Source organism: Medicago truncatula, chromosome 7, assembly GCF_003473485.1.
Source record: "Medicago truncatula cultivar Jemalong A17 chromosome 7, MtrunA17r5.0-ANR, whole genome shotgun sequence".
Lineage (NCBI taxonomy): Eukaryota > Viridiplantae > Streptophyta > Magnoliopsida > Fabales > Fabaceae > Medicago > Medicago truncatula.
In genome coordinates this window covers 50,873,712-51,158,090 of record NC_053048.1, presented here as the reverse complement: position 1 = coordinate 51,158,090, position 284,379 = coordinate 50,873,712, and the positions used below count along the sequence as shown (strand labels likewise).

At 32.8% G+C, this 284,379-nt stretch overlaps 32 protein-coding genes, 1 long non-coding RNA gene and 3 other non-coding genes across 51 annotated transcripts; 24 read left to right on the top strand and 12 right to left on the bottom strand.

Moving 5' to 3' along the window:
* The first annotated feature begins 1,527 nt into the window (after positions 1-1,527).
* On the top strand, positions 1,528-1,626 carry LOC112416845 (small nucleolar RNA R41). Its single transcript, XR_003007356.1, has one exon. It is a non-coding gene; the product is annotated as a small nucleolar RNA R41 (small nucleolar RNA).
* Positions 1,627-1,722: 96 nt separating this feature from the next.
* LOC112416850 (small nucleolar RNA Z155) lies at positions 1,723-1,799 on the top strand. The gene has a single exon (XR_003007361.1). It is a non-coding gene; the product is annotated as a small nucleolar RNA Z155 (small nucleolar RNA).
* Positions 1,800-8,094: 6,295 nt separating this feature from the next.
* On the bottom strand, positions 8,095-18,780 carry LOC11433572 (homeobox protein LUMINIDEPENDENS). The gene is made up of 13 exons (XM_003625840.4): positions 18,388-18,780; positions 17,201-17,228; positions 16,275-16,405; positions 15,312-15,655; positions 15,128-15,221; positions 14,939-15,032; positions 14,145-14,274; positions 14,022-14,067; positions 13,896-13,939; positions 13,654-13,739; positions 12,678-13,097; positions 9,781-10,331; positions 8,095-9,120 (listed from the first exon to the last, which is right to left on the bottom strand). The coding sequence occupies exons 1-13, from the start codon at positions 18,559-18,561 to the stop codon at positions 8,239-8,241; spliced, it is 3,024 nt and encodes a 1,007-aa protein (XP_003625888.2). The 5' UTR covers positions 18,562-18,780; the 3' UTR covers positions 8,095-8,238.
* Positions 18,781-37,663: 18,883 nt separating this feature from the next.
* On the top strand, positions 37,664-44,881 carry LOC11425891 (cullin-1). The gene is made up of 20 exons (XM_024770636.2): positions 37,664-37,823; positions 38,233-38,368; positions 38,762-38,861; positions 38,985-39,170; positions 39,310-39,357; positions 39,438-39,641; positions 40,476-40,553; positions 40,801-40,890; positions 41,282-41,362; positions 41,465-41,524; positions 42,148-42,180; positions 42,273-42,359; positions 42,851-43,000; positions 43,082-43,137; positions 43,219-43,339; positions 43,444-43,605; positions 43,709-43,852; positions 43,935-44,153; positions 44,256-44,423; positions 44,563-44,881. Exons 2-20 carry the CDS (start codon positions 38,238-38,240, stop codon positions 44,662-44,664), a joined length of 2,220 nt encoding a protein of 739 aa, XP_024626404.1. The 5' UTR covers positions 37,664-37,823; positions 38,233-38,237; the 3' UTR covers positions 44,665-44,881.
* A 1,859-nt stretch (positions 44,882-46,740) lies between these two features.
* Positions 46,741-56,776, bottom strand: LOC11433070 (cysteine-tryptophan domain-containing zinc finger protein 7). Of its 2 annotated transcripts, XM_024770165.2 has the most exons (14): positions 56,174-56,776; positions 54,976-55,048; positions 54,751-54,881; positions 54,191-54,589; positions 52,834-54,104; positions 51,747-52,159; positions 49,807-51,629; positions 49,570-49,730; positions 49,200-49,360; positions 48,549-48,709; positions 47,703-48,390; positions 47,439-47,563; positions 47,227-47,310; positions 46,741-46,937 (listed from the first exon to the last, which is right to left on the bottom strand). In XM_024770165.2, the coding sequence occupies exons 1-11, from the start codon at positions 56,354-56,356 to the stop codon at positions 48,196-48,198; spliced, it is 4,971 nt and encodes a 1,656-aa protein (XP_024625933.1). In that variant the 5' UTR covers positions 56,357-56,776; the 3' UTR covers positions 46,741-46,937; positions 47,227-47,310; positions 47,439-47,563; positions 47,703-48,195. The 2 variants fall into 2 exon arrangements, with proteins under 2 accessions (XP_024625933.1, XP_024625935.1); XM_024770167.2 differs by lacking the exon at positions 47,439-47,563.
* A 12,127-nt stretch (positions 56,777-68,903) lies between these two features.
* LOC11430690 (histone H2AX) lies at positions 68,904-69,654 on the top strand. The gene has a single exon (XM_003625833.3). It carries the CDS (start codon positions 69,072-69,074, stop codon positions 69,498-69,500), a length of 429 nt encoding a protein of 142 aa, XP_003625881.1. The 5' UTR covers positions 68,904-69,071; the 3' UTR covers positions 69,501-69,654.
* Positions 69,655-70,803: 1,149 nt separating this feature from the next.
* LOC11442029 (spermatogenesis-associated protein 20) lies at positions 70,804-77,378 on the bottom strand. The gene is made up of 15 exons (XM_003625832.4): positions 76,990-77,378; positions 76,820-76,892; positions 76,431-76,452; positions 76,257-76,335; positions 76,110-76,142; positions 75,691-75,839; positions 75,348-75,504; positions 74,801-75,041; positions 74,371-74,612; positions 73,100-73,363; positions 72,754-72,864; positions 72,079-72,303; positions 71,790-71,993; positions 71,453-71,629; positions 70,804-71,365 (listed from the first exon to the last, which is right to left on the bottom strand). The coding sequence occupies exons 1-15, from the start codon at positions 77,209-77,211 to the stop codon at positions 71,168-71,170; spliced, it is 2,397 nt and encodes a 798-aa protein (XP_003625880.2). The 5' UTR covers positions 77,212-77,378; the 3' UTR covers positions 70,804-71,167.
* Positions 77,379-79,522: 2,144 nt separating this feature from the next.
* On the top strand, positions 79,523-81,534 carry LOC112416767 (uncharacterized). The gene is made up of 2 exons (XR_003007193.2): positions 79,523-80,149; positions 81,210-81,534. It is a non-coding gene; the product is annotated as an uncharacterized lncRNA (long non-coding RNA).
* Positions 81,535-82,933: 1,399 nt separating this feature from the next.
* LOC11430689 (peptide chain release factor APG3, chloroplastic) lies at positions 82,934-89,547 on the bottom strand. The gene is made up of 15 exons (XM_003625831.4): positions 89,333-89,547; positions 89,202-89,258; positions 89,047-89,127; positions 88,804-88,861; positions 88,571-88,674; positions 87,973-88,024; positions 87,624-87,673; positions 87,302-87,367; positions 87,061-87,225; positions 86,650-86,722; positions 86,404-86,536; positions 86,033-86,090; positions 85,438-85,485; positions 84,891-84,974; positions 82,934-83,371 (listed from the first exon to the last, which is right to left on the bottom strand). Exons 1-15 carry the CDS (start codon positions 89,480-89,482, stop codon positions 83,300-83,302), a joined length of 1,251 nt encoding a protein of 416 aa, XP_003625879.2. The 5' UTR covers positions 89,483-89,547; the 3' UTR covers positions 82,934-83,299.
* A 1,061-nt stretch (positions 89,548-90,608) lies between these two features.
* Positions 90,609-94,686, top strand: LOC11442028 (BTB/POZ domain-containing protein At1g03010). 2 transcript variants are annotated; one of them, XM_024771219.2, is made up of 4 exons: positions 90,609-91,014; positions 91,914-91,980; positions 92,490-93,671; positions 93,973-94,686. In XM_024771219.2, exons 1-4 carry the CDS (start codon positions 90,923-90,925, stop codon positions 94,519-94,521), a joined length of 1,890 nt encoding a protein of 629 aa, XP_024626987.1. In that variant the 5' UTR covers positions 90,609-90,922; the 3' UTR covers positions 94,522-94,686. The 2 variants fall into 2 exon arrangements, with proteins under 2 accessions (XP_024626987.1, XP_039684182.1); XM_039828248.1 differs by lacking the exon at positions 90,609-91,014 and adding an exon at positions 91,274-91,829.
* A 1,665-nt stretch (positions 94,687-96,351) lies between these two features.
* On the top strand, positions 96,352-98,333 carry LOC112416278 (replication protein A 70 kDa DNA-binding subunit D-like). The gene is made up of 7 exons (XM_039828022.1): positions 96,352-96,501; positions 96,586-96,853; positions 97,038-97,097; positions 97,238-97,363; positions 97,449-97,533; positions 97,609-97,744; positions 98,322-98,333. The coding sequence occupies exons 1-7, from the start codon at positions 96,352-96,354 to the stop codon at positions 98,331-98,333; spliced, it is 837 nt and encodes a 278-aa protein (XP_039683956.1).
* A 1,314-nt stretch (positions 98,334-99,647) lies between these two features.
* LOC112416339 (uncharacterized) lies at positions 99,648-101,366 on the top strand. Its single transcript, XM_024769846.1, has 2 exons — positions 99,648-99,804; positions 100,787-101,366. Exons 1-2 carry the CDS (start codon positions 99,749-99,751, stop codon positions 100,980-100,982), a joined length of 252 nt encoding a protein of 83 aa, XP_024625614.1. The 5' UTR covers positions 99,648-99,748; the 3' UTR covers positions 100,983-101,366.
* A 4,712-nt stretch (positions 101,367-106,078) lies between these two features.
* LOC11434779 (monothiol glutaredoxin-S6) lies at positions 106,079-106,946 on the bottom strand. Its single transcript, XM_003625827.4, has one exon. It carries the CDS (start codon positions 106,680-106,682, stop codon positions 106,371-106,373), a length of 312 nt encoding a protein of 103 aa, XP_003625875.1. The 5' UTR covers positions 106,683-106,946; the 3' UTR covers positions 106,079-106,370.
* A 5,678-nt stretch (positions 106,947-112,624) lies between these two features.
* Positions 112,625-113,173, bottom strand: LOC11427192 (monothiol glutaredoxin-S6). The gene has a single exon (XM_003625826.4). The coding sequence runs from the start codon at positions 113,129-113,131 to the stop codon at positions 112,823-112,825; it is 309 nt and encodes a 102-aa protein (XP_003625874.1). The 5' UTR covers positions 113,132-113,173; the 3' UTR covers positions 112,625-112,822.
* A 2,934-nt stretch (positions 113,174-116,107) lies between these two features.
* LOC11430011 (OVARIAN TUMOR DOMAIN-containing deubiquitinating enzyme 5) lies at positions 116,108-200,253 on the bottom strand. 4 transcript variants are annotated; one of them, XM_003625825.4, is made up of 3 exons: positions 200,107-200,253; positions 119,551-119,667; positions 116,108-117,398 (listed from the first exon to the last, which is right to left on the bottom strand). In XM_003625825.4, exons 2-3 carry the CDS (start codon positions 119,655-119,657, stop codon positions 116,408-116,410), a joined length of 1,098 nt encoding a protein of 365 aa, XP_003625873.3. In that variant the 5' UTR covers positions 119,658-119,667; positions 200,107-200,253; the 3' UTR covers positions 116,108-116,407. The 4 variants fall into 4 exon arrangements, with proteins under 4 accessions (XP_003625873.3, XP_024626077.1, XP_039683542.1 ...); XM_024770309.2 differs by having other exon boundaries at positions 116,108-117,281; positions 200,107-200,186; XM_039827608.1 differs by lacking the exon at positions 200,107-200,253 and adding an exon at positions 120,591-120,720.
* On the top strand, positions 131,856-132,821 carry LOC11433570 (glutaredoxin-C11). The gene has a single exon (XM_003625824.4). It carries the CDS (start codon positions 131,953-131,955, stop codon positions 132,262-132,264), a length of 312 nt encoding a protein of 103 aa, XP_003625872.1. The 5' UTR covers positions 131,856-131,952; the 3' UTR covers positions 132,265-132,821.
* On the top strand, positions 135,784-136,609 carry LOC11430010 (glutaredoxin-C11). Its single transcript, XM_003625823.4, has one exon. The coding sequence runs from the start codon at positions 135,879-135,881 to the stop codon at positions 136,188-136,190; it is 312 nt and encodes a 103-aa protein (XP_003625871.1). The 5' UTR covers positions 135,784-135,878; the 3' UTR covers positions 136,191-136,609.
* Positions 139,309-140,095, top strand: LOC11433569 (monothiol glutaredoxin-S11). 3 transcript variants are annotated; one of them, XM_003625822.4, is made up of 2 exons: positions 139,309-139,466; positions 139,564-140,095. In XM_003625822.4, the coding sequence occupies exon 2, from the start codon at positions 139,607-139,609 to the stop codon at positions 139,913-139,915; it is 309 nt and encodes a 102-aa protein (XP_003625870.1). In that variant the 5' UTR covers positions 139,309-139,466; positions 139,564-139,606; the 3' UTR covers positions 139,916-140,095. The 3 variants fall into 3 exon arrangements, with proteins under 3 accessions (XP_003625870.1, XP_024626085.1, XP_039683544.1); XM_024770317.2 differs by having other exon boundaries at positions 139,561-140,095; XM_039827610.1 differs by having other exon boundaries at positions 139,331-139,461; positions 139,557-140,095.
* LOC11423397 (membrane-anchored ubiquitin-fold protein 3) lies at positions 145,944-149,235 on the top strand. 2 transcript variants are annotated; one of them, XM_003625820.4, is made up of 5 exons: positions 145,944-146,158; positions 146,386-146,533; positions 146,645-146,866; positions 147,646-147,813; positions 148,772-149,235. In XM_003625820.4, the coding sequence occupies exons 3-5, from the start codon at positions 146,731-146,733 to the stop codon at positions 148,828-148,830; spliced, it is 363 nt and encodes a 120-aa protein (XP_003625868.2). In that variant the 5' UTR covers positions 145,944-146,158; positions 146,386-146,533; positions 146,645-146,730; the 3' UTR covers positions 148,831-149,235. The 2 variants fall into 2 exon arrangements, with proteins under 2 accessions (XP_003625868.2, XP_024626084.1); XM_024770316.2 differs by having other exon boundaries at positions 146,354-146,533.
* LOC11434778 (zinc finger protein CONSTANS-LIKE 13) lies at positions 159,371-162,795 on the top strand. The gene is made up of 4 exons (XM_003625818.4): positions 159,371-160,063; positions 160,592-160,753; positions 161,090-161,397; positions 161,879-162,795. The coding sequence occupies exons 1-4, from the start codon at positions 159,506-159,508 to the stop codon at positions 161,967-161,969; spliced, it is 1,119 nt and encodes a 372-aa protein (XP_003625866.1). The 5' UTR covers positions 159,371-159,505; the 3' UTR covers positions 161,970-162,795.
* On the bottom strand, positions 167,126-169,171 carry LOC11442027 (CASP-like protein 1E1). The gene is made up of 2 exons (XM_003625816.4): positions 168,847-169,171; positions 167,126-167,685 (listed from the first exon to the last, which is right to left on the bottom strand). The coding sequence occupies exons 1-2, from the start codon at positions 169,074-169,076 to the stop codon at positions 167,340-167,342; spliced, it is 576 nt and encodes a 191-aa protein (XP_003625864.1). The 5' UTR covers positions 169,077-169,171; the 3' UTR covers positions 167,126-167,339.
* LOC11442026 (DNA ligase 1) lies at positions 173,160-176,927 on the top strand. Its single transcript, XM_003625815.4, has 3 exons — positions 173,160-173,434; positions 175,896-176,005; positions 176,310-176,927. The coding sequence occupies exons 1-3, from the start codon at positions 173,263-173,265 to the stop codon at positions 176,604-176,606; spliced, it is 579 nt and encodes a 192-aa protein (XP_003625863.1). The 5' UTR covers positions 173,160-173,262; the 3' UTR covers positions 176,607-176,927.
* LOC11442025 (putative polyketide hydroxylase) lies at positions 183,345-188,248 on the top strand. 3 transcript variants are annotated; one of them, XR_005643025.1, is made up of 4 exons: positions 183,345-183,468; positions 183,574-185,134; positions 186,702-187,745; positions 187,939-188,248. XR_005643025.1 is itself a non-coding variant. In XM_039827611.1 (2 exons), the coding sequence occupies exons 1-2, from the start codon at positions 187,573-187,575 to the stop codon at positions 188,012-188,014; spliced, it is 249 nt and encodes an 82-aa protein (XP_039683545.1). In that variant the 5' UTR covers positions 185,700-187,572; the 3' UTR covers positions 188,015-188,223. The 3 variants fall into 3 exon arrangements, 1 of the variants encoding a protein (XP_039683545.1); XR_005643026.1 differs by having other exon boundaries at positions 183,356-184,445; positions 184,928-185,134; XM_039827611.1 differs by lacking the exons at positions 183,345-183,468; positions 183,574-185,134 and having other exon boundaries at positions 185,700-187,745; positions 187,939-188,223.
* On the top strand, positions 190,544-193,590 carry LOC11427190 (protein NETWORKED 3A). Of its 3 annotated transcripts, none has more exons than XM_024770310.2 (3): positions 190,544-190,684; positions 191,001-191,126; positions 192,581-193,590. In XM_024770310.2, coding segments are annotated over exons 1-3 (942 nt in total). In that variant the 5' UTR covers positions 190,544-190,683; the 3' UTR covers positions 193,396-193,590. The 3 variants fall into 3 exon arrangements, with proteins under 3 accessions (XP_024626078.1, XP_003625860.3, XP_024626079.1); XM_003625812.4 differs by having other exon boundaries at positions 190,549-190,684; positions 190,994-191,126; XM_024770311.2 differs by having other exon boundaries at positions 190,560-190,684; positions 190,990-191,126.
* Positions 196,321-198,049, top strand: LOC112416732 (uncharacterized). The gene is made up of 3 exons (XM_024771090.1): positions 196,321-196,404; positions 196,916-197,347; positions 197,453-198,049. Exons 1-3 carry the CDS (start codon positions 196,321-196,323, stop codon positions 198,047-198,049), a joined length of 1,113 nt encoding a protein of 370 aa, XP_024626858.1.
* Positions 200,254-200,866: 613 nt separating the features above from the next.
* On the top strand, positions 200,867-204,010 carry LOC25499585 (probable indole-3-pyruvate monooxygenase YUCCA10). Its single transcript, XM_013594882.3, has 4 exons — positions 200,867-201,529; positions 202,090-202,323; positions 202,755-202,880; positions 203,664-204,010. Exons 1-4 carry the CDS (start codon positions 200,915-200,917, stop codon positions 203,841-203,843), a joined length of 1,155 nt encoding a protein of 384 aa, XP_013450336.1. The 5' UTR covers positions 200,867-200,914; the 3' UTR covers positions 203,844-204,010.
* A 9,083-nt stretch (positions 204,011-213,093) lies between these two features.
* Positions 213,094-215,776, top strand: LOC25499583 (probable indole-3-pyruvate monooxygenase YUCCA10). Its single transcript, XM_013594880.3, has 4 exons — positions 213,094-213,741; positions 214,349-214,582; positions 214,963-215,088; positions 215,351-215,776. Exons 1-4 carry the CDS (start codon positions 213,124-213,126, stop codon positions 215,522-215,524), a joined length of 1,152 nt encoding a protein of 383 aa, XP_013450334.1. The 5' UTR covers positions 213,094-213,123; the 3' UTR covers positions 215,525-215,776.
* Positions 215,777-216,781: 1,005 nt separating this feature from the next.
* LOC25499582 (uncharacterized) lies at positions 216,782-217,991 on the top strand. The gene is made up of 2 exons (XM_013594879.3): positions 216,782-217,142; positions 217,503-217,991. Exons 1-2 carry the CDS (start codon positions 216,867-216,869, stop codon positions 217,773-217,775), a joined length of 549 nt encoding a protein of 182 aa, XP_013450333.1. The 5' UTR covers positions 216,782-216,866; the 3' UTR covers positions 217,776-217,991.
* Positions 217,992-218,753: 762 nt separating this feature from the next.
* LOC25499581 (zerumbone synthase) lies at positions 218,754-220,554 on the bottom strand. The gene is made up of 3 exons (XM_013594878.3): positions 220,392-220,554; positions 220,096-220,167; positions 218,754-219,754 (listed from the first exon to the last, which is right to left on the bottom strand). The coding sequence occupies exons 1-3, from the start codon at positions 220,409-220,411 to the stop codon at positions 218,950-218,952; spliced, it is 897 nt and encodes a 298-aa protein (XP_013450332.1). The 5' UTR covers positions 220,412-220,554; the 3' UTR covers positions 218,754-218,949.
* Positions 220,555-220,856: 302 nt separating this feature from the next.
* On the bottom strand, positions 220,857-220,928 carry TRNAP-AGG (transfer RNA proline (anticodon AGG)). Its single transcript has one exon. It is a non-coding gene; the product is annotated as a tRNA-Pro (tRNA).
* A 138-nt stretch (positions 220,929-221,066) lies between these two features.
* Positions 221,067-226,113, top strand: LOC25499579 (uncharacterized). Of its 3 annotated transcripts, XM_024770079.2 has the most exons (9): positions 221,067-221,256; positions 221,894-222,280; positions 222,488-224,304; positions 224,389-224,658; positions 224,744-224,824; positions 224,954-225,065; positions 225,151-225,217; positions 225,417-225,449; positions 225,732-226,113. In XM_024770079.2, exons 1-8 carry the CDS (start codon positions 221,223-221,225, stop codon positions 225,427-225,429), a joined length of 2,781 nt encoding a protein of 926 aa, XP_024625847.1. In that variant the 5' UTR covers positions 221,067-221,222; the 3' UTR covers positions 225,430-225,449; positions 225,732-226,113. The 3 variants fall into 3 exon arrangements, 2 of the variants coding, with proteins under 2 accessions (XP_024625847.1, XP_013450331.1); XR_003006801.2 differs by having other exon boundaries at positions 225,151-225,449; XM_013594877.3 differs by lacking the exon at positions 225,417-225,449.
* A 2,636-nt stretch (positions 226,114-228,749) lies between these two features.
* Positions 228,750-231,253, bottom strand: LOC25499578 (U1 small nuclear ribonucleoprotein C). The gene is made up of 5 exons (XM_013594876.3): positions 231,092-231,253; positions 230,953-230,995; positions 230,797-230,838; positions 229,732-229,999; positions 228,750-229,394 (listed from the first exon to the last, which is right to left on the bottom strand). The coding sequence occupies exons 1-5, from the start codon at positions 231,097-231,099 to the stop codon at positions 229,087-229,089; spliced, it is 669 nt and encodes a 222-aa protein (XP_013450330.1). The 5' UTR covers positions 231,100-231,253; the 3' UTR covers positions 228,750-229,086.
* A 19,496-nt stretch (positions 231,254-250,749) lies between these two features.
* LOC25499577 (RNA-binding protein BRN1) lies at positions 250,750-255,717 on the top strand. 2 transcript variants are annotated; one of them, XM_013594873.3, is made up of 9 exons: positions 250,750-251,118; positions 251,208-251,290; positions 252,360-252,411; positions 252,526-252,651; positions 252,758-252,837; positions 254,042-254,218; positions 254,439-254,778; positions 255,232-255,375; positions 255,455-255,717. In XM_013594873.3, exons 1-9 carry the CDS (start codon positions 250,947-250,949, stop codon positions 255,580-255,582), a joined length of 1,302 nt encoding a protein of 433 aa, XP_013450327.1. In that variant the 5' UTR covers positions 250,750-250,946; the 3' UTR covers positions 255,583-255,717. The 2 variants fall into 2 exon arrangements, with proteins under 2 accessions (XP_013450327.1, XP_013450328.1); XM_013594874.3 differs by having other exon boundaries at positions 252,755-252,837.
* Positions 255,718-261,104: 5,387 nt separating this feature from the next.
* On the top strand, positions 261,105-262,053 carry LOC25499576 (secreted acidic protein 2). The gene has a single exon (XM_013594872.3). It carries the CDS (start codon positions 261,374-261,376, stop codon positions 261,773-261,775), a length of 402 nt encoding a protein of 133 aa, XP_013450326.1. The 5' UTR covers positions 261,105-261,373; the 3' UTR covers positions 261,776-262,053.
* A 1,137-nt stretch (positions 262,054-263,190) lies between these two features.
* On the bottom strand, positions 263,191-266,378 carry LOC25499575 (rho GTPase-activating protein 2). Its single transcript, XM_013594871.3, has 4 exons — positions 265,919-266,378; positions 265,072-265,192; positions 264,620-264,970; positions 263,191-264,065 (listed from the first exon to the last, which is right to left on the bottom strand). The coding sequence occupies exons 1-4, from the start codon at positions 266,218-266,220 to the stop codon at positions 263,532-263,534; spliced, it is 1,308 nt and encodes a 435-aa protein (XP_013450325.1). The 5' UTR covers positions 266,221-266,378; the 3' UTR covers positions 263,191-263,531.
* Positions 266,379-273,107: 6,729 nt separating this feature from the next.
* Positions 273,108-281,392, top strand: LOC25499574 (uncharacterized). The gene is made up of 9 exons (XM_039827283.1): positions 273,108-273,384; positions 273,520-273,699; positions 273,789-273,957; positions 274,280-274,664; positions 276,826-276,835; positions 279,890-280,093; positions 280,229-280,408; positions 280,498-280,666; positions 280,989-281,392. Exons 1-9 carry the CDS (start codon positions 273,175-273,177, stop codon positions 281,390-281,392), a joined length of 1,911 nt encoding a protein of 636 aa, XP_039683217.1. The 5' UTR covers positions 273,108-273,174.
* The last annotated feature ends 2,987 nt before the right edge of the window (positions 281,393-284,379 follow it).

Here is a 284,379-nt window from a genome sequence, read left to right as displayed (position 1 = left end):
GTAATAATCCTACTGCCTCAACGATTCTTGTCTTTGCAACCTCATCTCCGCGTTGAACTTGTTAATAAACGCTTCAACTCGTCCTGACTCAGTGACGGTTCTTTCCTCACCGGAGAAACACTCTTCTCCCTGCTGGAAAACGTCTCTGATTTCTTCATCACCGGACCACTGCCTCTGATGCCACGTCGTAACGGCGTGCCGGAAACGGCTTGGATTGATGATGCTACGGCTTCGATCTGCTTTCTCCTTCCATTCCGACCCGTTCTGTTTAGCTAATCTTGATTTGGTTCAGTCTATTGTTCTGTTGATGGCTTCAAAACCAACTTGTGTTGTTGAAGCTTGGTGATGCCGATTTGGCTTTGTTACCGTCAGAACCGATTTCGGATTCAAAGGTTCACGTTGTGTTTGTTCTTAAAAAACGCTTCTGTAACTTGTGATGGATCGAAACAATGTTTGAGCTTAGTGATTTTGGTGGCTTTGTATTGAAAACTCAAAAAATGAATTGTTGGAAAATGAATTTACTATTCAAGAAGAAGACACTGCCGATGGAGAATGAGAATCGACGACGAGAGATTTAGTTAGCGGCGGTAATGGATGCAATTCAGGACTCGGCCGGTGACGGTTACCGATAGGATTGAGTTTGTTAAAGCAGTTAGGTTCATTCACTGCTATTTAGTACATCTAATGGTTTTGGAGTACAACTCACAAAAACTATTTCCACAGCAAAATGGTTTTGGAGTCCAGCTCATATAAACCATTTCCACAGCAAAATGATTTTGGCATAGTTTTATACCATACTATAATAAGGACATTTGTGACTGTTATTAAACCAAATCAACACTCTGAAACCATTTCCAACTAACATATACAATTTTGATTGACGGTGATGATGATGAATGACAGTGGTGATGATGATGATGATTTTGGTACGGTGATGATGATGGTGAATGACGGTGATGATGATGAACGACTGTGTTGATGATGAGATTGAAGATTCCGGTGGTGATGATGATGAACGACGGTGATGATTCAGTTTGTTTCCGCGTTTGGTTCGTTTTGTTTTGTTTTGTTTGGTCCCGCATTTGGTTTCCTTTGGGGGTGAAGGAAGCAATTATGTTGGGCTACCGGTTAATGGACTGGGACTGTTGCAGGGTGCATAAGGATTCCTTATGCATGATAACCACACCCGTGTATTACACCAATTTTTTATAAATAAATATTCTCTAAGATTTGAGAATTAATTAGTATTTTTTGTCAATGAAAAATTTGAAACAATTCAGTGATGGGCCTACGAAGTCCCTTTACAAAATAAATAGTGGCCCAATTAGCTTTAAAAGGCCCATCCTGGTTAATATGCACCTCAAACCCTAAACCTAATTCTACCACACCTATTTATACATCAGAGCTCACACTCTCTGTGTCAATCGGGTTGAGTCGTCGCAATTTGTAACAGCCTCTGTGCCTTTTATATTTTTTTCTTGGTCTCTTGTTTTTATTCTTTCAATCAATTGTCTTTATTTTAGTTTTGTGAAGGCGATGATGTTGAAAAACTACCTATTTTATGAAGGAATTGAGAATTTTCCTTTATGATTAGAAAATTACCAATGGATCCTTCTGAGCCTTCCATTTCTATTCTCTTGAATGATTTTTTTTTTCGTTTTATTTGCTGTGTTTTTTCATTTCACTATGAAAATTGCTGTATATTTTCGATTTTGAAAGAGCTATTGAGGTGATGATGATACTGATCCGAATTTATAATGTTGATCGTTAAATATCAGACTACAATTATCTGATCAATTGCTCTTTCGTCAAATTAGATCTATGATTCAGTATCTTATATCCGCCGTATAATCTTTTCAGGTTTTTGCAGATGAATGTTTATAATTGAATCTAGAATATGGTGTTAAACCTGATGTTTTTTCTATCATGACTGAACCTGCCCTTCCTGTGTATTTATATTAAATGTTTTATGTTAATTAGATTCTTTGGTTGGAAAATTTTAATGTAAAAACTATACTATGTTCTTGTCCAATTTGTATATTTTGCGTGATGAATGCTAGGTTTCTTCAACTTAGGTTGACCAAGGCCACTAAGACAAAGACTAGTTGTTTGTTGTGAAAATTGATTCCGAAAGTCAGCTCAAATACATCGGGCTTAACAAACAATTTACACAACTTCAAATTATATAATAAGTCATAAATGAATTGAAAAATGAATTAAAAGATCAAGATTCAAGATCAACTTTGAAATGAGATTGTGTGAACACTAGTCAGAATTATCCTACGTGAATTGGAAATGAGATTGTGTATTCCGAAAACCTGAACAATTTTAGTAATTGTATTAACAAAGTCAAAGAAATTATCGTAAGTGAATTGGAAACAATAATGTGGATTCTGGAAAACTGGACAATTTTGAGATCAATGATAGTCGAAAAGAAATTATTATTTTCAGTGAATTGGAAATAAGATTGTGACAATTTTGAGACCATGGTCGAATTGTGTGAGCACAAGTCAAAGGTTCGGGTTTGTAAGAGATTTGATGAGCAAATGCTAGTTTGTTGTTCTTGGTCTCTCAAATTTGCTTTTCAACAATGGATGCAATTCAACTATGTTAAAATGTTTGCAATGTTTGTTGCTCGATCTATTAAAAAAGCTCTAATTGACAAGAGCTTCTAGAAGCTAAGAGAATTTGTCTACTTCAGACGGACTAAAATATGACATTTTCCGATACTTACATCAATTTTGGTGTTTCAAATAAGTTGATCCATTGAATGGCGTCAAAGATTAACAAGGTCCAAGATATTAGAGTCATGCAAGTGATCCTTTGAGTTGAGGGAGTAAGTTCCTCCATTTTAACAACAAAGTGATGGGATCATCTAGGGCAAAGTCTCTGATTGTGAAATCCAAGCCATTAGTGCAAGAGTCATGTCTCAAATGTTGTACATACATTATACATACATTCAGGCCGACTTACACTTTGGATATTGACATCTTATTTTTCCTATGGAATGAAGTTCTTAGGGAAGAAAAACAATGTTGTTTTGTCTTGAAGCCTGCAGTACAAATGTTTTCATGCATAGATCATGTTGTTGTCCCTAATGTGCTTTCCGAAGACATTGTCCATCAACCTTTGTTATGTTGGCCATGTGTTCTTTAACTTGATCAATTAGGATCTAGTTGTATCATAAATATGCATCGACGAAGTTGAGTGCCTTGCAACTTGACGTGTCGTCAACTAGCATATCTATTTTATGCAGTGGATACATAGCCTTCATGAAAGCTTTATTTAGATTAATGTAGTATGTACATCAAATTTCTAAGTAATGACGAAAGGGAATGTGTTCAAATATATTCTTTTGAACTTCATCCTACCATCTTATTCCTTCTCATCACCGCTCTACTTATATGAAAAAATTTCGATGTAAGAACCTATAATACAAAACAATAGGTAGAATACAAAACACTTTCTCTCCATTCTTTTGATTTTTCTCAAAGAAACTAGTAATTCCTTACACTAAGTAAGACACTTCAATGCCAACATTTTCATAAACTCCCATGAATTAAACTTAAATCAAACAAAATAATGATACAACATCCTTTGATCATGTACCTATTATTGTATGTGATATTCAGAAATGAACATAATATGGGGAAGAGTTCATTCCCAGATCAACATGATTGTTGTGAAAAGTGTCACATCTGTAATTTTAATATTTAGAAGAGCATTATAGATCTGAAAGAGTGATGGCAAATAAGAAAGATAAAGAAGATGGATTAATGGAGAGTAAGGATAAAAGAAGATGGATTAATGGAGAATTAAGGCTTCTGATTTTTGTGTTGCGACACCATATTTTTTTTGAAATTTAATAGTGTACATGTGTTTAGATCTTCTCTACAACTATGAATGCTACTAATTTTTTACCTATTCATTGTTTGACAATGCAGGGGATGTAAAAGAGCTTAGATCAGCTGGTGTATTTTAAAACTTGCCTGAAAGCAATGAAGAATTGGCAAATCTCTTCAACAAAATGGGTGTCTTTCAAGTATTACTCCACAAATGCATCGGCTGTAGCAAGAAATATATTCTCGTCAAGTATCATTATATTATACAAAAAAAAGGAAGACATGGTTGACTGAAGCTTACAACACTCGTTTTTTGATACACCACGGTCTATGAATGCCTTTGTAGCATTAGCATTTATTCTTACTTTCATCCAAATTTGGCATGACAAACATCCTAAACAAAACATCAAGGTTCAAATTAAATAAATATACATGTGTGTCGGTACAAATTGAGGTTTTTGTGTCGCATGATGATAAGAATTTCTTAGTTTTTTTTGAGATTTTACATTGATAATCTAGTTGTTCACACATTGGTATTTTAAGATATACCATTTGTATTTTGTGAGGTATTATTATTTTGAATTTGTGCCTCATAATTGTTGAAGTTTCACCTGACTATGGGACTGTGACTAATACCTGGTTAGGTAGTAGGCCACTTTGATTAAAGGATGCTTCATTTTGAAAGTATGGTGAGCCATACTTGTTCCAAATGTAGCAACAAGTCTTGGTAGTTTTACATTAAAAGGTTCAAATCCAAGATTTTTTCACTTGAAGAATCTAAAAATCTTTATTGGAAACAAGCTTTTAAGATGCCATTGAAAGCACAATTTTAAAGAATGCTTTTTTTTAAACGTTAAGAATGTTTCTTAAATAAGAGGAAGGAATATAAACAACCTTATTTGACCAAAAAAATAAAAAATAAACAACCTTATAATTCAAACATAAAGAAAAAGTCAAAAACAACCAAAGGTGAAAGGAAAATTGGTGTGGAGAATTCTGAAAAATAAAAAGTAGCGACAAGGAGTGCTTTGTGGTGCAAAGGAAAAAAAACGGATCCAAAAACTTAAAAAAGTGGGCTCAAGGTCATGCCATAAAAATTTATATAAACATATAAGCTATAAAAATATATATAAATTATCTCATAAGTTCCAGCTCAACTGGCAAAAATACCGAAATTGTTAGGTCGAACGACATAACCGGAGTTCGAACCCTCGATACCTCCACTTTGTGTGTGTGAGTTTAAGATGACTTTGTAATTTCGTCTATCTATAAAAAATAAAAAATAATTATATATATATAGAGTGTATCAAATAAGAGCACTATTTATAATGAGATGATGAAATAATGGCCTTTGAGCTGACATTAAATTTGCTTTTAATGGGTCATTCGTTCTCTATCTTTTCCATTCCTTGGTAGTGCTTTCTTCTTCCCCTATTTGCATATCTGTGACATTTTTCTTGTTGAGGCTAAGATCTTCAATTCATTCTATCCATATTTTGGTTCATGATATTGATAAGCTTTGTGGATTTTTTTTAAAAGTATTCCTTTAATTTGAAGAACCACATGCTGATTCATAAAAAGAGTTCTTTAAAATCAAGCACCGCATGGAATTAAAACACGATAGTTATAAGTTATAAAACAACAAAGATTGAAATGACACAAATTTATTAATATAGATTGAGATACCCATAGAGGCACCCAATTTGGCAGAGACACCCATCATTACTCAATTTCTTAAAGTTTGTTAATTTGTTTGAAATTTACCTCAAAACTTGGTTCAATTTTTTGGGCGCCCCTTATGTTTTAAGAAGTTGTGATTTTGGCATCCTAATTAATTAAAATACAAAAACAGCCCTATGTATTGGATCTTTGACAGTTTTGGCCTCCTAACTAATTAAAATACAAAACAGTCCCTTATGATTCTCCAAAACAGTCCCTTTGTATTTTAATTAGTTAGGGGGCCAAAACTGTCAAAGATCCAATACATAGGGAATTGTTTTATATTTTAATTAGTTATGGAGCCAAAATTGTCAAAGATCCAACACATAGGGGGCTGTTTTGTATTTTAATTAGTTATGGGTCTAAAATCGCAACTTCTTAAAATATAGGAGACCAAAAATACAATTAAGCCATTTTTTGGTGGTAAGAATAAATAAAAAATATCTGCCACTGTTGGACTGTAGAGAGTTACGATGCAAGAGATTCATCACATATAATTTCCTAAGCTGAAATCAATTAACACAACTTTGATTCTCTTTATATCCCATCGAAGAAACCAATTTTGATTTTTGAAGCAGGTTAGAGAGATTGTAGTGGGTAGGTCGAGAATTCACCCAACAAAAAAAAAAACGAAAAGGAAAAGAAGGAAGCGCAAAAGGTGAGTGGGTGAGAATTATAGTGTAAGATGCAGTTAGAAAACTTAAAATCAATTAAATCATTGATTTAAATCCAAGGGCTATTCATTACTCCTCTCATCTCTCATAATAGTGCTCTCATTTGATAGAAAACTTCATTTGTAAATTATATAATTGATCTCATGTTAATATTAATGTGATCTTTTACTTATCTTCCACAATATTTTATTTCACTTGAGGTTGTATTAAAACAATTAGTGATTGATTTATTGCACATTTTTATCTATTTGTATTAAACAATAAAGATACACTCAAATACACCGTCACACAAAATTCATAATTTATAAATGACACTCAATATAAAGACACATTTGATTCGACATAGAACTCTTTTTGAGTAAAACTTTACAATTAAACCATCAAGCAATCTTGAGACACGTCACAAAGTGAATCATCAAAACAACAATTACACCGTAAGTAAATGTGTTTTTAAGGAATCAACTTGTTTATTTTGAGGTTTTTTTAAAAAAATTAATCATAAATTTTCTCAAAACGATGACATAATTAAGAACACCAAGGAAAAGCATCATCATTCGCTAAATATAGGAAAAATACATAACTGTTGGTTTAAAAGAAACACAAAACTTTGTCACCACTAATACATAAATTTAATTTTCTTGTCTTGGCACTTTTGGTCTCTATATACACATAGAACTTTGTCACAACAAAAGTTGTCAAGATAATACTTATAGGGTTAATTATATTTTTGGTTCTTATAAATATACCAATTTTTTGTTTTAGTCTTTTAAAATTTTCTTTCAACTTTTAGTTCCTATAAAATTTTCAATCACTACTTTTTGTCCCTATATTTAAATTAATCTTTATATTTTTTAATAAAATTTTGTAGAAATGTGTTGAATATTGTAAAACTCTCTCCTAAAAAAATAGAATTTTTTAACAAAACAAATAAAATATGAATTTTTAACATCTAAAAATATAAAAATTTATATTTAATTCATGTTTAGTTAAAAAAAATCTATTTTTTATTGGAGAAATTGTTATAATATTATAAATTTTTCTACAAAATTTTATTAAAAAATATGAATTCTACATTTAAGTTTACTTTAAAAAAGGACCAAAAGTGATGAAATTTTTCGAGGGATTAAAATGAAAAGTTGACATATTTATATGGACCAAAAACATATTTAACCTATATTTATAAAATATATTTTATTTTTTCGTTAGGGGTGCATTTGTTTAAGTTTCTTTTAGGGAAAAAATCACTTTATCGTTTTTAAGTGTTTGTGTAAGATTTAAAAAAAAAAAAAAGAATTATCAAAAAAAAAAAAATTGGCTTTAAAATAAAAATCTATTTTGTTTAAAAAACGATGAGGACAATACATGAACAAGTTAAAAAAAATATATTAAAGTAATTTTTATGGATAAACAAACATAAATAACTTCAGTTTTTTTCTTAAATCTCATTTTATAACTTCAGTTTTCTAAATCTCATTTTTTAACACAATATTTTTTTTTCCAAAGATGAAACAAACACACTTCTCAACGCAACACTTCTTCTCATCTTCTTCAATATAAAACTATTAAGAAATTTACGCAAGTTTTATGTACTTCATTTACTAAAAAAAAAAGTACTTCATGTGATTTCACAACTTTTAAAGAAAATTAACGCAATTTCCCTACTGTTCTAATCAAAAAGCTGTGCTTAAGGCACCCAAAGTACCAAACTGAGCTTAACATTCATGGCCGTGAGTGAAACAAAAGCAATTATATTTTAAGGGTAAAAATTTAGACTTTTTTACGTTGGATATAAATAATGATATTCCAGTAAAACTCATGACATTCTAAACACTGCAACCGTACCGACAGTAATATCATCCTTATCCGACAATCAGTTTAGTTCGCTATCCATTCCATTATTTTAACCAAAAGAAAAATTATTGTTATCAGAGTTTAACTCTATATATCCAGCAAGTTAAGGGTCAGATTTAACCCCATAGACCAAAATAAATTTGAACACTAAATCATCGCCTCTGATCATGCCATTTTCTATTCTCATGCCTACCAGGGTCCCAGTGTCCAGAAGAACCCCGCTGCCTTGACCACTCAGGTCTATGATTTCTTACATGATTCCTGGACTCTGGGAGATTCCTACCTGGAGCATACCTAGGAGGATTCCTAGTTGGACTATTCTCCGGACTCCATGATTCATATCCCTCCCTTCCATGATTGTTTGTATCCCATGAACCAGATTGCATTGACCCCCCAACCATTGTGTTATGATTTCGTTGAGAATGATAAATGGGTGGTATATCCTGCCTAACTCTCCGCAAATCTGACACAGGACCCGATCTTTCGAATTGTGGTTGATAGGGATGGACAGGGTTCTGATAGGAAGGTTCTGCAAAATGGGGCTGGTGGGGCATCATATGAGTATGTCTTTGTTGTTGTGTGGCTGAGCGTGATGTTGGTTGTTGAAATGAATTAGACGAACCCTCTTGTATATTTGAATTAGGTAATATTGGTTTTATATTACTTATGCCATCAGCCCGGATTGCTAGAGGTGAATGTGCGCCAACCGAAGATACATTTGCGGTGATTGTGTTCCTCATGGCTAGACCTCTATCAGAGAATTGTGTTTGCGCATACGCGGAGGAGTGAACTGGTTGTTTTTCATGAATAATATTAGTTGCTTTTGGTAGTGAATATTGAGAAACTGTTGTGCCGGTTAGCTGCTTTGAAGATGGAATGACTGTATGCTGTTGCCTTACTGCAGTATTAGTAGCTGGAATTTGAGATGATAAGTTGGTAGTTGCAATTGAAGCAGGGCTCTGGAAAATTCGTCTATCAGTTGCTAAGTTTTGCCTTGTAAAAGGATTCTTTGGTGCTTCTATGCTGCATCCATTCTGAAAAGTTGAAAAATGGGAAGCTGTCAGTTAATGCAGTTAATCAATAATCTCTATATGATTGTTACAATTTTACAATATACTTCTTTTTTGGCAAATGATTATAAAGTTTTTAGCACGTTAACAGTTGTAAGGAAATAGTGTGGGGGCCCATCATGCATTCTTGTCTTGGTCAGGCTAAGGGTCTCGGCACTGTAAATTAACGAGACAAGCATGAAACTAATTGCCTACTCTTAAATACACGCAAAACCCTATGCTACAAATGATTCCAAAGGGAACTAAACTCTATTAGTTAGCAGTACGGAAATCTGAGACCAACCTACCTATCGGTTCCCTAAAATGGCTATTTGCTTACTAATATGGAATACTTTTTACGTGGCATCCAAGAACATGACAATGCAATATCTTGGTTGGTGAAAAACGAAACAACACAAACAAGGAATTGAAACGAACTTAAAAAACAATTTATTTCATATCTCAAATTGGGCCACCACTAAAAATCCCATTTCCCCAACACCCTATGCTACAAATACTATCTGCTCTCAACAAACACAAGCCAACGTGGCTAAAGTGGAGAGTGCATGGCACTCTGATACGAGACATCAGACATGATAAGATCTTTGACAAATAGTTGTTGCGGTATGAACTCAAATCACGCACCGTGCTTGGATCACTTGAAGGAGTTGGAGATGGGAGAGAAACTTCCACCTTCTCGGGGGCCCTTGCAATAGCACCATAGTTGCCATTTGCAATTTCACTTAATCCCAAGTTCACATTGCCACTCTTGATCATGTCAAGCAGCTTCAAGGTTTGCTCATCTGATATGTTGCCAACTTGTCCAGAAGTTAAGGCAAATACCAAGTCTGGATTATTTAGCAGTACGGCAAGCAACTGCATGTCAGGTTGAGCAGTTGCTGCATTACTGGCTGAAGATGAGGAGGCCACCCCTTGAACAGCAGCATGAGTTGCAACTTGATCAGATGCATCCATTTCTACGTCGTCACAATCTGGTAGCTGTTCAATAGGAATTTCCAGTGTCAAAGAATCATCGTAGTCCATTTCAACATCCCAAGGCTCCTTGGGGTTAGAGGGCATCTCTTGTGCTGTCTTATAAATGGTTTCTTTGTCCCTACGGTTTCTGTTTTCCTGAACATGAACCTCTTTGCTATCTACCCCAGCACCCACTCTCCAGGTATCTTCAAGTTTTACTTCTGCAAACAAAGAAAAGGAAACCAAAAATAAAAGATTTGAAAAACGGAGAAAATTGGCCTGAGAAAAGTAATTGATTGAACAAGTAGCAAAACATTAAAACACAAAATCGACAACAGGATAAAATCTATAGGACGGATCCATTTCTTACAGAAGTTCTATATATATATGCTTGGTGGATGCAACGGAACAATAGGTACCATGGTTTAATACAAAAAATAAATATCAAAGGTGTATTTTTATTAAGGTTAGCTACAGACGTACTCATGACATGTGACCGTTAAATATCAATATTATTTACAAGATTAAGGTTAGCTAGAAACGTATCCGTGACCATCAGATCATTTGCCCATTTTATTATTTATAAATAAATTACAAGTGTTACAAACTTCATAACGAACTTGGTGACGAATAGTCAAGGTCCAGAAGGAGCAAATTAAATGTGTTTTATGAAAGTGGAAAAGGAATAAAAGCAAATGTTGCTTATCACACAGCCCGTCATGAGTTTTCAATGGAATCATAGACCAGAATGCAGCACACAAGTTGTCAAAAGAAAAATGGAAAATTGTTTGCTGTTTACAACGTCTAAATATTACAGCCAACAATAGTCATTGATGCCAAGAAAGCCTCAGACTGGAGTGGTACAGTGCTGGAATTCTTATGACTGCAGGATGTAATTTACATATAGCACGGAGTTTAACCTTCAAATATTACCCAACACTTGTAACTACATTCCATTGCCTAGTCTGCTTTGTTGTAAAAACATGCAAAGCACATGTCATGACTTAAAACCACAAATTCTTTCACACCGCAGATACAAAGAACCCCTGCAACCGGATCTTCTGTGGTCATGATTAAAATTACACATTAAAATACCCAAACGCAGTATTGCTTGGACGTGGAATAACACGTGTAAAAGAGTTATCTTCCGGATTCCAAAATCAAAGCCTCGTCCTATTTTTACCAAATGCCTATGCGGACTTGAACAGGGTCCGAATATTTTAAGATATTCATGATGAAAAAACCACCAATTTAATCCCTAAAATATTATTCTCTTTCCAATTTAGTCCTTAAAGTACATATATTTAATTAATCTCTAAATTATATAAAACCCGTCAGTTTAATCTCTACTGCATCTCCAGTAGCTTTTTTTTAAAAGCAATCCACGGAGTTTCATACAGTAGTGCCAAGTGGTCCCCCACAACAACGCCACTTCATTTTTATGGAACTCATGCACGTTTTCCTCCAATGATAAAAATTATGCAACTATTGAGCTACCGACACTTCTATATTTTTTTTATTTCCATGAAACAATTTTTTATTCCAATGCTACTGTATCTTAAACAAGTTGCTTCAACAAAATTATGCAACTCACTTTGCCACCTCAAGCTCCTCCAATGGTTAGAAAAATAAATCAGGGTCGTGTATTGATCCTAGTGAAGCATTGAATTTCACTGTTGCTTGGCTCATTAAAAAAGAAAATGGAAAAACATAAATTTATACTGCTCATTCACGCCTAAGCCAAACTCGTCTATGTCTGAACATTTACCCCATGAGCAATGGGAAAAAAATGTAGAGAAACAGAGAACATCTAATTGCAATATAATTGATTTTTCTTTTCTTCATGAAAATTGGATAGTAATTAACATGCTGTTGAAAATTGGTAAAAATGACCATCTTCATTCTTGCGATCCCTTTTTACTGATTTATTATAGCTCGTGATAGTCAATTACAAAATCCAAAATTGGGTGCATTGATAATTAGATATTTAGAAGTTAGAACTATCCCGACAGTTAGTAATAAAGTGTGGGAAAGAAAAGGAAAAAAACAAAAACAAATTGAACCATTTAGGATGTTTGAGAGACAATGGATGGTCCTAAAATCCTTGAGCAAATCCATGTTAGTATTTGAATATCAAATTTCAAGACAGAGATTTGTACAGCAAACTTTTATAAATCTCATGAACGATATAAATCTCATGAACGATACTGGAATTGAGTAATATATAAATGGACAACATACCCAAGTTACTTACAGAACATGAGGTTAGATCACGACTCTTGCTCTATTTAATATTTATATTTATATGAGTAATAAAAGCAGCAAAAAGGGGGGATGGGTCAACAGAGTTAGTGTCAGATTTGCATAGAATCGCCTGAATTATCCTCCAAGAAAATGTGCAGGGATTCAACTAAGATATACCTCTTTTAAACTCAATGACGGCATACCTCTTAATATGGTATGTTCTATCTTTCAAACATATTTGGTTCGGCTGTCAATGAATTTCACCAATTTTTCTATACTAATATGTATGAACCGATAGAACCAACAAAAATATGGAAATGTACCTGCTGGTGATTTCCATGGGATTTTCACCCTCTTGCACTTCTCCCAGAGAGGCTCCTTCAAATCCATCTTCAGTTTGGAATAAGAAGCTTCCAGCCTATTAGTGGTTTTAGGCGGATGCAACAGAGGTTTCTTGTCTTCAATTTTGAGCGGCGCTGGAACTTTGGAAGAGCAGACTGCAATGCTTCCCTGATTTGTTAGAGACTTACTCGGACTATTGATTTTCGCTTCTTTATTTTCTTTTATAGAAGCAGTTTTCTTGTATTTACTCTGCATAAATAATGCACGCATTTTTGCTTTCTGGATATCATCAGTAGACATAGGACGGCTCTGAGTTACTGGCCCTGTCCTTGCCGTCTGTGGGCTTCTACTCACTGATCCTGGCTGTTCCACCAATTGCACTTTTCTGCGCTCTCTAGCTTCTGAGATAGGTTAAGTTAACATTTTCTGCTATTCAACAGCTAACATGAACCATTGACAAATTTATTGAGTAAATCACTATTTTAGTCTTTGAAGAATACTGTTTTGGCATCTATATAGTTAAAAAGGTTATGGTTTATTGTGAGCAAATTGATATTGTTTCATATCAAAGATTCTAAGTAGAGGACCAATTGGATATTGCAAATCATTTAAAGACCAAATTGATATTCTGGAAGTCTTTCAATATTCGGAAAGCTTTTCAAGGGTCAAATTGGGGGATTATTCCATTTCTATTCTTTGGCCGGCTAGTTTCCGGAATACAATACAAAGTTTTACATTAGATAAATAATTGGCACTTCGAACTTTCAAAATTTGGTAAACGTCCTGTGAAGAAAAAAATCAGTACTGCTGAATTTGCTAGTTTGAAGGAAAATTAACTCTCGATTGTCACTTCAACTGTTACTTTATATGCTTATAGAATAAAGATGGATATACCCATCAGCATTCTGAGGAACCAATTAACAATACGTAGTCAACAAGAAAAACTCAAAAGGATACGAGATGAAGATGCACCAAGGGGGTGTTTCTTATTACAATCATCTGAGCTGGGCAGCAACAATTTCACAGATTGAGATTCTAGTTTCCTGAACAGAAAAGAAACAAATCTGAGCATAATTTACAAACAGTAAAGGCAAAGACAACCAGCTATAATAGGCTGGCACAAAATTCGTAGGCAGAAATACTTATTCAATAAAAGATGACTGAAGGACAAAAAGCAAACATCCACAACAGACACAGACCTGAAATCATCTGAAAATTCATTCGAGAGAGCAAGAACGTCTTCCTGTTAGAAAGAAAGCATAGCTAAGAAACATGCAAACTGAAAAACCATTGCTAGCTGAAATATACATTAAGAGAACACTTACAGGAACATCAAAATGCCATGATTCAGGGCCGACGAGTTGACCATTGCTGAAAATATAGATATAATAAATGAGAAAGAAGGTCAAACAAATTCTGTATTGAAATGAGATCAAAGACATGCTTGCCTCTGAGATAGTCTTGTCTCTTTTTGACCATCACCGGAACGCTTAACACCATTGGGTTTCTTTATGGCTTGGTTCCTTGTTAACAATTTGCTCCACTTTGATAACAAAACCCTTGCCCTGTTAGAAATGTCTGATCCTCAAATCAGTGAGACTATAGTTCATAAAGTTTATCAAGATAGTATAAAAGATTTTTTAGTGATATCAAACAGCAGCCCTCAAATTAAGACTTGAAAGTTGAAACTATTTACAGCCATATAAAAAAAATTAAAAATGACATTAAACTTGAAGTGATTTGTTAGTTAAATCAATCTAAAAATGGCATCTATAGCTCGAAGACAACAATGAAATCAAATGAATGACTAGATTCAACTTTCAACCCCCCTTCCACCTCTCTATCATGCTACTTAATAACAAGCTATTTGTCAACTACAGAAATATGAAAATATCTCAAACAATACTCTCCTAACCAACATCACAGAGAAATATATGAATATGAAACTCAAAGAAACAAGCATAACTGACAACTTTGAATCAGCCATGTTAATGTAAGACAGTTTCCCAGGGTAAACAAGCTACAAGCTAACGACATGTTAAAACACTTCCTACCATAAGAAAATATGCTACAATACTGTTATACACTGTAGTCATTATCTATTTAACACTTGCCATTAAGGTACAATCTAAGGTTAATATACATAATACACCCAAACTGAGGGACACCGAGATAGGGGATATTATAAGGAACAATTGGTGTCAAGTTTGATGGGCAATGGGCCAGGAATAGAAAAACACACCTGATGTCCGGTAGAACCGTAGTCTATTAACACTCTGCAATAAAGCTGATATGTGTGCAGGAATTGCTTTATGTAAAGGCAGATGACAAAGAACCTGCAAAACAGTTAAGCGGTAAGTCTACTAGTATTTAACTATGTGCTGATGTAAATAACGCAAAAAATGTGTATTAACCAGATATTCCGATTTACCTTCAAGATAAGAAGCAGTACACTTGTTTGCTCTTCAACAGCAGCTTTACTCAACCAATTTGCTAAAGTCATTGCACCTCCTCCAGTCAAAAACCTGCAAGTGTATCCAGCCGTAAAACAAAATCAGAAAAATATAAACAACTATTATAGAACAAAAAAGCTATTGGAAAAGCTAATCACATACCACAGCAAGACTGAAAAATTATGTATTGTCAATATCCACTCCATCAACTTCTCCCGTCCACAAAAGGTTTCCTCTTTCTGCATTAGGCCAAAAATGTTCTCAACAAATTGTTTGTCTAACTCGTCTAGGTCAGAAAGAGCTGTTTGTTGTGTTGGGCAGGATGCTTCTTCCATGTTGATGGCACCAGCAGAGTTTAAGGGAGCTGGATTTATTGTTCTCACGGGATCAGGGTTTATTTGCATATCAAGAGATTCTGCACAAGAGTTAGATTTTAAAGCCTTCTCCCTTGACAGCTGAGCTAGTTTCCTCACTCTTGAACGTTGACCAGTGAAAAAGTCACGCACCTAAACCAAAGTACAAAGATGCACAAAAGTTAGTGCATAAGAACTAGGTAAAATGTGTAATCTTACAATAAAATTTGAAGTAAATATGTCACTCTTTTGTAAGGTAGTTAAAATCAAGATTGTACGCAAAATCAGAAAGGGGAAGTAAAATCATAGATCGTGCAATTGTAACACTAATCGTAAGATTATTCAAATTTCATGAAACTTAAATATATATATATATATATATATATGTATCTATGCATACAAAATTGCATTAAGTAAGACAGAGAAAACCTTAAATCGCACCTGAAATACTTATGTAGATTTAAATTCTTTGGCATTAGAGTTTGAAGCCATTTGGAAATGAAACAGAAGAAAGACGAAGGAGAAGAAGAATTTTTTGAAATGGACACAAGCATAATCGCTAAATCCAAAGAAGATTTGCGTGCGTACCCTTGATTGCTGAGGGCAACCGTAGTCACAAAATCGTAAGATTTTACGATTCAAATCGGGATTTTAACTACCATACTCTTTTGTCCTCAAAAAGGATAATAATTATAAATGCAAATCTTCTAACAATCCAAAACAGATGAGCAAGAACAAAAGTTTAGGATAGGAAATGTTTCTGCTTACAAACCTGTGTAACTGTCACGCCAAATAAAGCACTGGTCTCACGGGATTCTTTCTTGCTAATTGCATCTTTAATAGAAAAAACTGATTGCATGTAATTCACAGCCTTCGGATTTAATAAATCCCTAGGTCTTTTTCCTGCAAATTTTGACCAAGTACGAGATATAAGACATGAAACAATAAGTAGATATATTTGTAATTAACACAAATAATGCTTGCAATTAACACAAATAATGCTCGGAATAAAGCTAAAAGAGGCATAAACACTATTTCTGATTTGGTCAACTTATTTCATCCAATGTTGTCAAACGCGGATAGCGGAAAATAGCATATTGTTAAAATTCCACTGCGCAATAGGGCTATAGCGCCGCTATATCAGCTATTTGACAATATTCTGTACTAAATAGTGTATCGCAGAACAATAGGGGATCTTCTGAATTCCGCTACACTAGGGCGGTATAGTGACGATATAACTGATATTTAACAACAAATTTCCATCTGTTAAAATAAAGGAATTATTTAATTTCCGAATTGACGGATTTGAGAAGTTATGATGAAAATATAGTTTGGGTGAAGACCTATGTAGCACTGACACAACACCTGCATGTGTGGTTACATTCAATCACTTCCATTTCCTCAAATTATCGACAGTGTCGACGTGTCAATGTCCATGTCTGGATATAAGCCCACTATGAACTAATAGCAAATGAAAGCCAACAATGAAGTGATAGCAAATGATAATGCAATGGAACAAGGGTCAAGTTAGATATCAACAAAGTATGGCCACGTTGGTGAAATCTAATATAAAAGTAAATTTAAAAATTTCACAGAAAATTCAAACCATAAATATAAAACAAATAATCAAAAACTTCGATTGTCAATACTAATTAATCTTCTCAAAAATGAATAAATTAAATTCCAACGAAGACTTACTGATATTTATTGACAATGCACCAGCAGCCTGCACAAAAAACAAAATCATTAATAAATATAGTAAAATTGAACAAGATCAAACTATCTAACGATGCATTAAAAGAATTGTCTAGCACATAAAAGCAAAGATTCAATTCGAATGGGATCCGGATTCAGTGCCTTTAAGACGGGAAAGAAGTTGTGACTTTGTGCCTATCTCTCGTCTATTTTTTTTTCCTTTTTCTCTCATAAAATCCAAGAGGAAGCCTTGGTGCAACGGTAAAGTTGGTGTCATGTGACTGAAAGATTACGGGTTCAAGTACTGGAAACAGCCTCTTGTGTAAAAACAAGGTAAGGTTGCATGAAATACACCATATAATGGGACCCGTTCTCGGACACTGCGTATGCAGGAGCTTTAAGCAACGGGCTGCCCTTTTTTTCTCATAAAATCCCCAAAATTAAACTAAAGTCATCGTGCATTTCCGGTCTTTAAGCCACTGACGTAATCCAGATCAACTGGAATGTGTTTACGGCTACTTCGCACACGCACATGCTAAACAAAACGCAAAGGATTAAAGGTTCTTCCAGATTTTCATTTGCCAAAATTAAACTACAACTGTCATGTCTTTCCCGCCTTAAAGATGCTGAATCCCGATCCACTCGAATGTGTTTACAACTACTTCCGGCGTGCACGCGCGAAACAAAAAGCAGTGGATTAACAGGCTCTTCCAGTTTTTCATTTGCCAAAATTGCACTATAACAGCAATGTATTTCCCGCCTTAAAGACACTGAATCCAGATCCACGTGTTTACAACTACTTCGCGCGTGAGCAAAACGCAATGGATTAAAAGGTTCTCCCAGTTTTTTCATTTGCCAAAATTACACTACAGCCGCCATGCCTTTCCCGCCTTAAAGACACTGAATCCACAGATCCACTCTAATGTGTTTCCAACTACTTCGCGCGTGCACTAATGGACTTAGAGATTCTTGCAGCTTTTTATTTACCATAAATCAACAACATTAACCTAATTTCCAGCATTAAGCTAATAATTAACAAACCTTTGTCAACAGATTTTTTAAAACTACACTAATAATAATTCTGGCATGCAGTTGCAAAAACAAAAAGAGGATAAACAATTAAACATGATAATTACAATAAAATAATTCGAAAATATGATAGATGCAAGGGGCAGAAATAGAGAGAGCACCATTTCTTGAGCGAGAGGATTAACGCCGGTGAGTTTACATTGCGTGACGATGATATTCTGAAACTGATCGATCTGGCTATGTACGAGTTCTCTTTGAGAAGCCAAAAACCTCTGGAACGACTCAACGGAACTTCCAATCTCCGGCTCCGATAAACCGTCGTTCCAGAGCTCCATCGTTGATGATGAAGATCGTTGCAGTGTGTAGCAACACGCATTAGGGGAATTCAATCCCCGATGGTGCTTCTCTTTGGTCCCTTCCCAGTTGAAAACGTAAACTGGTTAGGGTTTCGGTGGGAGCTGAAATTGAGAGAGAGAGAGAGAGAGAGAGAGAAGAGAGAGAGAGTTTTCACACGGATAACACGAGAGAGAATTAGGCCCTGTTTGGGTTTCAAATGACAATCTTAAGTATAATCAGAAAATTGTTTTAAATGATGAATTTCAAAAAAAATTAAAATTGTTTTAAATGATGGCTTCTCTATAAAATCAATTTTTGATAGTAAAAGGTGCTTTTTATTCTGATCAACAAGCACCAGATAACTTCTGATTTTTTAAAATCTCTAAAAATTGGTATTTAGATTATTAAATATCAAAATCATCATTATTTATATAATCCATAACAAAAGAGTTAAAAAGAGATGTATTGGATTAGAATTCTATAGGATTTTAAAAGATTTTTTAATTATGAAAAAGTATTGTGGTATTCAATCAAAGATTTTTTGCAACTTAAAAAAAAATTTGTGGTATTCAATCAAGACTCTTTGTCATTTTAAAAAAGTCTTGAGGTATTCAATCAAGACTTTTCATCACTTAAAAAAAATCTTGTGGTATTCAAAATCATTCAAATTTCGAAGGATTGTTTAATAAATTGGATTTTGATGGATTTTGTAGTGTAATTTTAACAAGAAAAAGTCTTTAATGAAAAGATGAGATTTTTTGAGATTGTTTTTCTTTTAAAAGTTACTATCTCTTTCTTCTCTTTTCTCTCTCTCCCTCCCCCTCCCTACTCTCTCTCTCTCTCTCTCTCTCTCTCTCTCTCTCTCTCTCTCATCCCCCCTCTCTCTATCTCATAAAAAAATAAAAAATTGTATTGAGAATATTATGATAGAAAGTGTGTCGTAATCAATATTCCGCAAATCGAGTGTTAACTCTCTGAGATTACCGAATTTACGTTTTTAGGTACAAAAATCGTGTTAACTATGAGGTAAATTCGGTTTCTGGTAAAATCGGAAGGCTTAACGAGTTTGACTGAGTTAACACTTGGTAAACTCGTGTAAACTCGACCGATTTGTAATGGCTGACACAATTTTTATTTTTTTTTAAAGATTTGTAAGTGCTGACATAATTTTTAATATGTACAATTGAATTTTGTGGGAATAATATTTTTAACAAATAAAAAATGTGTATTGAGAATAATGTGTTAGAGTGTTTTTTAATCCCTTAAAATCTTATAAAATTCTTAAAATTTGAAAATCAATAGTAAAAGAATTTTTTATTGGTTTAATTTTTCTTTATTCAAACGCTGGAATTTATTTGTTCATTATTTCTATCATTCACGCTTGTAAGTTTGTTCTTTTTCCCCTAAAATTTATTGAATCCTTTGAAATTTTAAAATCAGATAAAATCCTTAAAAGTCAATGTGATAAATCCTTTAAAATATTGAGTGTATAAAGTCTTTTACATAAAAAGTCTTTTAAAATCTCACAAAATCAATACAATCTCGGTGGATTATAAGACGAGGGAGCAATTAAGTCCCTCACCGGTGTACCATCTATAATACTATCATTGGATCTTTAAAAATGATTTAACGGTTCAGATTTTATTAAAGAAAAGAAGTGTAACACTAACACATAGCTTTGATCCACCAATCCCTCATCTCATGTTTCTTTTTCAGCAAAACCTCCATCGTTCTCTTGCTCCTTTACTGTCTTCTTTCTTTTTCCATTGGACTGAGAAACCCCAAATCAAAGAAACTTCAAACCTTGTTACAATGGTTGAAGCTTGAAAATTGATTAAAAAAACACAATTCAAATGAATTCCATATGGCTTAACATTTCAGAGATTCATACATGAATCTGTTTAATTTTTATTGGCAATTTATAAAAACACAATGATAAAAAATGTTAGAATTTATTCAAGTCATTTTGCATAAATTTACACTCGTATCTAAAGTTTTCTATATATGAATAGCCATAATCTTTTTTTTTTATTTATTTTGAATAATATTGTAAACTTTATCATTGTTGGTGTGCTGTGTTGGCAAGAGACCACCATCTTCTTGTTTATCAAACAATCAACCATGAGAGGATCGTCATGTATTAGGTGGTTACTTAGCACCCTTTGTTGGGGGGAGGGATCGGGTGGAAAAAGGCTTATGTGTTACACTTCTTTTTTTAATAAAATCTGAACCCTTAAATCATTTTTAAAGATCTAATGATATATTATAGATGGTACACCGGTGAGGGACTTAATTGCTCCCTCACCTTAGAATCCACCTACAATCTCAGAGAATCTTTTAAAATGTTAAAGACTTTTTTTATTAAAATAGTCTTTTAAAATTCACCTACGCATGCTAGAGAAGTCATAGATAAAATTAAGGCATTGTTGCGGTGATGGTTCTCACGAAGATTGGTCAGGATTATGTGTGTAGTTTAATGAGTGGTCATGGGGTCTAATACAATGTTCGGATAGGTAATGGTTTTTTCGAAAATTTTATAGGTGGATCCAACAACTTAACACGCTGAGGGCCTAAACAGTAAATTAAATATTAATGATTTATCTGCACATGATATTGTTGCACGCCAGACTTAAAAAAGGTATATTCCATAAAAATACGTAGTTGGGTGAGTTGATACAATTGATACGTTGTTTTATGATACGTTTATTTGTTGGAAGGTTGCTCCGTTGTTTATGGTATATATTTTTTTTTGTACTGTACAATGGTGTTTGAAAACACGAAAACTAATGTGATTCAGTTTAATAAATAAATTTATACCTCGCTAATTTATCATGTCTTGCGCATAAATTAGGTGAGGTTGTCTTCTCAACACCTTTGTTTTTCGCTTAAAGGTGTTAAGATACGAGTATTTGTTTTCGGTGCTTTGTTTATAGCCTTGCAAAAGAAATACAATAAAAATATTTTTGCCTGACATGATATTCAAACAAAGAGTTAACCCAAACTTGATTTTATTCAACGACCTTATAAAATTCTTTTATCTAAATAAACAAACCAATAAGTCACTAGGCCTTTTTTATCTTTTGACAAAACTGGACCTCAATTAAGAATTGAGAAGACATGTGGTCGTCATTGTCGACTTGTGCATAGTATGGAGAATTGATAAAGTACTTGGCCTTTCCATACAAATATCTTGACTCTGATCAATGATATATTCAAAGCAAGAAGCATTGATTTGAGGTTACTTTGAGAATTTACATTGTTCTCATGTGTGTATTTTTTTAGAGAATCTTATAAAATTAATTGCAAAGATTTATAAATTTAAGTGGGATACTAATCAGGCAGCAATATAATAGGTTCCATGCCTGTAAATGTCAATAATAGGATCCCAACCTGAGGGTCTGTTTGGTTCAACGAAGGAGAGGGGAGGGGAGGAGGTTTAATGGAGGGAAGGGAAGGAAAAATATTTCAATTAAATATATGTTTGGTTCAAATGATGGGTGGGAGGGATGGGAAGGGGATGGATTTTAATCAAATATATGTTTGGTTCAGAAGGGGATGGGAGGGATTTTAAAACTAAATTACTTTTTTATCCATCTAATATTAAAATAGTATCACGATTTTTAAATTATTCACTTCCTAAAAAATTAAACATGAAAACTTAGTAACCGTAAACACCATAAATAATCATACACAAAATTTCTGACAAGATATTGGGTATTCATAAATATTGGAGCACTGATTTATAAAATATATTTATAAAATAATCTACGAAAATATAAAAATATTTATAAAAAAATTATTGTTAGAACTGATTTATAAAAAATCCCGCACAAATTTTTTTTATAATGTTTTAATATATAATACAATTAAAAAATATTAAATAAAAAAATGAGAACAACGTTAGTACAAAAAAAATAAAAAATTCTCGTAAAAAAAATATTAGAAGAAAAGAATATGTGGTTCTACTTAAAAAAAAAGGATGATATAGGCATGTTAAGAAAAAAAGGGTAATAAGCAATATATTGAAAACACTTAAATTTTTAATAAGAACAATTTTGTCATTTAAAAATGAATATGAGGATAATTATGTCAATATAATTAAAATTGCATTAAATCATTTATCTTTCCCTCCCCTCCAAAACACTCCAATTTGAGGGGGAGCAATAAATGAACTTATAAGGGATTTTGCTCCCCTTCCTCTCCCTCCCCTCCCCTTCTAAAAATTGAACCAAACACAACAAATTTAAAATATTCCCTCCCCTCCCCATCAAAATTCCCGAACCAAACGGACCCTTAAATATCAAGAGAAAACTCCCCATCTATAAAAGTCAATAACAAACTCTCCACCTTAAACATCAATAACAGGATTCCCGCCTTAATCATACTTCTCGCCTTAAACATTAACTAGATCCCCTACCCGTGCTGTCGCACGGGTATTTAAATTTTGGATTAAAATTGAGAATAATGTAACACATAACATATTTACATGTTGGTAAAATAGTTGCAAGACAATATTATATAGTAACAAAAGAAATTAAGAACAATAATGAGAATACAATGAATGAAAAATATTATATAAGAGAGTGAATTTACAAAAATGAGCTCAATGGTTCTTATACCAGATGTAGAAGATTAAACATTCTAAAATACTTCGTTGTAGACTACATTGGTTGTATTATCAATGCATTCGTCATTTTCATCAGTTATGAGTATTTTCAAACTTTTCCTTAATGTTATCCTGGAAACTGCGACATATAATTGACCGTGGGAGAATACAGATTGTGGTAGGTAGATGCCAACTTATTTTAATGATTGCCCTTGGCTTTTGTTAATGGTCATTGCAAAACAAACGGTAATAGGAAACTGTCTCCGTTGGAACTTGAAGGGAATCCTTGTGTCCGAAGGTTGCAATGATAGTATAGGCATGTAACGCCTGCTTTGATCTATTTAATTATTTAATTGAGTGTAGAATTTATTAAGAAGAGTTTAGAATATATTTATATGATTATGTGATTTATTAAGTGACTTATTATATTATTTAATAGAATAAGATTTGAAAATAAAATAATATTGAGTTTAGGGGTTGTTATGAGATTCTAGAGAGTTTGGGGGGGGGGGGGGGGGGAGAAAGAGAAATAAGATAAGATAGATGGTGGAGATATAAGTAGGAAAGACCTAGTTTAGAAAAACAGAACGTACGATCAATTTTGGAAAAAAGGGAGAAAAAGCCAAGAGAAGGGAGAAGCACCTAGAGAGCTGCGATTTTCATTGTTAAGGTAAGGGTGAGACTAACTTTGCAATTCTTTTAAGTCTGTGATCCAATGGTTAGGTTTAACATAATATAGGATGAATTTAAGAGGAATCAGAAACTATGTTAAAACTGTAGAATTGATGATTAGACGGTGAAAAGTTGTTAGAATGATGAAGAAATTGTCCCTAGACCTTAGATAATGATAACGATGAATTCTGGAATCAAAGTTAGGCATAAAACCATGAGAATTAGTGATTTTTCATAAAAACTGCACTTCTGCCCGTAGCGACATTCATCGCTCGCCTCCCGAGCTATGATCCTCGCCACGGCGAGGGATGAAGTTCATCGCTCGCCTCGCGAGTTGCACATCGCAGCTCACCATAGCGAGCAGATGAACTCGCCATAACGAGCATGACCAGAGAGCTATCCAAATTTCGTAATTTTGACTCTTGAGTTGATCCTTATATGCCTTTGAGTCCCTGAACATGTCTAATAATGATTAGGAAAGAATGTAGAATGAGATTGAACCCGGAAAGATTTAGAATGAAACTTTGGGAATCTGACCTGAACTCGCCATGGCGAGCAGAGGCTCTCGCCTCGCGAGTGACTCAGTTACAGAACGCTAGTTTAGGATTTTGCGATCTTTATTGCACGAGTCGTTGAGGGTTGAACCTTGGGGTAGTTATGAATAATATATATAATATTAATGATGATATGTGAAACTGATTTATGATGATTTGATGTTGTTATATTGTGATATAATTGTATATGCATTGCTTGAATTATATGTGAATAATTGAGACGTTGTTGACTTGCATTTGATATTATTATGTCATGTTGTTTTTGTATACTGCTGTGTTGCTGTTGTTATTTAACCAAGCTGCATGAGTCGGTCTAAGTTGATTAAGATGATGAAGTTCCAAATTATTGGATTATATAAGAGGTTGTCGAATTAAGATGTTTAAGAGGTCGAGTCCATGCATTAGCATTTCATTGTTGGGGGCTTGATGCCCTGGAGCCTTTGCTCAATTAAGTTGAGGGCTTGATGCCCTGGGAGCCTATTTACGCTCAAATACGTTGGGGGCTTGATGCCCTGGATTGGTACCACATGCATATAAGAGGTCTAAGTTGCATAGTCAAGTTGGAGTCGCATTTGTCGAGTCAAAGATGTTTAAGTTGCCAAGTTGTTGAAGCTGTGATTCTTTATATGAACTATTAAAGATGTGATATATGATATATTATTGTCTATGATGAACATTATGACGATTTTAGGTTGTTAAATATAATTGTTGAATTATATGCTTAATATTATTGTTTCGTGAAATCTCACCCATTCTGCTTGGAAATGTTGCTCTTCGTATGAGTAACTTGTAGGTGATCGAGAGTAGGTTGCTGGTGTTGTGAGTGACTTATTCTCACTGAGTCTTAGGATGCTCTGATACGTAACGTGATGAGATCTTTTGTGGCTATTTTCTATTCCTTTACATATTGCTTATGTTTTTACATGACTATAATTTAATTTGGATGTTTTAAGAGATGTTTTAATGAGGCCTGCGTGCCAAGACTTATCTATGTTGATGAATTTAATCCGCTGCAAAGTTTGAATTAATATGTTGATGATGTTTTGAAAGATAATTAGTTAATTATCTCACTTATGATTTTCAAGAAGTGTAGCATTCCGTTATGTGTTGAATACTCTGATAATTGTTATGAAATTTTTATGTTGGGAAAACGGGGTGTTACAAGGCACATACACCTTGTCGCCAATGCTGCTTCCTGAGATCACTCTCCCTTCTAACATATATCTCCCGATTCTTGTTATTATTAAACGTGTTTCGTTGCATAAACCAACGGATATGTCCAAGTTCCTTAGTAGCATAATAGGAACTTCTACCTTCAATATGATCTTGTGGTTTGGAAGACCAGATGCACTAATAGTGTTCAAAAATTTTGGTGTGTGAACATCATCAGGCCTATTGGCAACAATACTACTGGGACAAGGTGAATCACAACTCAAATATATCCTTTCTTCACCAGGTATCAAAGACATAACATAATTATTAATCTCATCCACAATCACATTCTTAGGCGTCAAAATTGCTCTATCTCTGAAAAATTATAGATCATTAATATTATGCAAAATAGAAGGGTAAATTCACTCTACAATTGACGCAACATGATCACCTGAACTACGAATAAGCAAATCGTCGGGGATACGTGCATTAATTTCATCATCACATGTATCCCCAACAACACCATCACCAATACACAAAACCCATTAACCAAATTTTCCTAATTCATCGACATCATTACTTGAACAGCCATGTAAAAGTCTCATGTTCGGTTTCAATCAGATCATTGTGCAAAACCTTGAAACGATCAATCAGATCTTTATGTTTCAAGACTGAGATATAAAGCACCAGAAAATCCCACTTTGAAACCAGAGTTAATTATTCACATTGGAAACTAAATAGCAATTATAAAATCTTAACTGAACCCAAAAATGAATAATATTCCAATGTGAATAGAAGCTTGATCATCGCAATTCTTAATTGTGTCTATTGCAGTACCCAAATCTTTTTTTACACGTTTTCTAATTAATATTCTATAGTTATAGGAATTTGAATATTCTAATTAATATTCTATAGGCTTAATACATCATTTGGTCCCTTAACTTATTTTTAGTTTTCATTTTGGTCCCCTACTATAAAATATCTCAAACTGGTCCCTTATATCTTCTACTGTCACCTCTTTTGGTCCTCTCCGTTAGTTTTTTAATGTATCATATTTTTAATATGATTATAACCGTTTGATTTAGGTCCATAGTATGTTACAGTGAACTACCCATATCTAATTATTTTCCCTTTCTTCTTCTCTTTCCCTATTCTTCCTCTTGATCTTCATCATCTTCAACACCAATGTTCATATAAAACCCAAATAAACTTGAAGAAACAAACCCAAAAAAAAATAAAAATTGATTGAATCCTTCACTAGAATCTTAAATTAATTGGATCCAATTACTTAAAAAAAATCTAAAATTGAAACATAAAAATGAGACATATCACCCACCTTCTTCCTCCATCATCATCGTTCTTCATGACCCATCTCCAGATCTCAATCCTCTCTTCCACAAAACCGTTCAATCCCATCACTCAAATCATCACCAACCTCTTAATCCTTCTCTTTTCCCTCCAAAGTTTCAACTTTTAACCTTTTCTCAAAACCCCATTTCCCAATTCAAATCCAGCACCTTCACAATCATAACTACCGACGGAATTGAACCAGTGACTGCTGATTTTGCAATTTCCTCATCTTGCGGTGAGAGATTCACCGGTGCAACTTTATAGATCTTCACCGGAGCTATAATTGGAGTTACTGTTGCCGGTGGTGGTTTTACGTAAGTGTCGACAAGTGCTGCTAGACACGTTGTCGGTGGAGGCTATAAGAGAAACGATGACGGCGGTTTCGGAGACTGACGATATGAAGAGGAGTTTCCGTACGGATCTTCTCACGCCAACAGTGGAATGAACGAATGAGAGAAAATGAAAATTGTATATTAAAATTAAAATTGGAAAATTAAAAGTTGTTTGATTGGTTCACAATTTTATTTTATTTTTATTTTTGGATTTTAGTGTTTGAAGATTGATGAAGGTATATGTAGATGTTGTTGAAGATGATGAAGAAGTGAAAGGAAGAAGATGAAGAAGGAGAAAAAAATTGGACGTTGGTGGTTCACTGTAAGATACAATATAGACATGCATGATCTAGCTGTTCTCATTATAGACAAAAGATCAAAGGGTTAAAATTAAAAATCTAATAAGGTGCATGGTGGACCACCTATGATGCTGGTTCACCTTAGATATTTATGGTTAAAAACTAACGAAGTGGACCAAAATAGGTAACGGCAGAATACATAAGGGACCAATTTGAGACGTTTTTTAGTTAAGGGATCATTATGAAAAAAAGAATTAAGTTAAGGGACCATATGATTAATTAAGCCTATTCTATAATTATAAACGTTTCCAACACAATGTAAACTTTCTGGCATTGCATATGAACATTATTGGGTCGGCACCTTTAATTAGTTATATGGATGCAATTAAGTTCCATCAATTGCAAAGTTTGATAAAAATATTAGAAACGAAATTAAGAAAATTTAAGGATTTCTCAATGTGTATACTCAATTGAACAAAAATTATATTTAAACATTTATACAATGAACACAATGGTTTACATAACAATATTGCTTTTCAACAGGTTGCCTAAACACATACAAATAAGGGTTTATAATTTAAATATCAAGAGTTTAGCTTTGCATTAAAATCTTTGTCTTCATTATATACAATCAGTACATTGCAAGAGTCTGTCTAATGTTCTGTTTTTGATCGTGGGTGGTGTCACCTGAATAATTGTGTTATGAACTTGTTCTTCAATATGCGTTAATTAAAAATCTTATGAAGTTTGCCAATTAATGTAAAATCTGAATTGTCAGAAACCGAACTACACATTTTTAGACTCAAAACATGTATAAGTTATGAATTGCGAGCACCCTTTTTACTTTTTTTTCATAATTTAAAGATCTCATAATGCGAGATAGATTCTATAAATTCAGTTTGATCAAATTTTGGTCTAATTCCATTTCACAAAACATCATGGCTCAACATTTCATTACGCAATTCATTTGTTCACATCAAAAAGTTAAAAAAATAAAACTAATTGATGTCTCAATACAAAAAAAAAGTTCATTTGTTCATAGGCAAAAGTTAACAAACACAATTCGTTAATGTTTTCAACATTACAGAACATTTGATTAGTTAAATATGATTAGTTATTTACACCAAGTCTTACTCTTATAACACGTAAAATGAATCAAAGCATACCAGCAAGCTAGAGGTAACGTCCTCATAACCAAGCTTCTTCTCATAGGTAAGTTGAAAGTTAAACTCATCATGTAAAAATGGTCAGGGAACAACCCAGTCAACAACAGCAGGAGCAACGTTGTGTTGAACCCTAGTCCATAGGTGGAGTAAAAGTTGGGTAGCGAATCCTCTTTCCAAACCTATTTTTGACTCTAATATCAAACCTTCCATTCCCCATCCAAACAATGGTAATCCAAGCACCAAGCGCTAACTTGTAGAAATCACGGAAAGCATGTCATCCCATAGTCAGATAAATTCCCTGGTTGTTCCTCTCTACTAATATCTCAAATTGATTGTTCTTTGGATCCACCAACGTTGCATATTGTTGGATCTGGTCTTCAAAGTCATGCGAGAACATCATTGGAAGCATAACTGCACCCTGAGTAAAAAGATGTTGTAATTCATATATGCACACAATTAAATCCAACATGTGAAATAAAAAAAAATCATGCAATGAATAAATAAATGGCTAACACACATAGTCAACGTCCATTTCGACCATGTAAGTGTGGTATTTCAAACAAAGCTCATTTATCCTCCTCTCCATATCATTAGTTGGATTGGGGTGCAAAGGTGCTGGAAAAATTACAAAAAAAAAAAAAAAAAAAAACATTATCAGACATGAATATAAAATGAATTGAAAAAGACATGAATATAAAATGAATTGAAAAAAACATGATGAAATATTTGTGATGAACTCTGTAGAGTTACCAATCAACATATATGAAAGCATTGCTTGAATGTTGTAGTGCGCCATGAATGAACAAAAGTAATGGACAATGGATCAACTTGAAGGATGATAGGCTTGAATATATAGTAGGCATGCAACCATTGAACTTTGGCAACCAAATATTGGAAAATGGTAATTCATTGAATACAACCTTGGGATGCCGAGATATGCAATGTGTTTGGGTCCTATTCAAATTCCTTCAATAGTTGTGTTTTTAATGATCAATAATGAAGGGAGTTTTGAATCTGAATAAGTTATTGTGAATTGTGCTTGCAATAAATATTGAACAAAATCAAGTGAGCCAATTAGAGCAAATGATCATTGGTGCCAAAGAGATGTAGAATTAGGGTTGACAATTTTTCTTAACATTGTTATTAGTATTGGAAATAAGTAAGAAGTAAGATAATAGAGGCTTATTACCTTTGATCAATATAGGATCATCACCGCTGAAATAAAAGAACGGACTCCTACCTTAAATATGAACAATATATATTACAAGATTATATGTCACAATCTTTCATTAGGACATTTAAACCATATTATCGTGTACCTTAAATAAAACAAAAAACTTTATGGTAATTAACATTGAAAGTATTAATTTTATACTTAAATCAAAAGAATAAAAGAGCAAGTCAATGATCCATGTGTAAAAAAAATAATAGGTAAGTGATTTAAAACTCGTTATTATACTCACAAATTTTGTAAGTGGTTGAAAAAAACAATAAAAAACTGACATTGATGAAATGAGTTTTGATTTTAAACTTGAAGCTACTCAAATATTTTTTTTCAACTATTGTTTTTTCTGCTTCCTTAAAGCTATTATTCTTCCAATAACGTCATCGTACCTTAGACAATTTTTTTAAAACCCCTTAATTATCTCATAAGGACCTCTCTTTTCCTTCCTTTTTTCCCTATGAAAACTTACTCATCATTGTAGTGGTGGCTATGAATCCTTGTTAGGATATATTTAATATGATTTTTTTGGTAGGAAATGATTAGATGTTTGCATGTAAATGCGACTAAATTTAATTTGATTAAATGTTTGCATATTTATGTTTTAGTTTTTACACCCAAGTGTTTGATGTAATGTTTGAATGAGTTTTTCATTAACTGTTTTTTATTTTTTATGGTGTAGATTTAAATCAATGGACATTTATCTAGTAGATTTGTTCAGGGTTCGGGTCGATGTCACGTTAGTAGATTTAAAGGGTCAATTGAATCAAATCAACCGACGACTTGACCACAGAGACACAGGGAGGGTGGACAACGTTGGGTATCGCCGTCTATTGATCGACTCAACCGTGAGATTGCAGTTCAACCAGATGATGTTCAAGAACGACGACGACGTGAGGAACATGTTCTCGATATCTGATAAGCACAGCATGTTCTTGACGATCAATTTGGATGTTTCGTTGCTAGGATCTTCTGGAAATATTCTCACGAGTTTGATTCGGCCAGATGAAAATGTTTAGGCCGTATTATTATGTTGTGTCGTTGTTTTGTTGGATCTTAGTTTAATTGTTGTTACTCTGCTGAAGATGTATGCGTTGAAGTGTCTTACACTTAGTGTAAAGGTTTGCAAGTATCTTTGATAACTCGAGAATGAAGAAAACACATTATGTATTCTACCAAATCAACTATAAATGTTCTCAGATCGAATTCCTTCGCATAAGAAGTGTGGGACATAAGGGAATATACTTCTACGATGTTGTTTTGAGCTTGATTATGCTCATCTGTCAGTTGATAGGGCATTAAGGTTAAATTCAAAAGAGTATATTTGAATGCATTCCTTTATGTCTCTGCTGATCTTATGTGAGAGAATTCGATGTGAGAATATGTATAGTTGATTTGGTAGAATACAAAATGTGTTCTCTTCATTTTTTCAGTTTTCAGAGAGACTTGCGAATTTTTACATTAGGTATAAAACACTTTAATGCCAACATTTTCGGCAAACTTTCATAAATTTAAAATTTAATTTAAATATAACATCATGATGATATCGCATCTTTAGGAAGCATGTAATGTAACGCAACGCTTCGTTTATTGCCCGGTTTGAATGGAGATGAAATTAAAACTAAATAAATTTGTCGTAATCTATTATTTTGGAATCAATTTTGCGCACTTGTATATTTTTAGTTATGATTTATTTTGGAAATGAATGAATTGATTTTTCTAAAACAAGCTTACCATCGAGCAAATAAATGTTTTTAAAAAATGTAGTGAATGATTCGGAATTAAAAAAATGAACATAAGGTATTGTGAATGAACAAATATGGTAAATGAATGTAGTGACGGTGGATGATGGATGCTGTGAAAAATGCACGTTCAGGGGCTTAAAAAAACAACATCTCTGTTAAGAAATGTTGTCATGTTATCTTGCCTAAAATCTGCACGTGTCAACTCACGTTGGAAACCAACGCATGTTAACTCACGTTGGTACCAACACAGGTTAACTCACAGTGGGTACCGAACGTGAGTTAACTCGCGTTGCGGTTATTTAGGGAAAATCAGGGTTGGAATGAGCAAAAATCAAATGGAGAAAGGCAATCTCCGGACAATGCATAAGGAGGCGCTGACACTCAAAGGAAATGATTTTTTGATCACGATTTTTTAGGGAAAGAGACACGCACAATAACGGAAGGAGTGAAGCACATGGAAACTTAACAATGGCGATTAGAAAGAAACTAATGAGCAACGTCGACAACGACAAAACTCTATCAGTTTAATTTCTTTACTATGTTTTTTTATTCCTTTGATCATGTTTAGATGATTTTATATGATTGAGTATTTTATATGAATCTATTTTGAGCTATGAGAACCATGCAATGGTTAAGTACTTTTTTTAAACAATTGCAACCTAATATTGTTCATCTATGTTTGTGCCTAATGTCTTTTGTATATTGACAAATGTACGAATTGATCCCAGATATCAACTTATTAGTGACCCTTACCACGAATCACTTCAGGGATATTGGATAGTTAGAGTATATTGATGGATGTATGAACCAATCTCAAGTATATCAGCTAATTACTAGCCCTAACCCTTGAATTTGACCTAATATAACTATTCAACCTAAAGAACCACTTTAAGGATATTAGATTGTTAGGCTATGAATTTAGAAATTAACAGTTATAAAATCTTCAATGACCACAGATGCACCTAAGGGCCCGTTTGGTGCGTTAGGATATGATAGAAACATGATAGAATAAGAGGTTGAATAAAGATAGGATATGATAGTGACAAGATATACATTTATCCTATCATGTGTTGGTACTCACATGATAAGAAAGATGATAACCATCCAAACAACATTCAAATAAACGATGGAACACAGCATTAAAAAAAACACAAACTTTTTATGAAATAAACAAATAAACAAACAAATTTTTCTCCATAAAAATCAAACAAACAATAGGAATTAGAAAAACACAATAGAGCAGCATATTTTCACAAGCAATTCAGTTGTGGTTGAAAAGTCAAACTACTTCAAAACTGGTCAAAACTATTAGTATTGCCTGAAAGTGTAAATATTGTTGCTTTTTCCATCGCTAACTATGCAATCGTTATTTCAATCGTTTTTTTTTTGTCTATCGCTGATCAACAAGTATAAAAATATTGTTAAATTGTTGAGAAATCACGGAAGCACAGGAAATATTGTTGCTTTTTTTTTTTATAGCTAATTATGCAATCGTGTTGTTTTTTTTATGGCTAATCAACAAAATCAATTTCAATCGTTTATTTACAAAAACAATTTTTGATCCACAGAAGCATAAGAAAACGAAAATTTGAAAAGGATAGAAACAATTGATAGTATAATAAAAAGGTGTAACCTGAACTGAAGGGTGAAGAAGCGATGAGAAATTTGGCAGAAGTGGGAGTTGAAGAAGGGTAAACGCGCGTTTTAGCAATATAAGGATTAAAACTATGAAGAGTAAGTAAGATAGGATTAGGAAAAGGTTTAATTTATCATTTCCTATTGGTGCACCAAACAAAGGATTCAAGTTAAAAGGATTTGTGACAAAGGATATTTTTACCTATCCTTTCTTCTTATCCTGTGCACCAAACGGATCCTAAGAGATTAGGAAGTCGTAATTAGTGAAGAGGGTTATGAGTTAAGAGATTTTCGTTGACCCTTAAATTTTTATAAAAGGGCCATAATAACGAGAGGTTAATGAAAGAAAATTAAAGTATGACTAGGGGTGGAAATGGGCTATACCGCGCCGAACCTTATAAGGCGTAAGCCTGACCTGCATAAAAAATTATAGGCCTGAGTCAGGCCTATTATCTGTCATAGACTCATTTTCAAGGCACGACATGACTTTTAAAGGCTTGATGAAGCGTGAAAGCATATTTAAAAACTTATTTTACACTAAGGTCTAGCAACACCTGTAAGCCTACCAGTGAATAGGTCAAAACTTATGAAGGCCTAAAGCACACGAATGAATATGATATTAAATAACGAAATCTTACAAAAGTCTATCACACCAATATATCTGATACTAAATAACCAAATCATACGAAGACTTGAGTTTATGAAAAAACTTCAACAATATTAATAATGGAAGAGTTTATTATATATAAAAAAGGTTTAATAGGCTAACCTAATGGACTTAATGGTTTTTTTGTAAGCCTTGATCTGACCTATTTAAGTAAAGGGTCTTGTTAACACTGTCCTAAGGACACTTATTAAGAATTCTAAAATATAAATAATTGATAAGTTTTATGTAGAAAAAATTACTTTTTCAAGTTTCAATATGTTAAAGCATGAATCTCAAGACAAAAATTATTTTGTAGACTTCTTAACAAATGCCCTAAGGTCACTTATCAGCATTTATCTTAAGTAAATAAGTTTTATTAAAAGCTTGAGGTTTACCTTTTTATTAAACGAACTGGATCAAATTAGACTTTAAATAGCCTAGGTCGTAAGCCCTTGTCGGACGGCCTGACCTGTTCTCACCCATAAGTATGACCAATAATTCTTTTATCTAACAAATCACTTCACTTAACTTTAATAACACGACAGTGACATGGAAGACCAAATGATTCTTATTGAAAATTAACTTACGTTTTTTTTTTTGTGATCGGAGTTCGAACCTCGGACTTTGCATATATTATGTATTGTCTCTATCAACTGAGTTAAACTCAGGAGGATTAATTCACGGTCTTTGTGATTGATTGAATGATTATTGTGTTTAGTTTATAATATAGTACAAATAAATCAGTTATTCGATGAATCTTAAAATAAATATTTGTTTATTGAATATTCTTTTTCGTGACCACTATTATAAATGAATACTTATATGCATTGGATGATTGATATATTAAATTTATGATATAGTACAAATAAGTCACTTATTTGATGAATCTGAAAATGAAATATTTGTTCATTGGATATTTTTTTCCTCTTATTCATTGAATATTTATTTTGGTCATTGAATGTTTTTCTTTCTGATCATTATTATAAATGAATACTTAGATTTATTTAATGATTGATATATTAAATTTATAATATAGTACAAATCACTTATTTGATGAATCAAAACATGGAATATTTGTTCATTGAATATATTTTTTCTACTGTTCATTGTTTTTTTTCTTTCTATTGTTCATTGAATAACTTCTATATTCAATGAACAATAGAAGTTATGGTGGAGGAACGTGGAATGAGTAACCAAAAAAAGAATAACTTCTATACTATATATAAAGAAAACAACCATTCAGTTCTTTTGGATTGTATTTTTTTAATATTTAAAAAATGCCCTCAATTTTTCTCTCTCCCCATGGTCTCGCGGAACCACACATATATGTTCTTTGACTGTAGATCTGCGAGTTTCAATGGTTCGTGGCAAGGACGAAGCTGGTAATGGAGGTCGAAAACGGTGTGTGGCAAGGACGAATGTGGTTTGTGGACGGAGGGCTGGTGGTGGGAGGGTGGTTGATGACAATGGATGTTCTGTGAGAGAGTGAAAAAAGAGAGGAAGAAAGTAACAAAATTTCCCCTAATTTTCACTTGAAATTACAACTGTGCCATTGAATTTTGATGGAAATTACAAAATTACCCATGATGTCGTTTTTGTGTCAATATTTTTGTGTTCACTTATCATTTCTCTAAAAAAAATGGATTATATTTTTTTGTTATATCGTTGATGTCGTTGACATAGATAATCATGGTTAGTTTGATTTATTATAAATTGAAAATAACAAACATTTATACTTTTATAAAAAATCACTGTTAATAATTTTCAACCCTTAGCGCATACGTGCCCTATCTTTTCGCTAGTTTGTTTATGGTTGAAACATTTGGCTCTGTTTGGTAAAAAGAAGCTATAAGCTAGCTGATAGCTGGTAGCTTAAAAGCTACTAATTTAAAATTAAAGTGTTTGGTAAATTTAGCTGTTATAAATATAGAATAATATAAAAGTACATGATAATTTAATTTTAAAAAAAAATAAAAAATTATGTCAAAAAAAATATAACCTTTGAAAAAAATATTCATCAAAACCTATGAAAGTCACGTATTGTCTTTGGTCCCTTCTTCATACATCAAAGTGAACGTACTATAATGCAAAATTTGAAAAAGAATAAATTCAATCATATACTTAATTTAAGTGACTAAATTATCATTTCACAAATCTAAAAAACTATACTAGACTTTGTGTATTTTCAAGACATTTATTTAAAAAAGAAAAAAAATGATGGTTTTTTTCTTCTTCTAAACCACATTCATTTCAGAAATTTACTTTCTTAAATTTTTTATGCCATTGAAAGTAAACTTCTAGACAAAAACACATTATTTCTGTCTAAAAATATACTTTCAGTTTCAAGTGATTTTTTAGAGAACAATGGGAAAAAAGAAGCTCCCAAACTTTTTACAACAGTAACATGGAGCACTTCAATGTTTGAAAAACTATGTTAATGACAAAATTTTAAAGAACTAATGTGAAAACACACTAGTCTACTGTTTTATTATATTACTTATTAAGATTTATTAATTTCAAATTGCAACTCTATACAAGGATTAAAGTGACAATTCATCAAAAGAGGGAACAGTGGAAAAGAGAGGAATTTAAAGCCAACAAACAAAATAGTATCATAGACTGTGTTTGGTAACAAAAAAAAGCTAGCTTATAGTTTGTTGGACAAACTTATAAGCTTGTCTTGATAGAATGAGATGTGTTTGGTAAAAAGCTTTTTTCATTAGCTTATAGCATTTTTTGAAAAGCTATTTCAAGTAGCTTTTGAGCTTTTAGTTTTTTATACTTTCTTCCAATTTTAACCTTTTGTCCATTTTATTTTATTGTTTTTAATTAAAAAAATTAAGCACTTTCTAATGTAACCGCTCACGTTCCTCTTAATAAAACAAAACAAAAATAATTGCTCAAGTTTTAGCATTGAGCAATAGTATATATGAGTTTTTAATTTTTCTTTTTTAATTTTATTTTACCTTACTCTTAATTCATATAATAAATAATTTTATATAAAATTTACCATAAATAGTGAAAGCAAGTTTAGTTAAAAAAAATTATAAAATAATTTTTTTAAATAAAAAATGTCAATTAAATTCATAAATATATTTATCATTTTAGAGATTAAATAAATTTAAATATTTAAAAATAAATACATTAAGTAATAAAAATTATATATGAGTTATACAAAAATTAAACAAACATGTCCTTTTATGTCATTTTATATTTATCAGTCACTTCAGAAGCTAATTTTACCAAACACTTTTAATTTTAATTAGTTAACTTTTCAGCTACCAGCTATCAGCTATAAGCTAGCTTTTCAGCTATCAGCTATCAGCTAGCTTATAGCTTATTTTTACCAAACACACCCATAGAAGAGGAAAAAACAAAACGTGAATGAGTGGGACGGTTGCTTTGTTTACATAAGGGTAAAAGAGTAATAAAAATAAAATAATAAGGTTGTTATTGGAAGAAAATGTAAAAAGCCATCAATTATAAACTAAAAAGGTACTTGAAATAGCTTCTCAAAAAACGCTATAAGCTCGTGAAAAAAATTTGTTATCAAACACATCACATTTTCATCCAATTAGTTTATAAGCTAATCCAACAAACTATATGGTTGTTTTTTTGTGTTACCAAACACAGCCAAAATAAAGCCATATACAAAAATAAATGATAAAAACCCAACAAAATAATCGTAAATCATGCGTAAACAAGTCCTTTTGAACTCGTCGAGTCCACCATATATATATCTGACTTACCCAACCAAAACGAGCCACGAGTAGAAAATAGAGAGAAAAGAACCAAACGAACTTTCACCGCCATTCTTCAAAACCCTTTCGCTTTCGAGTCCATAGCTTCATCGATAGTCTCTTTCTTCATCGCTCTGCTAGGGTTTGTATTATTCTTTCTCATCTAACCTTTCATTCTCGATCATTTCTTTATCGTTGTTATCATCTCTCCGATCGTCAATCTTTTTAGGGTTTAGGGTTTATTAATCGCTGTTTTCGTATCATTATCATTGTTTGATATAATCGTAACGAGCATTGTACGGAATCGTACCGATTATTTTTGTGATGTTAGGGTTTAATATTGGTTTAGGGTTTAGGTATTGAAATTCGTTAGGTATTCGCTGTTTACTTGTTTTCTTTCGTTCTTTCAGTGTTATTCGTTCAACCTACGTTCATATGCATGTAATCGACAAAACCTAATGTTTTTGATATTGATTCTGATAATATTTTGTATTCTTAATGTTGCATTTGTATTTAATTGACAAAACCTAATGTTTTTGATATTGATGCAGCAACAATGGACCGGAAAGTAATTGATTTTGATCAAGGTTGGGCCTACATGGAGAATGGGATTAAGAAATTGAAGAGAATTCTTGAAGGATTACCAGAAACTCAGTTCACTTCTGAGGAGTACATGATGCTGTACACGTATCCTTTTATCATTGGATTTCAGTCACTGTTTTTACTCTCTTGTATTAATGATTAGTTTTGGATTTTGTTGATTAGCTTTTGGATTTGTTGATTAGCTTTTGGATTATGTTTGATTGCCTTGGATTAATGATTACTTTTGGATTTTGTTTATTAGCTTTGGATTATGTTGTTTTGGATTGATGATTAGTTTTGCATTTTGTTGATTAACTTTGGGTTATGTTGATTGTTTTGTATTATTGATTAGTTTTTTTGCATTTTGTTGATTAGCTTTGGATTATGCTGATTGTTCTGGATAATTGATCAGTTTTGGATTATGTTGATTAGCTTGGGATTATGTTGATTAGTTTTGTATTTTGTTGTTGGGGTTTATCCTTAAGTCAACCATCACAGAACCATCTATAATATGTGTACTCAGAAGCCACCACTTGATTATTCGCAACAGCTTTATGACAAGTACAAGGAGGTTTTTGATGAATACATTAGATCTACGGTAGGGAAACCTCCACTGTTTATGTTTTTCTTGCTTCATTTTATAACATTTGTCTGAATTGCTTGTTATATGTGACTTACTGTGCTTTTTACTTTGTTTTTTTCTAACTTATCTTGTATTTAGGTTTTGTCTGCTGTAAGAGACAAGCATGACGAGTTCATGCTGAGGGAGCTTGTCCAGAGGTGGTTAAACCACAAGGTCTTGGTTAGGTGGCTTTCACGCTTCTTCCATTATCTCGATCGCTACTTCGTTGCACGACGTTCCCTGCCCCCTCTCAATGCAGTTGGGCTTTCTGCCTTCCGCGATTTGGTGAGTTATGGATCTCTTACCAATATTTTATACTTAGTATAATCTTATTAATGTCTATGTGCAATGCTTTTGTCTGCCTCAATCAATACTCAATGCACTGTTAATTTAAGTCAAAAGCACCCAATTTCATTAACTGCAGGTTTACATGGAGGTACGAGTCAATGCTATGAAGGCTGTGATTGTTCTTGTAAGTCCATGGCTCTACACTATGATGATACAACCGTATTTTTGATGATCTCTGTGAAATAACGCTGATTCATGTTACAGATTGACAAAGAACGTGAGGGCGAACAGATTGATAGATCATTGTTGAAAAATGTTCTTGACATATTTGTTGAGATTGGTATGGGTGAAATGGCGTTTTATGAATCGGATTTCGAGGCACACATGCTTGAAGATACTGCAGATTACTACAAAAGCAAGGCTACAATCTGGATTGAGTCTGACTCCTGCCCAGATTACATGCTTAAGGTAATGTATTTGGATGGATACCAACCTATATATATATATTAAATTTTTTCCTCACTTTGACTTCTCCTAATCTACTATTTTGATGTGTCTCATGACTCTCATTTTATTATTTTTCGTTCTTTAAATATTTTTCTTTAAATTTAGTGAATAGTAACATTGATTTCAAAGAGGTTTCACCACATCTTAATTTCAAACAAATGATTTTGAAAAATAACTTAATGATACGGCCAAACTCCAAAATTTGATTTGATTTTAATGTAAAAGTGGTGGTATACATTAACGATGCGTATGATTCACAGAAATTTACATTGTGCACGGCACTTCCACATAGACAAAATATTTTTTGAAAATATGGGGACATAATATTTTTGGAAAATGGTAGTGACTGAATGAAACCACATGTTTCAATGTCTGACACTGGCACATGTCGAACACACTGAACATGCTTTCAATTTGAAGTGTTGGTACCACTAGATATCCTCTGAACTCAATTTCAAAGGCACACACACACACACACATATATATATATATATATATATATATATATATAATTCTTTCATTGTCCGAGACCGACACCGGCACATGTCGAATCACCGAACATGCTTTCAATTTGAAGTGTTGGTACTACTAGATATCCTTTGAACTCAATTTCAAAGGCATATATATATATATATATATAATTTTATTTTAATTCTTACATATCACTTTCATAATTTAAAATAATCTTTCTCTTATTTTTTGATTTATAGGTTTAAATATAAAAAATATGAATATTGTGTAATGCAAGGGGTACTTGCTAGTGTGTTAAGAATTTTTATCCATGTAATTGCACAGGCTGAGGATTGCTTGCGACGAGAGAGAGATAGAGTGTCTCACTACCTGCACTCTACCACTGAGCAGAAATTGGTTGAGGTAAATGTAACTCAGATATTTTTGTCTTGCTTTCATTTAAAAAATTGATTGGATGAAGGATGATAAGTTCTCAACTTCCCTTCCTTTAGTAATGTTAAAAAAGTTCTCTAAGATTTTAAATGTCTAAATAGTGTTCCTCTTGGAAATATGGTTCTATACTTTGAAACAGACTCCCCTTTGTTTTTTTTGGTGGACAAACTCTGTATAAAACACAATTCTTATTATTTTTTTCTTTTCATTTTAATAGAAAGTGCAACATGAGTTGCTGGTAAACCGTGCAAATCAGCTACTTGAGAAGGAGCACTCTGGCTGCCGTGCCTTGCTTAGAGATGATAAGGTATTTGACTCATTTGACTTACTTTTCTGTTTGACGGTCTTCACTCAGTTTAAGCTAAGTTTTTCCATTCCTTGAAAGTAAAAATTGCCTTTGTTTTGTCATCTTGCCTTAAATACAATGTCATAATGTTTCAGTTCCAAAGCAAACATTGGATGGCGAGCTATTGTAAATTTTTAATCTTATCCCTAAAATGAACTTACAAAATATAGAGTTAACATGTGGAACTTCGTAGATTTTTTAAAATATCCCTGGATTGAAATGCCGTTCTACATTTTGTTTCCCACACAAAATCAAAATTGTGAAAGCAATTATTTAGCATTCCTACCCAAATAGCACTTCATCATATTATCTATGCATATTTGGTTCACTATCTCGAATTGCTTTGTCTTAGGTGGATGATCTGTCTAGGATGTATAGACTGTACCATAAAATACCTAAAGGACTGGATCCGGTTGCCAATGTATTCAAGCAGGTTGGTTTCTTTATGTCATTGCCCAATGCTATTTGTTTAGATTTAGCCTTTGTTTTTTGTCTTCTTGAAATGATGTATCATGATATGATTGTCTGATTGCAGCATATTACAGACGAGGGTATAGCTTTGGTTCAACTGGCGGAAGAAAGTGCTAGCAATCAGGTTTAATACATTCCTGAATATTCTCACTGTTTTAGTATTGTATCCTCTGTTTCACAGTACCTTCAACTCGGTGTTCAGTGGACTGATTACCATGGTGTTATCTGATAAGATCATTGGTTTTGTACCATAAGTCTGCGCTCTTAGTTTTGTGATTCTGATCAAGTGTTGTCAAATGGCGGAGCTGTGGCAGATTTTTTTAATTGCCACATAATGTTTGCCATGCCATCTGCCAAATGCGCTTCAGTTTAGTTATATGTTTTGCCTTTATTGATGCTAGGAAGTACAAATATGAGTTTGCCGTGGATATTAATGTTTATAGGACACAACGTGCTATAATATGACATAACATACAATAGTACAAAAGTTCATGTATATACACAAAACACAATTCTTAAATCAAGATAGAATCTGTATCTTAAAAGTTGGCATGATTCATTTCACTGTTTATATATTATAATGTTATTATCTAATTTTTGTGGTATTGCCTTCGACATTGGTATAGAAGTCTCATGCATTTTACCGTGTATTATTTCTACTGACACTGGTGCATCTAAATTTGCTTCACTTTGTTGATAGTTTCTAATTGCTAATTGCTGACAAGTTTTCTTTTCTATTCTTTGCAGAAAACTACAAGCAGTTCTGGCTTTCAGGATCAAGAAAGTTCCTGCACCTGATTTTTATTTTTTTTATTTTGTTATTTATTACAATAGCTATAAAAGGTCTGAAGGTTAATCATGTGAAATTGCAGGTCCTTATCAGAAAATTCATTGAACTGCATGACAAGTATATGGCATATGTCAATAATTGTTTTATGAATCACACCCTTTTCCACAAGGTATGTTGAGGCAATGAACACTTTATTAAGCTATTCCCGTTGGACAACATACTAAATAATAGAGCGGTTTGTAGTATATTTTTTTTTGGCCCCTCACTCACTATGGTCCAATTGGTAGCCCAAATTAATGTGCCTCAAATTGATAAGTAGATAGTTGGAGGAAGAATAGGGTACCTAGGGAAGAATGTGGAAGGGAGAAAAGTTGGCTACAAAAACTGTAAAAAAGGAATCATTTACTGAGGGGGATGGCCTGGGAAAGAAGGGGAGGGTTTGATTTGGTCACAATGACTTGATCTTAGTTTGAAAATTGAGATTATTTTTTTAATGTTTTTTTTATATTGCGTCTTTGTTTTTTTTTTTTGTCAATACTTAAATTTCTTTCCAAAAGTCCATGTGTACTGTCGCTGATCATTGTCGATTTCATCACCTCAAATTAAAGAATTGTTTTCAGGAAATCATGTCTTTTGTCTGAATCTATCAATTTTTTCCAGGCATTAAAGGAAGCGTTTGAGGTATTTTGCAATAAAACTGTTGCTGGTAGTTCCAGTGCAGAATTATTATCTTCATTCTGTGATAATATCCTTAAAAAGGGTGGAAGTGAGAAGATGAGCGATGAAGCCATTGAAGAAACACTTGAGAAGGTAGCTTTTGACCGTTTAGGTTTTCTTTGTCAGATTTTGCATTAGTATGCTTGTGTTACCTAAGTTGTTCAATTTCTACAGGTAGTGAAGCTGCTTGCATATATCAGTGACAAGGATCTCTTTGCAGAATTTTACAGGTCAGATTTTCAAACTCTTCTCGCTTGATTTGGGTTTCATATTATTTTGTGAACTTCGTCTGAAGAATTTTATATTTACAGGAAGAAGCTTGCCCGAAGATTACTTTTTGACAGGAGTGCCAATGATGAACATGAGAAGTGTATTTTGACAAAGTTAAAGCAACAATGTGGTGGCCAGTTCACATCAAAGATGGAGGGAATGGTAAGTTGACTTTGTTGCCAGGCTAACTAACTAACCAACTCTTGGACATACGTTTTATTTTTTCAATCAGAATTTGTTGATATACCTTAAATATGCAATTTCAGGTGGTTGACTTGACATTGGCTAGGGACAATCAGCTGAAGTTTCAGGAATATCTTAATGAAAACTCAGATGTACATCCTGGAATTGACCTGACAGTTACTGTTCTTACCACTGGGTTTTGGCCAAGCTACAAGTCTTTTGATCTTAACCTCCCTTCGGAGATGGTAGGAGCATATTTCCGATTGTAGTTATTTAAGTTTCCATTAGTGCTCTCTGTTGAAGACAAATCTTATTTAACACACTAATATGATCAATTGTTTGTTTCAGGTCAAGTGTGTGGAAGTTTTTAAGGGCTTTTATGAAACAAAGACAAAACATAGAAAACTTACTTGGATTTACTCACTGGGAACTTGCAACATCATTGGCAAGTTTGAGCCAAAAACCATAGAGTTAATTGTCTCAACCTATCAGGTAATTCCCTTCCTTGAGACTCATCCTCTTCTGTTATGCTGATTATTGTGACACTGAAATAATTGTAAATTTTCTTCTACAGGCTGCTGCCCTGCTACTATTCAACACTGCGGATAAGCTGAGTTATTCAGAGATTATGACTCAGCTGAATTTGACTAATGAAGACCTAGTTAGATTGCTTCATTCTCTATCTTGCGCAAAATATAAGATACTTGCTAAGGAGCCTAATACTAGAACAATATCCCCAAATGACAGCTTTGAGTTCAATTCCAAATTTACTGATAAAATGAGAAGGATAAAGGTTTGTATTTACTTTCAACCCTCATAATATTTAGAACTTAGCTAGCCAGGTTCTCAATTCTTTTTCCCTGTTAATAAAAATCTGAAACTTTGGTGACCATAGATCCCTCTACCGCCTGTTGATGAAAGGAAGAAGGTTATTGAAGACGTTGACAAAGATAGGCGATATGCTATTGATGCAGCAATTGTGCGCATCATGAAGAGTAGGAAAGTTTTGGGCCATCAACAATTGGTTTTGGAGTGTGTTGAGCAGTTGGGGCGCATGTTCAAGGTAAAAACTTGGCTGAGTTAATTTTGTTAATGTAAACGAGTTTTGGTGCGGAAAGTACCTTAGTTGCTGTAGAAATTTTGGTTTAGCCAAGTGATTTAATTCACATTTTAATTTTTAATTTTCTGTATTGTATTCATAGCCTGACATCAAAGCAATAAAGAAGCGGATTGAAGATCTCATCACTAGGGACTACCTGGAGAGGGACAAAGAAAATCCAAACACCTTTAGGTATCTGGCATAGGTAAAGGTACTATTGTACAGCGTGGTAAGAGTTGAGGAAGTACATTTGAGAATTCCCTGGTTACATAATGCTGTAAATGACTAGTCAGATACTTTCTTAGTACCAGTGGCAAATTGTTTTGCATACGTGAGGAGTATTTTTTGGATGAAGCAGACACGAGGACATACATGTTACAATTTTATTTGTCTCCATACAATCAAATCGGTATCGTTATCTAGTTTTTTCGTGTCCATAATGGAAGATTTAACAAGCGTCAATTTAATCCAATACTAATCCCCCCCCCCCCCCCCCCCCCCCCCCCTCACTCACTCATATATATATATATATATATATATATAGTCGACAATTTTTTTATAACGACAACAATTAAATTTTAGTCAATTTATTGAAACTTATAAATTTTAGTTGAGGTTTTAATTTTTTGACAACTCTAATTCAAAAAATAAAAATTAAGAACAGGATTATTGAATTGACTATAGGTTCAATTGAATTGAACCTTAAAAGAAGTCTTTTTTTTTTTGGGTCATAATTGTTGGCAACAATTTATATATCAACTCGCGGGGGAAAAATGGTATTTTCTTAATTAAAAGATGCGATAAGATTTTTAAAGTTTTTAAACCGCAAAATTGTAATTGGTTTGACAACACACTTAAATCAAACTAGTTTTTGTTTACAATTTTGCTTTAATATTGTTTGATTTTCATGGCATCAAATAAATTAGTTTGACAATTAATTGTAATTGGTTTAATAAACACACTTCGATACGCTTTAATATGCTTTTCTAGTTGAAATTTAAAAGATCATATTAAATCATGTAAGACTTAATTATTAATTTAGATTGATAGAGGATTATTGCGTCAAAAAGAAAAAGTGATAGATAGAGGATTATATGATAGAAAGTGTGTATTGTTAGCACAGTTTTTAATTTCTTTTCGAAGTTCTTTGAAATTACTTTGTTTAAACTCTTAATTCCAGAGTTTGAATACGACTCTATTTTGTGAGAAAGAGACTTTTTAAAGTGTTTTTTTTCTTATTTTATTTACTGAAAAAGTAGAATTGCTTTGACAAATTGCGAATAAATATAGGAGCTAAATGAAACGTATTTATGGGGTATGAGATTGCTTTGGTGGACAGGGTAGAGAAGTAAATCCTTCAAAAAAAAAAAAAAGGTTAGAGAAGTAAATGAAAGAATGATAAGGAAGTTGGAAGAATTCTTTTATAGTCATAACCACAAATAAATACTGTTTGGATACACACATTATAATTTTTATTTTTAATAATCAAAAGGAAATTGCTAATACAATAATTTAATATTTCAAAAAATAGCTTTTTCTTATGTGTGCAAATACTATTCATTTGTGTTTGTAATTGCGAAAGAATGCCCCAGGAATTTGATAATTCTATGGTGTCCATCCACAGAAAATTATAACATATACTTCATCCCGTATTAAATTGAGATCACATATATAATTTATTCAATAACTTTGAAAAATAAAAATTTGTTTATATTTGTGATCAGAGAGAGTAGTATCATATCGATGATCTACCATTTTGAAAAAAAGAAATTTGTTTTTGCATGAAATTTTTAATCATATATTGGTGAATCCGGTGATTGAGTTGAATGAATGTAATTGAGACAATCTGCTAAGGTGGCCACATTTTATGTTAGTATCCCACTATTTCACTGTATTACATGATTGCATTCAAGATGTCCTTATTAATGAAATGAGATCATTATCTTTCTGTCAAAAAAAAAAAAAATGCATCTCCTCGTTTGAAGTAGTTTTTTTAAAAAACAATGAAGATCCTCATAACGGATGAAAAATTCTATTAAGAGGTTTTTAAAAAAAAGAAAAGAAAAAGAAGAGGTTTTTTCCTCAAAAAACAAAAGCTGAACAAAATAACACACCACTCCATCAAATCATCAAGAGGTCTAGTGTTTGAAACCTAAATAAATTGAACAAATTACCAATGGTATAACCAATATACGGTAAAGTCAAAATTACGAACTGTCCAAATTTTGAAGTTCATTGTAGAATTATATTTTTTTTTCCCTCTAAAAAATAAGTTCAGCTATGCTGGCAACTTGGCAAGAGTCAAAATTTAATATTTAATTTGAATGTTCAATCCAAGCAGCTGTTGATAAGATATAGTACTTGTATTCTAAATACTATTGACAATGGAAGAAGAAAGGAAAAAACTCCATTAAGGTCAGTTACAGAGTTTGCCAGCTAAATTCCAGCTCCACTTTCAATTTGCTTCTGTGACTCAACCTGCAAACAAATACATTTTTGAGATTGGAATCAAAAATATCACAAAAGCTCAAGCAGAGTACCGGTGTGTATGTAATATGTTTAGAATTTCTTTTCATAATAAAATTTAAACTAACATAATACTCATGTCATTAGTCAAAAAAATAAAATAATACTTGTGTCATGTCTAGTTTTCAATGTTGAAGTTAACGATAAAATATATCCGAAAATTATTATTTTTATGCTATTAAAATATTGCACAAAGTAGTAATTATACTTTGAGATCATGCAAAAGTGATAGAAAATGTACCTATCAGCTTCCGCATAAGGCAATCACCAGCTGCGCTGTCTCTGGCCTGATTCTACTGAGTTTATTTACATATCGACTCCGTTGCTTCAGGAAAAAAAGGGTGAAATGCAACCAAGAGTTAGAGATGCTTTCCCATTCACTTTGCTAACTAGTAACTACCAAAAGAAAATTTCACTGGACCAGGAATACACTTTGGTAAATAAATGACCTACTTTAAAAAAATCTTGCTGTACATCTTTCCTTTATTGTTTTCTGATTGTTCTCTATCCACAAGAAAATGAGAAAAAAAATATAGTTCTACCACTAATCCCAAAATTGTACAAGACAAGAAGACAACCTGCAAATAAGTCATGATTCAAATCAGTAAAAAATGACGATTGAGAAATGAAAGTTACAGAAACGGAACATGCATCTACCATTACAAAGAAAACATGAATGTCCATGTATTAAAACGAAAGAATCAAAGGAATGCTCACCTTAGTCTTACTCTCCTTGATGACCAAGAGGAGTAAGTGCAGCTCCCACTGGTATAAGCAATGCAAAATCAATGGCTGCCTTTCACCAGAAGTTACAACTTTTACACATTTACAGATTGAAAAAATAATAACCCCTTCAAAATGAGAAGAACAAAAGATGGCAATTAATTTCAAAACTTCTAAATCTATCCATATCCACCAATCATATCTTCAATTAATGATTCTGATGTATCAAAGTTGCTCACAATCTGCTTTACAGAAGCTGACTTCTGAATGCCTCCAAACCATCTCAGGCTTGCCAAAGATTTCACAGCATACGGAAACACCTAGGTGGAGACGGTAATAGCTTCATCGGTCGGCAAGACTGATTGAAGATCCAACATAATAAAACCCTGCCCTTCATAACTGAATCTTTGTCGCTGGAGGTTTTATACATGACAAAAGAAACATGTGTTCTTAAGGGCTAGAATCATTTCACGACTAATCAGACCTTTTAACGGTTAATGGCCTCCACAGCAAGCCGTACCAAACGTAGTAACCCCTCCACATCTTGAAAGCTAAAATCAAGGGCCTTCTTGATAGAGGAAATACCATCTGAATTCTTGCCAACGCCCAGGCTTGCCTTTGCAGCTGCAAAAGCATTCCGTGATTTCCTTGAGGCTTCCATGGCAAAATTCACATCCTGAGCCTGCAATTGATACATCATTAATTCCAATGCCGGCATGCTACCCAATATGATGCCTTAAACAAAGTAAGCTTTTAAAGTTTTATAGGACAATATCCTCCAACATTTGAATGGGATCGATTTTATTAATATCATCCTTCTATGAAGAACTATGTACTTACATAATTGAGTATCCTCACAAAATTCGGACGACTCCGTGCGGAAATAACATGGTTTCCAGCAACCTGGGGTGAATTGACACTCTTGGATAGGGCAACTTTGTCAGCTACTGTAGGGTTGTTAACATTGTCAACATCAGAGGCTGATGATGATGGAGATTCACCTGACAAATCAAACAAGGTCCAAAACAAAAAAATATTAGAGTTTTATCTATATCCATCTCATCGCCACCATAATCTCAAGGTGAGTAGCCCGTTCATGCGATTAAAGGAAAACATATTTTCCACTTGTTAGCAAGTAGCAAACAAATGAGCTAAATTTAACTTAGCTTATTCCTCTTTTTATTTGTCTCTTTCCCATTCTCTTGTTCATACATTAACTTACAAAATAGATAATGTATCCATCATTCTGCTATATGAAATTCTTGTCATAACGGCAATGTTCAGATAACCTGTCATAATGCGCATGACGCTATAATTTTTTGACAAAAATATCATAAAGTTTTACAAATGCCGAAGCTATGATTAATATTATATGTTTACTAATCAGACACAGATGGTTTGGTAGGATGTCCTGGACGAGATCAAATGGAAAGTGAAGAGTTCAGGCAGAAAGAATCAAAACCGTAAAAATAACACAACATGATATCTTACCAAGAGGAATCATTTGCAGGGCTGTCTGCAATTCATGCCGATCTCTGCTTGCACTAGTGTGCGAAGAATATATTACCCTCATATATGCCACCTCCGTGCATTTGTAGGCCAGAGCAGCTGAAGCCATGTCTTTTGATTTCTCATATTCATGGGCACAAAACCTACCAAATGTAAAACATCGACATCAAGATGGTGTTATGAGAAAAATACAAGGCAATAAATCAATCACATGAGGTATGAAATCATGTTTACATCCTGTATATAAATAAATATAAAAGGAAGAATGTTTTATACCAGTATTGGAAACAAGGACGACAATATGATCCTTAAAACAAGTTAAAGCAAGGTGACAGGGAAAAACTGTTCTTACTCGCACAATTTAGCTGTGCTGCTGTACATCTGCTTTGATTGAATCATCTCATTATGTTTAGCGTTATCGTTGTTGCCAGATTCTAACAGAGAGGCTCCATTAAGAAACTTAAGGGCTGCCTGGAAGTATAGATTAGTGCTCTCAAGAGTGGATCCAGAATTCTGTATGATAAGCCTAAAGTTAGAAAAAAAACACCCAGAGAAAAAACATTAAACGCTAAAAGGACTGTGCAAAAACCTTGAGACGGTCTGCCAGGTGCTTAAGATCTTTAGCTTCTCTCACAGCATTGTTAGCAGCATGGCTATATGAATCCTTTCTAACGGGACTAGGTGCATCGGGCTCCTTGGACCTGTGTCCATTAAGTGCAGGATTTCTGGACCCAATTTGCTGAGTTCCATTTATATGATCAGCCTTTTTAAATTGCTTTTTTTGCAGCTTTGACGCATCATCAACTTTGGCCGGATCAACTTCCATATCTCCATTCCCTTTTTGGGAACTAGCGGCTGGTCGTGGGCAATGACTCAAAGTCTCAACTTGAGACTTCCCTTTTCCAAGCACTTCTTGATCAGCAGGTCTTTCCGAAAGAGACCTCTTTGAAGATCTTCCGGTATCACGGTCTGCCAACTGATTCTTACTGGGAGCATGTAATGGTTCCTGTTTGCATAGTGCATCAATACGAACCTCTTGAATGTCATGCTCCCTCTTTACGTGATTCTCTTTTTTCCTACTTTCATTTTTTACTGTAAGGTCTTTCTTGCTAGCAATATTCTCATTCTGATCAGGATTGAGTCCGAACTTCTCCAACTTAACTTTTTCATCCCTATCATTTGCATCATGCAGCGGAGACTGATCTGGCAGTTGACTAGGAGAACTAGAGCTCTTGACTTTTACTTTGGGGGGCTCTGACTTACAGCCCTGCTTGTTTTCCTCCAAACCTGATTGCGTGCCAGTTTTCCTTGCATGAGACACATTATCGTTAGCATAATAAACACCAGTCCTATCTTCACCGTGATGCTTAATCTGCTCTGCAGCTGGATATTCCAGGGCCACAGTTTCAGCACCACTATCGGGATAATGGCTGCTTGTTTGACCTTTAGGCTTAGTATCTGTCGTATGATCAACACCCTTGCCCTGAAAATCAGACCTGTGGGCCATGGTGAAAGATTTGTCCTTCCTGGCCGTTTCTGATCGATCACTTGCACCATCATCTTCCCCGTCTAAGCATCTTCTTGGACTATCCACAGCAGCAGTATTATGAGGCTCATCTTTCCCCATAATTTCTCTGTTTGATAACTTATCTGTACTTAAAATTCTTAAAGGCGAGGAAGAAACTGATTCCACAGGGGAGCCTTTCACTTCCTGGAAGCTGGCTTTGGTTTTATGTGAGCCAGAGACCTTAGAAGAGCTTGAAGTGGCTGCAACAGAAACCTGCACAGACCCCAAGTCCCTCTTTGAACTGTCCATTCTATCCATGCTCCTATGTGAATGATTGCTCCCAGGATTTTGCCTGAAATTTTGGTTCTTTGTGTGACTAACTTTTTTGTCAGTCCTGCCACTGCCTTTACTGGCACTTGATTCTTTGCCTTCAGATCTTGAATTTCTTGCTTTCTTTTCCTTCCTGGAGTCACTGAACTCATGCTCAGAAATTCTACTCTCGTGTGGGCGAGGATTACCTGTGCTACGAGTTTGAGCATCCTGATACTCCTTCAATTTCCTCTTTTTCACACTACCAATGGAACCATAATTCCCCAAATCCAGGGACCCCTCATCCAAGGAACCCTGGCCCTTATCGTTTCTCTTCTCGGTAGAAACTGGTGGCCTGTCCTTTCTAAATTTGGAGTCACTCGATGAGGAGCGGCCTTTCTGTCTAGGTCGATCTTTGCCAGCTGAAGTGGTTGGCATAGTGTTGTTTGAGCTATGACTGATCTTCCTACCGGTTCCATTCTGTTCTGGAATCCAGTCTTTATCAGCAGAATGAACCTTGTCAGTCTTACCTTTCTTGGATGGCCTCGAACAATCTTGATCAGGATCCCTCCTGCTTTTCTTATTCTTTGCATCACCTGTAAACAAATATTCAGAAATTAAGATAACATTATACAAATTTAACAGGTCTTTGAGTGCCTATATATCAGTTGATACAGAATTTCTAAGCACAGTGAATATGCAGATCAAGTAACCTCTATCAGAATTGTACTCTGGCATCCTCGGCTTATTTTTGTGTCTCTCCCCTGGAGCATCAGCCTCGCTCACAACCGGAGATTTGTTTACATCATTTAAGCTCCTACTTTTCACTGATGACTGCATGTTTTTCTTTATAGAATATGAAGGATGAGAAACGCCATCAGTGATGACCGCATTCACTGATGATATTTCTTTCGCAATTTTTTTCTTCCCACCAGGCACAGCATGCATATCATTATTTAGATGGCGTTGACCAGGATGCTGGAAAGTTGACCCAGTTCCTCCCATCATAACACTTCCCGAGATATTTTGCGGGTTGCTTTGAGCATCAAGAGAATGCACTTGGTATAGAGAAAAAAGAGCTTTGGTGGTTTCATCCTCACTAAAACTACATCTATTCATGTCAGGCCTGCATAAATATGCACATATTACTCCTGTGTCATAAACAAACTATTTCAAAAGCTTAAGTTGCTACATAAAAGCACAGAATGCATACTACTCTAACACCCCCTTTTCACATAAGAGCCCTTTGATTTTGAATATGGATAACATACAAGTCTATTTACCTTAAGTTAAAATTCAGATTTTTATTAAAATCATGAAGGTAGCAAGGATTGAGCTCTAGACCACTTGGCAGTAAAGGCTTTGATACCATGAAGTATGAACTAACAATCCCAAAAAAAACTTAAACTCGGGTAGAGACACATGAATGGTTGTTGGTTTGATGTTATTTCTCTGACAATTTGAAAGAGAAAATTTAATTTACTTAGTGTGTTATTCAGCATAATCAACAATATAATGTGTTATCCAGCACAGTCAATAAGCAGTTCCCAATTCCAATTATATTTTAACATCTAATGTAGTTTTGTTAGCACGTTTTTACTGCACTAGAAGAGCAAACATTTGAGCAGGAGAAAATATGTAGCTTCGTGGAGGATCAAACCTCTGATACAGCATCACACTCCATCTCAAAAGACTATTTCCAATTTACCTCCAAGCTTTGTTAGTTCTTGGTATTTTTAATAATGAAATGAAACATGAACAAATATATTTAAAAGCTTTAAGCAATTAATTAGAACTTACAGCCAATTAAGCATGCTACACAGCCACTTTTCAGGTAGGCTATCAGGATTTGTGCCAGCAGGAAGAAGACGCCATTTATGACACCTGTCACACTGTACCCAATTGTCTTCCATCTCAACAGGAGGCAATATTGCAGGAACCCCATTTCCGTTCTCTGCATCAGTACTAGGTGCAATTCCAGTGCACCAGACATTTGTGGCTGTTCTAGGATATACTTCTGCTGTTAACGACTTATCCATTTTCTTACCACCAGATGTCTCCTTTGCTCCTAGATTTGTTTCTGGCGTGCTCCTCTCAACCGCCTCAGATTCCTTCGGTTTAGCTTCATAAGGGGTCTCCGGCGAATCGGTTTTATCCTCATCTTCTTCCAATTCTCCAAAGAAATCTCTATAAGCATCTCTAGCCTTCCCAGAACCCTTTTGTACTTTGACATCTTCAATTTCATTTCTTGATGTATAACTATCATCAGTACTCCTTTTTGTTTTGGGGATCGAAGAGGATCCAACCTTCATGTTTTCTTTTTCCCTCTCGATAATCACGGTGTCATGAATTCCCTTTGATTTCTTCTTCCCCGCAGGATATGAATGTTCTGTCACAAAAGGCAATGTCGTACTGTCTTGTTCGCCCAGGCTACCTCTTTTTTGATTAGGCTTCTTAGGAGGCTCTACACATTCAGTGTTTGATGTTGTCCTAACTTTGGTGTCATCGAGCAAAACCTTGTCTCCCACAACTTTCCTTCCAGAACCTCCTTTTGCCCTCTCAGAAAAACCATTCACTTCGGAAGATGCCTGATCCACCCCTTCCTTTTGTGCTTGGTCTGACAAGGTTTTCTCCTTCACCACACCCTTGTTGGCTTCCTTCAGTGAATTACATGTCCCATTGACGTCCTTTACCGAGTCTTCACCGAGAGAATGCAAATTGGACAGAAGAGGAAGCTTCATGGTGTTTGAAACTAATTCCTCCATAGTCAATGCATCTGCAGCTTGTTCTTTTCTTGACGGCCTTCCCACATCATTACGAGTATTCTTCTTACTGCAACCCTTAAATTCCATCGAGGACTCATAGTCCTCTAGGGACTTCACTTTTTTCCCTCCCAACAATTTTCTGTCACCTTTGACAATATTGGATTCATTTAGTAACATGCCGGAACTTTCTGGGTCATCTATATGAACAAGACCGGGGATGCTATCTCTGGTACGCACCTCCTTCTCAGTTAATTCAATGAGATCATCAGGAAGAGGCGACAGCGGCACAGGGAAGGTTGTGATAATCTGTTCCAGGCCACCATTTAAAAAATACATCCAATCAATCTCAATCCGAAGGAAATAGAGAATCTAATTGCAGGCAGATAACTCACCTTTAGGATACTGGTCGGAGATTCAAAGGGAGCATCTAGAGGGCCACGAGAAACTCCTTCACTTTCTGAGGGGCTGTCATCCGGTGATGATGACGGTGACACATCTAGACCAAGTCCACTGTATATGGCAGCATTTTTCCGTGTTGACAAATCGTCAGGAATTTTGATTCGAACCTTCAGTGTCTTCTGGTCTGATATGCTAGCAGCTTTCGTGTTTAGAGACTGATACTTAGAATTTAATGCCTCGGCATTAGTGATTGACATGCAACTTTCGTTATTTGTTCCATCATCTAAAGAGAGTCCCTTAATTGCAGCCAGCCTCGAGGAGGTAGCAGAACCTGGGCCAAGTCTCGATAGTTGAGTTCCGGTTGAACATTGTACAGCATCCACTTGTCCACTCTGTATATAGTACAATATCAATTAATATAGAGTATACTGAAAACGAAAAAGTAGTGCAAGGGCTAGTCTTAAAATCTTATATAGAATCAATAATTTTGTCTTTAAAAAAATGTGCCGCAAACATCGATGCCTAATGCCTCGTTTTGGAACCATAAATGTACCTCCGAGTGCAAGTTATTAGGAGATCTAGGTGAATTTTGACTATGATTTTTTTGTGGAGTCCTTGGATGAGTCCAAGCAGGAGAGCGCTGATAGGTAGGCAAAAATGATCCATAACCACCAAATTTTGCCCCTGTAATATCATTTCATAATATCATTAGAACAAAAAACGTATTTATTATGTAGGCCAGTGTGAGATGAACCATGGTTCTAAGTTAAAAACTTACCCAGATTCTCAGCGGACACCCCACCTTCAAAATCTTTCTGAAAGTGTCCAAGGACATCTTGAATTTTGTCATCCTTGAGTAGGAAAAAAAAAATCAGAAATCATTGAGAGAAAAGAAAAAAGAATGACTGATTGCAAAAGAAAAAACTAAATCTAATTAACAAAGTCAGAGATTCAGACAATAGTATGCAAACGAAGAGCATCCCCTAAAGCAACGGCGGAACAATGCTTGAAGTTTCGATTATCGATCTCAAAGTTGGAATTAAATTTCATAATTAACAAAGTCGGAAATTCAGACGAGTAATAATATGCAAACAAAGAGCATCCCCTAAAGCAACGATGGAACAACACCCGATGTTTCGATTATCGATCTCAAAAATGTGTTAAATTTCATAAAAACCAGAGTCTGAGATTCAGACAAGTAATAAAATGGAACCAAAAGAGCATCCCCTAAAGCAACAGAACAACGCTCGATGTTTCGATCATCAATCTCAAAGTTCGCATTAAATTTCATAACTAACAAAGTCAGTTATTAAGAAAAGTGATAATATGGAGACAAAGAGCATCCCCAAAAGCAACGACGGATGGAGCAAAATCCGATGTTTTGATTATTGACCTCAAAGTTGCGCATTAAATTTCAAATTAATTAAGTTCCTCGATTTCGTCAACACACATAATTCCCAAAATATCAATAGTTTTTTGAAGCATAAGTGGTTAGAAATGTATTTCATGTCTCATAATTATAAAGGAAAATAACAAAACTACTCCACTCTCTTTCAGTTCCCAAGGAACATTGTATATATACAAGTCAATCTTAGGGAAAACAGTATTCCAAAACTGCAAATAAAAATTCACAAGTAAAAAACACATAATCATTGTAACATTTCCATAATCAGATCCAACAAATTGCTCAGAAATTACTTCAACTACTCAATGCATCAAGTTGAAATCACAAAAACCACAACAACAAAAAAAAAATCAAAAACCAAAATCTTCCATAAAACTCACAAGACAGCAAATCAATTAAACTCACAATAAAATACACAATTACATCATCAAAGTTATACCAACCAACCATTGAATTGAAACAAATTAAATTCAAGTTATAGATCTAAGAAAGTAAAACAAGACAATATTGAAACTAGTAAACAGCAAACAAAACATATAGAACACATTAAAGGAAGTAAAAAGAGGCTTACAATGTAAGAAAGGGCAACATCAGGATCAACAGTGGTGTCAAAATCTTGTTCACGGTTTTGATATGAAAAAGCTTCGCCTTCTTCAAGCTCAAACTCCACCATCTCTCTCCTTCTACTACCCAAACCTAACCCTAACCCTAACCCTAATCCCTTTATTTCATCCCTATCTCCAGCAGAAATCATTCAAATAAAAAAATTCACCAAAAAAAAATCACAAAAATTAAATAAAAAATAATCAAACCCTCCAACTTAAACCTTCACATTGAGAAACCTTCTTCCAACTCCAACTTCGATCCATTCTTCTTCAGAAACAAAAATCCACCGATAATTGAAAATAATTATAATCAACACGATTATGTAGAAATCAAAACCTCAAATTCAACCAAAATAAAAAAAAATGAAAAAATTACAACAAAATTAAGAACAAGCGAATCGAAAAAGAAATGAAAAGAAAAAAACGTGTGTGTTGAAAATTAAGAAAGTTTGAATGTTATTGTTTGTAGCTACGATCGAATCAACAACACAACAGAGTTTGTGTTTGTTGTCTCTGTCTTTCTCTCTCTTCTCTCTGTTTTTGGTGAATACAGCAGCCGCGTTTTTTTTTTAATTATTTAATTAATCATAATAATTATTTATTTTTCGTTATAAACAATAATAATTTAAGAGAAAAAACAAAGAAGGGAAGAAAATGCGTGAAACAAAGAAGGAAAACTAATTTTTACCCTTTGGAATGGAATTTATTGATTTTTATTTTTTATTTTATTTTATTATGTTTGTTTCTACTTCAAACCATTCCTATCCTGTTACCTTGTCCGAAAAGAAAAACAGCGCATTAACTAACGCGCTTGTGTTTCGCGCGTGTTTTTAACTTGCTTGTTTGTCCATTTTTATCATTTATTCGTTATCTTCTCCTTCCTTGTTTTTTTCTTTCTTTTTTACTATGCCGCTTTTCACATTTATTATTACTGCTACCTACATTCTTACATTTTTTTTTTTTTTGGTTTTAGATGAAGTGGTAATCCACTGAAAATAAACTCACACACAACTGTGAGGTCCCGGGTTCGAACCCGGGTCACAACGTCCGGCCTTGCAATTTTGGCATTTGCCAGTTGAGCTAGGACTTCTAGACACATTCTTACATTTATTTATTCAGAAAATATATTTCTTAAGTTAATTTTTTTAATGACTTTATTAAGTTAATTTAGTAGTCCGACTTATTATATTTAATTTTTTTATTGCTTACAATTTGATTTCAATCCAAATTTTTGTTTGTCTAATTACTCAGATTAAACTGACATACTTTGAGGAAAAAGTAGTGAAAATTTAAGTTGAGCTATTCATCCCGTATATTATTGTTTTTACAACTATTAATTGTTATTATTTTTTTGTCAGAATCTAAATTGGCTTATGAAAAATTGTGATTAATCAAGTTGCATATTTACTAAATTATTTATTTACTCACAAAAAAAAAAGTTGATGAATGTGGAATCAACTGTATTTATGAATTGTACTACTCTTGGACAGACAATCTCACTCATTCCATGCTTATGTTTCTTTATTAGATAAAATAACAAGTTTGTTGGATCATATTCCAGGTTTGGTGTTCAAACATGTGTATGTATGTGCAGACTTTTTGGCTAGGTTAGGGAGGAACTCTACTCTTGGAGTAACAACTTGGGTGACACCTCCTGATGAGCTGCTCTCATTGCTCAACTTTGATGCTTTCGATTTCTAGTTAGCTTTTGTTTTTTGTTTTTTTACGACCTTCACCAAAAAAAAATTGTATTTATGAATGCCTAACCAAAAAATTGTAGTGGTATTTACCCCTTAGGAAAAAAAGTATTTATTTATTTTTTTGAAGGAAGGAAAAAAAGTATTTATGAATAGTGTGCTTGTACATTTATATACAAAAAACGACGAATACAGACAGATACCGTATCTTTGAAAATTATGAGAATCGCGAAAGCACGGGATCTAAACTATGTTTTTCGTTCATTCGTTGGTTAGGTGAATTTGATAAATCTTTGTGGAATGATCAATTATGGTGTGGTGTGCAGTGATAGAATTTTGATTCTACAAAGGTAAACACATGTGACATGTCATATGCTAAACGAGCAAAGAATATTGGAGTGTAGATAGTGCTTAGATTGTTGAATTTTGTTTGGATTTATTACCTATAGAATTGACGAATTGTTTTTCACAACTTTATATTTCTATTTCTACTTGTGAAATTGTTTATTGGTTGAGAAACACTTGAAAGTTTGCTTATAATAAAAATGTACTTGAAAGTTACTTAATATCCACCTTTTTCTTGGTTGGAAAGCTGTATACGAGTGTTTTATATTGATGGAGAATAATGCCATGGAATGTTGTTTTTGTAGTGATTGTGTTTGTATATACCGCAAAAGGCAAATGTTTGAATTGATTTAATAATCACATACAGGGTTTCATATATTGTGTTGTAAAATTTGTCAAAAAATAAAAATACTGTTGTGTTGTAAAACTTGTCAAAAATGTGAATGGAAAGCAAAATAAATTAGAGAAACTAAGTAATATTTATATATAAAAAAAAAAAAAACATGTTTAACTTAAGATTCTATAACATAGGATATTAAAGATTCGTTGTAAATAAATGATATTAAAGATTCAACAATTATAGCCTGATTGTGGTAAGATTTTCACTAGTATCCATTTATATTTGAATCTATGTTAAACGATTCAATTTCTTCGTATATCATATTTATAATTTAGACAAAATATATCAGTTATTTTATTTTATTTTTTTAAGGAATTTAATCTGCCCACCAATAATCTCACAAGGAAATCATATATCCATCGTGATAAATAGGTAATGTAATCAATTTAGATATTTATCTATTTTTTATTATCGTTAACTTTCTCAACGACATCGTGATAAATAGGCAATGCAACCAATTTAGATATTTGTCTATTTTTTATTATTGTTAATTTTCTCAACTACAATTAATATAAATAAGTAACATAACAAAACTTGTATATTTTCCATATAAAAATAATATATTTTAATTTAAGGAATATAAAAATAATGATTTATCTCCTTTATTTTATTGAATTTTTTTAATAGGGGATTTATTGAAATAAAATTTCTTCAAATTTTTTTATTCAAATTAATTAAATATGCCAAAAACATAAAATTTTAGCGTCTCTAAATTAAAGTCTGTAAAAGTAAGTTTGAGCTAGCATTATTTTTTTCGTAAACTTAGATTTAATGAGTGTCTGTGGTATTGTTTATGTTTGGATAATATTTTTCTTTTAAAAAAATTTTGGATAATATTTTTAAGGGAATGTGTTACAAAATATGTTTGATTATAATTAAAAGTGTGAAAATTTCAGAAAATGATACGATTGTTTTGTAGGAAAGAAAATGATATCAATTTTTATTACAATTATTGTAAAGGGCTGTTGAATCTCTCCAAGTTTGGCGGTTGGTTTATTCACCATCTTGAAATATGAAAGCTTGTATTCTCGCACTTGTATGCATGTTTATTGGATAGTGCTTGAGGAGTGTGTGTGGTTTAAAGGAAGCCGAATCAAACACACACTCCACAGGTTCATTATAATATATCTAAGGTGTAGGATATGGTTTTCGTCTACGCTCCATTTGCTTCAAAAACAAAAACAAAAAAAAAATAAGAATGGACAAACATGTAGTTTCAATTTATGGTTAAATATGTTTCTGGTCCCTATAAAATTGGGAACTTCTAAGTTTAATTTTTATTTAATTTTAATAGCTTTTTTAGTCAATTTACTTATAATTTTAGTCCTTGTTAATACAAAGTTTGTTTAATTATACTTAAATTCTTAAATTTTTGAGCGAATTTTTTTAGACAAATTTAGAATACTATGAAAGGTTCATTTACTAAAATTTAAAATTTTTAAAATTGAAATTAATTAAATATGAATTTTTTAAAACGACTAAACATCAAGATAAAAGTAACAAAAATATGGACGTAGAAATTAAATTTTGCGATCATTTTTTGCGGAGGAACTTTTAGTATTGTTCTTAACACGTTTGCAAAAGCATGTTTGAAAACTTAAGAGTTTAAGCATAATTAAACAAGTTTGAATTGAGTAGGGACTAATACTAAGTGCAGAAAAATTTTATAGAGGCTAAAAAAATTATTAAAATTAAATAAGGACTAAACTTAGAAGGTCTCAATTTTATAGGGATTAAAAACATATTTAACCCTTCAATTTAATAACATTGCTCTTCGCGGATTTTATATTCAAATACAATGCTTCGTACCATCCATCATTCTCCGAAGATTAAAGCAAGTTGTTTTAGATAATGATGAAGTTTGCCCATTCATATACTACGATGGGTTTAATTTCATTAATAAATAAACAAGCTCACAAAAAAAAATACTATTACAAATAAAAACAGCTCCTCGTATTGTTATTTATTTATACATTTCACTTGTATATATATAACGTATAAATTGGGCTATTAATCACTCGTTTTATTCTTTGTATTTATTTAACTTAAAAATAACCTTCAGGTCCTTCACCAGTACGTGATATTGGATTCAAAATGGTAAGTATATGAAGATTCGAAATGGGGGTAAACTGATAAAGTTCATGTATGTAGCCCGCAAGTGCATTGACCATGACAAAGAAATGAGCAGCACACCACGAATATTTTACACGTGAGTGTAAGTGTAGTGTACTAGTCTTTCATGCTTTTGTTGGGGTCCTTGTACTTGAAGAAGTTGAAAGTGATGGAAATTGTATCCACTCATCAATAGCCACATTCACATCCCAAAATAGAGCATTGCTCTCTCGAAGCATATAGCGAGAGAATATACCATGCCATACTAATTAGGGGTGTTTCTTTTAAGGTTAAGAATGACATTCCCGGGAATACATGGTTAGGGAATGATTATATCCATGTTTGTTATGAGGTTGAGAAAAATATATTCCTGGATATAAAGGTTCCTGGGAATGGAGTAACTTCCCATAACTTTCATTATTCCCATAAATTTATTTCCATGTAAAGAGACGGGAATGTGCATTCCCATGATATTACGCATAGATTTAAAAAAAAAATTGTAACTTCCAATTTTTCCAGTAATATCAAGTTATTTGTCAAACACTTTTTTTAACAAATACCTAAGAATCAAATTTTCATATTTTCATTCTCGGGTATGTTATTCCTGAGAATTGCATTTTAAAATCTACTGCACATTATAGAATGTAAGAATAGAGTGGTTACAAAATAATAATAATTACTTCCTTCAAAATAATAATAATTACTAACATCCCCTCAAATAATAATAATAATAATAATCACTAACATTTTATTTTTATTTAAGTTTTTAAAACACCAAAGTTGATATGATTCTTCAAAACATTTACTACGTGCATGATAAATTGTCAAGAATACTATTTCACATGATAATAACAAACTTAAATAAGATCTCGTGCAACTGTACATATCAATACAAGACAGAGGTCAAAGTTCAGGTTGGAAATAGTCGAAATTATGTACTTCTCTTCTCATATTACGTGTCTCTCACATTTACATTTTTTTTTCTCTTCATATCTTTTATTTTCTTGGAATATCAATGATATATTAATTGTATTTTTTTTCATTAATTTAATCTTATGTAGTATTATATTTTATTTCACTTAATTGTTCATTTTAAGTTTTTATATTTGATATAACTCGTCTTTACAAAATCAATTTATAAAGTAAAGATGTCACTCTTAGTGAGACATTAATTTATTCCTTCCGATCTCATAATACGTAAGCAAAAAAAAAACATTTAAAAAAAGTTGTGTAAGAACATTTAAGCGGTCATAAACACATCTTTTTCAATTTTACGCTTAAAAGTGCTTTGAAAATTGTTGAAAATGTTGAAATATGAGATTTAGTTTAAAAGTAATTTGAAATAGTGTAATGTATAATAATTCTAGCCGGTAGACTTTTGTTTATATTTGAGACCATGAGATTTTTTGTCGTTGCTGCTTACATGCGAGACCAGAGGGAGTATCTTTTAAAGTACTTCAAAAAAAAAAAATAGAAAAAAGCTACTATGTACAATACATGCAACGGCAAAAAACAAAGAACGTATATCAATCGTAGGATATGCTTTAGATTGTAATACATTTCCACTTTTATTTATTTTAAAAATATAATGCCACCGTCTGCATGCATCGTGTGTTTGTCGTGCTTGATTTTCTTCGCACTATATAGCTACCTCCCTTCTTTTATCTATGCAGGACTTTATTTCCACCACACCCCTTCACACCAAACACTGCTGGGCTTGGTGTGCGATAAGAGGATGTCTGTGTATCCACTGCACAACTATAAGTATTATGTCGGTTTATCAAAAATTATGTATCAGACCGTACATTAGTTCAAACTATTCTTTTTACACATGGTTCAAATCAAATTTGAAAAAAAAAATATTGTAAATAACATAATGAAAATAAAACATAAAGTTGTGATGGGATTATACTTCAATAACTTCTAATTCAATGGTTCAAAATGATCAATCGTATACTTTCTAATATTCAGATATAACTCCCCTATCCCTCATAATACGTTGACATATCTACCTAACAACACAACAAATTTATATGATGATGTACATCTCATATACTTGCCGAGTCTAAAAATTAAATATTTTTACAGAGTGCACGTGGGAAAAAACAATGAGAGATTGGTTTCCCATAGTGGATGTAACTAGCAAATAAGAGAACAATGATGGAGAAAAAAAATCAACGAACTTAATTCTAAGCTCCAATGGTCAAAAGTAGTCTCTCTCTCTCTCTCCCTCTCTCCCTCCCTCCTTCCCTCCCTCCCTCCCTCCCGTCTAGGGACTCAAGAACTCTCTTAAATTTTTTATCTAGGCTAAACTGCACTTTTGTCCTCTAAGTTTTAAAACGTTGCGATTTTGACCCCCTATTTAAAAAAATGGCGAAAGTGACCTATCATGTTTAGGGAAATATGCTCTTTTGACCTCCTAACATAAGAGAAATATGTTTTTTGACCCCTTATCTTTACAAAAAAGTTGCGATTATGACATCCTTTTTGGGACACATGGCGTCTTCTTAGCAATTTTGGGACGAAAGGGACCAAAATCAATTTTTTTTAATAGGAAGCAAAAATCGCAACATTTTAAAATTAGAGAGCGAAAAATATAGTTTAGCCATTGTCATACCCCAAATTTGGACCATTTGAAATCTTTTTTGTCCACATTTTTTAATAGTTCAGATTCTCTTTTATTCGTTTTTTACCTTTTAAAACTCGTGTTTTTCGTCATTAATCATTTAAAAAAAACTTTCATCTTGCATTTAAGTCCTCGCTTGCATTTTCTACAACATTTAAAATCACTCCATTTGCATTTTTATAAACGCATTTTATAATCCTTTTAGTCATAACAGGCAAGTCATTTTAAAATGGCTAATTGTATGTTAAAAGGCGTATTTTATTAATCATTTCAACCGAAATTTCGGCAGGGAGGATACTTTGAAGTACCTCATGTCAGATTTCGAAGGGACTTTTTATTTTCTTTTTTTTAGGTTAGTTTGTTTATTATTATTTTATTTTATTTTTTTTAGAAAAAAAAAAAAAACAAAAACAACAAAGAAGTGAAAGTCACGTGAGTGACTTCCTTCCTTTTCTTTTCTTTTCTTTTTTTATTTTTATTTATTTATTTTATGCATTTTGTTTTTATTTTATTTATTTATTTATTTGTTAAAATCTTTTTCTCCAAGTCTCAGCTGCAGGGGCATTTTGGTCATTGATTTGTACCAGAGCCAACCCTAGTTTGTCACTATAAAAACACTGTCAATCATTGGGAAATGGGTCAGAGAAGAAATCACTGTTCACGTCAGAAAAATCAGCAGCAATTCACAAACACTCATTTTCTACTTTTCCAACCCTTTTTCAGATCAAACACTAAAAATTACAAAGAAATAACATGAACATATGAAGAAAGTTCATAGATTCAAAAATCCAGCAACACAAAACTAAAACAAAAAAAAAACCTCAAATCAATCCATACACACAAATCATCATCCAAACAGATCTGAAACAAAGAGAAACGAACCGGAGCAGAAAACCAGAACCGAACCGGAACAAGAAAAGCTTGCGCCGAACCGGAACAAAAAAACCTGCGCCGAACCGGAAAAGGGAGGAACAACCGAACCGTAGCAAGGGAAAACAAGAGAACCGGACCGGAAAAGCTAGGAAAGAAGGAGACCGGAAAAAGAGGTAAAACTTCCACACTTTCATTTGTAGATCTAGGATTTTTGGTGTATGTTTTCGAAATTTTGAGTTTGGATTCGGGTAGAGGAAGGGAAAAGGAGTGTTTTGATGTAAAAAAATTCGAAAAAAAGCAAAAAAAAAAAAATCCGGCGCGGCGGCGCTCCGGCCGACCACCGCGCCGGAGCAGCTCCGGCCGCCCCTCTTCATCTTCTCCGGCGCGCGTGTTCTTGAGGGAGGGGAGAGCTTCTCTCTCTAAGTTTAACTTAGAGAGAGAAGTGTTTTAGTTTTATGGTTTTGTTTTGTTAAACTTGCTTTTATACTAATTTCTTTCTGCCGGATCACACGCGCGCGTACTCATAACCATACAATGCTCCATCGCGTTAGTAGCCATCAGATCTGGATCGTTCCATGATCTGACGGCCACTGTTTGATCTATTTTAAATTCTGTATGTATTCTGCTGTGTGGACTATGGTATGCTTTCTGTTTGAGCCGTCAGATCGTTGATCTGACGGTCGCTGTGCTTTCTATTGTTACCTTCTCTATTTTTGTGTTTTTTTTTAACCCTTGGATCTTTGATCCAATGGCTGTGATGAGATTTTGGGATTCAGATCTGGACCTCTGGATTCATCCAATGGTCCAGAATTAATCCTGCTGAGCCAATGTTTTATTATTTTTTATTTCAATTATCTTTATTTTTTTAAATACTGTTTTTTACACTTTTTGACATTTTTGTGTTTAGAAAAATTCCAAAAAATATTTTTCTCACTATTTTAATTTTCTCTAATTTTAAAAATCCTTTCTATTTGTTTTCTTTTTATGGTTTTTTTGTTTATTTCTTATATGATGACCTTAATTTTTTATTTGTCTTAATTCTTGCTTATTATTTCTTATGTCTCATTCACCATAATATTTCTTGTGATTACTAACCATTTAATTTTTGTCTTGAATCATAGCATGCACATTTAATTTTCTCATCATTTTATTTTGTCATTGACTTAGTATGTATAAATAGGGAATTGATGTAATTTTATTTCTCGCATTTTATTTTGGCATAAAGGCCCTAGGGTTGTATTTAGGAATTGATGTAATAATGTAGGTAACACAAGCACCGACACTACCACATTTTATTTACCGCTTTCCGTTATTTTTTTACGACGTTACGTTAGTTTTCACCGTTAGTTTAGAAAAAAATCATTTTTCAAAAAAAATCAAATATGTCAAATTCAAAAAATCTTTTTTCTTAGCAACATTTTCTCTTTATTTCCTTAATCAAATTTTTAATCAATTTTAATTCAACTTCAATCATTTTCAAAATTTAAAATCAATCAACCTCACTCATTTCTTTTATCTCATGCCTTGAGGCCTCTTTCTCTTCTTAAAACCCATTTTCGAAAAAATCTTAAAATCAACCTAACCCACCAAAGAAATTTTTGAGTGGAACTACGTCGGTTTTGATCCCTTTCCCAAAAAGGGTACGTAGGCAGAGGACTTGTCCTCCCAAATCAAATAAAAATAACCAAAAACATACTTCTTCTCCCTCCATTCTTTCACTCAGACATTAGGCAATAATTTTTCAAATAAACAAGTAGCTTAGCACAAGATAATCTAGGTAAGAGGTTCCTACGAAATACCGTAGATGCTTAGGATGCTAGCACTTTCACTTCGCATAACCAACCCCCGAATCCAAAGTCTCGAAAAGGGTTTTTACTCATTTTTTCCCTTCCCAAGAATAAAAATCGAGAGTTCAAAGATTGACGATTCAAATCAATTAATGGTTTGATATCCAAAAATCGCGAGCACAGCCATATATCTCTACAAGTACAAAAAGTGCAGGCTCGTCAAACAAATTTTTGCCCACCCATTTGAGTATACTACGAGACTGATATCCTCTACTCAACAACGATAAATATAATTTCTTTTACCAAAGTTGAACTATCTTCCGACTCTTAATATCGAACCTAAATTCTTTGCATATTCATAACATCAAGTTGGTTGTATCCATCACTTAATTCAATCTTTTATATTTTTAATAATTGATATTATTTAATTTAGTTGAAGAAGCCAGTCTTCCACAAGATGTGAACTAAAATTCAAATCCCATTAATAATTAGCACCCGACATCTATTTTTTTTTTTTTTTTAAGGAAGCACCCAACATCTATCTAAGAGACAAAGTTGTGTTTTTTCTTCCTTAATGCGAAGAAAAAATACAAATTAAAATGATATATCTCCTTTACAAAGTTGTGTTTTTTTCTTCCTTAATGCGAAGTTGTATCTATACTAATATATAAAAGAGATATATCATTTTAATTTATATTTTTTCTTTCCATTTTTACCCTTCATTTTAATTGTTTTTATCATTTTTATAACATTATTCAAATTATCAATTAAAAAATTAGTTAAATCACAATAAAATACAATCAATCTGCAACAATGGTAGACCAATCCAAAACAATAGAAACAATAACGTACTTTATAAAAAAAAAAAAAAAAAAACTTAATTTTGACCATATATAGAAAAAAGTGACTACTAGATTCCCATGAACAAAATGTTGGCAAGGTTAGTTACGCTGAAATGACAATCAACATTAATCATAATTATTTATTTATCTTTTATTATTTATAACATAAATAGTAGAAGAGAGATATTTTGTTGATGGGTAAAAAAATATTTGCCATAAAATATTGTGTTTTAGTTTAATATCTTTTTCTTTTAATTCCAACCTTCATGCATGGCCGTCTTAACAAATTCATAGGTCCGGTTTTAATTTTATAAGGGATGCAAAAAAAAATTAAATTCTAGACCCCAAAAAAATAAATAAGTCATTTTAAAAAAAAAAATTAGAAATCACACTTTGGTGGGTCTTGAACACATGACCTCACACTCAACAAAAAAGTGACCATGCCACTCAAGCAAGGTGTCCAAATTGAAATAAATTGCTTTTAATAGATATATAACTATTATTTTCGTGTCTTACATATAAAAAAAAAAATATTAGCCTCGACGGGCTATGGGCCGGCCCTGCCTTCATGTAATTATGTTTTACAACTTTATTGTTCTTTGTTAAGCGTGAGAACAGGCTAGGTCGAGCTAGGCTTTGTAAGGCCCAAGCTTAGTCAGTCGAAAATTTTAAGGCCTAAGTCTAACATGCAGCCTGTTGTAGTCTTATTTTTTGGACCTCTTGAAAGCTCGATGTGGCCTGCTAGCCTGTTTAAAAACATATTTCATATGAATATTTTTAAATAAGTAATATGATATGAGTTTGAATAGAATAGCGAACTAATAGACCAATGCGATTAAACTCCCTTTTGATATTTAACATGATTATTTGGAGAATTTATATCATATTTTAATTATAGTTTACAATAATACACTTAAATATGAAAAATTAATGTATCATGATGAGTTTAAATTACTGAAAAGTTAACAAATTTATAATTTAATTTAAAGTGCAAAATATAATAAAATTAATATCAGTAATAAACAATATTAATTATTCACATTTCCTTAAGTATATCGGCCTGATAGACCTTTATATGGCTCGTGTCCTGACTTTTTTTATTTAAATAAGTTTTTAAAAAAACTTAAACCTTCTTTATCTTATAAAAAATAGCGGATAGCTGATAAGCGCTAGCTGGTAGCTGATAGCTTATAACTGATGACCGGTAACATGTAGCTGATAGCTTATGACCGATGACAGATAGCTGATAAGTTAATTAAAATATTTGATAATATCAGCGGTTCAACTGACCGATAAAAATTATAAATATTGAGCAAAAATATTTCTTGTTTCTTGTTCTAAAAAAAGAAATTGCTATAAAAAGATCGTATATTATTAATTTTGAAGTGCCTGTACCATACTTGATGTTGTTCACATAGACTCAAAACTAAAATGTACACGTTAATTTAATAGCTAGCCTCGTTTTATTTTCTATATCATATACGTAATTAATGAACATTAAGGGTAAAAGTGGATTTTCATTAAAATAATAAGAGTAAAAATGTAATAAAAAATGATAAACTATAAACTATAAACTCAAACGCTATTTAGAACGGCGTCTGAAAAATAACTTATAAACTCGTGGTGAAAAAATATTATAAAACAAAACTTTTTTTACAAACTTATAAACTAAACTATAACTTCATTGAAGTGCCTTACCAAACAGACCTTCATCAATATTCTTTGTTAATAGAGCGGAAAGAAACGATGTTTAGTTTAAAGAAATATTTTATGAATGTATTATCTCTGTTTTTATACACAATTTTTACGTCATTTCACTTCACCTAATTTAGATGTAGATTAGACAACAAAACAGGCGAATGCCACAAAAAAAACGTGGGTTCCTGTGAATCTAAGGGAGAAATTCCACGCTGGCAATCCGTGCCTTACTCTGTTGACCAATAAACGCAAAGCTTGGGATACCACAAAACGCAAAAAAATATTTGGTTTTCCCGCCAATGGAAGTGCCACGCTGGCGATCCGTGCCTTACCCTCTCAACCAATAAGCGCAAAGCTTGGATTCCTATATAACAACACTTCATCGTCTTCACAATTCACAGTCTTCTCTCTCTCTCTCTCTCTCTGATTTTCAGTCCCAAAATTAAGATTTAGGGTTTTCAATTTCTCCAAATTCAATCCGAAAATGAGTTCCAAAGGTGCCACAACAACCACCAAAGGAGGAAGAGGCAAACCAAAAGCCTCGAAATCCGTTTCAAGATCTTCAAAAGCCGGTCTTCAATTCCCCGTTGGAAGAATCGCAAGATTCCTCAAGGCCGGAAAATACGCTGAACGTGTCGGCGCCGGTGCTCCGGTCTACCTCTCTGCCGTACTTGAGTATCTCGCTGCTGAGGTTTTGGAATTGGCTGGTAACGCTGCCAGGGACAACAAGAAGAATCGAATTGTTCCAAGGCATATTCAGCTTGCTGTGAGGAATGACGAAGAACTCAGCAAGCTTTTGGGAGCTGTAACCATTGCTAATGGTGGTGTTTTGCCCAATATTCATCAGACATTGCTTCCTAAGAAAGTTGGAAAAGGGAAAGGGGAAATTGGATCTGCTTCTCAAGAGTTTTAGGGTTTCTGTGTGCTGTTTTGAGTAGATCTTAGTTTTATTGTGATGATGCAGTTGTAACATTTACATGTTTGATTAATTTTTAATCACTTCAAAGGGGAAATGTTTACCAATGTTTGATTTTTAATTTACAGTTAATAATTGCTGTTTATTGTTAGGTTTTGTCTTGAGGTTGAAAATTGTTAAGCAAGGATACAATTGTGACAGAAACAATTTAAAATTAGATATTTACATCACTTATTTTGGTATTTTGACCCGTAAACTACTAAGTTGAAATATAACTTAAGAAATTCACAGGTGTTGACAATTTAAATTTGAGATAATAATGTGACGAAAAAATAGTAGGGCTACGTGGGTCTTCCTTGTTTGAGAAAATGAAAGGTTGTGACACCATCACCACTTGTGGCACATGTTAGTGAGATAGAATCAAAGTGATCAACTGCATATAAAAATTAGATTTAAAAATTAAAAATAATATTAAAATCTTCAAATTGGATAAAAACATGAGAATAAACACGATTTTTAAGAATTGTGTAATTTTTTTGTTTAAATTATTTGAAAAATTCTAAACTAAAAAAAAATTCCTCTCAATATATATATTTGTCACATGGGTAGTGTTTTATCTTTTTATTGGATGTATATATTATCACTATTGACATATTCATATCAAATACAATGTGCTAGTATAATTTTCAAATAAAGAAAATATGGCAGTATTATTTTATCTAGTTTACTGTGAGGTGCACAACTGCACATCCCATCCCATCCTATCCGTTTTTGTCTTATCCTAATAATCACACGGTCCGATGATTAAAGTCAAACTTGATTTGATGCAAATTGACTATATGTTCTCATACTCAAACTTCAAGTTAAAAGGATATGTCATTGTTTATTTTTGTCAAAATGACCCTAATTTAAATAAAGAAAATTGTGTTTTACTCCAACAAAACATGACAATGTTTGAAAGCTCCAAGGTGTAGTTTCCATTAAAATCACTATAATACGATAATTTAATGTGATTTCGTCAATCTCACATGTAACTCAAACATGTAGTTAGCCAAGCTATGATTTTGTTACTGCGGTTCATTCACGGAGAAAAACAAATACTATATTCAAGTCACTGTAATAATTATATATGAATAGGTCTCTGTAAGTATGTTGCAACTTTTATTTTAGTCATTTATCTCAATCATGTCGAAGGGGAATATAGTCAAATATTTCTATGCTACTTAAACCAATTTCAATATAGTTAAATTTTGCATAGACTTGTACCAAAAAAAAATAAAAAATTGCATAGACTAAAACATAAAAACAAGGACCAAAACCACAATGTGAGTAAAAAGTTACTTTTACAAGGACACAACAAAATAAATATTTGGAAGGAGCAAATGGAACATTTAAACCTGTTTCAAAAGTGACCTACACAAAAGTACACATACACTTTCTTCATTCTGTGTGAATTTTGAAGAGAATTTCAAGACTCTTGTGCACAGGCCAACCACTTGAGTATATTTACAATCATCTAGCTCAACATCTACTTTTATTTGATACAGTAGTTAGAACTAATAAGTTATATGTATACCAACTACCAAGCAAGGGGGAAATTTAAGAGGGAGCTTTGACTGGCATGCACTTTTCCCCCCTCATGAATCCCAAATATCTTTATTCAACTATGAGGAGGGTTTTTGGGAGAGCAAAGCTTCAAGTGACGAATGATCAGTGACAGGGGCACTACATGTGAAGTTTTGGCATACAAGAGCTACAACCTTGCTGCCTGAATAGTTATTCTTCGCCATCAAAGCAATATTGCTGTTATTTACTTCCCAAAAATCCATCTCTTCTTTGTTGTTGGGATCTATATGAATAACCTGCAATTAACACCAACGCAAATATTATTGTTGACAACCATACATAAACATGGAGACATTAACTTTATAACGAATAACTTCACTCACTGTTCTATTGGGATCATATAATGCGTGAGCTGCACCAAGCATGCTTTCAAATTCCTCGGAAGTCCTTTCACCCACCAATACCACTTGCTTACGGGAAGGTACACGCAGCATGTCTGCTGCACAACACATTAAAGGCACCGCCATAGCCGTATCTTTCAATCTTTTCTCAAAAACTGCCTGCAATACCGTTTAAAGGGAATCCTAGTTAGTTGCAACTGATCTAGTGGTCACCTGGTAGATAATATATTCATTCCCAATAATAATCATATCCAACTAGCGCATAAACAAGGAGAAACTATTTTTTTTTTATGAGGAAAGAGAGGAGGGTTTTACATACCAATAGATGTTCAGCGTTTCGCTTATAATGCTCAGCCTTACTTCCAGAAACCAATGAAGCCAACCTTATAAGATTTAACGCGGAGACAGAGTTCCCTGAGGGTTCTGCCCCGTCATGGTCTTCCTTCACACGGAGAAGAACCGAAGAATCTTCTCCCGTATTATTGAAATATCCACCACCATCCTTGTCAAGAAACAAAGTATCCTGCAAGCAGTTCATCTCATTAGCAACTTAAGTCCTGGCAAGAAAAACACCGAAACGTCCATCAAGTCCAGACATCAATCTTTACCTGGGTTTCCTGCAATTCAATGGCCCATAAAAGCCAGTTGATTTCACCTCCGAATTCATAGAGATCGAGTAATCCAGAAATCAAAAAGGCATAATCATCCAAGAAACCAGGAGCTTTAGATGGAGAATTTCTGAAACTATGTTGTAGTCTGTGAGTCTCTGTGTTGTAAAGTTGATTCTTTATAAAGGATGCTGCTTTATCTGCTATTCTCAAGTACTCCTTTGGCTGGAATTTCACAATCAAAAGGAGGAGAAAATTAAATACATAATCAATTACTGAGCAGAAAAGAGTCAATTTTGCTACGTGTTCCCCCAACAGCCTCACCCACAATTTCTTCATACTTTCAACCGGCAATTCCCATCAAGAAAGCCAGAAACCACTCGTTGTCCAAAGCAAGAATTATGATTAACAGTATAAAATTGTACACTTATGGCGACGATAGTTTACAGACATCTTCCAGAAGCAACATAATAAGAGGACCGTTTCCCATCTTTTTAAATATTGGTAGTCATTAAGCTGGAATAAAACATCAAAGGCTTTCTCACTACTCCGTCTTTTCCTAATTAAGTGTCGGGCTTTTGTAATTTTTTTGTTCGTTTTAATTGTCATTTTCAAAGTAATATTAATTACTGTTTTGTCAAAATTACAACTGTAATAATTGAGGACAAAACTTACTTCAGTGCCGACAACAGGAAAGTTGAATTTGATCCCTTCAGCTTCACCCTTTAGAATCTTAGAAGCCCTAGCAAAAGATGAGATAACCAGTCCATTCCAAGATACAATAACCTACAAGCATAGGGTATTTTGTCTTGAGAGTTGCGACCATATAAAAAAAATGAGAAAATCTTGCGATGCATGTAAATATAATATTAACCATAGTTTGTTCATCAACAGTTACATTACTCACTTTACAGTCCTAAGTGAGTTGCTCACTTTAGAAGAGCTAGATTAAAAGATTCAAACCTAAATCGCTACTGGTGGAACCTAAATAAATAGATTGCCTAAGGGAAATACCTAATACCTTATCATCCAAATGTGGCTTTGGGCGCTTCAACCTTACTTCAAACAACTTACGCCTGCATTCTCCAAGAATTTCTTGATATGTCTCAATTGACATGCCATATTTTGATGCCATTTCTGAAGAGTCCTTTCTCTCAATCAGGACATTCTTTCCTTTGAATTCATTGTGAGGATCACTCATTTCAGATAGGTCACAGTTACCCATTTGTTTTATGTAATAGTGCTCCTCAAAAAGAGCAGCATGTTCTCCAAGTAAGTCTTCAACCTAAAGAGAACAAACCAGGTTAAGAGCCAGTTAAAAATTTGGAAACTTGATCATTAATTACACCACCTTACGAGAAATTAAAACAATGTAGGAAAAGACGTAGATATGTTCCGAAAAACAGATATCAAAGCTTAAACCAAAATTTTTATTTAGGAAAAATGATCTCCATGATTTATTTGCTCGTTATTAACTTTAATATTCAATTTGGAAGTCCAATAAAGCGGTGAATATAAGTCAGGCTATCTACGGGATTACGGGCCAAGCCTACATTAGGCAGCTAGTTTTTTTTTAAATAGATAAGACCAAGTTTTTTTTTTTACAAACCTATTCAGCTAAAAAGATCAAGCTACTAGCCATCTAAAAAGCCTCATAGGCCTAAAAGGCTGACCTATTTAAATGAATATAAATAGTATTATAATATTTCTGTTCTTATTATAGTAAGATTTTTATAATGTGTTCAAATCATTTACTTAACTATTTACCCTTTTAAAGAAATAAGAATTTTTTTCATTAAAAAAATCAGCAAATGCATACATAAAAACACTTCAGATTATTTAGCGATATGTTTATGGAATGATTGCAAAATATACTTTTAAAAAGTCAGACATCAAAAAACACTTTTATCATATAAACAAGACAATCACAATCTTGGAGAATATTCAACTTAACCCACTCAATTTCGACACTCACTTATCATGCCTTGACACCTTTTGTTTTAAAGGGTCAGTGTTAGTATTGTTCGTATTATGCTGGGAGTAGGGATCGAACTCTCCACCTCCTCATCACTCCACTCCTTGACCCTTTATTTATCTTGTCCATGTTCGCCTATTAGCGCTTGAACGCACTTAGAACTTAGAGATACGGTGATTTGGAGTTTAGACTTTTGAATTGGTTTTTTTAGAAATTCATGGTCTAGTTTATTCTATAAATATTGTGTTTTCAGAGACCTAAAATGCAATTAGCCATAAGAAATATATTACGAGGCAGATAAAACTTGAATGACAGACCTCTTTGCTGGTCCATACGTAAAAGGCTCCTTCCTTTTTTCGTGTATCCCCTTCATTCTCCGCACTGTCAGCATCCTCTGCTGAAAAAATTTCACCTTCTGGACCAATCATGTCTCTCCTCAAATAGTCCAGGATATCCCGTGATAAAGATGAATAGAAGGTGTCTTTTGTGATAGAAAAAGCATCTAAATAAACATTAGCAAGCTGCCCTTGATCATAAAGCATCTTCTCAAAATGTGGAACTGCATGGGTATAAGAGCTCAACGAATAAATATCTTAACATTTGAGAATAGAGAGCACTGAATAGTACAGCACATCCCAATTAACATGGAAAAATCAAAATGCTCAAAAATTTGCATATGTATACTTCTATACATTCTAGCTCATAGACTTATCAGATACAACTGATGGCTGTCCAAGAAAAAATTACCATGCCAGCATTCATCCACGCTATATCTGTGAAACCCTCCTCCAACATGATCGTGGACGCCTCCTTTTGCCATGCATTGCAAGGTAAAGAAAACCATTTTCTGACTTTTGTTAGCTCCATCTAACTTTCCGGTATCCTCCAACTTTTTAGATTTGTAAAGCATCAAGTTGATCTCAACCGGTCTTGGAAATTTTGGTGCAGATCCAAAACCACCGTATTCTGAATCATAGTTCTCAGAGAGCTTAAAGAAAATAGTAAGATAGAATTATACTCAAGATTCTTATAAGTTACAAACACTAGTATTTATCAGCCTTAAATTAAATAAACTTTTATAAATGAGAAAACAAGATTATTGTGTTTTTGACAATTCCCTACTTTCCCCTGTTCCTCATATACAGAAAAGAGAAAACACAGGATAGCAAGACTCGATTCACAGAAACCATTTTTTCCTTTTCCTTATATTCCCTTGTGTCTAAGAAATGGAGGGGGGCATGCTAACAAATTTGAAATTGAAAAAGTAAACAAAAGCCGATGCACACAGCCTTACCTGCTCTGAGCATAGACGTAATGCATCTTCAGAAACACCATCAGGTAACTTATCAGAATTCGAACTACTAGACAGTGCCTCAGAAAGCTGTTCAATTGCAAATGTTCCACTCTTAACTAGCATATCCCTCTTATTTTCCCAAGCCTCTTTTACCTTTCTGGATAAAATAGGAACAAAACAAATAGTATACAAGTAAGAACTCCAAGAGCCAGAATAATGATTTTAAACCATTGACCTTAAGTTCTATAACTTAGCAAACAGTGACAAGCAATCCACCGAAGTTATTGAGAACGAGAGTGCAAGTATGTTGATGACTTAAGCAAACATGTACAATAATTCTAACCTGAGTATAGTCTTAAATCCAGGCCGGCCATATTTATCTTCGGGGGGAAAGTAAGTTCCACCCATTAAAGGTTTCAAGTCGGGTGAAAGAAACACAGTCAGGGGCCAACCTCCTCCACCATACAAAGCCTGCACATACGTCATGTATACCTGCGCAGAGAAAAAAATCTTTTAGTACATCTTATTAGCAGTGGAACACCCTATAATTTCTATAAGCATCTTAACCATTCAAATTCCAGAGACTTTTACAAAAATTAAGGATAGTTTATTAAAAAGTTAAAAATCATCTATTCTATCCCTTAATATAGAACAGTTATTATCCTTCTGAGTGTCATTATAGATAGATTGATAAATAGATAGATCATGCTCTCACCTGATAAAACCTTACATAAGTATAAATTAAATGGAGAATTAAGTTACCTTATCAACATCTGGCCGCTCCTCTCGATCCACCTATTGGAATTGATAATGGCATTGGCATGGAACAAAGTAGAGCAACTTGTTCAGTAATGGTGATTGTTGATATAAGAACTCAAAGCAATAGAAAAACATAAAGGGGTGATTTACCTTAATGCTAACAAACCAATCATTTAACAACTTGGCAATTCCCTCATCCTCAAAAGACTCAACCTCCATAACATGACACCTTAATCAAAATTTCCAAAATATCAAATGTCAAAATAAACTCAAAAAAAAAAAAAAAAATTGACATCAAAAGTAACAGTTTTAATCCACACATACCAATGACAAGTGCTGTACCCGACTTCAAATCAAATTGCCATTAGAACCACATCACCACATACAAAACCAGAGGTTAATTACACAACCAAATTTTCCTCAAAATAAAGGGTCAAATATGTTTTTAGTCTCTATAAAACTCACGGTTTTTCAAGTTTAGTCCCTATATGAATTTTGTTCAATTTTATTCCAAAGGTGCCAAATACAGACAGGGCTAACAACATTCGTTTATTTTGTAAATTTTTTAAAACAAGGACTAAAATTGAATAAAATTTATGTAGGACAAAACTTAAAAACTCAAAATTTTATTGGGATTAAAAATATATTTAACAATAAAAAACAAAATTAGGAAACTATTAATTTAAAATTAGAAAAAGTGGAGAATTATATACTTGATAAGAAGATAGGAGCATCTCTGCGGCGTGCTTCAGCGAAAGCTTCTTCACCCCATGGATACCAATCAACCTTAAATTAAATGAACGAGTTATTAATTAATCAATGAAAATTAAGTGATACTGAAAAAAATAAAAATGAAATTAGGGAAGAATTAGAAGATACATACAGGGTTATGAGCGTGTTGAAGAAGATAAGGGCTTTGTTCTGAGGCAAGTCGATTGGTAAACTTGTGTTGATCGGAATGAGATGATGTTGCCATTGATAGAACCTTCGGAAGTGTAACACGTGAGAATTTGAAAGGGGTTCGAAATTTCGTTGATGTGGGGAAGTGTTTTTGGTTATGATAGAAAAAGCGATTAAGAACGCTTATAGACCTTTGATGAAGCATAGAATATGATAGAAATGTGTACTAACGTAGAAGCGAATTTGGTAAGTTATTAACAGAACACACTAGTTAGTTGTCACTCTTGTGTTATTTTTGTTTCGAACTCAAAGTCCTTGGTGAGTTGCCATGTACTCTCCTCAACACTTGGAATGTCTTCCTTTAGGACAAGTGGTTCTTGTTTCTCCTTGTCTTTTCTATAAGTGGATAAATATATTTTATGGAATATTAAAATTAATAAAATGAAGTACAAGTTTGTAAAGCAAATATCAATCCCGTAAGTTTAGCTTAGTTGGTATGATATTTCATATTATATATAGGGATCAGGGTTTGAATTCTAACACGTTACTCTTCCACAATTAAATTGTATGAGTTTTAACCACCAAATTATTTGACCAAAAAAAAAAACGAGCAAATATTAAAATTGTTGAATCAAAATTTTGTGTGGGTTTTCGATAATTATTTTTTAACAGATTCTCAATAGTTACTACAATTTTATCTATTAATAAAATAAGTTTTTAGGAAAGAAATGCTAATGTTCAAGAGCATTGTACCAACCAAAATGTTTAATAAGATTAAATATCTTTTTTGTTGTTTGTTAGAAATAGTTGAATCGGTAAAAATATTAAAATTATTAGGTCTAATGTCTCGTGTTCCGACCCTTTCACTTATATACGTGGGTTTCAATAGTTATTTATCTTAACATCTATTAAAAAAATATATCTTTTTGTTTTCGGACAATGTTCCTGGTCATCTATTTATTTATTTTTGATTAATTTAGATTAATCACTTGTTTCTACAAAAATATTTTCAACTAAAAAACCGTTTAAACATTCTTCATATAGTTGTTTATGGGAAACACTAACAAATGCCTCGAGACACTCTGATCTTAGATGGTAAGTCTTTATAAAAATCCATATATTCAATGCATTTGGAATTGTAATAGTTGATTTGTAAAAGAATATTAGTAGTAATTACTAAATTTAGGATCCTTAAGGGTGTGTTTGGTTTAGAAGAGAAATTGTGAAGAGAAAAATAGGTGAGAGAGAGAGTTTGAAAAGAGAGAAATAAGTGAAAAATAGAGTTGATTTGATAGGTTGTTTGGTATAAGAGAAAGATAGAAGAGATAGAGAAGAAAGAACTGTTGATTATATTAAAATGTATCAAAATACCCGTAAGTGAGAAACCTTATATAAAAATTAATTTAATGTTTTTTGAGCCATTTATTTAATTTTTTAAATAACTTAAATCAATTTTCTTGTAATTTAACCTATTAGATTATTTTTGTAACTTTTTGTAATTTTTGAAATTATAAATTTGAATTGATAAATATTATTATTATAACTTTTAGTTGTAAAATTAATTGACTAAATCAACTAATAAATATCCATAGTTAACCCAAAGACCATGGTATATACATACACGTTTTTCCTTTCGTCTCAACCATAAGACTGGTGCTAGTCACACTCCAAAAAAAACAAGTTACACCCCAGAATGACTAATATACTCCTAAATTGAATATAAGTAAACTTAATTTACATTAACCTAGATCGAACGTAAGTAAACTGAATTTACACTAACCTCTTATATACATACTATATACATACGTAAACTAAATAACCTAAATTGAACGTAAGTAAACTTAATTTACATTAACCTAGATTGAACGTAAGTAAACTCAAATTTACACTAACCTCTTATATACATACTATATACACACGTAAACTAAATTTACATTAACCTAAATTGAAGATAAGTAAACTTAATTTACATTAACCTAAATTGAACATAAGTAAACTTAATTTACATTAACCTAGATTGAACGTAAGTAAACTGAATTTACACTAACCTAAATACGTAAATTTGAATTTACATTAACCTACATACGTAAACTACACTAACCCCTTTTGTATACATACACGTAAACTTAATTTACACTAACCTCTCACTTAAAATCAAATTGACAAGCATATCTCATACCAAAATAAACAATAAACAAATAGAAACTCATCGAAAATGAAATTCATGAAATTCACTAACCTTTATGAATATAGTACATATCAATAACAAAGATGTTGATTCAGATCTTGGTTGCACATCTATGGTGATTTGTGGATGAAAGGGGGTAAGGGTTCAGAATGATCATAAAAGATGAGTTTTTAAAAATTTACATGAAGAGAGCAATTTTGATATTATTGTAAAATTTTAAATAAATTTGGAGGGTAACTTGTTTTTTTGGGTGTGACTAGCACCAGTCCAACCACAATCACTATTAATTTCTCCTTTTCTAAACACAAATTTTCAGTTTTAAATTGATGTAGTTTTTTGATAAGTCCATCAAAGATTGTTATTATTAAACTCCAATTTAATTTTAACCTCTGTCTTCTATCGACTTCTTTCACAGATACACAAGGCAAGCTTTATTCTGTAATTTTTTTGGCCACTAAAAAGGAAAATCCCAAAGACTAGAGAAGAAGCTTCTCTCCATTATAAACAGGGGTGTTAATGGAAAAATGAATCATTGAAGCTTTTCTCTGTTTTCTTCGCAGGTTAGAGAAGAAGAAAAAAGGTGTGGGATCCATGCTGGTTTAGTTTCTTGCCCATGTTTCTCAATTTCGTTTCTGTTTTTGGGGTCTAAATTGAGTCCTTCCATATCATGCTTAGGAGTTGAATTGGAAGCTATAAAATTGAAGGAAGCTATAGAAAGGTTAATACTTGAATGTTGAAGCTAGAATAGGGGTTTAGAGACCAGAATTTGTGCTTTTTGAAGGGTTTATGAGAAGGGAAGTGTTGCTGTATTTTCTGCAGAATCAGTGTTCTTTCTTCACCTGTAGACACCAACAAGATTGTTTGATTCCTCAATAAACACTAGAGCTGATAGTTGTTGCTTTAGTTGCGGCTTCGGGAGTTGGTACATAACAAACTTGGTTGATTCATCATAACTGTGAGTTGATAACGATCACTATCGCTTATTTTAATTATTATCATTATTATTGGTGTTTTGATTATTTTCTATGTCAGTATTTACTAAAATGGGGAAACACAACCTTTTAATATCTTCCTCATCATCGTTATATAAGTTCAAGGTCACCCAATTTAATTATACTCTGCTTGTGTCTACTGGTGATTTATAAAGTAGGAGAATTGAAATAGAGAATTTGATTGTGTGAAGTTTTTGGTACAAAGTTTTGCTATGTTGTGGAACGTGGTTTTGAAGTAATTGTTTTTGAATTTATCCACTCTGTTTGGATTTGAATTTGCTTATGATTTATAAAGTACTAAATTTTCAATTGAGTTTTGACGGTGAATATTTTGGCGCAAGTTTTGATTTGTTGTGAAAGATGGTTTTCGATATGTGTTTTGAGAACTGTGTTTTAAAAATCGCGGTTATAACGACGACCTAGGTGCACCTAGTATGTGATTTCAATTAGGTAGACTTACCCCATTAGATGGAGCCGCCCCTATGGAAAGGCCGCCATTAGGAGGAGAGGGCTATCAATGAGAGGTAAACTCCCTAATTGAAAATGTTTTAGATTTTGTTTTGAGTCGAGAGAAAAGAGCTATCCGTTAGATGGAGCCGCCCCTATGGAAAGGCCACCATTAGGAGGAGAGGGCTATCAACGAGATGGAGCTAGTTCTCGATTCACCTATTTTGTTTATTTTCACTAAATGGAGTTTTCTATATTTTCTTTAAAGACTTTTATCAATATTTTCGGCAATTTGTTTTTTTAAAGGCTTGTAATTTTATTTTCATGTCTTTACGATGTTGGATTTTCGTTGACGTATACCTATTTGATTGGAAATATTTACAATGTGTGGATTTTCATGCGCATAAAGGGTTGCGGATTATTAGAATTTTATACGGCTACTAGATTTGTAAATTTACATTAAATTTTGGGGAAAGAAAATAATCGTGCCCTTGTGTGTTTCCTTTCTAGTTGGTAGTGGTTGTTGTCTTCTCACTAAGTCTTTGTGACTTACCTCATCATCTTATATTTTTTCAGATTTGCAGTCAACTGTGTAAGTTTCTAGAAGATTAAAGATCCTGCAATGTCACTCTTTGGGTAGGCTTCTGCTCCTTGATGATCTACTATTTTGTATATGTATATCTTGAGTCATTTATGTATCTGCAGCTATTTGAGTCTAGGAATACTTTTATTTTGGAATGTACAAACCTTAGATATGTAGTCTTTCAAATTCTGCTTGATGGCATATGTTTGTAAACAGGGTTCTGATTTTGAAAATGTTGAAGATACAAAATATACTCTGTCAAAATTTCTAGTGATTTTGGTTTCACATTGTACTATTTATTCAAAAGCTATTTGTCAAGTTTGGTTTGTTAGGCTGGCCAGACTTTATGTATCATTAGTCTGTGCGCCGGTCACGGCTAGAAGTTGGGTCGTGACAAATTCATAGGTTATTTTTTTACTTAACTAATGTAGGAGTAGCTTTTTTATTCCTATATATGCATGTCTGGATCTGAAACGACAGTTAACTAGCATAGATCAACAAATGATAGTTAACTGTTGTAAGATAATTTCGTTATTAGAGCAAAAAATGAGTGTCTAAAGAGCAGCTTTCAATTAAAATTGTGTCGTGGAATACTTTGTTGGTAGAAAATCTAATTTAGTGTATTTCAGTTGGTTAGAAAATATAATTTAGTGTATTTCAATTGGTTTAATTGTTAGTTTGATCTTTTAGATAGATTAATGTTCGCATGTAGTATTACATAGTGATATTGCTGATAGCAACATCACTTAGTCAGCTGTTACTTGCGCTTAGGGTTTATTTCCTCTATTGTTTGTCCATGATAGCTTATCCTACTTTTAGTTATTAGTATATATACCAGTTGTAAGACTCATTTTGATCAATAACAATTCATTCTATTCATTTTCCTTGGTTTCCTAATAGCACGTTGAGGTGTACTTTGGGTTGGAGTATCCTTGCGCTCTTATTTTTATATAATTTCTCTTTTTGTTATAAGAAACACTACCATCAGTAACAAAGTTGTTTTCCAAACCAAAGTAAAGATGTATGGTTGGCAACAAGGAACCATACTCAGTACGATTCTCTAATTCCTCAGGCCTCTGCTGAAGTCATAACAATGTTGCAACTTGCACCATTTCGAGCGAGATAGATATCATTAGAATGCCAGCTGAAACCCGCAAACACGTCTGCTAAGACTGCCGCCTCTAAATTGCATTTCAAGTAGCCCTCAGGCAGTGCTGTCCAAACCTATTATTGTAACTGATTCTGTCACGTGCATTGCTCACAACTGCCATTCATGAAAGAGACGCCAATCTGAATCAGTTACATTTTGGCACATCACACAGTAAGGCACACAGTTCACTCTCTTGCTTCTAAGTCTTGGCTGATTCTGATTCGGAACACAATTTATCTTTAAACGCCACATGAATTTTTGTTGCTTATGAAGGAGAATATTCATTGACCACAATTTATTTCAATATCCTTCATCTTTCCATTCATCACAAAATGAGAGTATCATGAAAATGTGACAAGCACTCTTAACCAAACCCTCACCATCTCTACTAAATCTGTAGATCCTTTCATCATATAAGTTACTTAAAACATATATTTACTGTTTAGATGTAACTAAATTATTTTTTTTTGGACTAGATTTCAATTTTATTTATTAATGGTGAGAAATATTGAATATGAAATTTTCATCACCAATAATATTTCTCATTTCCAAGCTTTGTTACTTTGATTCCGTTCAGATTCTCGGATTCATTCAGTTGAACCAAAGCAATAAATATCCAAGGCTGAGGGAGCTGGGAATCGAATCTGCTGTTCAGAACCACATAAAATCATTACAGTGCACTTAGCACAAAATGTAATTAGATGGTTAATACATCACTTTACATAATGAAACAGATTTTTACCAACATTGTCACATGTAAAACCAGCCCGTATCTACCCATTGACTATCAACCAACTCGGTATGTGTCAAACTTCCATTGATTGGGCATACTCAGGAAAACAATATATATGGCAAATCTTTCCCTAATGGAAAGTTATGCAGGAGAGTTCTTCTAGCAGGAGCACCATATACATGGGAAAAATCTACTGCACTTCATCTGGCAGTGGCGCCCATAGACTCAACAAGTTCTTCCATAAGCTCCTTTTGTTCCATTGCAACACAAGACTGCAGAAAGAAAAAATTATAATAATGCAGAGCCATGATATTGATAAATCACATTCATTCATTCATATGAACCTACTCCCTCCGTTTCAAAATGAGTGTCGTTTTAGTAAAAAAAAATTGTTTCAAAATGAATGTCACTTGCACTTTTCAATGTAGAATTATTATTTTACTTCCAATTGTACCCTTTAATTTATTGAGAGTACACTACTTCCAAAACATTACACCAATAGTAAATGAGGTACATTTAGTAAAATTGTCATGTCATTTGACATCATTATTACATTTCTTAATTTGTGTGTAAAAATCTTAAACAACACTCATTTTGAAACGGAGGGAGTATATTATTATTATTGGCAAAGCCAGTACACCGTACATGTAGTATATCTTTTTTAATGTGAAATGTAAAGTGAGTTGGTGACACTTTAGATCGGTCTTCTACTGTTTTCCATTCTAGCCAACTTTTGTGGTTTGCGAATTATGTTTTGACTTTGTTCTTTCAAAATCCCAAGCAGAGTGGAAGCCTATGAGGTGAGGTCCCTGCCTAAGCCCTAACTATTGCTAGGGTTACCATTCTCTACCCTTGCTATAATTTTTTATATAATTGAAGAAACAATTTATTTTTCGGTTAATGCGAATTTTAGTCTGGGAACCATTGTTATTAGTCAGTCTCCAGTACCTGGCAATATCCACCCAAAAGCTTCCACTCAACATAACCAAATCCAAGGGCCTTGCTCAACAGACCAATTTTCATCTTAACGGAAAACGCCTAAGACTTTGTTTGGGAGTTTGAAGGGAAAGGGAGGGGAGGACTGTGAAGGATTTAAGAAGATTTTGAATAAATTTTCAAATCTATTACTTCTCTTTATAATATACTTTCAACATAAAAATGTCACTCATAAGTATTTCCATCACTCCCTCAAAAAAAGCAAGAGATTCCCCAATGTTTCCCTTCCTCTCATTCCCTCCAAAGTTCTCCCCTCTCTCTTTCCCTCCTCCCAAACAAAGCCTAAATAAACTATTAGGTTTTTATTTACTTTTGACCCAAAACTATTAGGTTTTTTTATATTGGGCATAACTCATCCTTACGAAATCGGTTTGTAAGGTGAGGGACGCCTCCCTTTATAAACTCATTTCAGGCTCTACCTTTAATCTATACGGGACTTGTTTTTTTTTCTTTCAATACACCCTTCACGCCCAACACTATTGGGATTGATGCGTGGATATAAATGGTGGGTGGCCTGATAGATAGGCTCTAACACCATATTAGGTTTTTATATTAGGCAAACTCATCCTTACAAAACCGGCTTGTAAGGGGAGAGATGCCTCTCATTATAAACTCATTTCAGGCTTTGTCTTGAATCTATATGGGACTTGGGTTTTTCTCAATACAAACCACCTCAAAACGTGCTTAGGTGCACCTGTATAAATATATACCACTTTCTAAGCATAAAATGCATGCAGTCCGATGCTGGTAAACACCGGACAGAAGAGAAAGTTCTTGCTGTGCTAGAGAATATACCTGAACAGCCTCCTCTATGTTACCACCCAGAAAAGAGGTGAGAGAAAAGTTCTGCTTCAATCTGTGGTCAGTAACCCTGTTGTCCTGTAAGAAATATTACATGTCAAAATTTGTCAGTAAAACCATAACTTCATTAAGAACAATGAAACTTCAATGAATCTGTCTCAACTATTCTATCTCAGATCACTGGATTTTTTTTTGACAGAGGATTTAGGAAAAAAAATACCGGGGCATGCTATTATTTGACAGACAGGAACAAATAATAAGATCACTTGACCTTATTCACTTCACTCAATGAATGTGATTCTCAGAGATTCAAAAGAATAATTTAAGGTGCAGGTTTCTTTTGTATCTTCTCTTACTTTTCTTTATAACTAAACACCAATGACATTTCTCACCTTATAATTTATAAAAGGAAAATTTGTTACGAATATAATGATATGAAGTTTTGACACTCTTAAAATTTTGGGTCGGGAATGGAGAGACTAACAAGTGAGATTGCTTAACAACCATACCAAAGAAAAATATGGGCTGCAACATTGAGTACCTTATAATTGTATGTCCGAATTTTTTCTGAACGTGCTCCTGTACCAACCTGTAAATAGAGAGTGCAGTAAAATATTTTAATTTGATATCTATCTACTAACCCATATAGCCAGCTCACCAAATAAATTATGACTAATGCAAATCATGATAGACAAATGGCAAAATATTTGATCAAGTACATCCAAATAGAAAATTGTTAATTGAACTAGGGGAGAGGACAGCGATGTGTTATCGAAGGTCATAGAAGTGGGGTTTGCAATTACTATGTTATATTTGTTGATACAGTTCTGCTGGGTTTGTAGTTGAAAAAAGTTTGAGGTTATCAAAGAAAGTAAATTGGGCATATATATTTCTTCAACATGATGCCAATGCATTCGAGCATTCTGCATATAACATGGCAATTATGAGATTGTGCCAACAATTCTACAATTGCAATGTAGCTCGACGGAGTGGCTGATCCTAGGTTGTCCTTTTAAGGATGACACAAACGTGCAGTAGTTAACATTCCCAAATAACACAAAAGACCTAAATCATCAAGGCATCAATAAGGAAAGCAATCAAGTTTACTCCGGCAAAATACACAAGACGGATCATACCTGTGATTTTCTTTGATTTCGTATTGACTCTTGCTGCTCCCTTACCTTTATCTCATATCTGTAAAAAGATCATATATCAAATCTAAATGCAACGTATTAAGACAGAGATAAAAAAAATACTCAGGAAAAAGTACTAATGTGAACATGACGTTTGGTCAGCTTTTTGTTGTGATATTTATATCTTTCACTTCCTCATGTATAACGAAACTCAAGAAACTATAACCATATTCATCTTGTGAACATGTTTTTAGATAAAAAGTGTAGGAAAAAAAGAAGTTGAAAACGTTGTAGACTTGCACACAACTCAGTTCTAAAATCAGACTTGTGTGATGTTCACAGAAAAAAACCTAGACGGCAATGTTGATGCTTACAGTTTGGCTCGCAGTAACTTAAAAGCAAGATTCTTGTTCTGAATCTGAGTCCTTTGTTCAGTACAAAAGATGCGTATTCCCGTTGGTTTATGAACAAGATCAATTGCTGTTTCAACCTTATTAACATTCTGGCCTGCAAGACATCACTGTATCAGAATTCCTAGAGGAATGGAATTTGCATCTTGTTCCAGGAAATTTAAAGATCGATTACTTGACTGTAATAGTTTCATGTTCATAGATCTATACCTCCAGCACCCCCAGAACGCGCCGTTGTCACTTCAATATCTTTTGGGTCAATTACAACTTCAACTTCATCAACCTAGATAAATATTTCAAACCTATGCTCATTAAAGCACATAGGAGTTTAAGAAAGAAGCAATTATACAAAACATGGTCTTTAATCACAAATCGAAATAGGCATTCCACGATACTAAACAACATACTGAGACTACCTTAAATCTATACCCATTTTGAAAAACTTAGACCTGCGTTAGCTACTTTTATGATTTAGAAAGATCTTTTTGCAAAAACAGTAACTTTAGGAATAAAATATCAAATGAACAATTTTACAAATGCTAAACTTTAAAAAATGCTTTCAGACCTACATGTTGGAGTCATGAATAATGTATTGCTAAAAGCCTGAGACATGCACTCTACCTCTGGCATAATGGCCACTGTTGCGGTAGAAGTATGTACACGGCCTTGTGTTTCTGTTAGAGGAACACGTTGAACTCTGTGGACACCGGATTCAAATTTTAATTTACTGTAGACACGATTTCCTTTTATCTCCATCACATAAGTTTTGTATCCCCCTTTTTCTGCCTAAAAGATGACAAAAAACAAGTTATACAAGCTACAAAAGGCATTAAAAACTATATTGAGTTTTCATGACGAGCACCTCAGAGCATGAGATGGCAGAATGCTTCCAAGAATTAAGTTCACTAAATTTTTCATACATTCGGACCTGATTCAACATTAAATCAACATCAGAATCCGATTAGACTTTAACATCACACTATAGCCTCATTCATAAAACATTCAAACTAGAGCAATAAAAAAGTATACAACGGAAAGGCAGAAAATAAAGCTTGGAGACAGTCAAATGATTCGGAAATTGTCCAATAACAGAATTTGTGTGTGTGTGTGTGTGTGTAGCATTGTTCTTCATGCACTCTGCATGGGTTAGAAAGGACAAATAAAATAAAAGCATGTGTACCTACAAGATCACCAGCCCATATTCCAGCCTCGTCGCCACCAGTACCCGCCCTCACTGCAAATGGAAATAAAATATTGATATGTTAAGCTCTGCTATCCAGAAATTCCATATTGTAACTGCAATGAGATGTAGCAGACAAGGAGAAGCGGACGATCCATAAATCATGCCACTCCTTGTAACTACAATGAGTATCCACTCCTCTCACAGTAGAACTAAAAAACAGTGGCACTAGTGTTTAAAAATTAGCTTTATGGTCTCTAACATAACCAGTCATACAACATTCAACTAAGCCATGAAATAAAAATAAGCCATTTAGTTACAACAATGCACAGAAAAGAAAAAAAAGATTCTACCTTCAAGCATTATGTTTCTTTCATCCAGAGGATCACTGGGAAGCAGTAAAACCTAAAATGTGTAAGATGTAAAATAGTAAGTTTCTAAAATCCGAGAGAAATGGAAAAGTAAAATAAAAAATAAAAAATAGAGAATGGGAGATAGGTGATTGAAAACTCGAGATAGCTAAAGACAGAGGAAGGTAGAATCAAAAGAAAGACAAAAGATAGGAGATTCCTGACACGGTTTTAGAAAGAAAAAAAAGGCGGAACAAAAGCTCGTGATGGCCGGTGAAAAGAGAGGACACATGACGAGAACATTGAAAGAGTATCGAAATTCCTCTGCATGTTTTTGACATTTCAGCTGGTATTTCACATTTGGGGTTGAGGTATACTTGATTGATTTTGATCTATAGTTACTATGCAAACAACATGCAAACTTTTGGGTGAAATTAGCATATTCTTGACGACAAAGCATATCAAAAGAAAGTTTTTACGAATGATCACACACCATACTTAGTCTTCATAAATTATGGTAAAACACAAGTAAAAAAAAAAAAAAAAAATACTGTAACTTACAATCCCAATTCCCAAAACAAGGAAATGAAAAAAAAAGAACCTTCAGTTTTTCCTCTAGCTCAGAGAGTTGCTTGGACAAAGATTCAATTTCGTAAGATATCATTTCCGTCATATCCTGGTCATTGCCAGCATCCTTTGCTAAAGCTATCATGTTGATTGAGAAGAAGTTAAAAAAACAAAATATATAAATAAACAAACAGTTACAGTACTATGAATCATCCTTGAACTCAATCTGTGGAAAAAAGATTAACAAATGACAGTCCTTGATGAAACCTTGGGTTTCTTCAAGAGTCTTCTCACAGTCTTTAAATTTCTGATACAAGGACACAACCTAAAATCACAATATAATATGACATTAGAAGAAAAATAGGATAAATTTCTAAAAAATTAGTTACGAAAAAAGAAATATTAAAATTAACTTGAACATTTCAATCCGGTTTGTTGAAATTATGCTAAGCTATAGTAGCCGCTATTTAACAAACACTTGTGGAGTGGAATGTAAGTAAGATAGAGTACCACGTCAAGCTCTGATACGGACTGTGCTAGCTTCTGATACTCACTAGGATTAGAAACAATGTCTGGATCAGCAAGCTTCACCTGTAATAAATAATTTTTTGATTTCAAACATAAATAACTATCTGAAGAAAATGGTAGTAATTAAGCATATATACCGATAAATCTTTCCATGTCTTTTCAGCAGATTCAAGCTTCAATAACAGATAAGGTTCCTGAAAATTTCAAAGTAATTAATTAATTAATTAAAATGAAAATGGATAATATTAATTAAAGTAAAGTGAATTACCGCCATGCAAACGAATCTTGTAGAAGTGAGAGTGGGTAGAAGTGTGACGCGTCTGTTATTGAATTGGTGAACGGAACGGTTTCTTAACAGAACTACATCGCAGCGTGTGCCATATATTCGAGCTGTGAAGCTCGCCGTTAAGCTGTTCATGGTGTTGAAACTCACAGCAATGGATAAAGAAGTAGTATTAGAATACACGGATGACAACGGTTGTTACTTGCAGTTAGGATGAGATTCTGTTTGGATTGGGCTGGACTGACACTTGTTCTATTTCTTTATCTTTTTACAACTTCCTATTCATATGCTACATTTTACTTATACACCTCTTCTCGTTAATAGATGTTACCAGTATTTTTCTATGAAGTCTGAAGAATTTCAGATCCGAATCAAACTGTTCAACCTAATTGTTAGTTGAACTAAACTTCACGCACTCTAATTTAAGGAAAAAAGTGTCAACCAATCATAACTGATTAATTTATTAAAATATTTGTTTTATCACAATTGTTAATTTATTTAAAATTAATATAAAATTTAATTTATTTTCTTCAAATTGATGTTCAAAGCAAATCCATATCGTTTGATTGGGTTAAACCTTGAACTGAAATTATTTATTACAATATAGCTATTTTTACAGTTGGATCATAATTTTATTTTGATTCGAGTCATTTAAATTAGTTAAACCACATAATTCAGATGAATCAACAGTTCGATGTTCTGTTCAATTGCTTGAAACATGTAATAATTTCTGAAGGGGAATAAAATAAAGGAAGACATGACCCACAACCACAAAAAACAAAAAAAAATGTATTAATTAAATTATGAAATAATTTCCAACCGAACTATTGAGAGCCATTCAACAAAAGAAAACTAATGCTTTCATCATGACCACCGTGGTGCATGTTCATCATTCATCCAACAGTTGTCACATTGAGCAATTCTCATGACAACTTTAGTGCAAATGTGCAATGACACAGTGTTATATAATTTAAAATTTTAATCCACACATTTGTCTTTAATCTTACTCTTCAATTTCATCTAACCTTACTTTTCTGACATTGCAACACACTAATTTTCCACCAATTCAATTCATACATGTATATGAGTTGAACAAGTCCATTATGTATACCGTACGTGGTACCTCATTATAACATGCAATGCAATCCAACTCATATGCTTTTTAAGTTTTAATTTCCACTTTAACCAACTTTACACATAATAAATGTAGTTATTTATGCTGGCCTTTACTTAAGTACCTTTAGTTAATGAGCCATTATAACAACTCATAAGATTCTTTCAATTTTCTTAACCATGTCAAGAAAAGTAAAGACCACACACACATTCACCACCTTTCACTGAAAAGTGTCCTGCATTTATTTTCCTCCATCTTAAATTAGATTACTATATATTTAGGTTCAGTATAAAGAATTTTCTTGCAGTCTTCTCCATGACACAATCTTTTGGTTCATGTGACTTTCACTTCATTTCAACTTTCCATTGACAGAAAATAGAGAAGCTGAAGTAGTTGTTTTTAAAACAGTATCTGTCGGAAGAACTAGAAGAGACACATAGACTAAGAGTTTGGTGGAGAAAATGGGAGTTGTAACTCTTGGTGAATTGAAGCCTAGTGTTTCAGGAAGAAGGACTTTTCGTCCAAGTTCAAGCATAAGACATGCCACTGAATGGTATTATAATTTTCTTACTATTTTTTTTCTTTTTTTGAAGGATTCTTACTACTTCTAGATGTTTTTATTTATTTACACATATTCCTAGAAGTTATTCAGAAACATGCAAGTGTCTAAGTCTGTCTCATATCTATAATACTACTTCAAGGTTTCATGAAATTCAACAATACTTGAATGAGATGACACGAGTCTTACCTCCCTTCTGATCCTATTATGGTTGATGAACTAATTTCCTATGAAATACCAACACAAACACGGACATTGATAACAATTTAAGAAAATAAACGTAGTCAAATATAACTAAACGTGTTAATGTCGCGTCGTTGTTGGTGGACACCTTGAGATTGGAAAATTAAGATGTAAAATTTGACCCTGATGTAGTCCTTTACCAAACAATGACATGATGCTCGATGGTGAATGGTTTAGACCTCATCTGTTAGCTATATGGTGAACAATTGATGTATTTTATCCATCAATTATTATCATACTATTGTTTTAGCCTTTGGCCTAAATGAATTTGGAAATGCAAAGCTCACCGACAATGGACATTTTTTTTGGCTTCACATAGAACATGACAACTGTGAAATCAACTTGACCATGCTAGCGTGAAACTCCAATTATTTGCATTAATGGGTTCCACTATATTGAAATAGCCATTCCTAAAATATTATTTTGATACAGAAATCAAAACTTAAGTAACCATTTTGAGGCTATTCTTATTCATTTGCCATTAAAAAAAAAGAAGAAAAGATTTAGCACCATTTTATTGCTAATAGAGTAGTCTCTTTCAATGTCTCTGAAAATTTCAATTTTTGGTAATAATAATGTATGCCTTGCCATGCTTTGAAATTTTCATGTCTACGTGTATATAGTGATTCAGAAAGAGTCTTTTTTTGCAGGCCAATATCTGATGTCTCTAGTGATCTTACCATCCAAGTAGGAGCATCAACCTATTCACTTCACAAGGTAAAGTAAAACAATCTTCCATTCTGATATATTATAATTATACATTCAACATGGTTTTCTCTGGTTTACATTCTAAGTTAGGTGGCAATGAATAGTTGGCAATTTTCTAAGTAGATCATTATAACTTTGCTATGAACATACATGGTTAAGTAATTTTATATGAGTTTAATTTCGATACGCTGATGGTAAAAAAGGTTTTAAACCGTCAACAAATCACAAACAATCATATGCGTGACTTAAGAAATAGTTGCGATTAAAATCACATTTTTATTGATCTGACGATAATGATTGATTGACAACGTAAAAAAATCTTTATAATGATACTGTATATGAATTAAATCCATCTTATATAGTATGTTATCAGCAGATAATTTTCCTGTCAAATGTAGTTTTGCTATCAATATGTGTAGTTTCCATTATGCTTTTGAGTTCTTGGTGGCTTCTTTTCATGCATCATTATGTATATTTTCTCACTACTTTGTACTTAAACTCTTGTTATTTTTCCCTAGTTTCCTCTTGTTTCTAGGAGTGGAAGATTTAGGAAGCTGCTATCCGAATCAAAAGATTCTAAAGTTCCACGCGTTAGTCTTCCGACGGTGCCAGGTGGTGTAGAGGCATTTGAACTAGCTGCAAAATTCTGCTATGGAATCAATGTGGAATTCACGCTCTCAAATATTGCTATGCTATATTGTATATCTCATTTTCTTGATATGACTGAAGAATTCTCAGAAAAGAATTTGGTGACAAGAGCTGAATCATATCTAAAGGAAACGGTACTCCCAAACACATCAAACATTATACATGTTCTTCACCATTGTGAAAATCTTGTTCCTTTATCAGAAGAAATCAACCTTGTTAATAGGCTAATCAATGCAATTGCAAATAATGCATGCAAAGAGCAACTAACTTCTGGTTTGTTAAAACTTGATCACAACTTTCCTTCTAAAACATTATCAATGATGGAACCAGAGACACCCTTAGATTGGTGGGGAAACTCTTTCAACGTTCTCAGTCTTGATTTCTTCGAACGAGTTATATCGGTTATGAAATCGAAGGGATTAACACAAGAGTTGATCAGCAAAATTTTGGTAAACTATGCACATAATTCTCTTCAAGGGACTAGTAGTGTTAGTTCCCTTGACATAGAATTGCAGAAGAAACAAAGGGTCATTGTTGAAACTATTGTTCGCTTACTACCAACTCAATCTAGGAAAAGCTCAGTTCCAATAGCATTTCTTTCATGTTTATTGAAAACTGCAATAGCAACATTAGTATCAACTTCTTGTAGAAGTGATTTGGAGAGGCGAATTGGTTTACAACTCGATCAGGCAATTCTTGAAGACATACTTATTCCAACGAATTCACCTTCGAGTGCTCACAACACAATGTATGATATAGATTCAATTTTGAGGATCTTTTCTACTTTTCTGAATTTGGACGAGGTGGATGATGAAGACAGTGACTTCAGAGATGAAAATCAAATGATGTACGAGTATGAATTTGACAGTCCTGGATCTCCAAAACAAAGCTCAATTCTTAAGGTATCCAAATTACTTGACAATTTTCTCGCTGAAGTAGCACTAGACTCAAACTTGTTGCCATCAAAATTCATAGCACTTGCAGAACTACTTCCGGATCATGCCCGCGTTACAAGCGATGGACTCTATCGAGCTGTTGACATCTTCCTCAAGGTTAGAACTCAAAATCGAGTTTCTTCTATTGAAAACACTATTAAGAATTTCATTACTCTTCTGTCTTGTAAAAATGTTTTACACATACGTTTATTTATAGCCCATAACGTTAGAAAATAATATTATGAGACAACAAGAGAGTAAAATTTTATTGCATGTAAGAATTTTGACAGTGTGATTGCACTGTTGCATACTTATTAAACTCTTAAGTAACAGCCTTGCTGCCACAACACTGTGATTCAACTCTTGTTGCTTCGATTTGTAAATAATGACTGAAATTGTTGGTTTATTTATCATATAGGTTCATCCAAGCATTAAGGACTCAGAGCGATACCGCCTAAGCAAAACAATTGATTGTCAGAAACTATCTCAAGAAGCATGCAGCCATGCCGCACAAAATGAAAGGCTACCAGTTCAAATAGGTGTACAAGTTCTTTACTACGAACAAATAAGGCTTCGAAACGCGATGAATGGAGGACACAATCAAATCTTGTTTGGTGGTATTCATGGTCAATTTCCTCAAAGATCAGGGAGTGGTATAGGAAGTGGAGCAATTTCTCCTAGAGATAACTATGCATCGGTAAGAAGAGAGAATCGAGAGCTGAAGCTTGAAGTAACAAGAATGAGAATGAGGTTGAATGATTTGGAGAAAGATCATGTTTCTATGAAGCAAGAGCTTGTGAAGACACATCCTGCACGCAAATTCTTCAAATCATTTGCCCAAAAATTAAGAAAGTTCAATGCTCTATTCCGTATTAACAGTATTCGTGGCAGTGGAACTGGGAGGTCTAGTCCACAACCACGGTCCCGGTTTCCTTTTCAAAAGAGAAGGTGCCACTCAGTTTCATAACCATATATTTAAAATGTATAATATAATTTCTGTCACTGTATGATATGCATAAACTTAATGCAAGACGTGATTGTGACATTTTTCAACTTGATAGAATTTTGAGTTATACAAATGGGAGTTTGATCTAGCGAAAAGGGCTAGACTCCCGCAAAGTGACAAATTAAAGTTTGAATTTTAGTTGAAAGAAGTATTCATATTTAGTGTCCTACACGACTCAAATGGGATTAACTCCGAACCAGGAGGGAACCTAAGGGAAAAAAAATAAATTGAGTTATTTATCCTCCTAAGTTGTTTTGATGTTAATTTAGACATCCAAACATAGCTACAACTTAGCAACCAAAAAAACCAATTAGTGAAGGTTTGATAACATAAAACCGATGGGATTAAATAACCTACAAAGTTCCTCTCTTAATTAAATAACCTACAACCGTAAAGTTGATTTTGGATTGCTTGTAGTCGGCAATCCTCACATTCACATATATAGTTGGTACATTGATGGTTGTTGGAACAAGATTAAACACCTAAATTTTAATTTTTTATAATTAAGATACCAAACTAAAATCAATTTCCATCCAATAACCACCAATGTGTCGATCACATGAATGCGGAATTGCCTACTATGCAATCCAAATTCCGTAAAATCATAGGTAGAGGATGCAATTTGTAATATTATCATGGTGGGATTCGAGCCATACTAAAATTGTTGAGGTATAACAAATCACTTAGAGACATCTAAAGTAAAAGGGGAGACAATTGTAGAAAGCCATTTGATTATGTGGTATGATAACTAGTGTGCAAACATATGCAATGCAATGATTGTTTCCCACTCCTATTCCGGTTACATGCGTAATAATCATCTTTACCATAAACAAAATTATTTGACTCCCACTATGCACTCTGCTTTTGTGGATTTAACTTTTCGTGCAAGAAAGTTTTTTGAACAAAAGTCAATGAATTATGGTGTGATGGTAAAGGAGAAAGAGATTTCTTTCAACAAAAAGAGAAAATTAATCTTTATACTAACAATTTAGAGTTCTTAGAAATAGCCTATTTCAAATTCCTTTCCTCTAAGGATGTCCACCTCATCAAAAGCCTACTTGGCATATGTTCCCAAAATTCCTCCTAATTTTTAATACAAGCTTAATAATTTTAATTATTATTAAAAACCGTTTTTTATTTAACATTAAATTGTACATAAAGTAAATAGTTGGTTACAATCAGATAATGATTAATATAATTACTGTTTCGATTAAAATTTATATTTTACAATAAAAATTTGAACGTTACAAATCAAATAATTACTAATCTAATTAGTATTCAATTAACATTTATATGTAACATTCAAAATTTGGTTGGTTACAAAATTATAATAAATAAACTGAATAAATTCTATTTTGAATTTTGGGACGTTACACTAAGGCATTAACCTACTAATTAAAAAATTAATTGTATTAATTAGTTTTTAAGGTTATATAATTAATTTTTGTTTGTTACAAAACTATATTACATAATTATTTATAAGATATTATTAAATATTAAATTAAATTTCAAATGTTATGAAGTTAATTTTTTGTACGTTACATGAAATATAATTTAACCGTTTAATGCACGTTTTATAATATTAAAGACGTTGATAATATTAATTTTAAAACGGTCAAATTGATAATTAATTTATATTAACCGTTATGGTACTATTTTTCTATATAAATAGTAGAGATTTTGGGTATGAGTAAACAACAATCACAAAATGTAGTTATTCGTTTTCTGTTCTTTGGTGCTCTGGTATCTATATTCTAAACTATTTCTGTAATTTTTCTATTGCAAAGGAAAATGTCAACGAAACACAACTTCATCTCTAATGTTTCGCCAAGAAAACAATCGTGGACATTGGTTGTGAGGGTTGTTCGTGCTTGGTTTGGTCAAGACTACAAAAATAAAAAACTACCATTTTTCATGGAGTTGGTTCTAATGAATCGAAAGGTACCTTTTTCATATCGTTTTTCTTTTTTGTTTTTTTTTAGTATTTTTTGTTTAAAGTATAGTGTTCTCAACTTTTTTATCTAGGGTGATCGAATTGGTGCGTCTATACGAAGAACATTGATCTACAAGTTCAAGGAACAACTCCAAGAGGGAATGGTGTTCACGATTTCCTCATTTAATGTTGCTAGCAACAGTGGTTCGTATCGACCATCATGCAACGAATACAAACTGGATTTCACAATCAACACAAAAGTCAAACTATCTAAAACTGTTTTGGTCCCAACAAACGTGTATTCGTTTACACCTGCACCTCATGTTTTCAATGAATCTTACGACAACAACTACTTAGTTGGTACGTGACTATAATTTTCTTCATGTAGATTTTTTTAAATATTATTTTTGCTTACAAAAATAACACAATAATTTATATATTGAATTAATAAAATGTTTTGTTTAATATGATTCAATTGTACGTTATATTCTTTTAATAATAAATAGTAATTTCATCGATATTTTAATGTGTGTTATATATGCAGATGTAATAGGAGTCATGATTGGAGTTGGAGTTGGAGTTGAAAGAGAGTACGAAAGAGATGGTGTAAAAACTAAAATGAATGTCATTGAATTGGATTCAAATGGGTAGGTTTAATTTATTTTTTTTGTAATTGTAATTTTTCAAGACCTGTATTATAGTATTTTTATTAATATTTGTATAATCTTTGACAATTTCAAATAGGTACGTACCGTTTTAAATGTACTCTTTTTGGAGAGTATGTTGAAGAGCTGAACTCTTTCCTATCTTCCGGTGAATCTCAAAATGCTGTTGTAGCCATTATGTTGACAAAAGTTAAATTGTTTCAAGGTAATAATTTATGACTAGCAATTGTGATTGTTTGTTTATACGAATATATATACTTGATTCATATACTTTTGAATCTTAATGATAGGAAAACCAGCATTGCGAAATGCATTTTCTTACACTAGAATCACATTCAATCCTGAAATGGGTGAAACAAAGGAAATAAGGAAAAGGTATATATATTTTTTTTAATATAACATTTTTTTTTCTTAAGTTATAATATTATTGATTGATACTTTTTATTATAGCTTTCTTAGTGCAAATACAAATTCTCCTGCATCGGGATTGATCCAGTTACCAAATTCATCTCGCATACCTGTAAATGAGGAGTTTCTCTTACTTACTCCTAGGACCACTATTGAGGAGTTGAAGAATGTTAATAAGGTTTTTTATTTTATTTTATTACAGGTCTATTTTGGTAAAGTTTGTACACCTTTTGGTATAATGTTATTTTGTATGGTGATGCGGCACCTCTTTTATTGTCTTGGGAATTTCAATTTTCAATTGAACAAATCGTTTTTGTTGCATGTATTGACAATTCAATAAAAAAAAACAGTTTCCATATTTTCAATTTACAATTTACTTATGTCTTAAACTTTACACAAATTCTAAAGTAAATACAAAAATTAAGTTTCCCTAAGTGTGAATAATTAGCGATAACCTATTATTTTAAAAATATTGTTTTTGTGTTTTAAACTTATTTTTTGTTCACAAATATAAAACGAAACATGATTTGTTAATGCTTTTTTTATATTCAAAATTTAACATAAAAATTCATTTTTTTTTTTAATGAAATACAAAATATATATATATTTATGAGGTAAATTTTATTCAAAAATGTGCTTATTTTGATAAATTAAAAAAATAATGTTAATGAATATTATTTATGAAACCAATAAAAATAATAGATGTAACTAAAATTTTGAATTTAGGTTTTTTTTATTTATAATTGCGATCATAGAGATCATTGTGATTAAGTAAAAAATTAATATTTTATTAAGAGTGAAAAATTAAAACATAGGTAATCATATCCATTTGATATATTGAATGACTGACAAACCAAAGCTAATACAAACTCTTACTAATTAGTTAATTTTTTAGAAATATATTAATTATTTATAGTGTTTTTATATTTTGGATTTAATTGTACTTTTGTTGATTATTTTATCACTCTCACAAAAATAGTCATCTATAAAATTTAACTTTTTGATCTCAATAAATGATTATTTATCGTTCAATTTTAAATACGAAGATAAAATACCACATAATGCCAAAATTATGGATGAAAAGAAACAAAAACAATAATATTTAAAAAATCTGTTAAAATTTAAATCATATTAAAAAAATTTAAATAAAATGTATCCCGTGCTTGGCACGGGGCGTTACACTAGTTTTAAACATGAGAAAGTATGTAAAATTAAGGCAAACCTAAGGTGGCCCAATACCAATTACTCTTAACGTCAAAAAAAGCAAAAAAAAAAAAAACTCTTTTCACCTCTCAAATTTTCATTTTTCCCTCAACCGTGGTAGTTAACTGTCGTTTGATTCTCCGGTTGCAATTTAATATCGTTTGCCATTTTTAAGATAAGTTTTTTTTTTTTGAAGAAACATTTTTAAAAAAAGTTAAATCAATTTTAAAAGTGATTGAACCACTTAAAAACTGTCGAACGACATTTAATTGTCACTAAAGTGCCGAACCGCATTCTCATTCGAGTAAGTTTAGAAGAAATTTAAGAAATGAGAAAAGAAATTTCCCATCCACGATGAATAAGACCCTTTTGTAAAAACATTTATTGTTAGAGCTATTTGCATCTACAATAGAGAGTATTTTTTTTTTGTCAAAGATAGTAGAGACCATTTATTTTGCATCTACAATAGAGACTATTTTTTTATTTTTTTTGTCAAAAACGGTAGAGACCATTTATTTATATGTTTATAAGTGAATCTCACGTGTATACATCATTTATTTTATATTTTAAAATAAATACTTAATAAACACTCGATTCCTCTAACCAACACCTCAATTTATTTTTTATTAAATGAGTATCATCAATAACTATTTATCATTAAGTGGAACCCAAAAAAAAAAAAAGATAATTCTTCCATAAACCTCATTTTCTGTAAATAACACCCGAATTTGTTGCTCCACCTTCTCTAGTCTGTACTTTTGATTTTGTCATCCATTTAATTCAGTATTTTTCACTATGAATTAAGAGAATGAGCAAAATCAAAAGTGAGAAGAGCAATTTTCTTCATACGATGGGCCAGAATCCAGATGACATCTTTCTGCAGCCTACAAGCCCAAAACGGCCCAGTCTTAGGCAACGGTTTATACGACGTCGTATTAAATTGAACAGTTGATTTGGTTTCTGCGATTGTTGCGAAGGAATGAGGCTATCTCTCGCTGGGTTTCGAAGTTCTTTGCCCTTTTCTGGGCTAATCAGGTGACTAATTCACGTTTCTTTTTACTAATTTTGGTTTCCATTAGATTTTAATTTTTATTACATTGAGTTTGACGGTTATAATTATAAGTATTGTTTAAATATATGTTTCTTAATCCTATGTTACAATAATCAAACAGGATTAAAATACCTAATAGAAATTGTATATTGTGAAACAATAGCGATTAATTCAGATTAAGCTAAGCTATAGCTGATATTTGACAACATTGGTTCAAATCAGCTTTCTTAGAAATTCTTGAATTTTCCGTGGCTTTAAAAATAGGTTTAGCTCAACTAAATCACTTTAGAGGTAAATATACTAATCTCAAGACCAACATGATATTGCTTGTTGCACGAGCGGTACATACTTGAATTTCTTAAGCACGTGGTTAAGAGTTTGATCTCTGGCAAGTTGTGAAGGAATAACATCGGATGGGTGATGTTAGCCTCTTAAGAAACTCAAGGAATGTCTGAGAGTTGGATTTTGGAGGGCTATGTCCATATTTTAAAGTAGATTTGATATTTTTAAAAAATTGAATGCACTGTATGATAAATGATCATATAATATTTCATTCACATTTAATTGATTTTAAAAACTATTTTATAGTATCCGTAATTTAAAAGAGAAACGAAAAGTAAGTTCTCCCCTCTAAACATACCCTTAGACTAGCTCATGAGATTAGTCTTCGTAGTTACAGAAAATAATGAGTAATCTCAATTGTTATTATTCAACTGATGACATTGCATGTATGTTCATAACAAACATTATATGTTAGCAGTTAATTTTCTCATGAACTGTTAAAATGTCTCATTTTATTCTCTTAAACAAGTATATGCTCATTGCTCAATAGGAAACTAGTCCATGAAAATGAATGTATGGTTAGGTAGTGATAGAATATGGAATGTAGAGCAATTTTGTGAAAATGGGGCCTGGGGAAGTTTTTTATTGCTTATGTAATTCAGAATTGTTTTTATTTTGTGACAGAGAGCTTGAGAAAGATGTGGAAACTGTGATTAAGGTGCTGCAGCCTGGACCTTTAGGAATCACAGAGCATAAGTTTTCTGCCGAAGAGATTAGTAGGGCTAATGCTACAGTTGCTAAAGCAGTAGCTAATTGGCGAAGAAATGCAATCCTTGAGGACAACAATAATCGTATTTTGAAAGACTATATTCACAAGTGAATGTCACAAGTTACAATATTTTGACAAACCACTTGGTAGAAACCTCTGTTTATAGATCTTCTATAATGAAATCAGTTTTGCTCTGAAGTTTTAATCAGAGGTCAAAGTTGTCTTCTCTAATCTTGCGTAATCATTTAGATGTTTAATAATGTTGTAAATGCTGGTTACCGATGATAAGTTTGCTGAACACAAGTTAATAATGTCTTAACTTTGGTAAACTGGTTATTAGATTTGTCTAGTATAAGTGACCATGTGGAGAAACTTGGTTTCTTTTTGTTGTCCATGGTGATGCGATTGCAAGTGATTGTAGAGTTTTTTTTTTTCCGTTACTTATAACTTCGCGTTTTTCTTCAACTAAATTAGTGAACCTTTCAGACTCTTAAACTTTTACACTCTCATTACTTTCTTTATTCAGACAGCAAAGGTCAGGGAATTTGGTTGTATGTGCAGAATGAGGTAATCTTCAATTAATCAGTTTGATCTTTTATTTAAATGTACTTTTGGTTCCATATTTTGTTTTATTCATGATTTTGTTTCTTTCATTTTCAAACCTACAAATTTGGTCTTCCAGTTTACAAAAGGTCTGGACATTTTCTCCACTCTACATTTGGGACTGATTTTTTATGATGCGGCAAGCAAAATATTTATGTGGCAAGATGATATGGAAATGAATTTCAACCTCATAATTCAAGCATGTAGAAAAAGTGTTAACATTTTGAAAAATGGTATGGACCAAAACCTGTTGATTTGGAAATAGGTGAACTGAACTAAAATCGTGAATAACACAAAATAGAGGAATGAAAACTGGATTTAAGCTTTGAATTTGATTATTATTTATTTTCCAATTTAACAGTGACAGAAACTAAGTTTTGGTTTTTGTTATCAACTTGCTAAGCGTGTGTTTGTATGTATCATGGGGTACGTCCATGTGTTAACGTCCCATATCCAGCCACCTAAGAATCTGTGCAAGTGTAATGCACACAGAAACACACTCAAATAAGAAACGATCCAAAACACGTCAAAAGTGAACTAAAGTAATTTTCAAGTCTAAACTTTTGTAGAAGAGAATCTATTCATCAATAACGGAGAGAATTGAAGCAGTTAGTTCCTTTTATCTTATTTGTATTTTCTCTAACCCACTACTAAAACATGCATTGGTTATGTGAACTAGAGAAAGCACGCTCATGCTCTTTCGAAGGTTGAAAGCTCTTTTAAATCCGAAGATTCTGGTTTGCGTTTGTAACCCTCTGTATTTGTTATTCGAACACATAAATCAAAGCTAAAACATTGACCAATTTTTAGTTTTCTCCAACTTTGATTATTCCAGAATAATTGTAGGAAACTTCTAAACATAAAATAGACAATTGTGTTATTTATGAATGAGTTTAAACGTCGGATCCAAGAAGAGAAAAATGATTAAAGGGAGATAAAAAATAATATAAATATACGGTATTGATGTCGGATTTTGTGTAAGAAAATTTTCTCTTAAGATAATGGAAACACTTTCACCTAATAATAGTTTTACCTAATAGGCATGCCAACCTCAATCTACTGCAAGGGGAAGCACCGGACTACACCATTACAAATGATATGATTTACATTACAGGTCTAAATCGCGATAACTTAAAGCATTTTAGTTGCGTTAAGGGAAATTTAGCGAAATGAAATTCAAATCCGGGTTCTTTGTGCAAATGTAGAGACAGATTTCTTAGTTAGGTAAAACCATATGATGATAAAACTCTTACTCAAAACTTATAAACATTTTTATGGTTAAATTCAAACACTGTACAACTAATTAAGCTGGAAGGTATTCATACCATCTTAGTGTCTGTTTAGTCAAATATTTCTGGTTGCTTGACCTCTTTTTCTAATATCATTGAAAATTATTTTACTTTTTTTTTTGGTGCTAATTTAGTCTATTAATTTTTTGGTATAATTGTATTTTTCGTCCCCTCCTATTTATCATTTCCACAGAAAAATAATCAATGCATTTGACAATTCAAAGAGAGTCTTATAAAAGGAATAAAGAGAAACTCAAACGAATTTTATATTTAACGACGGAGGTAGTATATGTTAATCAAATGATTATTGAAATGGTTAATAAACATTAGTTAAAGATGAATTGTTTGAGAGAAAACAAATTCAAACTCTAAATGAAACAATCATTAGTTATACTTTATTTGACTCCGGACTAAACTCCAAATCATCAAAACTCCATTCTCTTAGAACTCCTAATTGTTTGATTTAAAAATGTACCGTTTGGAGAACAAGAACAATAATTGCTTCAAGTTCAATTATTTTGGGCATATACGAAACCCCTGTAAAATAAAAACGAAAAGGACCTTGGCATATGCGTTAAGAGAACTAGCATAGAACACAAAACTAGTGCTAGGTCAGTTCTTGGCATCACAGTGGGGACTATGGATTCCTCGACAATTGCTTTAGCTTCACAATTAATATGTATATTTTTTCACCCCCCAACCTTTTGTCTCTCATTTCTTAGAATATCCCACTTATAAATCTCAAATATATTTATGCAATTTTGCCTCCTCTAGGACGGCTAAATGTTTGGTTAAGATACATTCCACCCTATAACTGGATAAATTCCAATTGATGAGGGGCTATTTTTTTATTTTTACCAAAGCAAGTCATGTATTCACACAGAAAAGTTGGCATATTACTCTTATAAAATTGTATTAGTATATTTTTTCCTCATTTGAAAAAGTTTATAGTGACTTTTAGCTAAAGAATGCACAAAGATCACGGTAAGCACAAAAGTGATATTTTAGTAATGGTTTATTTGGTTTTTTTCTTGACCGAAAGTAGTTTATTTGTTTTTTTTTTTTTTTTTTAAAGAAAAAAATAATTTATTTGTTGATCACACTATATTGAGGAAGTCGCACATTAGAAGTGGGCAAATAGAAACTAAGATCTCACTATCTACCAAAAAAAAAAAACAAGAAACTAAGATCTCACTTGTAAAGATGATAAAGAATAGAGAATATAACGCCGCGCATGTATTAAGTTTAATTTTAAGCATGCATTCTATTTACAACTTTACATCATTTATATGTACGGAGATGAACTAACTTAATCTAAGCATATGCCTTAAATGTAACCTCACATTAAATCTTTGTTGATGGAGTATTAAATATCTACAAAACCGTTTCTTTTACTAGTAAGTAAGCAGAATAAACCAATTGTAATAATAATATAAAAAAACAGAATAAACCAAGCTAATTGTATTAAATATCTACAAAACCGTTTCTTTTACTATTAGATCGAGCTTGTCACCTTATGGAGGATTGATATGCAGTTAACCCTACTACTTCGGCAGCTAGTCGCAACAACATTTCAACAAATTCAGTTCATAATGATCAGATGACGACAACAACGTCGGAAAGACAAAGTGGTTCAGGTATAACTCGAAATTCTTCTGCTACAACGAGTGATATGACTTCGGTCAGGTGGAAGCGGCCACAACGAGGCCGTCTGAAATGTAATATCGATGCTTCGTTTTCGGATCCGTTAAACAAACCATGTATTGACGTATGTATCTGTGATGACGAATGTACCTTTGTGCCGGCTAAAACTGTATCTATCTCTCTTATGTGTTTTGTTGCCGTAGGAGAAGTTCTAGGCTTATTCCACGCCTTACAATGGCTAAGTGACTTGCAATTTGACATCGGAGCTTTCGCCTTGGATTCAAAGATTACAACATATGCCTTTAACCATCGTCAGATTGATGTTATAGAATTTGGCCAAGTGATTTCAGCATGCCAGAGTCTCTTCATCACACACTTCTCAAACTCTAAGGTCGAGTTTAACATGAAATAAACAAATGAGGTAGCTCACACCCTTGATGGGATTGCCACATTATCAGTTAATCCCAATATTTATTATCGTGTGTCTTGTTGTATAAACTTTCTTATTATTAATGAAATACTATAAGCATGCTCGTTTCCTTTTAAAAAAAAAACCCGATTAACCTAAATTCGCTAAGCCAGCACTCGTTTGCTTGACAAATCCTCAGTTTTCTGCAACATATATAAGGCAACTCAAAAGAGAATTTGAAGCATAAGAAGATCAAATAAGGTGGAGAGGATTGGAAGCTTGGATCATCAATATTTCATGATATTTCATCTCATTCTCATCTATTTGTACTAGCTACCAGGAGTATGTGCAGCTAATCTTCTTTTGAGTTGGGATTAGGTGTAATTATCTATGTATTTGATGTAAACTTTGATCTCGTTGATTATATACAATCTTTATTTCATCATATCAATAAAGTTATCTCTGCACTTAATGTTTTTACTTTTCATTTAGAAAATATTAGACATAGACTTTTTACTTAAGAGGTTTGAAATAATTTCATTTGTGGATGTTAGTGGTTAGACATAAAGTTAAATTTACATCGTAAACCATAGTTGAAACTTAAGGTTCTTATGTCGATTAACTAAGTATGACATGAGAAGTTAACATGTATTACAATAGATCTCTTGCCGTTTGCTGGACACAGAAATATATGATGAACAACGTGTAAAAGTATAATTGAAACACTCAAAATATTTAATCTATTAAGATGATGCATTGAAAAAAAGTAAATAATGTAATTTAATCCCAACACAACTTTTTAATATGTTAATTACATAAAAATAGTTGAACGTTTCAAAAGTGTTTGTGGATACGGTACATATTAGTTAAAAAGATATGGTCAAAGTAAGTCAAGTAAACAGTACATATTACAAAATTGCGACATGTATTTCGTAATAGAGTGAATATGTATTGAACAAATTATAAAAAGTTTGAAAAATAACATTTAAATCAATATTTAATAAGTCTACTAAATGATTATTATGGTCTTTTAAAAAGACCTTATCTTAATGTGATATTATGGTCTTGTAAGTCTATCTAAATGTGTTATGTTGGGCCAACCCTACAAGGCACTCAACATCAAACATAGTATTTTCAAATACAGAGTATATTTCTTTGGTGATGCTCTGTCCCCGTCCATGTTTGAGCTTAGTTATTATTGCAAAAATGTTTCTAGTATCAAGCATAATAAAGTTGAACTAAAATTAAATGATCTCACTCAGTAGCCGCAGAACTCAACATTAGATTATTTCTCTTTTCATAAACACAAGTGAGGAAAACCATCACATTACATATACAAATACAAAAGAGTAAGGTTGTTCTCCTCAAAAGGGAAGAAAAGAAGAAGAATGGCAGGTACAAGTAGAAACATGGCAAGAAGAAGAAGAAGCTCTATACTGAAGAACCTCAGAATATATATATATATATATATATGATCAAGTTTGATCAAAAGATTAGGATAATACAAAATCTCTTATCTTTGACCAAAATTGGAGTGATGAGTTATAAACTCTTCTACCAAAAAAATATAGCTTTAGCCTTTAAAAGCAATTGAACAAGTTTGTTCTGAACATTGAGGCTTATGAGTTCATCAATACCACCTATGAATTGTTGTCCTATGAAAACAGCAGGTACAGTTGGTCTACGTCCAAGCTGAATCAGTGCTCTCTCTATTTGTTGTCCATTTGGCATTTTATCAATCTCAATAACATAAGGCTCAGTACCAAAACCCCTTATCAGTTCCCTCACTGTGTGACTCATGGGACAAGTGCTTTTGCTGAACATAACTACTGGTTTGTTCTCTGTTAATGATGCCAACAAATCCATTTCTATGAAGGTAGGTAGGTAGCTATATTATGATGATGATTTAAGTGAGTTTGATTTGGTTTGTAGAAATTTGAGATTAGAGGATGTGTATTTATACCAGAATGGATTGTTTACACATATAGGAGAATAAACATCTGAAAAAGAATAAACCTTAAAGTTGTGCCATAAATGGATTCCCTTAACCTGCACAGGTTTGCACAGTGGAAGTGAGCTACATGCATTTCTATGTTTGATTCCTTGATAAACTTTGAGGGTAGCCTAGAAAATTTTATGCCAGAACAAGGTGGGTTTACTTCAAACATCAGTCCATATTCTTTTTATATGAATTGTTAAACATTTTTATCCGATATATTTCTGACATTTCATATTCTTTTTAATCGATATATATATTTCTAACATCCTTTGATTTTTCGGTATTTTTATTTTTAAGTTGAGAGTATAGAGTTAATACATTCCGACTTGCGAGAAGATATTAGATATAAATGTTATTTATAGTTATAATATTAATTAGTTACACTGGTTAATTGTTCTTTCCATCGACTACATATATAAGCCTTATGTATTCATGCACTATCTTATTAGTCAATATGATTTCTATTTTCCTTTTCTCCATTTTTCTCTTATCAATAATTCATATAAATAATAATAATATATATGAAGCGACCCGTCTCTAAAAATATCAATGGATTCCAAAATTGTCTTTTCTAGAACCAATGACCAATAACTCATGTTTGAGTAAATGTATCCAACCCAAGTTCTTGGCAATGTTAGGCAGCAGCTTGCAGCCACCCTCATTTGCAGTTAGTTACCTTGGAATATTAATTAGTACATTCAATTACAATGAGCATTGTCAAAATTATTCCAAGATTAGGCTAAATCATCTCAAACATTTTTCTTGTGGATGGAATTCAATTCATCATGGGTATGGAGGGAGTAGATGCATTCTTTAATCCAATGTACTTATGTAATACTTTTTTTCATAAAAAAATGGAAAGGGAGGAACTTTATTAATTAAAGTGATTACAATTGTTTTTGAGATGATGACAATTCTGTCTTTTAAAATTTCGAGAATTTACTCTTACCGCTAAACGACACCTCATAAACATAAGCATTACTTGTATTTAGCTTAACGTATAACAATGTATTGAGAAAAATTAAATCTCACATTGAACAAATATGTGGTCTAAAAATATATCAATAAAATATTAACTTTATAAAGTTAGCTCAACCCAAAGGTAAAGTTTTAACAAATAAATAAAAAGATTAATATATGATGCAATAATGAGGTGTGTTATTTGGACACACAAAAGTCGAACACAATGTAAAATACAATTCAAATATCCATGGTGTCCAAACTGGGAGAGAAAAGATTCTTTAATACACACATTATGGTGTGGTTTTTTTTTTTTTTTTTTTTTTTTTGTGAGGAACGGGTGCTTATAGTATTTGTTCATAATCGTGTCCGATACATGTTGGTATGTCAACAAAAATATTGAAGCTAGCTAAGGATGTAGCTACGTTTGCTACAACATGGGCATTCGTATTGAGTTGTTTCTATTATGGTGTCGGATTTTGTATTTGAAAAATTAGAATTTATTAATATAAGTAATATTCCCTCTATTCTAATATAAGAGAAAGTTAGATCAACCAAAGTTGATATATCTTATTTAAAATTGAGACTAAATAAATCAATTTTTTTATGATCCAATTTTCTTTTACATGCTGAATCGGATGGAGTAAGCAGTAGTGCATGAGAAATTGACAACCCACCTGTGTTTTTGACATGACAGAAACTTAAGCAATATATGCCAGCCTCTGCCTGTTTTTTTTTCTTTCTTCACAGCGAATCTAGTCGGTAAGAGGAGTTGTGTTCATCCAATCTTATAACAAGTAGCAATTTTTAATTAATGTGGGATTCGCACCATGTTAAAATAAAATGCCAAATTCCGAAAGTTGAATTGAAAGGTGAGAAAAAAAAGGAGGATAAAAAAAGAGATTTTTGTTTCCTTGGGCAGATGCTGAATTAAAAGTAAACTGTGCTGCATAATAATAGCATTTGCTTTTTACTACTTTAGCTGGATGGTCCTTGTTTTGTTGATATATATATATAGTGGCCATGCCAGCATATAGGAATGGGAAAAAAAAGAAAACGCTAATGTTGGTACCACCGAATTTACTATTTCTTTCACGTTTTTTGTGTACTACTTACTACATTACTATTACTAAGAGGAGCAATATCAATATACTGGGAAGATGTTTTGTACTCCTATATGCTTTAAGCTTTATGAGTTTCATTTAACAGTTCTTACTGTATCCTATTTAGTGACTTTTTTAATGTACATGTACTACCACATAAGGGTTGAGCAAGATATACTATGGAAGGTGCTATACTCTAATTTACTCCATTATGCAGAGCATATTTCTTTTATTAAATAAAATTTTGATTAAACAGTTATAATAATAAACTAAGAAGAGGCTTATTATGGTATGATTCTCTCCATATTTTAAGCGTTACTTGCTCTATCAAAATAACCTCAAGTATCCTTAGTAGAAAGTTTGAGATTAAATCCGAAGCATGGGGAACACTTGAGAGATTGACATCTCTAACAAGTGTTCTTCAATAACGTTGATAAAGATCGAACTCATAACCACATGTTTAATTGTCCCAATTATCTTCCAATTATGTCACAGACATCGTTAACCCCTTGGCTAAGTTCAAGTATTAAATATTATAACCATGTAATCCATTAATGTTTAGAATAAAAATTATGAAATTGTAGCAAAAAATAAAATGAAACAATAAATTGCAAAATTGCAAGAGTGTGCATAACAAAAAAAATTAAAGCTCGTTGTATTCACATTTTTTTTCTTTGAAAATAACTACTTTTATTCTTCAGTCAAAATAAAGTAAGGTCAAACGTATCCTTAATATAAATTAGGTAATGATTTATTGACATTTGTTTATTGAATACACCCATTTGACATCCCGTTGAAAATTATTTCAATAATAAAATTTATTTATTATTTAAAATTGTTTTTTTCATAATTAATTTTAAAAATTTTAACAATATGGGTGCTGATGGTAGGCGACAGTTCGTCGGATCTTTCTCTCCTCCTCCGTGAGATCACCGGAGGTCCGCTACATTAGGATCCAACGTTTGTCATCAACCACCACCATGAGAGAGAATGCGTGTTCAATGGGTAGGGCTATCAACCGTAAAATAGGTGTCCGTGTATTACTCGTCGTATAAATGTAACAATTGTTAGATTCGTTAATGATATTCGTATAACTATTTTGTGAAAATTTTTAGGTTAATTTTTCTTCTTCTTCTTCTTCTTATTATTATTATTATTATTGGTAATAAAAAATAAAAAGAATAAGAACACAATATAAGTATGAGAAATCATTGTTTAAAAGTTATCACACATTATTGTTTGTTGAATCATTTGTTTACTGGCGCATGTGCGGGTTATTTATTAGATAATTTTTGCAAAGGAAGTCATGTAGAAGCATGTTAGCAAGCAAATGTTGTCACTTTTTTTGCTGATAAACAATATGTTGTCACATTTTACCCAAAAAAAACATGTTGTCATTATTTCCACAGTTGTGATAAAATGGAAATACATAGAATCGTTTGTTATTATCTGGAGAAAAAGAAATCCATAATATTTGCTCAATATCAACGCGGTTTAGAATTTGCATCAATTGGGATCTTACTTTTTGGTTAGGCATTTTCATTACCAGATAACATTAAAAAAATGCACTTTTCATATTTAGACATTATTCCCAATCTTCTAGCAAAAGAATTTTCCACGTGCCTGCAACTCGTTGAAACAACCCTTTAAATGGCTATATATATATATATATTTGGCTCCTTGTTTCAAATTCTGTAACGTCAACTATGTTTCATCAATCTTGAATAAGGGAAATGGCTCAATCCATAATCAAAGGGTCACTTAATCCTTGTTGTGTTTCATGGAACTCCTCCAAATCCGACACACAATACAAGTATCAAATCATGGAATATTTTTTCGAATAACATTTTAAGACTTTGCTTCTCACTACTTTCAATGTATTAGGCAAAACAAAAGCGACATTATCACAAAACTCTGTTTGATTTCATAGTTAGTACTATGTGGATTTAGGGGAAAAAAAATTAGTATTGCTCTTACCTGTTAGAACTTGTATTGGAACATGCTACAAGAATGGTAGAACAATTAAGAAGATGATAATTTCAATGCATGCATTTTTTTTTTTCAAAACTAAAGCTTGTCATTAATACAATAAACTTTAGGTTGGATTCACTCTCACCGGTAAATTACGCTAAATGGTCGGTGCATAATTATCTATATATGAGAGCTACTTTTAACCCCCACTAGTTTCTTGCACCACGTTTTATCAATCTAGACGGAGAAAAATTTCAATTAAATTTCTCGCGTCCGTATGGATAAACGCGGAAGAGTTTTAAATAGAAAATGTTTGATGCACATCTCATGGGTGTATACACTTTGAAAAAAAGAGAGTGATATAATAAATATAATATGTTGATGATATAATAGAAAGAGAGAAATATAATAAAATGGAGTATTGAATGAATATACCAAATTTAGAGGTATGTATGTATGTATGTATCATTGTTGTTTTATATAAGACAAGTCTTGAATTTTTGGGCTCTCTATTAATTAGTACATATGGAGTCCTATTTACAAACATCGTACACCACTTGAGAAGAAATAAAAAAAAAAAAAAAAACTCTTCACAAAGAGTTACAATCTTTGTGGAAAAAATTCAAATGATTATTTTAACTCATGAATAAAGACATATACATGAAAGATCACATCCCAATATTTTAAATTTCAAACTCACGAGGCTTGTATAATTTTATCGTGGATGTGATGTTTATTGTTATAAACTTTGATAGATATAATATTAATTGACTTAGAGACATTTTTGTCTATATTTTATGGAAGAAAATTGTATCTTTATCGTTTGTGGATAAAGTAACTAGTAAATGAAATCTTATATCCTCAATTATGTGAAGTGAGATCAAAAGTTGTCACAGTTAATCCTCTTACAAAGTGCATGTAAAGGAAATTAATATGTGAAACATCGAGGAGAAATGAGATTTAAGTTAACTAAAATTAACAATTGATAGGAGGTCAATCTTTGAAATCGATGATTCCATAGAAAATGTTTAATGTGGTAAGAATAAGTCAATTATATTAATTTTGTTACCACTAAAATTAATTTCTATTGTCTCTTTTCTATGGTGTACGTGAGTAAGTGCTAAATGCTTTATTATTTAGAGACTAAACTACAATCTTTTTTATTATTAATTTTGATATCCTTAGCTTACACTTGATGTCAAAAGGGACCACTTACATAAAATTTTGACAAAATCTCTAGAACATTCATGAATATAAAGCGTTCTCACAGCCTATTAGCACAAAATGGCATCAACGACAAAACTATGGGAGGTGTCGCGTGATTGATAGAATAGAATCAGTGTCATTTTTGTGAGAACGGACAACTCTCATTTAACTTTAATTTTTTTTTTTTTTTTTTCAGTTTCCTCTTGCTCTTTGAGATAAAATCGGTGTCATGTATGTTACTTCAGTTCTATATCAGGAAGAAATTGTTGTATCTTGTGAGATTTGTGCATATATGACACGGATGAATTATCTTTAAAGGCGGTCTAATCGACACTTCAAATTTTGTGCATCTATTTATTCTTTTTGTTGTCTTCTTCGGAGTTGTCGTCTTTGAAAGGTGTTGATAGAGTTGTGTTGGTGGCCATAATTTACTACAGAAATTAATTAAAACTATTAGTATTAGATAGTTAACTTAAAGGGACACCAGACATTATTCTTAATTTATTGGTGATGCAATACCCTTCCCAAAATAGTATATTATGCATGCATTGATGATTGGCCAGTGGAAGAAAAGAAACACAAAACCATAAAAGTTTAATTTATAGGCCGTATAGTATAGTATAACATCATATAACTAAGCTAAACATGACGACTACAAAATTATGTCAATTAACTAACAGAGCAATGACTATATATGAAGTCATCTTATTCATGATCTCTGAAATATTAATGTAACTATATAATATATATTAGTTCATGGCTCTGTCTCAAATCCATATAGCACCAGCATCCTTCAACATAGGAACTAATTGATTCCTCACATGAAGGCTCATGATTTTTTTGGAACCACCTCTGAATTGTTGTCCTATGAAAACAGCAGGTACACTTGGTTTGCACCCCATTTGAAGCAACTCACTCTCAATCTGTGACCCATTTGTGATTTTATCAAGCTCATAAACAATTGGGTTAGCTCCAAAGCTACGTATCAGTGATGTCACTGAGTGGCTCAAGCAACATGTGCTCTTGCTGAATATCACCACTGGCTTTTCACCAACCATGCTTGTGACTGTGTCCATGATTATGATTATGATTTGATTTTATGTGTTGAAACTAAGCTTCTTTGAAGTGTTATTTATAAGCTTATCATGATGTTCAATGTGGTGTGGTGGGGATTGAATTGTTTTCCATGTGTCACAATAAAAGAATAACCGAATTCATGAGGATTCTTGATAAATGTACTTTTGCACTGTGCTGCATTTGTCGTAGATAACAAGTTGGCTACCTGTAAATTAAGTTCAATCTATTAAAATCCTAAAGTATCTTCAAGAATAAGATTTCATGCTTGGCATATTTCTTTTTTTCTTTTCCAAATCCGTTTATATTTTTGCCGGATCATAACAGGATGGTGTAAACGGTATTTTTAGTCCACTTGTGAGTTGTTTCATACACATGATTTAGATAGCATTGTAATCTTTCTTACACATGCATAATGTGTAGGATTTTGGCCTTGTTTGCTTCCATTTCAATTAAATTGGGATAAATTTTCACATCAAATATGTGGGTTGTTTTCTATATGGTTGAACCGACATAAATTTCAACCAATAAATAGGAAGTGTAAAAAATGGGTGTGTGCAATGATTTGGAACATCGGATCATAATTTAGCGGTGCATATTTTAAACTTGTGTTTTGGATTTGATTTACAAGGTTGGAACTCTAGCCTGTTGATTTTGATTTGATGGTCAAAATTGTTGATTGTGTCAAATGTGTGATTCTTTGATCGCCAAAAATCAAGATCCTTTTTAAAAATTGTGCTACTCGCACTTAGATTTTTCATTTTCTTGTAATCTATCTAGTTGGAGCATCTTCTAAGGTTGAGGAGAAAAAAATTAACTATGATACCAATTGATGGGACTAGAAGGTGCATAGGAATGTTCAGAACTCCGATGCCATACTTTTTCATTTAATGTAAAACTTTTAGCTTAGCTCGAATTTGAGAAGAAAATTGGTTGTTATAAAGTGATATAAAAGAGCGTTGAGTAACATAGAAGGGAGACAAGACAATTAATTATTTGTTGGTCTTAGGTGAATAGGTTTTAATTTTTATTTTAAGATTTGCAAATCATTCAATTAAGTGAAGTTGAATGCTGACAGAGTTGTTTAAGAAAGCATTAAATTGTCAAAGCTGAAGATAGGGAACTGCACCCTCATTAACTAAACCATCTACATTAGATATATGGTTGCTCACTAGGCCCCTGAGTTGCTCAACCTATCGGAACCTATCTTTTTAATAGGGTTTTTTCTCACATAATTCATTTTTGCAGCAATATTGCAAGGGGCCTGTAAAGCAATTATCTCTTACATTATTATGCCCATGCAGGAAGAGGTTTCTACCAGACATATAATATAACCTTGAAAGGCTAGTAAATAAAAACATTCTTTTGCACTCTGAAAATCATTGCGCTTGGAGTTATATCCACATTCAAATTACAAAAGTAAACTTAACACCTATGTCATGTCTCTGAGATGTTATCATTTTGGTTTGGTTCCTTTGATTAAAATCAATTTTTTTTTTTGTTGATTGATGAGAGTTATTCCCACAATATAAACTTAACACCTATATTCTTATCCTTACTACTCACTAGTCACTATAACTCAAGTATAAGTTGCATGCGAGTTGCGACACTAGGCAAGTAATGATTTGATACGAAGAATATTATATTATATGGTGAAAGTGGTAAAGATATAGAAACTAAGATAGAAAGGGAATAAGAATGTGTAATAGTTATATATATTGGACACTGATAAAGTAAACGAAGTCGATTTTCAGCATACAGATTAAAGAACTTACATATTACTTCGACAACGATGTCCGATGCAAAGCAAGCTTATATTCCCCTAATGAAATGTCTTCTTCTTAACATATGTTAAATTTGGTAATTATCCTATATACGCCAATCAAAACAAGTCTTATCAGTGAAATCAATCGTTTATATTTATCACCATGGGAAAATTTGCATGTCATTGTCAATTTCTATAAATGGAATATTTGTCCCAGTAGTACAATTTTGTTTTTATTCTACGTGGCAAACTTTGGGGTAGAAGATATTTGGTTTAAGGTTGTTGGTACAATGTAGTAACACCCCAATACTTTAAAACAATATTATTAATAATTTTTGTCCTTCAGATAATGACAAAAGAGCATAATTCGCACCAAGTTATTTTCAAATTATAAGATGGGTCTAACCTATTTAAAAAGTTTAACCTCTCGACCGGCATTATCTATTTTCACACCTACTTGCTACCTGAAAACGTCGTTGGTTGTTTTGTTTAAGGTCTATTACTTAAGCATTTATAACTCCATTGCGAATTGCACTACAGCAGTATGTATTGTTTAATTTAATTGGATAAACTTTATTTCAATCGTACAACTGTACGATCAAGTCGGGTTTTACACATAATAGCCATATTAGCATTCATGTGGTCGATGTATTTTTCTATGATCACAAATATAAATAAATAGTGTTTGGACGCATATAATTATAATACTTCCTTACGTGTGCACAAACACTATTTATTTGATCTTGCGACCATTTTAGAATTCCTTGTGAGATATAACAATACTCTTTAATAGATCCACATGTGCTCTCTCCGACTATTGTTTCAAGAAAATGTTCGACGATATAGCCATTTTCTTTGGTGTTGCAGTAATTAGGTAAGTAAAAGGTTAATCAATACATATTAACCAATCATAACTCATATTACAGATCTCAAATACAAACTAATATCAAGAACACAGATTATATATCATTTCATTCATAATAAACTCACAATTTTAGCTACAGCCAGGAGAATTACATCTAAACTTTTTTTTTTATCATTTAGTTGAGAAGTTGGATATTTTAAATTTTTCTGCAGTTCTCATCAAACATCAAGTGTTCATTCCTTTAAAAGACAACGTTCATTTCATCCTTAGCAGCACAAACAAAAGCACCTCTGATAGAACAAGTCCACCCGGTTATTCAAATCTAGCTTGCCGCTCAATACAAGAAGATTTGCCAAAATCAATCATTGTCAAAAGAGCATTTGATACAAATTTATTCAAATCTAGTTTACTGATCGATATATGAAGCTTTGCCAAAACACTCAAAATCGATCGATGTCAAAAGAGCATTTGATAGATAAGCATCCATAAATTATAAATTGTCAATTACAGTTAAGAAATGTACAACTATATAGGCACATCCAAATCACAACTAAGTTTTCAATTAACCTTCAGCCATACGCCTGGCTGTTGATCAAAACGCTACATGGGATATAATAAGCATCCATGTGATATATTTGTTCCATTTGATCATATTGGGATTGGGACCACAGAATTATAATGCTCACCAAGCCCAAAAGCATGCATATGGTAAGAAAGCATGATACTGGAACCAGACGATCCAATACCATCAGCTGATTTATACTCCTTCCCCATCTCCACATCAGGGAAGGACCCTGAAAATATCATAATATGCTTCTTCAGGCAGTGAGTCAAGGCACCAAGCTCTAGTTGTCCTCCCCATATTGCCGTGGACTCTACTTCTTTGCAATAATTTTCAAACTTTTGAGCAATCGATTCATCAGAATCACCTTCAATCAAATTCTCTGATAAACAAAATGGGAGGAAATCTGATGTATGCTTCCTCATGTAAGCAGCTGCCATTTCTCGAAGTTGTTGGAATGTATATGGAGATTTTCCCCCAAAGAGGTGGGCCAACTGATTCTCAACAGCTCTGTAAAGGCAGTGCCCATCAGGCTTTATTTCACATACAGTCAAACCAAGAGGCTTCAACTTCCTTTCGAGTTTCTCATTTTCAACTGTGCGATCACTTATATTGTCATTCTGCTCTGCTTGGATTCTCTGTTCTCTCTCTGCTTCTTGTTGAGCTCTTTTGTCACGCCTCTGTTTGGCCTTGCTGACCTTTGTATTCTCAGGTTGACTACTAACAGATACTCCAGCTATGGCCTTCACCAAATTGTCCATATTGCTCTTTTCATTTCCGATACCACTGCTATAGCCTAATGCAGACAGTTCTTTGGCTTGCTTCTCCTTGAGCTTAGCAGAAAGTTGAGAAACCTCTTCCTCCACTTGCCTTTTCTTAGCTTTTTGCTCAGCCTTGCTACCTCTAGCTGCTTGCTTTTTCATTTCAACTTCTTTTTTCTGCAGTTGTGATATCTCTTTCCTGAAAATACATGTCCATGTGGACAAATATGCATTGCATAAGAACCATAAGAACTTAAGAACTTCAGTAGCCCACATGCTTGTCAAATTCAGAAGTCTATGTAAGATCATGGAATATCTGTAAAGTCGCAAGAGTTAACTTAATACAAAACAAAGCAAAAATGGTTATAAATATTGCTAATACACTAACAAAAATATTCTTACATAAAACGTAACATCAAAGCTTGTATGTGTATAAAAAGAAAATTAAATATAAAACTCCATCTTCTTGCGAACCAAACAAATAAAAGGTTATATCCCCTCCTTTGAACCAAACACTAAATCAGATAATTTTTTTGGAAGCAACCTATAAGTTAAACCAAGATGGATTCAGCATAGCAAACCTGGATTAAAACCAATATTTTGATTGTTTCTAGGGTATTGTTCATGCTTTCCAGTTCATGACTTCATTCGTGCTGGGAATTGTGGGGTTGAGACTCAGGACAAAAAATGTTAGACGCAGCTGGGAAGTTGAATGCGACAACTATAAGATGTGGACAGAGAACCTTATCATTCTGCTGTTGCATTTTATTTTTTTTAGAAAGCATTGAATTCAGTCATTTAGTCTGGGATAATAACCCATTGTTGCAAACCGCTTCAATCATCCTTATATTGGTGATTCCATGTGGGTCTATATAATTCTAGTTGAGCCTACCAGAGTTTCACACAAAATGATGTTATAAGCGAGTCGACACGATTATGATACCTAGAGACTTAAACTCCTAGCCAATTCCAGGAGTAATGTGGAAAGAGTCCAAAAAACAAATGTGGAAGGTGCTAAGGCAAAAGGAGGTACGGGGTACCCATCAAGCCAAATGAATCAATGAAAGCTTTTTCTATTTTTTTTTAGATAAAATATAGATGAATAATGAAATTGAAATTATATTTATAACTATTCGAAAATTTAGAGGAAAGCTCTTGATCAACTCGTTTTCCTAGATTTCTTATTCATTGATGTAAAGGAGAAAAAGAACGGTATCAATTAATGCATTACTTATCAAGGGCAGTAAGCTCAGTGTGTTAAAAAAGAAACAGCATTAAAAAAATAATACAGACCCAATAAAAAGGGCAACCTAGTGCTACAATATAAAGCTTCCACCATGGCAATATCCATATCCAACAAAGGGTCAGACCTGTTGGGTCTATTGTAGATAGCCTTGTGTAAGAATTAGCAAGAGGCTGATTCCGAGATTCTAACATGTGACCTCTTTGTCACAAGGTTATAGGCAAGAAATAAGTGAGAAATAGAGGATTAAACCTCTGGATCTATTTGTTTACTACCCATAAAATCACTTTTTTTAAAAAAATAAAAATTAACTTGTTCATGTGTTACCTCCTTGTTATTAAAAAACAATAGATTTTGGGAAAAGCTAGCCACTCCTAATGGCTTTTCAATTTAGAATAAAAAATGATTTGTTTCCAAAATTTAAAAAACCTAAACAAACATTTAAAAATGACAAATGATTTTTTTTTTTCTTCAAAAATCTCAAAAAAACACACTCATTGCGGGACTAAAGGAATTTCAGGTCTCTTAAAAAACTGAAGGATTCTTTCATTTCAATGCAAAAAAAACAGTATTCTTTTTCTTCTCTCTTCTTATCCACTTCTGTCCTATCACATTGCTACAACTCAACCATTTAAAAGAACTTTATGAGCACTGCCTCAAAAGAATTGAGCAAAATAACCAAGTGAATGACAAAATTCATGAAACACATTTTATCTTATATATTGTGACGGAGACCTTTGAAATTTGAATTGGTATTCTAGGCTTGAGGGCCTTGATATAAATACACAGAAGAAGGTTTTGAAGATGAGGGTTGCATCCCCTAGAAACACCTAGATGGCAACATATTTCGATACATATAAGTACACAACCACTCTCACATCTGATAGAATAGAACTAATGGCAACCATATATAATGAATATAGGAAGAAACGGGCCCCTACGTATTTGATCAACCGAATGAATCCCTAACAAAAACAACAAGTATTCTGTGGCAACTAAATGCTTTCAAATTTCAATACATGGCAAGTATTCTTTCACTAATCTAATAAAACCACACCCTAACATTCTATATTATAGCTGCGTGATAATGTTCTATTTTCCAACTACGACTCTACCTTAACTTATTTTTATCTTGGTTGTGCATGATTTATGTGTTCTTGGAAGATAAATACATTTCATAAACACAGTGAAACCTCGGCGCTGATAGTTTCAAGGAGTGAGTTACCTGTGGCGTGCAAGAATTTCATCGCGAGTTTCTTCTTCCTTGTTTTCAGATGTTTTGTCTGAAATCACTTCTTCTTGTACCTCCTCAACTTCTTGGGTATCCTCCATTGGAACAACCCTAAAAATAAACAAATAAAATAAAGAAATAAAACATCAAATTTTATCATACGATTATTATTGTAAAGTAGTTGATATTCTCTCTGTCCCATTATGTATTATGTTTTAACAAAACCTATTTATCTCAATTTTACTGTCATTTTACATATCCAACGAAACATCAAATAAATTTTACACGTATACCCTTATTCATTTTTATTGTGCTTTTTGATCAATAAATGATAAAATACTAATTATAAAATCTACACTGTTAGCAGCTTTTCTTAAGGAGTGTCCTACAACCTTAATATGGGACAGAAGACAGTAAACAATAGTTTTCCTTCATTTACTCTTTGATTGTAAAACTAGCATATACTACATGAACTCTTAGAGTATACGATAAATATTCACTTATTATGTGCTTACTTTAGCTGCTTACCCTCATTGTTCACTTATTTTCATAATCTCCCCAAGATAGCCTACGAAAACAACTTATAGCCTATGAAGCACCGAAACTCCGCATATTAGGTGTCTCCTGGTATTGGACACACGATGGTTTCCAACACCGACAGATATGGTTACATTGAATTATGTAATTTTTTCAAATTATTATCCGTGTCTGTATGTCGGGTGATTCGTTGTCCGTGCTACATAGCTTATACGAAAATAAGCTAACTTTATATTTTGTTATATGAATTGCTTGCTCGTACACACATATGCTCTAAGGAGCAAATTAAGCTGTTTACCCAAGAAGGAACTTAATTTGTGGATGACAACCTTCCTGCTTGGTGCAGCAGAAAGATTGATTAACCGATTTCAACTCAAAATTAATGAAATTAAATAATCCAAATAAACCCTAATTAACTACTAATAACAGTGATGCATGAGTGAATCCGCAAACAGTTACTAAAAATTGAATGTTGCGAATGATTAAGAGAGAGAGACCTGAAAAAGTTTGTGACCGACGAGCAAGTCCGCCAGCGTTACCCGGCTAGTGAGTGCTGCAACTCCAGTTTGACGGAGCTGCTGTCTTTTGTTGTTTTAGGGTTTGCAAAATGATGATGATGGGCTCATTGGGCTTGTCTTTTTTTCTTTTTGTTAAAAGAAAATTGCTGTTTAGGCTTCCATTTTTTTCTCCTAGCCACTCCGAAAAAATCAAAATACCTCCGTCGTTGTCGTCAGTTAACTGTATTTAAAAGACTTTTTAATTTGAGTGTACTAATTTAAAAAGAGATTGAACCTCTCTCAAAAGTGTAGAATCACACTTAACTGTTGTTAGAGAGTCGAATGATACTTTGTGAGAAATTTGGGAAGTCTAAAGTGAAATGTCGTTTATTAAAAACAACTTATCTTTTGTCAATGAAATTTTTATTAATTTATAATAATTGTAAATATAAAAGTGGAAGAATGAATCCTCTAAAATATTTTATTTGTGTAATATGTTGGTTGTTGACAACTGCTCATTTTTATTGTGCTACTAGCACTTTAAATAAAGCTCCATCCTCCATAAAACATTTGGAGTCTAAGAGAAAGATGGAGACATAGATGATGAATACTACAAAGAAGATGAAGAAATGAGAAAAACTCTAATGTTGGTCCCAATTAGAATCATTAAATTGTATAATGATAATGATGAGTTACATATGCCTTATCACAAACCCTTATTATCATTTTTACAAAAGTTAACATTTTTTGACGAAAACTATCATCAAAGATCAACCAGATTGATGACTACCAAAAATACAATTAAAAGATTAAAAGATAACAAATATTAATTATGAGATCAAAATGAAACTTATAAATATATTAAGGGATCAAATCTGTAATTTAGTTTTTCTTTTTATGATCATCTTCCTAATTATACACACTTTAAAATGGATAGCTTGGGGATCATAATACCTGATATGCAAATTAAAAAGATCTAGAGATTTTGTTCAAAAAAGTCTAACATTATGATGTTTCCAAATTTGATGCACGTTAACCAGAAAGTCTTTCTATCGGCACCTAGACTTTAATAGGAGTCCACAAATTGAGTAGCATGATTATGAAGATCATCTGGCAAACACACGGAAAATTCCTAGCCAATTTAAAATAGCACTCCAAATGCTCTAATAAAATACTCTCATAAATTATTTGCAGCTCCATGGCCACCCGAGCACACAGTTGAGAGTTGTTATTCAAGACTACGTGTCTCAACAACTTATTCTCCTTTGCACAAATTTATGAAACAATAAAATACAAGAGTTGAAATCTTAACCTATTTGAATCCACGATCTCTGTTTCACTTTAACTCTCATGTACATTTCCAAATTGCCACCTTATTATACCTCAACTTAAGTACAACTATAATAAACTCCCTTACATTGCCGGTGTCATTATTACATATTCCAAGGACTTGATTGTCTTACCAAAAATGATTTATTATTAGCTCTTGAATTTCCAACATGGAAGATTAGTCATGATTATAGGGTGCAGAAAGTAACTACTTCGGTTCTTAAATACACGTCCCATTTTTTTGTAATGTATACATTTGACATAATTTATTTTAACCATATTTTTAACTAATATATAAATATAATTGGTAGCATGTAAGATATTGTTAGACTTATCTCAATGAATAATTTCAAAATATTAAATTACTATAATTTTTATTATAGATAATTAGATATATTAATGGTCAAAATTGTGTATAGACATGTGTGAAGTAGTTGATTGTGACCTAATATTTAGGAAAGGAAGAAATGGTTATAATGTCAAATACATAACAAAATCACATTTTCTCTTTTAAAATAGAAATTTATTTATAAGGTGCTTGATGACAGTCGTCATTATGTTATTTTTATGGTCTTTTAATGATATTTTTATGGCACTTAGAGAGTCAATTGCTTGTATACATGGTTAAATCATCTCAAGATTCATAAAAGAGAAGTTTGCACAAATTGAAGAAGAATGCAAGAATTTACTGGAGAAATCGTGCCACGATGGACCTGAATCGTGGCACGTTTGAAGCGTGGAATTTACCTGAAGATACTGGAAAAATCGTGGCACGATGGACGTATAACGTGCCACGATGGTTGAGTAAATTTGCTGCCACGTAGGATTAATGAGCAAATCGTGCCACGATGGTCTCGAAACGTGGCACGATTTTGGGCTTTTCTGAAACCCTAATTCTTTGTCTATAAAAGCAAAATGCGATCAGAAGGAGAGGCGGGCGATTTTGGAGACAAAAACAGAGCATAGAAGACACCAGGAAGCTAAAGAACACGCATTGGATCTCACCAAACTCATAGTTGGTTCTGGTTTATGTATGTTCACTATTTTCTATGTATTTGATTGTTTAGTTATGAGTAGCTGAACTCTTAGATTGATTAAGCCATGAGATGAATCTTTGTGATCTGTGAACCATGTAATTTGTTAAGAACTCTCTTTGACATCAATGAAAACCTAATCTTTATTCAGAATTATTTGTGCTTAATGCTTTTCTTATGATTGTTTGTATGACTACTAACCCTAGCTTCTTTCAATCACATAAATTGATGCTAGGAATTGAATGACTACTAACCCTAGCTTTTAATCCTGAAATAGTAATTCTGTTTAATTCAACATAGGAACCTAGAGATAGGAAATTGAGGATTATGACTTATGAATTAACGTTCTCACCATGCTTCCGCGATTATTCAATCGGTTTAAGAGATTAAAAGGTTATAATTTAGGAAAGGGTTTTGTGTCAAGAGATTGATCAAAACCACTTAGTTAATCCGTCGTCAAGCTAGGTTAATTTCTTTGAGAGAGAAGAGAGGCAAATTACTCACAGTGAGCAATAGAGAATTCGAAAGGCTTGATCATCTGTTTTAATCCAATTATCAAACCATTTTATTTCCTGTTATTTATTATTTTATGCAAACCAAAACTACTGCCTCAGGCACTAAAATAATTTACACATCCTAAATATTAATCTTATTGCTAAATTGAAATTAACACAGTCCTCGTGGGAACGATATTTTTACTACTTCGATAGTTATTGGTACACTTGCCAATTATTTATCAGTGCTCCAAGCCCTTAATTTGGTATTATTGTCTAGGTTATGTACTCCAACATCTATAAATGATGAACATAACTTTCCCTTATCTAACCTTTGATATGTGTAACGGTAACGCAATGTGGTAATTTCTAGGAGTTGATGTGGTCTCACTACGACACAATTTCTAGGAGTTGATGTGGTCTCACTACGACACCCACTTTCTCCTACAATTCATGGCCTTCAATAGAGATAGACTACTTTCAAACAAACCCACATTCCAACTTTGACAAATTGAAGCCAAAATTCAAAGTTTGAATGTAAACTGTATGATCTTGATCCAATATGCAACTGTGTGATTTTTTTTATTTATATTTTTGTTGAAAAGTGACTCAAAAATGTGTATCTTGTCAGTCAAAATCGATGGCAGATTTGTACCACACGGTGGTCGATTTTGATTGATTTTGGAGAATTTTGTCTCGTGAAAAATTGGTGGCCGATTTTGCAAACTCGGTGGCCTATTTCGCGCAGGAGGAGAAAAATAAAACAGCTTGTTGGTCTGTTTTGTTCCAATTTTTTAGGGATGCTTTCCACTATAAATATAAACCTTGTATCAGATGATTATGTGTGTAGAAAACAGGGTTTAGAAGCCAACATACAAACTAGGGTTTATAGAGAATTTCTCTTGGCAACAAACACTAGGGTTGGGATTGTTTTGATTCACCTTGAACAAAGCACTATTAGGATTGAGTCTCTTAGTCATGAGAAGAGGCTGGGAATTTGGCAGAATTAGGTTTGAAGACCGATTCTTGTAACTCAATATCTCTTTGTAAAGAAACTCACATCATTATAATGGAACGGCGAGCTGCTCTCTCCCCCAGACTAGGTCATCATTAGACCGAATTGGGTAAACAAATTCTTGTGTTCTCCTTCTTCCTTTTATCTCTTGTTGTTTACTTTTGTTTTAATTATTTGCTATCCACTTGATTTGATTACTTGGTATTAATTTGCTCCACGCATCAAGTTTATTATTGGTGTGGTTTTCACAACGAATTCACAACAATTGGCGCCACCGTGGGGCAAATGTCAAATCAATAACCAGGTATCATGGGGTCGAAGTGGGATATTGAAAAGTTTACCAGTAGTAACGACTTCTGGTTGTGGAAGGTAAAGATGAGGGCAATTCTAATTCAACAAAAGTGTGTTGAAGCATTGAAGGGAGAAGCACAGATGCCTCCGCATCTGACACATGCTGAGAAGACGGAGATGAATGATAAAGCGGTCAGTTCTATCATTCTATGTCTTTGGGATAAGGTGTTGAGAGAGGTAGCAAGGGAAACTATTGTTGTGTCTATGTGGAATAAACTTGATTCATTGTACATGACCAAGTCCTTGGCACATAGACAATGTCTGAAACAACAACTCTACTTTTACCGAATAGTGGAGTCAAAACCTATAATGGAGCAACTGACGGAGTTCAATAAGATTATTGATGATTTGGCGAACATAGATGTTAATCTGGAAGACGAGGATAAAGCCTTACACCTACTGTGTGCTTTACCTAAGTTCTTTGAGAATTTCAAGGATATTATGCTTTATGGCAAAGAGGGCACTATCACTTTGGAGGAAGTTCAAGCAGCTTTGAGAACCAAAGAGTTAACTAAGTTCAAAGAGTTGAAGGTTGATGATAGTGGAGAAGGCTTGAATGTCTCAAGGGGGAGAAGTCAAAACAGAGGAAATGGGAAAGGCAAGAATTTCAGGTCAAAGTCTAGGTCGAAGGGTGGTGGTAATAAAACACAGTACAAATATTTTATTTGTCACAATCCAGGCCACTTCAAGAAGGATTGTCCGGAGAGAAAGGGCAATGGAAGTGGTAATCCATCCGTTCAGCTTGCAAGTGAAGAGGAAGGTTATGAGAGTGTTGGAGCACTAACTGTGACAAGTTGGGAACCTGAAAAGGGCTGGGTCTTGGACTATGGGTGCTCTTATCACATATGTCTGAGAAAGGAGTACTTTGAAACATTAGAGCTGAAAGAAGGTGGAGTTGTTCGCCTCGGTAATAATAAGGCTTGTAAAATTCAAGGTATGGGTACTATATGTAACGCCCTCTTTGAATTATTTAATTATTTAATTATTTAATTGAGTCTAGAATTTATTATGATGAGTTTATATTATATTTATATGATATGTGTGTGATTTAAGAGATTTATATGATTGAGGTGATTTTACGAGGAGTTTTGACTTATTTTATTGTTTAATAAAATAAGATTTGAAAATAAAATAATTATTGAGTTTAGGTGTTGTTTTGAGATTTTAGAGAGTTTTGGGGGAGAAAGAGAAATAAGATAAGATAGATGGAAGAGATATAAATAGGAGAGACCTAGTTAGAAAAACATAACGTACGTACGATCAGTTTTTGGAGAAAAGGGAGAAAAAACCAAGAGAAGAGCAAGAGACCTAGAGTGCTGCGATTTTGAGTATTAAGGTAAGGGTGAGACTAACTTTGCAATTCTATTAAGTCTGTGATTCAATGATTAGATTTAACATGATGTAGGATGAGTTTTAGAGGAATTGAAAATTAGGTAAAAATTGTAGAATTATTGATTAAACGGTGGAAACTTGTTAGATTGATGTAGAAACTGTTCCTAGACCTTAGATAATATGTAGGATGAATTCTGGAATCAATGTTAGGCTTAAAACCATGAGAAATAGTGAATTTTCGTGAAAACTGCACTTCTGCCCGTGCCAACATTCATCGCTCGCCCTCGCGAACGATGATCCTCGCCTCGCAAGTGATGAAGTTCATCGCTCGCCTCGCGAGCAATTTTCCCTCGCCTCGCGAGTTGCACCTCGCAAATTGTCATAGCGAACAGATGAACTCGCCATAGCGAGCATGACCAGAGAGCTATCCAGATTTCGTAATTTTGACTTTTGAGTTGATACTTAGATGTTTTTGAGTGCCTGAACATGTCTAATAATGATTAGGAAAGATTGGAGAATGAGATTGAACCTGGAAAGATTTTAGAATGAATTTTTGTTAGTTGCACCTGAACTCGCCATGGTGAGTAGAGGCTCTCGCCTCGCGAGCTAACCGGTTACAGAATGCCTTGTTTAGGTTAAATGCGATCATTGTCGCACGAATTGATGTGAGTTGATCAGAGGTTAAAAACTAAGTTGTTATCTTGCTGTTGTTGTTTCAGTAAGCCTGAATTAATATGATCTAATGTTGTTTTTAATGGTATATAACTGTATATACATTATATGAATTATGTTGATATTTGAGATGTTGATTTGCATTCGATATTGTTATATCATGATGATTTGCATACTGCCTATGTTGTTGTTTGTTATTTAACTAAGCTGCATGAGTCGGTCTAAGTTGATGATGATGATGTTCCAAATTATTGGACTTATAAGAGGTTGTTGTTTATAAGAAGTTAAGTTGTTGTGTCCATGCATTAGCATTCATTGTTGGGGGCTTGATGCCCTGGAGCCTTTGCTCACCACGTTGGGGGCTTGATGCCCTGGAGCTTTAGCTCAATTATGTTGGGGGCTTGATGCCCTGGAAGTATATTAATACTTGTTACGTTGAGGGCTTGATGCCCTAGATTGGTACCACATGCATATAAGAGGTCTAAGTTGCATAGTTGCATTTGTCGAGTCAAAGGTGATAAGTTGTGAAGTTGTGATTATTTATATGAACTATGAATGAAGTGATAAATGATACATTATTATCTATGATGAATATTATGATGATTTCTTGTTGTTAAATTTAATTGTTGAATTATATGCTTAATATTATTGTTTTGTAAAATCTCACCCCTCCTGCTTGGAAATGTTGCTCTTCGTATGAGTAACTTGCAGGTGATCGAGAATAGTTGCAGTTTCTTTGATGTCGTGAGTGGTTATCCCTCACTGAGTCTTTAGGTGCTCTGATACGTAACGGGATGAGATCTTTTGTGGCTATTTTCCATTTCTTACGTATTTGATTATGATTTCATGACTATGTTGTTTAAACTGAATTTATGAGATATTGATAAGGCCTGCGTGCCAAGACTTATTTATGTTGAAGAATTTAATCCGCTGCGAATATGTTGATGATTTATGTTGAAGGATAATTAGTTAATTATCTCATTTATGACTTTTAGAAGTGTAGCATTCCGTTTATGTGTTGAATACTCTGATAATATGTTTGAAATTTTTAAGTTGGGAAAACGGGGTGTTACACTATCCGTCTTAAAATGTTTGATGACCGTGATTTCCTTTTGAAGGATGTGAGGTATATTCCTGAACTTAAGATAAATTTAATATCTATAAGCATGTTTGATGGTCTAGGATATTGTACTAGAATTGAACGTGGTATGATAAGAATCTCTCATGGTGCATTAGTTATAGCTAAAGGGTCTAAAATACATGGTTTATATATTTTAGAAGGTTCCACCATTATAGCTCATGCATCGGTTGCTAGTGTAGACGCTCTGGACATAACTAAATTGTGGCATTTGAGGTTGGGTCATGTTAGTGAGAGCGGTTTGGTTGAGCTAGCTAAACAAGTTTTGCTAGGGAATGAAAAATTGAACAAACTAGATTTCTGTGATAATTGCACATTAGGCAAACAACACAAGGTGAAGTTTGGAGTGGGTGTGCATAAATCTAGTAGGTCTTTTGAGTATGTTCATTCGGATCTCTGGGATCCAACATCAGTTAAAACTCATGAGGGAGGTTCATATTTCATGTCTATTATTGATGATTATTCTAGAAGGGTATGAGTTTACATTATGAAGAATAAAAGTGACGCTTTTGAAAAATTTAAAGAATGACATACACTTGTAGAAAATCAGATTGGAACTAAACTGAAAGTGTTGAGAACTGACAATGGCCTGGAGTTTGTTTCAGAGAAGTTTAATGAGTTTTGCAGGAAAAAAGGTATAAAGAGGCATAGAACCGTGACATACACACCTCAACAAAATGGTCTTGCTGAAAGAATGAACAGGACCTTGTTGGAGCGTGTGAGGTGTATGTTGTTGGGAGCTGGATTGTCCAAGAGTTTCTGGGGAGAAGCTGTTAGTATTGCAACATATTTGATTAACAGATGTCCATCAACAGGGATAGATTTGAAGACACTTATAGAGGTTTGGAGTGGGAGACCGGCAGACTACTCTAATTTGAAAGTTTTGGAGCTTTAGCATTTGCTCATGTCAGACAGGACAAACTTGATGCTAGAGTTGTGAAGTGTATTTTCATGGGTTATCCTGAAGGTGTGAAAGGTTACAAACTGTGGAAGATGGAACCTGAAGGATCAAAATTTATTATAAGCAGGGATGTTACTTTTGATGAGACCCGCATGGGGATGAAGTGCAAAGACCTGGAAACAAACTCAGAAACGGGGGTATAGAAAATTCAGTTTGAGGTGGAGCCTACCACTGATGAAAGGTAAGAGAAGGATCAGACTTCAGTACCTGATGAGAGTGAAGGCCAAAAAATAATTAATCCTGACTATCAGCCAACAAGAGATAGGCAAAGGAGACAAATTAATCCACCTGAAAGATACGGTTATGCTGATCTTATTTGTTATGCTTTGAATGTAGCTGAAGAATTGCAAGACTCGGAACCAAAGAACATCAGGGAAGCATTACAAAGCAATGAAAACAAGGATTGGCTGAAGGCAATGAATGAGGAAATACTTTCATTGGAAGAAAAAAAAAACCATACTTGGAAACTTGTTTCATTACCTAAGAATCAAAGGGTAGTGGGAAGCAAGTGAGTGTTTAAGAATTGTCTGGAGAGACGTTAAACACTCAACATCAGCCTGGAGAGGCGGTGGTAAGAATACTCATGGTCAGTCTGGAGAGGCGGAGGTAACAGTACTCATGATCTACCTATTGAAGTGGAGTTTCAAGGTGGAAGATATAGTGTGATGTACGTATTTGCTAGTTAAGAGGTAGAAAGCTCTGCTTGAGGTGGAGTCGAACACACCGGAAATGGTACGACTATGGAGAACCTTGGGTGCTATGCTGTAGTTGTGAGCAAGGGAATTCTTCATGAAGATGGAAGGTATTCCGGAGGTTGAAGAATGTATAACATGGCTTGTGGGATTACCATAAAAGATCAAGGGTGATTGGATGCAAGAGAATCTTCAGGAGGACGGATTTGATCACTTCGGGGGCTGAAGAGGTATGGTGTAGACTTGATTAACTTCATTGAAGCATAGATGAAGGTTGGAGAGAGCAACAAGGTGATTGATGGTTAAATTGACATCATCACTATTTTAGAGTCAAGGTGGAGAATTATTGAAAAGTGACTCAAAAATGTGCATCCTGTCTGTCAAAATGGGTGGCCGATTTGTACCACATGGTGGCCGATTTTGACCTGGTTTTGGAGACTTTTGTCTCGTGAAAAATTGGTAGCCGATTTTGCAAACTCGGTGGCCGATTTCGCGTAGGAGGAGAAAAATAAAACAGCTTGTGGGTTTGTTTTGTTCCAATTTTTTAGGGATGCTTTCCACTATAAATATAAACCTTGTATCAGATGATTATGTGTGTAGAAAACAGGGTTTAGAAGCCAACATACAAACTATGGTTTATAGAGAATTTTTCTTGGCAACAAACACTAGGGTTGGGATTGTTTTGATCCACCTTGAACAAAGCACTATTAGGATTGAGTCTCTTAGTCATGAGAAGAGGCTGGGACTTGTGTAAAATTAGGTTTGGAGACTGATTCTTGTAACTCAATATCTCTTTGTAAAGAAACTCATATCATTATAGTGGAACGGAGAGCTGCTCTCTCCCCCAGACTAGGTCATCATTAGACCGAACTTGGTAAACAAATTATTGTGTTCTCCTTCTTCCTTTTATCTCTTGCTGTTTACTTTTGTTTGAATTATTTGCTATCCGCTTGATTTGATTACTTGATATTAATTTGCTCCATGCATCAAATTTATTATTGGTGTAGTTTTCAGAACGAATTCACAACAATTTTAAATAGATAACTGTCTGATTGCTTAAACATAGGGAATTCAATTTGTGTATATCGAGTTAAATTTACAAACTATTATCATTAGATATGAAAGTGTGACATTCACTAACTTACCATCACCCTAATTATATCTTATCTTTCTAGCAAATTTACTTTGAAGTTGACATTCTCTCTACCCTTGAGTTGATACTACAAATTGATGAAGAATCCCAAATCTTTTGGTTCGTGGATATATACAATAATTCTCAAAAAAGAGAATAATCACTCAGCCAAAGCATTTATACCAAAAGCTAGATTGAATCTTATTTATTGAATCAAATAATAATAAACATTGGAATTTTCATCACACAAACTTTTGAAGAATCTCTTCCCATACCCATAGCCAGCCTTACAACAGTTTTTGCATTCCATGATTCTGAACCGGGACCAAAGTGAAAAAGGACTCGGATTAACTCTAATCTTTCTCCACATCAGCCTCAAAACCGAGCATCATACCTAAACATAACCTAATACAAATAATGTTGCAAATTTTGGTAGTTAGTATCAATTGATTACTTTTTCTTAATTGGTAGTGGGTAATTTTTTTCTTCATAATTACTTTTTTTTTTTTTTTTTCTCAAAGCATCCTACGACTAGAAGGTAGAGACTATTCTTTTCAGGTTCAAAGATCTATTAAAGGAGTTAACATCTCTCAGCGAGTCTTCGAACTTCTGAAACTTCGCATAATACTTATTAAATAAATTCTATTGGATTACATTCTTTTGATAGATTTTGTCCACAACACAGCATTGGTTTTGTTCCATCTACCTATGAGAAGATTGTATATATTAATATTACTATAAGATAACATTATAATAATGTTCATGATGCTGAAAATGAGACTTTTTTTTTTTCAGCTAATAAAATAAATAATATGTTCATATTCCTTTTCCAGCATTGATTGATTGTACGGACATTAACCTCCAAAGATATTTGAATTATCATATACAATATGATGCTAAATCCAACTTGTTCAGGGCAATACATTACGAGTGTCACCATCTACCAAATGATCAATGAGCATTTCCCTTATCCAAACAAATATGTGAAAGAACTTTAAATTCCTTTTCTCTTTCTTTCCTATCCAATTTAACTATAATTATTTCTGTTTTATACTTTTCTATATATTATATATTGCAATCCACTTTCCTCACAAACCACTATAAATAAGAGGTAACGAAATCTAAAAATTTCACAAGACAAAACAAAAACCTTAGCAATAAAAAAAAAACTTTGAATATTTTCAAGATTCATATTTTTATATATATTTAGTAATGGATAGAGTAAAGGATTTGGCATCAAAGAAAGCTGCAGTTATATTTACAAAGAGTTCATGTTACATGTGTCATAGCATCAAACAACTTTTCTATGAACTTGGAGCAAGTCCTGCAGTATATGAACTAGACAATGATACATATGGTAGAGAAATGGAATGGGCTTTGAGGGGTAATTTTGGATGTAACCCTTCAGTTCCAGCAGTGTTCATAGGTGGAAAATTTGTTGGATCTTCAAAAGATGTGATATCTCATCATGTTGATGGATCTCTCAAACAAATGCTTATGGATGCAAAGGCCATTTGGTTTTAGTCATATTTCCATTCAGAACTCTTTATAGTTTATACACCAAAAGTGGTGTATGAAAGAGTTCTGATACTACTTTACAGACAATGTTTAAATAGAACACACCTAGTTTTCTTGTGTGTCACTCTTAATTTTCACTTAAAGAAGTCTATAAAAATTTGACTTGTTTTTGGTATTTTCTAAAAGGCTAGCTATGTGTCTACTAAGATAAAACTTGATCGTTAGGGCAGTCAAGTGGACGAGGCTATACCGACGGGTGTCTAAGGAGGGTAGATGTATGGAAAGTGGATTTGTGAGGAAAGTGGATAAGGGATCAATTTGAACTCGTGACTAACCGGTCACAAGGAATCAATTTGGCCATTGCGCCATGGCTCATCCCATACAAAAATGTATATTGGAATGTTGATGGAATTTTTTTTTTTTTATTTTATTTTATGAAAAACAAGATCTTGTATATTGAACTAATGCCAAGATCTTTAAATATGAATCTATATACCACATTCATATCTATTTGGAAGGTGTATCAAATCATACAAGTACTAGTAGTGAATAAGATGTTTTTACATGGATTGTGTTTAATTTAATTATGCAGCAAAACTGTTGAGAATGATTACAAATTATGAATGAAATTTTGTTTGATTTAGTAACCATGAGCGAATTAAAGATTTGATTACGAATCATTAAAAACGATTAGAACTCGAATTCCCTCATTTTCACTTACATGTTCGCAATTTATCTACTTGCACAATTAAGTTTTACAAAAACAAGTTAAAATCGACAAGGTTTAGTCCAATTCATTGGCTCAAAACCCTTTATTCATAGCAATGATCCCTAATTCCTTAAGTGATCGATTATCAGTCTAAGCCTTAAAGAACACCAATTTGTAATGAAGAAGTGATAAAATTCCTATAGGAAATAAATATCATGACCAAAGACCATATTTCTAGCTATCACTACTTATTTTGCAATAGCGAAGTATTCATAAAATCGACTCGGTAGTGATCGCAATGAAAGTCATTAAGAATAATAATCAATGTATAAAAACATAAAACATCAATTACATGAATATTATGAGAACTGAATCACATGAAGATTAAACGAGGTTCTTCTTTATCTAAATGTAGGGATTTGGCTACTCGTGATCTTAGACATAACAATGAAAAAAATTGATGAGAATGCACATGATAGAAGTTGAATCTTCAACTTTCTAGCTTGCCAAATTAATGTTATAGTTCTTTTGACAATGCCAAAATACCATAACAATATTGAATCTCACAAAAACATTTAAATACTATAAGAAATTTACGTCATCATCTGCAAACGTATCGCTTCACCGGACGACTTTCTGCCTTAATGCCTAAAAAAATGCTTGCCTAATGGTCCTAATCCTATCGCGTCGCCAGGCGACCAATCTGTGACGTCAGGCGATCCACAGAAAGTTGAGATATTGTAAAATTTATCCGATCTTTGCTAGGCACGTTTTGCATTTGTCAGACGATGGCAACTGATCACGCCTGCTCGTCATGCAATGGAAGTAGAATCTTCATTTGGGATATTTCAAAGTCCTCGTCCGGCGAGCTTAACAAAGTCTATACTTCTCTGTTGTTTGGTGTTACTCCAAATGATCAACCTATTTCGCTAAACAATTGAAATAAACAAAACTCCAAGAATTATCCAGTTAGGGAGAATTTATCAAAACATAAAACAGTTAATTTAGACCCACAAAACTATGAATACATCCTCTAAAAAAAATGCATATGTCACAAGTCCAATTAACCCGGAATCGGCCTAACATGAATGTGTCAGAACTTATAGAAGAAAATAGAAGGCAGTGGCGCATAAGTTTTGTGGAGAGCAATTTTAGTGAGAGGGATGCATCATGTATTTTAGCGATACATCTTTTTGGGGAAGATCAAGTGGATGAGATGAGTTGGAAATTTACTCAAAATGGAATTACCACTATATCATGGAACACTTGAAGTGGTAGGTTGAAGTGGAAACCAGTGCAGCAGGTGCAGTTCATGCGCGGGTTAGTATGGGACTGGCTGAAACGGGTGTAATAGTCAGAGATGGATTGCACCGGATGTGGGAGAGTTGAAACAATGTAGATGCGGCTATTGTTAATGATAAAAACTGTTTTAGTACAGAACCTGTGTGGAACGTTAGTAAACCGAGTCCTCGAGAGGTGGTAGCATGGGTTTAAAGCAAGCTTTAATGTGGCTTATGAATATAAGCTTCTCCAAAGCGTCAATTGAACTAGATTCCAAACTAGTCATAGATGGCATGGCGGGAAGACCTAGTCATAGAACAGAGGGGATAGTACTTTATTGGCTTGTACGACAATCTTGTATTCTTTACCAAACTTTTGGAGAGGTTTTATTCGGAGACAAACCAACAATGTTGCTAGCTAGAGCAGCATTGTTTTATGCTAGTTGCCAAGTTTTTGACTATATTCCTCCATATATTAATACTACTTTGATGAATGCCAAAAAAAAAAAACCTAAATCGGTAATACTAATAACAAATAAATACGCAGATGACACTAAAAGATGCCGAAAAACTTTTTTACTAATGAAGAGTTATCACACATCAATTGATTACTTTTTCTTGATTGATAATTGGCTACTATAAACATGGTTATTGGTTAAATAATTTTTTCCGTAATGACATAATCATCATGTTACTTTAGACAGGACAATTGATCACTTTCATAATAACATTTGGTTGTAGTTTTTTTCAAAGAAAAACATCCGATTACTATAGACATATTTTTTTTTTGAATTAGCAAAATTTATTAATCACAGGAAGCTTTGAGCACAAGATGAGCAAGAGCACGCAAAAGGGAATACAAAAGAGAGAAACAAGAAAAATAACAGCAGCAGCTGAGCTAACACAGTAATAATTACTATAGACATGGCAGTTGCTTAAACAAAATAAATCTGAATTATTTGCATAATCATGTTACTTTTTATTCTCCCGTTATAGATCAATATCAACAAAAGTAAAGACAATGGATATGTAAGAACATAGCCATGCAGATGACACTAGGAATTCCTTTTTTTCCTCTTCTGGCCTCTAGACTTTGCATAATACTAATTTAATTATAAGGATTACATTCTTTTGATAGATTTTGTCCAAACACAGCGTTGGTTTTGTTCCATCTGCCTAAGAGAAGTTTTCATATATTCACATTACTATAATAATGTATATAATAATGTTCATGATGCTGAAAATGGGACCGAAAGAGTTTTTTTTTGGCTAATAAAATATGTTCTTATTCCATTTCCAGCATTCCTTGATTGTTGCTGAATCCAACTTGTTCATCATGGCATTACATTACCAGTGTCACCATCTACCAAATGATCAATGAGCATTTCCCTTATCCAAACAAATCTCTGAAAGATCTTTCCTTTTCTCTCTTTCCTATCCAATTTAACTGTAATTAATTTTGCTTTCTACTTTTCTATATTATATACAATGCAATCCACTTTCCTCACTAGCCACTATAAATAAGAGGTAACAAAATCTCAAATTTCACAAGACAACAAAAACAAAAGCCTTAGCAAAAAAATACTTTGAATATTTTCAAGCTTCATATTATTATTTACTTTGAATTAGTAATGGATAGAGTAAAGGATTTGGCATCAAAGAAAGCTGCAGTTATATTTACAAAGAGTTCATGTTACATGTGTCATAGCATCAAACAACTTTTCTATGAACTTGGAGCAAGTCCTGCAGTATATGAACTAGAAAATGATACATATGGTAGAGAAATGGAATGGGCTTTGAGGGGTAATTTTGGATGTAACCCTTCAGTTCCAGCAGTGTTCATAGGTGGAAAATTTGTAGGATCCTCAAAAGATGTGATATCTCATCATGTTGATGGATCACTCAAACAAATGCTTATGGATGCAAAGGCCATTTGGTTTTAGTTATAGTTTCATTCAGAACTCTTTATAGCTTTATACCAAAAGTGGTACGAAGGAAGGAGTTCTGGTAATATTTTGCAGACAAATGTTTAAACAGGACACATTTGGTTTTTCTTGTGTGTGATTCTGTATAATTTCAGTTGATACGAAGTCTGTATAAAATGTAGTCTTGTTTTTTGCATTTTCTAAAGGGCTAATTATGTGTCTGCTAAGATCATAAACTTTGATCATAAGGGCGGTCGAGTGCACCAAGTATCAGGTGGGGTTTGAGGAGTGAGGAGGGTAGATGTATGTAGTATTAGCGTACTACTCCCGCATGTAGAGAGGTTGTTTTCAAGATTTGAACTCTTTCGTGACTAGTCGGTCACAAGGAAGCAATTTTATCATTGCACCAAGTTTTATCTCATAAAAAATGTATAACAGAATGGTTGATACTTGATGGAAAACAAAATCGTTTTTTTTTTTTTTTATGGAAAACAAAATTTGTATATGGAACTAATGGAATACATGAATAGTATAAAATCTTGATATTCCGATCTAGATTCTATGTCATAGAAAAAGCACATCATTACATGCGGTAAATGATCTTGACTGTTAATTTGAATCAAACGGCTATGATTACACAATAACAGAATCAACTTTAAATGATCATGACAGTTAATATGAAATCAGACAATTGAAATTAGAAACAGTGTGACACGCTTATTGCATCAGATTCATTTCCTTATATACAAGGCCTTAAAATGACCTAACTAACAAAATTTCTTTTAACTAACTTATATTAGCTAATAATAACTAGAAGTAACAAAAAAAAACAAAAAAAAACAGTAGTATCCTCAGATATATTTGTTAATGCAACTATAGGATTTCTGGGATTCACATTTAATATAGACACCATGAAAAACAAAGAACATTGCTTAGGTTACAAACTGCATCCAATTTAACCATGAAACGTTTTTCCTAATTTAAGAGTGTATATAATATATATATATATATATATATATATATATATAATAAATAGTCATCAATTAACTCAATTGTAGGCAAATTTTCTTTACAATAAAGTTTGAAGGGTATTGCTTGAATGAATGAAGTAAGATTGTTTTCCATTGAAATGAAACTCGTTGGCTTAGTAAAAAGGAATTAATTCTCCCCTTGTTGCTGGAAGCCAGCCAACTTACATTAATATTCCAAGTGTTTAGAGGACAACCATATATATATGTGTTGATTCCCAACCGCACAAATGGGGACCTGGTGCCAGGGGAATAGGGATATCATAACAATAATATCAAGTAGGAGAATCACTTTGATGTAGAGATATATTCAGATTTTGTAGTGTGGGACGTGCATGGCACCTATTAATACAGGACAAAAAGGTGATGCTGACACATATTATGTCTCTTTTATTATTCCTTCACATCTACATAGTAAAGATTGTCTCACACTCCCTCAATAGAGTGTGAGCAAGGTTTTAGATTGATGTTGCACTTGTATTTCAATTCTTCATAAGGTTTTTTCTAAATTACCTTTGAAAAATGGTGGGTAATTTACCCACCAACTAATCATAATGAGCAATTTATTGGTGGAGTCAAGATAGTTTATGGATACCACCTAAAAAGGTGAATGTTTATTGGTTGGGGTAAATTACCCACCATTTTTCCATGGGTACCCTAGTTGTCACCTCTTCATAATTGTTGCAATCAAATATCGTTGATGCAGTAATATATACTCAGTGTGTGTTTAGTTCTAAGGTGATAAAAAATAATTTTGAATAAATTTATTTTATAAAATTGATTTTAGTTAAAAATGAGATGAATATGAACAAACAACTCTATCTTTCTATATATTTTACCTAAAATTGATCAAACAACTCTCCCATTAATAAAAGAATATTGATCATGATTCCCTAAAATTTCGCCATGAATTTCTTTACTACTACTATAAAATACAAGATTGGTTGTGTATGCATAACGTGGAATATAATATTTTCCTAAAATATTTGACTTGCAAGAGCACTAGTCTACCATGCCGCACACCAGACCCGATCTTAGAGGAGTGCAAACAGCTCAACTAAGTTAGGCCTCTAAAATGTATGGGCCTAAAAATAATATAGCCTAATATCCACACCCCATTCAAATAACAAAAACATATTTTCCTTCTTCTTCTTTCTTCGGTACGCGGTTGGGTTTCTTCTTCTCACTCAACACCTTTCTTTCCTTTAATATTTTTTATTTCATTTCATGTTTAGAAGTTCTTCTGATTATAATTTTTTAATGAAGCTTAGCTACACGAACTTTAATTTGTTACACGTTGCTTAATGCTTATTAGTAATTACTTTTTAAAATTTCAATGTATAATTGCTAATTTTGTTGAATGTTGCAAATATATGGTTCTAATATATGTTGAATGTTGAATGTCGAAATTTTTGTTATATGTTGAATGTTGAAAAATATAATTGCTAATTTTGTTATATATGTTGGACGTTGAATGTTGACAAGTTTTGGTATATGTTGCTAATATATGTCTTATTTCATAGGACATGCATATATTGATTATAAATAGCCAACCTCTATCAAACTAAAACTAAAATGTATTTTTGCATGTACGTACCTACACCATAAATATGACTATATGAAGTTAGATGTTGCAATGTTTAATTGATTCCACTCCCACTTCTTCTCAAAAGGCAATGGTTTTCTTTTCACTCTAATCGTGTATTCCATAAGTTCTGCATATAAGTAGAAAGAATCAAACAAGTTCAGTGGATGCAACAAACGGAATCTTGTTATCACCGAAAGCAATATCAGATTCTCAGTCTCAACCTTTCTCCATAACGATTCAGAGCAGTTGATCGTGAGAACCAGGTATTAATTGACCACTTTCAACATTAAGAAAATTACATTAACTTAATAAGTTACTGTTTTAATTTGTTTATGTCGATCAATTAACAGAAAAATGTTCAACACAAATAGTTATGGTCTCACACCTAGTCTAAGTCTACTATAGTTGAAGCATATGCCTGTAAATATGTCTCCCAACTTGCTATATCGAATAAAATCACACACTTATTGAGTATCGTAAAAGCACAACCTCTTTTCAATGTGCTTCCTAAGTTAGTTCCTATAAATACTCTCATTTACCACCATTTCATTTCAAAATAACCTCAACCATCATATATAATTTTCTATCTCACTTAAACTTCCAAACCCAATACAACCATCAGATCGAATTCAGATTCGATTCGATCTGGTGGTTTGGGCGGTCTAAATAACTCTTAAGGTAATAAATCTAAACAAATATTATCTCAAACTTAGACTTTCTCTTTATTTATTTATTTTTCTATTTTATTAATTTATTTACTTTTTGTTTCTAGAAGAACAACTACAAGAACTAGAACTTTTAACAGTATCATCATCAAGATGGACAAAGTGATGAGGTTGGCATCTGAAAAAGGTGTGGTGATTTTCACAAAGAGTTCATGTTGTCTATGCTATGCAGTTAACATTCTGTTTCAAGAACTTGGGATTAGGCCTATGGTTCATGAAATTGATCAAGACCCTGAAGGAAGGGAAATGGAGAAAGCTTTGTTGAGGTTAGGTTGTACTGCACCTGTTCCTGCTGTGTTCATTGGAGGGCAACTGATGGGGTCCACCAATGAAATTATGTCCCTTCACCTAAGTGGCTCACTCACTCAATTGATCAAGCCATACCAATCTCGTTCTAATTGAATCATGATACCTTCCTTGTTGCTGGAAGAATAAACTGGCTTTGTGATTTAGTACATTACTAGTAGTGACTTTAGTATTGTTAGTTTATGTAGTGTTTTATGTTTCAAGTGCTTTCTAGTATTTAAATAGCTATAATGTAATCACATAAATATTCTTAATGAAGTTTGATTTATATATGACTGTATCATTGCCCCAGCAATTTGATGATTTATTTCCAGTCTATATTGATTCATGATAAATACTTGCTTAGGAACAAACCAAAATTAAAAAATTTAGGCACACTAATGTTTTATTTTTAAAAAACAAAATGTTTTAATAATGTTGAATGATGTGACTAATTTATTTAACTTTTATTTTTTGCATTGTTGTGTGTGTACCTAAATCATTTTATCTGTATTTGTATTTGTGTTTATGCAAGACTATCTCATGATTCGTATAGCTGTTTTCATACTGCTAGCTAATAAGGGTTCTAAAAATATGTTCCGCACCGCAATCTGATTTGTAAAATCAAGGTTTTTGATATTTCTATGACTGCAATATTACGATGATTATGAGTGTATTAGTCTCGTTTGAATGTGATTCTCTGCCTTATCAAGGAACATGATGTGATTATGGTCGCAAATTCGTATCCCCTAACAAATTAACAACTAACATTTGCTTATGAAAATACCGCACACTAGTATAGTGAAGGGGCGTATCCTGAAAGTTTATTCTTTCATGCATCTAAGAAAGTTGTTCCACCTCCTTCACTCTTTTCCCTGTCCCTTTTTCTTCAAATCAATTTCTAGCAGCTACCGGTAATACTATTCAGTAAACCTTCAAATCATTCTGCATCTTGTGAAGAAAAATATTCTCTGAAAGCATGTAAGCTGCTTCACATCCACCAAAAAACTAAGGGTTTGTGAAGATATTTTCAATATTCATTTCCTAAAATTAGTGTTAGTTTTAATTTTTAACAATGAGAAAGGAGATTCTCTTAAAGTAAACATTTGTCTTGCATTATTTATCACAAGAGCTATTTTCTCAATTTCCTGAAATGTCTAACTAGGATTTTATCTTGTTTCCATGGAAATGACTCATAAGTATTTCGTGTTTCATCTTCTTATTAGCAAGTTAAAAATAAATGCATATTCTAAAAAATGATAACAAAAAAAATGTTCTTTTACAAAATAAACGAAACTAAAGAGGTTGCGCTTGTCTCATTTTGCATGTGCATTTTACGAGTCAAAATCAGTTTTCCAGTCATATTATTAAGTATCTCTCTGTCTTAAGTTTTTCATGTCAAAGAGGGGTAGCTTCTCTATGGGCAAAAACGCTGTAAAATAGAAAAGCATTTCAAACTCTGTCTTAGGTTTTTATTTTATATTAGCCCAACATCATAAAATTCAGGTGGACCTATTACCTAACAAAAATGTATTTTGAGGTTATATCTCTTCAGATGATGTGTGAGACTCTGACCACTTTGCAAAATGTTTCAAGAGAAAGAAAGATATTGTGCTGGCATCAAATTTTTCATCTGTTGGCGTTGCCACATGTTTAAAAGTGGAGGGAAAATTCTCTTCTTTTATGGTTTAATGGATTCTTCACCTTTATCCCTGTTAAATTAAAGGAAGGTATTACATTCCTTACCTTTTCTTATCTTGTGATTATTATTATTCTTTTCTTTTTTCCTCCACAAACAACAACCAATAATTTCCCCACACATGTGAGTTTCCACCTCTTATAACACAATCCAACACAAAATCTACTTCCGTTCTCCCACCAAGTCGAATCGGGGTTGTAATACCACTTGGTGGGGAGTTCGGGGTGCAGAAAAAACAACGGATTAATATTCGATGATAACAAGAGAGATGTCACATCTCCATTCAAAACATTAAGATATTATGTAAATGAGTCATATTTTTTAATATCAATATTTTAGTCATTTATAATCGATGTGAGACTTAATCACTCACAAATTTAACTGTTTGCACTTAAAACACAGCAAATTACACGAAAGCATACCTTGGCTTAGCAAAACTTGAACTAGGTTCATCCAAAGAGGTACCGCTGTAAATTAATCCAACAATCATTGCCATAAGTAGGTAGCTTGAATTGGTGAAACGAGAGAAATTGAAGGAGTTTTAAATGGTCGTTTTTTATATACTACTGGTCTTAGCCCCCATTTTAAATGCGGGTTTAGAGTTCAAAATCAGAAAATAAGTTATTTAATTAGACAAAGAGAAAAATATTAGACCGGATTAGACAAAGAAATATAAAATTATACATAAATCAATTTAAATAAAATGTAATTTTTTTTAGTTAAATAAGTGATTTTCACATTTTTTTTCAATATTATTTTGTTTGTTTTTGTGATTTCGTCGTCTTTGCACGACTCTTTTTGTACGGTGTGTTTTTAAATTTCCTGTTTTGGTGTGGTGTTTATTTGATTGAGATAGAAAGATTAACTTTCAACAAGTGCAGATTCAATCAATAATTTTGACGTTATCAACATTGCTGATCCAAAGAGACATGTATTCCCGACACCTGAATATAGTCATATTTGTAGGAATCGTATTATATATGTCGTTTTATGTTTTTATTAACATGGATATTGTGAATTTGCTCACGTGTTCATTTTTTCTGTTTTTAACGGCTTTAAATTTGTATTATATCGATGTACTCTATCAATTTTTTGGTGTTGTCCTAGGTTCAAACCCCAAACCTTGCATATACTATGCATTGTCCTTATCAACTGACTTAAGCTCACAATGACGATATACTTTAACAATTTAAATGAATGAGAATGAATATCGTTTATTTTTATCAAATAATAATAATAAAAGGTAAAATTGAAATAAAAGAAGGGAAAAAAAATTGAATCCCCGTCATAAAGGGCTAATTTCTTTGATAGGTACTACATCTATCATCCACTTTGCTCAAATGAAAATCTAAGTCGACTCATGATCAGGGGGTATACGTTTGATGGTTGGCTTGCAGATCATATGTTCAACTCTGGGCGAGTTGCAGTTTTTGATCTTTTTTTTTTTTAAATTATTAATATTAAAAATGGTGTTGCGGGGAACCAAACCTGTAACACCATAGTAAAATGCTCTCACCCAAACCACTTTGTTATAGTTTTTAAGTTGTTAAAGTTGTACTTTGTTAATATATATAGTTACTTTGCAAATTTTGTCACACCAATATCAACTCTCTGGATCCGCCTCTGCTCATGATGAAAATATATTGAAGTTTATGGGCAAAATTCTATCATTTGCTATTATTGTTTTTATTTTCACTACTCATTTCTAATTCAAAATTGACTACTGTTTACTTTAAATTTGATTTATTTAGATTGGTTTAAGGATTCAATTTGATTTTTAAAATTTAAATTAGGTTTTGATCCAATTTGATTTGATTGGAAATTAATATTAGGATTAAATTGAATTATTTGTTAAGGTGAAATATGATAAAATTGTAAGTAAAATAATTTAAACAAAGGGAAGATACTATACCATAAAACTGTAGTACAAACTTTTCATTCACTAATTGACAAAAATAAATAAATAACATAATGCATAATAATGTGTACATAGTATTTAACTTGTAATTTAAAATGGTCCACAAGACCTAATTCTATGCTAACCTAAGATAGATTGCCGATATTTAATTCACATTTATTTTTGTATATAAAAGATATGAGTGAATACACTTCCAATCGATCAATTTTTTAGTCAAATTAATCGAAATAGCTAAAACATCATTCAATTTAGTGAACGTCTATCAAATTAATCTCTTAGTCAAGTTTCGTCATTAGAAACGCCAATATGTGAAACGGGTTGATGGATTGTACTTTCCACTTGTATTCCATGTATGTAAGGGCTAGATTCTATTGAGAATAGAAAGAAAAATATGGAGATATCTGAAATGGAAAGACATGTCGAAATTGATTTATCGAGCGTTGAGGAAATATATGTAAAAGACTCCTCGATTGCAAATGTTTAAAATACACGTCTGAATTCCAGTACAGTTAAAGAACACATTAAAGCAAATGTTCAAACTAATGAAGGTGCTAAAGGTTATTGAAGATGTCCAAGATACTTAAGAAACCTATGCAGCTCAAGATATTGAAGCATGAGTCATCCATGAAACCCAACCAACTTAGGATACTCAGGCTAATGTAAGTCAAATAGGCAAGTCAAGAAAAGGGAAAGATAAGGTAATTGTGCCACCAGAAATAAAAACAGCAATAAGAAGGGCCAAAAGCAGTAGAGTTCATATTACAATTAATGAAGGCCGCACTTGATTTTGATTAATCCACTGAATATAGTAATTTAGATTACAAATATGGGTGAAATTGGTGGTTCCAACCAAAATAATATTGAAGTTGATAGTGGTGAGAACAATGATAGTTACAATTTAGATTATGCAATCATCGATTTGATAGTAAGTGAAATAATTCAATGATGAATATGTTTTAATTTGACACTATAATACTATGATTTAAATACTCATTACTCAAGTCATGGGTTATAATGCAACCAAGTAAACAACGACTAAATTGAATAAGTAAGAGAATATAAGAACACAATTGATAATTTTCAAACAACACTGTTCATCTTCAACCTTGTGTCAGTGATGGTTTCAACACCTAGTACAGTACAATAATATGTTAAAAAAAATCAAACAAACATTTTATTCCTATCAAATACTTAATCACTCTCAACTCACTTTCTAAATGACCAACTTCATCCATCAATCTAGCTTCCCAAGCATCTCCACTGACACTCTCTTTACGTGCGAAGTCAATCTTGCCCTTCAAAGCTCTTCACCAGTGTCATTCTTTTTAGAAAAATGTTAACCAGTGTCTCTAGGGCACTTTTTAAGAGCCTTAAATGGAGATTTTTTATAAAAATTTATGCATTTAATGCATTGAAAATTGAACTTATTTAACTTGTTTAAAGAATAATTTTCTAACTTAGTATGCTTAAAGAGTGTCCCGATGACACTCGTTAACAAAACCCTTCTTTTTAATATGTCATAGTTCTTCAGCTTGATCAACTCATAGGAAAAATTGCAATTATCTTCATCATCTTGCAAAATAAATCAATAACGAGAAAAAATCATTACCACCATCTCAACATTTACGAACAAAACCAACCCATTTTCGTGAACCTTTGGCGAAGGGCGGTTGTAGAATAGTCTTCTTGGATTCTTTTGTGAATTGACCTTTTCGCATAACACACCTTTTATGACACCAACAATCAAATATGATTTACTCACCATCAAACATGGAGGTTTCAGATGAAGCTCGACGTTGAGAACTTTCTTTAAACACATGACCACCATCCATTATTTTGCTTTGAGCTTGAACAACTTTTATGAATTAGAAATTTTGTATTTGAGATTGTCGATGGGGGATTGAAAGAATTAGAGTTTCAAATTTTTAGGAATTGAGAAAGAAGGAAACCGTTAAAAATCAATAAAAGATCATGAAAAAAAAATTGACTGCAATTTTTAGCAAAAAAAATTGTCCATATTTACTCCTTAAAAGAAACAAAATTGTCTTTACTAACCTATCGTCCGACGAGTTAAGATTCTCTCCATTTTGAGCGATAGAGACACAAAAAAATTTTTTTGAAAAAATCCAAAATTATTAATGTTAATGGGATAGGACTCATTATCTATTTTACATGTCTATGCATCTCTAAATTGCATGCATACTCCATTTATTTTATCAAATTAAAAGGATCTTTACCCTCGTCCGACATCAACATTTTTAACGATCCAACTTAACATATGTAAATTGATAGATAGACCATTCTATCATTGAGAGACTTACAAGCTAATTTCGATTAATTAAAGTCAAAATTAATCGATTGATCAAAATGAAGAGGAACCAAAAAAAATCTTAAGCTCGCACGCAAAGAATAATAAAGCAGGTAACTATGCAACACACATTGACGTGGCAGAATCCGAGTAGCTTGCAAAGCATTGGGTTTATAGATCCGTTTGCAGAGAATAAAATCACTCTTCGTCTCGTCTCGTCTCGTCTCGTCTCGTGACTTTTCTTTCTTACTCAGTAGTAACCGCTATCTATCTCTCTACTAGTACTGTTTAGTGTTAGATCTTTCTCTCTCTGTTCAGATATACAGAATAAAACAAAACGCAGTGAAGAAGAAAACGTACACACGTCACACTCAGATCTCTCCTTCTTTAATACTACAACAACACTTTCACTTCCATTAATGGCTTCTTGACCAGGTATCAACTCTTCTTCTTTTTCATTTCTTTGCTCAATTTCACTTTAACTCATGTTCTTGTTTATTTGTTTAGATTCTTTAATTTCCGTTCCAATCTAGGGTTTAGTTTCTGCTAAATATCCTAGATTCAAAGATTTAGTAATTTTATAGCTTATATATTAATCAGTTCTGATTTGGATTTATACGGTTTTGCTAGTTTATTGAGAATCGATTTTGATTTCAATTCAGTGACATCTCTAGTAACGATTGTTTGGACAAGTAAGTGGATCATATGAAGTGTTCATTTGGTTTGATTGCTTCACCACCTATCATCCATTCAGATGTTCAATTTTTCCAAGCTTCTTCTAATAACCAAATTTCCCTCAGAGTCACACAGGTTAGTGTTGTTCATTTCACTCTTCGTTATATGCATGCTGATGTAGATTCCTTTGATAATTGAATTGCAAGTACATGGATTGGAGTTGATGGAATGGGAATTCTTTTGCAGGTGAGCAAGGTGAAACCATATCGTTTGATCCAACAAAGTACCATTTTGCAGTTCTGCAAGCTTATTAGAGGTGGACTTAGGCTATCATGGCAGAAGGAGAGGAGCGAATTGAACTTAAATTCCGCATATATGATGGAACCGATATAGCACACGATACTTATCCAGCATCTACTACAACTGTGGGTGCCCTTAAGCAAAAGCTAATTACTGAGTGGCCTCAAGGTTAGTCATCTTGTTGGGGCGTGTTTGTGCATTTTTTTTATGTAAACTATTGTTTTAATTCTCTGTTGATGCGTTTCACAACAATCTGGTGATCTTATAATCTGTAACATTATAATAGTCCACCAAAGATTTAAGTTACTATCAAAATGATCAAAATTGATGTTGTCACATTTTTTTTCAACTCAAAAAATTGATGTCACATGAAATATTGATTTGATGTTAAATTTTTTTGGAGGACTAAGTTAATGTTAGGTGTGTCCTTTGAGCACCAAAACACTAGTTCAGTCTTTCGCCAACATTAGTTTTATGTAAGTAGACAGTTGATAATTATTTTTCTCCTTTTTACTTAAATCTTTTTTTTTTTTTTTGACGGATTCCTTTATATATTGAATCATTGTTGTAAGATACTCCATAAAGACCTCATTTTAAGAGGATACTATACTTACCTTTTGGCGACCGACTTTCATATGTATCCAGCTATTTCTTTTGCTGCATAGTTGAGGACAATAACAACAGTTGTGCCTTGCCCTATTAATTTCCATGAAGCATCAATTAAAAGTTTTCATTTTTTTCTCATTACATATATCAATCCTTTTAGTTACAGAAATGCACGCCGTTCTTCTGTAGCTCTACTTGTGAGTCGAGTGTTCCCATCTCACTTGTTCAGCCAAAAAATACTTGCATCGTCAATATTGCAGATAAATGACTCATATAGTTTTTCATTTTCTCCTGTCTACCGCATGTTTGCCTTACCATTTAGTGCAATCTTTCGTTTACAGGCAAAACAGTTACACCAAAGTCAGTTAATGATATAAAGCTTATACATGCCGGTAAAGTTTTGGGAAACAGCGAAACGCTTGCTGAGTCCAGAATAACTATCGGTGACATCCCTGGTGCTATTACCATGCATGTTGTAGTACAGCCTCCTGTAGCTAAAAAGAAGACAGGTTTGTTCAAAAACTTTATCTGCCCTTTTGCTAAAGCAGTATGGCTACGAGTACTTGTGTCCTGGTACAGGAATTGCATATTAGTATATAATAATTTGGAAATATAATTTTAAGTGTTTGGAATCGTGTGATAAATACATTTTCACTTCAATTCTGAAATTTTCAACAAAACTCTGTAAAATTTATCAAGTAAGCAAAACTCCCAAAAGATAGCACAAGATTTGAAGGGATGACGTTACGATTTGTTTTATTTAGAAACAGACCAATCAACTCATATGTTGCTGTGTATGCTCTTTGTGTACCAAGAAGTACTTGTACTGACTATATTACAATTTTCAACTAACATATAATTTATGGGTATTCAAATTTGTGCAGTTATCATTTAATTTCGTTTATTGTAGGTCATATACAGGGTGTAGTTTATCTCTTAGCCCCTTGTCAATTTTTGTCAATCTGTTTCCATATCTCACTTCACAACCTGTAGTGTTTCCTTGACATGATAGAGAAGTAAAAGATGTATATATAAACATTTTATTATTTCTATCTAGCCAGTAGTCTTTTCCATTTAACTTACTTTCATAGTTAGATTTTCGCCACCTTTCAAGTGCACAGACATACACACCTGTCAAGTGCACAGACTATTTTTATAAACAAATAACTTTCGCTAAAACATGCTAAAGTTTATAAACAAATAACTTTCGCTAAAACATGCTAAAGCTTAGAAGACATAACAGTAACAGTAATTCTGTAAAAACATGCTTACAAAAAAAAATATATAATTATACTAGAAGATCGAAGAGCTCTCTGTATGTTGATTAATTTTTGACTTGCATTACTGTAAATATATCCATTTATTGAGTTATGTTTAGTTGCCTCTGAGACGTATTTTTAATGTTTGACAAACTTGAGTGATATATTGCTATATTTTTCATGTGCTTTTCCCTTGGCTACTTCACAGAGAAGAAGGAGAACAGGCAAAAGACAAATTCATGTGCATGCTCATGCACTATCCTATAGATTACAAGGCATACCTTGTGGCTGCCCTTGAAGATAAGGTTGCAATTTTCCTATTTTCAACTCTGGAGGATGATGGGTAGGCGTTGCGCTATCCAATAGTATTGCATAAAGACATGTCTGGCTTTGTGAAATCATTGTTTGCTTGCTTCTATTAATGTCAATATTCGTTTCTAGTTTGTCTTCAGAGTGAAATCAGATATCAACATTGTAATATCTAACCTCAACAAGTTCAATAAGGGTGTTGCATGCCACAAACCGTGAGTTGCTATATAATTCCAGCTCATTCGGCCCCCAACATTCGATGGCATATTTGTTTGGAAGTGTATATTTTTAGGGGGGAAAATCCCCCCTCTATATGTATGATTTTGCTGGTGGCATTAAATGTATCACGTCAATGTTTAATGACACCGAGCATATCATATCGAAATGGGTTGGCTTAGTGGAACCTCATTAGATTAACGGTGGACAAATATGTACAAGGATACCATGGGGGCCTGGTTCAAACACTATGAGAAGAGGGTGAATTGATAAAAATCGCTATCCATGAAGGAGGAACTTGTGGATTTTCATCCTAAACAAATTCTATCATGGAAAACTCTTTTAACGGTGTCTTCTCTACAGATTTGTAAGGTTAATACCTTACCATTTGAAATGCTAATGCGATGCCATTAAAGTTTAGACCGACTATTAGAGTATTTGACTTTTTATTTGAAAATTATTATAGTATTTGACTAATAGTCAAATTAAATTTAGTTTAATTGAGAAACTGTCCTGGATTAGAAACTAAATGGACCCAAATTATGATAAAGACCTTGTTAGTTGTATAATCTTGCAATCAAAAAGTATTTAAATGTTATCATAAGGCATGCAGTTTTCAATAGGATCTTCAGAAAGATCTGTTTAAAAATTAAGCCGAAATATGGTATGAAACTGGTTGTAATTTTTTGGGTTAATAGTGTTTTTTATCTCTGTAATATATGTCATTTTCGGTTTTCTTCCTATAAAATTTTCGGTTTGATTTTAGTCCTTGTAAAAAAAAAATTCTTCCGGAAAACACCCTTAATAGGCCTTTTTCAGAATTTTTTTAAGAAATTTTGGTTTTTGAATGGCTTATTAAGGGTGTTTTTCGGAAAGAAAAAAAAACTTTACGATGATGCAAATCAAACCGAAAGTTTTATAGAGGTAAAAATTGGAAATGACATATATTACATGGGTGAAAAATACTATTAACCCAAAAAATTACAACCAGTTTCATACCATATTTTGGCTTAATTTCTAAATGCTTGCAGAAATTATCAATTTTCAAATATTATTATTATTATCATTATTTATAAATATTGATTTTTAATGTTTTTTTAGATATACTAATTAAATGTATCAATTAAATTTGCTAACTAACTTTATATTTGATATTTTATTGAGTTATTATGAAATTGGTACGAGTTTACACCACCGTTTAGCAATGATTAATCTTGGTTCGGAAATCTGTAGGACACATAAGGTGAGTTCTCTCATCTCATCCAAATATTTTTCATACGCATGAGACAGAAATTGAATTACTATCCACATGCTTAAGAGGCTCTAATCTATTATCACTTTGACAAAAAAAAAATTCTAAGGTCATAGTATACATGTTACTTCTATGTGTTCGTACAACCAGTTCATCCTTCAATATTCCATTGCAAATCAATGAAGCATCATTGATACGTGGTTTCGAAAAGGAAAAAAATAGTAACAAGGTTGCTTTCTTCATAAAAACCAAATTAAGTAGTTGGGACGAAACACCAATGATGAATCGTTACTGATTTGAGCTTTTTGATCGACCAATGCACAATATAATTTCTTACAATGAATGGTGTTGACAATATGGAGAAATGTTTCGGTGCTATATCAATAGTTTTGGGCAGCGATTTAAGAATTTTTTTTGTCAGTGATAAGGAAAGCAAGTAGGCAAGACACACTAGCAGTTTCCATCAACTCATCCAATTTGTAAAATCATTGCCAAGTATTGACGCTTACAATAAACATGAGTCTACGTTCTTCAACCAATCAAACTCAACAAATTGTATTTAAAAAGCTTGATGAATGCATTCTTTCAACAAGAGATGAAATTGGATATACCAATGAGAGTAGAGAAATTAAATTATGTATTACTGATAAATTTTTAATAGAAGATTCAACTTTAAAAGTAACACACTCCAAAGTCCCTGACCAATACAAATGGGTTAGATCCAACTTATTCATTGTGTTTTCATGAAAACACCTTAAAAGTAGCACACTCGAAAGTCCCTGACCAACACAAATGGGTTAGATCCAACCTTAAATATGTATTTTGTTAACTCATCAAAATACATCTACATTTTTCTATTGCAAGATCCCATAAAATAACAAAAATGAAGGAATTTTAAATGATAAAGGTTGAATTTTTTTCTTCTTCATGAAAGCGAATGACATTCAAAAACTAAAATTTAAGATGAAAAATTAAACAAATGACACTCAAAACTAACGAAACAACTCATCACATTAGGCAAAGAGCCTAAACTGGATTATATTATCACATTAGGCTAAGAACAAAATAACAAAAGTGAGATTAACATCACATATTCTTTCAAAGTCTGAAGGCATTATGTATATGAATCATCTCACTTAAATGTTTCTCACATCTACTATTGCATACAATATAAAATTTTAACTCACACTTGACACATTAACATCTCTCAATTAAGTGTCAGGATCTTTGTGTTCGTAGTCCACCACCAAGAACAACTCTCGCTCCCTCACAATGTCTAACCGAGATGTGATACCACCGCTAAGCTTTCTGTGGAAGCTTAAACTGATGTAGATCGACAATTTGGAGAAAGAGGAAACCACTCAAGTGATAATAATACCACCACAAATTCATCCAAAATTTTAAGACTTAAGTATATGGACCCAAATTATGATAAAGACCTTGTTAGTTGTATAATCTTGCAATCAAAAAGTATTTAAATGTTATCATAAGGCATGCAGTTTTCAATTGGATCTTCCGAAAGATCTGTTTAAAAATTAAGCCGAAATATGGAATGAAATTGATTGTAATTTTTTGAGTTAATAGTGTTTTTCACTCTGTAATATATGTTATTTTTGGTTTTCCCCTATAAAATTTTCGGTTTGATTTTAGTTCTTGTAAAAAAAAATTCTTCCGAAAAACACCCTTAATAGGCCATTTTCAGAATTTTTTTCAAAAAATTTTGGTTTTTGAATGGCCTATTAAGGGTGTTTTTCCGAAAAAATACTTTACGAGGATGCAAATCAAACCGAAAATTTTGTAGAGGTGAAAACCGGAAATGACATATATTACAGGGGTGAAAAACACTATTAACCCTAATTTTTTTCGAGGAGTGGTTTGTATTTTTTTGGGACAGAATCATGGCGTGTTGAAAAAAAGTTAGGGGTCAAGTTTTTAGTCTCTAGGATATTCAATCTCTTTATCTCAATTTTTAAACATACAAGTTCAGCATATTAGATTAGAGGTTTATATTGAACATAAAAATTGAAACATGAGAGGACGCTATTGTACAAGTAGTTAGAACTAATTCTTTCTAGAAATCGGTATGTGAATCCCATCAATAGGAATATGAAAGTAATATTTTTCTGTTGACAAGTTTTTTTTTTTTTTTGTCCAAGAAACTATAATACTATAGTATTTAATCAGCTGCTGAGGTAATATTTCCCCTTCTATTCTTAAGGGCTTGTTTGTTTTGGGTGATAGTTGAAGGAAAGATTGAGTAAGGATAGAAAGTAGAAGGATGAGCAATCTTTCCATAGTTTGGAACAACCTTAAAAAGGTGAGGAAGGATACTGATGGGTTAGGTCCCACACAAAAAATGTTTATGCCTCTATACACAATGGAAAGCATAGAGAAAACACTCTTTAGAGGAAAATTACATAATAGACCCACAAATGCATATGCTTTTCAATGTGACATTAAAATATATTAAATTAAAATTAAAATATACTATGTAATGAAGTAAATTCTTGCCGTTGTATTCTATCGAAATAAAATAAATGTGCAATTGTATAGATTTATACTATTAATAAAATTACAATCTTAAATCACTTGTATGTATCACCTTCTTATTGGGATATTTCAGTCATTTTATTAAATATAAATCTTTCTTTCCTTTCACTTTCACTAATACCAAACAACTAAAAAATCATCTCACTTTCCACCCACTTTCTATTCACTTTCTTTCCTCTAACAATCATTCCTTTTACTTTCTTTCCTTCAACTTTCCTTTATCATCCAAACAAAGCTTAAAAGATGGCATAATGACATCCCACCATCAATTAATATCTTCGATACAGAACAGACTTCTAAATAAAATAAGAATTCATCATTTTAATTGTGTATGGGTATTTTTTTTTTTTTTTAAGGAAGTATGAGTACTTTTTTTTTATTGATTACAACAAATTCGCGTTATGTAATTATTTGATGAAAAGGAAATTCTAAAAATTATCAATAGTAAAAGTTTTTTTTGTCAAAAACTTAAAATTTTGAAGTTTTCAATATGTATAACAATATATGCGGTGCTTAATAAACTCTACCAAGTACCAAGTATGAATTTTTCAGATTTGTGGGTTAATTAATTTTTTATTTCCGTGTGAACTCCATGATCCTTTTGCACTAAGAATCGGAGGTTTAACGCAACAAAAAAACATCTATAACAATATATAAAATGGATAGCATTTATATTGGTTTTTTATATTGATTTTTTCATTATACTCTTAAATAAATTTGTATATAGAATGTTATGGTTGATGTAACTAAAAAAGATAAAAATTTATATTATATATTTACTATATTGGATCATAAAAAAAACCATGATTTGTACAATTTGCAAGTTCCAAAATCCACACATATTGTTTTAATCAAAACCGAAATTTCATGAAAAATGTTCGTAATTTACACGCAAACAAGCGGACAAACATATAAACGACAATAATAATAATAATTAAATACTGTTTTGATGAAATTATAGGGTATAAACATGAATAACATATTTCTGTAAAAAAAAAAAAAAAAAGTGCATAACATAACATGTATATTTCTATAAAAAAAATAAAATTAAATGGATGTTCTGTTTAAAAAAAAAAAAAAAAATCAATAACAGTCACATGCATGATGTGTCTTAAGAAGTTCAAAGAAACAAAAATATCTAAAAATTAATGCATTTAATACATTAAGACTTTGAAAGAAATACTTCTATATGAAATTTATCAATTATTTTCTTTTCTAAATTCTTAACAATTGTACTTAAGATCTTTAAATAAAAAAAATTATACTTAAGACACCAATTGCTCTAAAAAATATTATGACTGTGATTCTATAACCTTCTTTGATTTGTTTTTTGAACTGCAACTCGTTTTTAAGGTGAAAAGAGTAGCGATGTTTAATTTGTCACATTTTCTCCACAAAAATCACATTAAAATTTGTGAAAGCCATTTTTCCGGGAAAAAATGTGAAAATGATCAGGTTGTTTTAGGGGTGGGCAAAAAGAATCATGAACCGAACCGCACCGCACCGCACGAAGCGTTAATTTATTAACAGTTCTTGAACCATAACCGAACCATCTTGAACCGAACCAAACCACTTGAACTGTTTTTTTTTTTTTTTAAGGACACCACTTGAACTCTTTGTTGGATCTTTCCAAAAAAAACAACTTATTTAAAATAGCTTATTTTAAAAAACAACTTATTCAAAACAGCTTATTTTAAAAAAAAAAACTTATTCAAAACACCTAATTTTATGCAAAATAGCTTATTTTAAAAAACAACTTATTCAAAAAAGCTTATTTTATGCAAAACACCTTATTTTTAAAAACAACTTATTTTTTTAAAAAAAACTTAATTAAAAAAAAACAGCTTATTTGAAAAACAACTTATTTTATGAAAAACACCTTATTTTAAAAACAGCTTATTTTCAAAAAACAACTTATTCAAAACATGTTTTGAATAAAATAAGTTGTTTTAAAATAAGCTGTTTTTTTAAAATAAGTTGTTTTCATAAAATAAACTGTTTTTTAAAATAAGGTGTTTTGCATAAAATAAGCTATTTTTAAAAATAAGTTGTTCTGCATAAAAAAAGCTGTTTTGCATAAAACAAACTGTTTTGATTAAGTTGTTTTTAAAAAGAGATCGTAACAAGCTATTTTTAATAAAATAAGCTTTTTAAGCTGTTTTTAATAAAATAAGCTGTTTTGAATAAGTTGTTTTCAAAAATAAGTTGTTTTTCATAAAGTAAGCTGTTTTTTTTTTTAAATAAGGTGTTTTGCATAAAATAAGTTGTTTTGAATAAGTTGTTATTCATAAAATAAGTTGTTTATCAAATAAGTTGTTTTGAATAAGCTGTTTTTTTTTTTAAATAAGGTATTTTCATAAAATAAGCTGTTTTGAATAAGGTATTTTCATAAAATAAGCTTCTTTTTTTTTTTAAATAAGGTATTTTCATAAAATAAGTTGTTTATCAAATAAGTTGTTTTGAATAAGCTGTTTTTTTTTAAATAAGATATTTTCATAAAATAAGTTGTTTTGAATAAGCTGTTTTTGAATAAGCTATTTTCAACCGTTGTTTAGTTGCAACTTGTAACAGTGAAGTGGGGCCCATACTTTGTTTCCAGCAAGTTCGGTTAAAACGTCCATTTGGCTTTTTGTCTAATATATGGCCCACAAGCTTAAATATCCGTTGTCCGCTTAGACTTCGTCTCCAGTCTAAAAAACGAAATATATGCGTTTGATTATTTGACTAGTTGTCCTCTAAATTTTAATCCCTTTCCCCAAATCCCAGTTAAGTTCAATCACTCTTTGTAGTTTTGTATTTGGCTGATGCTAATAACATACTATTAAATTATCTCCCAGATAATAATAAAAAATAAAAAAAATCAAAGGATCAATTTGCTTTAAAGAAATTCATAAAGTGCTCAAATGGATTCCCTGGTTCAACCTCTTTTAAAAGGGTGAGTTAAACTGAATATAGACGAATCTTGTTAAAAAAAATGATTGGGTGATTTTATTTAAGATATTGGTAAGTATTGTGCATGGCTAAACTTTAAGAGGGTTAGTATTCGAAGGTCTATGATATGCGAGAAGGATGGGGCTTTGAGTAGTCGAGGTGAAGGCGGATTTCTTAGTTGTTGCTAATTATATCATCACATGAGAATGAGAGTTCGGTTGGCAGGTTGTTGATAGATTGTATTCGTAGATTGATTAATCTCAATTAAGAGGTAGTGGTGAAACACTTCTACATCGAATTCAACTAATACGTTGATGCTTTAGCAAACTTTAAAAGCTCTTTAGAAGACGATGCAATAAGGGGTATCTAAATCCAAAAAAAATTCTAAAGGGTAAATCATAAATGACCTATTTTATATGAGAAAAAACACTATTAACACAAGTTATTTAGGTCATTTAATAGATTAACGTGTAGGCTATCATATGTAGTTACAAGCAGGTAAATAATATTTTCAAAACTAATGAACTCATTTTTTATAGGGAAAACTAATTGTTTTTCCAGGGGAAAAGGAAAACTAGTTAATTCTAATTTATTCTTTTAAAAAATACATAAAAATATATTTAAGCTTATTTCAGTAGTTTACAGTTGAAGTAGATAAAATAGTCACAAGGAAGGGGGGGTTTGAATTGTGACCCTTTAAAAATTAACCTGAAACTTAAAAGTGATTCTCAAGTAGTTTACTTGGAATAGTTAAGTTAATATTCTGACTTCAGAACGTTCTGAAGTTCATACACATAAACAGTTTAATAAAGTAAATGTGTAAGTGTGTGTTGTGTATACTGTAATTAAAGAGTATAGGGAAGAGAGAAAGAACACACAGAGAATTATAGTGGTTCACCCAATGTGGGCTAGTCCACTCCTCACAATCTTGTGAGAGTTTCCACTATGATGCTTGAGATAACCTCTCAAGTCCTGCACCATACAATCTTCGTTCACCTGAACAATTACAATCCTGTATTCTCTAAGCCTCAGCAGGCTTGCACCTTCTTGCTAAGTTAACCACTTAGACTTTTACAAACTCATCTCAAACTAACACTTTAGTACCCCTAAAGCTAGATGAGATTTGTTTCTTTTCTTCTTGCTAAGTTACCCACTTAGACTTTTACAACCTTTGCTCAACCTAACACTTTAGGACCTCTAAAAGCTAGATGAGACTATGTTTCTTTTCTTCTTGCTAAGTTACCCACTTAGACTTTTACAACCTTTGCTCAACCTAACACTTTAGGACCTCTAAAAGCTAGATGAGACTTTGTTACAATTTGTGTGGAAGTTGGATGTTTGTAAAACAAACAGTGGAAGAAGAAGAAGAGGTTATCCTTCAGATAACAAGAGTATTGATTTGCACTAAGTTGATGAAGGACTTAGAGATTGATCAATTTCAATTTGCAAGAGCTTCAAACAATCTTTGTTGTTTTCTTGTATGCTTTGCAATGGTGCAAGTTTTGCTAAGGCCAAGCCCTCTATTTATAGAGTCTTTGGGCTCATATAGCCGTTGTAGGGTGTCCAATGGTGTTATGCCATGTGTCCTGGGTCCCACAAGCTTAAACTTGAAATTCTGGGCAAACATTCTGATCTCTGATGAACATCAGAATGTTGTTGTGTTCATGATGATCTTCATCTGGGTTCATCATGTTCTTCATCTGGGTTCATCATGTATGAATGAACACATGAAGTTCTGGGCTATCCATATGCTTTCCATATGAATTTCTGGACAATAACCAATGTATGGACTTTTCTTCATACATCAGAATGTTCCTTTCCCAGGTTTTGTCTTGGAACCGGTGCAGGAGGATTTAGTGGGATTCTGTATCTTCATGCCCATGCTTTGAGAGATTGTGTTGTCCTTGTTCAGTACCAACTCTCAGACGTGTCTATCTCTTGTTGAAGATGACAGATTTGCTTTGCTTTTGCTTTTTGCTTTTCACCTACTATACTGTTCATAAAGTAAGCATGAGCTGAGCTTGAACATTCTGATCATCAGAATGTTCCATCTGTTTCACTTAGGCTGATTTGTAAGACTATCATTTGATGTAATCAAATCCTAATAGTGAAACAATAATGAAGAGCAGTGATGATAACATCTAGGATGATATTCCTTTGTGAAATATTCCTAGTACATCAATGTTCATAGTCTTAAATGAACATTGAATGCCTTCTTTGACATAACTCTTGTATATGCCTTTATTGCTTGATTGATCCATGCAAATGTACTTTCCTGGACATATATTCATGTCACATGTGCCTTGCATGACCTTGATCACAGTTCTTGAGATTCTTGGCTTGTATAAGAACAACCTTCTGAACTTGGTTGCTTCTGAACAACCTTCTGAACTAGGTTGCTTCTGAACTGGTTGCTTCTGAACAACCTTCTGAACTAGGTTGCTTCTGAACTGGTTGCTTCTGAACAACCTTCTGAACTAGGTTGCTTCTGAACTTGTTTGCTTCTGAACAACCTTCTGAACTGGGTTGCTTCTGAACAGAGTTGCTTCTGAACAACCTTCTGAACTGGGTTGCTTCTGAACATAGTTGCTTCTGAACAGAGTTGCTTCTGAACAACCTTCTGAACTGGGTTGCTTCTGAACAGAGTTGCTTCTGAACAGAGTTGCTTCTGAACAACCTTCTGAACTGGGTTGCTTCTGAACAGAGTTGCTTCTGAACAGAGTTGCTTCTGAACAACCTTCTGAGCTCTCATCAGAACGTTCTGATCAACATTCTGAACTAATTTTCTGAACTTCAGAATTAGTTCATGGATTCAATGTCCTTTGATTTTATGCATCTTGGTATGATTCAAACCTTGTTCCTGTCTTAGTGAAAACACTCAAGAGCACAAGTTAAATACCAAGGAATTAATCAAAGTCCATTTAATCCTTAATCATTAAAGTTTATTATCTTTAAAATTAATTAGGGATTTTGCCTCAACAACAGTTATAAGTTAATATTTTTATTATAATTTATAAATAATAAATGTTGTAATTCTTTTGACACATTATGTTGTTCATGAATTTCACATAATTTTTATAGTACTTTTGCATTGTTTTTTATAACTATATCTTATTTGTGCAAAATATTCATCAATTTTGTCGATGAGCAATCTTCTTGTGATTTTTTTTTTATTTTTTTATTTTTTATAATTTTTAGCGGCGTATTCTCTCTTAACTATATTTTGTCCATTCCCAAGAATCTAATTCTGCTTACACTATTTTTTTTTTTTGTGTGGTCGAGATTGGAATCCCAAACTTTACATATATTATGCATTGTCCTTATCAACTGTCACGAGGACTGCTTACACTCTATTAATGTAATATTGATATTTTCTGCATATTTATTACTTAATTTCAATCTTCTTGATAAAAAAAAAAAAACTTCTTAAGAAAATCAAATTTTCCTAAAAAAACAAAGACAAAATATGAAATTATAAGTTTCTAACATCACTTAAAAGTCAAAGCATTTCCCAATGACAACAAAAATGTCAATTCCATTATCTTCACTCCAACAACTTGTGCTTGCCCTCCAAGAAATGAGTCACATGCCAAATCCTCTTTTGCCACTCTCTTCAAACCATATCCTCATTCCACCTAACCTTTTCTCCTCACATTTTCTCTCATCTCTCTCTTAAACCACACCATGGGTGGTTCTCCTAGAAACCCTAACCCTAACCCTTCACACAAACTAGTTCGACCCTGTGATTATTGTGGCCATTCAAACGCAGTTATATACTGCAGAGCAGATTCAGCCAAACTCTGTTTCTCTTGTGATCGTGAAGTTCACTCCACAAATCAACTCTTCTCAAAGCACACACGCTCCTTAATCTGTGATTCATGCGATGATTCACCTGCTACTATACTCTGTTCTACAGAATCCTCTGTTTTCTGTCAAAACTGTGACTGGGAAAATCACAACCTTTCACTATCTTCACCTCATGAACGAAGGTCTCTTGAGGGTTTTACAGGGTGCCCTTCTGTTACTGAGCTTTTGTCGATTCTGGGTTTGCAGGATATTGGAAAAAAATCGTTGCTTTTGCCTCAGGAAAGTGTAGGAGATGGGTTTGTTGGGTATGAGATTGAAGGGCTTTCTGATATGTTTGTTTGGGATGCTCCTTCTTTTGTTAGTCTTGATGATCTTATTTCTTCTTCTCCTTCTTCTCATAACTATCGTGCTATGGAGGTTCCTCCTTTGCCTAAGGTATAATTGATGGATAATCTCTCTCTTTCTGTGTGTGTTGTGTTCATTTTTATTCTGCCCTTTATTTGGATGCCAATATATTTAAATTATGTAATAAAATTCATTTTGTCTTTTTAGGATAATTGATTAGTTTATTTTGTGTGCTCAAAAGGGATTATTTATTTGTTCAGGTCTTGATTGTAAACTAGGCATGATGGGATTAGTGCTAAATTGAGAGTGAAAACATGATTAGTTTTTTGGATTTTTTGTTTTTGGATTATTTGGAGGTAAATGTAAAAGAACGTATTGAAATTCTGTGTATATTTTCTTGTTTTAATTCTTAGGGGAAACAACTCTAGTAATTTGGATTTCGGCTCTAAGTAATTAATATCTGGCCAAGGGGTGTTTCCATTCATGGGTTGATCTTGGGTGATTCTGATCGATTTGATCTTTACTAAAAACCCTTTAACCACTTGAGTTGAACAAATTGAAATTATGTGTGTATTGCTGCAATTTTAACATGTTCTGGTATTGTTGTTATTGAAACAGAATCGTAAGGCTGCTTGTGGTAGACACAGAGAAGAGATTTTAAATCAGCTTCGTGAGATGACAAAGTCTGAGCCCTATGATCCTGAAGAGTATATACCACCGGCAAATTTATCTACAAGTTTTGATTGTGATGTAAAGGCTGATATTGTTCCTTCAAATGAGGTAAAGCTTCTATTCATTTGTTTTTGTACTGTGTTGTCAATCCTCATTCCTGATAATGGATTTCTTGTTTTAAGACCATTTTCAACCTTGTAATGTTTATTTGTGTGTATGTATAAGTCACAGATGATGCCTTGTTTTTGCATCTCTGATTCTCTTGATTCAATGCACCTTGTTTATTTTTCCCTCTTTTTTGATTGCTCCTATCTTCACTCTTTTTGGTAAACGAACTTGCTATGATATTGATATAAGATGAGCCAGGTGGTTGTTATTCTGATTTCTGTGTTCTATTGAAAATAATACATATATTTACTACTCTTAGTAATGTTATCATTTCAGTGGCTCAGAGAAAGTAGCGAGCCTATGTATCAAGTTGTTCCTGTTGATACATCATTCAAAGCTCACACCGAAGAAATTTCAGTTAAACATTCTGTATCTTCTGTTGGGGAGCCTCATACCCATTGTAACAACGGAGGGACGCCTTCAGAACCTCTCAACCATTGTAACAACGGAGGGACGCCTTCAGAGTATGTCAAGTCTGAAACCTTGTCAACTACTTCTAAAGCTGTTCCTCCTCCATATGAGTTAGCAAGTCAAGAAAGGGATTCTGCATTATTACGGTACAAGCAAAAGAAGAAAACAAGAAGGTATGTGATCGTAACTCCAGATCTGAACTCAAAACTTCAAGACATTGAATATATGAACACATTTTTTGTATGATCTTTCATTTAATCTACTCATAACCTGAGTCGAGTATTTTTTCTTATATTATCAATGATGACTCCCAAGTAATATGGCTTGATCAATGGATATTTTCATTGGATTTTCCTTTTGATATATTTTATTTGAGAGATATCAAGGAAAAAAATAATACTATGCAGCATAGTTTTCTCAATTTTGAAAATCGAAGAAGTTCAATGTAGTTTTTTCTCAAAAACTTCTGTTATTTTCCTGTTCCATTTACTGCGAACCGTGGTTCTGTAATTGATCATGGATTTTCATCTCTTTGCAATTTTTAAATGATTGTTGGATTGTTGATCAATGAGCTAGGTGCATGCACATTTAAGATCTTGATGATTGTTTAAATAAATTCATAACCATCCCATGTATCTACATGAAAAACAACAGATATGACAAGCATATAAGGTATGAATCACGTAAAGTTCGGGCGGAGAGCAGGACAAGAGTTAAGGGCCGATTTGCCAAGATAGACCACTGAAATCATGGTAGGCTGCTACAACAAATTAACGAAAATTCTTGGCTCAAGTCACATAAATTATGTAACATGTCCCTTGTTGTATAGTAAACTTATTTAAATTTTGCATGTGATGTATGATGTTGTGTATCCTTGGATCCAGAGCTTTGATACTGTGCAGTCAAATTGACGAAATATGGTTGACAGTAGTATTATCAGATTTGTTTTGCCTGGCAAATCATCAACTTTATGCTCTGATATAGATAGAAAAACAACATATCAGTTCTGTTGTTTTTGTATTTGTGTTTGAATTGCTAACTTTTGTAGTTTTAGCTGGGGGGAAATACTTGTAAGTTTGCGGACACTTCCTGTCCGCATTTTATTCATATATATGCTTGTTCCAGTTTCTTATATTATATTATGGAGCACCTATGGTAGACTTGGAGCAGAAGTACACCAAGAAGGAAGCATTTTGCTAGCTACTGCATTCTTCTGTAGTTGTTCTTGAAGCTGTAGCTTGGAAGGTGCTTATGTTTGGGCAAGGAGTCATACTTCATCCTGGTTTTCTATTTTCCAACCCAATAAATATTTTGACTATGTTTAGTTTATTGGTGAGTTTGACAAAATCACGATATATCACTCTGATTTTGGCAAAATATGTATTTGGGAGCTTCAATAAAACTATGTCATTGTGATTTTGTCAAACTCACTGAATTTACAATCATGTACTATGAAGTATGAATGCTTAACCATGTAAAATTGTAGTTCTAGACATTCCTGAGATTTATAAATGTGCGAGATGTATACCAAAAAGAGAAAAAAAAGTGTAAACCTTTGGATTGGTGTTGGATGAGTTTTTTTTTTTTTTTTTGAACAACGGTGTTGGATGAGCTTGAATAATGAATGCTTAGGAATATATTCCTACGTAACCATGTTGTGGTGTCCTCTCTAGTTATGGGATTGTCTCCCTTTTTGCATTGAATTGAAATAGTTGATGAATACTCTTACCTACCAAACAACCTTTTATTTAAGCAACTCACTCATTCACAACCTGGAACCGTGTTTTATAATTTATCTATTCAAGACTATAAGCAATCTTGAAAATATAATGCTCAAAGTCCTGCTCTGATGATTAAAATAAGAAATTCACAACACCTCACAAAAACTGTCGGCAATCAAATCTCTGTTGTGCATTGTTTTATTCTAAGAAAAGAGAAATAAGTTTGTTGGCTGTGGCCTGTAGCTGCCGTCGGTAGAGATTGGTCTGCTTTATACTCCACATTTATTGATTACCGAAAGTTTCTTCAGAATTGTAGGCAAAAGTTACGTGGAGACAAATCAATCTGTCAAGGTGGCTGAAGATGTTATTGAAAGTCCAATAACAGAAGAATGATTTGAATCCCTTCAATGAATGAAGAAAGTGTTTGAGCTCTTGCACGTTAAATTTATCCAATAGGTGACTACAAGAAAAAAGTGGGTGGGGGCGGGTTTTAAAATCAGAAAAATGGTAACAAATGTTTTTGAAACACCCGTTGAGGAAACAAATATAGGAAAAAATATCATGAAATTTATGTAGTCAAACTCTTGAAAATATAAAAAAAGATTAATTAAGTTTTTAGTCCCTATAAATATTCACAGTTTTGTTTTTAGTCCCTACAAAATAAAATCACATTTTTTAGTCCCTATAAAATTTTTTAGCAAAATTTTTAGTCCTTAAAATTCTCCATCATCATTTTTAGTCCCTGTCAAAAATCTCCATCATCATTTTTGGTCCCTAAAATGCTTAAGGAAAATGTCACAGGGACTAAAAAGTGTGATTTTATTGTGTAGGGACTAAAAACAAAACTGTGAATATTTATAGGGATTAAAAACTTAATTAACCCTATAAAAAATGATTTTTTGATTATAAATGTTATATACTTTTTTATGCCTTGTTATTCATGATTTTGGATCTCTAAACTAAAAAAACAAAGTGAAATAATTATATAACTTCTTTTTTGTTTTAATCGTAAAACATGATATGGTAAATTGAACAGTTGTGATTGGATGTCGATGTATAATATTTTATCACACAAGTCGAGAGAATCTTAAGATCTATTTGGTTCAAAAAAAAAGGATAGGAGGAATTTTAGTTAAATTTATATTTGGTTAACGAGAGTGAGGAGGAATTTTAAAACTAAAACATTCTCCTGATTTTAAAACTATTTTATTAAACTTTTTTTTACAATAAAAATTCATGAGAACCCATTAAACATAAAACTGAACAACAAAATTTATGAAAAACAAAATCGATGTTCAAGACAAACACATAATCAAGAGTGCCGTATATAAATGGAAGATCCCCTTCGAGTCGCTTTCCCGCGCCTTTATTCTTTGTCAATTCAAAAGGAGGCGCTTGTCGGTGAGATGTGGGCGGCGAGGGATGGTGTTGGAGAGTGGAGTTTGTTGTGGAGGCGTAACTTGTTTGTGTGGGAAATAGGTCTCGTGAATGATTTGTTACTTTGTTTAGGCGCTTTTGAAGTGATTGGGGATTGTGATTCTTGGGTGTGGAAGCTTGTTTATCGGTAAAGTCTTGTTACTCTTTACTTGAAAGGTTGCGAGTGAATGAGATGGTGATTGGAGAAGGGGATAAAAGGGTGTTCAATGATATTTGGAAGAGTTCGGCTCCCTTGAAGGTTCTGGCGTTCTCTTGGACTCTCCTTCAAGACCGTATTTCGACTCGGGTTAATCTTGCGTTGGAGGGTGTTGGGTGGAGGGGGGGAGGAGCGGCTTTGTGTCCTTTGTGGTAGGATGGACGAGTCGGCAATCCATCTTTTTATTCATTGTGAGTTTGTGGCAAAATTGTGGGTTATGGTGCTTAATTGGGTGAATTTGAATTTTATTACTCCTCCATCTTTGACTACTCATCTTGATTGTTGGTTTAATGAGGTTAGTTCTAAAAAAATGAGGAAAGGTTTGTTGTTGATTTGGCATGCTACCATTTTGATTATTTGGCTTGAGAGGAATGATAGGATTTTCAAAGGGGCTAAAAAGGATGTGGGGGAGATTTTTGATGCGGTTAAGACCTTATCTTGGTGTTGGTGTCGTAATAGATTGGAAATTGGTGCTTTTATGTTCTTCAAATGGTGTTGGAATTCTAGGGATTGTTTATCTAGGTAGGTGTTTTTTGGTGCAGCTGCCCGGATTGTGGTGCGGTGTACAAATAGCCCAACTGCACGGCAGTTTGTTTTAGCCTACAGTTGGAAAGAGCAAAAACAGAAAGTGAAGAAGAAAGAAAGAAAAAAAAAAGCAGCTTACCGCAGCGTAGATATGAAAGGCAACTTACTAGTAGAGAGATATAAAATTTCAACAAGACATGCCACAAAAATTGAATGTGTGTTCCATAATAAAAATTCAGTTAAAATTACGGTTTTTATTTTATTTTTTATTTTAGTCTATGAATACCTTTTTGTTAGGATTGCAAATTAAAAAAACCGTTACTTTTCGTTCATGATGTCAACTTATTGGATGATGTGGTCTGATTTAATTGGACCGCGATTTAGCTATTAACACTATCAATAACAGTTTTAGTTTCAAGCTCAAACACCACTTTGACAAGCCCCGTATCTGCACTTCATTGAATAGCAATAAGAATATCCCCCAAGCTTCCAAGATGGATGCCAAAACAAACCCCAATTCACGTCTTAGCTTCTTGGCCAAAAAATAGAGCATCACAATTACATTTCACAACCCCAATTGTGTTGATGATTTTCTAGTTTTAATACACATATTAAAAAGCTATATGCTAGTATTGGTGTAGAATTATCAAAATTTTAGGTTGATGAAAACTATTTTAAGAAAAATGTGTCAAGGTAAGGTAACGTGATATATACTAGTATATATGTTAAGAAATTGTGAAACTTGGTGGACATATATAATGAAGACTTAATTAAGAGAGAAAAGTTAAGAAGATTTAAGAGAGTTAAGAAATTTGATTAAGTGCAATTTATCTTCTTCATCCCATTAAAAATAAGTGTATTTTCGAAAGTGTGATTTATAAGAACGGATCCATAGGAATTTGAAATCATGTGTATTTTAGAAATGACAATATTCAATAGAGTAAAAGTAAGAGTACCAGCAACGCTGGTTCTACACACCGGTTCTACACACTGTTCTTATAACACAAGAATACAAAATTTTGTTCTAGGTATTGGAGGAAAATGACCTGGAAGACAGGTTGGAGAACCGTTCTTCTAGGGGAACATGTTCTTGCAGGTGCTATGTGAGACAAAACAAACAACAAGGAGAGATAAAAGAGGAAAGAAAAAGAAAATATATGTGAAGTTCATGGTGGACGCCGTATAAAACAAATTAAGAACTTAAATGCAATTGTAGTGAAAATGAGGGAGTGTTCTTAAATCCTATGTGTGGTAATTAGTGGCCCACAAAAATTAACTTGAGAATATCAAACATTGTTCTAGCATTTGTTCTACAAAAGCAAGAACACACCAAAATGATTCTTTAACATTGGAGAAGATCTACCTGTCAGCCACCCCTGGAGAACGGTTGCGCATCAAGAACAACGTTCTAACTAAAATGTGTCAGAAAAATCAAAGAGAAGAGAGATGCATGGGAAGGAGTGAAACCGCATGTGAAATAATATTGGGGGAATTGGGCCCACTTAAATAGAACAAGAAAATGAAAATTTTCCGTTGGAGTGAAAAATGGATTGATTTTTTGAAATCCTACCTCTCACGTTTGGACTCACAAAAATGTAACCAAGAACAAAATTACAATGCTAGTGTTGGAGATGCTCTAATGAAATGTATTTTTTTTTTTTTTAAGAAAGTAATGAAATGTACTTATTATATTTGATATCACCAAATATGAGTATTGAGTAGTGTTTTGCTTATATATTAGAGCTCGGGTGGAGTATATAAGAAACTCAAAGTAAACTCTTGCAATTGCCTCATGTACTTCGCTATGTTCTATTCATTTATTATAGCCGTAAAACATTAATTTCCTTTCAAGGAGGAAGGTGAAGAAGGTCACATACTGATCTTAGAGTTAGATCCTCTCATTTTATGGGTAGCTTACCTATATATATGGGGCATTACTACTTGCATTCAGAAAAAAAGTAGCCATATTTAGTTTACTCCTCTTAAATAACTAGACCTACCATCTTGTAAAATAAAATAGGATACAACAATAGTATTTGCTTTTCCCTTTTTTTTATATATATATATTGGATACAATATTTACCACTAGAACTTAGCAAACTCACTTAATAGAGGCATAATAAATTACATATAGTACCTATATTTAATAAAAACAACTTTAGTTATTAATATGAGAAAACAAGATTGATTGACACCTAGAATAAATAACACATTAAAAGTAATAATAGTATATGATCTAGTTTGATCTATAATAATGGAGTTTGAAAAGAGAGTGAGCCACAAGTAAAAGGAAGACAGTGGAACCAATGATAGATAGGACCAAAGCAACAGTCATGTGACGACAATAGGCATCAAATACATTGCACACTTTCATCCATTGCACGTGTGAGTTTCCTTTCTGTCCTAACACTCCCACTGCACCAGCAGCTCCATTGGCTGAGAAGAGTAATGCCATTATAACTAGGTCAAGCAGTGTTATCATCAATAGTGCTGTTTTATTTCCACTGGTTCTTGCAATTGTTGAAACCACCATAGAAATTGCAGCATATGAACATCCTATAGCATTTGTCACCAAGAAAAACCTAATAGAGAATAAAGTCAGTCACTTTGAGATTATACTACTTAAGACAAAAAAAAAAAAAAGAATCAGACACAAAACCCGACATCAATACTATATGCATATACTGTTTTCGACTTTTATGTTATTTTTTCTCTCATCGCTTCAAACACTATACACATCTCTGTTATATTTTATAAAGTGTCGAATAAGGTGTTTGAATTGAGAATGTCTAAATACTACACCTCTTAAAAAAATGCCACTAATTTTATATTCTAAATAAAGAGGAGCTATGACCAATATGATAAATAAAGTGATTCCCATGATAAATAAAGTGATGTTGATTGCTTCAGCCTTAAATGGGCCTGCTGATTTGTTAAGTTTTAGATTTGATAATGACAAACTTCAATTAATTGTATACATATAATATCATGAATGAATTCCTTCAAAAAAAAAATATCATGAATTAATATTTTTTTTAAGAAGATATCATGAATTAATTAAAATTCATTTAAGATGTTGATATGTTCAAACGAATGTTTTTACCAACTACTAAACCTTACTCACAAGCCTAAGCCTAAGTACATACTATTTGTGTCACATCACAACATTTTGAGAGAGAGATTTGCTTAAAATAGAGATTAATAATGGATTTTCTTATCTATTGATTTTTTTTTATATATAAAAAAGACCCTTTGAATGAAAAATACACCGTTATTAATTAACATATTATAGTTACTAAAAATAAAATATTTAGACTCCATTAATTTCTTAAAACATTTTCAGTATTTATTTTTGAAAATTTACGTTTAATTTAAATTGTTAACAATGAGATAAAAGACTAATAATGTGTAACCAAAAAAAAAAAAGACTAATAATGTAGTGAATGTTTGGGATAAAGAGAAGATGGAAAGCAAAATAGGAACATTTTCAAGAAAAATATTTTGACATTTTTTTTTTAAATGTAAGATCTGTTTTAAAAAATTGTAAAAGAAGGTGGTGAGTACAAATGCTAAAGAGAACCCTTATATATAGCAATTGTTAATGAAATAAATTTAAAATTTTCTATTTTTTGTTATCTTAATTAGTGCTATTAGGGCACTTGTTAGCTTGACCTATAAAAAGAAAATACAAAACATGAGAACTACTTGCCCTTAGTAGAGAGGAAGAGATGTGATGAGCTTACACAATAGCAGACATATATTCCCACTTAGCAGTAACTTTGAATTGCAATGAAGCGTATGAAATGACCTTAGTCTCCTTGCCAAAACCCACAATGATAGTAGCAGTGAGAGTAAGCAAGAAACCAAGAACCCTAAGCAACACATCTAAAACATTACTCCTTTTAGTTTTCATCTCCAAAACCTTTACATCGCTGTGAACTCCATCCACACTTGTCTTTGACTGGTTTCCCATATAGTAAGTACTCTTTGAAGAAGTATAATAAATATTTAGTAGAATAGTTTTTGGTGTGTAAGGAACGATAAAGCAGGAGTATATAAATAAAATAGTAGTAGTAAGATTTGAAAGGAAGATCTATGAGTGAATGAGTAAGGTGGGGAGGTTGGAAATGCATTGAAGGCAACTTGTACGACCCTACATGTATATTTAATGTGTTTCATCAATCTTCTTCCTTTCTTTTTCAAATTTATATGTCTCACTCTCACAACGTCTCTGTGGAATCAGCTCCATCACAGCTTTTTTTCTTTTTAACATTTTACTTACAAGGGTGATGATAAACATGCATTCAAGTTTATAATTTAAAATGTAGTGGTGTTAGTTAATACTTCTGTTACTTTTCGTACACTGCTCGCTCACTCGTTGTAGATTTTGAATTTACGGCAATATATATAGTAGTTTTGACTATGTGATCAAAATCTCACGATTCACATTTTACCAACTGTGGTTTATTTTACAACATACATGACTAGGCTTCCGCAACGAAAGTTTAAAAACCACGTGAGAGGTGACCACATTCATTGCTCGAAAATGTGAGCCATCTAATTTTTTATCATACGGCTCTCAATTGCTATGGCATGAAAATGTGGCAGTAGAGGATAGCGATCCCTCATTATAAGCCTGAATAATGGATAAAACATAGTTAATTTACCATATGGATAGCATTATTGTGAGAAAATTATCAAGACAAGAGCGTGTAAGAAATACATAAAACTTAAGAATGTTCAGATCACCTCAAAAAAACAAAAAATGTTTAGATGAGATGAGTACATATATCTCCTTTTTATTTTTTTTTATTTTAAGGAGGGTTATATCTACATTTATTTAATCATTATTCTTTTATTTGAATTTGAACTATTTATAAAAATACAATACTATTGAAACTTTTGGGTGATAACTTTGTCATTTTTTGTTTCAAAAAAAAAAACTTTGTCATTTTTGTGGTCTCGTCTTTGTTTTTTACTTGAATAATTATTGATGGACAACATTTTTTTATACCACTCATGTACATCCCATGTGATAGGGATATTTTAGGAGTTTCACCTTACCAACATTCTCTCTTTCATTGTGTGTGGGGACCACGTGGACACATTCAAAATTGTGTGTGGAGTTTTAAAGGGTGTATGCCACCTAAGGTGGTCTATGTATCACCCCTAAGGTGGTCCCGTGAGCATAACTCAGTTGGTAGAACAATGCATTATTATATGCAGAAGACGGGGTTCGAACCTCGAACACCTACTTATTCACCTTATAAGATGAATTCTAGTACATGAACAAAAAAAAAAAAAGATTTACACATGGAGGGAGAGAATTTCTTTAATCCACTTTGAATGAGTTTCTTTATGGTCTTATCCGTCTCAAGAAACTAGCCTTTATATTTTGCCGCATAAACACTTTGTTTTTATAAAAATTTGCAAATTTATATTTATATATAAAGGAATACCTACCACGTTTTTATGTTTTGTTTCTTCCAATTTTATCCTTCATTGAAATCATTTAATTTACAATTTTAACCTTCATTACCTAATACCTAATCAATTAATTACATTAATTACTATTTTAAATGAGTTATGCTCGATTTTGATTAGTCGATTGATATTAGCAGATGTTATTGAAGTTTCTAGTCCCGTCTAGTTGTTTTGCAGTCTTTTTCTTTCCTTGAGTTCTTTTGGCTATTGTCTAACAGTCCTAGTTGATTGAATGTGAGATTAACTTATATGCATCGTGTAAAACTTTTTTAAACATGCATTCAATCAAATTATAACAAATAGATGTGCATCGATATTTTATGAGCAACCCTAAAAAAGCGACCTCATGAAAATGATTTGATTGAGTGTATGTATAAAAACAAAAATACCCCTCAGTATATATAAATTAAATTCAGTTTTTTTTAGGAAATAAATTAAATTCAATTTTTTTTAGCAAAGGCAAGATTAATGCATTTCGTTCATAATCAAAGGGTACAAAGTAGATGGTACATCATAGAAAATATGGGGGCTAGGATTGGATAAGGACGCTCTAGCAATACTATGAGCAACCTTATTTGCTTGCCTACGAACATATGACACTATAAAGTCGGGTTTATCTAACAATAGATTTCTACATTGTGATATGATATCTCCAAACTCATTGGTAGGAACATTTGAAACAGAAAGTGCATCAACTAGGGACTTGCGATCTGATTCAAAGCAAACAATGTGCAATCCCTTTGATATCGCCATTTTGATAGATTCAAGCAAACCAATGGATTCTGCTTCTAGTAACGTGGCGGTGAAATACGACACATCTGATTTTTCAAATAATAGCTGACCTGAGGAGTCTCTAAAGCACATGTTGTATCCCATGATAGAGTTGTTGTTGAAGGTAGCTGCATCGACGTTACTTTTTATCACACGAATCGGAGGTTTTGACCAAGTAAAGGTATGATCTAAGTTGTGTTCCTGAATTTTGACTCTTTGCATACAAGTCCGTTCGTGGAGTGCTTGGCACGGTTGACAATGAAGGTGCGAGAGGTGTCAGTGGACTCCCAAAGTTTAGTGTTTCGGCTCTTCCGTAGGCTCAAAGGGTCATAGTGTTTAGTGTTTGTTGTTGCATCGATAGCCTGCCAAGTAAGTCAAACAACATTACAGTAAAGTCATTAGCCTCTTGGAGTAGCTCACGGACAATATTATTAATGCCAATTATGGTCCAACAAGTTGCAGCTTTTGAACAAACAAAAAACGTATGCATCTGCGTTTCAGCCAATAGATTGCAAGACACGCAAGTATCATCATAAGGAATACCACGGTTGATAAGATTGGTGCGTGTAGGTAGACATTGGTGAGCTAAGCACCAAAGGAAGGATCGAACCCGGTGTGGAACTTTTAGGTTCCATAGGAACTGCCATGGAACACTACCTTGCATAGGGACGGATGCATGAAGAAGGTCGATACAGATTCGATAAGCTGACTTGACCTTATAGGACCCATCTGTTGTTACCTTCCAAATGCGAGAATCTTCTATTGAGTGTGAATAAAGAGGAATGGTGAGAACAACAACTGCATATGATTGATTAAAGATAGAATTTACCATTGCATGATTCCAAAGTTCAAACCCGGATTCAACAAATGATTCATTGTGAGATCTTCATAATAAAGTGGTGGACGAGTAGAAGGCTTTAGGGATGGGAGGTTACGGATCCAAGGCATATTCCAGACATTAATTTTTGTATTGTCACCAATTTTCCATATATAACCCAAAGTAAGCAAATGTTGAGTACTCCAAAGACTCCTTCAAGTAAAGCTTGGATTATGACCGAGGGAGGCATCCAAGAAATCCCTTCGTGGGAAGTATTTGGCTTCGAGGACACGAGTAAGTAAGGAGGTAGAGTCGGTCAAGAGTTTCAAACTTTGCTTACCAAGCATAGATAGATTAAATGCTTTCATATCACGAAAGCCTAGGCCTCCATGACTTTTGTGTAAAGTGAGTTTGTCCCAACGTTTCCAATTTATGCCACGACGACCATTCTTATTCGAGCCCCAATAAAAAAATAGGTCAAATGCATCTAAAGGTCCTTTAAGTTTTTCGTTTTTCCCAAAGTCGTCCTTTAAGTGTCAAAAGTCCCAAAGTGGTCCTTTAAGTTTCAAAAGTCCCAAACAAGTCCTTTTAGTTTTTGAATCGTTTCAAACGAGTCCTTTTAGAGGATGATGATGATGATTCAGATGATAGCAACAAAGAGCATTATCCACCATTTGTCATGCCTATAAAGATGACTAATTTTAAGTGGGTATTATGAGCCAAATTTGATATCAAAGATGAGTTCAAGGAAGCAATTACCAACTACGCTATCTACAATAGGACTTGTTTGAAACGATTCAAAAACTAAAAGGACTTGTTTGTGACCTTTGAAACTTAAATGACCACTTTTAAAAAAAATGAAAAACTTAAAGACCTTTAGATGCATTTGACCTAAAAAATATGTATTTTCTCTTATTGGGCTGAGAGTACAAATATTTAGTTTTGGGCTTACTGGAAGAAGCCTAGCCCGCCGTGAAATCTTCTTATTTACGAGCCACCAGCATTTGTCCTCTGTAAATTAGGGTTTGCAATTTGTTCATTTTTCTCTCCACAATTACTCTGAAGTTCGTTAATTAATCTTCCAACAATGACGAAAAATAACGATGAACGCAGCGATAGTCATGAAGATAAGCAGAAACGATTGACGATGAAGAAGAATAAAAGGAGGAACGTTTCGAGGTTAGGTGGAAGTGGCCTTTCGCTTAACGCTTTCGCTAATGCCAAATCCAATAACAGTGGATACAACCCTTCGCTCATAAGTATGCAACTTTCTCTTTTTCATTTACTTATTCAAATTATTCTCAATATTTTCAGGCTCTTTCATATTTTATGTGTATACTTATTAGTTATTCATTTGAGTTATTTAAGTTACGAAATTTGCTTTATAGTGAAGGAAAAGAATAGAAGAAAAATGTAGGGCTTTGTCTTATTTTTTTTATGTTTGAGACTTTGAGTTATTAGTTCTTACAAATTGATGTTTGGGAGGTGAAAAATGCAATCCAGAATGCAAGTAGGGGTGAGTGGTTATGGCTGCAATTGAATGCTTGAGTTAGAATACTACATTATTTTGATTATTTTTTGTTTAGTATCAGAGATGATAAAGAGGGGTTGGGTTAGTAGTTCAACTGCTTTGTGCCTAGGGACTAGAAGTTGGAGATTATGGGTTCGATCCCAGACGAAGGATTAAATAATAATCTAACATCTACTATTCAAAAATACAAGTATGTAATAAAGAAACTTAATTGCATTGCATCCTCAATTTAGAAAGAGGGATATTTTTTAGTTTTCTCGAGATTAAGGGTGGTTAGTTTCTCTTTGGTTTATGGAGATTGCAATGAAATGGAATAGGATGGAGTTGAATTCAGTGTAACTGACATTGCCACTCATTGTTTGGATATTATGGTGGATTGGAGAAAATCGTGTTCCCTAATTCCCTTACATAGCCTCAAATTTGAGCAGAAGAAAATGTAGAATGTTGGATAGAATGGAATTGAATGTATTCCATCCTGTCTTTTAATATATAAGCAATGGAACATAATATCACATGTCAAAAAAAAAATTAACATAATATAAGTTCATTACATTGCACTCCGTTTCTGCCCTTAACATATGTTGCTATGCTTTTTTTGTTGACAATTCCACCGTTTTGGGCAATCGTTTTTACTAAACCTCTTTCCCAAACTATTTATCAAATTGTTTGTTTGTGTTTGTGTTTATATTTTTATTTATATTTATTTTGTAAATGTATATTTTTAGGACTTAGATATTTTTTTAAACTACTATAATTATTGGTCTAAATATGAAGGGAACATAGGTTCAAACCTTATTGGCTTCATTGTATCCAGTTAGGTCCTAGTTACATAGAGTCTAACAAGATACGGTAACACTTTGAGTGTGAATATTTCAGTAAAATTGCAAGATTCGTGGAGTTATCAGACACATGGAAATTCTATAAAGCCGATGTGGTTAATGAACCCAAATATATTCGTGCTTTGCTAGATCTTGTTGATATTTCTAATTTCCATGCTTATAGTTATCGTCTTTCTTTCATTTTCTTCCAACATCTCTCTCCCTTTCCGCTTTGTTTCTTTGTCCAACGTCGGTATTTATTGTTGCTTCGGCAAATAAGGGACTATATGCAATTAATTGTGCTAAAAACGTGATGAGTGGTCTAGCGATCCGTCATATACGGCATTTAAAAGCATTCACAAGTGACTGATTTCACAATTTGAACTTGTTATGTCCTACCATGTAGCAACAAACCAGTGGTTTGGCGTTTCTCTTCCAAAGGAGAAGGGAGATATTGGGCTTCAGAGAAAAAAGAATGGAAGTAGACCTTAGGAAGCATGAAGAAACTTCAGAAGTCATTTTTTAACATTAAGCTACGTAGTTTGGCGTTGTGAACATTTGAAATGCTGTGTGATGTATTTTTTTTCACATTTCAAGCTCCATTACTATTGCCATTTTAACTTAAAAAGCACAGCACGGTGGTCTATCCACGTAATAATGTCTTTGCCGTAGACAACTTCTATGACTAAAAATTCAGCAAATTCACGTTATTTTATTTTTTTGATATTTTTTGAATGGCAAATGTTAGTATGTTAATATTTTCCTTCTTGTGAGGACATGAACCCTGAACCTTGAAATGAATTAGGGTTCTTCTTTCCTTAGATTGGGGGTGCTCTTTAGATGATTATTTGGTTATGGAGCAGTCCGGCTCCTCTGGCATATAGTCGTTTCTTGCTGATGTTTTAAGAGTTTCTACTCCTAGTGTTGTTCCCGTGTAATTTTGTTTTCTTGTGATTTAGACCCTTCCATTAAAAAAAAAAAATCAAATGAGGCAATAAGTATAGTACTTCGGTAAAGTTTTACTATTGGCACCTAGCCTCTAGAGCTAGTTAGTTCACATGATTTTATTATCTTCATTGAATATTTAATATTTTGGTGGTAATCAAACAGTAATTCCTTGCGTTGTTTTCTTCAAAATATTTGATGTAATAAAAGTACAAAAGAACTTCTTTCATTTGGTACTTAACAATTGTAATTTGTTCTGAAGGTGCTATATTTTCTCATTTTATGTGCTCTAGAGCATTTTTTTTCCTTTCACGGCCATTTTTAAGATTTTCGAACATTACCCTGATTCTGTATACATTCTATCACTTTAAGATTTAAATATATCAGTTCACACTTGTCATAGTTTTTTTTCTCTTTCTTTTTCAGAGAAGCAAAGGGAGATATACAACAATGCTAAGAAAGTGAAGAAGTATAAGAAGATGCTAAAGCAGCAAAACCATCAGAGTGATCCCTCAGTCTCCCAAAGACATATTGAGGTTTGATATCATATTTGCTGCTTGCCTTGAGATTGTTATTATTACTATCTACAGGTCAAGACCTGCCTAATACGTCAGATGTGCTGATGATTCTGATTTTGTGTTACTGCTATTTATAGAATTCACATTTATCCTGTGTCATAAAAGAGAAATTTTTATTTCCATGTTTTAGAAGGAAGAACTGATGTTGCAGTCTGAGCCTCAGAATATTGATCTATCTGAGGTTCTTTGCGCCGTAACATTCATTGATCGATGTTTATTTTTTTATCACACTATTTATGTTCCTTTCTACTTGCTGTTGCAGAATTTGAATGAAACTGAAGAGGACAAGGATAAGAATGGGAGGAGGAGAAGGAAGAAGGATAGTGCTTTTAGTTTGGAAGAACTATACAAGAAGCAGCATGAAGAAAAAGAGAGAGAAAGAATGGAGAGGGAAGCAGTATTCAAAGAAAAGAAGGAACAGAGAGAAAAAGCTGAAGCACGCAGAAAAAGTTTACGGGAAAAAATGTTTAAGAAGACACGAAAAGGACAACCTATTATGAAATACAGAATTGAACATCTTTTGGAGACTATCCAAGGCTCAGCTGGCAACAAATCCTGATTAGTGGACTACGGAAGTGCCAAATGCAGATAACATCAACATCACATTTATTTGTTCAGCATGATACTGTAACACAGAGTTGTTGTTATTCATCAGAATTTTGTTGCTGACAATGGGTTACGGTCTTAATTAGTGTCAATGGTTGTATCAAATTTTGAACCTTAATTTATACCAGTCATTGTGGTAACCATTGTAGGCAGTGTGTACAAGTACAAGCCTTTCATGTGATATAGAAACAGTTAAGAATTGAAAACAGAGAACACTTGGCATGAACTTTCTTCAGTTTATTCATTATATAATATAATGTGATTACGAATCAAACTCAGTACTCTGGATTTACACCACTTCCGCACTTTATGCATCAACGGTTTGCACTAACCCTAGTTATGTATAGTTGATTACTGGAATATGCATTTCATCATGTTCTAGTTTTCATTTTAAACAGTATCCAAACGCAGGAAAGGTATAATGATAGTTGCAGGTAAGTTTTCTCTCACGTATCTCACATGAAGTTTATTGCAGAAATTTCACTGGTATTTCCAATTCACTTAACAACCTATAGTAGGAATTTGCTGAAGTTGTAGAGGTGAGATGAGATAGAAATTATGCAATAATCATTATTGGCTTGAACTTTAGCAAATTAAAAATAGATAGAACAGTAAACCACTGCGATTTTGCCAAATCCAAAATAGATATTTTCACAATATGAACACAGTATAATTGCATAAGTGAAAGAAAACCAAAGGAATGAACATTTAACTGATACACAACAATATTAAGATCAACTGAAATTAGTGTAGAGTCTCATCATAATAACAAAATATAGATTCTGACTAGAAAGGGAGAAGGGAACAAAGTTCAAGGGTAACGACACACAACAAGTCTCCTTTTAGGTTGAGGTGAACATATGAGCATAAGAGTGAGAGCAAGAAGTAGCACCATCAGAAGTCCTGTGAAATCAATACATAACTCTGTGCACGCCATCCTTGTGTGTGAGTTTTTCTTGTCTGTAAATCCTTCTCTTGCCAAAATTATACAATAGCAAAATAAGTTAGTGTGGTATTCATGTATTTTTATTTATAATAAAACTAGTCTTTTTTATTGATAATTCCAAGTCTTTTTTAATTATGAATTTATGACGAAGTTTGTTGAGGTAGGAACTTTCATGGTTGTGAGTTGCACCAATTGTTGACCGAATGAAAGGGCATGATGCAATGCTTACTAAATTTCTATATTCTTTTTGCTAGTTGGTAATTTTATTTTATTTTTCTAGTTGGTACTAGTTTGTTTAATATCTTCTGATCTCAGCCATGTTTAAGAATTATAAAATTAGTGACAGCCCATTTTTTTTATTTTAAATTATCAAGTTTCTCTAATTGAAAATTTTCTAAGATCATCCATCCCAACCACAAGTTTAACCTTTAGTGAATTGATTTACATGTTTCATAATAATTGTAGATTTTATGGTGTTTTATTTGTTGTATAATTTTAATTAGTTTTTTTAAATTAAGTTATTATTATTATTATTATTATTATTATTATTTATGCATGCAATTAACGTAAATAAATGATGCTTCAATTTTTTTTTTTTTGTCCTTATTATACCACTCTACTCCAAGTAGAGGGGTATTTAAAAATTTAAAAAAAAAACCACAAAATACCCCGCAAGTCAAGATGGAGAGGTATTTAAAAAATCGAAAAAAAAAAGGGAAAATACCCCGCAACTCCAAGTGGAGGGGTATAATAAGGACAAAATTTTCACCACTTTTTAGGGTACCCCGCAACTCCAAGTGGAGTGGTACCAAAGACCCCTGAAAAAGTAAAGCATTTCTGCAATTTTTCGAAAAAGTGGGGTATTTATGTGTCTTTTGGCAAAAAGTAGGGCAAAAAAAAAAAATCTAAGGGTGAGTATGTGGTATTCTGTCCTCGATAAAATTTAGGCTTAATTGATCTGCCGGTCCCTTAACTTATTTCTTTTATTCAATTTGGTCACATAAGTCTTAGCTTTCTCAAACATGTCCCTTAACTTATTTCTTTTATTCAATTTGATCCAATTTTGATAATTTTAATCATCTAAAAAAACAGACCGTTGGATTACGAAGGTCTATCAGATTTTATAGTATATCACTAACACCTAATTTATTTCCTTTCTTCTTCTTCTTCCCTCATCTACATTCATCCTTCATCATCTTCATAATTTTTTTTCTTCATTATCTACATAAAGCCCAAAAAAATAAATCTTCTCTCAATTTTCCTTTCCAGATCAAACAAACAAAAATAATCAAAATCGTCCAGTGTTCATCACATAATCTCAAGAACATCTAACCTCAAGAACATCTAACCTCAAGAACACACCGACAACTTTCCATAATTCATTCAAAACCACAATTTCGAAATTCATCCACAAACAATCACCAGCCGTTCGAAATTCATAACTACAACCACCACTGTTTGTTGTTGTTCTAACCATAACCCAAATCCATACCAACCGAAACTCCACCTCCACTCACAAACAAACTGGATCCAAAACGAGCAAAATCAAGAGGAAGCAAAACCAATTTGAAGGGAGGAAGAAGGAAAGAACAACAATTACGCAAAAACACCATCAAACAGCTGAATCATCCATCAAACTGAAAAGATTGGAAGTGTGGCACTCTTACTAATCTTCAATTCCACGCGTTGTTGCTCTTGAACCGGCGAAAACAACCTATTTGGAGCCAAATCTTCCTCCGCCGTTTGTTCAGCGACATCAACTTGCTCCTTCCCGCGATTCACGTCTTCTTCTTCTTCGGCGTCTTCCATATCATCGTCGTTGTTGTCGTTGTACATGGATAACAAAGTGATTCCTTCCGACTGTTTCTTCTTTGAAGCCATTGAAGGGGCTAGGGTTTTGAAATTATTGAATAGGGTTTTCTGGAATAGATGAAATTCGGTGAAGGATAAGTGTTGACGTTTAACGATTGGGGAAAATTGGTTAGTGGATTTTGGAGAGAATGAAAATAGAAAATTTGATTTGGAAGTGAAAACGCGAAGTTGAAGCAGAGAAAGAATGAAGACGGAAGAAGAAAGATGCTGAATAGAGAGAGAAAAAAAATTAATTAATTAAGCATATGGTGTTTATAATTTTTTTTTAAGGAGGTGTTTATAAATATAGGCTTAATTGATCTGCATATATTATGCAGGAGGTGTTCATAACAACCAACGTGGAAAGGGGTTGAAGGAGGGAAGGGTCAAAGTGATTGGGTTAGATGTTCTTGAGGTTATAACATTAATGCCCAGATTTTCAATTTTTCTTTTTGAGTTAGATGTTTTTGAGGTTATGTGATGAACACCGGACGATTTTGATTATTTTTGTTTGTTTGATCCGAAAAGGAAAGGAAAATTGAGAGAAGATTTTTTTTTTTGGGTTTTATGAAGATGATGAAGAAAAAAATAATGAAGATGATAAAGGATGAGTGTAGATGAAGATGAGGGAAGAAGAAGAAAGTAAATAAATTAGGTGTTAGTGATACACTATAAAATCTGATAGACCTTTGTAATCCAACGGTCTGTTTTTGTAGAGGATTAAAATTATCAAAATTGGATCAAATTGAATAAAAGAAATAAATTAAGGGACGTGTTTGAGAACGAGACCAAATTGAATAAAAGAAATAAGTTAAGGGACCGACAGATCAATTAAGCCTAAAATTGACGTTAGTTCTCAAATAAGAGTTGTTTGAGAAACTGACTCGCAAATGATGTATATAAATCCTTGTTATCAAATAAGTTGCAATCCATATGAAATAGCACGAATTTCAGGATTAATATTAGTGGTATAACCACAACTTTCCACAAAACCAATGATTCAACCACCAACTGAATTTCCGATAAGACTCTCAAAGCCTATATCTTCCAGGGTTACCAATGGAACTACCATCAGCATTAACTAGTCACATTCTTTGGAGGGGGTGGCAATGAACAAACCTAGGATAATGGATGAGAGATGAACCACCAAAAACCTTTTTAGTGGAGTTAAAGGAGAGTAAATTTGGCTAAGAATATACCAAAGAGGATGATTAATGTCAAAAAACCCTTCATTGTTTCTATACTTCCAAATAATCAAACATCCGATGAGAAAATAGTGTTATGATGGCCATTTGCATGCATCTTGATCAATAAATTGATATCATCTTCATATGGATCAAACAATCACGCAACATATATAACAAGAAGCATCTGACGAGATGTAATGATAAAAGAGTTAACCAATAATAGGTCGATTTAGTGATATATGTACTTAAAATAGATGGCTCCCATCTAATGAAGTCATCATAGTCGGAATTGGTAAAAATATTTTTCATCTCCATTTTAATATCTTGATGAATCTAATAGGCGTCCATATATGAGATCAAAATCTCACACCCCGTTATAATAGACATCATTAATGAGAGTTTATTGAAGAAATTTCACTAGTATTTCCAATTCACTTAATAACTTACTTATAGTGGGAATTTACTGAATTAGCACATAAGTGAGATATGAGATATGTATAAATCATGTATTAATCCTAATTGGCTTGAAAGAGAACCTGCTTTGTAGCTAAACTTATTCTTATTAATGCAAGGTTAATGAACTTAGCAAACTAAATATCTCCCTACTATGAATACAAACAATACAATATAATCACGCAAGTGAAAGAAAGGAAACAAAAGGAATAAAATATATTTAGCCGATACACACAACAACATAGAACAAAATTAAGATCAACTGAAATTGGTGATGAGTCTCATATCATATCATATGGTAATGATAAAATATAGATAGATTCTGAGTAGAGAGAGGGAGGAGGGGAACAAATTAAAGGTCAAGGGTAACGACACACAACAAGTCTCCTTTTAGGTTGAGGTGAACATATGAGCATAAGAGTGAGAGCAAGAAGTAGCACCATCAGAAGTCCTTTGAAATCAATACAAAACTCTGTGCACGCCATCCTTATTATGTATGAGTTTTTCTTGTGAGAGAATGAAACAAAGGGAAAACTAAGTTAATGTGTGACCAATGGTGGTATTCATATCATTTTTATTTATAATAAAACGAGTCTCTTCTAATTTACTATTGATATATTGACCTGTGATAATTCCAAAGTCTTTTATGAAATTGATGACCAAGTTTCTTGAGATAGGGACTTTCATGGTTATTTTTACTCCATTTTTCAAGTTGGTAGTTGTCTATTTAATTGCAAACTTTCAAAGATCATCCATCCCAACCACAAGTTTAACCTTTAGTCAGTTGACTTGCTGTTCAAAATTATGGTAAGCCTTACCCTTTGCAATTTTGATTTTCTTACGTTCATTAACATACTTACCAACCAACTAACAAAATTAATGTCATTCTAGAAATCGTGTGGATTTTACTGATCTTAATCCCGAACTTACGATAGAGCAAATCAGGGTTTCATTAGGCCTAACTTTAGTTGATGAGGACTTTTTTGACCAATTTTTTTTTTAACAATAAGTTGATAATGACCATTGACTAAGGTACTCAGGGTAGCAATTTCTGGGTTACGCTACAAAAAGGAAAAATATTAGGGACAAGTGGAGCCGTATAGAGTCAAACCAAAAGTCTATTAATCAAGCACTAAAATTAGACAAATTCTATGTATTTGAGTGTACCGATACATCAAATTGTTAAATTATTAATCAAATGAGTTGTTTTTTTTTTAATAAATCTATCATTTACAATTATAAAAATTAAATCTTATTTACCAAAAGTGTCGACGAAATAAAATTTATTTTTTTTGAATTTTTATTACTCATAATGAAGATTATTGATTATTTTTTATGAGTAATGTTAAAAATTTAATATGATTCTTATAAACAATGAAATTATGTTTTTCTTCTTATGAAATTATGTTTTCTAAAGGATAACTTTGACAAATAGGCTCTTTACTTCCTAAAATAATCATAAATTTATCAATTTATAAAGCAAGGAGTATCGATACACCCCAATTTATGAAGTGTACCGTAGAAATTCCCCTAAAATTATTATTCTTTATCTCTTATCATTAGAACCCTTCAAAAAAAAATCTCTTATCGTTAGAAAAGATACATTTGCATACTCTCTTGTTTATAAATTCATCTTAAAATTATACTCTAAAATATAGCTAACCAACCAAAAGGGTTGATTCCTTAATGAAAGAAACGTGACACTAAATAGTTCAAACAAATGTTTTGTTGAAAATTAATTCGAAATGAAACGTAATATTTGAAATTGAATAAAAATATCAGTACAGTCATACTTTCTTGATTGGATAAGTGTGACGATTTAATTTAACGATTTTTTTTAGCAATTACAAACAAACAAAAAATATCACACATTTGAGCCTTGAAAAATTCACTCATTAGAAGAAGAAAAAAGGGTCTTGCTAACCATTGTCTTGAGAAATTTAAAAGTAACATGTTTGCATTGGTTTCAGTAATATTTTGACTTTTAAAAAATTAAATTTATCATTTTTCACAATTTTCTAATACTATATTTCTATTTTTATCGCCTTATCCAATGGTCTAAGGGCAATGGTTAGCATTTTTCAAGAAAAAACATTATTAGACAAATATTATACTAATGATTGGACTAATATTTTGGCACACGTTAACGAGGAGCCTTATTTATTCATAATATATATTTCATTAAAAAAAATATTAGACTAATATTTTACGATTTTTTTTATTTGTTTATTTATTAATAATCCAATTCAACTGGTTGAACCTTAAATTGAGAGTCTCACGGTTCCGGTTGGATCTTCAGTCCAGTTTCAAAAATATTAAGTGGGAGTATTTAGGGAAGTTCAGGCGAGCAATTTCGGTTGGGAAAAGAGTAATTTTCCGTATGTAATACGACGTCGTTAGCGAACGTTTTTTTTTTATTATTTTTTTTTTCTCTATACATTCATGTGCTATCCTCATATTTAAAACGTGCTCTTTCATTTCAGCGTCTAAAGTTTGGTAGAACCCTAATCAGCTTCGATGCCCCCAAATTGTGTTGTCGAAAAGCTATTTTTCATATTCGTTGCTTTTGGGTTTTGATCGAGTAATTTTTTTATTTTTTTTTGGTGTTTTAATTGAAGAATGAATTGAATTTGGTTGAGTTGATGATGAAAGTATAATTGGCATGAGCTATAACAACAATCTGCGCACCGTGAAATTGTCACGGGTTGTTACAGCTTTGAAGAATGTGCCTATATGCTAATCTGAAGCATCTTCATCTTTGTCTTTCATTCTTTTTTCTTTAATTGTTTTGTATCTCTGTGCTTTATTTTTACGTATTTGATTTGATACAATCTCATTATTATTTGAATTTTGAAATACTTTAGTATATTTAGGACAAATAGCTTATGTTAGAGAAACATATATATATTGAAACAGTATGAAATTAAAATTAGTCCAATTGTTATTTGAGAGTAAAAAAGTAACCATCAATTTAGTTCTCTAAAATTTAGCTTAGTCTCTAAAGTATGTAGCATCCATCAATTTAGTGCATACAATTACAAATATTAGGAACTAAATTGATAGATTTTCATATGCTTTAGGGATTAAATTGGCGGGTTTCGTATAAATTAAGCACTTCTTTGATGGTTTATTCAAATAATGCTAGTTGATCACATACGTTGATTGTAAAACTAATGAATATCTCTCCTAGAGGTAGAACTTCTCTGGTTTGGAGAGCTATAACAATAGTTTGACAGTAGTTGGATGATAATTTTCACTTTCTTTTGAAAGCTTGGTTCTATGCATTTTCTAATAGGTATTTTTGATTCAATTCTCGTGCTGCATGCTGTGGTTTTCTGGTCCATGTGGAATTGATGTATCCTCTTCTTATCTGTGGGTGTTATTGTTTTTGTTTCTGTTATTTTTGTATTGCTGTTTACATTCCTGTATTTTTATCCTCTATTGGTATTCATTGTAGTGATGGGTCTTGTTTAATCTTCCATAGAAGTCCTTTCTGTTTTAGCAAGAAGAAAAAAGATATTTATTGGCCTAAATGGGCACAGAATCCGCTTCTAGAAGGTCTCCTACTCATACGAGTTGATATCCTCTTCATTTAATGGAAACTTTCATTTGGAGAGACATAGACAAATGAAATTAAATGATAATTTATTTCAATGTCTATCTCTCTCTAAATGGAAGTGTCCATTAAACGGAGAGGATCTCAACTTGCTCGTATGCCTCAAAGGGAGTTTGGAAAAATTGGTAACTAGATAACTTGCCCAGCATTAAACCTAGAGCTATTGCTCATGTTGATTCCCAGACTGATCCTTAACCAATGTTGGCTTATTCTTCATTAAGTCAGACTATAAATTCCTTCATTATAAGAAAGCAAGGGTTGGCGATTCATATTCTTTTTTTTTTTTTAAGAAACGGCGATTCATATTCTATTTAGAATTTCAAAGGGCTTCCTTAAAGGATTCAGTCATGACTAACTTCTTACCCATGAAGATTGGGATTAGAAGGGGCATGACAACTAATGCTGATTGCCAGAGATGTAATGACCAGGTTGAGTTTATAATGCATTTTTTAAAAGATTGCATGTTGTTTAGGAATTTTGGAAAAAGTCGTCTATCATGATTATTTACTGATGTAGAATTTTGATCTTAGGTTAATATCAATGTCTTGAGTGGAATCTTTCCAATGACAACATTGATACAACTTATCATAATTGGCACTTTGTTTTCTCTTTTGATTTGGATGTTGTGGAAATATAGAAATGCTTTTGCCTTTTTTTTTCTTTCAAACTTATGCAAAGGAGCTTTTATCAAAGGTTTCCGTAATATGTTATGGGGCTTCTTTGAAATTCTTTGAAATCAAATAGTTTAGATTATAACATCATTCCATGGTACATGAATCCAAGGAATGTCTGGAGGCAATGTCTGGAGGCAGGCTTCAGTTTTAGAGTCTTGTAGGATCATTTAAAAAGCTTTATAGTGTGTTTGGATGGGGGAATGTTTTGAGGGAATGTAATGTTTTGAGGGAATTCAACTACTTTAAGGTGCATTCTAATAGAATTCATCTTAAAGTAGTTGAATTCCCTCAAAACATTACATTCCCTCAAAACATTCCCCCATCCAAACACACTCTTAGTTGTTCACTTGGTTCATGCTGTCAATGTTAGTATTGGAGTAGTTCCGTTTGAGCATTTTTTCTGGAGCAGGTGCGGATTCGCCCCAGTTATAGCAGGTTTGGGTTTAACTGGTTGCAGACCCTTGTTTATCTGGGGAAATTCATAGCACTGTAGTAGTTGACCTTATTATAGCTGGTGGTTGTTTCTGATTGTCTGCACATTTTGTGTGGTATTGACGTTTTGTGCTGCTGGTGGGTTTTGGGTGATCAGGTCTCATTCTCATAGTTTAAGAGACTGGAAATGGCATATTTGATAGAAAAATGCTAGGGACACTCTCTAACACTCACCCTCTCTTTGGATAAATCAATGTATGTCCCACCGCATTAAGTGAGACCATTTTCAAAGTGAGACCCACCTTGATTTAAGGCAATAAGAGAGTGGGTGTTAGAGAGTGTTGCTAGCTCTACTCTATTTGATACTATTAGGCGGTTCTCGTGTTATTTGGAGCCCTGAGAGGTGTGTAGCTTTGGCGCCTTTTGTCCTTCAAGGGTGTAAACTAATTTGTCAAGTGTGTAACTAAACTTAATCTGCTGCCGATTTTTGAATCTGCAGAAAGTTGATGACAATGTGTTTTTTAGATAGGATCTTTGGGGGCATTGGATTTTTGAGGTTTGATGCAGTCTGTGTTGTTCATCAGCTCTATGCTTCCTTCGGCTCGTATGTTGTTCCATTTTTGTTTTGGTATACCAGTTGGTGCACTCTGTATCTATTTTCTAGTGTGTCGTTCAATTTAGGCTTCATATCATTCTGTTTTGAGTCTGGTTTGCTGTCTTAGGTGGCTTCGGCTATTGTATAGTCAATTATCAACCTTGTATCATGTTTTGGTACCTTTGGTACCGTTTCATAATAAATTTTTGGCTTTTTCCAACAAAAAACAAAGAGATTCAATTTAGCCATTTTACAAATCACTAACAGTGGACCAAAATTCCATTAAATCTTTAGATGAATGATTGGAACGGTCCACCGCTGCTTTGGAGTCAAGCTCAAATGTAACATGGTGCAAGTTCATCTCTCCAATTCAATGAATGGGGTGAAGTAATCCATAAGCCTTGCCTTCATTACTTGACAAAGTGGTGTATCTTATGTGTATCATTTTTTACTCTATCTACCAGGGAACCAAACACACAAATAGTAAAACTAGTCACTAGCTTCCTCGTGATCATTATTATGAACTACTACTCCGGTGTTATTATAAGAGAAAATGTACTTTTTAGATTTATTCAATAAATGTTGTCTATAGTCTTATATTAGGAACTATATACAATATTTATTGAATTAACCTAAAAAATAAATTTTCGCTTATAAATAAGATCGGAAGGAGTACATATGAAAGTGGCTCACTAGTCTTTTTGTTCAACAGTTGTTCAATGGGATCATTTGATTGATCGTTGAAGTGACAAGAGTATATTTGCCTAGTGCTGAACTTGGAATAGATAGATTGAATTAATTTACCAATATTCCATAAATTCCTTTATACTAAAACTACAGAATCCATTTGAACCATAAATCATGTTTGGTTCATAGGTTTGAAAGGTAGCTAATCATGCACCCCTTTGACTGTTAGTTTTTTATTCATTCTTATTTCACTCAACAAGAAAATTTGTTGAATGTTACATTACATCCCATATATATGAGTCAATTTTGTAGCTTTGTGCTCTCATCATACCACACTACCAGTCACATATAAAGTAGCAAAACAAATAAATTTTATACCCTTTGGCCTCATAATTCATTCTGCTTAAGCTGAACCTTATTCTCCCCAGTTCCCTTGCCGTGGTGTAATTTGGTGCTGCAAAGATAGCCAATTGACCATATGGGATCTGGTGGACCAGGAGGGCCTGGTGGACCTGGTTGGGGCCCTGGCCCAGGTGGGCCTGGTGGACCTGGTTGGGGTCCTGGACCTGGAGGACCTGGTTGGGGTCCACCTGGACCTGGGGGCTTTTTTGGTGGATTTGCTAATGGTTTATGCAGCCTCTTATCTTCTTGGTGAGTTATAATTATGATGATAATAGACACAAGTTCTTGTGGTTTTGAAAGAAAAAAGGTGTATTATGTTGTTGTTTTGTAGATGATTAAATTAAATTTTAAAAACAAAAGAATGATGTTACTCAATCATGAATGATTTTCATTTAGTAGCTAATGGATTCTGTTCTAATTAAATTTGAATTCCTCAATGCAGCCTCTCCTGCTTATGCTGTTGCTGGTTGCTACAAGATTGCTTCGGTGGTCCACCACGAGGCCCAGGCCCTTTCTAGTACCAGGATTGTCATTTATTTACTTGTGTTTTTAAGTTTGCTGTCTGCACTGAACTGCTACTACTAATTAAGCTGGATCAGTAAAGTTGAAGTTTCACTACACGCTGCCTAACTAGTCATGTCCATTGTTCAATTTTAATGTTGTGTGGTGACCAAAAATTAGATTAAATAAAATAAATTGGTGGTTGTGTTACCTAACTTTCATTCTAGCTTACCATTTCTATTTAATTATTATTACCTTAGCATTTTTTTTAACATATTTAACATGAAGTCCACGGAATTCGGGTCATATTACCCATCCGTGGGTTAAAAAAGAGGTACTACTGCTGGTACAAATCTCCAACAATAAATTACAAATTTTACAATACCAGCGAACAAAATTTTCAGGAAATATTTTAACTCAAGTGTACGAATGTGAAACAATTTAAGATGAAGCAGCACTATATCAATTAAACCGCGTGATTTTATTTTTGAACCAGATGATTTTTACCTCAAAGTCGATTTAAAGTGCACCATCTCTACACATAATAAACTGAATAATTCTACATTGAACACTAGCGTTTCCATGATGCACCAGATATTGTCCAGGGAATGAATTAAGAATTTTGCAAAGATGAATGTCCACTTTTGAGCAATGGTTGCTCGTAAGAATAAAAAAGAGAAGTGGGGGCAATTGTTAAGGATTTTAAAATAGAAGTAATTGGTAAGTTTTATGTAGAAAAATTTACATTTTCAAGTTTCAATGTGTTGAGTGCTATCTCAAGGCATTTGTTAACATTTTTCAAAGAAATAATTAACTATGCCTTGCCATTTCACTTGTTAACTCCACAAATATAGTCATCCCAATTGTCAATCAAATTTTGTTATAAATTGTTAAGAGACGTTGTAAATAAAGATTCCTACCATAAAATTTGAATCATGTGATTTATGGACAAGTTGTGATTCATGTTATTCATCCAAACAAATCGAGATTTCAGAAATGATTCATTTCTAAAGTAGATACACATAGTAATTTATATCAACTAAGTTGGGGTTAGTTTCAAATCAAAATACAATTCACACGTATCATGCAAGAAAATCAAATCAAACCATAAATTTGGTATGGTTTGGTTTATGAGTGCTGCTCTAGTGTATGAATTGGTTTATGGTTTTTGATATACTTTTCGGCCTTTAAAAGAAGGGAAATGTTAACTTGTGATTTTAAGACACAAGTTTAGAAGACAAATGTAGAAATAATGTATTGGAATGTGTGCATTAAATTTAATATTTAATATTTTAATGAATTGAATGCATAAAATTAAAATGAATATTTCTTTTTTTGAATTTCGCTCTAAGAGAACAAGTTAACACTACCCTTAGAAGAAAGAACCTACTTTACATTTTTTTTTAAGAGAAAAAACTACTTTACATGAACGTTGCGATAAAAAATTGTACAATAATTGACTAAATAAAGTCTGAGTGCGTGACATTGCGATTCTAACCGTTTCATCAGTATCTTTCATATCTATGTACGCTCCGTCACGTTTCTAAATTCCATAACCCACGGCCATGCCCACATGAGTTATATTAAATTCGAATGTATTAATCATCCATCATATGCTGGTCTTATATTTTGGATTAATTAATTGACAAATCATATTGTTATAATTATTATAATCTTTAAAAAAAAGTATAATGTATGATTTTATTCATATGATTAGGGGTGGAAAAAAAACTAAAAATTGAACTGAACTGCTCAACTGAATAAAAAAAAACTGAACTATTACTAACAGTTATAAAACTGAATTGAAACAGTTCAGTTCGGTAATTAAAATTCAATTTCATTTGATTTTTTTCATATTTTTTCAAAGATATCAATAATAACAGTTCAATTATTTTAAATTTAGCAAACAATTTAGTTCAGTTTAATTCAATTTTCACCCCAAATTGAATCATGTCCACCCCTACATATGAGATTAACTTTCACTATGTGTATCTTTGTTTTGGTTCCATTTAAAGGAACTAAAATTGATTCTGGAGAAGTAGAATTGATTCTGATATTTAGTTGTTGCCAAATTGAATTGATTCTACCTATTTTTACATAAAATTTTTATAATTCACTCACTTTTATACAAACGTATATAAACATAAATAAATTTTAATTTAAATCAACTATACTAAATCAAGTTTATCAAAATCAATTATTCTCACCGCATAATCAAACAATTAGCACATCCAATATTAATATAGAAATGTTACTGGAACAACCCTTTATTAGAACAACCTGTTAGACAATCAAAATACACAAAGAAATTTAGCATTTGCATGAATATCAACGTAATAGAAAAATAAAATAAAAATATAATGTAAGTATAAGAGAGAAAATTGTTACAAAATTGTCGAAAAATGATGGTTCAAATATCATTTATCACGTTGATATTGATAATGATACCGGTGGAAATCCGGATTTGAGTCCGACCCGTGTGTAATGTAACAGATGCTCCATGATATTAAATAGACGTGGCACAATATGATAGGTAAGGATTTGAGAACGAGAGAAAATAAATTGAAAATTGAGAATGAGAAAAAGTATTTATGGTGCAACTTCCCTCTGAGTTCCTCGAGTGGACGCTACTCCACCACTGTTTGTTTCAGAACACAGAAGAAAGAAACCACTCTCAATTTAATCAAGTACGGTTCATTCCCATTTTCCTTCTTTGTTTTTACATTCGTTTTACGCAATGTCTATCTTTAATTTAATTCAGAACAACCTTCCTTCTTCTAATCCATCACTCATTTTTTAGTAACTTTCTTTCTTCTTTTTTAATTTATTTTGGAAGTTGATATCATTTCGGTTCATAATAATCTAGTAGAATGAGTGTTGATTGTTGAAAATACGGGAATGCCCTTGTTCATTCCAATCTTATCTTTTTGTTACAAGTGTTTCAAAGCATGTGAAATTCATGTTTCTTTCTCTTTTTGTTGTTTAATATAAGCAAGAAAATAGTGACGAAGAAGAAGAAGAAGAAAAAGATGGTTGGAAACAAGAATCAACAATCAAATTGGTGGTGGCTTGATAATAGTCACACTAACAATACTAAACGTTCTCCTTGGCTTCAATCCACTCTATCTGGTATGCATTATTTATAACATTCTATTTATTTAATGACTTATATATGTGTATTCAATTCAATTCAATTCAAAAATTCAGGAAATTTAATGACTTAGATGGTTCCGGCTCCCTTGCATTTTTCATGCCTTTGGTTGGGACATTGATTGTAGTCTCATCAAAATCAATATTTTTTTATTTTAAAATAAAATATATTTTTTTGCATTTTTTAGACCGTCCGATCCTCTCTGTCCCAAACGCGTTAACGTTTGTTTGTTTCCCCGAGCAGAGAGAATCCGGATCTGTATTTGCTTTTTTACTTTAGTGATTTCCCCCAAAATAGATCCGTTATTGGTTATCAAAATGATGAAAAATAAACGTAGATAGGTAAGAGAATAGTGTCACAAGGATACAAGAAAAAATTATAAATGAAATTACTAAATTATATTTAAAGATTAATGAGTTGAATTGAAGTATCGTTTACTATAGAATATTATGACTAAATTTGATCTATGTAACCAATCCCAATTAATGAAATAAAAGTTGGGGTTTGTTGTTGATTTGTAGTGCTTACAGAAATAAATTATTGTGTTTATAGAAAAAGGTCAAAAGGTTACCGTTGTGATTTTGTTTGACTGTTGTTTTTAATGTTCTTTTCTTGTCTTGTCTTATGCATTTATCCGTTGGACACCTTTATTTGGTTTTAGTGTGACTTAGTCTTAAACTATCTTTTGTCCTAGCTAGCAACAATTGATTTTATAAATGATTTTCGTATATTCTCCCTGTAAAAAGTTCTACACCGTAACAAACACTTAGGTGTGTTTGTTTCAAGTTATAATTGTTGATTCCCGGGAATAAAATGATAGAAATGTATATGCCTATGTTTGTTACAAGTTTACTAAAATTTATTCCTTAGTATAAAATGTTCCTGGAAATAGAAAAAATTTCCCAAGGAAAAGGGTGGGAATAAAGTTCCCATGAAGATGGGAATAAATTCATAAATAGTTTACCTATTATAATCCCTATTTTTATGGTTCCTAGGAATATTATAAAGCTAACCAAACATATTTTTCCTAAATTCCTTGGAATAAAATTCCCATCTTTATATTCCAAGGAATGTTATTCCTAGGAATAAATTTGGTAAACTTGAAACAAATACACCCTTAGTCGTACTAATATGTGTAATGTTATAAGTAGTTATGATTGATCCACAATTTAATTTTTTTTACACTTTCGGTGTGTATGAATTAAATTTTGTATAAAATTAGAAAATTGATTTTGGTTAAAATCGGAATACTCAAAGATGTGCCAAAATAAATCAATTTTATGATTCAAAAATTACTTTTACTATAAGAAGTGGATACAAACATGCTCTTGTATATATTCTGTATGCCATAATCCTTTTATTTGTGCCACATGAAAGTTGTATTACGGGAGAGATAAAATTGATGTATGACTTTATTTCATGTTTATTGCAGAGCTAAACGAGAAGACAAATGCAATGTTAAAGTTAATTGAAGAAGATGCAGATTCCTTTGCAAAACGTGCAGAGATGTATTACAAGAAGCGACCCGAACTTGTTAGCATGGTTGAAGATTTCTATCGATCACACCGCTCATTGGCCGAGCGGTATGATCAAGTGAAACCCGACACTGGAAATGGCCACCTTGTGTTAGGGGGATCACCTTTTGCTTCAGCTAAGTATCAATTAGAGAAGTTGATGAGTTTTGCAGACACTGGTTATGATACCTATTCTGAGAATTTTGACGTAGACGAGTCTATGGAATCCGAAGTTGATGATCCTGAGCATGAAGAAAAAGATCTGGCTAAATTTCATCATAACTACACAAAAGAAGAGCGAGTTTCGTCCGTTGCTGTCAACGATGAAGTGATGAGGTTGAGAGATGAAATTAAGAAAATATGCCAAGAGAACACGGTTCATAAGGAGCAATTGAAACAGAAAGATGCAGTTTGTGATGAAGTAATGAAGTTGAGGGAAGAAATAGAAAAACTAAAGGGAGAGAAAGTGGCACAAAAGGAAGAACTCAAGCAAAAGGATGAAGAGAAAATAGAGGTGATTAAGCAACTCAGCTTAGCAATAGATATGTTGAAACAAGATAATATGAATATGAGAAGCTTCATCACTAAAGAGTCCGCTAAGAAATGGAAGTTTCCATTTGAATTCAACAAATTTGGAGGAGCATTTTCTATGAAATTATTCAATGGAAATCCAAGAAATCAGCCCAGTCTTGAACTCTCTAGATGTGGTTTACAGATTCACCAAGTAGCATAGTTATGTATAACATTCTTATTCTTATAAATATTTATACAATAAGTTCCTAGTCTTAGATTCGTAGTTTGCGTGCTTATAATGGTAATTGTATTTTTTATGTGCCCTTCACTTGGCTAGTTATATGTATTCCGAATGTTACAATTTTTTTAATTCTTTATGCATGTGGTGATTGTGTTTTAGACCACCTTAAACCTTGTTTATGTATGTTACATGCTATATTGATGTGATTTGTGGACTAATATTTATAAATGTGATACTAATGACCATTTTACAACCGTATCTGATGAAATTGCAAAGTAAAACTCTTACCACTAACCTAACACATTACACATCATTCACTTACTCGTCTTTAATTAATAATTGTTCATCAATTCCTGGATAGTAAGATAGTGATGATAAGTGAAGGACCTACTCCTTACCCTTCTGCGTCTCTATAACATATGGGCAATTTCCTTATATTTTTATTCAGTGGCATTTTAAAAATGTTTGAGTATAATCCCACAACACTAGCACATTCTTTATGGTCCATGTTACAACTGCACTCTTTGAACTTTCCTATTCAAAAAACATGAATGTTATACCGAATGTAGGATTCATTGGATCATTGACTAATTGTCCTATTACATGTTAATAACTATCTTATTTTAGTTTTCTTTGTTTGTTTTGTTAACAAAGCTAAGAAGGCCATAAAAACAAAACAATAACATAAAAAACGGAAAAGGAAAAGACTACAATCCACCAAATCAAATTTCCACAAAGTCAGGGAAGAGAAGGTCTGATAAGCCTGACAAAAAAGAAGTGTGGCCGTGTCGGCCATGAAATCCACGGCTAAGGAGGCACCTAGTTTGACTAAGAAGTCAATAAAACTATTTCTTTCACGGAGGGTGTAAGCAAAAGAAACAAGCCAATCAAAGTTGATGAGATCTTTTACAGTAGCATATTTGTGAAATTTAAGAGTGGACTCCTTTAAGATATGAACAAAATGGAGGTTGATCGGTTTAGTAAATAACATCATGAAAATTCAACCCCTTAGCCAATAAAAGACCCCTGTGAATAACATGAACTTTGACAAGAAGGATGTGAGAGGTGCCTTTGATGTAGCCAAAAAAACTTAAAAATCAAAGATTTAGAAGGATGTCGAAGTATGCCATTACACAAGCTCTTAGGAAAGTTCTAAAACAGTTGTCATCAATAATAATGCAAATATGATTAGAAGGAATTTTGTTGCTTTCAAGGACGGAGCCACGAAAAAATGACAAGGGTGGCGAAAATTTACTATGTGAGAAGTAAAATCACAATCAATAAATGTCGTCATCGATTAATATTTATAAAGAAAATGTTATTGTATTTTAGTTGGGTTTTTTTAGTCAAACAAAAACCCACTCAATAAAACTATAACTTCTATAATTTTTTTATTTTTTTTTAAATGGGTATTGTGAAGATCTCATATTCCAGTTAGGTGAATTTGTTTGGCTTAAGTATCCATTTGAAAACATAAAATAATGTTATATTTAAGCTAAACTAATCCACCAAAATCGAATATAATTTTAAAATCACTCTAAGGTCTCTAACCATTAACAATAGGTCAACCTAGAGAGGGACTATGTGATATGGAGGATGTTGAATGCTCTTGACATGAATAAATTGATAATAGAGTGCAGTAATTGGCTATTTGTTGAAAACTGAATATTTTTTTTGGTACAAACCGTATATTTTTGACTAAAATTATTGAAAACTAAATTAAAAATAAAAACCATGTTGATTCATTATTCATTAACATGACTGAGTTGACATATATTATTGAAGACTATCATACTCGGCCAATCGGTAGATAAACACAAGGAAGAACCTTTTGTAAAAATAAAAAACAAATCAATTAGGACCCTTATGATTCTAAGCCCATCCGGTAAATCATAGATGTGATGGAACCGCTCCAACCGCTCCAAGATTTCCAAGATTCTCATTCATCGTTAAGGTTTTTTCTACGATGATTACCCATTAAAACCCTCCTTTTACCTTTGTTTTCCTTCATCAATCCCAATTAGATTGTTGATAGTTGTCCCTAGTTTTCTCCTTCATTGGTTTGTTCTCCCACCTTCTGGTGTGGATGGTTCCTTTGTTTCATCCTTTCTCCACTCTGTTCTTGTTTTCTTGACCTTTTATCTTCTCTCTTGTCCTTTGATCCTGTTTTCTCTCTTCTGTATCCCCATCCTTTTCTTCGCTTTCTTTACATGTTATCAGCCTTTTCCCAACCTCCAGAACCTGTTTCTCTCTCTTTCACCATGTCCTCCAACAAAGGCAAAGGTGTTATCTCAAACACCAACTCTTTTTCTCCCCCTCAACCTGAATTTTCTCCATCTACCATCAGACCCCACAAAATACAGAAATTGCAAGGTACACATCCTCAACACATTGTCATCCCTCAAGATTGCCTCCATTTTGCTGGGGCTGAGTCCAGTAATCAGCATCACACTCAATCTCAGGAAAGCAATTCACCTGCACAAGAACAAGATCAAGATTTTCAAATAGAAATAACAACATTGAAGAACCAACTGAGGACCATTTCTTTTACTATCAGGAGGATCATGTTCAAGAAAGCATCAAACAATGCCAAAATAGCCTCATTGGAAAAATCTTATCAGATAAACCTATTTCCACTCAAGTTCTCCACAATGCTCTGGCAGGGATATGGTGTAAGCCTCAGGGGTTCAAAATCAATGAACTAGAAGGAAAAGTCTACCAGATCAAAATGGAAAAAGAAGAAGACATTCAGAGGATCCTTAAAGGTAATCCCTGGACCATCAGAAATTGCTGGATGATTTTTCACCATTGGGGCGCAATATGATTATTCAAGAATTGGATTTTTCTCATGTTCCACTATGGATCCAATTCTGGGGGCTACCTCTACATTGCAAATCCTTAAATATGGGGAAAGACATGGGAAGTCAGTTGGGAACTATTATGGATGTTGATCTATATGAGTTTTCAGAGAATGTGAAGACTATTAAGGTTAAGATTATGGATAGAATTTGGTAGATCAAAAGATCAGGACCTTAATTTTATCATGGATAGAATTTGGAAAAAGCTTAAAGGGTGGAAGGAAAAATGTATGTCCTTTGAAGGTAGGGGAGTTCTTATCCGGGCAGTGGCCCAAGCCATACCTACTTATTATATGAGCTGTTTTTTGTTGCCCAAAGGTCTTTGCAATAGAATTGAAAAAGTTGTTTGCTCCTTCTGGTGGGGATCTACTGGGTCTAAAAAGAAAATACATTGGACGGCTAAAGATAATCTTTTCAGGTCAAAACATTCAGGAGGGCTTGGTTTCAAAACTCTTAGAGATTTCAACTTGGCTATGCTGGCCAAACAAGTCTGGCGCTTTCATACTGAACCAAATTCCTTAATTTCTAGATGTTTTAAGGCTAAGTACTTCCCAAATTGTGATATTCTACAAGCTACTGCAGGCAATAATCCAAGCTATGCCTGGAGGAGTATCTAAAACTCCATTTGGGTCATCAATAAGGGTGGGTGTTGGAGAATAGGAGATGGTAAGACAGTGGATATCTGGATTCCCAACTATAAGGATTTCAAGATTATCTCTAAGAGACCAGAAAATCATAATGTTATTAAGGTTGAGGACCTCATAAACCTTAATGAAGCTAGTTGGAAAGAGGAGTGTTTGGAGGGTCAATTTCTCAATATTGACAGGGATCAGATCAATCAAATTCCCCTAATCAATACTCACATACCTGACTCTCTTATGTGGATGCATGACTCTACTGGTTTATACTCTGCCAAGAGTGGTTATAGAGCCATCAAACAATGGCACACCAATAATAACCATTATCCCACTACCAGTATTGATGATAACCCTATTTGGAAGAAGATTTGGTCTATTCACACGCTGCCTAGGCACAAAATGCTTTTATGGAGAATCCTCCACAAGTCTCTTCCTGTTAGGAATGAATTAAGCAAAAGAGGGATAAATTGCTACAATTTATGACCCAGGTGTCACTCCAAAATAGAAACTATTACTCACATATTTATGACTTGCTCAAAGTCTAGCAAAGTTTGGTTTGGTTCCAATCTCTCTCTCAATTTTTCAAATCTTCCCAATCCAGACTTTCGTGAATGGCTTCATGACACTATTGTCCACAAAGATGAACAAACTATCTTCCAAACCGCAGCTATAATCTACAATCTATGGCATGCTCGCAATATAAGTATTTTTGAAGATATATTTATACCTGAAGAAGTTATTCTCCAAAGAGCCATCAACGGTATTACTGAGTACAAAAACGCTAATCTGTGCGTCTCAACCCAGCATGTTCCTTCGACTCCTAACTCAAATCCCCATCAATCAGATAATCGCGTCACTAAATGGCTAAGACCAGAAGCAGATATGGTCAAGATCAACTCGGATGCAAATCTGCAAGTCAATGGATTTTGGGGTTTGGGAGGTATCATTAGAGACAGTGAAGGGCTAGTTATGGCGACTGGAACTTGGTTACTTCCCGGCAATGATAACATATTGGAAGCTGAAGCTTTTGCTATGCTTACAGTGATGAGATTCACTCTAGATTGTGGTTTTTCGTTCAGTGGTTTTCGAAGGAGACAACGAAAGACTGGTTCGCATGATAAAGGAATGCTTAGTTAAAGATAGATCTTATCTTGGATTAATGGTTCAGGAAATCCTTAGGACCAAATTAGCTTTTGACAGATGTCTTTTTTCCTTTACCCCTAGATCTGGGAACAAAGTGGCTCACCATTTGGCCCAATTAGCCCACTCCGACCCAAACAGAATTTGGATGGAGGAGGTGCCATTAGCCATAAACTCTTTGTATGTTCATGACATTTTGAATTAATGATTTTTCTCTCCTTTTTTCAAAAAAAAAAAAAAAAAGCCCAGCCAATCCTTTTTACTTTGAGTCGGTCCTTTCAATTTACAAGGGCGAACATGCATTAGTGGTATATATGCATCTAGCTTATTAATATTTGAGGGTGACGGCTGCCCCGTTTTAGAAAGAGTTGTGTTATTTGAACATCCATATATGTGATAATTTTTGTGGCAACCAAAATTTTACAAAGAAAATGAGGTGACAAAAACCAAAGCAATAGAGAGAGAAAGTAAAAAGATAATGTGAGTATGAGAGAGAAAGTTGTAAAAAATAGTTGTTCAAATATCATTTCTCTTTTAGAAATACGTAGCTTCGTGCCTGAATTTTGGTTTGATTATTTATGTTCTACACATAAATTTTAAATTTATTCTTGGTTTATAGTACTATCATTACTTGGACCATTTAGTTTTGGTGTGATTGATGGTAATGACTATAAGGTTTTACAGATACACGGAAACACTACAAAAAAACGCGTGTTTTTCGGCGGCTAAAAATGTATGTTCCGGCAGTTTTAGCCGCCACTATGCACAATTCTGGCGTTTTAAAAACTGCCGATATTTTGCCTGCCACAAGGTTTAAAGTGGCAGTTTTTACGTAGCCGCCATGTTGTCCGCCGTTTTATACTTGGCTTAAAGTGACAGTTATTTAATTGTATATAGCGGCAGTTTCAAACGCCATCATTCACATAATTGTGACAAAGCCAACAGGTGTTTCTGGCATTTTTGATCGCCGTAACATGCAGAAAGTACCGGCGGTTTTAACCGCCAGAAAGTACTCCTGAGACCTATGCATGTAGTGGCATGTCCAACTACCGGAATTTAGTTCTGATATTTAATCATTGAGATGCCACAATTGACATATAAAATGCCACAATGCTCAAAAAATTGAAATTATTTTATTTATAATATTATTATTTCATAGGAATATATAATTGTACATTTCTATTTTTTGAACAAAATTAAATGACAAACAAATTTTGAACATTGTCATTGATATATTTATAATTTAACTCAAGTGGAGTTTGATGCAAATATCCAAAAACAACTCTCAAATATAAACAAGTCTCCAAACATAAAGTTACACAAACCATTGCCACCATCTTTAGCTATTCTCAAAATAACAAGTTTCAAAACATAAAAATGACTAGACAACTGATGTCACTAAAATTAGGACTCTCATGCTCGACGTGCGTTGCTTTCATCTGATGATCTAGTTATGTTATTGGGTGTTGGAGATTCACTTCCTACATTTGATGCCTGCAAAAAATATTATAATTGTTAACTCATATTAAGCAAGATATTATTGCCAATTCAAGAACCTAAGCAAAGTAAAAGTTATTATCAAAGTAAAAGCTTGAAAGACAGTATTATCCAAAATCAATTTTTCATAATTGATGAATATAAAGATTGATGATGAAAAACTTAGAGAAATGCATTTAATTGATAAAAAATAAATTATCAAAAGCGAAAACCAGGAAATCATCTATCATATAATCAAAACTGGACTTTATTATCAAAAGTGAACCTTATTAATCAACTAAAAAGAAGAATAATACAAAGATGAGGGTTTGGGTATTTCAGAATCAGCAAATGAAGATGGGTTTGAGTCAAAGATTGAGGAATCCATGGGTTTGAGGTTCCAGATTGGATTTTGAATTGAAAATATATCAATAATAAACAATATTTTCAATTCAATTTACATGATTATAAATCCATGAATCTCAAACGACACAAATTGACAGACCCGTGAAAAAAATCATGACAAAATGTGAAGACCTAGGTTGAAATTTGAATAGATCGAGTGAGAGAGAGAGGACCTGAGAAGGAAGTGAGACGGAGAGTGACGGAAGGGAAAGCGGTGGCCGGAGAGGCAGGATCTGAAGGATTCGCCGGCGAGAATAACTTTCGATGGGAGAAGATGAGACGATGAGAGAGAACAAGGAAAAAGAATGAAGTTTTTTTTATAAAATATAATTTTATGTGTTATGAAAAAAAAAAAAAAAAGAGGAAAAGGAAAGATGGAGGGATTTTTCCCTCGTAACATAAAAAACAAGGGATTTTCTAAAATTTTAGGGAAATAAAAAGAGGGAAATTAGTGCGCCAAATGCTGTGAAGTTGAAAAAATTAAAAACGTTAATACTGGCGGTCTAAAATGCCATAATAAACAAGGTTAATTGTGCCATAATATTTTGTTAATACCGGCAGTCGAAACCACCGTAATGTACAATAAAAAGCGGCGGTCAATAAAACTGCCGCAATACACTATAGTGGCGGTTAACATGGACCGCCGGTATAAAACCGCCAGAATTAACGCATTTTTTTTTGGTAGTGAAATGTGACACGAACAATGTGGAAGATAGCTATAGTTGATAATATGTCGTTTTTTCATATTTTACTTGTTTGTGACACTAATTGTAAAAGTCTACAAAGATCACTTAAACTGGCATCCTTTCTCAACCACAAAAAATAGATATTATCAGTTGGGAATAAAAAACAAATTTGGTAAAATCAAGTTCCGTACTGCATCTAACGTTGTGCACACGTCTTTGTCTCTTATTTTATTCATCATTCGATTTTTCCTCAGTAGAACATAGCTAAAAAAACATAAAATAAAGAAATAACAGAATGCATGAAGCACCGGTGATAATAATCGGAGCTGGAACATCCGGCCTAGCCACAGCAGCTTGCTTAACAAAACAATCCATACCTTTCATCATTCTCGAAAGAGAAAACTGTTTTGCTTCTCTATGGCAAAATTACACCTATGATCGTGTTCATCTTCATCTAAGAAAACAACTTTGTGAGTTACCACACTTTCCTTTTCCACCTTCTTATCCTCACTATGTACCCAAAAAACAGTTCATAGAATATTTAGGTAACTATGTCAACAACTTCAACATCAACCCTATATACAACAGAGCTGTTGAGTTAGCAGAGTATGTTGATGATGATGAGAAGAAATGGAGGGTTAAAGCTGAGAATAAGAGTTCTGGTGAAGTTGAGGAGTATTCTGCAAGGTTCTTGGTTGTTGCTAGTGGTGAAACAGCTGAACCTCGTGTACCTGTGGTTGAAGGGTTGGAGAATTTCAAAGGGAAAGTAATTCATTCAACTAGGTACAAAAATGGAAAAGAGTTTAAAGATGAACATGTTCTTGTTGTTGGTTCTGGTAATTCTGGTATGGAGATTGCTTTAGATTTGGCTAATTTTGGTGCTAAACCTTCAATCATTGTTAGAAGCCCGGTATTAACAAAATTCTATGTTCCTTATTCTTTTTCTCTTTAATTAGATCTTTACTAGTTTAGGCTAGCTAAATTATGGTATGGTATGTGATTTTGATCGTTGATTTGAGATAGGATTGTTTATATTACATAGCCAGTTTCATAGTTAACTGATCTTGGCCGTAGATTCAAATCAAACGGCCAAGTCTCAGAGTTACCGCGTCTAATCTAAATCCCTAAATTACACTTTTGAACCCTTTGGTTATTTTTAAATTTTACTTTGGTCTTAAAAGGGAATGATAATTCAATGATTCTGATGGCCATAGTGTATGGCAATATATATATATATATATATATATATATAGTTACAGAATGATACACAGTATAGAAAACTAACTCCTACTATTAGTGGAGCGTATCCTAGTATCAATGGGGCGTACATTTGCATAGCAATAGCGATTGTAGTTTAACCTTAACTATAGGAGCTAGCTTATGTTTATCTAATAGGTCTGACCAGCCAAAAGATCAAAATGGAATTTATCTACTCAACTTGTGCAATAATGTATTGTTATGTACATGTAGGTTCATATTCTTTCTAGGGATATGATGTATTATGGTGGGGTTTTGTTGAACTATCTGTCACCAAGCACAGTGGAGAAACTAGTGGTGATAGCAAGCAGGATTGTGTATGGAGATCTGAGCAAATATGGTATACCTTTTCCTAGTGAAGGCCCATTCACCATGAAGATGAAGTATGGCAAGTTTCCTGTAATTGACGTTGGAACTGTCAAGAAAATCAAATCCGGGGAGATTCAGGTATGTATATCCATTTGTTATAAAGAAAGCAGAATAATCTTACTTCATACATTATACTTCTTCGGTTAATTGTTTGTTTCTCTTGAAATTCATATGAAAACGAACTCAAACAAAAGCAAAACAGAACTACAAAACAAATACTGATTTCTCTTGGAATAACCAACCATATGCATAGATGGATTTCATAAACGTTAATTACTTTATCTGCCATCTTTAAATTCGAAAATTTAATTCTTGACTTTATAAAATGTGTGACCTTTCACCACCATTGAGTTTGAAGTTTATTTTTGGCAATACATTAAGTTTATTAGTAAGGTGAAAAGAGGTTGAGTGATGTGGCAATACATATATCAATTGTGGTAATCCATCGCATATATGTAAACTTGACACATAGATTGCGAGTGGCATAATATTATTCTGTATATATGTAGGTGTTGCCAGCAGAAATAGAGAGCATAAGTGGTAACCAAGTGTTGTTCCGTGATGGAAAATCCTACCCGTTTGACTCCATTATTTTCTGCACTGGTTTCAAGAGATCAACTCAAAAATGGCTTAAGGTATCATATTTTATGTGACAGACGATAATATTAGCTACATTTTTAAATAGAGAAACCTGTTATATTAAAAAGTAGGCTTAAATATGTCTTTCGTCCTTGCAAATATAAGCCATTTGAATTTTCGTCCCTGAAGTTACTAATCCTTCCAATCTGCCCCTGCAAATATTAATCATTTGACTTTTGGTCCTAATTACATATGATTAGTAACTTCAGGGACGAAAATTCAAATGACCTATATTTGTAGGGATGAAATATCTATTTAAGCAAACCACCTCGCTCAATCATCACTTGCCACATGTACACCACGTCGTTAATGACAGCCCACCTCAGCAAAAAAATCTAATTATGACCAAAAGTCAAATGATTAATATTTGCAGGGGCAGATTGGAAGGATTAGTAACTTCAGGGATGAAAATTCAAATGACCTATATTTACAAGGACGAAAGACATATTTAAGCCTAAAAAATATATATGGAAAAACCTGTTAAGTTTGTTATACCAATGTTAGTCAAGTTTAACAAATTATGCAAAGTACCTTGCAAAACACTCCTCCCGTTCTCTCTCAAAATAGGTGACTTATTTTTAAAAAAATGAATGATCTCATTTCAGTACAACACTAATACCACTTACATCACTTTCAATTCAATATATTGAACAGATTTCTCTATTGTAATATATATATATATATATATATATATATATATATATATATATATATAGCCCTTGATTGAATGCAGTGTCATGTTCAATCTAAATTAATCTAGTGTTCATTATTTTGAACAGGGTGGTGATCTTTTGAATGAGGATGGTTTTCCAAAGCCTGGTTTACCATACCACTGGAAGGGTAAGAATGGTTTTTACTGTGTTGGATTGACAAGGAGGGGATTTTATGGAGCTAAGATGGACGCTCAAAATGTAGCAAATGATATTGCTATGTTAGTTCCTCAACATGAAAGAAACTAGGAATTGTGAGAGTCTATGTCATATGTTCTGTCTGTGATTAATTTGAAACTGAGAATGTAGTGTGCCGATGGACCATAAATTAAGGTTTAAGAATCATGTGTTCATAATTTATAATTTGTTGTTCATTCCTTCAAAAAAATAAATAAATTATAATTTGTTGTTCATAATTTCGTTGATATTTTAGGCCTTATATACCGATTGAAATTCACCCAAAAAATTTTAAAAAAAAATTTTTAAGTTAAAACTGTATGTTTTCCTTCTTTTTTTTTTTAATTTAATTCCTTTCCTATACAACATGAATATTAAAAATTAGATAAAAATTGGACAAGAAAAAAGAGTCTCAACTGTGCAAGTCAGAGAGCAAATTCTTTTGAAACTTTAAGAAAAAGAAGTTTGGATACGCGGCAGTAATAAGACTGCGAATAAGTAGCAAGCCATAATAAGACTTGCAAATTATTTGTAAGTTTTAAAGTTGAATGCAATCTAAAAAAAGTTCAATGCAACCTTAATTGTTGTTTTCTCACTCATTCCCTTAAATGTTTGAATGAGATAATAAACAATTAAGAGAAATAAATATGTAGAATGAGATGGTCAATAATTAAGGGTGTTATGAAAAAACTAATTGTTCTTGTGAGTATAATTCAGTTGATAAAGACAATGCAATGTAATATGTAAGGGTCGGGTTTGAATCTCAAACAGTCTACTTATTCACCTTAAAATGTGAATTCTAACCACTAGATTACTTGACTAAAAAAAAAAACAATTAATTATATTAAAAGTAACAAAATTTATTTATTTCAATGAAATATAGAAATAACCTTACTGCCTCATAAATGAAATATAAATAAAAGTGATACTTGAAATGTTAATGTATGTTAAAAATTTAGTTCACATATATATCAATTTTTTAACTACAGTTTTTGCTTATATTTCATTTTGGATGAAGTAAAACGACAAGCAAAAAGAAAGAGAGTATTAGTGAGTGAATGTGGCTTATCTAATCCTTTTCCTGCTTTTCATATTGAAAAATGTTAAGCATTCTACTACTTTTTATATTGGAAAATGTTAACCTTGAACATTAGTTAACAAAACAAATATAAAATTATTATCTTCATCATAAAATATAGGCTTAATATATAGTTTGGTCCCTTAACTTATTTTTGGATTTCATTTTGGTCCTCTAACTATAAAGTTTCTTAATTTGGTCTCATAATTCTTCTGTCGTTTACTATTTTGGTCCTCTCCGTTAGTTTTTTCAAAAACAGTTAACCAATTGTCCACATGTCATTTAAAATTGATGATCAATGGTTAGATTTGAAAAGTACACAAGTATACAATGAGCTCACAACATATGATCATTTCTATTTTTCTTGATTTTCCTAAAAATAAAAATTTAAAATCACCATCAATCTTCATCTTTTTATATATTTTTTAAAAAATTGGCATCCAGATTTTTAAAATTTAAATATTTCCAGAATTTTGTAGAAAAAATTTAAGAAAAATTGACCTTTTCTTTAAATTTCGTAAATATTTCTAATTTCATAAAAAAAATTCAAAATTTTTTAATTTTGAAAAAGAGTTTTATAAAAATTCTGGAATAATCCCTTTTCATTATAAAAATCTGAATTTTGTATATATTTTTTAAAAAATTAAAATATTTTCCAGAATTTTTTTAAAATTTCGTAAAAATAAAATCAATTTTTAAAATTTTGAAAAATATTTTATAAAAAATCTGGAATTTTTTTTCAGATTTTATAAAAATATGAATTTTTTATATATTTTTAAAAAAAAGTGTATCCAGATTCTTAGAAATTAAAATATTTTCCAGAATTTTGTAGAAAAAATTTTAAAACCTTTTTTTTAATATTTGTAAAAAAATAAATTTTTTCTAATTTTTTAATTTTGAAAAAGATTTTATAAAAATTCTGGAATAATATTTTTTTTTCAGGAAAATCAAGAAAAATAGAAATGATCATATGTTTGAGTTCATTGTATCCTTGTGTACTTTTTAAATCTAACCCTTGATCACAAATCTTTGATGACATGTGGATAAAGATTAACTATTTTTGAAAGAAAAAAAAAAACTAATGGGGAGGATGAAAATAGTAAACGGCAGAAGATTTATGAGACCAAATTGAGACACTTTATAGTTAGAGGACCAAAATGAAATCCAAAAATAAGTTAAGGGACCAAAGCATATATTAAGTCTAAAATATAAGATCCTTTTGAGTTTTTTATTTGTCCATTTATTATAAGACCCTTTTTTATTTGCTTCTTAAAAACAAAGACCCTTTTTATTTGTCTCTCTCATAAAGATAATTTTGTAAAATAATAGAAATTGTCAAACAAAATTAATATAATGACTAACTTTTTTAATTCCCGTATTTTTTTCACAAATATGCTACTATAAATAAGGATCAAGGCTGTATTATTTTAAAAAAGAGTGCAATCAATTTTTGAATTGTTTAAAAATTGTAACTTTCAATGAAAATTTATATTACCTCCGTCCCTGTCCCTAAATATAGGAGCCTTTTGTGAAAATTGCGGAGATTAAGAAAGTTGGTTGTAGTATTAAATTTTTATATAATTACAATTGTTTTTACAATTTTATCCTTAAGAGAGAGGGTAAATTTATGTTTTCAATATAATATTTATTGTTGATTGAAGAAAAATGCAAAATAAATAAGGGTATGTTAGTAAAGAAATAATTAATGTACTTGGAAACACCAAAGATGTCTTATAAAAAGGGACAATCCTAATGCTCACACCTAATCTCCTATTTTCATGAACAACCCTAATGCTCACACCTAATCTTCTTATCTTCTTATATATTAAAGTTAACCTATAAGCCCTAATTTTAACCTAAACCATATTGCATAATTTTACTGTTTTAACCCTAATGCTCACACCTATCTTTCTTCTTATATATTAAAGTTAACATGTAAGCCCTAATTTTAACCTAAACCCTATTGCATAATTTTACTGTTTTAACCCTAATGTTCACATCTAATCTCCTATTTTCATGAACAACCCTAATGCTCACACCTAATCTTCTTATCTTCTTATATATTAAAGTTAACATGCAAGCCCTAATTTTAACCTAAACCCTATTGCATAATTTTACTGTTTTAACCCTAATGCTCACATCTAATCTCCTATTTTCATGAACAACCCTAATGCTCACACCTAATCTTCTTATATATCAAAGTTAACCCGTAAGCCCTAATTTTAACCTAAAACCTATTGCATAATTTTACTGTTTTAACCCTAATGCTCACACATAATCTTATATTTTCATGAACAACCATAATGCTCTCACCTAATCTTCTTATATATATTAAAGTTAACCCGTAAGCCCTAATTTTAACCTAAACCCTATTGCATAATTTTACTGTTTTAACCCTAATGCTCACACCAAATCTCCTATTTTCATGAACAACCCTAATGCTCACACCTAATCTCCTATTTTCATGAACTAAGCAAATCGACATCGCTTTATTTCCCGTATTTCTTCAAAACAAATCGCCCTATTGGAATAAAAGGGTTTTGAAAGATTATAGCAACATTTTTTTTGTTAATATTACACTTTTCATCCAATTAGAACTGAACTCAATTTGTTAAATATCTACCACAAAATGCACCAGAATTTTGCAATCTATATAAACAGGTGGAAGAAACATTTCAACAAACAGTTAAAGGGTATCATTTACGGTAAAGGTCAAATATTTGATAAAAGGAAAATTATTTAAATAAAATATTTTACATGTTGAGGTTAAGAATGAGCTATTTTTAGGTACATAATATAACATTAACATATAATTTTTACAAAAGAATGAAGTAATATTTTGTCAAAAATAAAAAAAAAAGATGAAGTAACATACCAATAATATAACATTGACATATAATTTTAACAAAAGAATGAAGTAACACACGATTGATAAAAATTAATATTTTTAAGGTGAATAAGTGTGGTGTCTGAGGTTCGAATTCCAACATCTGCATATATTTGGGACCACATATTTCATTCTCTTTATATGCATTGAGATTTGTTTTTGTCTACTACATCTACAATGTATATGACCCTTGCGGTAGCACGGGTGGAAAGTCTAATTAAGTCTAAAATATAAGATCCTTTTGAGTTTTTTATTTGTCCGTTTATTATAAGACCCCTTTTTATTTGCTTCTTAAAAAAAAAGACCCTTTTTATTTGTCTCTCTTATAAAGGATAATTTTGTAAAATAATAGAAATTGTCAAACAAAATTAATATAATGACTAACTTTTTTAATTCCCGTATTTTTTTTCACAAATATGCTACTATAAATAAGGATCAAGGCTGTATTATTTTAAAAAAGAGTGCAATCAACTTTTGAATTGTTTAAAAATTGTAATTTTCAATGAAAATTTATACCTATTTTTTTTCTTCTCTAACGGTTAACATGACCCTTTTATGATTGCTTTTTATTGATTAACATTAAAGCAAAGTAATCAAAGAAACACATTGGTCTCAATGCTTATATTATTGGAGATTATATCTTCTCAGATTCTACATTATTATAAGGGTGTTGTTAATCGATGTCCCCGGAGCATTGGTTAAGGAACAATAAATGAACAGATTCTACTTATTTTACTTTAATTAAAGTGATAAATAAGGTAACTAATTAAAATAAAAAAATTGTATTTAATAGTCCGTTAAATTTCCTTTTCCATTTCATATTTACATTTTTATATCCTTTTCATTTCTTAATAAAATTTTTTCTTCTTGTGGATTTTACTCAAACCAATTTTTCTTTCCGTAAATCTTCTGTGAATCATATTTTTTTTAAACCAATTCATGGAAGCCTATGCATAATTAGCAACATTTTCAATTAAAATAAAATCTAAAATAAATTAACAATTCCAAAGATAAAACACAACCAATTAAAATATCAAATACAACCTCTCAAAAAAAAATATCAAATACAAAATCATCAAATGTGTAAAAATTATAAAATATTCTTGAAAACAAAATAGGATTCCATGTTTGTATCACAAAATAGGAAATTTGGTAGAGTATTAAATACACATTTTTCTTCTTTTAATTAATTGTCTTATTTATTACTTTAATTAAAGTTAAATAAGTGGAATATGTTCATTTAATGCTCCTTAACTAGTGCTCCCAGGACACTAGATAACATTACCCTTATTATAATTCTACGGTTATAATATGACAATGCAGTATAAAAGTAGAGTATAAATATCTTCTTTATATACTTACTTACATGACCATAAAACTTTAGTCAAATATGAGAAATGGAGAAAAACACATAACTAGTCTCATTTCCTAAACTTCCAAGGATGTTTGAATATCAAGTCTTTTTAGTTTGTCATGATTTGCATTTAAGAAAGGGAGACAGCCTTTACATAGACTCAACATACTATTGGCGGTTTCAAATTGCACTATTGCAGCATACTACTATTACTACATGCGTAACCACCAGTCCTCGGGGGATAGAAACCTTAACATGCAAGCAGCATTCAATTATTTCACTTTGTAGCTTTTTTGAGTTGCTTATAATTAGCATGCTCTGTTGTAGGAGGCATTTGCTCTGAATATAAAAGGCAAAGTCTCAATCAGTCAAAAAAAAATAATGTACAAGGAAAATGCTAACTAAATATAATAAAAACTAGGCTTAATACATCATTTGGTTCCTTAATTTATTTTTTATTTTCACTCTGGTCCTCTAACTATTAAACGTATCAATTTGGTCCCATAAACCTTCTGTCATTTACTATTTTGGTCCCCTCCGTTAGTTTTTTAATGTCTAACATTTTTGAAATGATTTGAATCATTCGATTGCAAGATCCATTATACACAATAGTGAACCATCACCACATAATTTTTTCCCTCTCTTCATCTTCTTCCTTCCACCACTTCTTCATGTTCATACATAATTCATCAATAACACAATGTTCCTATTTTTTCCTTTCTATTTCTCATTCTACTCCTCTATTCTTAATCGTTGATTTGTAGCAATAACACACTCTTAGTCTCCCAAAAAAAAATAGTACTACTGTGTAAGATTAAATTAGAATATTACAAGATATTGATGCACCATTGCAGTTTTTTTAATCCTATACAAATGACATACAACATTACCTTCCAGATGCAATAAATTTTTCAGTATGCATTAAACTTAAAATGGCTTCAATGCTAAACCTCAAAATCCTCATATAAGACTTTCTTAGTTCTTCCATGTAAACCACCAAGAGAACTAATTGCAAGCTAACCGTTTTTCACTTCAATAACCTTTTTCTTGAAATCCCAAGAATACAAACACTTTAAATTCCAACAAAATAGTATATATCAGTTCCTCCCAATTTAATCTCGCTCGCTCGAAAGAGACTCTTCCATAAAAACATAATCTACACCTTGAGCTTCTGATACTCCATCATTGTCTAACTCAACAACAACATTGACCACAATGTTTTCATTTCTCCTACTTTCCAACATCGAACCAACCATCTCAACATTGTTCTCAATTCCCATGACACGAACATCATGGAGGAATTGGGAATTAATTTTGAAGGAATTAAAGAGAGTTCTAAGGGTGAAATTGTGTGTTGGGTATTGAGATTTCACAAAGATATAAGATTGAGAAATCCTGGTTTTGTTTTGATTTGATTATTATGGATTGAAATTGAAACCCATATGCAGAAGAACTAAAATCGCAAAAACCTATATGAACACAACAACACTTATTCTCCTTCTTGCATTTTCATTATGATTTCGTTTTGATGTGAATGAATTGAATCCGGATGCAGAAGAACTGAATTCGAATTTGACAGTATTAATGTGAATGATTTCGTTTAGTTTCTCTAAGAAGGGTTGTTGTTGTTTCTTTTCTGAATTTGATTCCAAATTTGTCGGGTTGTTGTTGTTTTTTATGGGTTTGATTTTGATGATAATATCATGTGTTGTTGTTGTTGTTTTTTTTTCTCTGGGTTATATTAAGATTGCTCGATAAAGTATGAATGTGATGATGAAGGAGATGAAGGAAGAAGGAGAAATAAGAAAAATAATTAGGTGTTAATGGTTCATCATAAGGTACAACAGACCTATATAATCCAACGGTTCTCTTTTTAAAAAAATATCAAAGGTTTTAAAATTAAATGAATTTGTAAGGCCTATAGTGGAGCACCTTTAATATAGTCCACCTTAGACATTTAAGGTTAAAAATTAACAGAGAGGACCAAAATAGTAAACGACAGAAGATTTATAGGACCAAATTGAGACGTTTAATAGTTAGGGGACCAAAGTGAAAATCAAAAATAAGTTAAGGGACCAAATGATATATTAAGTCTAAAAACTCATAATAATTTGGTATGAGATTGCGTAGACTAGGTCATAAGCCTCTATAAATTGGTCTGACTTATTTTTACCTCTGGTTCTGTGAAACCAAACTCATACGTACATCTTGGTCTCTCCCTTCATCATTTGAAATTTAAGTAAATTGATCACTGTTAGTTACAAGAGGAGTGTTATGGACACTCTCTTTCTAACACTCTCTCTAACACTCACTCTTTTATTGGGTGAAATTCATGTGGGTACCACACATTGAAAATGGATCACAATAAAGTGGTGAGACCACATTAATTTTATCCAATAAGACAATGAATGTTAAAGAGAGTGATCCTAGCATTTTTCTAGTTACAAACTTACAATTTCCTCGGGTTGTTTGCTTCATCTCATCTTATTTGGAACTTGAGAAATCAGCTGCACAGTAGTAATCTTAAAGCCTAAAAAACCATAAAATTATATAAAAGCATAAATAGCTTACGGTTCCCAAAAGCAAGTAGGAGTATATGATTAATTTCTTTACTTTCAAGATAACTTAAAGATGACATCCCCTAAAAAAAAAAAAAAAAGATGAAATATTCATTGTGTTGGACGCCTATTTTTTATTTTATTTTATGATAATAATAATAACAAGAGGAATGCTAGAGGATGTGATCCTTTCATTTCTTTAATAATAAATAATACAAATATGCATACATGTAGGTACGTTTAAAATATCATTTACTTTTTTTACTTTATAAAAGTATTGTACGGGGAATTTTGTTTCTAATTATATGATTAAAGTTGAAACGATTTTTATTCAACATGATGTGTTTATAGTAACATATTATTTATCTAAAATTATAAAAAGAAATAAGTGAGAAAAAGAAAACAATTATCCTGTAGTATAAAAGTTTTTGAATAAGTAAATGATGATTCTAAATTGTTTAAGTAATGCCTACCATATCAAATTACGTGTAAGGTACGGAGTTCGAATCCGGACACCAATTAAAAATAAATAGCCACATATATATATATATATATATATATATATATATATATATATATATATATATATATATATAATCAGGATCCGTTGACACCAAATCTTATCCGTCAGTTATTTTAATCCAAAGGCCCATAATTATCTATCCCAAAGACACAATTATTGATTTTAGTGATTGAAAAACTCAAACCGAAAACATGGAGCAATGATACTCGTAATTCTCTCCTAGAAAAATTGTTTTTCTCTTCCCCCGTTCCTATGAATATTATTATTCTTGTTTCTATCTCCTTTCCCTCTTATTTAACTCCTCCTATGTATTGGAGCACATGAAGGAAATTTATGTCAATGTTATTATAACAATTACAATTGAATAAGCTTCCTTCAAAACAAAATTACAATTGGATGAGTTTGCTTTTAAATGATTGGATATCAAAAAAGTGAATTGTATGGTTTTGGTAGAATGGAAAACTCCATTACAATTTTATTCTGATTACGGCATAAAAAAAGAAATCTCAGCAAAGTCACTGGCTTTGAATTGGTACAATTAGTATGTAGGAGAAGAGATCATAGAGAGAATTGCATTTAACAACTAATATTTCCAATTCATTCTAAACAATAATATCTTTGAAGTATTTTAATTATTCAACTATGGAGTATTTCAATTTTGCAGACAAGAGAATAAGGAGAATTATGATAGGATTATGTTTCCAATTGAGGTTTTGTAATCATTAAAAACAATAATAGTGTGTGATTGAAAAAAAGGATACACAATAAATAAAAATGTGGCACTATTATTAACCTTTGATTAAATAAGATCAATAGTTGAGATTTGGTGTCAACGGATCCTGATTTTTATATATATATATATATATATATATATATATATATATATATATATATATATATATATATATAGTACACAATAGATGGATCAAGAAAACAAAAAGAGAAGGAAAAAATGGAGAAAGAGAATGAAAGAGTGATAGTTGTTGGAGCAGGCCCTTCTGGTCTATCAGTAGCAGCAAGCTTAAGAAACCAATCCATTCCTTATATAATCCTCGAAAGAGAAAATTGTTTTGCTTCACTATGGAAAAAATATTCATATGATCGTCTTCATCTTCACCTCAAAAAACAATTTTGTGAGCTTCCTCACAAACCATTTCCACCTTCTTTTCCATCATACATTCCTAAAGATAAGTTTTTACAATACTTAGAGGACTATGTTTCACACTTCAAAATCAATCCTCTGTATCACAGAACAGTTGAGAATGCAGAGTATGATGAAGGTTCTGAGAAATGGAAGGTGAAGGCTAAGAATAAGGAATCTGGTGAGGTTGAGGAATATGAAGGAAGGTTTTTGGTTGTAGCTAGTGGTGAAACTAGTGACCCTTTTGTACCTGAAATTGATGGGTTGAAGAGTTTTACTGGGAAAGTGATTCATTCAACTGGGTTTAAGAATGGGAAAGAGTTTAAAGATGAACATGTTCTTGTTGTTGGGTCTGGGAATTCTGGTATGGAAATTGCATTGGATCTTGTTAACCATGGTGCAAAAACTTCCATTGTTGTTCGAAGCAAGGTAATTGTTATTTTCAACATCTATTTGATTTCACTCACAAATTTTTGTTTTGTTTTCCTTTAATTTTAAGATACACATAGACACACATCAAATTTAAAATTGTTAGGTAATTTAATTATCTCATCACACTTATACCTACCAACTCACCAACTCTGTATTTGTTATGAAACATATCGATGATTGATTTTTGTTTTTGTTTTTTTTAACTGAATGATTGTTTCTATTATTGGTTATAGTTATATGGTCTCATTTATCGACCGAGTAAAAAACATTTTACTAGTTTTTCCACATATCCCCTTCATGGAAGGTACAAGGTAACAACAATTGCACGGGCCACCGACATATAGGGAAAAACAGAAGAAATTTTAAGAATAGATATATAAATTACTACGTGATGAATGTGTAAATATTTGCGGTTTATGATTGAACATGTCATGTTTGAGGGATTTGATTTAGCCGTTTATTTGTTCTTTGTTATACAATACATAGATGTGAAGAAAATCAGTATATGATTGTGATTGATTATGTAACTTTGGTTAAACTATTGCTATTAATTAGTTTGCCTGTCACGCTCAGATATAACAAAGTGAATGCAATGTGCATGCAGGTTCACATTTTGTCAAGGGGCATGGTGAATTTGGGGTTGTTTCTGATGAAGTATTTGTCAATGGAGATGGTGGATTCAGTGATGGTGATGCTTAGTAAAATGGTTTACGGGGATGTCACGAATTATGGGGTTGGTAGGCCTAGTGAGGGTCCCTTTTATATGAAGGTCAAGTACGGCAAGTATCCTATTATTGACGTTGGAACCTTTCACAAAATTAAATCTCGAGAGTTAAAGGTACGTTAGAGATAATTGCCATTGGTTGCTTTGCTTTGGTGTAACTTGAAAGTTCAACTAAAATTTGCCTCATGATTTAACGCTCTTAATTTATAAGTAATCTTATAAAAATAGTCGTAATTTACTAGTATATTTGCATAAACAAATTTATTTAAGTGGAAGGTTATCTAACTATAAACAAAGGTTCAATGCCATTTTACTAAAAAGATGGAAAACTAGCTCGTTTGAAGAATAATAATAATTCAGATTCAGATAATAAATAATAATATAAATTCACATATTGAGTTAGTACATGAATGAAAAGTGCAAAAATATAATTGCGGTAGCTTTGTTTGTTGTTGTGACGTGACGAATGGACATTGTGTTGTGTGTTACGTTAGGTTTTACCAGCGGAAATAGAATGCGTAAGTGGGAAGAATGTCCTCTTCAAAAATGGCCAATTACACTCTTTTGACTCTATTATTTTCTGCACCGGCTTCAAGAGATCAACCCACAAGTGGCTTAAGGTTTGGAAATTTTCTTGTCTTTTTTATTAGATCATTTTTATTAAAATATTAAATTTTCTTTTGATGATGAATAGATAGATCAATAGCAACAACAGTAAAATGAAAGTTAAAAAAAAAAAAAAATAATAATTGTTTTTAAGACTCTTTATTTTAATATATGTTACATGAAAATGGGAAATGTAGAAACCAAAAGAAATGTGACCATATATGCTTTGACGTATGTTAGATTTTATATATAAACTAATTAATTATATTTTGGTAGGGGGATGATTACCTTTTGAATGATGATGGTATTCCCAAGCCAAGTTACCCCATTCATTGGAAGGGAAAGAATGGTTTATATTGTGCTGGACTATCAAGGAGAGGTTTCTATGGAGCTGCTGCAGATGCAAAAAATGTAGCAAATGATGTGAGATCCATCATGCAAAATCTATGAAGTTCAGAAACAGTATTAGAGATGATTCATCCGCATATTGTCGATTAGATGCCAGTTGGTTGGGGTTAGAGAGACTCAAGTATAATTTATTTATATAAATAAAAAATCAAAGGAGAGGAAGAAAGAAAGACTCAAGTATAACCTCCAAACATATGGGGGCCAATACAATTTTGTGTAATTTTTATTCCATGTATGAAAAGAATTAGAACTTGCTCCATTAATTTGATATATGTGTTCCGTCAAAAAAAAAAATATTGATATATGTTTTAAAAGTATGCTCCAATTATGTGATTAAAATGTGTTTCCATCCATTTTTGTATGATTTGTTAGTTGGGAATTTCTACGTCAGGAAATTGATTTTTTTGAAAAAGTTAATCTTTTTTTTTTGCTTTCACATCGGTTTCTGATCCATCAAAGGTAAACAACTAATCCAGCTCATGCGTAGAGGCATGCGCACTGACCAAGTGTTGTTCCCCCTGGGAATCGAACCCGGTATTCCCCGGGTACGTCCTTGGAAGGAGCTCCTTGCCACTGGAGCCCAAGCAACTTGGTTGAAAAAGTTAATTTTAATCTTAATGTTTGATTCATTTTTAAATTGTTGATTAGTGATTCATGATTAATAGTAATTCATCTAGTAATGCTTGCAACATCTTGGACGTATTATTTTATCGTTGGCATCTTTAACATGCAAACAGAGTTGATGATATTATGTGATTGTATTAAGTATTAAACGTTGTGAGGTGTTGCACTTAAAACAAGGTATGATAAAATTAGATTAAGTGTATTATTGTTAGTCTGATAGTTGATGATACTATGTAGACTGAACTTTTGATGTCATTGTACAGTGAGGTGTTACTCACAACATTTTTTATACTACAATGTTAACTTCACTAAAAAAAATCATTTTCGTGACTTTACCGTAGAATTTTCAAAATTACTCTCACGTTCTCATAATTTAATTTCATATAACAATTTATGTCTTTTACGTTTCTAAATGTTCACATTGTTACCATTTTAATGTGGTTTTGCTACAAATTCGTTAAAAAAAAAAACTGACGTTGCAATAAAAGAACATATATATAATGTCCCTTGACCCTTGCTACTCTAAGATGAAGAATAGGTTATACGAGACTGACCAATTATTTAAAACAGATATTTAAAATTATTACATTGTTTTCCTAAAATAAAATAAAAATTACATTGTCCTTGGAGTAGGCCTGATCCAGGAAAATAAATAAGTTTGTGAATGAATGGTTGATATTGGCAGTCCCCGTCCCCGTCCCTGTGCAATTGCTTCTTTACTTTTCTTTTCTAGTCGAACACAACATCTTCTTCTATTATAATGTCAAGCTTGAAATTGAATTTAGTTCACCCCATGTTTCTTTGTCCCCGCAGCATCATCATCTCATTCACACCATCTTCCTCCTCCTCCTCCGTTAACAACTTAACATTCACTCACCACCAAAACGCTTCTTCTTCTTCTTCTTCTTCTTCACCAAAATTTGTTCACACTACTCGTACCCATTCACATTCTCGTTCATTCCCAGAACCCGATGACTACCAAGTTCAAGACCTTCGTGTTCCCCCTCATTGGTTACTCCCAACCAATGCTTCCCAGGTATTCATTCCTCTCTAATTTTTATAAACTTCTAGTTCAGATGTTCATGTTAGAAGAATTAGTTCAATATTGTTCCACGTTAGTTATGATTAGTTCAAAGTTAGTTAGCTTAGACTGATGAACGGAACAAAGGACACGCCTACACCAATAATAATAATAATTTGAGAAAATAGCATTGCTGATTATGATCACATGTGTTAGTGTCCTTTCTTTGTTGAAACCGCCATGTGTCGGTGTCGGATACCATACCACACACCTTTGATCAGAGATGCGTTGATCCTAAGGTGGTTCGGATCATTTATAAATTCCAACTAAACATAATTATCTTCATTAATTGTTTTTTTCTCTCATAATTATTAGGAATCAGAGTGGCTTAGGGTTACTTTACATAAATGGTTGGATGATGAATACTGTCCTGAGGAAACAAATGTGGAGATAAGCAGAGTTGCTGCAAAATCCTACTATAATTCTTTGATACGGAAACAAGCTGATTTAGCTGACATTTTGTTGAATATGGCACGTGAATTGGAAACCATTTCTTATAAGGAAAGTTTTCATGGGGCATACACATCTGCAAATGCGGCTGTAAACCTAATTGCGCAGCGGATTGAACAATTATGCCACCCAAATTAAATTCCATAGCTCCACATGGTTTGCTTTTTTCACTTCTACTATTGTATACTATAGTCTTGTAACATGTTTCTTTGTTTTAGAGTTTCCTAACTCGCTTATTGGTGGCTCTTTCATGTAGCACTGAATTTATTATCAATTTATGAACTTACATGAGTTTTGCATGTTATCCCAGTTAAGAGTTTGATGAGAAATCTTGTTTGAGATGTTCTAATTTAATGGCCTGGCTTTGTACTATGGTAGTTCTTTGATATCAATCATTAGACAGATTCCAGGCTGCTTTGAGTTATATTTTGTTTAAGCCTCTTTGAAAGTGTGGTTTCGGATCCCTTAGTCAATGACAACAGGTGATCCACTGATACATATGCTATTATAAAGATTCCTATTGATGGAAAAATGATTGGTTACAATTTTAATTGAGGTTTCTCTACATGCATCAGTGGATGTAATAAGATTGATGTAGTCTGAGAACCAAAGCTTTGGTCATCTATTCAAACTTGACTGTCACTATTAGCATCTTTTTTACTAAAGTCAAAAGGTAAATAGGAAGGATCATATTCTTGTGTATCAATATATGAAATAATGAAGGACATGAATTGACTGCGTGGTTCAACACAGTTTGGTTTTGTTTATTCTGTTAGCGGAGATTTTTCTGATTCAGTCAATATTATCATTTGAATCTGGTATTTACTCTAGGATTTTTTTAATAGAAAGAGCATGAGCCATCGTTCATATGCCATGCATTTTTAGTCCTTGAATTAATATCTAACCTTTTGGTATGAAACTAATCCTGTTCAGAGATGCTACTCACATGGCATGATGCGTCAAGAGCATTGAAAAGGTGAATTTGACTCAACTTTAAGGGGATGTTTGGATCAACAAGTTAATTAATCACTTATTTATTAAGTGTTTATTGTATAAAGCGTTATGTGTAAGATGTTTCTACAATCAGATAGGGTAGAAAGGTAAACTCCGCACAAGTTCTGAATAATTTCTTTTTATAAGGTATCTTGGAGAAATTAGAAAAATAAGCTGAATTCACCATATAACAAATAATGAGCTATTTTTTATAAGCTTTGCTTTTCCAACCTTATATATTATCATTAGACAAGTCTAGACAAGCTCTTTCAATCGCCTCCTTTAAACAAGCATTAAAAAATTGAAAGCAGAAGCTCTTCTACTGCGCTTGATCTGGTGCAGGAAACTCCAAATTCTTAAAAGATGTGAAACCTCCATCCACAACCAAATTATGCCCGCTGATATACCTAGCATCATCAGATGCAAGGTAAAGCGCCGCATTAGCAATATCATTCGGTTCACAATTCGCTCCTTTCAGGACACCAACATTACGAACAATTTCTACAAGTCGCTGTGAATCAAGATGCGGATATATCTGATCCATTTCGTTCATGACAAAAGGAGTAGGAATGGCAAAAGGCGATATACAATTGACTCTGATTCCATGCCCGGATAGCTCTGAAGCCAGAGATTTTACAATGCCTATAACCGCAAACTTTGATACCGAGTATGTATGCTGTGCCATCCCTCCAATCACTCCAGTGACACTGGCAGTGCATAGAATGGATCCAGTCCCACGAGGGATCATTACACGTGTTGCATGCTTGATGCCAGCCATAACGCCGCGGACATTAATTTCCATGACTTTGTCAAACAATTCTAGATCGAGGTTAACAATGCTTGGTGGAGTTTTACAGGGTATTCCTGCATTGTTATACATGATATCGAGTTGTTTGTATTCAGAAACGGAAAAATCAACTGCGTCTGATATGTCTGATTCTTTTGTGACGTCGCAAGTTATGAAGGTAGCATTAGGTCCTAGTTCTTTTGCAGTTTCTTGGCCAAGTTGTTGTTGGATATCAGCAATAATTACTATGGCTCCATTATTGATGAATTTTGTTGCTGCAGCTTTTCCTATTCCACTAGCTCCCCCAGTTATCAGTGCTACCTTGTCTTGTAGCTTCCTGGACCACCACATCAAACATGAATTAAAGGCATTAACATTAAACAACAAAAATCCTTTTGATAACATTTGCATAGTGTTGAGCATTATTTGATTGATTTGGATCCTCTGCAGTTTCTTTAGTCTAACCTCGGTTTTTGAATTAATCTAACGGCTAAGAGTATTATAACATGGTCGTTAAATTAATCTAACAGTCAAGAGTTCACCGAAGAGGTTTCAAAGGCTATGGATGCAGGGTGTCATTTTTTATTAGAATAAATAACAGTTTGCCATCTTATAGATAAATAAAAAAACCAAAATGTAAACCTAATACAGAGAAACTGAAGGATTGTTTGACCATACCTTCCAGTCTGAGTAGACAATAATCTGTTGAAGCTCTCAGCAAACAAAGGCCTTGAACATGGAAGATTTTTTCTGTTTTCAACAATTAGCAGAAAAAGCGTAAGCTGAAAACTTATTTACAACTTGGAAATAATCAGAGAACATGAAGGAGGATCCAAAGTTATAAAATAAAATATACAGTCACTCATTCATTAGAGTAGTTGAAAAATACAAGCAGAACATCCTATACTTCATTTTTTAATCATCAAACTGAAAGTGTAGATAATAAGAGCATAAAAATGAAGTGTGAAACCAACCTCAAACAAATTCTTAACATGATTTTCTTCCAAAATGAATCAGATCAAACACACTGGAGTGTAATGTAGTTTGAGTCTCTGACCTTTTGCTATCCCTATAAGACAAATAAAATTTACAGAGAAAAAAATAAGTGATTTGCAGTGCTTGTTAAAGAAAAAGGACTGCAAGGATAATTTGGTCAATGTGACAACGAATATATGCAAATTATATATGCTTACCCCGTGATATTTTTTGTGATAAGATAAGATGCATGGACTATGGTGTGATGACATTCATAGAATAATTTTGATTTTTTGGATAGTAATAGAATATTTTGTCACCAAAAACAAATGCATCATAGCATTATAGAAAAAGTTTTCCTCGACATCTTAATAATAATATTATTCAAGGACATTTACGATACTGATACAGTCAAACACATTTACCACTGAAATGGAAATAAAAAAATAAATTTTAAATTAAAAGGGGCATTCCGAGAATTGAACTCGGGACCTCTCGCACCCTAAGCGAGAATCATACCACTAGACCAAATGCCCATTTGTTGATTTCTTTTCGCATATAAAAGATAAATACTTTCTAGATAAAATGACTTTTCCCGCTAAAACTGAAATTTCCCTTTCATATTCCCAATAATTTTGATTTTCCCCTCTCTCCATTCATACATAAATTCTTTTCCATCTTCACCCTCAGCATCTATGTTATCAATCTCATCACAGTGTTAGGGTTTTACTTCATTTTCCCTCTCATCAAGTTCCTCGTCCATTTACGCTGTGATTTCAATCAAGTTTCACAAATTATTAAAAAAAAGAACCAAAGGATTTCTCAATCCAATGGCAAACACTCAACCTTCATCTGCACCTTCTGGTAATTTTCGATTCTTCAACGCTTTTCTTTCTTTCATTATTTTTATTTATTTATTTATTCAGTTTACTGTATTCAATTTTCTCATTTTCTGTGCGATTTGAAGTTGTTCAGAAACTGCATTTTTTTTACTTTCTGAATGTACTACTATTGTAGTTTCGTCTTCAATTTTGTTTTAATTATTATACCTGTTTGTGATGGAAGTAAAACTCATTGATGATCAATCTCATTCATAACTTAATTAGAAACTAAAATAGAGATTAATTGAGTATGTTCGATTTCGTATCATCCATAGTGTGGTACTGCATTGTAAAATATGCAACATGTTGATTTGAAAAACGTAAGAAAAATGTAGTAAAAATTAAGAACTAACTGTGAACTCTGTAGCACCGACACTTGTGAAGGAAGCCAGACACCTACACAACACTGACACATGTAATTACGCTTAATTTATTCATATTTTTCAAATTTTTATCGGTGTCGACATGTCTGTGTCAGTATCATGTTGATGTATGTGTATGTGTCAGTGCTTCATAGGTTGTGAATATTATTGCTTATGTTTCTTTCTGTTGATTATTATGGAATATTATATAGATAAAACTTTGTTAGGTTGATAAGAATGTTGATTCAATATAATTAGGAGATGAAGTTAATGATACAAATGGAAATGAGAACTATCATGAAACTGAGCTTTTTGAGGACACCTTAGTGATTGATGATAAATTCACCGAAACTGGGTTGGAAATTCTCGATCTGAATAATACTGAGATTGTAGAGGATTCAGAGCCTGTAGAGGATATGATAACTGGTACAGCATGTGAGTATGAGACAGAAGTGGTGCTTGATAGCGAGGACGAAGAAATGAATAATACAGGCAAATTGACAGTTGGTGAAAGATTTCTTCAGGCTAAAAGTAGTCCAGCGGTGAACAATTCTTCGGTGCTCTTCAAGAAGAGATTGCCTAAGCTACCGTGTGAGCAAGATAACTCAAAATCAAATGCCACAACTTGTGGGAAAACTGGTACTGGTATGTGTTTTCTAATTTTTATCACAGCCATTTAACATTAAGAGACTGTTTTTGGTATTTTTTATAATTTTGCTTATTTTTTTGTGAACTATTCTTGCTTTAACTTACCGTGATAAATACCTTATTAATAAGTAGTTTACCAAGTAAATGCAATTTCTAGAGCATTTCATGAATGATTGACATTTGAAAAACATAATGTGCTTGAAGGTGACAAAGGAGCTTCAAATGATGCTGAGAGCTTTGATGACAACAACCATCAATATCCACCTGCTATGTCATATGATGCTCACTCACCAACCGTAGCTGCACTAGGTTTCGTGGATCAGTACTTGTCATCAATAGATGTGGATCTATTTCAAGGATTTCAAAATGGAAAGATTGCTATGGAGAAGTCACCTCAAGTCTCGAGTGCGAGAGGATCGATTAGTCTGGCTAAGAAAGTTAAAGCTCAAACGCAAAATGAAGATAAAGACCCATTCAAATGGGCTGACAAGGATCAAAATTTAAAAGAAGCTGGTATTTTCTGTAAAAAACTTGAAGCATCTTTCAATTTTGGAAGCCATGGACTGACGTATAAGAGAAGAAAACAGCAAAAAGGTAGTCGTCTTCAGAACCAAGGAAAATGTAGTGCAAGTAATGGATGTGATGAGAACCAAGGAAACTATAGTGATGAGAATTTAGTCCAAGAACCAACAATGGCAATTGACAATAATAACTCTCTCAAAGAGTTGTATGTTGAGTCGCGTGCCGCAAGAGACGATGTTGATATTTATTCTAGTGTAGCAGGTACAGAAGACATGTCTGATATTGGCTTAGACACTCAAATAGCTGCTGAAGCTATGGGTGCTTTAGCCAATCTGTCCCCTGTCGGCTTTCATTTCAGTGATGCTCACCAACCAAAGAACATGTTTGATGCATCTTTGAGTGATTTAAAACAAGCTCATAAGGAAAATTCTTCATTTAAAGAGAATCATGGTTCACATTCTATTGCACTAAAATCCAACAAGCGAAATGTATCTTCCTGTAGGTTCAGCAAAGTAACTTCTAAGTCCTCTAGCGAGCAAACTTACAATCAAGACTCAAATCTTGTCTCAGGGAAAATGAAAAAAATAATGGGAAGTAAGTCAACTATTGAAGGGCAGTTCAAAAATAATACCAGTTCATCAGTATGCAGTGAAAGTGTATCACATAAAGAGGTTTGCTTACTAGAAGAGGATATAAGTTTTCAACCTGCTTCCAAAGAGCCCAAAATCCAGAATAAGAGCAGATGGACAAGAATGACACATCAACCAAGCCATCCTATAGAGAAGAACAATAATGTTGAAGAGGATATAATTAGATATAAGAGGAAGGGAAAGTGTTTAGTGGCAGATCCAGTGGTGTCAGACGTTAAGACTAAACGTCTTAATTTATCTACTACCTCATATGGAGTGGCTAGGAAGAGCAGTTTGAACCACCAGATTGAATTTAGTCCGCAGATATCAGTTACAAGCAGTTTTTCAAAGATTGATTCTTGGGCTTGTCCAAAAGGACCAAGAGGTAAAAGAAAGCGAGCTAATGCCCCAAGAGTTTTGGGTATTGATGATAAAGAAAACAATGTCTATTCCACTAGAAGTTTAGAGGGCCGAAATGCTGTGCGTAAATCTCGTCTTCTCCCAGTTTCAGCTGGTGATGCTATAAAATTTGAAAACCTGCATGATATGCGTCCCTTGTTGCTGGCACATGTTGAAATATTATCAAACAAGAGTGTTGTACAATCGAGTTCAGAAATTTCCGCTTCAGTTGGTCCAAGTGAAGGCATAAAAATTTCAAATGCTAACCACACATGCAATGAGCACCGCAAAAAAGCATGTGAGAAAAACCTGCCAAAGTCTTCACTTTTGAAGGAACTTATCAGATTAGGTGTTCCCAAATCCACATCAGAAATGATGAGTAAAGATTTGAGACATCGAAGAGATATGACAAATGTTCGAGTTCTGTTTAGTCAACATTTGGATGACAATGTCCTCAAGCAGCAACAGAAGGTAAATTATTGCTTTTATGCTTATGATTGGAGATGCTAAATGTTGTGATTATCAACTAGTGATGTTGTTTTATCCTCCTTGCAGATCTTGGCGCGTCTTAATATATCTACTGCATCAAGCTCAATGGAAGCCACTCATTTCATAGCAGACAAGTTTACACGTACAAAGAATATGCTGGAAGCAATGGCTCTTGGTAACTTAGTATTGACACACTCATGGCTTGAGAGTTGTGGACAAGCCAACTTTTTGATTGATGAGAAAAATTATATTTTGAGGGATATGAAAAAGGAAAAGGAAATAGGCTTTAGCATGCCAGTTTCTCTTGCTCGAGCAAGACAAAAGCCACTCCTGAAGGTATTTGTATTATTGTATATAAACTTCAGTTATGCTAAAATTCTTATGCACTCTTGCCTCAAAATCTGGTTGCTTCGCTCTACAGGGTAAACGAGTCTACATAACACCACACATCAAACCTAATAAGGAAGTGGTTGCAAGCTTGGTTACCGCTGTTCATGGTCAGGTATGCCTATTCATCTATGCATGCCACTCCACAGCTGCAATTGACCTGTGGTTTCAATATTAGGTGTTTTGGATTATTTCTTATGTTGTGTTCATCACATATTCTTTATAAATTGTTTTCATTCTTCAGCTAGTGGATGAAAATCAGATATTTGCAGACAAGAATGATAATATCTTAGATGATCTATTGATTCTTTCTTGTGAAGAAGACTTTGCAATATGCCGCCATTTCCTTAAGAGAGGTTTTGAATTCTTCCATCTTCTCAATGAACAACACAGTTGCATTTTATCCTTTATTCATGTGACATATAAGACTTAAATTTGCAGGAGCTGCTGTTTACAGTTCGGAGCTTGTTCTGAATGGAATTATTATCCAGAAATTGGAACTCGAGAGGTATAACTTGATATATGAGAGCCATTTATCCTTCATATTGATGATATGATATTTAGACATTTGGAACTCGTGAGGTATGATGATATAATATTTGGAACATGATATATTAACCTAACTATACAAAGGCTGCCTTTGATCTGTACTATGTATAGCTAGCTATCTCACACTATGATGAACCTAACATTTTCATTCTTGCCAGTTGCCACTCTTGAAGTTGTTGTATCTGAACTAGGTACGCGGTGAAGTTATATTATCTCTAAAGTGAACAAATATGGTTATTTTTTATCCTTCAATTTTGGTGTGTTAAGACCACAATGCACATAAGGATGAAAACACTCTTGTACACTTAGAGATAAATTCACTTTGGAACTTCGTATATATGATGTAGCAAGTCTATTGTTCTGCGCTCTAGAATAAGGAAAGAATGCACTGTATTTTTTGTAAAATGATGGTTACGCATTATCTTGACAATCTTGTTAAAATTTAACATTGCTGTGAACTTCATCTTTGGCAGGCATAAACTGTTCGTGAATAAACTCAGTAGATGTAATTGGTTTGGGAAGGTTTACAGAAAGCGTTTGAGTCCTTTATCTTGAGAATAGCTGATTTCTGAGGCAAATTATTATTACTGTGGTTGACTGAATTGATAAAAACAATGGCCCTTTTTTCTCAGATGTTGACGTACAGATGCTACTTGGTCAGTTACTTACAAATGCAACTTAGTCTCCTTTATGTTGTTTTGAGCCATGTTCAACTCAAGTGACTCAATGACGGCAAATGATATCTATGGAATGCTCTTTTTTGTAAAAGGAGTCATTTTAATGTAATATAAGTTGACCAAGGTGTGTATGGATTCTGATGAATTTATCTTTATAGATAATGTTTTATTTTTATTTTCTCATGATTGCAACTGACAGCTTAGCTTTGTGTCAAACACTTTCAGATGAACTAATAACTTTTAGCTTATACGGTATCAACACACGTCCACTCAAATCTACAAAAGTCACATTAGTAAATTCAGCGAACTCTCACTGGTATTCACCTTTTGTTGGGGATAAGTTGTGTAATTTGTGAAACATAACGACTGAAATTTTGTTCACTATTGATCCTTTAAAATCATTGAATGTTTAAAGTTAATTAAAAAAATATATTTTATTTATATAAGACAATTTTGAGTCACATCCCAAAAAAAATTAGTTACACCCTCAGATGACTAAAATACGTTTAAAATTAAATAATTTATCAGTTGTATTCAAAGTCACAACCTTTGCAAATTGAGTTTATGTAATCTACAATGCATATGTAAGTTGAGTTTACATATTCGTATGTAAATTGAGTTTTTTATATAGCATGCTTAACATTGCTCACGTAAACTCATTTATGTAATTTTTTAAAATATGAATTTTAAGACGTATGCAAACTTAGATTGCGTACATATACAATTGCAATTTCGCTATTATCATTTAATTTTAATTGAAATTAGGAGTAACGGGAAATTTTCAACTATCTATAAATTGTTCTTATATAATTAGATGATTTCACTTTAATTCTATCTGCGATGAATATAAATACTACAAAACCTTGTGAGTTGTGAACGAGCTATAGACACCAGATTTCATTGGGTAAGGATGCTTTCCAGCATGAAGTTGATTGACAGCACTAGTCACACTGATTTGGATTCAAAGTGCCAACACTGGCCAAGTTTTTTCAATGTACCAGAATATCAAACCTAGATCATCAAGGTTGACGAGCAAGTTGACACTACCTAACTGCTTGACCTTTGTACTACAAATATCAGCGAAAAAGTTTTGATTATTTTCAACAGTGTAAAGCTAAACATAATACCAAGAATAAGAAACTCATTATAGTTTTTTTTATTAATAATTCTTTTTTAAATTCAAGAAACCCATTATAGTTAGCTCACTAGCAGGTATGAAAACCAAATATGCAAATAGAAATTTTACATTAAACGGCCAGATTGGATATTCACAAAGGCAAAAACTAAAAGTGGAAAATTTCATAGGCTAGGTGTATGAACAGGATGTGAAGATGCTCTGATCTAATAATTTCCCGCGATTAAAAGAATTACTGCAAACCGATAATGCTAGAGCATAAGTTAAGACTAAAGCCAATTTTAATTTGGATTAGCTTCCAACTTATGGGAGCTTTCGAATTCAAATATATGTATGGCTCGGTATAATATATGATATGATATTAGTGTTTAGAGATAGATCTATCATTTTTTAGATACAAAAAATAATTGTTTAGAGACAAATCTATCATTTTTCAAACGGCCTGTACATACAGTGGCAGCGTTTGAAAGTTTTTCATGAGGCCAAATATTTAAGTCATGTTACTTCACTAAAATTTTAAGAAACTTCTTTGATATGTGGGCAAGATTTTAACCTTTTCATTATGATATAAGTGACCATTCAATCAACGCCAAAAATAACAGGTTCACAAGTCCCACCATGTCAAAATAATTACGATATTATTCGGCGCAAACATGAATTAAAGACACTGCAACCAAGTAGCCTAAAAACCAAAAAATCAGCAGCATACACACAACAGATAAATAAAAACCAGAAAATCAGCAGCAAACTTCAATGTTGCTATCAATTTCAACCCCCACCTCCCCCAAAATATAACAACACAGACTATCATAAAATAGCATATGCATACCAGCAAAACCGTCATCTTACTGAATACTGCATCAGATCCTCAATAAGTGTTGCAATACAAAACATCCACCCAGCAGGCCACAATCCAATTATTTTCATAGACATAGAGCAGGGCAGCTCAATTTCCTACAGAACTACAGCAGCATCAAAGTAAAGATGGCATTTGCAGCGTAATAATTCAATTTCATACATCAGAACCAGAAAAAATACCCAATTCTTTTCATATTGTAGCATCAAAGTAGCCAACAACAATAAATCAATTCAATTTGCATAGGAAACCAATTCAATCACAACATAAAAGTACCCAATTCGCATAGGAAATCGATTAAGGAAGGATTGAACTTATTGATTCCTGAGGGACAAACAAAGACACGCACAGTGGAGAGGGGGGACATTGTGTCACACACGCAGACAAACGTGCACGGAAGGAACGGTACACAGTCAGGCGGCAAAACACGAGCTGGGGCAAATGGAATGGAGTAGCAAAAGGAGAGCATGGTATTTATGGTTGGAGTGTAGGTGTTATAATTTTCTTTTTGGAGTGGTCGTGGCCACCATATGTCCTAACTAAGTTCCGCCTATCGTGGTGTACTACTACGAGTAAAAGACTTGAACTCACAACGGTATCTACGAATTCTTTACCGAGGAGAACAGCTGGTGGTGGAACTTTTGCCATCAAATTCAATGATTTTGGGTATCAATCCATTTACTGAACATATTTTGTTAAAAAAGGAATTCATCGCACTTTACAAGAAACAGCAATGCTCAGTATCAGTTTTCAGTATTTTTTTTTTTTTTTTTGGTGCAAGTTTTCAGTAAATTTTAACAAAGTTATTATATCACAAGGAAAATTCTAGGCAACTAAAAATTCTTTCACTCAGGAATAGTAATCCGTACAACTTTTCCTCACATCCATGCCGCTTGAGAAACTACATTCCAAAAATCTTAAAATAATGTTGCTACAAATACAAGATGGCAAATAAGGGTCCCCCAATTGATCAATTGCTGATAAGAAGAGCATAAAAAGATATAATCAGAACTCCCATGGGCCATGGCAGATATAAAACTTGCAGTCAATGTGAGAATCTATGTAAATAACTAACTCCCTCTGCCAATTACCATAGGAAACAGCAAGAATAAGTACTGTATTAGGTACTTCCATACAAAATAGCATTATGGCTGACCAGGTTAGTTATTTCCCTCAGGTGGTTGAGTGTTGGCATTGTAACTTTCATAGCCTCCGGTTGATGGTGGTTGAGCGTTGGCATTGTAACTTTCATAGCCTCCGGTTGACGGTGCTGATGAATTGGCTGGATATGTTGCTGATGAAACCATGGGGGGAGCACCATTGGAGGCTGGTGCTGCAGTGTTTCCAGGAACCATCGGTGGTGGAGGTAGTGTCGGCGGCCTAGGAAGGGTATTTGTTTGACCAGGTACTAAGGGAGCACCAGGTGGAGGTAAAGTTGGTGGCATGCCAGGTGCAGAATAATATCCTCCTGTGCATTCCAAACGAAACCAGTTACACCACATGAACAAAGCAACTAGTTGTTAATGCTTGAACATGAGCACAGGCACAATTTGACTTACAATTTTAATTCAATAGAATAATAGATTTTTAAAAATTGAGAAAAGCCAAACAACCAAGTAACATTGTTGGAAATTGAAATTCCCAATAAAATGAAAGTCAATCAAGTAATTTGCAGTGAACTATCAACATACTCATAATCACATTTGAGGTAAACAGAATAAAAAGAGAAACTATATCTGCATGTAAAATGAGTGAAAAAGATGCTTCAATGAAAAGAGCGGACGAGTGGTAGAGATGGTATCTACCTGGTGCAATAGGACCTGGCCTAGGCATCATCATAGGTCTCATCCCTGGGAAAAGTTGTTGTCCACCAAAGCCTGGAACACTTCCAGGAATTGGCAACCTTGGTGGTGGCAAGATGGGCATAGAAGGCCTTTGAGCCATCATGGGATTAAAAGCTACACCAACTTGCTGAAATGCTGCAGCTTGCCCGAGATGTTCCTTAATCCTTTGATCAATTAAACTTTGGGTTTGTTGCTCTTCAAATTGCAGGTAGTATTGCCTCACATTTGCCTTAAAAGATGAAAAGACGTTAACATCACAGATACAATGTAAAGCCCTTATCTTAAAAGATCAGAATAAAACTATAAGCCTTAATACAATCATCTTGTTGTCAATAGTCACGGTATATTATTATATAACCTGACACAGTTTTGTTTGGCCAGACACAATTTTGAGCTTATAACTTATAAGCTCATATATGACTAAAAAAGACTCATTTGGTAACAGTTATTTTCTCACAAGCATTTTTTTTACAGAATTTTCTCACGAGTTTATAACTTATTTTTACTAGCTTATGGCATATTTTTTATATAAGCTAATTCAGGCAGCTTAAAGCTTATCATTTTTTCTCTTCATTTTATGCCAGACATGTCTTTTTATATCATTTCATGTTTATAAGTTAGTTCAACCACTGATTTTACCAAATACTACAAATTCAATCATCTAGCTAATCTACTACAAGCTATCAATTACCCACTATAAAGCTAGCTTATCAGCTATCCACTATTTTTTACCAAATAAAGCCTTAATATACACATTATAAATATTACTAATTTGTCTTGAGAGATGAGAATTCAGAGTTGGACACATAACACATTCATACACAAAATGGCCACATTAAAAACAACGCGACTTTTCTTAATAATAAGTGAAAATAGCAAAGAATAACTTTTTTATTTGAAACGGCGAATGTTAGTATTGTTAGTTTTTATACTGGATCTGGAGATTGAACCCACGACTTCTTATGACACCGCTAGCATAAAGAACATACAATAAGGGACAGGAAAGTATTTCATATTCCATAGTACCTTGTGTTTGTAACCTGAATTATGTTGCTTTCTTACAGATGGCTGCAAGAAACAAAGAAAACAAAGTAAAATTATGTAATTGTGACCAACAACCTTTTCATGGAATTAAAACAAAAACTTAATTTTCCATCAAAAAATTTATAACCCTAAACTTACAGAATCGTGGGTCAAGTAGGTATCGCAGTAGTCACAGTAATAGCTGCAAATTGGAAGGAAAAAAAAAAGAAAAAAAAAGTGAGTGATTAAGGAGTAATAACATGAATTGAATTAAGATGAAATTTGAATAAAGAAGTACCGAGGCATCGCGGTTTGAATTGTAATGGCTCCTTCTCCTTCGAGAGCTGAACCGATCAGTGGATGATGAATTCGAAGAAGAAACAGAACAGAGATGAGAGAACCCCTAAAACGCTATTACTTTCTCTGCTTGCTATGGTGTAGTGGGGGTAAATTGAAATTAAAACCCTAAAATTTTAAAGTGAAAACATTTTTTTCCTCCTTCAAAAAAAAAAAATCTTTGTTTTTTGACAAGGTAAAATATGTAAATTCAATAACCATCTCTAATTCAGTAAAATGTGTTGTGGGTTTAACTTAGTTAGTATGGATAATCCATAAGTTTAAACTATGAACACATTATTTATTCACTATGAAAACAATGATTTTATAGTCATTAGATTATTTGCAACAAAAAACAATAAAATAAATTGAATAATTTTATCTTGTAAAAATTAATTAATTTAAGACTCAAATATGTTTTTGGTCTTTACAGAGATACCAACCTATTTTACGAGTTTATTTGAACTCCCTGCATTGATTATTATATCCGTCTAAATAATGATGGATGCATTTTGGTGGGATCATGGAGGTCCAAACAATAAAGGCATTCATTGCGGTTTTGGAAGAAATTGGCTATGCACGGGGCATGGGTTTTAAGGATTTATCGGTTTTTAATCTCGCCATACTTGGTAAATAAGGTTGGAACCTGCTTCTTTTGTGTCTAATTTGTTTAAAGCAAGGTATTTCCCATCTTGCGTGGTATTCTTCGCGCGCTTTTCATTGTCTGAGGAGGTGTTCAATGGTGTATATGCACAAGTTCTTCTATCTCAATCCTTGATGAACCATGGCTTCAAAATGATCTATGCATTGACAATATACTATGCGCGGCACCTCTTTGTTTCGAGGTTTCACGGTTAATAACTCATTGATGATGCACAGAAACGGTGGGAAACGAATCTGATTTATCAAGTTTTCTTAAAGGATATGGCAAAATGATATTATTAATACATCGTTGATTCCTCGTGTTTCTAAGGACCGTATGATTTGGAAAGCAGAAAAGAACGATATTTACTCGGTTAAATGTGCTTACAGACTTTATGTTGAGAAACTAGTAGATACTTTGCTTCTGAGACGGCCAGATTATTGGTCGGGGTATAAGGAAGTTGAAGGTACCACCAAAAATCAAGAATTTCATATGGCGTGTGTGTCTTGGTTGTTTGCCAACAAGAGTCCGAATACAAGATAAAATTGTGCAATGTCTGGTAAATTGTGTTAGTTGTAACGAAGAAGTAGAAGATTTAGTTCATGTCTTTTTTCGTTGTCCATTTAATGTTCATGTGTGGTTGCTGACTAGCTGGTTTATGGGACGAAGTCCTTGTTGCAATTCCATATAACATTACCGCAGAGGAAGCTATATCTTCGTTACTTCACAAGTTGTTAGACATATCTTGAATCATAAAAACTCGACGAGAGCATTTAAATAATGGTAAAATTTTAGTCTTTTGCATGTCTTACCGAATAAAATGTTTTTTTGCTCATGTTTTTAATTTGATATATGTTGATGGGGATATTGTTGGATGAAAATAAAATTGTAATGTTTGATCAAATTTGAAACATTGTTGAAAATAAATTGTTTTTAACTTTTAATTAATTTTAATGTTGGAAATAAAAAAGTGTATTGTCTAGCAAAAAAACTGCAACAACCGAACCAACTCAAATCACATTGATTTGGTTTGATTTTATTTTAAAAGTCAACCGGACCAAACCAGACCGCGTATTTTTTTATCATACGGTTTGAATGACTTTTAACTTCGAAACTGAATCAAACTGCACCGCAAACACCCATAATTTTACAGGGATACTCTTACCATGTATTGGTCTATTCATTATTATCATATATGTAAATTAAAAAAATGTTAAATTTTCTATACTATATACAAAGAGAATAAGAGATTTTGGGCTGACTTTTTGTACCCTTAAACAATTTTTTTTCATAATACTATTATGTTATTGGTGTTATTGATAAAGATAATAATTTTTATTATATTTATTGTATTATTGTTGTCATTGAAAGGGATAAATATGGTTTGTCGAATTTGTTGCATTTAAAAGTCACAGATATCTATAAATATAGTTTTAATCTATATAAAAAAATGTATATAAAATATCTTTTGTAATTTATATGCAGATTTCTATAAAAAAAAAAGTTGTTGATAAGCTACACGCGCTATTATAATAAAATTAAAAAAAAAACAGAAAAATAAAGACGTGAGTGTCCTTCTTTTCATTAGTTAAGAACTAGACTTCCATCCGTGCTGCCGCACAGATCATATACATTGAAAAAAAAATATTAAAATGCAATTTATTAACTACTTATGCAACTACATTAGTAGTCGTATTTATGCAATCACCGTAACATTCCAGTCATATAGACTTTCTCCCCAATGTTGCTACCTGATATTACCTTTCTTTCAAGAATATATCTACCCAACTTTGTAATTATCAACCGAGTACCATTACATAGGCTTGCAGTAAAGTCCAAATATCAACTATCAATTTTAATTTGTGATTCGGAAGACTAAAAGAATTGTGTTAAAAAATTTAGACGTATGAACATCATCGACCTATTGACCATTGAGGTGTGAGCAAAGAGAATCGCAGCTGTCGCGTCATTTTTCGGAGATCAAGGCTATTTGATTAGCTTTTGACTCACTAATTTATTTCACGACTGAACATTTAATTTTTTAAGAAAGAGGGAAAAAAAGTTCAAAACACCCCATATTGAGATTTAGGGTTCGGGGGTTGGTTATATTTAGGGAAGGTATTAGCACCCTAAATATTCGTAGTACTCTACGAGAACCTCTTGATTTTATTTAATTAATGTGCTATAACTTGCTTATTATTTTTTCGAAAAGAAGGAATTAAAGTGATAAAAATAAAGACCTAATTATCTACATTTTTATTGATTTGGAAGGACATGGTCCTCTGCCTACGTACCCGTGAGGGATCAAAACCTCGTAGTTCGGGGTAGAAATTGACGTTTGATTTGTTTTGTGTTTTTTATAAGTTTTGAAAAAGTTTTAAAGAGAAAAGCCAAGTGGCAAATAAGATTTGGTTTGTATTTTTTAATTTAAAAGAAAATGAACTCAAGGTATGATTAAATTGATTGAAAGTTTGATTAAGAAAAATAAAATAAAAAAAAGGATCACTTGATTTTGGAATCAAGGTTTATTATGAAAATATTTTTGTGATTTTTGATTATTTGCATGTTTTTTGTTGTTTTTTGGAATATTAAATAAAAATTAAACTAACGGAGCAATAAAAATAAAAGCGCGTGGATTTTTGTAGTGACGTTGGATCACCACAAAATCCCTAATCTATTTTTTTTTGCATTTTTGGATATATATATATATATATATATATATATATATATATATATATATATATATATATATATATATATATATATATATATATATAAGGCGGTAAAGAAATAAAAGGACACACACCCACACACTTTTCTCATTTATATTTACGTTGGACCTAAATACATTCTAATTGCTGAAAAATAAATAACAATAATTAAAATGCTAAATAAAATAAAATGAAAAAATGCTAAAAAGAAATAAAATGCAAGAAAATAAAAGAAATGGACAATCGAAGGGACAAAAATTACCGAAGGGACAGAAGAAAAAAAGGGAGAAGAAAAGAATAGCTCGTTAACACAAGCTAAAGAGGGAGAAGAGAGAAAAGTTCTTTGACAACTCAAGAGAACTTTTGGTGTGTGAAATAGTGTGGAATGAGGGTTCTATTTATAGGTGAGGAGGTTGATGAAAAAAGGAAAAATTGTTTAATGAAAATGATGGACAATTATGGTGAATTTTGAAAAAGGAATGTTAAAGTTGACATTTGACTTGAAATTTTTTAGACCTTGGACATTTTATTTTTGGACCTATTGACACTTTGTTTTTTTTTTTTACACTAATTAATTAAAAATAAATAAAATAAAAATAAAATAAATCTAATACGAAATAAAATAAAAACAAATTAAACTAAATTATGTAAAGAAAAATAAAATTAAAAGATGGAAAATAAAAATTATTAAATATAAAAATAGTAACTAAACTTAAAATTAAAATTAATAAAAGATGGAAATTAGATAATGAAAATAAAAAGAAAATAAAGAGAGAAAAGAGGGCCCGACTCGGAATCAAAAATGAGGTATTTTTAAAATACCTCCTTGCCGAATTTTTACTGAAAAATCAGAGATCGATCAGGATCAAGTGACATGTGTCAGTGGGGCCTTAGGTCAAAAATTGGGGTATGATAGCAGCTTAAAAAATGGTTAATCAAACATAGAAACAACTCCAATGGAGCTACACTTGTATACTAACGTACATTAAAATAACTTTAAAATACATGGCACATACACTATTGCCATACTATATAACTCAAGAGAGGCTAAAAATCTATTTTGGTATGAGATTTCTTATACTAAAATAAGAGCATCAGTACACTAAAATCACCCTATCAATCTCTTTAGGATCTCAAACATCTAATTCAGTGATGAAATAAATAGTAGCTTGCCATAGCTAAATAATTTTATGTTCCATGAACTCCAAGCTTCTTGCCTTTCTTTTTCACAATGCTTAAGTGGTACAACTCCAAGATACAACTCCATTCAATCGCCGACACTTACTTTTTCTCACAGCCATGTCAATTCAAAATTCATGTACACATAGTTCTGAACTAACACAAAAACCAATAGAGTTGCATCACATGACTGTTGCAAAACACACTTTATGCAGAAAAATTACAGCAGGAATCAACAGGGTTAGCGACACCTTATAAATCCTTACCACCAAAGATTAATAAATAACCACCATCACAATAGCACTCCAAGTTGCATCTAAATTAATAAAGCGACAACACCTATAGTATATTTTTCATAACATAACAATATAAGATGTGAACACCTATGAAATCAACTTTGCATTCTTAGATAGCTGCATGCAATCATTCTACAATATATTAAGCTCGTAATCAAAGTACAATAACACACCAAGCTAACTACCATACTTATCAGGCCTAAGACAGTCCATGGCGTCGAAAGTTCATTGCTAAACAACAAACAACTTTGTGTCAGGTATTGCTCCTGACAACAAAATCTCAGATCATTTAAGCTACTCAATTTGACATATCTAAAAGGTAACATGAGTTCCTTCAACAAAGGAGAAAAAAAAACTGAACTGCAAGCTCAATAGAAACTATATCAAAGCATATCAATCTAAAATAAACACCATACAACCCTTTCACACACGTTCACATATCAATTAGGATACTATTATTTCAATTCATCATGTACAATTGAAATATGAAGACAATTTGTTGAGATGGCTTAGACACATCAATACAACCTAGAATAAATGAATAGATAGGCCTTCCAATTTCAAGATGTTGATGCAATGTAAATAATAAATAATACCATAAACATGAATGAATAATAAGCATGTAAATGGTACCTCAATTAGAAGTTTATTTCTTGAATGCAAGATTGTTCTACAACAAAGAAAAAAAATCAAATAAAAAATTTCATTCAATAAATTCAAAATAATTGCCAACCTGACACATTTATATTAATTACATAAGTATGTGTTTTCATGAAGAAGTTTAAATCATGTGAGAGGAGAAAGCAACTACAAAGACTACAAACCAAGTCAACTTTACAACATTACCATACTCAAATATGCAAAATGGACCAATTAGTAATATAAATGTGAAATGGTATTAACCTAAAAAAATCATGGTTAGTAGATATTAAGAAACTTATCAACCTAAAAAAAGGCATAGTTTATGTGAATCAGTATAGCCTACTTTTACCGTTATAAAACGCAACATAGATATACACAACATGTATATGCCATTTTTAGTTTTGCAAAAAATCAACCAAAAACACACTAAATTGATTGTATTCATAAAGAAATCAACCAAAAACACATTAAATTGCTTATATGTAATGAAACTGTAATCAAACAAAATTAATGAAACCTAATATGAAATGATTAATTGAACCTCTATGTAGAAAACTACAAAATCAGAATTGGTGAAACCCAATATGAAATTTTTGAGGGAAAATCTGAATTCTTACCACTCTTGTAGTTACCTTCGTCATTCTAGGTAAGTAGCACCCGACAAAATCTCTTGGGATCTCAATGGTCAATATGAAGATCATAATCAAATGATGTCAACCCTTTTTTGTAAGTAAATGAGAAGTAAGTGCCTCTACTACATCATTTGCAACAAAAAAAAAAAAAAAAAAATCCAAAGATTAGGTTATAGTTCGGAGGAAAAAAAAACATAAAATTTAGATGAAAACGATGAAATTTTGATGAGAAGAAATCAAACCTTTTTTTGAATTAGTAAGCGGAACGGATTAGCGGTTTTGTGTTTTTGTATAGGAAGGATTCAAAATCGAACCTTCTGGACTCAGTGATGGAGGAGAATCGAAAGAATGGGGTGAGAATCTGAAATCACTAATGGTGAAGGACTGTTGAGAATCGTTAATCCATCTGAAGGACTGGAAAAGTTGTCGTTAATCCATCGACGGCAGACTGTCTAGGCTGAGACGGTAGACGACAGATGGTGGCGATCGAGTTGACGACGACGAGGGTTGAGAGGAGAAATACGACTATGATGGAGGATAGATATGGTAGAAAGTCTGGTTATTGATATGTTGAGGGAGAGGTTTGCTGGTTGCGGTCGATGGATGGGGGAGAGAGAGGGTTGGTAGTGGTGATGATGATAAGAGGAAGAAGAAACATGTGAGCCTGTTTTGAGAAAAGAGGAAACGCGTGTATTGATATGTGAGACATGTATACGCCGTTTTCCAATGAAGAAGGGATATGAGGGAATTTGAAATTCAAATTTGAAATGGTTGGAGCCAAAAAAATTAAGTTTAGGGTTTTGCAATTAGGGTAGGCATGTTTGCTAACATTAGATATAAAGGATAAGGGGAAATTGCACTAACTTCCCTTGAGGTTTCATTGAATATCACAAACACCTCCTCTAGTTTTAAACTCTACACTCACCTCCCTTGGGGATTACATAGTTAGTAACGTTAAATATTTCCATGTTATGTGATTTTCCCTATAGGATTAATGATGAGAATTAGGGATTGAAAAGTCAAGAAACTCTCAAATTGATTTGCAGAGAAGAGCAAAGAAACCACTCGGTGCCGATTCCCAACCTTATTCTCTCAGCTTCCATTTATAATGAATTCAACATATTTAACTCATCGATATGACAAATTTTCAATGTTTAACTCTGTTATGGATACAAATTTGATTTGAGGCTTTTTCTCACATCATTATTTATCACTCTCACCCTGCATGCTTTTTCCAAAATCCCAATTGCTTCGGTGATATGTTAGGCTTTCAAGTGAGTAATGAAACGATGGAAAACATCTTGTCATAATGAAACGGTGGAAAATATTTTATATGTAGAGAGCCAAGGTAAGTAACGTGTTTTTAATAGAGTCAAACGATGTTAACAGGGGGGTCTATGTCAATTTGAAAATTAATTAAGAGATGTGAGTGTCGAGTTTAAAACTAGAGGGGATGTTTGTGATATTCAGTGAAATCTTAAGGGAGGTAAGTGCAATTTCTCCTAAGAATAATGCAAGTGTTATTAATTAGATTGTAGAATTAGAAGAGGAAAAAAGTAATTAATATTTTATTGAAAATTGAAAAATGTCATATGTTTTGGGACGCATTTTTTTTTTTTGTATATAGATTAGTTATTTCGTGAACGCCAGAGTAACAAAAGAAATTATTATATGTAGGGGTTGGAGTTCGAACCACGAACACCCCACTTATTCACCTTATAAGGTGAATTCTAGCCACTATGCTACCTAACAAAAAAAACAAAAAAAATTAAATTTTCCAAGTTGTTTTTTTTCTTTTCCATATAGTTCGTTCTCCCAATATTGAAGCTAGGCAGATTTTCACAAGATAACCAAATGCACTAAAATAAAATAAAACATATTTTTAAAATTAATTTATAATGAAAAAGCACTTTAATTTTAGTTATGTAAAATGTACATTGAAGTAATACCGAAAAAGATAAAAACTAATAATATCTATTAAATAAAAAATTTGAGTTCGACAATATTTCAGAGAGTCAAATTCAACCATAACTGACGCTATATATATTTTCAATGTAAGTAACTAAATCATTTTGCAAGAAACTCGTTTTCATTTTTTTTTCTTCTTAAATAAGTAAAAAGTCCCTATAAATTGGCGCATTTTTTGTTTTAGTCTCTGTAAGTTTTTTTGTTGCGAGACAAACCCTATATTTACCAAACGTTTTGGATATAGTTCATGTCGTTCAATTCCGTAAAAAAAACGATGAGCTGGCTAACATACCAATATGTGGCACTTCATAAGTTGAAACTAGTTGATGACTGAGGTTAGTATAGGCACTAAAACAAAAAACGCAATTTAACATAGAAACTAATTTAAAAAAACGTAATTTTCAATTTTTGAATTTTAAAAACTTAAAATCCCTTCTTCTTCCTCCCTCTCTCTATGGTCTTTCTTTCTTCCTCTCTCTATGGTGTACCGGAGCAGTAGCAGTATAGAAATATGAGGCAAGCATCAAATGGGACAATTGGATGTACCGATCTATCATAAAATGGGAGGATTGGAGTTATAGTTAGTGGTAGAGGATTTCTGATGTTTTTTAGCAAGACTTCAAACAAAAACTATTATAAATAAGGTTTAAATATGCAAACCGTTCCTGTAATTTGAGCGTATTTTGATTATCGTCCTTGTAAAAAAAATAAAATTTAATTACATCCTGTAAAAAAAAATTTGTTTTAAAAATGTCCCTGACCCCATTTCATTGGTGATTTAACAAGGTTTTGGGCCACGTGGCATAAGTTGCACAGTCAGCAACTGCCACATGGCCCAAAACCTTGCCAAATCACCAATGAAGTGGGGTCAGGGACATTTTTAAAACAATTTTTTTTTTACGGGGATGTAATTAATTTTTATTTTTTTTTACAGGGACGAAAATCAAAATACACTCAAATTACAAGGACGGTTTGCATATTTAAACCTATAAATAATAGGTTAACATATTATTGCATCATGGACTAAAACATTTTTACGTGTATATAGATATTTAAAAAAAAAAATATTAAAATTAAAATCCATCATTTTCATCCATATATAACTCGGAAAGAGACAAACAGGAGACAATGTGATTGCTGAAAATGTTAATTGCAAGGATTTTACTGTTTTTTCTTGTTTAGGAATCCCCACACAAGGTTGTACAATATCATTCCATTGCAAATAAATATAACAACAGTCACTGTCTTTCTCTATGAGATTATGTTTCCTAACATGCACAATAATAAAAAGGGACCCAATTGGATATTGATTTGAGTTGGTCCAATGTTGGTGGCGAATGAAATTGCAGTGGATAATTAGTTCTCTTTTACATCAAAGTTGAAAGGGAATTGCTTTTTTCTTCCTTTACAAATGGTTGTCATTTTTATTTTTTATATTTAAGTGGTTGAGTTGTTATCATGTGACCATGGAGACTCTGGGAAATATCAAATGCTATATGATTCCCTCACTCTTCATCAACAAAAAGGTAAACGCCCTTTCCATAACAATTTGATGTCTTTTTTTTTTAATATGCAACAATTGACGTCCTTTTTTATTGACCTGAAAATGAAATTAAAATAAAGTGAAAAGCAATTACTATCAACTATATATCTTTTGCTTTCTGCAAATGATCTTGGTTTTCCACTTAGATTTGGAGTATATTATAAAGGTTAAAGTGCACTTTTCTCTTCTAACTTTTAAAAATTTGTAATTTTGGTTCCCTAAATATAAAAACTACAGTTTTGCCCCCAAAAATTTATCTCATTTGCATCTTTGATCCTTTTGATCAATTTTAATTTATTCAACGCCTACGTGACAGACCATGTGTGTAATTAAGTAATTAAAAAACTAAAAAAATCAAATTTTAAATTAAATAAATGAAAGAAAATTAAAAAGTAAGATTTTTTAAAAAAAATTAAAAAAACCCAGATTTTTAAACCTCACCATTTTCTTCATATCTTCTTCTTCTTCTTCTTCATTATATCTTCATACATTCATCATTGATAATGATATTATAAAAGCAAACTATTCCAAACTAAAACACCAAAATACAAGCGCTATATGACAGGGGAATAATAACTCCCAGATAGCAGCTGCTACTCAAAACAAGCGCAACACAGCTGCTACAAAAATTAGAAACTTCCAAAGAAACTGTCAAAAATGCCCCAACGCCACTCGGCCCTTGTAAGAATCAAAATATTGTTGTTGACAAAGTAATAAAATCCGAAAATCTCAAAGGAGGATTCCGAAAATCGCTACTGCATACAAGGATTCTTGGAGCGCTGGATCCGAGAGAGCTATGGCAGATCCAGATTCGAAATGATGGATTTTGATAAAGATTCAGTTCTTGATGAAGGTTTACGCATAAAAATTCTTCAATCCAGATTTTGAATCAAACCTGTATGGGCGAGAAAGGAGAAAGAAGAAGAGAGAAAAAGAGGAGATAAGGATGATCTTGTTTCTACTTCAAAATGATGATGCAGAAGGGAAAAAAAATCAATTGGAATTTTTGTGCTTTGTTGTTATGTTATGTGATGTCAATTGGAATTTTTCATGTGCCCCTTCCAATTTCTTTTTCCTTTTTATTTTTTATTTTTTTTATTTCAGCAATAAATACACAAGTGGATTTTTTTTTTTAATTAGTTATTACACGCGTGGCATGCCACTCAGCTTTGACTAAGTCAAAATTGGCCAAAAAGATCAAAGATGTAAATGTGCTAATTTTTAGAGAGCCAAAATTGTAATTTTTATATTTAGAAGATCAAAATTGCAAGTTTTTGAAAGTTAAGGGAAAAAATGTACTTTAGCCCTATTATAAATGAAGACTACGGAAGATTTTAACAAGAAAAAATAACGCTTTTCATTTGTTGAATTCGTCACGCTGACAATTTTAATTAAAAGGTACATCGAGTTGGCTCGATCGGTTGGTTAACTTAGGACATTATGACATATTTTTAGGGGAATCTAACTATGGCATTTGTTTCTCCAAAAAGAAAAAAACTATGGCATTTGTAAGATGGATTTCTATTATTCACGTGGCATGTGGAGTGTAGATTCTAATTCTAAAACATTAAAAACAAAGAGAACAACAAAATTAGTTTTTTTATAAGCTAAAATATATTGATGGAAATGAAAACAATGCTCGGAGGACATAAATCAAATTCAGAAGAACGTCAACAAAAATAAAAACGAAATGAACCAAACAATCGATCTCAAGTGGTTAATGAATTTCAACAAAGGATAAATTATTTAGGAGAATTTAGGTTCGATTTATGGATGAAACAATTTTTCTTAAATTGTACTTACCTATGACTGAACTCCTACCCGAGCTCAATTGTTTTTTTAATCTATATATGTAGATAAAAGGAATAAGGTATATTCGACTAACTTTTTCATTCGTTCCGTTTTATTATTACACAATTTTGCATGTATTATCCGTAACGTATGAATATGTGTGTACATTTTTTTTTTTTTTTTTTTTTTTTTTGAGCAAAAGCAGAATCAATTCATTTCATTCATAATTAGGCGGTACAAAGTAGGCAATACATGATGAAAAATATGGGGGCTAGGATGAGATAGCGAAGCTCGAGCAATACTATGAGCAACACTATTTGCTTGCCTCCTAACATACGACACTGCAAAGTCGGGTTTATCAAGTAAGAGACTTCTACATTGGGTTACAAGATCTCCAAACTCATTGGTAGGGGAAGAGTTATTGGTGAGTGCATCAGCTAAGATCTTCGAATCAGTTTCAAATAATACAACATGCATCTCATTTGAAATAGCCAATTTAATAGCATCAAGCAAGGCTAGAGATTCTGCCTCCAAAACAGTGGCTGATGAGTGATGAAAGTCTGATTTCCCAAGTAAAAAAGTACCTGTATAGTCGCGAAAACACATACCATACCCCATGATAGAATTATTATTAAATGCAGCTGCATCGACATTGCATTTAATTGTACCTATCGGTGGTTTGATCCAGGAGTGGACAGAATTTGCGTGGTGAATTGGTGCCTTTTCTCGTTGCATACAACTCCATTCGTTGATGACATCCTTTGCTTGAGTGACAATAGAAATTGGAGTAGTATCTGTGGCCTCCCAAAGTTTGGAATTACGACTCTTCCATAAGCTCCAGAGAGTCATAGCAACTAGTACTTGCTGCTGCGGGTGTAACCTGTCAATCAAGTCAAAAAACATAGAAGTGCAGTCATTACTAGAGAGTAGCAGGTCTCGGATGATGTGATTAACTCCAAGCAGTTCCCAGCAGCTGGATGCTTTCGGACAGACGAAGAAAACATGAGTCTGCGTTTCTGCGAATTGGTCGCAAAATATGCACGAGTCATCACATGGAATACCACGGGTAAGAAGATTAGCGCGAGTTGGCAAACAATGTTGAGCAAGGCGCCAAAGAAAAGCTCGAACTCGTGGTGGGATCTGCAAATTCCATATAGAATTCCAACGATAATCATGTTGGATGGGATTGATGGCAGTTATAAGGTCTGAACAAAGACGATATGCTGATTTGACAGTGTAAGATCCGTTTGCAGTAGCCTTCCAGATGCGCTGATCAGTAGCAGTACGAGGGAATAAAGGCATGGAAACGATTGCTTCTGCATCTACGCTATTAAACAGAGATTGCACTATAGGAATATTCCAAGAATTTCCATCTGAATTCAACAAATAACTAACCGTAAGATCCGCGTGGTGCAATAGAGGCGGGGTAGATGGTTTGAGAGTTGGCAAATTGCGGATCCAAGGCATACTCCACACATTAATTAGGGAACCGTCTCCAATTTTCCACCTATGGCCCAAGGTAAGTAAAGATTGAGTACTCCATAGACTCCTCCATGTGTAACTTGGATTATGACCTAGATTGGCATCCAAAAAATCCCTTCGGGGAAAATATTTAGCTTTGAGGATTCTTGAAAATAGGGAGGACGAGTCGGATAAGAGTTTCCAACTTTGCTTACCGAGCATAGAAAGATTAAATGCTTCGAGGTTCCTGAAGCCTAAACCTCCTTGACTTTTGTGGCGAGTGAGCTTGTCCCAACGTAGCCAATTTATTCCACGACGACCGTTCTTTTTAGAGCCCCAATAAAATGAGTTCATCATCTTTTCAATCTCATCACAAAGAGATGTAGGGATAAGAAAGGCTCCCATACAGTAAGACGGAATGGCTTGGGCCACTGACTTGATCAAAATTTCCTTCCCTGCCCTTGAGAGAGACCGAGCGCTCCAAGATTGACAATTCTTCCATATTCGATCTTTTAGATAGGTGAAGATTGCCTTCTTGCTACGACCTACCATAGATGGAAGACCTAGATATTTTCCGCTTCCGATTGCACTAGAAACGCCAAGGCATGTCATGATGGAAGAGATAGAGTCTTGTGGAGTGTTTGCACTGAAGGAAATCGCCGATTTCCTATAGTTTATGGCTTGCCCAGAAGCGAGTTCATAACTAGAAAGAATGTCTTTGAGGCATTGAGCTTCTGAAATTGTCGCCTTGCAAAATAGGAAGCTGTCATCCGCGAAAAGAAGGTGACTAACAGGAGGAGCCTTACGGCAAATGCGGGTTCCATGGATTTTACCTCGAAGCTCGTGATTCTTAATAGTAGCAGACAACCCTTCAGCACAGATAATGTACAAATATGGGGACAGAGGGCAACCTTGTCGTAAACCTCGTGTAGGAGTGATGGGGCCGATGCGGTCTCCGTTAAAGATGACATGGTATTCAACTGTAGAGATGCACATCATCATCCATGTGATCCATTGGGAGCAGAAACCCAATTTGGATAAGATTGCTTGTAAATAAGACCAGCTGACACTGTCAAATGCCTTTGAAATATCGAGTTTCAGAGCTATATCCCCTTCTTTTCCTTTTCTTTTGCAGCGCATGTAGTGTAAAATTTCAAAAGCTGTAAGCGCATTATCTAATATCGAACGAGAGGGGACAAAAGCTGCTTGCTCTGGTGCAATCCATTTATTAATCAAAGGCTTCAATCTGTTTGCTAGAACCTTGGCAATGATTTTGTAAAGGACATTACAAAGGGATATGGGACGAAGATCTTTCATTGATTCTGGATTTTCCCCTTTTGGAACAAGAACAATATGTGTAGAATTCAGGTCGGAGGGAATGACCCCGGTGGAGAGCCAATTGATAGCAGTAGTGTAGATGTCGCCTCCAATATCGTTCCAGAACCTTTGGAAGAAAGCCGGGTTGAGGCCATCAGGGCCCGGAGATTTATCGGGGTGCATACTAAAAATAGCTTCTTTGAATTCTTGTTCAGAGAAAGGCTGTGTGAGAGTATTGTTGTCTTCAGCTGTGATCCGTGGCTGAACACAAGAGAGAATATGTGTGTACATATAGATACAATTCTTTTAAATTGAAAAATTAGCAACTCACTTTAAAGTATAAAAATACATACGAATTTTTTTAATCAAAATAAAAAATTTATGAATACAAAAGTGCCATTTATACGATTATGGTAGTAAAATCCACAACTATTATCATTCTACCGTTGCTCATGTCAAAAAAAATAAAATAAAATAAAAACATTCCTTCTATTGTTGTAGTCTTGTTGCTTAAACATGTTCGAGGTGGATATGGATTTGGTGCTGTAAAGTACAACACAGTTTTCATTTCAGCCAGTGGATGGTTTGATGATATTATAATAGTACCATACCAATAAAAATCCAATAGTCATAATTCAAAACTGTGTGAAACTGTATGCTTTCCTACAGCAGCAGATCTTAGCAAGGGCAAGTGCTTGAGTTTGTGTTAGTTAAGAATTTTTGTACAATGAATATATTTGAGCAAGAAGGATAGGACTTAGGAGTACAATATTATAAAAGGGAATTTATTATTTTTAAAAGGTGGCGTAGGATTGGTGTCGTAATTACGGATAGGGTAAAAAATTGTAAGCCATTTTCTTGTCCTGATTCGTTTTGGACATTGGCACTTTGGTAGAGAGAAGAGAGAGTGATGAAGGCAACAACATCCATCAACAATTTGCGCTGTCTTGGCGGGACAGTCTGGCATAATAGTGGTAATACTTATCTTTATACCTCATTTTTCTTGCTTACTACCACAATACCCTTTTTCTGCTTTTTTACTTCTATACCCTTTTATCCATGTTTGTTTTAAATAAAATGTTAACGAGTGCTCTCGATATAAAGTTAATAAATAGCATAAAAATGTATGTAATCAATGTTTTGGTAATCAAAATATTTGATTTTTTTTTTATTAAAAATACTTGCTTATTTTAGAATGTGTAAAAAGTGTATCAAGATACTCGTTAACAAAACACCAAGAGAATAATCAAATGATTCGGTTCAACAAGTAAATGAATTCTCTTATGACATTAAAATAGAATGAATTTTAACTAATAAGGACTAGACCAATCAAACACTCATCGGTATGAATTCTATCTTTAAAATAATGAAAAATAAACTATTTTTAACTTGAATGTAATGATGCAGAGTTATTCATGAGATTCATTTATTGTTTTTTTAGAGGTGTTGGATTGGGGTGATTATAAGCGATATGTATACGTCAATGTCACGTTATAATCATTTAAGAATTATTTTAAATAGACTATCAATGTGGATGCTCTTCTCATGAATCGCTCGAGGGAATCCAAATTTGATTTATGCTTGGAACAATTATTTATCATGATTTACTTACATCCGGGCCGAACTCCATGTTATCGAGGTTTCTTTATTTATTTTTTATGTTAACCATCTCTTAGAGGTAGGGACCTCGATAATATGGTGTTCAGCCGGGATGTAAATGAATTATGATCAAGCGATGTCACGTTGGAGTTCAGCAACAACACTGTTGCGGCGTGCATGTGACAAAGAGAGGTGAACAACGCCGTAACACAGTTTGGGAGAAACTGAATGTTGATTGGCTGAAATGTAACATTGATGTCGCGTTTCACAACTCCATTGCAACAATTTCTTTATGATGTTATACTCATAATTCTAATGGACAGTTCATGAAGGCGTGCAAACGATGTGCCAACAATCACACATGACATTTCTTGAAGGTGAGACAATGACATTATTGGAAGCTATCTGGTTTGTTGAAAGTAACAGGTGGGAAATGGTTATTTTTGAGTGTGACTCGTCTACATTGGTGAACACCTTGTCGTCCCATCGTCATGACAACTCTGAATTTCAGACTATTGTTGCTAAGTTTGTTTATATTTTATTTTAAGGTGAAGTTTGTTAAGTAAATATGATTTAATTGGGACGACTTGTTCTTGGACAAGTCTCCGTGTTTTTGAGTTCTATCCTTCATGTATTGAACAATGTTTAATTAATTATATCAATTAAAAGTAAGTTTCATGTAATAAAAAAAAAACCAATTTAAAAAACTGTCACCTATATCTTCCTTCATCCACTATCTAATGCGAGACATTTCTTGTTGGAACACTAGTGTATATTGGCAAAAACTTGGAGTATACTAGTTGTTATGAGGAGACATTGGAATGTAAACACAATGATGTAGAAACTAGCGTAAAGTGTGAATTGAAAATTTTATGTCCCTCATTGGGTAGATCACACACTCTAGTAGTGTTTATATATGTGGGAAATCACTTCCAAGGGTGTGCCCTTGGGGTACCCACTTTTGTGAACGGAGTGAGCGCTAGCCAAAAATTATATAAGCCACACGCGCGCGACACCGCCGCCCGTCCGACCGGACGGGGCTGGGCCTTATAGAAATATATTTTTTGGCGCTCAGAAAATGAAAAATAATTTTTTATTTGCTCTCCGAGATTCCCGCACGCGGAGGATCAAGTCCCGCACGTTTTTCACACGCGTCGTGGTTACCGTTACGTGGGTCGTGGGCTGGGTTTGGCGGGTCGCGAACCGGGTCGGCGGAGAAAACGAGGAAAATTCCCCGCTATAAATAGAGAGCTCGGGAATGGGATTCTTCACTCCAAAATCGAGAATCGAATCCTCTTCTCTGGTTTTCTCCCCTTCTCATCTCCCTCGGTTTGTGTTGACGAATCGTTCTTTTCTTCCTCCCCTCTTTGGTTTCTCGAGTGGTCTACGTGCCATACTAGAGTGGTTTTTCGAAACTTTTCGAAACCATACCGAGGTGTTATTCTCGAGCGATTTCTAGCAGTGCAACCTTTAATCGTACAGTAAGAATCTGAGCTGTTTTATCCTGGAGACGGCGCGGTTGCTAGTTTACCTTGCACAACTTAGGTAGTGCCGTGAAACGTCTTAAAGAAAGCGACCTGGTCGTGACTCACCCCGGTAATTATTTCAAAAAGCTCTGACGTAATTTTTAAATCCAAAAACAACATTTCTTTTGTAGTGACGAATTAAGCAAAGTCAGCATGCTGATTCTTTACAATTTGGCGGCGTTAGTGGCTTATAATGCGCCTTTCTTCATGTTTAAGTAGCTATCTTGGGTGGAACTCTGAAAACCCGTTCAAATTTCTTTAGGTGAGTGTTTTCATCGGTTGTTGGATTGCCAAAATTGCGATAAACCGTTGTAATTTTGGACCTTCCTCAAAATTATCTTATCTTATAACAACGATTCTATAAAATTCTATGTCTATAAAAACATATATATATAGGAGTCGGTCTACTTATTGTTTATGGTACTACAAAGATTAAATATGATAGAATATAGGGTCAATACTTTCTTCACCAATTTCTTTTATGATCTTTTAAAAATTAAGTATCCTTTACACTACTACTAGTATATATATATATTGTTAAAAAAAACAACACTTACATATTTTAGTAGTATATAATAACATAAGAGATAAGGGTTGACCAAAAAGAAATGCATAAAAGACAGACAAAACACCAAACCAACAAAGTGTCATTACTCAGTTGAGTTCACAATTGACCAACTCACCCTTACTTCCAACCTACCCTTTCCCACTTTAGTCATGGAAAAGTGAATTACATTTTCACGGTGATGACAATAATTGTCCCTAAACTTGTACTTCCAACCTATCCATCACTGTGTTTCGTGGAAATTCACTTTTCATTCTCAGTAACATTGTAAGATGACCGTTAACTTCAGGGAATTCAGTTGGACTTGGGTACTCTGTCTTGCTAAAAATGGAAATGTTTATTTTTTAAAATAAAAATAACGAGTTACAGTATCTTTTAAAAAAATAAAAACAACAAGTTGACTAATAAAAACTACAGATTAAAAATATTTAGGAGAGCTGTTGTTTATCAAATTATTTTAAGTACATGAGCACGATATTATTTTATAATAAAAACCATTAGCTCTTCTGACCACAAAAAGAAAACAATAGTTAACACTATATAAAAAATAAATACTTATTTCTTTCTAATAAAATTAATAAGTGAGTAATAAAAACTATGTCTCCTTCAAACAAAAAAATAAAATTATGTCAAATACCATTCACGGTCCTTTGAGTTATGTATTTATAATAATTTTTTTTGGTTACAAATTGGTTATTTAAATCATTTATATATGCATTTTTATCATATTTTCATCAAACTCGGTTAAAGTGTTTACGTGGACGTTTAATGTGAAGTTCGTATGTCCAATTTTACCACACTCAAAACTAGAATTCATACATGTATTGTTCGGTTTTGATTTAAAACAAAACTGATCTTTTACTTGATTTATAACACCGTTGATGAAATATTTATTTGTAAAATTAGGTTTGAATTCAAAAATAAACTAAAAAAATGTGCGTAAGTAATCATGTATGATGCCATAAAGATTTTTAAAATATCACCTCAATATTAAATGATAATTTACACTTTTTTTTTTTGTTGAAAGAATTTACACTTCTTAAAAGATAGATTTGTAACAATTTTTTTTTAAAAAACTAACTTGTTAAACCATGATTTAACAAATACAATATATGGCATTTATAATACCAAAAAGTTTATCAAAACACAAAAGTATACACATTTAAAAATTGTAGTTTACATATTTTTTTTTAGATGATAAATATTTTTTTACATGATACACTACTCATCTTTTGTCGTAAGGAAATATTTATTCAAATTAACCTACATTCTCATATGATAAATGACAACTCCACTTACAGAGATTTTTTTTTAAAATGATCACTTGCAAAGATATTTATATTTATGTCTTTTCAAAGAAATTAGCAGGATTCGAATAAATTTTTTTGGAGTTCAAGGCTTCAAGCCGTAGACAAAACTCTTTGAATTTTTCATACTACATACTCCTATTAAAATGAAATGAAACACCTTTTTTTCTTAAATAAGTCAAACAACAAAAAACCACATTTATTAGTTTTTTTGTTCTTTCTTGATAGAAACATTTATTAGGTTTTCATCACTACTTTTAGTATTTTAATAAAAATAATTATTTTTTTACAAAAAAACAAAAGAATATTCTAATAATTTGCCAATTAGGAAGAGTATATTGAGGACAGCTAGACATACAGCACTGTGTCGAATCCACTTGATAAGTAGTGGTATAATGGTAAAAAAGGAACAAAAAATGTCGCGAACATAAGGTTATAATAATTAAAAATATGCAAAGAAATATTGAAGATCCAAATTCGCCATAATTCATCATCCAAAAGAGAGAGAAAAAGAAAGAGAGAGTACCTTGTCAATTTGCATCGACGACCCCCAAATTACGAAAAACCAAATCTCAGAAAGAAGAGAGAGAGAGGGAGAGAAAGAATCGTTACACGAAACTTCTTCGACTCGACATTAATGGCGGAAACAAAGGAAGAGAGTAAATCTAACAACGAAGAAAGTGTGAAATTGTTCGTAGGTCAAGTACCGAAACACATGACGGAAGATGAGTTACTTACATTGTTCAAAGAATTTGCTATAGTTGACGAAGTCAACATCATCAAAGACAAAGCTACACGCGCTTCTCGAGGTTCGTTTTCAAATCTCGCATTCTCCGCTAATTCTTCAAATCTACTAGTTTTTTTTTTTTCAACCCTAATTTTCGTGTTTTTTTTGTAGGTTGTTGTTTCGTGATTTGTCCTTCTAGAGATGAAGCTGATAAGGCCGTTAATGCGTGTCACAATAAGAAAACATTACCAGGGGTGCGTATAGTAATTTTTTCTTTTTATGCTGTTTGTTACTCTTTAATTCAATGTGGATCCGTTTTTATTCAATTCATATGATTGATGATTCTGTTATAAATAGCTTTGTGACGACTACTACTAGCTTTTTACTTTTACTAGTAATGAATGTCTTAATTCGTGTATATATACTTTTTGTCTAATTTTAGCAATTTATGTTTTGGTGCTTATTGCTATTTTTGGCTAACCTACTCTTATAGCTTTCATCACTGTTTTTAATGTCTTCCCCCATACCCTAGTGTTTCACATTTTTGTAACTTTTCTTAGTGGTCACTCGTCGAAAACTATAAAACACTGACACAAACAAACACTGGTAATAATTTCAAAAAATGGATAGCCACGTGTGTTTGTATCGTGTCTGGCACCCGACACATCTTTAATATGAACTATTAGTACTAAATAGGCTGGGCCAACTTTGTTATTTTGATGAAAAAATAACGATGCATTATTGAAGAGATAAAGATGATTGGTGAAAGTTGTTAGAAACTTTGAATTAATGTATGAAACCTTGTCAAAGAAAATAGAGTGTTAAAGATTTTGCAAGTAGAAATCAATTATGTAATTATTGAAGAAATAAATTTCTATAATTAAGTTTAGTGGCGGAATTGTGGTCTGGAAAACATGGTTACACAATTGTTTGTTATTGTAGGTGTAACAAAATTGTTTTGACAATCGACTTTTATTTGCGTTTCATTGAAATATTTGGGACTTTTTGACCAAGTAACCTATGAATGAATTATGTTAATGGCAGGTGTCCATATAGGCCACGCTCCATTTTAAGTATGTCATTAATATTTAAATTTGGGTTTCTGCCTGCATGATAAGTTGCGTTTGTTGATTCTTCAAGTAGTTGTGATCCAAATATGCCTAAAAAGCCAGATACTATTAAACATTTTGACGACTTGATTATCCAAGGCTTTCTTTAGAACACTGAAGTGTTGGTGTTATGAACTTTATCTGTTACCACATTATTTCGTATCATTATTCTCATTTAGATTGGGAAGCAACATGTTTTTTGTTTCTAATTCAGGCATCTAGTCCATTGCAAGTGAAGTATGCAGATGGCGAGTTGGAAAGATTAGGTGTGATATATTTTTATGACTTATTTTAATATTTTAATGAGCATGCCTTCTTTCATGGTTATATCAATGGCATTCCTTCTTTCATAAGTAATTATCTTTTGAACTTGAATTCAGAACACAAACTCTTCATTGGCATGCTTCCAAAGAACATTTCTGAAGTTGAAGTATCCGCACTTTTCTCCAAGTACGGAACTATAAAGGATTTACAAATTTTAAGAGGTTCTCAACAGACAAGCAAAGGTGCTTATTTTACGGCTTAATTCATTCTTTATTCTTTCTAGGTTTTGGCTCTCTTTAATCACAATTCACAAGGCTTATTCATAGTTCTCTTACCATGTTGTAGTAGGTTGTGCATTTTTGAAGTATGAAACGAAAGAACAAGCTCTTGCTGCTTTGGAGGCAATCAATGGAAAGCACAAAATGGAGGTTGGTGTTTATTAAAGCCGTCACCTGAATTTTTAAATTTTATTTCTATTTTTCATTTTTGGTAGTAGCCAGGTTAATTATGTAATATAATGTATTTTCTACGGACAAATAAAGAGTTAAATGAAAGAAAAAAATGTACTTCATTCTATACCGAAATAGAATGCAAGCAGGCAACAAGTTGCGCCGCTTATTCTTTCTGGATGGCAAAACCATTCCTTTTAAATACAAGATGAAGGGATGTAGAGAATTAGATTCCATGTACAAGATGAAACTACAGTATTTTCTGAATGATACTACTATTTAGCAATATAGTGGTACTATATAGTATATACATCTAATTCTATTGATACAATGAGTGCAAGTTATATAGTTGAAACCCTGACTAAGATGGCATGAACGGACTATTTTAGATAGATAACATGCTTTTGGTTCCTTGTATGTGGTAGAATGGAGAAGTGCATGCCTTCAACCTCAGTTACAATTTTAGTTGTAAATGGTCTTTGCAGTATTTTGGACCTTCAAGCGGCATTCAGTCACAAAATCTTGTTGGTGAGCGATGTGAACATTTAATCATGTTCAGATTTCATTGTAGACCTACAATTGTTATTTCAATTTTGCATCCTTGTCTCAAATTGGAAACCTAATGGTGGGTTTGTTCCCTGCAATGGCTTGTATAGGACAATGTTCCACACCTAGGTTTGACCCGTTAATAATTATTAATATGACAGGCTCGAACTTGATCCAAGTTTAGAAAGGGAAAATCAAGCTCTGGCTTGTGAAGCTTCTTAAATGTTTGCAATAAATTAGCCCAAGCTGAATAAATCTCAAGACTGGGATTATCTCCCATGCACACAAACCTTTGTGCACTGTTTCAGTCAATATATACAACTATAATACATGAAAAATATAAGATATATGATTCAATGCTCATGAAGTCCCAAAAATGTGTCATAGTTGAATTGTACCAGCATCTTATTTTTTCCCAAGCACAAATTATTTTTCCTCTTGGCAAACTAGTGCTAACCCAAAATTACTGATCAGATGCTAAACTTCATCTAGACACCTTTTTTGTCTGTGTTTGCATGACCTGCAAGTCATTTATTATCATTTGGTTTGTATGTTCTCTACACACATGATAAAATTTGACGGTGATGTGCTAACTTGGCAAGTACAACTGCGATCTGATATATGTTGTCATGTATAGGGTTCAAGTGTTCCGTTAGTTGTCAAATGGGCTGATACTGAAAAGGAAAGACAAGCCCGAAGAGCTCAGAAAGCACAGTCTCAAGCTTCTAATGTGGGACATGATTCTCAGCATCCTTCATTATTTGGAGCCATGCCTATGGGTTATGTTCCTCCATATAACGGTTATGGTTATCAGGTTAGTTCTATTATAATAACACTACAAGACTAATTCAGTTTTTTCCCCTTAATTCATGCAGTTCTTCTCCGTAGTACTGTCTTCCATTCAAAAATATCACATTTTCGTATTAATGTTCGTTAGTTTTCATTACTTTTTTTTTTTTTGTTGAAGGAATTAGTTTTCATTACTAACATCTTGATGAGTTATATGTGTGATGACATTAATTTTCTCTTGATAGGCTCCTGGAAGTTATGGGCTCATGCCGTACCGCATGCCACCACCAATGCAGAATCAACCTGGTTACCATAATATGATGCCTCACATGAATCAAGGAAATGCATTGCGGCCAGATCTCGGCCCCAATATGAATCCTAGAAACTATCATGTGCCTCCTGCAAGTTATGTTGGCTCTTATCCTGCTGTGCCAGGGCTACAACATCCGATGGCATATCCTGGAGGAATGATAAGTCCAAGACCTTTGAATAGTCCTCCTGGTTCTGTTTCACCTTCCGGTGGAAATGGCAACTCCGCTACATCATCAGGGTCCAGCAAAAATTCTGGTGGTGGTCAAGCTGAAGGTTTCTTATTTCTTACACGTGCTCTGATACAAATGAATGCATACAATTATTCATGTTAATATATTTATATTTGGTTTAAATATCTTTTTAGTCCTTTAACTTATTTTTGAGGTTCAGTTTGGTCCCTTAACTCTAAAATGAGTCTATTTGATCCTCAAAGTTATGTCTGTTAACACAAGTTGGCCATTTATGTGAAAACTGACCTAGACGCTGTTAACTAGTGCTGATGTGGCATTTTCTTCGCTAAAGCTATAAGCCTTTATTACTAATTTCCCTAAACTGGCGTAAACGCCGTTAACAAACATAACACAAGTGACCAAATTTATTCATTTTAGAGATAAGAGACCAAACCGAACCTTAAATTAGGTTAAGGGACCAAAAATGTATTTAAGGCTTTATATTTTTACAATAACTATTCCTTACAATGATAAATATTACTATATTTTCACTTAGGACCACCTGGCGCAAATCTGTTTATCTATCACATACCTCAAGAATTTGGAGATCAAGAGCTTGCTAATGCCTTTCAACCATTTGGTAGAGTTTTGAGTGCTAAAGTTTTTGTTGACAAAGCTACCGGTGTTAGCAAATGTTTTGGTAAACCTCTGCTCTTATTAGTAATGAATTTGATGGATTTTGTGTGGAGCTTGTGTTTGATGAAAGCTATCATTTTCAGGGTTTGTAAGTTATGATTCCCCAGAAGCTGCTCAATCTGCTATTAGTATGATGAATGGATGCCAATTAGGAGGTAAGAAATTAAAGGTTCAGCATAAGAGGGACAACAAACCCGGTAAACCTTACTGATGAACACGAACAATGGAATTTGTATAATTCACATTGTAATTCACGACAAGTCTAATGTTAATACAATTTGTAATTTCTGTAACATGAAAGTCTATTTAGACATTGATTATTAATTTATTGATTTTTCCCTCATAATGTCTATCTCTATTGATTGTATTGTTCTTTGAAGTTTCATTTCTAGACCCAACCTAACCACCCTTGGTATATGACTACTACCTAATTAATTACCATTTTTATGATTTAGAGTAGAACTAATTCAAACCATGTTGTCACATTCGTATTAATGAATTTATATCTTTTACAAATATTTAATGTGAAGTCAAACTTTATAGTTTCACCAAAAAAACGTAAGAATACACACACAATGTCAATAGCAAAATAAATAAATAATCATCATTACTAGTAAAAGTCCATTCAAATTATCATAAAATACTTTTGGCAATTCATTTTGAGTAAACGCATGACTATTTCAATTTAAGTAGTCAAATCCCCTAAAAAAAAATCTATGTAGCCAAATCTCATGAAAGTCAATCAGAATGACCTGACACAAATGGAAGATGCTTATGATCTTAAATAATTTAGTTGTAAGTTCGATCTTTTGTTGTTACAAATGGAGATGTTTACTCTTTATATAAATCTCAGTTATGAGAGATTAATTTCGACAGATGTGGGAAGGATACCTTATTTTAAACAAAAATGTCATGAACGTCATTGTTCAAAAACATGAATGTCAAATACTTGATTAAAACATCATAGGATTAGTTGATCGCAATGACAATTACCCACACGCTTAATAGATGTATCTTGTCTGTCTACCACAAAAGTCAAGCATGTCGATTATCATAATTCTCATTGTTTTGAGAAACAAGTGGCCTCCCACCAACTGTGGTCCCATTTTGTTTCAATTTTTCTCCCAACTCAATTCAATTAGCACCTACACGTTTCACATGCAATGTTTACTGTCGTTTTTCATTTTCTGAATAAAAGAAATGCTATCTACGTTTATTTTGGAAGGCCACAAGAAAAATAAAATAAAATCCAGACAGGGTGTTGTTGGATAAAAAGGTTTTAAAAGGGTAAATTAATTGTTCATAAATAAATCTTTAAACCGTATGTATGAGTGAAAAGAGAAATGATTTTGTGTTGGTATATGTTACATGCAATTATTCGAGAGTTTATATATATAATGCTTTTATAATTTTTAGGGAAGATGTGATGTTTAATTCACTTGTGTGATTCATAAAAAATCGATGAAGTAATCGACAATCTCTTCTCATGACCAACACTTTGTACAACCGAAGCTGGATAAAAAGCTTTGAAAAAAGTAAATTAATTAATTGTTCATAAATAAGTCTTCCAATCAAGCGAGTTACTCACCCCGTCTCAAATTGTATGTCGCTTTGGAAAAAAATTTTGTCCTAAATTATATGTCGCTTTACAATACCAATGAAATATTAATGTTACTTTTTCTATTATATCCTTAACTATTAATTACTCTATCTTCTTTCAATTATATCATTTATCTTTTCCATACCATTTATTAAGGATAATTTTGTAAAACAACTGATAATTTCTCTTCCCCAAACAATATTAATTACATTTCTTAATACGTGTGAAATGGCCAAAACGTCATACAATTTGGGACGGAGGGAGTAAAAGATAAATGATTTTGTGTATGCTGGTGAAATTCGACAACACTGTTTCCAGTTCACTAAGATGGCGGGAATGCCTCTTCTCACTTATTCTTTTTTTAGGGTTATTTGGTTTGCCACTATTTGGGTGATTTGGAAGGAAAGGAATAATCGGGTTTTTCAAAATACCGGTTCTGAACCTTTCAACCTCATAGAAATCGTAAAACGTTTATCTTTTTTATGGTTGAGGTCTAAACAGGTGGCTTTTGCTTATTCTTATCATGATTTGGTGCCAACACCCTATTCATTGTATGGGTGCTATGTTGTAACTAGGTGGTTTTGGTGGTGCTCTGTTGTTGGCATCATAACTTTGTAAATATTTTACCGATGATCCCCCCTTGCACACCTTGTGCGGGGTGAGCATTGTGTTTTGAGTAATATAATTCCATTTTGATTTGTTAAAAAAAAAAAAAAGATAAATGATTTTGTGTTTGTATATGTTAAATGTGATTATGTGAGGGAGTTTATATATATAATGCTTTAAACTTTTAAGTGAAAATACGAAGTTTAATTCACTTGTGTGATTCATAAATATCAATGCGGTGATCTTCAATATCTCCTTATGACCAACATTTTGCAAAAAACAAATTTAGACAACTTTTTAAGTTGTTAACCTAGCTCAAATGATTGCCCTGTTACATTCAGTATATGGTTAATTGATATACTCGGGATCAAAACTCATTAATCATCAACATAACTTCATTAACCACGAATTTGAGCATGGCAAAATTCACTCGCAAAAACAATTGTGTGTGAAAATATTTAGTACCCTCATCAACATAGAATATAAGAAAAAAAAGAAATTGATCTCAAACATAAGCAAATTCACCTTCACTCTTTTTTTAATGATTTTTCTCAAATTAATATAAATTTTATTTTTTCTTTCTTTCAAAAAATAAATAACTTTTATTTTGAAAGACTCTTTAGCTCTTATAGAACAAGTTTTCGCAAGTGATATATACTTTCGAGAATGTACTTATTTTTACGAGTTAAATTATTTTACATTTAACTAAATTTCTACATAATTAGTTTAAAATTAGTTAATTTAGCTTATAATTGAAATCATACCGATTACCATCTCTCTCCTACCTACGTGGTTTAATTCCTTATGTTGAACCGTGTACCTTCCCAAAACTGGTAGAACACTGAAAATATAGGTCAAAAGTGACCAAAGATTTTTCTATGTTGGCTGCCTTAAATAGTTTCATGTAGGCTATGCTGCCCATAACGTGTGTTAGCATCCCCATTATCAAACATGGAACTAACGTGAGTCGTGAATATAAGCCAACATTCAAACCTAAGAATGGAAAATGTCACAAACATCTTACCATTTGGGTTTTGCCTTAATTGTGACTTAAATTTTAAGAACAGCAACTAACAGTAGTTAATTCTTTAATGGTTTATTTACATACAAGACAAAAATAAAAGGATAAAAATATGTAGATAGAAATAAAGAGAAGAGAAAATAAAATAAATAAAATGAGATAAATTCCTACACACACTCACACATATTCTCAACACTAAAGGGAAAGATATTTAAAAATAAAGAATAGTACAAATTTATCATATTTTATTGAATAGAAAGTGATCATGTCGAACCTGAAATCTCTTGAAGATGGTGAAGAATGACCTTTGAGTGTAAGATTTTTGTCAGCAACCTTCATACTGGATTGCAATAAGCGGTACCTACAATACACTTCAACTGTTGATCTATTGGATAATTTAGGTTAAAATATATGTGTCTGAACAATGACTATGAGTTAGTATTTATAATGTGAGTTTAATGTTTTGATCCTTAAATCTTTACATGGATTCGAACTAGATGGCGCAAATTGTTCAAAGGGATCATTCTTCCTATGTAATCAAGGGAGGTATCCATGTCAAGGTCCTTGAGGTGGGAAGTTCAGATTAGTCATGGTTTGGGCATGACCTAAGAAATGGTCCATTCAAAGGCATAGAAAGCAAACAGAAAAAATTATATTGAGGTTTCGTTTGTTACAAATTAAACAAAAAAAAATTTAACATTCAATAACTTAGAGATTTTATAAATAATTTTGTTTGTTTGGATACAACTCAACTATATAAAAAAATTAGTACTATAAAATAGGCTCAATCTTTTGACTTATTTTCTCTCTCCTAAAAAAAATCTATATATATATTTTGAAAAGTTACTATTTGCAATTTTAATTTGAAGGAGATTTTAGATTTTGTAGATTCTATTTTTTTTTTAAAGCTGTAACAAACAAATGAAGTACTTTTAAAAATGATTGTTTTATTTTTAAATGTGATTACTATTTTTTATTTATAAAAGCTATAAAAAAACACCTTTATGTCATTCTTATAAGTGAGGAATTTTTTAATTTTTTTGCATAAACATTTTTTAATCATTGTATATGAGATTTCACCACATGCTTAACATGGAAAATATTTTCTTAATTTTCTGTCTACTTTTCCTTGCTCATTTTCTCTTAAGATACATGAATCTTAACACCTTTAAAAGCAAAAAGAGTCAAAATCTACCTTAAAAGGGATTGAAATATTCTAAGTACCAAGGAGGAAATTTCTTAAAAAAGGTACCAAAAGAATGAAAAGGACATTCCTTATGTTAACTAATTAATATTCCAAGAACATCTATTAAAAGTACAAAACGAAAATAATTTTAAATAGGTCTAAATATGCTTTTAGTCCATCTAACTATAATGTTTTTTTTTTGTTTCGATAATTTTTTTTTTAGATTCAGTCCCCGCAAATTCAAAAAACCGCTGTTTTTTTTATAAAAAAAAAACTGATGTTTTTAGTCTCTAACGTCAAACATGACCTAATAAAATCATGCTACACTCTGCAATGAGCTGACATGAGGACTAAAAACATCAGTTTTTTTAAATTTGTAGGGACTAAATCATAACAAAAAACTTCCAGAGACTAATACTAAAATAATGCTATAATTGCAAGAACTAAAATCATATTTAAACCTGTAAAATATCAATTTATCAATATACTCAGATTAAATTTATTTAAACAACATTTTTAATGTGGTAGGTATATTTCATATGCAATTTTTTATTTATTTTCACAAGAGACGAGATCTTTTTCTTTTGTTGTATAGATGTATTTTTTAATCCTTTTTGCAAAAAGAGGTATTTTTTATCCTTAATAATGAGACTGTTTAAATTAAATTTTATTTATTTCGATCTATGTAACCAATTGGTTTTAGTCTCACAACATGGAGTAAAACAATGTCTTTTAGTCTCTACTATAATTAAAACACACACTGATGTTTTTATTTTGACTAAAAAACACACACAATTTTTATTAAATGTAAAAATATAAAAAATATAATATTATTAAGTACAAAGTTAAAAAGTTCCATATTTTATGGTTTCGATTTTTTTTTTTTTTTTTATCACAGTATAACTTGATTTTTTTCAATTTTTCTCCCTCTTCTCTTTCCTTTTTAATAAAAAATTATAATTAATTAGAAAAATAATAATCAGCAGATTTTTTAGACTACAGTCTCTTTCTCTGATTCCTAACTTAGTCTAGAATTCATCGAATTTGACTAGAGAACCATGAATTTAACACCTTGGAAGCAAATAGAGTCAAAATCTATCCTAAAAGAGGTTGAAATGCTCAAAGTACCAAGAAAGAAAATGTACATTCATGAAATTATCACATTATTTTCAAAATTATCAAATTATTAAATGCTATTTTTTCATTAATGAGAAAAATTCTTTAACCAATATTTTAGTAAAATAGTACTCGTGAGGCTTTCCTAAATATAATAATTTAAGTTACATTAAATGTTTGAATTCAGGGTCCTCCATGTCTTCTTCTAGAAAAGTGTTGGAACATGTCTCTATTGTTCTATTGGACAAGCTACTTAAATTGAGCCAAATCCTTCTCCTTTAATTATAATGACTAATGACTACTACTTACTATAGTCCCATCCAAGCTTTTGAATCATTACCTAGTCACTTTCACAAAAAGTATCAAACAAGTTAGTTAATAGTACTACTATATATTTTTTATTATAGATACCCTAGTTGATTATAATTGTTGTATTGGTTCTAACTCTTGCACAATTTCAAATCCATTCTGAAATGGACATAAAAGATCCTTATGAATATCATAAGATTCCTTCTTATATGCTTGTTGAGGCCACTGGTGATTCTGAAGTTGATTCTAATGATCCAACTTTTGATGAATTTGGTTATGAAATTGGTTGTGCAGATGATGATGATGATGATGCTCAATCTTGTTGCCATGATAATGCTGCTGAATTCAAGGGATATGAGTCTTTGAATGATGAAGATGATGACGAAGATGTGAAGAAGAAGAAGCAAAAAGGTAATGTTCATGGTGATTCATATTGTGAAGATGATGAGATGCAAGAAGAGAACAACTACAAGTCTTTTGTGTCTGATGATTCTTCATCAGACCAAGAGTTTGTAGATGAGAAGGAAAAGAACAGGCTCTTTTGGGAAGCTTGTTTGGCATCTTGATTGTATTCTGATATTTTTCTTTCTAAATCACTTTTATGGATTTCTGATAATCACTTAGAGGCATAGCATCACTTAGATGAAAGCTTCCAATTGTATCTATGCTATTTATTCTGATTTTATAATTTCTTAACAGTTCATACTATATTTCATTATTTCTACACATTCAAATTTCATATGTTGTTTCTACATTTTGTTCTATAATTAATCTAATAATTTTTTTCTTCATTAATTCTGTTTGGTATGACTAATAGTTTATTGATAAGTGTGATGTGTCGCTCGAGCGGTACACATTAGGGGTAATATTGTAAATAGAATCGTAATATTTATGGTTCAGATACAATATTGTAATATTTTGCAGCCGCTCTAAAGTTAGAGACATGACACAATTGATCAAACTTTCTATTCTTTACTTACGTTTTTTGTGTGTTTCCTTTTGATCTGAGATTGTTTTTCTAACCATTTTTTTGTATTAACCCTCCGGTTTTTAGAGGAAGAGGGCTATATAATAGTCCGGAGTTAGGCCATGAGAAAAGAGAAGTATGGTCAATAATTGTTCAACCCAAAAATCGAAACTCTCTTCCACCCATCTTTTAAGAAAACTATTTGGCTTGTTTGTTGCCACTAGTAATGATAATAATCTTGTTACATAATTGGTTTATTTTGTTTACCTTTTATGTTAATTTGTCTTGTTTAAGGAGATTCAAGAAAGTAGGTAAAATTTACTCTGGTATTTTTCTTTGACTGTTAGCTGGGGAAGAAATGTGGGCGGCAAGCTTTAATAGATTGCAAGTATTTGGGTTTAGTATGGCCCCACATTAATTTAAAGTCTTCCCACCTTGATCAAATTCTGATGCTTTTAGTTTTTTATTTATATAAGCAATGGTTTTTGTGAATAATAATAATAGTTGCCATATAATATAACATGTGATCTTAGAAGAATTGAAAATCAATTACTGTCCAACTCAGTTAGCATTATAATATATTACCATTACCAAGTGTGATGAAATAGTCAAATTTCACATATTATTAAATAGCGTGCAGTCTTTACCATTGAAAATAGTTGGTCACACGTTTCAAATTAATTTTAGGAGTTGATTCCTTTGGAATAGGCTTTTTTCAGAGACCCTATGCAAGTATACTACCAATAAGTTTGGATGCACATGTTGTGTCCTTGTGGATTCGGATTGCCGAATCAAAGAGAGTCAACACATCAATAGCCGTTGAATACAACGAGACGTTATAGATTTAAAGTTGAATAGTTTAGTTTTTTATAATATCAAAATCTGTATTTAAATCTGAACAATCCGATCTCAATACTACATATATGATGTATTTGTTAATGGTTGATATAACTACTTACATTTTAAAGTGAGTTGTGAAATTTAAAAAGCAAACTCTTTACATTGTAACATGAATTAGATATAAATGAATCCATAAAATTTTGATCATGAACAACACACATAACTAGCACCATTTTTAGGCTTAATCAGTCTCCCTACTCCCTAAGAATAGATTAACAAGCACAACTTCTAACCTAGATAAAATTCGTAGCTAATGTATCCAAATAGTACAGTATATTTGGACACATAACATAATCAGGTCAAATTCAGCACTAAGCTGAACATAACTCTACAATCCAAAAACAAGAAAAACCTACTAATCAAGTATACACAAGCACCCCTTGCTTGTAAAACACAAAATCTAAAACAATTCACTTAAAACACTCCTGAGTCCTGACAACAAGAAGCTCAAATTCTTAATTAGATGCAAACAAAGGCAAGAGTGAAATAGAATCACTAAATTTATCTACCATCTCCACATCATTGGTGTTTTTACTTTCTATTGATGGACTACTTGTGTCAGCATTTGATCCCTCAGTTGTTGTCGAGCCGTTTCTATAACTAGAACTCAGACAGGAATCCTCAGTTTTGGTAGGACTCTCTAACTCTTCTTGCAAATGCTCTGCAGGTTTTTCTTTTGTGAATCGTTTTGTCTGAACATCATCCAATTGTTCTAAGAAGCATTCTTCTATCTCGCTGAGAGCAGATGCAGCTTCTTCAATGTTGTGGCTGTAGTCAACATGATCATCATAATCTAACTTGGTTCTTTTCAATTCACCGCTAGTATACATTTCTTGTTGACTGTCATATTCATCTGATGAATGAGATGACATGGATGAATATTCTGCTGTTGCTGTTTCTTCGCGGTCTCGGAGTGTCTTCAGTATCAGTGTTTTCAGTAAATTCATCACTTGGACCGCATGCATTAGAGCAGTTAGTGGATCGGACATCTGTTTTCATGAGACAAAATAAAAATGCAATTAAAAATAATAATTTCTTAGTTTACATAGTGATCATGCATGTGTAAATATATACAGGATAAACACGTTAGCATAATTTTATTTGACATAAAAATACTTGACATGCCTTGTGTAAAACAACTATTATTTTGTTTTACTGCATACTATATCATTTGCACACAAAAATGTGGACTTGAAAATTAATCTGTTAAATAAAAGTACAATATCACAGGAATAATTGATTAAAAAGTTCATAGTTTAAAGGTCTAATAGAAAGAACTATTGCACAACTCAATGACTCTTAGATGAGATGACTCCAACATGGAAATGCAAAAACATTAATAGGGACGAGTTTGACAAATTTGGGTTGTGTGCAGTCACAATCATTTGACTGCACGTAGTCGGTATCATCTGGCCGTTTGATCAAGATCATACAATTCAGATTGTGCAGAGTCACAGGATTGTGACTGCAAACCATCCTAAGTCAAGTTCGACACTCATTCCATACGAATTGAGGTACAAAAAGTGCAATCACATAAGCATACCTGAGTCATATTTGGAGCAAAAACCATAGCAATATTTCTAGCATCCATTTTGTTACACTCCTCTTCAACTACAACATCAGCCATAAGATCAACAGCCCAATTAAGCAAAGCTGATTCAACTGGTTTCAGCTGCTTCACAAGCTCAACAGATTCTTCTTCAGTGTTGCATTCAAGAACTTCCTCAGGTGAAAGTCCATCTAACACTCCTGAAGGAAGTTCCCTAAACCATGCTTTAATTAAGCCAGCCAAGCAATGAACATCAATGTCATTTGGCACAATGCCACTATTCAATTGCTCCCTCAAATGTTCCTCTTCGCCATTTTCTGGATTTATACGAAATATTCCTTCAGCCTGAAAATTCATTAATTAAAAAATGATAAAAGAAGGAAAAAAAATTATAGTTGGTTCACATAATCTGGAAAACTGACACATATCATAAATTTTGTACTTACCTTTAATCCTCCCTGTGAGTATAACCTCTCCTGCATCAGTAACAGAATAGTGGGGACACTGTTTCCTTTTGAATCATAAGAACATTGCATTGATTCTGCTGAGACACCAAACACACTAACACTGCAATTATTCATGATCACAAATCACATCAGAATATGATAAGCATTAGTAAAAAAACATGATTTAATAGCTTTTGGAAAATTTTAATTATTACAGTTGGTTCTAAGGAAACAGTAAATAAAGATAATCAATCATAAATCAAAGAAACTTATTTATTATTGTAAGTAGTGGCATAGAACGGCTTGCATTTTATGAAAAAGTAAACGCAAAACAAAAGCATTAGAAAATATTGAGATGAACTTTTCAAATTCTACATTACCGTTATGGAAACTTTTCTTCATCAAATAAAGGCAAATCTTAATAACTTGGCTTTTAATACAACCATTTAATTACTAACTTTTTAGCTCACTTTTCTCTCAACCAACGGAAAAAATCTCATTGAAGGATAATGTGAAGCCCTAATGCTAACTCATACTCAAACACACAAAAACAAACCCCACCTACAATACAATCTTACCTAACAAAAAATTAAGTAAAAAAAATGTAATTTTTAGCATTTTAATCAAACCCATTTGAAATGTTTCAAAACTAAATTAGAAAACCAAAACATTTTATTAGTTCGAATGGAACTGGATTTAGATCCCTTTAAGTAATATCTCGAGTTTGAGTCGTGTGGATGAAAAAACATGATTAGTAGTCGGTAGCCCACTCAGAGTGGGTGATGGATATTTCGCATCAATAACATGTTATAAAAAAACAAAATAAAATTAGAAAAAATGAAGGTACCTAGCACTAGGAACAGGAGCAGGAACATGAACCTCAAGCTCAAGAGGAAGACCCAAAAACCCATTGAAACGATCAAACGTGACATGGTTAACATGCTTAACATTTGTAGGCCATCCAATCTCCATTGGATGATGAACGGCGGAGATTACATCATCAGGACTCTCCACACTACAGGCCACCATTGATTTCTTCAAAGCAGCTAACATTAACGCTGCCGGCGACACTTCTTCGCTGCCGTCTCGGCTTCCTCTTCTTCCCTTCACACCACCGCATCCACCACTTACCATCACTGGTCCTCTCATCTTCTTCTCCACACAAACAATATCTTCTTATGAGTAGAGAAGAGACAAATTTTGATTTTGAATATGAGGATGAGTTTTGTTGGGTTGTGTTGTGTTGTGTAAATGAATGATGTTATGAAGGCTCTTGTATTACTCTTGTGAACTTCAACGGCCACTTGTTTTTCAAATTTTGGTTAACTTTATCTACAGTTCCTTCTTGTCCTTTTTTGCCCTCTAAGTATATTATATTCTACTCACACATTTAATTCTACCTGCCACTCCACTCCACTTTAAGCTCGTAGCTTGTCAAATCAAATATTAATATCATCCTAATCACAATTTGGGTTTTAGATTTCAATATGGGATTAATATTCTTTAAATTAAACTAAATACTGCTACCTCTTATCTTATTTATATGAACTCTTTTTTATTTTATTTTTATTTTTATATATTTTAAAAAAAATGAACTCAATTTTTTTAAAATAATCACAACATTTTTAAGACTATGTTTGACCTGGTCCTAACCACAAACTTATAACATATACACATATCACAAAAATAAAGTTGTTTGTGATTATTTTTCTCATGAGCTTTATATTTTTTTCTTATTAGTTTACAACTCTTTTTTTGGTAAGTTGTTTTAAGTAGTGTTTTAACTTATAACTTATTTTCATATTTTGTCTCTCTATTTTACCCTTATGATTGATTAAATTTTTCTAAAATAATAATCAAAAATATATTTTAATATAAAGCCAAAAAAAAAAATATATATTTTAATATCATGGAATCCTACACATTTAATGTGTTGATTTATACTCCATCCGTTTCTTTTTAAGTGTCACTTTTAGAGAATTTTTTTGTTCCTATTTAACTGTCACTTTCGAAATTCAATGCAACATTAAATGTTATTTTGCCAATATTATCATTACTTATTTATTGCAGATAAGAAATACATGAAATTAGATATTCAATGAATAAGGTTATTATAGTAAAAGAGTATATTGTTGTATCAAAAGTAGTAACATTTATTGAATGTATTTGTTCGTGTAAAATGTCAAAAAGAGACCATTAAAAAGGAACAAATGAAGTAGTCGTTTAAGGTTGATGCATGGTTATTAAAGAAATGATTAATTGTGTTGATTTTGATGGTAAAATTAATATCATTTACTAAAACACCCTTATTAAATGTAGTTAGTGGAGTAGTTAAGTTGGATGAAGTTTAATAAATAAATGTATTATAATGGGAAAAAATAATAAATGCTGCATTGATATTCTAAAGTGACAATTATTTTGAGAAAAAGAAAAATGGATAAAAAGACAATTATTGTGAGAGAGACTGAGTATCAACTAACTTACTGCCTCCGTATTTTTTTATAAGCAAAATTGACCATTTCACACTTTTTAAGAAATGTGATCATTGTTATTTAATTTAAACTAAAATACCAAATTTGCCCTCATGACAATTCTTGTTGTCCAACCTACTCATGTTCTTTCATTAAATAAAGTGCCTAGTTTTACATTTTTGATGTTATTTCATTGAAGAATGGCGTTGCAGAATGCAATTGCTTTGCACTCTTCCACTTCCTAAACCTTTCCATTTCGGCGCAAATTTTTTCAGACCTACTCGGATTTGATCAATTTAAGTTGTGGTAGAAAAATTAATAAGGGAGTTGTTCAACGGTTGTCTTCTTCATATCAAGTATCAGTGGATGTTATTTATTCGATTTGGAGGCAAACAAGAGAAACAAGTGATGTTCGTCACAAGAAAAAAAATTGCGGTCGGAAAAACAAGTCATAGATATCGAAAAAAATACGTGATATACCTCTATACAAACGTAGCAGTCTTCGATCTCTGGTGAGTTTTCAACAATGCGATTTAACAGATCCTCAGAATTTGATTCGATTCCCAAACTAAATGATGGTCCTTCTGTAGCCATTTTCTTAGATGTTCCTTCTATAGCCATTTTTTTTAATCATGCAGAAGAATAGAAACATTAAAACAACCTTTTTATAAGAATGCATTTGGGGGCTTGTGGAATTAATTGCTTCGTGAAGTTACGGAGGGAGAGTGAGTAATCAAAGAGGCGCTTCATATTTCAAGAAGCATCTTCAATTAATACATGCGTGGAAAATTGTAGTGTGTGGAAAACTCATGAATGCAAATTGGAGAATTAAAGCAAGGGCATGTTTGGTATATTATATTTAAATATAAGGAATAAGGTCAAATTTGCTTATATTCTATTACAGCTAAGATAGTTGAATTTTGCTTATATTTTGACACGGAGAGAGTATTCATTATCCATTAGAAGTTTATGGCCTATCAACTATCATATCCGTTCGTGTCCAAAAAAAAATATATCATATATTTTTTTTTACCAAACATGTTTTAAAAGCAAAAAATAGTTTATCAAATCTTGTACTACTGCTTTATCAAATCATTAATCAAGTTTCGTAAACAGTAAATACGAAGCAAAAATAGGCATGAAAAATTAGTTGAGATTTAATTAATGTGACATGTGGTATCAATGGCCTAAAAAAAGAAGATATGAAGAATGTGGTAAGTGGCCAATAAAGGAAATAATTTGTCCTCGTTGAATTTTTTTTGTTTGCTTGTGTAAACATGGATCGTATAGCATTTGATACTAGCAAGTTTTAGTTGGTAAAGGTGTTATATATGGAAGTGAAAATTTAAGGCAACGAACTCTGCATGTCCACTCACCATGGGTTTCATGGATTGACTTTGGACATCAAATCTGTAAACTTACTTGCTTTAATTTAACTCAGTACAAATACAATTCGTTTACAGTGGTTTGATTTGATTTACTATCAAAATCATGAAATTTATGGTGACATAATGTGGTGGGTGCAATGATAAATAAATCATTAGAAAGCTAATAAGTGAGTGATCCCTGCTTGGAGAGTTTAATTCGAGTTTATGAAAGAACCGTTGCAAAAGAGAAAGAGGGAAAATAAAAAAGATTACTATATTTTTTTATGGGGACTACTCTTGTGAAGGGTGGTTACTGCTTTTTTGGTACAAAGGGGGCTCCTTGCTATTATTATGTACGTTGTAGATTATTGTGTTGTATCATCTTTTTCTTTTATAACTTCCTCTTATTATTGGACACAACTTTTTGTATAAGATAGGTCCTTTTTACTAGATTCTAATTGCTTTTTATTAGAACATAACGTTTACGTTACAACCGCTAGCTGCACCACCCTGGCAAATTTTGAAAAGAAAAAAAAAATGGTTCAGGCTTCCGGCTACTTAGGATTAAAAGGCCTAAGCCTTAAACAGCTATTTGCAAGGACCAACCATTTGATGGTTGCTCTTTTGACCCCCTATTTGCACTTCATTCTTTCAAAAAATATTTGAAAGTTATCTCCCAAAAGCGCAACTATCCAATTGTGGACTCCACCACAACAATGTGGACTAACTTGCCTATATCTACAAGGTATCATCTAGATGGAATCATGGGACACTAGGACGGACAGAGAGATATACTAACATGAATTTTCTTGAATTTAGACAAATTCAAAAGCAATATAAATTGTTCGATAATACTTTTGTTATGATTTATATGAATGGTGTTTACAGCTGTTAGCTTGTTTAGATGCATTTGACTTCTCTATAAAGATATGCCCTCAAAAGGCCAAACATGTTTATGATCATATGCAGGGTCTTCAAATAAATACCAGCAAACTGCAATGAATTTGATGTTTAGAATGTTAAAAGCTATTATTAACACATTATGTCAATGTGTTAATTTGGTGGTTGAGCAAATAATTTTGGTTGTTATCGTGATCAAATGTCAATTACTAAAGTATTGAAAGACGGTATTAAAATTTGATTTAAATAATGAGGTCAATGCTGTAAGTATCACAACATTCCATTTTTCTTTCAAAATTAAGCTACCAAGATTGTCGTCTATAGCAGTTCAGCCCGGTCTCAGGCACATGGTTTGCTCAACACTCAATCATGATGTTTTTTTTTATCTCCATCAAAACCAATCAATTTATGTTTGCATCCGGTCACAGTTTTTTTTCTTTTTTTCTTTCACGATTCCTTTTACAACTTGTGTTTTCTTCTGCTCTATTTTGTGTGTTATATTTGTTATTTCAAATTGATTGACAAATAAAATACTGAAACCCACACACACAAATGAAAATGAAGGGGTTGGATTTTGGACTCTGACCAGAAATTTCAGTCTAACAATTTCGACGCCTCTCAATCTATTTTAAATGCCTGCATCAATCTAGCACATGCGTGGATGTGAAGTGTGTGATTGTTGTAGATATATTAAATCCCAGAGTACCATCCAATTCCTACTCATCAGAAAAAAAAAAATTATACACATCATAGATTAAAAATTAGGGTGTCTTTGTTTAACCTTTAAAAAATGTTTTTTTTTTTTTAATAAAATCCCAGAGACAAAAGTGATTTTAAAAAACAATTTTTTTTCTAAAGAAAAGCTTAAACAAACGTATCCTTAGTTTCTCGGCAAATAATAATTTTGTTTATAACATTTTTATGCAAATTACTCTTATGGTCTCTTAACTTAATAAAAGATAACGATTTCACCATTTATTTTTATTTTGATCAATTTGAATATGAATTTTTAAGATTCAAATGTGGTTTTATTTGGATATTTCACTCATGTTTTCATTTATATTTTTAATTAATGTTTGAAAATCCACATGTAAACGAACGAAGAGGACAAAAATAATGTCAAAAAAAGATAAAAGACAAAATCATTATATGAAATTAAGTTAAGCGATGTTGAATATAATTTTATCCTTTTTTTTTTTTATCAGCGATGTTATTCATCGCGAAAGAAAACAAAGCGAAACCATCATGAATGCATTTGTTATAGTGAAAATGGCTTAATGGTATATTTTTGTAAGTGGAAATCAGGTAAGCAACGTGCTGAATACACTTCTCGTCATCCAATCGTGAACATATTTCACAATACATAGCATTATTCTTTTTATCAGCGATGCTAATCATCGTGAAAGAAAACAAAGTAAAATCATCATGATCATGAATGCATGTGTTATAGTGAAAATGGCTTAATGGCATCCGTAATTAGTGGAAATCAGATAAGCAATATGCTAGCTAAGCTAAATATACTTCCGGTGATCCAGTCGTAAAACATATTTCGCTATACATAGCATTATTCTTTTTAGGCTTAATATGGTTTTGGTCCCTGCAAATATAGCCAATTTGGGTTTTGGTCCCTGGTAAAATTTTTTTTGAAATCAATCCCTGCAAAATTTTTTGTTTTTTAAAAAGGTCCTTCGCCCCACTTTCTTGCCTATGTGTCAGAATTTTGCTTACGTGTCACGTGCTGACCGTTCAAATTTGCATATGTGGCAGCCATGTCATTTAAAAAACAATTTTTAAAAAACAAAAAACATATTTACTTAATAAAAATTAAAACAAATAATTTTTATTAATTTAAAATAAATATAATTAAAGAAAAAGGGGGAAAATTTTAGGGTTTCATTTTCCCCTTTTCTTCTCACGCGTTCCTTTTCTTCTCCATCTTCTTCTCAATCGCCCTCTTCTTCTCAATCGAATCATCTTCATCTGTTCCTTTTCGTCATTCAATCTGAAACCTAACACAATCGATTCACTTCAGGTATGTTGGTTTCGTGTTCGTTGAATCCGTTTTCTTCTTTTTCGTTGTGGTTTTGGTTTGTTAATGTATGGCTGCGATTTTTGCAGGTTTGTCTTGGAGTTTGGCGAAGGTGCAACCGACGGCTAGGATTTTGTTAGGGTTTTCTTTATACTGTAAGTCATAAATACACACAACTACTACTATTTTTGACATTAAATATGTTGTTTTTTAGGAAAACTTACAGTATAAAGAAAACCCTAACAAAATCCTAGCCGTCGGTTGCACCTTCGCCAAACTCCAAGACAAACCTGCAAAAATCGCAGCCATACATTAACAAACCAAAACCACAACGAAAAAGAAGAAAACGGATTCAACGAACACGAAACCAACATACCTGAAGTGAATCGATTGTGTTAGGTTTCAGATTGAATGACGAAAAGGAACAAATGAAGATGATTCGATTGAGAAGAAGAGGGCGATTGAGAAGAAGATGAAGAGGGCGATTGAGAAGAAGATGGAGAAGAAAAGGGGAAAATGAAACCCTAAAATTTTCCCCCCTTTTTCTTTAATTATATTTATTTTAAATTAATAAAAATTATTTGTTTTAATTTTTATTAAGTAAATATGTTTTTTGTTTTTTAAAAATTGTTTTTTAAATGACATGGCTGCCACATATGCAAATTTGAACAGTCAGCACGTGACACGTAAGCAAAATTCTGACACATAGGCAAGAAAGTGGGGCGAAGGACCTTTTTAAAAAACAAAAAATTTTGCAGGGATTGATTTCAAAAAAAAAATTTACCAGGGACCAAAACCTAAATTGGCTATATTTGCAGAGACCAAAACCATATTTAAACCTTCTTTTTATTATGCATAAAATGCCAATAGAGTAAGAAACCAAAGAAAATGTGCCTAAAGAAAATAGAGATATCAATGGTCGAGAAGTGACTAATAATAATAATTTTAAGATTGAAGATTCCATGCTTCCATACTGCTAATTTCGTTTAAATTTTAAGGAACCATGTTTCCATACACCAACACGACATCATTAACTCGCTGGAGTATAACCAATCAAACCAAAACATACAAAAGATAAAAATTAGAGTTGACCACAACACGAAGCATATATAGACCACATGATTGAAGTTGCAACTAATTATTTTAATTAGTTCGAACATGGCAAAATTTCAAACGTATTTTCAAATTAATCAATGTAATGCTTAGCTGCTTAAATAATCTTTAGAAAAAATGACATGCAATGCCCTATAAAAGGGAGCAATTGCATTGAAGTTAAAGCATTCAACTCTCAAGCTAGTTAAGAACAAACATACACAAAATAAGGATTGATTTAAAGATGAAGATGAGATTCTTTCTTGTAGCTTCTATGGTAATATTCTGTTTCCTTGGAATTAGTGAAGGAGGCAGCCTCAGGAAGAATTTCTATAAGAAGTCATGTCCTCAAGCTGAGGAGATTGTTAAGAACATAACCCTACAACATGTCTCTTCAAGGCCTGAGCTGCCAGCCAAGTTGATAAGATTGCATTTTCATGACTGTTTTGTTAGGGTAAACACTCCTTGATCTTTACAATTTTAGCTGACATTGTCAATGTTATATATATAGAAGTTAATGTTAATGATATATTCTCTTGTAGCTTATAAATTCTACTAAGTGACATGCATATCTATGGTTGCGTTTCAGGGGTGTGACGCATCGGTTTTGTTGGAGTCCACTGCTGGTAACACGGCGGAGAAGGATGCCATTCCTAATTTATCATTAGCAGGCTTTGATGTAATAGAAGACATAAAAGAAGCTTTGGAGGAAAAATGTCCAGGAATTGTTTCATGTGCTGATATACTCACATTGGCTACTAGAGATGCTGTTAGTAATTTATCAAGCTAGCTAGAGACGAGTCTATACATATTTATGCATGTAGCATCATATTGATTCATTCATATTTTTTATTACAGTTTAAGAATAAACCAAATTGGGAAGTGCTTACGGGTAGAAGAGATGGTACTGTGTCCAGAAGCATTGAAGCCCTAATCAATATCCCGGCACCTTTCCATAACATCACACAGCTCAGACAAATCTTTGCTAATAAAAAGCTTACTCTTCATGACTTGGTTGTATTATCAGGTACATTTAATTAAGTCTGTTTTCAAAAAAATCCATGTTAAAAATAAACATTATGCATAAATACTTGATTACCAAGCTACTTAAAATATAGTCTAAGCCATGCTAATAAACCAATTTAAACTATATAGTACCAACGTAGAACAAACATCGGACATGACATTGACGCGTAGACATATATGTAATGATTTGAGAAAATATAGTTTGTTGTATATGACCACATGCGTCGGAGTCACTTTGGACACAAACGCATATTCTAAAGTGTCGATGCTAAATTATTCAAACAAACTAGTTAAATTAACTTATTGGCTATACGTATGTATAGGAGCACACACAATTGGAGTAGGACATTGCAACTTATTCAGCAACAGGCTTTTCAACTTCACTGGAAAAGGTGATCAAGATCCATCTCTAAATCCAACTTACGCAAATTTCTTGAAGACCAAATGCCAAGGCCTAAGTGACACCACTACAACAGTCGAAATGGATCCTAATAGCTCAACAACATTTGACAATGACTATTATCCTGTCCTTCTACAAAACAAGGGTCTCTTCACATCAGACGCTGCTCTTCTAACAACCAAGCAGTCTAGAAACATTGTTAATGAATTGGTTTCACAAAACAAATTCTTCACTGAGTTTTCTCAGTCAATGAAGAGGATGGGAGCTATTGAGGTTCTCACTGGTTCGAATGGAGAAATTAGAAGGAAGTGCTCTGTTGTTAATTAATAACCTCGGAGTTTAATTAACAAATGTTTCGTTTTTCTGAATTTAATTTAGTTTTAATTTTTATTACTTTGCCGCCAAATTGTTTTGGGTTGTGAAGTTGTATGTCAATAAGTTGCAAATGCGCTTTGTGAGATTCTTAAGTATTCAAATTCAAGTAAAATAAAGGTTGTGTTTTATGATTTCAGTTTCCTCATTTACCTCATTCATTTAGAACCATTTAATTTGTGTTCTCTATGAATATTCAGAGTGGTTACTACTCTTAGACTTTTATCTCGGATCCTCGTATGCAGTGGCGGAGCCAGAAAAAAATATCAGGGTGGGCCACTAAAATTAACTATTGAAAAATTGTTTAAAGTCTCACAAATTAGACCTATAATTGAATTATTTAAATTTTTCGGGTGGACCACTACACCAATTTGCGGAAATTTGGATCAACCGAAACCTAAAATCGACGTAAAATTGTATAAAATATCACAAAATAGACCTATAATTGAATTATTTAAATTTTCGGATGGACCACTACACCACTTTGCAGGAATTTGGATCAACCAAAACATAAAACCGATACAAAATTGCATAAAATCTCGCAAATTCGACCTATAATCGTTGATTTTTTAATTTTTCCAGGTGGGCCGTGGCCCACCCCAGCCCATGAAGGGCTCCGCCACTGCTCGTATGAGCAGGGTTTAAATCATGTTAAAGCTGATAGAACACTTTGTTACTTTCTCAAACTAGATTAGGGATTTTGAAGGATTGAGAGAATGAACGATAAGAAATCAATTTCTTTTTTATTGATTATGATCACTGGTAGTTTTCATTGTGAATACTTGTTATTTATACAAGGTAATTTACAACTAACTTCAGAAGTAACCCATTACTTGATTTACAAGTAACCTAATTAATAAGCTAACTTATTTCTTAACAAGCAAGTTACACAACTAACTACTCAACTAATTTTGAAATACAACACATAATACACCTCTTTAACAAGCAAATACCATTCCCAGTCTTCTTCTAAGTTCTTCAAACATGCTAATCTTCAATGGTTTTGTTGGTAAGTCTGCCACTTGCAATTCTGTCCTGCAAATTTTCAAGCTCAAGTTTCTCCTTAGTTCCTTGAGCCCTTAGATAATGGAACCTAGTTTCTATGTGCTTGCTCCTACCATGAGCTACTAGATGTTTTGCTAGATCAATTGTTGATTTACTGTCTAGCAACAATCTCATCTTCTCATCTTCCTTCAAGTTCAGATATTGCATCATCATGCTCAACCATTGAGCTTGACAAGCAGCCATTGAAGTTTCAATATACTCTGCCTCACAAGATGATAGAGCTACTAGTGCCTCATTCTTTTAACATCATGAGATTGATTCGTTCCTATGCATAAATACATATGCAACAATGTTGTTCCTTTGACCCCGTCACCACTTCAATCTGAACCAGAGTATCCAAATTCCAAACACCTTTTGTACCTTACAATTTTAGTTCTTAGCATACAAGATTCTGACGTCTTCAGTTCCTTTGACATGCCTAAGGATATTATTTTTGACGCAATAAAATGAGAATGTTGCATGCCTCACCATGACCCTCATGATCAATCATACTCCATATGTTATATCAGGCCTAATGTGACACATATCTCAATGATCCAACTATCTGCTTATACCTTTATTTGGTACATTGCTCTCTGGGTGCCAGCCTTGTGTTTCATCAAATCTCACATCTTTGTTAAACATTATCTTCTTGCTTTTAGGATTATAGAGCCTCTATGCACCAGTTGCATGATAAGCTATGATCATCACGATAAATTAAGCATTATCATCACTAATGGGATGTATTGGATTAGGATTTTAAAGTGTTAGTGAATTCGGACTCAAAACTCACACCAATACAAACTATGATGTGTGGAGTAAAGGAAAGTGGTAATCAATATCAAAGTGAACACAAGCAATAATCAACAATAACAGCACCTAGATCTAATCTAGGAATCAAAGTGAAAAGCACAAAACCACAAGCAAAAGATAAAGGGAGAGAAGAGAGGAACAAACACACCATCTATTGTTGACCCAGTTCGGTCCAACTTGACCTAATCTGGGAGAGAGATTGATCTCTCCAATCCACTATCAATTAGTTTTTACAAAGAGATACAAATGGGTTACAGGAAATTAGCTTCAACAAGTTCACAAAGAACAACCCTAATTTCTACCCACTTTTCCAATCTCACCAATGAACAAGACACTCAATGATTTTCACTCACCCAAGGTGTTTACAATGTTTCCCAACCCAAGAGAACTCTAATCAAAGACCCTCAACCCTAAAGTTACCTCCTTTGATTTCCCAAGTTTCTCTCTCTTCAAGCTATTCTTCAAAATCTACAAAGAACACTTATATTATAGCAGTCTTCAACTGTCAAAATTGTGTCACGTTTGGTGCGTACGACCCAAGGTACGACCAACCTTATCCTGAAAACTTTCCTAACAAACCGAAAATCGTGTCACGTTTTCCCAAAATCGTGTCACGATTGGACACTCGGAAAACATGCTCTGGGCACTACCAAAATGGTGACACGCTTTCCAAATCGTGTCACGATTCTGATTTTCCACAGACTCATTTTTGAGTCACTTTGCAACATAAAGGATAATTTTTTCTGAAAAAGTCTTGTGGATTTTAAGAAAAAACTGCAAGATTTTAATGACTATCAAGATTTAAAATTTAGATTTCAATTGATTTACTTCGTAAGATTTTATAACATTTGAAACATTTTATGGATTTATAAGATTTCAAAAGATTGTATGAATTTTAAGGAATCGTTGAAGATAAATGATTATATAACACACTCTTTTTTACAATATCATCAATACAAACTTTTTGTTTTTGTTTTTTTACGAGAGATAGAGAAAGAGGAGGGGGAAAGAAGAGAGGAGAGAGGAAATAAAGACGGATAATAAAATCTTAAATGAAATAACAATTCTCAGAAATCTCATGTTTTCATGGAAAAATCATTAAAAAATTCCACAAATTCCAATTTATTAAACAATCTCATGTTATGAGTATGTAGTAGTACCTTATGTTTGGCTTTGATCTTCCCTCTTTTGGGGAATTCTCTGCATCCTTTATCCGCATGTGCTTTCTCTCCTCCTCATAACGTGCCTTTGTGCCTATTGTCGTTTTAGTTACTGGCACTATAAAATGAAAAACAAGTAAAATACTCAATTATCAAATTCTACCGAGTTTTGACTTATTATAATAATTTCACACCTTTTTAGACCTAGGTAGACTTGACAAAAATTTCAATAACCTATTTGCAGTTGTTTTTCACACTCATTTAAACTACGTTTGATTGAAGGAACTCATGTGACCTTAAATTTATTTGTTTGTCGTTCTCGACTAATATCTTATTTATTCTTAGACGCTAGTTTATATATTCCCCTTAAAAAAAACAGCGCTGCTCAAAAAATTAATAGAATAAAAAAATGTTGTGACTGGATGCATAAATGATTAGTCTTGGTGGAGATAAAACATCGTGATTGAGTGTTGGGCAAACCATGTGGCTGAGAGCGGCTATAGACGACAAAATTGGTAGCGTTTTCTGAAAGAAAAATGGAATGTTTGTGATGCCGTTGACACTAACTCACAGGATTGAGCTTATAATTTAAATCATTTTTTATAAATTCTTTTACCGGCTTGCTTTCAATACTTTACTCGTTGACATTTGATCTCACTATAACAACCAGAATTATTTGCATAACCACCAAATTAATTAACATAATGTAACATTTGAAACTTGAAATTCCTTGTAGTTTGCTGGACGAGACAACTATCACACACAATACACAATCAGCTATACCTCAATTTGACAAGGTCAATTTTTTTTTTTTATTGATAACTTTTAGTTTATAAACTTACATGATAAAAATAGATTTGTCTGGTAACAAAATTATCACATGAGATTATAGTTTTTTTTTAGCTAATTGTAACGTTAATTGATTGGCTATTTGAAGAAACTTTTTTTTTTTAGATAAGCAACGATTTGAAATAACTAATAGTTTATATTTTTTCTCTTAATTTTATCTTTGTTATGCATAAGATGCATGGAGACAGAAACCAAAAAAATGCCTAGAGAAAATAGTAATAATATTCATTAATAATAATCTATCATGGTAACCTCCAATGTATGGTCGAGTAGTGACTATTAGTTTAAGATTGAAGATTCCATGTTTCCATAACTATCTAATTTCGTTTAATAAATTTTTAGGAACCATGTTTCCATGCATACACCGTCATGATTTTATTAACCTTCTGTATAATCGGTCAAAACAAAACTGATAGCTTTAAAACCAAGTTGTTTGGGCTCTAGCGGCAAGGAGCTCTTTCCAAAGACGTATCTGGGGAATACCGGGTTCGATTCCCAGGGGGAACAACGTTTGGCCAGTGCGCATGCCTCTACGCATGAGCCGGATTAGTCATTCACCTTTGGTGGATCGAAAACCGGTGCGAAAGCCAAAAAATAAAAATTGATAGCTTAAAAAGAGAGTTGACCACTATACGAAGCTATGAAGCACATGTATTCCTCGTGTTAGACATATTTCGGTGTCGGACACGTATACACCAACAAATATATTAAATTATGTTATTTTAATAAATTATTACCAATGTTGATGTATTCGTGTGATGTCTGATATATTTGTGTTTCATAGATACAAAGCATTTCTTCAAAAAGAAAAAAAATAGATACAAAGCATGTCACCGTGATAAACATAAGTACAAAGGCGTGGCATTTTCTAACCACATCAGAATTGAGCTATATATGTATTCTACTCTTTTCAAACTAGCTGACTTTATCAGAGTGCCAAAACCAAATTAAAGAAAGAGTTATAAAATTTTAATTATTCTATTTCTAAATTAAGAAATATCCTATGTTTCCAATGGTAACTGGTAGATGATTATCTTAATCCAATGATAGATGTATACATACATGCCAGCCATGATTGAAGTTGCAACTAATTATTTTAATTAGTTCGAACATGGCAAAATTTCAAACGTATTTTCAAATTAATCAATGTAATGCTTAGCTGCTTAAATAATCTTTAGAAAAAATGACATGCAATGCCCTATAAAAGGGAGCAATTGCATTGAAGTTAAAGCATTCAACTCTCAAGCTAGTTAAGAACAAACATACACAAAATAAGGATTGATTTAAAGATGAAGATGAGATTCTTTCTTGTAGCTTCTATGGTAATATTCTGTTTCCTTGGAATTAGTGAAGGAGGCAGCCTCAGGAAGAATTTCTATAAGAAGTCATGTCCTCAAGCTGAGGAGATTGTTAAGAACATAACCCTACAACATGTCTCTTCAAGGCCTGAGCTGCCAGCCAAGTTGATAAGATTGCATTTTCATGACTGTTTTGTTAGGGTAAACACTCCTTGATCTTTACAATTTTAGCTGACATTGTCAATGTTATATATATAGAAGTTAATGTTAATGATATATTCTCTTGTAGCTTATAAATTCTACTAAGTGACATGCATATCTATGGTTGCGTTTCAGGGGTGTGACGCATCGGTTTTGTTGGAGTCCACTGCTGGTAACACGGCGGAGAAGGATGCCATTCCTAATTTATCATTAGCAGGCTTTGATGTAATAGAAGACATAAAAGAAGCTTTGGAGGAAAAATGTCCAGGAATTGTTTCATGTGCTGATATACTCACATTGGCTACTAGAGATGCTGTTAGTAATTTATCAAGCTAGCTAGAGACGAGTCTATACATATTTATGCATGTAGCATCATATTGATTCATTCATATTTTTTATTACAGTTTAAGAATAAACCAAATTGGGAAGTGCTTACGGGTAGAAGAGATGGTACTGTGTCCAGAAGCATTGAAGCCCTAATCAATATCCCGGCACCTTTCCATAACATCACACAGCTCAGACAAATCTTTGCTAATAAAAAGCTTACTCTTCATGACTTGGTTGTATTATCAGGTACATTTAATTAAGTCTGTTTTCAAAAAAATCCATGTTAAAAATAAACATTATGCATAAATACTTGATTACCAAGCTACTTAAAATATAGTCTAAGCCATGCTAATAAACCAATTTAAACTATATAGTACCAACGTAGAACAAACATCGGACATGACATTGACGCGTAGACATATATGTAATGATTTGAGAAAATATAGTTTGTTGTATATGACCACATGCGTCGGAGTCACTTTGGACACAAACGCATATTCTAAAGTGTCGATGCTAAATTATTCAAACAAACTAGTTAAATTAACTTATTGGCTATACGTATGTATAGGAGCACACACAATTGGAGTAGGACATTGCAACTTATTCAGCAACAGGCTTTTCAACTTCACTGGAAAAGGTGATCAAGATCCATCTCTAAATCCAACTTACGCAAATTTCTTGAAGACCAAATGCCAAGGCCTAAGTGACACCACTACAACAGTCGAAATGGATCCTAATAGCTCAACAACATTTGACAATGACTATTATCCTGTCCTTCTACAAAACAAGGGTCTCTTCACATCAGACGCTGCTCTTCTAACAACCAAGCAGTCTAGAAACATTGTTAATGAATTGGTTTCACAAAACAAATTCTTCACTGAGTTTTCTCAGTCAATGAAGAGGATGGGAGCTATTGAGGTTCTCACTGGTTCGAATGGAGAAATTAGAAGGAAGTGCTCTGTTGTTAATTAATAACCTCGGAGTTTAATTAACAAATGTTTCGTTTTTCTGAATTTAATTTAGTTTTAATTTTTATTACTTTGCCGCCAAATTGTTTTGGGTTGTGAAGTTGTATGTCAATAAGTTGCAAATGCGCTTTGTGAGATTCTTAAGTATTCAAATTCAAGTAAAATAAAGGTTGTGTTTTATGATTTCAGTTTCCTCATTTACCTCATTCATTTAGAACCATTTAATTTGTGTTCTCTATGAATATTCAGAGTGGTTACTACTCTTAGACTTTTATCTCGGATCCTCGTATGCAGTGGCGGAGCCAGAAAAAAATATCAGGGTGGGCCACTAAAATTAACTATTGAAAAATTGTTTAAAGTCTCACAAATTAGACCTATAATTGAATTATTTAAATTTTTCGGGTGGACCACTACACCAATTTGCAGAAATTTGGATCAACCGAAACCTAAAACCGACGTAAAATTGTATAAAATCTCACAAAATAGACCTATAATTGAATTATTTAAATTTTCGGATGGACCACTACACCACTTTGCAGGAATTTGGATCAACCAAAACATAAAACCGATACAAAATTGCATAAAATCTCGCAAATTCGACCTATAATCGTTGATTTTTTAATTTTTCCAGGTGGGCCGTGGCCCACCCTAGCCCATGAAGGGCTCCGCCACTGCTCGTATGAGCAGGGTTTAAATCATGTTAAAGTTGATAGAACACTTTGTTACTTTCTCAAACTAGATTAGGGATTTTGAAGGATTGAGAGAATGAACGATAAGAAATCAATTTCTTTTTTATTGATTATGATCACTGATAGTTTTCATTGTGAATACTTGTTATTTATACAAGGTAATTTACAACTAACTTCAGAACTAACCCATTACTTGATTTACAAATAACCTAATTAATAAGCTAACTTGTTTCTTAACAAGCAAGTTACACAACTAACTACTCAACTAATTTTGAAATACAACACATAATACACCTCTTTAACAAGCAAATACCATTCCCAGTCTTCTTCTAAGTTCTTCAAACATGCTAATCTTCAATGGTTTTGTTGGTAAGTCTGCCACTTGCAATTCTGTCCTGCAAATTTTCAAGCTCAAGTTTCTCCTTAGTTCCTTGAGCCCTTAGATAATGGAACCTAGTTTCTATGTGCTTGCTCCTACCATGAGCTACTAGATGTTTTGCTAGATCAATTGTTGATTTACTGTCTAGCAACAATCTCATCTTCTCATCTTCCTTCAAGTTCAGATATTGCATCATCATGCTCAACCATTGAGCTTGACAAGCAGCCATTGAAGTTTCAATATACTCTGCCTCACAAGATGATAGAGCTACTAGTGCCTCATTCTTTTAACATCATGAGATTGATTCGTTCCTATGCATAAATACATATGCAACAATGCTGTTCCTTTGACCCCGTCACCACTTAGGCCTAATAGCTCAACAACATTTGACAATGACTATTATCCTGTCCTTCTACAAAACAAGGGTCTCTTCACATCAGACGCTGCTCTTCTAACAACCAAGCAGTCTAAAAACATTGTTAATGAATTGGTTTCACAAAACAAATTCTTCACTGAGTTTTCTCAGTCAATGAAGAGGATGGGAGCTATTGAGGTTCTCACTGGTTCGAATGGAGAAATTAGAAGGAAGTGTTCTGTTGTTAATTAATTAAATGATGGTTTAATTAACAATTGTTTATCTCACTTTTCTGGTTTTTTAATGTAGTTTCAATTTCTATTCTTTTGTCGTCAATTGTATTGAGTTGTGATGTTGTATGTCAATAAGTTGCATGTGCACTTTGTGAGATTCTTATAAGTGTTCAAATTTCAAGTAATAAATAAAGCTCTTGTTTTATGATGCAAATTTCCACTATTACCTCATTCATTTAGCACCACTTTGTGTGTATACTTCTGCAAGTTTCAGCATGCATGAAGTTTTTCTGTATCAGACTAAACTCTTATTACTTGATCTATGTTTTCGGTTTCCTAACTAACTTCCACCTCTTCACAAGTCCATGGTTTAAATCCACTAAAAAAAATCTACGAGTAGGGACGTTACAAAAATATGTTCCATATTTATATTTAGGACAAATTAATTATTGATGTAGATATATTTATCAATGATGGTTTAAAAAATGTATGATGTTGTTTAAATTTTAAAAATAGGTGAAAAAAATAATTAGAAATCGAATTAAGTAAAAATGAAACAAAAAACAACACAACTTTTACAAATGATTAATCACATTCAATTGTAAGTTTGTTTTTGTGTTACCATAAAATCATTATCAATCATTAAAAGAAAATTGAAATTATATTCAATTTGTATTTTCTTTGAATATAGTTTGGAATAAGGGTTCTCTACTGCTTCAAGGTTGTGGATTCAAGACATGCGATGCCAAAATTTGTTTGATATCGTGTTATGATTCCACTGTTTTCTATTGATGAGGTGTTTCTTGTTTGTCGTAAGGTGTGTCTAGATACTTTTGGGAGCATGCAGTTCATTGTAAGGAGTTTCCTGACTTATAAACATGACTTTATTAGGGTTGTCCTTTTTGATATATTCAAGCGGGCAGGAGTATTAGTGAAGGAGGCCCTGTGAGTTTCTTGGCTGACCCACTAGATAGAAGATCAACACTTAGGCCTGCAGATGTTATGGTGTACGGATGGGTAGGAGAAAAACATACATGCGTGGACTTGACGGGGGTTTCACCACTTGTGGGATTAGGGGTCGGGGCTTTTACAGTAGGACAGACAACATTAAAAGATGCGTCAATCAAAGTGGCTAGACATGAGAAAGCGTGTTTTGACAATCAACATGCGTTTATACAATTTGCTTTTGACATTTTTGGTTTCCTAACACCAGAGGTTGTTGACCTTCTACATAGAGTTCAAAGGGTCATGCACAACAATGTCATGACTCCTAGGTCCATGAATGTTATGTTTACGAGAATTGATTTTGCTATCCAAAAATATACTACAGTTTTT

Bases quoted from the DNA above. Each gene is read 5' to 3' on its own strand.
- LOC11430690 (XM_003625833.3), top strand. From the start codon at position 69,072: ATGAGTTCCAAAGGTGCCACAACAACCACCAAAGGAGGAAGAGGCAAA.
- LOC11442025 (XM_039827611.1), top strand. From the start codon at position 187,573: ATGGGATCTGGTGGACCAGGAGGGCCTGGTGGACCTGGTTGGGGCCCT. The intron at 187,746-187,938 runs GTGAGTTATAAT...TCCTCAATGCAG, and splicing joins TGCAGCCTCTTATCTTCTTG to CCTCTCCTGCTTATGCTGTT.
- LOC11442026 (XM_003625815.4), top strand. From the start codon at position 173,263: ATGACGAAAAATAACGATGAACGCAGCGATAGTCATGAAGATAAGCAG. The intron at 173,435-175,895 runs GTATGCAACTTT...TTTCTTTTTCAG, and splicing joins ATACAACCCTTCGCTCATAA to AGAAGCAAAGGGAGATATAC. The intron at 176,006-176,309 runs GTTTGATATCAT...TTGCTGTTGCAG, and splicing joins TCTCCCAAAGACATATTGAG to AATTTGAATGAAACTGAAGA.
- LOC112416278 (XM_039828022.1), top strand. From the start codon at position 96,352: ATGTCAACGAAACACAACTTCATCTCTAATGTTTCGCCAAGAAAACAA. The intron at 96,502-96,585 runs GTACCTTTTTCA...TTTTTTATCTAG, and splicing joins TGGTTCTAATGAATCGAAAG to GGTGATCGAATTGGTGCGTC. The intron at 97,534-97,608 runs GTATATATATTT...TTTTTATTATAG, and splicing joins ACAAAGGAAATAAGGAAAAG to CTTTCTTAGTGCAAATACAA.
- LOC25499579 (XM_013594877.3), top strand. From the start codon at position 221,223: ATGGCAAACACTCAACCTTCATCTGCACCTTCTG. The intron at 224,659-224,743 runs GTATTTGTATTA...TTCGCTCTACAG, and splicing joins GACAAAAGCCACTCCTGAAG to GGTAAACGAGTCTACATAAC. The intron at 225,218-225,731 runs GTATAACTTGAT...CATCTTTGGCAG, and splicing joins CAGAAATTGGAACTCGAGAG to GCATAAACTGTTCGTGAATA.
- LOC25499575 (XM_013594871.3), bottom strand. From the start codon at position 266,220: ATGAGAGGACCAGTGATGGTAAGTGGTGGATGCGGTGGTGTGAAGGGA. The intron at 265,193-265,918 runs GTACCTTCATTT...GAATAATTGCAG, and splicing joins GCTCCTGTTCCTAGTGCTAG to TGTTAGTGTGTTTGGTGTCT. The intron at 264,066-264,619 runs GTATGCTTATGT...TCATGAAAACAG, and splicing joins TTGCTCCAAATATGACTCAG to ATGTCCGATCCACTAACTGC.
- LOC25499576 (XM_013594872.3), top strand. From the start codon at position 261,374: ATGGACATAAAAGATCCTTATGAATATCATAAGATTCCTTCTTATATG.
- LOC11434778 (XM_003625818.4), top strand. From the start codon at position 159,506: ATGGGTGGTTCTCCTAGAAACCCTAACCCTAACCCTTCACACAAACTA. The intron at 160,064-160,591 runs GTATAATTGATG...TTATTGAAACAG, and splicing joins AGGTTCCTCCTTTGCCTAAG to AATCGTAAGGCTGCTTGTGG. The intron at 161,398-161,878 runs GTATGTGATCGT...GAAAAACAACAG, and splicing joins CAAAAGAAGAAAACAAGAAG to ATATGACAAGCATATAAGGT.
- LOC11433572 (XM_003625840.4), bottom strand. From the start codon at position 18,561: ATGGAGCTCTGGAACGACGGTTTATCGGAGCCGGAGATTGGAAGTTCC. The intron at 17,229-18,387 runs GTGCTCTCTCTA...TTTTTTGTGCAG, and splicing joins ATCCTCTCGCTCAAGAAATG to GCTGCTGGTGCATTGTCAAT. The intron at 9,121-9,780 runs GTGCGTGATTTG...TCAACTTTTCAG, and splicing joins CTTCAAGTGATCCAAGCACG to AATGGATGCAGCATAGAAGC.
- LOC25499578 (XM_013594876.3), bottom strand. The intron at 230,839-230,952 runs GTAAGTTTAGGG...TGTTTCTTGCAG, and splicing joins CCTACTTGACCCACGATTCT to CCATCTGTAAGAAAGCAACA. The intron at 229,395-229,731 runs GTAGATACCATC...TGGAATGCACAG, and splicing joins GCCAGGTCCTATTGCACCAG to GAGGATATTATTCTGCACCT.
- LOC11433569 (XM_003625822.4), top strand. From the start codon at position 139,607: ATGGACAAAGTGATGAGGTTGGCATCTGAAAAAGGTGTGGTGATTTTC.
- LOC25499574 (XM_039827283.1), top strand. From the start codon at position 273,175: ATGAAGATGAGATTCTTTCTTGTAGCTTCTATGGTAATATTCTGTTTC. The intron at 273,385-273,519 runs GTAAACACTCCT...GTTGCGTTTCAG, and splicing joins TTCATGACTGTTTTGTTAGG to GGGTGTGACGCATCGGTTTT. The intron at 280,667-280,988 runs GTACATTTAATT...ACGTATGTATAG, and splicing joins TGACTTGGTTGTATTATCAG to GAGCACACACAATTGGAGTA.
- LOC11425891 (XM_024770636.2), top strand. From the start codon at position 38,238: ATGGACCGGAAAGTAATTGATTTTGATCAAGGTTGGGCCTACATGGAG. The intron at 38,862-38,984 runs GTAGGGAAACCT...TCTTGTATTTAG, and splicing joins ATGAATACATTAGATCTACG to GTTTTGTCTGCTGTAAGAGA. The intron at 42,181-42,272 runs GAAAGTTCCTGC...GTGAAATTGCAG, and splicing joins GTTCTGGCTTTCAGGATCAA to GTCCTTATCAGAAAATTCAT.
- LOC25499581 (XM_013594878.3), bottom strand. From the start codon at position 220,411: ATGTTAAGAATTTGTTTGAG. The intron at 220,168-220,391 runs GTTGGTTTCACA...TGTTGAAAACAG, and splicing joins ATGTTAAGAATTTGTTTGAG to AAAAAATCTTCCATGTTCAA. The intron at 219,755-220,095 runs GTATGGTCAAAC...GTGGTGGTCCAG, and splicing joins TTGTCTACTCAGACTGGAAG to GAAGCTACAAGACAAGGTAG.
- LOC11430689 (XM_003625831.4), bottom strand. From the start codon at position 89,482: ATGAACAGCTTAACGGCGAGCTTCACAGCTCGAATATATGGCACACGC. The intron at 87,368-87,623 runs GTAGGTACACAT...ATGTTGAATCAG, and splicing joins GAATATGGGCTGGTGATCTT to GTCCGAATGTATGAAAAATT. The intron at 86,537-86,649 runs GTATAGATCTAT...GATGTCTTGCAG, and splicing joins GCGTTCTGGGGGTGCTGGAG to GCCAGAATGTTAATAAGGTT.
- LOC11427192 (XM_003625826.4), bottom strand. From the start codon at position 113,131: ATGGACACAGTCACAAGCATGGTTGGTGAAAAGCCAGTGGTGATATTC.
- LOC25499583 (XM_013594880.3), top strand. From the start codon at position 213,124: ATGGAGAAAGAGAATGAAAGAGTGATAGTTGTTGGAGCAGGCCCTTCT. The intron at 213,742-214,348 runs GTAATTGTTATT...ATGTGCATGCAG, and splicing joins CCATTGTTGTTCGAAGCAAG to GTTCACATTTTGTCAAGGGG. The intron at 214,583-214,962 runs GTACGTTAGAGA...GTGTTACGTTAG, and splicing joins TTAAATCTCGAGAGTTAAAG to GTTTTACCAGCGGAAATAGA.
- LOC11430010 (XM_003625823.4), top strand. From the start codon at position 135,879: ATGGATAGAGTAAAGGATTTGGCATCAAAGAAAGCTGCAGTTATATTT.
- LOC11433070 (XM_024770165.2), bottom strand. From the start codon at position 56,356: ATGATTTCTGCTGGAGATAGGGATGAAATAAAGGGATTAGGGTTAGGG. The intron at 55,049-56,173 runs GTAAGCCTCTTT...TTCCTACTCAAG, and splicing joins ATGTTGCCCTTTCTTACATT to GATGACAAAATTCAAGATGT. The intron at 49,731-49,806 runs GTTTTTGCACAG...CTTATCATACAG, and splicing joins ACCTGGCAGACCGTCTCAAG to AATTCTGGATCCACTCTTGA.
- LOC11434779 (XM_003625827.4), bottom strand. From the start codon at position 106,682: ATGGATTTGTTGGCATCATTAACAGAGAACAAACCAGTAGTTATGTTC.
- LOC11433570 (XM_003625824.4), top strand. From the start codon at position 131,953: ATGGATAGAGTAAAGGATTTGGCATCAAAGAAAGCTGCAGTTATATTT.
- LOC112416732 (XM_024771090.1), top strand. From the start codon at position 196,321: ATGGGGAAAGACATGGGAAGTCAGTTGGGAACTATTATGGATGTTGAT. The intron at 196,405-196,915 runs GTTAAGATTATG...GTCATCAATAAG, and splicing joins AGAATGTGAAGACTATTAAG to GGTGGGTGTTGGAGAATAGG. The intron at 197,348-197,452 runs GTTAGGAATGAA...ACTTGCTCAAAG, and splicing joins TCCTCCACAAGTCTCTTCCT to TCTAGCAAAGTTTGGTTTGG.
- LOC11430011 (XM_003625825.4), bottom strand. From the start codon at position 119,657: ATGGAGGATACCCAAGAAGTTGAGGAGGTACAAGAAGAAGTGATTTCA. The intron at 117,399-119,550 runs GTAACTCACTCC...GCGACTTTACAG, and splicing joins GAAATTCTTGCACGCCACAG to ATATTCCATGATCTTACATA.
- LOC11442029 (XM_003625832.4), bottom strand. From the start codon at position 77,211: ATGCTTCATCAAAGGTCTATAAGCGTTCTTAATCGCTTTTTCTATCAT. The intron at 76,453-76,819 runs GTATATAATTCT...TTTGATTTGAAG, and splicing joins TGCTCCTATCTTCTTATCAA to TCGGGTACAGCACTTGTCAT. The intron at 72,865-73,099 runs GTATTAGGTATT...CTATGCTTGTAG, and splicing joins AGCCACATTTGGATGATAAG to GTTATTGTATCTTGGAATGG.
- LOC11442028 (XM_024771219.2), top strand. From the start codon at position 90,923: ATGGGAGTTGTAACTCTTGGTGAATTGAAGCCTAGTGTTTCAGGAAGA. The intron at 91,015-91,913 runs GTATTATAATTT...CTTTTTTTGCAG, and splicing joins ATAAGACATGCCACTGAATG to GCCAATATCTGATGTCTCTA. The intron at 91,981-92,489 runs GTAAAGTAAAAC...ATTTTTCCCTAG, and splicing joins CAACCTATTCACTTCACAAG to TTTCCTCTTGTTTCTAGGAG.
- LOC112416339 (XM_024769846.1), top strand. From the start codon at position 99,749: ATGAGGCTATCTCTCGCTGGGTTTCGAAGTTCTTTGCCCTTTTCTGGG. The intron at 99,805-100,786 runs GTGACTAATTCA...ATTTTGTGACAG, and splicing joins CCCTTTTCTGGGCTAATCAG to AGAGCTTGAGAAAGATGTGG.
- LOC11442027 (XM_003625816.4), bottom strand. From the start codon at position 169,076: ATGGGAAACCAGTCAAAGACAAGTGTGGATGGAGTTCACAGCGATGTA. The intron at 167,686-168,846 runs GTAAGCTCATCA...ATTCTCTATTAG, and splicing joins GAATATATGTCTGCTATTGT to GTTTTTCTTGGTGACAAATG.
- LOC25499582 (XM_013594879.3), top strand. From the start codon at position 216,867: ATGTCAAGCTTGAAATTGAATTTAGTTCACCCCATGTTTCTTTGTCCC. The intron at 217,143-217,502 runs GTATTCATTCCT...CATAATTATTAG, and splicing joins TCCCAACCAATGCTTCCCAG to GAATCAGAGTGGCTTAGGGT.
- LOC11427190 (XM_003625812.4), top strand. From the start codon at position 190,589: ATGGTGCAACTTCCCTCTGAGTTCCTCGAGTGGACGCTACTCCACCAC. The intron at 190,685-190,993 runs GTACGGTTCATT...AATATAAGCAAG, and splicing joins ACCACTCTCAATTTAATCAA to AAAATAGTGACGAAGAAGAA. The intron at 191,127-192,580 runs GTATGCATTATT...TGTTTATTGCAG, and splicing joins GCTTCAATCCACTCTATCTG to AGCTAAACGAGAAGACAAAT.
- LOC25499585 (XM_013594882.3), top strand. From the start codon at position 200,915: ATGCATGAAGCACCGGTGATAATAATCGGAGCTGGAACATCCGGCCTA. The intron at 201,530-202,089 runs GTATTAACAAAA...ATGTACATGTAG, and splicing joins CAATCATTGTTAGAAGCCCG to GTTCATATTCTTTCTAGGGA. The intron at 202,881-203,663 runs GTATCATATTTT...TATTTTGAACAG, and splicing joins CAACTCAAAAATGGCTTAAG to GGTGGTGATCTTTTGAATGA.
- LOC11423397 (XM_003625820.4), top strand. From the start codon at position 146,731: ATGGCAGAAGGAGAGGAGCGAATTGAACTTAAATTCCGCATATATGAT. The intron at 146,867-147,645 runs GTTAGTCATCTT...TTTCGTTTACAG, and splicing joins AATTACTGAGTGGCCTCAAG to GCAAAACAGTTACACCAAAG. The intron at 147,814-148,771 runs GTTTGTTCAAAA...GCTACTTCACAG, and splicing joins TGTAGCTAAAAAGAAGACAG to AGAAGAAGGAGAACAGGCAA.
- LOC25499577 (XM_013594874.3), top strand. From the start codon at position 250,947: ATGGCGGAAACAAAGGAAGAGAGTAAATCTAACAACGAAGAAAGTGTG. The intron at 254,219-254,438 runs GTTAGTTCTATT...TTCTCTTGATAG, and splicing joins ATAACGGTTATGGTTATCAG to GCTCCTGGAAGTTATGGGCT. The intron at 254,779-255,231 runs GTTTCTTATTTC...ATTTTCACTTAG, and splicing joins TGGTGGTGGTCAAGCTGAAG to GACCACCTGGCGCAAATCTG.